At 38.2% G+C, this 288,358-nt stretch overlaps 4 protein-coding genes and 1 long non-coding RNA gene across 9 annotated transcripts; 2 read left to right on the forward strand and 3 right to left on the reverse strand.

The window, feature by feature from the left end:
• Positions 1-7,927: 7,927 nt before the first annotated feature.
• Positions 7,928-26,724, reverse strand: LOC148661711 (uncharacterized). Its single transcript, XR_015939589.1, has 3 exons — positions 26,656-26,724; positions 8,750-8,956; positions 7,928-8,331 (listed from the first exon to the last, which is right to left on the reverse strand). It is a non-coding gene; the product is annotated as an uncharacterized LOC148661711 (long non-coding RNA).
• smndc1 (survival motor neuron domain containing 1) lies at positions 26,163-32,545 on the forward strand. 3 transcript variants are annotated; one of them, XM_088635849.1, is made up of 7 exons: positions 26,187-26,311; positions 27,678-27,830; positions 28,470-28,589; positions 29,564-29,706; positions 30,268-30,426; positions 31,098-31,251; positions 31,499-32,545. In XM_088635849.1, the coding sequence occupies exons 3-7, from the start codon at positions 28,470-28,472 to the stop codon at positions 31,634-31,636; spliced, it is 714 nt and encodes a 237-aa protein (XP_088491975.1). In that variant the 5' UTR covers positions 26,187-26,311; positions 27,678-27,830; the 3' UTR covers positions 31,637-32,545. The 3 variants fall into 3 exon arrangements, with proteins under 3 accessions (XP_088491974.1, XP_088491975.1, XP_088491976.1); XM_088635848.1 differs by lacking the exon at positions 27,678-27,830 and having other exon boundaries at positions 26,163-26,311; XM_088635850.1 differs by lacking the exons at positions 26,187-26,311; positions 27,678-27,830 and adding an exon at positions 27,890-27,913.
• A 4,023-nt stretch (positions 32,546-36,568) lies between these two features.
• Positions 36,569-67,411, reverse strand: mxi1 (max interactor 1, dimerization protein). 2 transcript variants are annotated; one of them, XM_088635846.1, is made up of 6 exons: positions 67,038-67,411; positions 63,423-63,525; positions 60,178-60,207; positions 47,835-47,949; positions 40,765-40,936; positions 36,569-40,149 (listed from the first exon to the last, which is right to left on the reverse strand). In XM_088635846.1, exons 1-6 carry the CDS (start codon positions 67,261-67,263, stop codon positions 39,986-39,988), a joined length of 810 nt encoding a protein of 269 aa, XP_088491972.1. In that variant the 5' UTR covers positions 67,264-67,411; the 3' UTR covers positions 36,569-39,985. The 2 variants fall into 2 exon arrangements, with proteins under 2 accessions (XP_088491972.1, XP_088491973.1); XM_088635847.1 differs by lacking the exon at positions 67,038-67,411 and adding an exon at positions 63,925-64,310.
• Positions 67,412-88,398: 20,987 nt separating this feature from the next.
• On the reverse strand, positions 88,399-206,822 carry add3a (adducin 3 (gamma) a). 2 transcript variants are annotated; one of them, XM_088635851.1, is made up of 15 exons: positions 206,685-206,822; positions 121,899-122,116; positions 115,673-115,811; positions 113,301-113,452; positions 112,158-112,238; positions 107,964-108,113; positions 107,341-107,484; positions 106,720-106,818; positions 104,961-105,134; positions 101,306-101,566; positions 96,194-96,310; positions 94,930-95,019; positions 92,273-92,396; positions 91,259-91,351; positions 88,399-89,608 (listed from the first exon to the last, which is right to left on the reverse strand). In XM_088635851.1, exons 2-15 carry the CDS (start codon positions 122,091-122,093, stop codon positions 89,328-89,330), a joined length of 2,100 nt encoding a protein of 699 aa, XP_088491977.1. In that variant the 5' UTR covers positions 122,094-122,116; positions 206,685-206,822; the 3' UTR covers positions 88,399-89,327. The 2 variants fall into 2 exon arrangements, with proteins under 2 accessions (XP_088491977.1, XP_088491979.1); XM_088635853.1 differs by lacking the exon at positions 91,259-91,351 and having other exon boundaries at positions 206,685-206,821.
• A 9,108-nt stretch (positions 206,823-215,930) lies between these two features.
• On the forward strand, positions 215,931-240,969 carry cusr (Copper-only SOD repeat protein). Its single transcript, XM_088635854.1, has 10 exons — positions 215,931-216,150; positions 219,231-221,307; positions 226,499-226,598; positions 229,394-229,471; positions 231,941-232,045; positions 233,611-233,752; positions 236,400-236,514; positions 236,783-236,907; positions 237,863-237,946; positions 238,831-240,969. Exons 1-10 carry the CDS (start codon positions 216,099-216,101, stop codon positions 238,923-238,925), a joined length of 2,973 nt encoding a protein of 990 aa, XP_088491980.1. The 5' UTR covers positions 215,931-216,098; the 3' UTR covers positions 238,926-240,969.
• Positions 240,970-288,358: the final 47,389 nt, after the last annotated feature.

The following is a 288,358-nucleotide window of genomic DNA, read 5'->3' on the forward strand; positions in this document are numbered from 1 at the left end:
AATGCCTGAAATTTTGGCCATGCATTTATAAATGTAATTTAATCATTCTTTTAATGTTTCATTTATCTCCCCTTTTACAGCATGGGTTCTCCTGTCACCATACTGGGACAATATTTTCAAAGCTCTGGTTTCAAATGAAATGTGCAACCTAGTGGTCCACCAACATCCCAGGACAGACCTGGCCCAAACCAGACTAGAAGGTGGGTGGCACAGTAGTACAGTAGTTAGCATTGCAGCCTGTCAGCACTGGGGGCCCTGGGTTTAATCCCTTAGGTCCTCTCTGTTTGCAGTTTGTATGTTCTCCCAGAGTTTGCATGGGTTTCCTGAGGTGCTCCAGTTTCCCCTCATTGTCCAAAGACACTGGTAAGATAACTGGTTTCTGGTAAAATTGGCTCTGTTGTACCTGTGTTTGTGTCTATATGTCCCCCCCAGTGGACTGGTGTTCTGTCCAGGGTGTATCCTGCCATTCACCTGTTGCTTGCCGGGATGGGTTCTGGGTCCCTATGACCCTGTACTGGATAATGCAGTTAGAAAATGGATGAATGTACAGACTAGAAGGTAGCAAGCTGTACAGTAGTCTCACAGTCTGGTTAAAAAGCCCTCACCTAAAAATATAAAGCTTGGTGGAGACTGAAACACCCTTAGATCTCAAAGATCTCAATCAGGTGTGAGGTAAGCTGATTTTGTTGCAGACACATTGCTTACAAGTAATAAAGCTAGATTATATTTTGCCAGGTTAAAAACTAACATGATGGTCATATGTTTTCCATCTTCAGGGCTTGTTTAATTAGCCCACTTCTTTAGTGCAAGCTCCTGTTTGCTTAATGCACTACTGTTTTGCTTTAAAAAACACTTAATTTAAGAAAGCGACCTACTTCTGCAGTTAGAACAATTAAGAACTACAGGCAGCAATGTGGAATAGAGTGAGGAGTCTGAACTTTTAACTGGAAGGTTGTGGGTCCAAATCCCAGGTCAGGGCACTGTAGTTGTTCTCTTGAGCAAGGTACTTTCACTCAAATGGCAACAGTAAAATACTCAGCTTTATAAATGAGTGTAAATGTGTAAATTTTACATAAAGGTATAAGCCAATTAAGTTACGAATTATGAATTCACGAAGTGTTCATGCGCTTTCAACCATTTGTATGATAATAGTCAAACATGAAATCATAACATGAAGTCTGATGGAACCGTTTCTCTGTGGATCTGTCGTACAGGACAGTTATTGTGTCTCTCTTTTCTGATGCCACCCTGAAAGCAAAACCAAACTAGAGAGTTCAGCTGAATTAAGAACTCACTGTACAAACTGTAAAGCTGCCAGATTAGTTTCAGCTGCAACTTCATCCTCCCACACTGTTTTTAACTTCACATGAAGCAATTGTGTCAACACACACTTGCAGCAGAAAGAGATGTTTTATAAACCATCCAAATGGTGGACTAGAGAACGGCTTTTACCAGCAGCCTTGGAGCAGAATAAAATAGAGTATAATAAAAGAAAATGTAGAATGAATGGAGAAAAGAAACCACGGGGTACATTGTTTGCATAAAGCCGGGGGAATACCAGATTAACCAAACTTCCTTCCGTCACAGGAAACCAGAAACCACAGCAAGGCCGACTGAGTAAGGTGTGATAGACTCCTCTTTCTGGGGTTCAGACACAAATGTTTTATCTCCACAGTCCTAGTCAAATAAAACTAAAATGCAGGTAAAGACAGAACCCAAGAAGTTTTACAAAGTACAGTATTAGTGGAATGGACTTTGGAAGATGGAGAAGTGGGAGTGGGATGTTGTAATGAAATAGGAAGAAAGGCATGGTGATGCAGTGGTTAGCAAAGCTGATTTGCACTGCTGGGGCCCTGGGTTCAATTCCTTGGGTGCCCTGTGCACGGAGTTTGTATGGCCCTGGTGTGAGTTTGCGTGTGTTTGTTTCTTTGTGTGCCCTGCAATGGACTGGCATCCTGTCCAGAACACATATTATCTTGAGCCTGTTGCTTACTGGGATGCTTTCCTGGGACCCTGTGTTGGATAAAGTGGTTAGAAAACAGAGGGATGGATAAGATATAACTTTATTGTCCATCCAAAAGAGTGGAAATTTGTCTTTGGGATCACCATACAAAACTACAAAATACAAATAACACGACATAAAAAATACACATTAAAAACTAACGATAGTCTTAGACATGCAACAATACATATATACACATCTTGCTCTGCCCATATTACCGTTACACTCACGTAATCTAATAGCTCCATACAGGAAACAATCACTTAGCTGCGTTTAATATACCGATTGCATAGGGAACACAGGATTTGGTCCAGGAATAGTGTTACATTGTGACGCTGCACAATTAAAAATGTGTCAAGGATTTGTGTAATCCAGTCTGAAATATTACCTTGAGTTGGGTAACACATTAGCTACAATTGTCAGCACAAATCAGGCCTAACATCTTAAGAGCTTATAAAAGTTACTATGGTGACTGTATGACATTTGTCTTGAGAAGACCTGCACACTATCACCCAGCAGCAGTCTTTTGCAGACAAGGTAGAACTCTCAATCTCTTTGGCAAAACCTCACTAGCTCCTCAGTGACATGTCTATTGTAAAAAGTACCAATTCACACAAAGGCCATGCAAGGATGGTAAACATAGAACGGGACTTCTATGTAATTTGCAAAAATGCTTGATGTTCTAGGCACATTACAGTGAGTTACAGTGACTGTGATATACACTGATCTAGTTTTTTCCAGGCTGCGCCAGCAGCTCACAGGAGTCAGTGCGTCACCATTGTAACAGCTTTTGAAATCTGCTAAGAAATTAACCTAAATTAAGATCACTTTGTTATAAATGGTGTTAGATTCACTTCCCCCAGCCTTGCTGTGTTGTTAAAATGACAAGGGTTTTCAGTAAATTGGCAGTGTGGCTTTTCATGCAAATTGACATGCGTATCTACTTCCTACCAATCTCACAGGGCCTGAAAGCAGCAAACCAGATATTACAATTTCCCCATCAGGGAGGGCAGTTGCTTTAGGTTTCAGAGCTGCATTTGGGCTTCACGCAGCTTAATAATGCAGTGCGTCATATCTACTCAGCCATGTACGAATTCAAAGCACCTGCCACAGCACCTCCATTTTCTTTTTCCGGATGGCTTTGTGAAGAAAGTGTTCGTTTTATGAGTAGATTATGGAGAGCCAAAAGACGCATCTAAGAATCAAGAGAAAGGGGTTAAGAAAAATGTATTAAAGGTTGGCCATTTACTATGCACGAGGAAAGCAGCTATAGAGCAGTTGAACCAAGATTAAAGAACAAAGGATGCACAGTGCCAGGTGTGTCTGCCATGATCCTGATTGCTAGGTACTGTACTATTAACAAAAAATGTGATAAGTCACTTAGAGCTAGGAAACCCATACAAGGTTGAAGGGGCTCTTTTAATCTGTAGCAAACCATTCAGGTGGTCTTCCACTAATTCTCTTCTATGAAAACATAGAGCATATTTTCCATAAGAGCCGAAAAAGGATGCAATTGCACCTGAGGTACTAAAGACTTTGTGGTGCCTGGTACAAATCTTCACTCTGGCACTGACTCACTCTCTTACTGTGAGCTAGGGAATCACTTGTCTTGTGCTACTGTACATCATTATGTAGAGAAGGCAATGGAAAGGCAAAAAGCACGCTAGGCCCTGGTTAGAATGCACAAGGATACTACAATAAGCAGCCAGTCTGAAAAAAAAAACATCCACTTCATGAAGATATTCTAAAAACAGGAAGTACATGATACCCAGAGAAAAATGTGAAGTGGTCCCTAGTTCTGGCACCTCTTTCAAAGAGCCAGACCTCCCCGTCTCCCCGAAGAAATTAGTGGAAACATACAGCAGGCAGCTTCCTCTACAGCAACCTCAACACCAGGCAGAAGATGAAACAAAAAGCCCATGTGACATTTAAAAAAACATTTCAAGACTTTCCTTTACAAGTCTCATGACTACAGTATATGAGTTTAACATCCATGGGACTATAAGGCAAATACCCTGGTTCCACTACATAGTGCAGTGTGTCAAGTCCATCAGTCACAGATCCTTTGTGGATCCAGGGTTGGCCAGGGGACATAGGAGACAACTGACATTTCCAAACTACTATTCCTATATATAATAAAAAATAACTCCAAATTAAAAAAAAATAGAACAAGGCTACTGGTGCCAAGCTTTACAATGTACAGTACTCCAAATAATTTTAAAAAATCACCATTTACTGGAAACAACTGACAATGAGAGTGTATTTCAGTGTTCGATGTAAACAAAGTGAATTCAATTTCTGAACAGCCAATTTTTTTGTGTGCGTATAGTTCTATTACAGTACAGCAATCGTGTTCTGAAGATTGTAGCATAAACACACAAAAAAGATTTTTATAGTGTCTAAATTACACTTTATAAATTCATAACATGCTTAATGTTATAATAAGGCTGAATAAAGTATTTCTAACTGACTCCAGCTAATCAATTAAGCATCTGTGAGAGACATATGCTACCAGCTTACTGACATTATATTTATGGTCTATTCATACTGTATATTACACATATATTACAAGATCTTTATCAGAAACACCCAAATCCTTTAAAATGCACTTCCTGTTCAGATCTCCCTGCACAACAAATTTTAATCTGCCAACTGTCTTCTCAATCCATCATTTTCTGTTTTTGAATGTCCCCTATTTTTCATTAACCTATACATTTAGATTGCAAACTACGCTAGAATCGAAATTGCTGATACAGGATATAGGCCACGAAGAGCAATGGGTCCCTATGGTACACCACTGCTAACACTGTCCGAGCTGGAGGTTACACCCTTCAAGATGATGCACTGTTTCCTGTTCATTACACAGTTCTCAATCTACATTTCAATCTGCATTGACTAGCTACAGCCTATGTTCTGAGAACTAGCCTTGCACAAGGAGCCTTATAAAAAATGTTCGAGAAGCCAAAATATATCACGTTACATGATATAATGATATAATTTGTCCTCACTGGTTGTTCACAGACTAGGTGAAAGCATGCTAAAGATTTTTCTCTTCTAACTTCATTGTTACTGTGCCATTATTTTGTAAATATTCAATTTTAGCATCATAGTTCCCAGACCTTTACCAGTAACATAATCAAGACTATAGTTAAACAGTCTGTATTTCTATATAAAGGCAGGCCAAGCCGAGTTTTTTGACTCAGCTTTGCCCCATTTATATAAATTGGCATTGGCATTTGCAATGCTCCAGTTTAATTTTAGCCGCCATCCTTAATGACCACTGAAATACGGATGTTAAAGGTGTAGGAATAGGCTTACACCACCATATCCATATCTACCATATCCCTTCTGATTGCATGAATAGAAAGCATCTTTTTTATTGCAGCTCCTTTGTCTTCCATGGCCAGTGGAAAGCACTGAGCAAGACAGCATATGGCCCTTTTAATGATAAAGGTTTGTTTAATCATCCCCGCAGCGTCTGCACTACTCACCTGTGTGGGCGTTACAAAGCTAAATCCACTCAGCTGGAATTAAAGACACCATGGCCTGGCTGTTGCATCACTCCACTTTTATCACAGCCTGTCTGTTTCCATCTTTCCAATCTGCAAATGGAGCTTTTATTTTTCCGACCCACTGTAAAGAACGCAGCACGGTGGATCATTCAGTGTCCCAGCCCTGCATCATCCCCTGCGAACACACCGTCCTTTTCGCTCAACACCGGAGCTCAATTTATTCTTCATCAAACAGGCCTGTGCTGCCAAGGTGTGTTTACTGTAAGTGTGCACTCTGCAAAAAGAGGTTTTCTGTTTTATGGTACAGAGAGTGAGAGAGAAAAAACAGAAGTGCCATCTTGCCTCCTTCAGTGTAACTCTTGCAAATGATTTGTGTCGCAGAGAAAAAAGAAATCCTCCCATGTCCTTCCTAGGAAACATGATTAGGGAAATCTGCTGGTGGGAATTACCAGATACGTTTGTGAGTATTAGCTACCCAACCATTGAGCAAGCTTTCAAGCTTTCACAGCTGCCTAATGGAGCCCCTTCTTGAGCAGCTAATCTAGATGTTTCCATACTTAATAAAGTGATATACACATTGATCTACATTTAAAATGACCTGGATAAAAATATCACAAGTTGTAGAATGATTCAAAATTTATTTTTTTAAACATATTGTGCTCAATATCAGATGTATAAACACTAAGCCAGAGGTGGCCAGTCTTGGTGCTGGAGAGTCACAAGCCAGCAGGTTATACGAACTGAATCATTATTTTCTAAGTACTTGGAACACTTTTGATGGTCATGCCACTGGTGCAATTAAGTATCTAACATCTTTGAAAAGTAAATACCATTCCCTTGTAGTTCATGGTATATTGTGGTCAATTAGAATACTGAGGTGCTCATTTACAAAAATATATTTCTATAATGTATTATTGGCTCACAGTGTGGAATAGGCACAAGGGCTCCGGATATAGACTGAAGAGAAGTAGGATGTCACAATCGTATCCTCGGGCAAGGTACCGATTCAAATTGCTCCAGTACATTCTGTGCTGTACCATTCTCCTGGGAGGGAACTGAAAATGAGAAATTGTTTGGATTCTGATACACATCTGAATAAATAAAAGATTTAATGAATATTTATTTCCAGTTGGAGTTTGAGAGCTTAAATGGCATTATTCTCTCCCAGGGCGTTATAAAGGACAAGATTAAAGAAGTAGTACAGAATGTCTAAATGAGCTTCTAGCCTGTAGCTCCCATTTTGCTATACTATGAAAGACAGGTCTTTGCGACATCTTTCTTTTGATGTAATATTCAAATCCATGCTCCCCACCCTACACACACATGCAGCATATAAAGCAGATACTTCATTGAAGTCATCTGCCTGAAACAAATTCTTTGCCATTTTTTCCAATTGTAAGAGGGTCATTTATGGAAAGTGCAAGATAACTCTACCCAAAAGAAACTCCTACTCCAAATCTGTCAGGGTTGAATTGGCAGGTTTAAAAAGATATTAACCTGTGGAAAAAAAAGAGGACCAGAGTTGGCACTGCAGTGTGTTTAACAGGTCCACACAAACAAGATGGCCACAGTGTGCAAGAACTCGGATGACAACGCAGGAGTAACTTAAGGTCACTGTAACATTTATTCAACAGTATGGTACTTGCCCCGGGCATCCTAGTCCATCTTTAGCAACTGGAACAGGACCTTGCTTTCCACTTCATAGGTTACAATGCCCAAAAAGCACAGATCTCGCATTCACCCAGACGCACAGAAACTAAAAAAAGCACACCATCTTTGCTGGCGTGTCGCTTAATGAACTGTGAACAGGTAATCCCTAGGCAACATTTGAACAATGGACTAATCAAATTTACAGTTTCCTAGCCCAGGACTTTCTTTCAGTTTGAAATGGAAGGCCCTGAAAGGAGCTAAATATAGGTAAGCTTACTGATTTAATACAAACGATCTAATGGATAACTGTTGCCTTTGTCAATAAGGATATATTTAGGCACACATTAACACACATCAGTTAAACTTGAACACAATTTTCAGGTTTCATTTTGAGAGATAGCAACAAGAATGGTCACTGGTTCCTCTGAATTGTAATTAGGCAGTCTATTCTCTAAAGCAAACTCGAACACCGTACTCCTCTTACTCTGGCATCACCCATGTCTGGCTTTGGTCTCCGTTGTAACTGACCATTCGGTACCATCCATCCACTCCTCACCCCTCAGGTGTATCAAGTTTCCACCAAATACTGCCACCAAAATGTCTGGGCTTAAAACCTTCATGCTTTCACTTTGATGAACATTAGCAGAGTGCTGTAAACAGATTTTGGCCGTGCAATCATCATTATGGACCATATCATGCTCAATTTAAACTAGTACAAAAAACAATTAAGCAATGCATAAAATGTATACATTATTTAGCTTGCTACAGAACAGAAGACACTTTATATTACCCTGTAAGTGATGGGGTTAAAACTAAACATTCACAGTATATTCATTCAATGCAATGTATAAAGGCATTTCACATTGAACGTTTAAAAGATTAAAATAGGCAAGCAAAGGTATTTTTTAATAAAAGAGAAAAAAAGTAGCAGCAGTTTTTTAATGAATATTTTCACTAAATACTATGAGTTTCCGCAAAATCATTTCACCTCTTCTGGCCACATGAGGGTTATTAGCTATGACAGGGTGTCAGCTTTGACATCTCAATCAATGCTTGAAGAGTCTCTCAGGAGAACGGAACCTGTGTCTTTGCATCTCATCTCTGTTCTGTTTCTAGAGGGAGAGGATGAGGAGGATCCATCCCTATAGGAATCAATGCTGATGGCCACTGAGGAAGCAGAAGAGAGGTAAGTGGAGGTAAGTGCAAGGTGACACATCCTACAGTTCACACACTGCAGTCTTGTTCCACTGCAGGAACAATGAAAAACCCTAAAACTAGATTCTTTGTCATTTTCCTGACAGCGGAACAAGACCTTGCCCTCTGAAGCAGTGCTGGGAGACACTTTCAAATATTTTTTGTCATATAAAAACATCAAAAGGAAAAAGTATTCTCCTTCTACTGAAACAGAAATCAGGGTGAATTAAGACTTTCAAAAGGGGCACAGGCAGGGGAACTTGAAGATTTATAGGGGGGGGCAAAGACGAGTAAAACAGAGACATGCTATAGTGGAAAACAAATATCAGAAAGACGGCATATTGCCGAACCCAGTAAGCCAGTGACATATGCAGTGCCCTGCATGACTCACTCTGGGTGCGAAGCAAGGAATGGGGGCTGACTGAGCCAGCACTGCTGCAGGCCCACTGTCTGTGACAGAAGCCGATTTCTCCGCTGAAATTCTTCGGAGGCAGCTGGTCCAGACAGGCCCTGACACACAATCAAAGTAGGACGACGGTCCACAGAACACTCACTTGTCACCCATCCCACAACCGCCTGCATCCGAACACATCGTGACCTATTTTCAACAAGGACAGTAATTAATGGAAATTCATGTTATAGCCTGGGCTGAAAGAAAACAGCTATGAATGAGAATGGACTTCATTTTTTAGAATTTAGTCATATTAACAGGTTAGACTCCTACTCCCCTGTGACCCTGTACTGGATAAAACAGTTAGAAAATGGATGAATGGATGAGTTATCTGGTTGTCGGAACTAAGCTTCTGAACTGAAAGTGTTACTCCCGTGAGATGAAGCAGGAGGTTATGCAAATTTTCAAAATGTTGCAACAGTCCTTAGAAAGTGTAAAATAAAGGTAAACAGAACAAACAAACATTGTTGTGGAAGCATTTTTCATCTAGATTGGGCCATTTTCATTGGTTTATTAATAAAAAAATAAAGCTTTCGTAATCAGACACCTGTTTCAATTTTTATAGACCAGATTTTATGTAAACTAACCAATAACTATATTTCCATGCAAATGTAGATAAAAATATTCATAATACACTGTCTCTGTGTATTCAAGATGCAGCACAATTTGTTGCATGAAACATTTTAGAATAAAAGAATACAGTAGCAGGTAAAATGACTTTTTGCTATTAATAAAAATATAAATATCAATAAAAAAGCTTAGCGCAAAACCCCACACCATACCTCATCCAACGTTCTGACATTTAGATTCAACTGCATAAGAAAGTAAATAGCAAAACTGAGTCATTTAAGTTATTGCAAGATTAAATGAGTAACGTCTTTGAAAAGCAGATGAAAAAATATTAAAAACAACCCACGTTGAGGTCTCGTTAAGCAGAGAGAGAAAAAAGTTATATAAAATATTAAAATATTATACTGCGACAATGCTATGTATAATTTATCATAAAAATGGTCAGTAGCATGTGCTTTGATCTCTGTTCAGGTTGTGGATAGTCAAAAAGGGTGTATGAGGACAATGAAGGTGTCATTGTGATGATATCAAAATATAACCCAGAATCCAAAGTACAACTATTGGAGACAATTCTTTATATGTGCAAAATGTGTGCAAAAATGAGTGAGAATCTTAAAATTTGTCCCACGACAGGAACTAGTTCTGGTGAGCTTATTATAATTACTATTTTTGTAACAGCTGTAGAATCCCAGTGTATTGTAAAAACAACATGTTTTGCTTCCCCAATTTTGAATTATGATGGAAAACTAAATGTAATACTTCTCACTGGACTATCTATGCATTTCCAAAGCATATGGCTAAATTCCATGGGGAAACTTAAATCTCATTAATAAATGAGTAAATGTAAAGCTGGGCAATGAAGTGTCAGGAAATTAATTTGATGTAAATAAAAGTGGTTAAAAATGGTCTTCGTGTGTGTGTGTGGGAGATGTGGGGGAAGTTTTTTTTTATCTCCAAAGAAAAACGTTGGTGATGTGGTTAAACCGTTTGAATGAACTATGATGCTACTTCCCCTACGACAAAAAACTATTTTCTCTGTAAGTTTCACTGCGAAACAAACGTATTTATTTTAACTTCTTTTGAAAGACAAAAAGAAAATGGTTATATTTGTTTTCTGTTCCCTTTGTTTAATCTAGTATATACTGCGTTGCGTTTTTCGGACACGAAAAAAATAGCTCAGTGAAATTTGTATTGTCATAAAAATAACTTCAGGATTATCAGGACATTTACTATAGAACTACTTGCAATTCCTACGGTCAGTGGAGAAACGACTCTTTACAAAAGGCTGCGAGACTCCCCTCTACCACCTCCTGTCTCCCTTAACACCAACTGGTATTATCATTGTTCTCTGTGTCTGCTATGATAAAGTTGTAATTTCCGGGGCTTGACATTATCGTGAATCATAGCGTTTCAAGACAGTCGCCCTCAAAGTTATTATCACCTACCACTGGTAGGAAGCTGGTGATGCTGACCTCATCAGGCTCGTTCCGTGCTGAAACTGCCTTAGGAAGTGGGTGTGGACAGCTTTCAGTCTTCTGATCTGGGCTCGTATCATGTGCGCCAGATGATCGTGTATTATATAAAAATACACACACGAGAGTGCATGCGTTTCAAAGCGGTTATTTTAAATATTTATACATTATATATATATGTATATATAAATATTTACTGTATATACGGTAAATATTTTCTAAAGTGGGGGTCTAGAAGAGCTACTTCCTCGTAGTGACCCCTGGGCAGCGTCTCTGACGGCAAAAAGCTCTTCAAATCGAACTTACCATGCAATGCTTTTCTGCATGTTAAGCTCATACGAATAAATAATAATTTTCTAAAGTACAAAGCTCGATCCTTTTCTTCCTTCCATCAGAAATATGTTTATTCACGGTAGGCTCTGGCTAGTTGCAGCGTTTATCTCGGAGTTACAGGGAAAAGCGAGATTACATAACCTAACCCGCATAGGTTAAGATACTGTGTGTTTAAAATGTAGAGCACTGGAATATAAACCCCTTCCCTTATGAATCGAATATAATATTAAATTGGCGTGTCTAAATTGTCCCCTTTCTGTACAGTACGGACGGGATGCAGTACCCGGGCGTACTCCCTGTAAGGAAAAGGCAGCTTTTGGAAATAAACGGATAGAGAAATATTTCACAGACGTTTGAAGTTAATGGAATGATAATCTAAACAAAAAAATCACACTGATACACAAAATGGCTCAATTTTCCCATCTCAACATCCTGCATCAGTATGAAAATGCAACATCACATTTTGAAGGAAAGCAGAATGCGCTGCGCACGATGAACAAATAACAGTAACGAAGCAAAATCCATTTCTTGCAATATTATCACTCGGGGTGTTTTGTGTTTAACTCGAGTTTATTGACTACCATGAGATCGATGCAAGCTGTAAAATAAGGTGGAGTGTAATGTTTATTTAACGGAGATAAAGCCAGTTTTCACTCAACCAAGAAAGAAGGAGGGGGTAGGGGGCGAATCTCATGATCTCATTTATTGAAATAAAATTGACTCATTACTGTTGGCATAATTAAAGGCAGCCAGTCAGGGAGGGAGGTTGCTCATAGGATGAGATGCCTTGCTTAAATATCAATAGATTCATCCAGAGAAACCAAGAAGGCCTGCGTTCAAGAGTGTTATCCTCTGCGGACATGGCCTAAGTTTCTCAGGCCAACAATGAATGTTTCCTCCAGTGACAAGCTGTGGTCCAGCATCTACAATAGTCCTGAATCGAAAGGAATTACCACTTTCATTTTCAAACTATTATACCAAGTTATACTTGCCGAAGGTTGTTAGGGATATTCCTGTAATCATTGCATCAAGGAAAAACTGCTGGGCGGAAGTTCAGATGGCAATTTGATCATGTGTGCTACAGTACATGATCCCACATTAAGAACCGTCCATAGAGGATTTAAATCCATACCGTTTTCCTTACCATAATGTGTACTAGTACCCTTGCATTGCTGAAAGATAAAACACAAAATAGAAAACACAGTTTTCACCACGTATCAGTACAGGATGACACACATTGAGGAGAATATAAATCACATGATAGTAAAGATCAAAACTGCAACTGAGGAATTCAAACTTCTATTGTACACTACTTTATGGCAGTTTAATAAGTTTTTCTCTTTTATATTTTATGATCAATCAGTAAGGTGGCACAATCATTTTACTAAATACGAAACACTACAAAGGAGTACCAGAACCAAAAGCATTTGTTTAGTGTTTAATGCCTCATTATGAATAGTACAGAGCCCAACAGAAGAGCTAGCCCTTCCCTTTTGTCCCCTAAAAGCCATGAAAGGTTGAGCCATATGATTTTAAAATATACACACTGAAAACAGTTATGCTGGTGTTTATTTTCTATAATGAGAAACAACTTCTGGTTGCTATTGTGTTCTTATAAACAGGCTTTAGACCCACCTTTGCCAAACAGACAGTGTGTACCTTTCTGTGCGACTCACAGTGGAAACGTGATCTGCACCTTCAGCGTAAGCAAAGGAAAGCATGCCCCCTCCTCTATTCATCAGCAGGAAGTCAGCTTTTAAACACACAGGCTTCTGTGAATCCAGGGACAATGCTGCACTCACTGGGTGTACTGCTTCCTTGTGGACTTTCCTGTCCTTGACTTGATGAGCGATACCCAGAGGTCTTTGTACTTCCTAGAGAACAGGAAATAGCTGCAGGAGCAGCTTTCTCCCACGGCTGTACAGGCTTCACAATACAAGAAAAGAGGGTGGCCTGCTGGGGTCCACTTCATGTCATTCAGGCCTGAAATCAAAGCCTTTAGTCAGGGAAGAGGTCTTGGTGTGATGCCGTGACATGTAACTTCACTTGGTGGACTGCCAAAGGTCCTGTCTGCCGCCACAAACCCAAATATTCTCCGAGACATTATAATCCACATTATTGTAGCAGCTTCCTGTAATGGAGTGGTGGCCCATCCAGGGTGTATCCTGTCTTGCGCCTGCTGCTTACTGGGATAGTTGCTCCGGCTCGCTGCCGCCCTGTATTGGATAAAGTGGTTAGAAAACGGATGGACATACTGTAGCAGTTTAAGAATGTATTTAAAAAAACAAAACATCTGTTTCAATCTTTACAGATGTTTGTGGGTGTTCTTTTTAAGCCAGGAAAATTTCAAAATGGGTACCACTATGATCATTCAAGTTTTCCCCAAGTGAACTGAAGTGTTCAATTTACACAATTACCAAATGCAAAGCAATTAACCAGGGCAGAGGCCATTTGTAAAGTCCTAATATTTTATCTTTCAACAAAGTAACAATGGAACAATTTTCCAAAAAGTTTAATGCACCATTTGTAATAAGAAGGCATTGTTTGTGATGAAAGAGGACTAATACATTTATCACTGAATTCATTCATATTCTGTGCAGATGTGTCAGCAATTATTGTGAACTGGATGTTAGTTTCATTCAGGAAACTTTGTAATTTTCTGTAAAAGGGAAATTCAGGCTGAGAGGCTAACTCCCCATTTGTTTTCAGTTTTTCTTGGTGCTGTGGGTGCCTGAGCTGTGGGCGAGACTGAAACCACTTTGCTGATACAATCTTTTGGATATGTGCCCACATGTGTCAAGGCGTGGAGGTAGGGGTGTGACAGGGGTGGGAGGGAGTGCGGAGGAAGCACAGCACATGAAAGGGAAGCTGACAGTGTACGAACATTGAAAAAAAAAATGGCAGAGGATCTCTCTAGGAGGGAAATGGAAAATTTTGAAGCTCTCCGACAAGCATCGTTTCCCCCACTGGAAGTGTCATTTTGACAAAGGCAGCCACTTCCTTGGGCCTTCCCGTGTCTGATTAGTTAGCTGATGCATGTGAGCCCTGTTCGTCTTACACGGCGATGACTGATACAAAATTACGCCAGTGAAAGTTGGCATCGGTGTGATTTCTTTACTGATGGAAGCCCCCACCCCCCCATCTCAATTGCTTCCAAGTGAAGCATATTTACTTTAGAAGGCAGGAGACAAGTTTTCTCTTGTCACTAATTCGCAGCCTTTTGAGGGTTTTGGGATTTAAGGCAACAGCATGTTAGTGGATTTGGAAGATATGAGTAAATGCCCTCTGGTCCTGATGAGCAGAAGAGTGTGAAACGTAAAAAAAAAAAGTAACTTAATATAACAAAAGGAAATACGTGTACCAAAACCTAAATATATACTGTAAAACTGAAGTTTTCTATGTATCCAGGCTTAAATGATAAGCTTGTATTATTGCATAGTTTACAGAAAAAAAAACAACAGTCTGCAGCTCACACTAGAGGATTAGAAGTAGGATTATTGGATCCATATTCTGTTATCAGATAGACAAATCACAAAATATATCCCCTATATATATTTTTGTTATGAAAATATTCCCAGACTTAGTAAGAAAGCATTTAAGGAGCAAAGACTGGGTGAGAGCTTGACAGATCAGATGTTCTCAACCCACAGGCAAAGGACTTCCATGGACTTCACTGAAAACTTGTCTGTTGTCAAGGACGTCACTAGGACAGGAAAAAGAAACCCGGCCTATAACACTGAGCTTCAGCACTCACCCTGCCAGTGAATAATCCATAGTTCAGAAAGTAGCAAAGCCCGGTTGTCAGCATTCTCTTCAGATTGACATTGCGTCTGCTCGCCCAAAAGCCACATCAAGGCCTTAATGTCGTAGAGTGTATAAAGGCTGAACAGGATTCACCGGGTTAGAAGTTCTTTAAACCCACAAATCTGTTTCTGGAGATGGCTGTAATTGAACTTCAGGGAATCTCTGCTGTTAATGCTAATGAAACATTCCTGCACACATGTGTCTGGGAACCAAGCAGACTTCCGTACTAAAGGATCTGTGTAAATAACAGATCTAGAGATGTGTTTTTGTACAAGCTGCAAGGTACACATAACTGGGTCCCTCAGCAGTTTGTTAAACTCTTTCTTTTAAAGAGGCTGTTCATTCATTGCCTTTGGTTCTGGCCTATGTTCTGAAAAAGCATCTATGCATTCCAATTCACAGCTGTACTCTCAAAGAAAAATCATTTTTTCTGTTATGCTAATGTATGTGGTTTCATTATTTTAAATCTGGAAGATTTTGCTTTCTATGCTTTTTGCACAGTCACAAATGATAAAAATCTAAAAACTGAATGACAAATTTCAACTGGAAATATGAAATTGGAATATGACCTATGCCTTCATGATTCTGTTCCTACTCTTACTTTGTTGCATGAAAGGAGTGGTTTGCATGACCTATCTATATGTCATCTGGAATGCAAGTGTCCACATACTACAACAAGCACTTGCCTGGAATCCATGTTAACCAGTGCTCCTTGTCTGTGCGTGTTCTCGTCTGTTTGCTTCAGAGCCCCAGGTGCCAAAAAATCTAGAAAAACCAAATGTTCTGCACTACGAGTGACTCAGGCCTGACTGGTTTTCCCAGTAGGGCTGTAGTCTTCAAACTGGGCTGCTGCTGCTGCTGCTGCACACCTTCAGCTACCTGAATGGACCCAGGGGCCAGGTAACTACTCGACGTAAAATTAAATAAAAAACTTTGTGCCATTCTGATGAGGGAAGCTATTCTCAGCTCCTATTTGCACACCTCATACATCAAAATGAGTTCAAAAGCAAAGCCCACACAGAGCTCAGCAGTACTGTTCACTGAATCACACTCTTCTGCTCTGGTATGTTTCCATAATATCGAAGTGTGTCACTGATTACAATTTCTCAGTCAATGAAGAACTGCATGCAACTTCAGAGAGTTTCTGATGACGCACGACACCCCATCTTGATGCCTCTTTGCACTAAAGGACATTCGTCTTACTATCCAACATATTACAGCGCTTAACTCTTCTAGGCCCCAGACCTAAACACTGAATTTCAAAAAACCTTATAGCTTTTGTCATAAATTATGAACACAAAAAGCAAAACCAATTGCCAATTGATTTTATTGGTAGCTCTGCACATTCCATTTTTTTTTTCAAAATAAGTTTCCTGGTGTCATACAGGATTTCTGTCTCCTGGAAAAAGCCTTTTTATATATCTTGTTGGTTCCTGTTAAAAGTCAGCCTTTCCTATTAGATTTTAGGCCCTGCTAGAACTTTGGTTAAGGAACAAGACAAAAGCTAATGTGAACAGGGCATTTGTTTCTATGCCTTAAAGTCCATAAAATGTGAATGTGCTATTCAATGTGACAAAAATGAAGTTAATGTCTTGTTAATAGTAATGATGGGTGTTTTGTCACTCTTTTGGGCCTACTGTAGGTTTCCACAGCAGAATAGACAAATAACCCAGCTTTAACAAAATAAACAATACAGCTACAGTACAGCCAACAGTAGAATAGCAGATACTTTAAAAAGTCTTATTTTCTTCTCACATCAAAGACACAGCTTTTCTCAATTTTACTGATCTACAATATGCTGGGCCTATACTAGTACATGAATTTTAGTTGTACTGGTTTTTTGTGGATTTCCAATGAACTTTTGTAATGCATCTGAAACTTCACAAGCCCAATGAATGAACAACCCATTTTTATCCTAAGGGTCCCATTTGTCCCAAACTCCCCTACCTATTCCCCTTTGGAATGGACCAAAACTCCCACATGTGGAAACTAAGAAGTATGAAAAACAAAGACCTCAGATTAATTTTACATGACACTGTACAGAATTTCTGAGAGCATATCTTGGGTAGAAACCCTGGCACCAAAGCACGAAAAAGTGCCTCAAAATCATCCAAATTATCTTGATGTTGGCTGATACTGCTCCATTAGTTATTGTACCTCACCATTTGCTGATTATAATGTAAAGCTTTTTCCACAGCAAAATAACAGGTCAGAGTTTAGCAGCAATACAAACCAACCTCCCCATATGCAATGTCTAAGAAATAGCACCAATGTCAGTCAGGCTCCACATTAGTTGATATACTCTTGTAGCACATTTCACATTGTGCCACTCATCCACAGCCCAGCAATGATTCATAATGACTAGTTATGAAAGGGCAGCTCTTACCCCTCTCCCTTCGGGGGAAAAAATCAGAATAAAACAAAGCCGACTTGAAATGGGACATTGTCAGAGACATCATGGCAGAAATCAGCCACTCTAAAGTGCTTTGACACAACAGGAAGTGACCCAAAGGACACATTTAGGAGGCCATTACATCAGCAAAGGATCTGGAGCTGGTGGATGTTAGAGGGAGAAGACCATTGTAAATGTATAATCTACAGAGGTTTCTAAGGTAAATTAATTTACAAAATCATAACTTTCTGAATCATCCAGTCTGCCAAGAAGCATTACTGGGAGACCCCAAGGATCTGCATGGTGGATAAGTGGTAGAAAGAAAGTGTGTTATCCCGGAAAAAGTTACAATGAAACATTTGACTTTTAGACACTTCTAAGAGGAACTCCAATGCAAACCATTTCACCTCTGAACTGAGCATCTAAGTACAGCCTGTTCTACATATCTCTTTCGAGGTCAAAGTGAGATACAAGAAAAGCTTCAGGCTGGAGGAGTGGTGTGTTCTTTCTCTCCTGTTTCCCAGATGAGTGAAAAAACATTCTAAGTAGAAATACAAAAGAAAAACAATTCACTGTTGAGCCACACTGTTAGTTTTTAAAGTACTTCAAGTGCTTCCTCAAAACAAGGGCTTTCCAAGGTTCATTTGTCAAAGACTGATTGGTCAAGAGCCTAAAACTGAGCTGCAAGTTCTCCAGTGTAACAAGGTTCGTAATGCAAAATCTCATTGCTATGGGATTTGACAGCTGTTTTACATCACTGGTTTTCCTTGACTTCGCCAGGTGGAGCAGCTCAGTGTGTGGATGAGTGCTAAAGATGTTGTGAACTTGTCTACATATTCAGAATCTGCTGTACTTGGATGTTAGATTTTAGTATAGTGGATTTAATGCTGGTTGATGTTGTGCAGATCAGGCATTCACTGGTGTCCCAAAGTCAGCACATCAAGTCCAGGGTCCAAACACAGGCAAGAGCATACAGAAAGTATGAATTTAATCAAAAAGAGGAAGAATGATCCACCTTGTATAGTCTATCTCTCACCCCACTGCAGTGAGAAAAATACATCCATTTGAAGAAATGCTTCAATTAATTGTGACTTCAAATAAACATACCCCACACCCTCTACAGTGAGTATATAAGAAAGGATTACACATTACATTTTAAACTCCTTCCCCCAACAAATGCTTTACAAAAACCATTTTATTTTACAAAAAGTGTTTAATATTACTTTTGTTCTTTGTTATAATACCCATTTTCAGAAAAAAAAATATCTGAGGAACTGTGGAAAAACAAGTATTGATTTCCAGCTTTGTTTTCATCAATATTTAATCATGACAAAGAATGCGTTTCTCACACTAACACAAAGAAGAATTATTTGTTTTCATAAATGAACTATGAAAGTAGGGTATTTTATGTAACATTTTAAAAAGGGTACGCCATATCCTCTTGGTAAGTACCTACAATTCTCGCTCTTAATCAGACTTGCACGGCTTACACACAGTGGCCACAGCATGAATAATCCTACTCTTCCATATGGCAGTGATGCGTGGACAATAAGATCAAACAATCCAACCATTGTGTAAGAAATCTCTCACTAGAGCCTAAGATACAATGACTTATCTTTAATATTCTTCAAAATACTGAAATGTAACCTTACTTACTGCTCTTCCTGCAGGTGTCCCTTGTTATGTTCCCAATAAGGCCCACTGAACATGTGTGGGGTGTGCTGGGATAATGTGGTAGCTAAGGCTCAGACAACAGTGTGCAGACTGTACAAAAGCCATGAAAGATTCCCCATAAAACAGCATCCGCCACCTGGTGCAAAGAATATGTTGCAGATGTACAACTTGTATTTATTATAATGGAGATCACACATTTCTAGCCTGCGACACATTAACAGCAGACCTTGTTAATGAGAAAAGTAAAATAATCCATTACATTGATTAACATTACGACTTTTCAATACAATTGGCCATCTTTTCTGTAGCAGACTCACTGGCAACTGAGTACATTTATTTTGATGCTCATTTTATTTTTCTTCAAGACCACAAAATCAGATATAAAGTTCAAATTAGTTTGCACTGATCAACACAGACGAACAAAGACACTGGCAGAGGTTCAATTCCACATCCTGTTAAATAGTCTAATTCTAATATTTACTGTATAGTCAAACTGCTTTGACAGTGAACTAATCAATTTTATAAGTGGCAGCAATATATTTTCCAATCCTATTCTACACAGTACGCCAAAAGAACTTAACACCTTCCATTAACTGGGGAGAATGTAGTTAGTAGAATACCACAGGAATCTGTATTAGGACCAATGCTCTTCTTAACTTAATGATGTAAATTCTGGTACAGTTCGTAAATTAGTCACATTAGCAGACAATACCAAAAATAGAAGGATTTTTAAACTTCATCTGGATAAAATTCAAGACAGGGCAAACACCTGGCAGATGTTTAATGTAGACAAATTCAGATTAGATGCAGCTAACAACACTATAGATACAAAATGGGAAATGCTGAGCTGAAAAAATATTTATTTCAAAAGACCTAGATGTTTGTTGACATTTATGTCTCCCAGACAACGTGAAGAACACCAGACAAGCAAGATGTTTGAGATACTGTTACAAAGCATGGAAATAAATTCAAGGAGGATAATGTTAAACTTTTTCCTTACTCTAGTAAGACCAAGAATACCAGTGTGTGAAACTCTGATCACTGGTGTGTGAATAACTCTGATATTCAAGAAATATACTGCTACACTGACTGGCTAAAAGAGCTGAACCTTTTTAATCGTGAGCACAGAAAACTATCGAATACCTGAATAAGTTCAAATTCCCAAAATATGGAAAAAGTCAACCCATTGGACATCTTTAATATCGGTCAAAAATGAACCAGAGGATACAAATAGAGATATTAAAAACCAAGAACAGGAGGGTCTTTAAATAAAAGGATGTCGGAGTATGGAACAAACTACACGGGCATGTTATCAAAGCTGATAGCCTGGCATTGTTCAAGAAACAGCTGGTTGAGATTCTTGGATCAATTTTGCAACCAACAGCCAAATGGGCTATATAGACTGAATGTGCTCCTCTCATTTATAACCTTTATATTCTTTTTAAGACAAAAGTGATATTTACAGGGCAACGGTACCCAATTGTTCAAATAGCATTTGTGCAAGATGCGGCAGCAATAATCAGACCCTGGCAGATTTGAAAGGATTAAATGCATAAAATACCCTATTAGTCATCCAGTGTTCGTCATTGTCCCTATCCTGTTTCTCCGGGCTCTGAAGATATTTTAATTGTTGATGGAGCAGAGCTAATTTGGAGGCCCATACACAAGCAGGTGGAAACAATGTCCAACACACATGCTCCTAGAAAAATGAATTTGTTCCCTTTATTTAAAGAATAGCTGCTCCGTGTTTGACTGATTTCCCTAAAAATGGAAAAGGTACTTCACCAGTGCTGCCATCATAAGAGAGCCTGTTTTTGAGTTTGTTTACAGATTTTACATCTTAACGATTTCGTATTTTCCATTTTAGGTTCAACAAAAAGGACAAAAATGATCCTTTCCACAGGCATTTGGAAATGGAGTGGAGAGGAGATACTCTACTCTCCTCCCCACTGATAGCTGGTGTCTGGTGAGCATTCTGGTGCACTATGGCTGTTGTCGCCATAATTATTAATTATTATTATTTGTTCTTCATGTATGCCTAACAAAAATATGGGTCTTTAACACTTCAAAAACCTCTTTCAACCCATTTCCAGACCAGCTGGAGGGATTGCAATGGCTCTCCAGCTGTCAAATGAGTGGAAATGGTATAGAACCCACCAGTCAACATTTTAGGGCTACCGCAATATCTGCGCTTCACTGTACTTGGACAGATCAGCATTTCCTCTAGTACTAAAGCAGAAACAACTAAAAAATGTCCAGAGATAAATCAACATGTTACACTCAGACCTCAGCTGCTACAATAGTACAGTACTACTATAAATGTATATAACACATTGTAGATGGTTATCCTTTCTATTTTAAAGAAAACTTTACTAACATTTCATGAAAAAGAAAAAAACAAGCAAACCCAAGAACCAAAAGGTGAAATAAGGAGGGAAAAATATTGGCAAAATAGCTCAAAGCAGAGTCGAGAGTATAGCTAGCACCTTTGTCTCTCAAATGTACATAAAGGTCATGGTTTTGCAGTCTTAATTAAATTTGATTTCAATTAAAAATGTTTTCAACTGGAAACAAATAAAGAAGTTATAATGGAATGCTATTTCCGTCATTTACAATGTTTCATTATTATCAGAACTGGCATTCAAGGCTAAACTTGCCTTTCCTAAGGAGAAGCCATATCCTGTCTTTGGCTTTACAGTAAATATGATTCACCGTGGTGCTTATCCATCACAAGCCGATGTGTGGCCAGTGACAGTGCATGAGGTGGAACCGCACACAGATGAGCACGTGGTGCAAGTTCAGACATGGCATGTCAGTGCCCTGTAAGGATTCACAAAGGATATCTGTATCATCACAACCAGGAACAAAGTTAGATCTTAAACATTTTAGAGTCTTGGCCGCTCTAAAAAAACCAAGACAAGACCGATCTGTCTGATTACCACTCAATCAAATCGTCAATATTTGACCAGTGCCATAATCCAGCCATCTCTGGGTTATAGAGATAATAATTTCACTATGATCAAACCTCATAATGAATACCATTTTCTAGTTAGGCATCTTATAACTAAATTCAAGATAAGGATCTGGAAGAGTCTTAGGAAAATCAAATTCACCTCCTACCCGTCAGATTCCTTTTTTTCCTGTATGTGCATTATAAAAAGCAAACAAACCTGATACTCCATTGTATAGAGTCCCTTTGTTGTAAATGCAGAATACTTTGGATGCACCATGCATTAAAAATCTTTAGACCTCCTTTCCATGAAATCGGAACACGTGATTGCTTCCCTGTTCAGTTCAGAAAGAAAGACCAAAAATATTTTTCTTTTCAAATCATAAAGCGTGCCATGTCAGCTAGGGACAGCCAGCTGTAGAAGCCAGATTGCCAAGATGCTGAAGATAAAATTTAATTCTACCTTGGCTATACATCATGCCAGAATTTGCAGCTGGGATGCAAGCCTGTGGAAAACTGCTTCTATTGTTAACTTAAATCTGCAACAAATAGCAGAGGTCGGACTTTATCCCATATTAAGTGGGATATGAAGGAACATACAAGCACAGGACGTACACCTATGGTACATGTACAGACTGTAAAAGCCCAGGAGCAGTTAATACAGCTGAATCTCTCCCACACTTCTAACTAAAAGTGAACCCCCCCGCATACTTTCCAAATGTGTTAAATAGTTTTAGTCTTGATATTAAAACTGTATCAGACCATTATAGGGTGTACTGCATCCAATTATAAACAAGAATTGGGTCATATTTATATATGGGTCATATTGGGTCATATTTAATCCACTAATCTTGTCCACTTTAATATGTCCTTTACCATTTTCTTCACATGCACTTTAGTTTTACCTAATAATATTCTGTGATAAATTGGAGGATGAGAGGATGATTAGATTCTGTGTATTAGAGATCAAATAGAAATATTGCACTACAATTTCTTATGGAAGAAGCTACACCCTTTCAGAGAATGAAAGGCAATATTGGAAAGATGAAAGCACACTGAGCAACATGCATTCAAGCTACACAACTCTGTTTTATATAGCCGCAGGATTCTCAGTTACAGCCAACAGCCACTTACACACTGAGATGCAGAAAGGAGAAGAGCTGGCGGCTTCATCATTAGTCACAGAAAGCCTTTTATTTTCTTATCACCTTTTTTTTAAATGACGCAACAGGACTCCGTGTGTCCAGCTTGCGTTGTTCCTCTCTACAGCACTGACGCTCTTAACACTTTAAAAAAAAGACACTCTCCTTCACAGTAGAGGCTGGAAGAATGAAGTCTGAATCCTGCTATAAGCATTTTTTGTAAAAACAAAATAAATCATCTTGCATTTAGTCAAAACCTTCATTTACAATTGCTCATTTATCTGCTTGCTTTGCAGTCTGAGGTCAAATCCTTAGGTTTTAGATCTCTTGCATTTCCTGTCTGAAAACATGTTAGTATAATGGATTAGTGGAAGGCTATTATTTACTTAAACCACTTCATTTTAAATAAATATAAGTTAAGTAACCTCTTTGTAGTGGGAGAGATGTTCTCCTTTCTTCCAGTTATACCACAGACAGTCTTTAACTGTGTATTAAGTGGCAGCCTAGTGTTACTCTGCTGGGATTCACACCCCCTCACACTACAAACTTGCACTCTTACAAATGGATAGTCCCTGGCCTGGGTAATTTCCAGGCAGTTCTAGGAAATCCCTACTCTGTTATTAGAATATCCATCTAGCCTTTTAGCAGAAGGAAGTACAGGACATGAGCCAAAGTCCTTTGGAGTAGGCCACGCCTCCACCAACACAGTCTCAGTTCCCACATAGAGGAAGAAACAGATGCTGATAGTATACACTAACATCTCTACAGTACTTAGTCTGAGCCAATTAAAGTTAGCTCACATAAGCCTTCTAAAATACTTTGACTTGAAGACTGCAAACTATTTACATATTTCTATAGTTATCATTCTTAGTTTGGATCTTGTGTGGGTTTGAGACAGGTTTGACAAAGTAATACACACAACACAGAAGCAAAAAACAAAGCTCATACCAGTCACAAACATGTCATGCCTGGCACATTCTCCACTCTTCTGAGGTGTGTAAACAGTTTTGAAGGGCTGTGGCCAGATCTGAAAAGCAATCTGAACAAGCTACTGTATACTGTATTCAGCAATGAGATTGGCTCATGAGAAAATGCCTAGATCTGCAAATTATTGAGTCCAGGGAAGCTAGCATTTCAGCCATAATGGTAGCTTTTAACAGCCAGAAAGGTTTCCAAGTTACAGATTGTTCAAGGGTACTGTATTATAATGTTTGCTCCCTTTTTGATATGGACATTCATTTCCCCAGGTAAAAATGAATGACACTACCTTTTACGATATAATCTCAGAATTGCACCGTATCATCTCCAATTGTGTATGACAAGAAATATTTTTTCCCTGAAATTGTGCAAAGTCAAATCTTATAGAATGATGGTATGACAAGAGATTTACAAGTAGCATAAAACATTATCAATGAATCACAATTAACAGAATTTGGAGATACAAAGTATTTTTGTAACCACACCTACCTAAGCAGTTCTGCCCACTTTGATTTCTTTGTGTTGATAGTGAAATTGTCTGTTAATCCCCACAGTACGAGGAAGCATTTTGAAAAGTTTTTTGTGTGTGTGTGTGGGGGGGGGTATCACGCTAACTACACCTCTGCAGTGTTCCACTTTTTAATTAATCATTTTTCCTTCAGAAAGCAAAAAAAAAAAGTTAAATATTGTATTGCACTCAAGATGATTTAATTGGTTTCTTGCTGGGCTTGATAGCTAGGCCTGGTAAGTTTTTGATAATCCTTCGATATCCAAGAGAATGAGCACTGAACAAAAACAGTCAGAAGAGCCACAAAACAGGCTTTGCATACATTGTTTTTAATAATAGAGGGTGACACAATCACACCAAAGAGCAAAAGTTAATATCCACAGCTCTACAATGACACTTATAGAGAAGTGAGGCAAATTACTGCACAGCTTAAGTATAGAAATGTGAACTGGAAAGAGTACGTCATAGTGGTGTAAAGCAATGTAGGGCAATGGATTCTAAATAGCTCTAAAATTAAAAGTTCTATTGCAGTTTCTATGTTGATCTTGACTGGGGATATTGTTGAGAGGTGGAAGAAAAGCGTTGAGGATTTCTGGAATTCAGTAGACATGCCCTCCATTCAGGAAACAGTGCTGGAAGCCTCTGGTGGGAGTGGGGCCATTTCTGTAGCTGAGGTCACCGTGATGATTAAACAGATCCGTAGTGATGGGCTGCAAGAATGGATAAGATCCAGCTGGAAATGCCGAAGGCGCTGGATATTGTTGGGTCATCATGGTTATATGTGGGCGGCTCTCACTTTTGCCTTTTCATATTGTTGATGCAGACTTAAGAGGGTTGAAAGCGGGCATAAACTTTAGAGGTTTCTGAGGCAGTAAAACAGAAATAAAGGGAGTATATATTTTTCCCCAAAATAAAGACTCAAAGTTTAAGTTATATTTAGGTAAAAGACGGGGGGAAGCACAGCCGCATTATTTTCCACTCTCTAAGCTGTTTAACAGTTTGATAATATCAAGTTTTCTTTTAAGGTGCTAAGCACACGTGTAGGATGCGAGGTATAACAACTAGTATTCAATAAGTAGAACAGTGCAGAAAGAGACATTTCTTAAGGCTTTTTAGCTTCATGTAATAATTACCAATGCAACAGCTCCACCTAGCGATTTCGATAGTTCCCTTATTTTTTAGGGAAATGGGAGCTGATGACTTTAAGATGCGAAAAGATTTCAACTGCAATGTAAAAAAATCTGGTTTAGAAAAAAACGACTTTCGAACTGCATTATTTTCTGAGCGGTTCTGTGGACGTTTTCTTCCGTATGAAACATTGAAACAAAGCACTTTTTTAAACTGGTGTAAATTTAGAAAAAAGATTCCTAAGGAGGTCCCCCAGCCAAATAACGTAGCAGATTCGATCCGTAAAGTAATTTTAGGATAGAAAGATTTTTTGCTCCAGGCCCATGTTTGATCGTTTTATTGCAACATGACCTGCGATACGACAGCGACCTGGAAACAGCGTCGACAGGGTTAAGCAGCTCTACTAACGGTCTCGCGAGACTTTCGGCTTGAGGTGATGAGATTACGTAGGTACCTTTCCGGTAGTGAGGCGATCTGTGTTGGAAACGAAATTCCGAAACACAGTCTTTTGCACGATTTCTCTTTAAATTATACTTCTTCGGTAATTCAAGGTAAGATCCTTACAGTTAAGAGATGGCTCTTAGGTTTGTATTTTAAAATGGCAAGTAAAACATGAAAATCAGGTCCCTCGTGATGTAAATAAACGATTCAGGCCTTGTCCGGCTTGCAAAGGTTACAAGATGTCGCGGAACAAACATTACTGAAATTGCAAGGAAATAACGTTTTGTAACTTTCTGCTGGCTGCGAATGTGGAGATAAGGGCGAGAGTACCGAAATGTCACGTTTAGTTAATTTGGCAATTGGATGCTTTTTTTCTAACCTTTTTTAAAAACTGTGGAAGTCGCTAAAATCGAAGGGAACAGGAGTTGTATTCATGCCTCATAATTAAACTTACCGCTTTGGGCGTATAACATTTGTCATACGATGACCGTCAGACTATTTCCGTGTGTTCAACTGTGAATTTTCTTGGTGAGCATTAGTCTAACTTCTGAGCCGAAGTAGTCGTTCCTCCAGCTCCAAGGAGTAAATTAGACGTAGTGGCGGTATTTTAAAAGGTTATGATCAGGTGTTTAAATTTCCGTTAATTGCTCACCTAATACAGTCAATGACATTACTTAGGAAATTTTAAGCAAGTGTGTTTGTTGGTAGTTTAGTCTTAATCTTCTTAATAAACCAGTTTAATAAATAAAGTTGTGACTGGTGAACTAGTGGTCAAACAATTATTCACCATAGTTCTAATTCGCCTTTCATCTTGAGAGGATAAATACTGTTGTATGTATGTTTGGGGTTTTCATTTGGCCTGCTTCATTAGGAATCACTCTGATAGCTGGATATCTGTGATTAACTGCTAATCACTAGTTCATCCATCCAATCATCCATCTCCACACAGTGTCTTGGGGGAGCCGGAGCCTATCCTGTCAAGTAATGGGCTGCAAGGCAGGATTCACTCTGGACCAGACGCCAGTCCATCACAGGGCACATACAGACACAGACATACACACGCTCACACCAGGGCCAGTTAACCTCTCAGTGTGTCTTTGGACCAAGGGAAGAAACAGGGAGAACGTATAACCTTAATGCAGATAGCACCCCAGGAAGTGAACCCAGGGCCTCAGCGCTGTGAGGCAGGAATGCTAACCAGTGCACCACCGTGTAATAAACTAAATAAAACTGTACTCGGCCTGTTTTTTAAGGACATTTGTTTGCTAGTTTGTGGTGTCCATTAATGATCCAATAATTTACCTACTTGCCTTTTTGTAATTGTTTTGAGGTCTTAAATTATATTGGAGTAGTACCAACATTAACCCAGTACCACTTCCCCCATTAAGACATCTTGCATTTTAGGAAATTGGGACCCTGTAGACCTAAGATTATTCTGGGAGTCATTCTACTTGTTTATTTCTCTTTATTAACTAGACGTCTAATAAGAGTTGTTGGGACAAAATTAAGAGAGCAGCCACTTAATAAGCGAGCTGCAGAGAAACCAACCAGTTTGCTCAATGCCCTGCAAACAAAAAACCTGCACCTGTATTGTGAAACCAAGGACAAGGTATAGAAACAGTTTGAAAAGTAAGTTGTACAATTAATGAGAGAAATTCAAGTGTTCAGCTGGAAAAAAAAATTCAGGTGTCTTCCAGAACTGTTTTATAAAGGTATACTTTTGCTTGCCTTTTACTTTTATTTTATCGAACTATAGGAATACTTAATAAAAGTTGATCAAATATATGTAAATGTTAAGACCTTGGAGATTTAAATAGCAGTTTTCCAGAACATTTTTAAATTCCCATTCATATAGAAGTAGCTGACTTTTAAAAAATCAGTTTAATCTTAAGTGTCACTCTTTACATCATATCATCTTGTGTTTTTTAATTATGTAATTGTTTAATAAATTAAACTTATTACTGTTTTACCATACACTGATTTAAACGAAGTGTGGATTAACTGGAAAATACAGATCGTAATGCCTCAAAGTGTTATAGGCCTTGTATCTCTGAATCAAGTATAATCTTTTTTTTTTAAGTCATTGACAAAAGGTTTTTGGTTTTCCCCAACATGCATGTCAGATTGAACATGTAACTCAATTGGCTACCTGGGATGAAATGAAAGACAGAAAGAAATGCTCTCAACCTGCATGTAGGCAAAGTACCTTATGATACTTTTTAAAACACGTTCCTTCTGACTGTGGAATTGACCCTTTGTGTCTTTAAGATGTCAGACGACCTGGTGAAACAGTTGGCCAGCTACAAAGCTCAGCTTCAGCAAGTGGAAGCAGCTCTATCAACAGATGCAGAAAATGAAGACCTGCTTAAATTACAGAAAGATTTACAGGTTGGTATCTTTACCAAGTTTGTTATAAATTACCATGACAGGGGTTAAGCCACGAACAATGTTATAATGTATTCTAAAGCTACCTTTACTGAGGTTTGGCAGCAGTTAAATTGTTTTGAATGATTTGGTTTTAAGAAAAGTCAGTCAAAAATGTTAGTTGATCTCTAAAGCAGTACAAAATCTGAAAGTACAGAGATATATGTACTTGTGTACTTAAATGCCCTTTTAATTTTAAGAAAGAATTGACGAGTTATTGTTCTAATTAAGATGAATCAACTTGGGTTGTGGAAGTGCAAGTGAAAAACGGAATAATGACTGTAGTGAATTGGGAGTCTCCTCTGTAGCGGCAGTAGACGAAATTGAGGTTGCTGTCCAGGCGGATTCTTGCCTGTGTGGTGGAGAGGAAGATGTATTAAAAAAATAGCATTTCTCAGATTTAGAAGATCAAATTCTGTGTTCTGTAAAATTGTGTGGTGATTCATCAAACAATTGAATCACATTTTTTTTTAAAGTAGAACTCTAATGAGTTCTTGTGTGTATGACACTTGACATTTTATTTTTTAATTATAGATGCTTTCTGCAATGAATGTGATGTTAAAATTATTGATAGTATTAGATAGCGGAATTCCTATTTAACTAACTACATAAATGGCTCAAGCACACGCATTCGAATGCATTTGTATTTAGTAAATGCATTTGCATTTGTGTGTAAATAAACCCAGTTCAGCTCTACTGCTGTTTTTGGTTTTTCTCTGGATATTTCTGATGTGTGACTTTGCTGCCATTGCTCGGTCCAGTTTTTAGATCACATCTTCAGGAGACGAATTAAAAGGGCTTAAAAATAAGGGCAGGATGGGGGCAGTGCACATTAGTACAAATATTTTTCACAGGAAGTTGAGAGACTGGGTAACTGTGCAGCATTTATATGTCGTGGCAGAACATATTTTACTCATGATATGTCCTCTCTGCCGCAGGAAGTAATAGAGTTGACCAAAGACCTCCTGTCAAGCCAGCCCTCTGTGGCCCCCACCAGTTCAGACAGCTCAGCTGCAGTCCCCATCAGCCACTCCTGGGAGGTGGGGGACAGCTGCATGGCTGTGTGGAGTGAGGATGGACAGTAAGTGTAGAAACCAATCTAAGCATAACTTCACTTGTTACAGTACAATGGTAAGAAATTTATTACTGTTTCAAGTTGGCTTTAGTGTGGGATGGATATTCAACACAGACAATGTCATGAATACCTATTAAAGAAAAATAGACCTGCACACTGGTTTTTACTGAACAATTAAAGAAATACTTTGTAGTATAATGAGAGGCATCACAAAATCACTTTTTCAAGATCTTTCTGTAGCTGAAATATTTGCCTCAAAGCTTTTTAAGTCTGCTTTGTAAAAGCTCCATGACAAGTATAGGTAGTCTTTTTAAATACATTCATTTTTCTGAAATTTAAAAATAAACCTTCTATTTTGGTAAGTACAAAAATAACTTTTAAAATACATTGTCTGCTTGGAATAAGTGCCAGACAGTTACTGATCTATTGAAGCTTTTTAGTTAGGCTTGTGATTAGCAGTGTGGGTAGTAATGAGAAGTTACTTTGCTTTTGCTTGTAAGATTTTTCTTTATAGGGCTTGAATATAAAACCTCTACTCACATGCTTACAGACGTGATTTATTGACAGGTTGTACGAAGCGGAGATCGAGGAGATAGATGAGGAGAACGGCACGGCTGCCATTACGTTCTTGGGATATGGCAATGCAGAAGTCGTGCCCCTGCAGAATCTGAAGGCTGTGGAGGAAGGAAAGAAGTCGGAGGAGGACGGAGGCAAATCCAAATCCAGGTGAGTCCTTGTTCTCTGACTGTCATCGTTGGACAAACTGCAGGAAACCTTCCTTAGGATCATCAGGATTAATTGTCTATTAGTTAAAGTGAAGTTAAAGTTAAAGTTAAAGTGAAGAGGCGGTGTTGTGGTGGTTAGTACTGCTGCCTCACAGGATTCGGCACCTTGGTTCAGTTCTTGGTTTGTTCTGCCTGTGTGGAGCTTGCATGTTTTTCCAGCGTTCACATGGGTTTTCTTTGAATATCTGGTATCTTTCCACCTTCCAAAGACTGGGTTAATTTAGGTTGTCTAGGTTAGTAGGTGTCTCTAAAACGTCCCTGTGTTTTTGCCCTCTAGTGGAGTACTATGTGGTCCAAAGTGTAGTCCCACCTTCTGTCCTATGCTTCCAAGACAGGCTCTGGGTTTCCACAAGTATCTAGGAATAAGCAGCTTTCAGATAATGGTTAGACACTGCAATTATAGCATTAGAGGATTTAGAGACATTAAAGTCTGTTAATATTTATATTTTGTTGAAATTCTATGCATTAAGAACATTATGAATGTTGTGAACATGATTGTTTTTAGCTATCGTCTGCTTTCTTTTTGATGAATGTGAACTGCTACCTTAGCTGTATGAGAAATGCATGCTTCTCTCTAATTCTTGTTTATCTGGTGCCTTTGAACTCCAACAGGAAGGAGCAAATTGCCCAGCAGAGGGAGTACAAGAAGAAGAAGGCACTGAAGAAAGCTCAGAGAATGAAGGAACTGGAACAGGAACGAGAAGACCAAAAAACAAAGTGGCAGCAATTTAATAACAAAGCCTATTCAAAGAACAAGAAAGGCCAGGTTAGAATCCTGTTTGGATCAGTCTACTTAATCAATATCAGTAGGTCCTTTTATAGTTTTGTGCAAGACAAAAAACTTAACAGGGATTAATAGAGAACGTTTTTAAAGAAGCTTTTAGGATTATCAAATTGAAAACAACTCCTCCAAGCAACACTTAATTTGTTCAGTCAAACATCCATTTTCAGTGTAGACTGATCGATCCAGCTTTTCAAGTAATATTCTAACTACCTGTCTTTGTGTGTTACAGGTGAAGAGGAGTATATTTGCATCACCGGAGAGTGTTAATGGAAAAGTTGGTGTTGGAACATGTGGAATAGCTGATAAACCAATGACTCAGTACCAAGACACATCCAAATATAATGTGAGGCATCTCATGCCACAGTAACAGGAAAAAGCATGTAGTTAATCAAAATGTATTGGCATTAACAGTGTTCTGTATTAGAAGGATACTCATTACTTATCAGGATGTATGTCTCATCTTATCTGCTCTTGTAAACATTTTTAAAACATTTGACACGCATAAGTAATGGCTCATTGAAAACATGCTTTTGGGAATACTGGGTTTTACTGTCGGTATGTTGGGGAAGAACACAGGCTAAGCAATGCCATAAATAGCATCCACACTAATATAGAATCACTGTTAAAACTATTGCTTGAATATATTTCTTCATAGTTTTGGGACTTCATTAAGGAGCACTTATAGTGCATCTGTAAGTGATTTAATGATGTTCCTAGTAGTTTTTTTTTCCTCAGCGTTAAGTCATGTTCCAGTAGTGCAGTTCAGTTTTTATGTGAATCAGGTCAAGGTTCGTGTTAATTTGATGCATTGACTGGTTAAAGATAGGGAAAAAAGTTCCCACTATATTAAAGATAGGAAATATTTGTCATGTATACTTCAGTTGGCAGTTTATGAACAACAAACTCATGCATAGGTTTTTAAAGAATCTTGTATCTAATAGCTGTGGCACATGTACATCATGTAAAGTGAGTTCAGGGTTGTTTATTATTCTAAAGTGACTTATTCAACATATTTCAGTCAACAGAAAAAAGTGCCCAGTCTTGAATTGGCTATTTAGTTCGAATGCTAAAGTATTCAGTTTTAGTTATTGTGACCTAAACTGGAATGGTAGGTTTAGACTGTTTTTACTTTTCTGTGCTAGGATAAAGCAAAGTACCTACAAAGCATATGTTAATACAATTCTTCCTATTTTTGGAGGACTGTGATTTTTACGAAATTAAATGTTACTTTTTGGTTTTGTACATTTAACTTTTATCAAATAAATGTTAAAAAGTGTATTCTTGTGTGTATGGGTTACTTTTAAAGAATCCCCAGAAACATGCACGAGCTAACTAGTGAGTGAATATTTCGTAGGTTACTGTAACCACTACTTTAATTTGAACCTTTTGCTCTGAGGAAGAGAGGGCATTGTAAAAGTGTTCAGCCCCCAGCTAATTTATCTTTAACTTTTCCAGGACCTCAGATGTAGAATGTAATCCAAATTGATAAAACTAAAAATGATAACAAAATGTGTGTAAGTGCATGACAGCTTTGCTACAATGGCTCCAGATCAGTTCAAGGGCAAAAGGTTATTTTAAAAGGTCACAGAATTAGTTGCCTCTGTGTGTAATGAAAGTGGTTAACCACTTCAGAGTCGATTCACCTGTCTTCCTTTATTGAAGGTCCTACACATACTGAAGCCACAACTCGTGGATACAAACAGATCAGGGATCTTTTGCAACATTCATTCATCATTAAGATGTATGTGTCATACTGTCCTTCTGGGACTGGACACTGCCTAGAGCAAGCAGGAAGCTGGTTAGGGATGTCACTGTGAAGCCACTAATTTGAAAGATTTTCAAGTTGGTCTAAGAAGTCGGTGTTCAAACTTCAACAATATCCTGGCCCCTACATAAAAAAGGCCTAAATGGGAGTGTGGCTGGAAAACTGGAAAAAGTGACAAAAGATAGACAGTCACTTTGCAAACCTGGATGAGACCTATCCAAAAAAGAGCCCTCACCATCATGTGTCCACCAAGTACAGACACATGAGGCTTATACAAAGAAAAAAAAAATCATAGACTTTGTAAGCTCTTACACTGATTACACTTTTGAATAACTTCATACAAAAAATATGCATTATTTATAATTCTTTAAAATATAACAAATAAAAACTTTGTGAGGTTAAATCTGTTTCTTAATACTGGTGGATTAAAAAGCAACTTTTGAATTAGTACTACAAATAAGTGGTTTAGTGATGAAGTGAGGTAATTCATGTCTTGTTTTAATTTAGAATCACTAAAACAGTAAATCTCTCATGCATATGTATGAGGATTAAAAAAAATAACATAGAGCAGTACTTTTCTATCCAATTGGATAGCAAACCAGTGAAGTCAACTTTATCAAGTAGCATTTTAAAGGAATTTTAAACTTAAAATGTAAGCAACTCCTTTGTCTTTTTAATTGCAGAGTAGCATCTTTTTCCCCAAGTGTTTAAAGTCCTACAAACATGCACCACTGTGCTGCTATTTATCATACAAAGCTACTTACAGCAGTGTCAGCCTGACTTAGTTATGATACTTCCTCTGCAGTTAGTCTAAACCCTTCTTACTCAACAGAGATTTCTAATTGTGTGCCATGCCTTTTATACATGACCCAGGTGACCTGGAAACCTATTGTCCAATTTACACCTTGCATTCCACACAAGGAATTCCATTCTCCTGTGAGGAAGCTTTTCACTTCCATTTTTTTTCCTTTTTGAAATTACTTAATTTCAGCGGTAAAAAAAAGTACAACTTTGTGGTTTAAACACACTTGATAACTCATTAAGTTCTTTAAATGCATAAAAATGACAATGTAGATATTTTCCCTCTGTCCTTACTTCTGTCTGGTTGCTCAGTGTCGAGCTAATCCTGATAATGAGAATGTTGGCAGAAACAGTTTTCCTATTGTGTCCGATGGTACTGGTAATTGGAGTCAGTGAAATGCAATGTGAATATTCAGATAATCCTATCAGATTACACGTGGCAGAGAGACAGTAGCTCAGGAGTTTGGGAAAAAGAATTGAAAAAATTACTATTTTAATAGATACTTTGAGCTTTATTTCTGACATTGTTTACAGACAGATTTGAAGTTAAACTTGAAAAGTTTGCACAATATTACTAAAATTGCATATTGAACTGTAATGATTGTTTAGAAATGAAGAATAAAAGAAATTGCCATTCATCTCTCCAGCTCTAGGTGGCAGCATTCTATTTACCTGATTTATCATTATAAAAGATTTTGAAATCAGTCTGGTACCTCATTTAACAGAACACAGAGGGCTCAGGGGCCACTTGGCAGCTACTTAATTACTCCATTGACCAAAAAAGACTGAGAAGTACACCACACAAAATTGTCCTATATCAGACATTTTAAAACTGTTCGAGTGACGTATTTATAGTGTGCATACACATATTTACATGTAAAGAGAACATTTGACAGTTCCTGCAGCAGATGGCATTTCTCAGAAAAGCAGTGTGAGTGAATGCACAGCATTCATAAGCTGGTGTTTTTTATTTTGGTCAGGATGTTGCTTGCATTATTTGCATATTCAGCTCCCCAGAGCAACACAAGCATTTTTGCAGATAGCTTATTCCATGGGATATTTAAATCAAGTATAAACACATTATATTGTAGCCTTTTCCAGCTCACACTTGTTCTTGTTTTTTTTTAAATCATATTACACCTACCTTAAAGCAGTGTTATTTCTATTTTTAATCAAACCAAACGAAATTACAAGGCAGAAGAGTTCAATAATTAATATCCAGAGTTACTTATAGATTTCGATTGCATACTCACAAAAATACTAATGATTTAGATCCCTGGCCATTTCTACCTGTGTTCACTTTTTGTTTAATCTTTTTTATATCTTTTTAATAACGTATAACAAATGCTTGGGATTGGAAATAACCTACCTTTCACAGAATTCTCTTTTTAGCCTCTGTGTATCAGGTTTGGTAGCATCTGAGTCTTTTTAAGGATACCTCTTCTGCTAATGTTACATCAGCAGAATTTGCAATTTCCAAACCATAAGATTACTGGTCCAATGCAAACCATCAATTTATAAATTTGGACTGACAATTGCCATTTTGATTTTATTTTTGGATTTCAGACTACAATTTACAACGTACAAGAAGGCAAAAGATTGTTCTCAAGGGTATTTTCTGAAGAACTGCAGGCATTCTGTACCTTAGGTGCAAAATCTTTGGAATGACCTAATACTTTTTACATTTTCCCCAATTTTAAATTCCCTTTATACTGTATATCTCTTAACAATTTTTGTGCCATTAAGAAATACAGATTCCAAGCCCTGTTAACTGCACATTTTATAAACATTAGATCCTATTTATAATTCTTCACTTTTACTGCACTGAAATCCAATTACCTATTCAATTTGTACTTGAAGCCACACAAACTTCGTGATAAAACTATTAAAAGGACCTGAGACTGAGAGCCAAAACTTTCATTAAAAAAGTCCCTGGGTTTCTGTGATTGGCAACTTTAAGGTTTATTATTTAAGGTGTCTCCCTTACAAATACTAAGCAATGACATTTACTTCATTAATCAAAGAAGCCTATTTTTTTGTTGTCCCTCTTCCAGATCTGTCTAAACATTTCCTGACGACCTATGGAATACCATTTAATTTTTTAATAATCAGTTTAAATAGTTTAAGTATTAAATAGCAGTCTGATTTCATAATAACTGTACATAAGTCTTAGCAGAACTGCAAGACTTGCACTGCAAGTTCCTTCTAAATAAAGCTTCAGCTCAACCCAATATTATATACGTTTTACTGCAGTTGTTGTTTGGTTCTTGCAGATGAATATTGTGGATTTCTGCAAGAAAATGGCTTGAGAGGAAATAAAAAGAAAATCATTACTGGCCTAAAATGACTCCTTATACAACAGCTGTTTCAGACTGCTCACTCACCAGTCTGAATAGCAGCTGAAGAGATGGCCTAAAAAATGGAAGTCAACTTTATCACAACTGCTTTGTAAACTGTAGAATCAGACCCTCTGTGCAATAAAAGATCCAAAATATGTTTTCTTTTTCTACTTATAAAAACATGAGGGTCCTATGTCACTTTTTTGAAAAACACATAGGAACTTAATGTATATGTAAATTATTAATTTTCTTGGCAAGCAGTCTAACATTTATGCAGCTGAACATTATACTGAAGCAAACTGAGGGATGTACCTTGCTCAGGGATACAACAGATGTGCCTCCCAAGTGATATAAACCCACAGCTTCCCAGTTATGAGGCCAGAGTCCAAACCAATACTGCACATCACTTTTATTCAAAAAGTAAAAATTATACTCTTTATATCATCATCAGATGGCTGCGATTGTCCCCAGAGCAAACCCCCACAATAAAAATCAACAATATTCTTTCTTCAGGGTGGCTGAATGGATAACATTTATATGGCCAGGTTAGCTTTCTTAGTTGACTAGGACCAAAGTATATCATCAATCAGTATTTATTAGGCTGAATTCAATGCATTACGTCCAAGCTTAAAGTTTATTGTAAATAAAAAGAATTGTCACGCACCTCAAAGGAAGTTTCTCAGAACCTTTGAAATGCTCGGTACATTTTTTAATAGCATCTTAAACAAGAGCTACATATCTGACAGACTGTGTTTATTGAGTATTGCATTCATCTTACATCTTGATCAGAGCACGTTTTAAGACAAACTTCCACAAGCTCAGCACAGGCTAACACAGGGGTGGAATACATTTACTGACCCATTTTCCCTTGCCAATTTATTTGCCTTTACCAGTATCTAAACAAAACGACAGGTTAAGGGACAGCAACATGTTATCTCAAAACAGGCGTTTTTCAGAGCCTCCAGAAAGCAGAGAAAACACTTTGGTGTGGAATCAGAAAGTTTCAGGCTGGGTCTTTCTTATAGTGCATTTTTTGAAACAAATATAGAAATACCCCCCCAAGAAAACAATGAAAATTCATCTACCCGTGCAAGAAGGGACACATCCAGACATGTTAAGACACATTTGGCATTTATATTCTTCTGAGAAAGCCATGATATTGGGCAGACAAACGGGCAAACCAATGTTTAACAGCTTAGATGCAGCAAGCATGAATAAACCTATCTGAATATACTCCCGCCAATGCTTATGTTACCAGGAGAACTTTGGATTAAAAACGCTCAAATGTTAAATAAAAATGAAAGATAACCTCAACATCAGCCAGTCACTAAACATTGTGAACTGCGAATTACAAACACGTCAGGCAAGCCATTAGACTTAAGTCATGCCACAACACTTCTCAGGCTTTTGCTAAGGTTTGAGCAAAGAGATCTGCAGTTTTTAATTCAAGATAATGTAGCTCTTAGCTGAGAAATGCCCATTATCAAGGAAAGTTGTTTCGCATTATTGTGTGATAAGGAGACTAAGGTCTATTTGAATTAAATCTTGCAGACCCAAGAACTGCTATTTTATGCAGAGGTAATATAGCTGATTTCTAACTAAAGTAGATGAGTGTGTTACAGAGAAAAAAAATAAAGATACCCCCTACAGTATGTAAAACATGCTAGGGAGATTAAACGTTTCTAGTGTCCTCTGCACGAAAAACACAAAAGAAAAACATAACTTGGCAAAGAGAGCAAATGTGTATTTTTTTTTAACTTTTAGTAATACCCTTCCAACCCTGATAAAAATAAGGAATAAGAACCAAACCTGAACTAAAACAACCCAATAAAATCAATAAATAAACTTGTGTTGATGGATGAAGATAACTGGTACAACTTTACAGCAAAAAAGGTTTTAGACCAAATATAGTTGGTGAGGTCTCTTTCATAAATTAGTGGATACACATCGGTTAATAATTAAAAAAATAAAGAAAAAGAAAATAAGACCTTGAAGTGCAAGTTTGGGAAACCTCAAGCCGAGAGATGTAAGGAACATCAAATATCACCCTGTCGCTTTCAGACAGAATGTACAGCTCAAGATTTGATTGGAGGAATGCTTTTATGTTTTCATAAAATCTAATAAATAAGCCAGTGCCACTCCAACTCAGAGGTTAACAGAAGTCCATAAATAATGATTCTCTAATGACCATTTTTATGTCATCATTGTGTCTTGAAGTTAAGCTCAATATAAAATCTGTTTCTTTTTGCAATACATCTGAAGACTGAAGAAGCCAGAACTTTCTGCAGCTAGAAAAATGAACAAAATAATACTGTCCATGCCACAGAAAATGCCTTCCTGAAACATTTAAATCTTTAAAAAATATAAAAATGCACAAAACACAAGACAAACAGCAACAGAGGCAATATTACTATCCATGGATACTAGTCATTTTTTCTTTCGAAATTTTTTAAACTTTTTATTTTATTTTTAAATTAAACTATATACAAAACTAGCAAGTTCATTTTTGCTGTCAAGACACAAAATTAGTGCCTTGAGAAACAGGGAGCCAAAACTGTCAAGACAGAATGACCACAATGTTATTGCTCAGAATTTACTTTAAAGAAGGACATCTGTTAGGAAAATGTACAAGAGTTGTAGCTCTACAGTCTACTATAAAACAGGCATGTGCAGGGTAGCTTGTGGTAGTTGCTTTTACAAAACTACAGAACAGATTCCACAATTAGAACCAACTGAGTACCCATGCGTTCATATTAATGGATGCTCTTTTCTAAGGTTCTTTTTTACCTTAACAAAAGAGATTCTGCATTATTCTGCATGGGCTATTTAATCTTCTTTGTTGGTATGTGTTGTGTAGCACTTAACCTACACTTAACCTGTGTTATGTAGCACCAATTTCAGTGTCCGAGTTGTGGTTGTGCACTGCTTAGCAAGAACAATGCTCATGGGCCAGAAATGTTGATATGGCAAGTTGAGTTGTAATTCCCACAGATTCCTGTCCAATTTACTGTTTGTTTTTCCAGCAGAGCGCGAGTATCATTCAGCACCAGTTCAGAACCTGACCTAACTTCAGCTTTCATTGCAAAGATTGTGGAACTGCAATGATGGAAACTGATCCATTTTGAAGACTCGGAAGCTTATCAAAGTGCACAATTTATTGTCTTGTAAATCTGTTTTTTAATTCCATATGGTTGTAAAGTCTTGCAATCACCCCGGAGAAAACTCACTGCGAAATTCACTGCATACACATATATTAATGTGCATGTGAATGGCAATAGGGGTGAAAACACTGCAAATTGAGATACAGCGACCTGTTTCAGAAGGTCACTGCTAGACTTTATAATCACCTTGGGTTGAAAGCACACCTCTGTGCTAGATTCTTTGAACCACATTTGCACAGAACATATTTGGCATGCAGTGAGATTACAGTTTAGCCTGTCATTTGGTAACATAACTGCCGCTTCTTTTGATGTCTCATAGATGCTACATTCTTGACATCCTGTGTAGCTGTTTTTTTTTCCAAACAAAACCTAATTTTTCAGACCTTCTTGAATGAAATCTAAAAAATCTGTAAATAAACAATGTAAATGGCCTAGAATTGTACAGAAGGAATTATAAGTATGCAAAGCCTTGTTCTTTTACTGAGCATCTATGGGCGGCCTTTTCAGAAAAAGCGAGATCACACCTTTGTAAGTCAAGGCCAGATCTGAGGGTAGGTCATGTTCTGAACACCCCATGAGGCTCTGTTTGGTTTTGGGGTTGTCGCGCTGATAATCTACTCCACCTCACGTCTCTCTGTGTGCCGTGGACTTTAAGAGGAGAAGGCAAGTTTGATGCTGCAACTGGAGTAGCCCTCATCACTAGCCATGCTCTGCAGGCTGCTGTGGTCATCGAGGTCGCTGGTGCTGGTTGTGCTCACACTGTCCATTTCTCCATGGGAGAACTCTGTGCTTTCCACGTCCACCTCGATCTCCTCTGCAAAGGGCGGAATACAAAAGGCTGTCAGAAGCAAAAAACGATTGAGACCTCATGCAGACAAAACCGGATCTGCACCTGGAATTAAAGCGAAAAAAACGTACGAAGGGCCAGAAAGTATTTTCCTAACTTGAAAGACTCTTGGCAACAGTTTATGAAAGCATAGCGCCATTCCATGTTCACAAAATCAGCCAAGATGTTAAAAAGTGCTGACAACGCACTACTCCCCTCAGGAGCATTTAACTAAGCGTTGTAATGCGTTTTGTAAACGATTAAACCCCCTGTGATCAGAAAATACTCCAATTCTTCAAAACCAACCAAAGTTGTACCCCCCTCGTCAGGGAATGAAAGTCTGCACTTGTATTGGTTCACTTGTTACTTTCTATGGCCTCTACTCCTAGTCAGGGCGTTGTAACGAGCACAGTGTCAGTCAGCCTTAGGTGTAGAGACTGAATTTACAACAATGCAGGGAGAACCTCAGTTTAGGAAACAGAAACAGAGAACTCACTGGTGAACCTTTCTGTTAAATCTTTCCGGTGCTCGTGAAACAAGCATTTGTACACGCGTCAAGGCCTTCTTGCGTTGGGCCACACGGGTGAGCAAGCCGTGTCTCACCTCGGTCCGAATCGGAGCGGTCGGAGCACAGGGTGGAGCCCACGCTGTCTATCCGTGTCCTCTCGGCATCCCCGCCGGCCTGCAGCAGGTCCAGCTGTCTCTGTAAGTGCCTCTGCTCCCGCTCCAGGTTCTCCCGCTGGTACTGGCTCTTCCGGTCGATCTCTTCAAGTTTCTGTCAGCGGTTGACACAGACCTTCAGTGCCTTCACATTAACCTCCAATTTTAAGGAAGTATCACATGCTGGTGCCACAACATATTCAGGTTTTGTGCATGTAAGACAAATTTTAGAATAATAATCTGCAGATATGTTTTTTTTTAACTATTATTTTCCAGGCTGTTTTCTCAAGCCTTTCCACTGATTTCTGAATATACAGACTGACAATGTCATTTCTGGCCTTTGTGATCATCTGATTTACAAAGCAGTAAAGAGAGTTGCATACAGTAGCTCTGTTGGACTGAAACAAACAACAGAAGTGATTTTCAGCAATTCACTGCTGAAACTGATATTCCAAGGTAAGTGTTTATTTTAGGTGGACTGACATTTTCATTATTACTGCAGTTACTATAATATTATTATTAATAATAATAATATTTCTTGTTTGAAATGCTGGTTTATGTTGTGTGGTTTGCAAGTGGCTTTGTAATGAATATTAATTATTCTATGTAGTTCAGGTGGGTAGCTGCGTAGGCTGCAAAGGAACAATAGGTTTATCTCATGCTGAAAAAAGGAGAAAGAAAAACAATGTTTCAGCTGTGGAGCCTTCTTTAGACACCACACCTGTCTACATAATAACTCTATTTTCTACTTTGCCAAAAGAAAAAGAAAATTAAGTGACATTCAAAATTGTATAATAATCTGAATGCTGAGATTACCATCTCAACCCAGAAATTAATCTTGGCTATTACATAGAAATGCAAAGGTTCAAGGCCTTTCAAGAAAGTTATATTGTCATAAAATAGTACTGCAAATACTAATCCTGCAGTATCACAATGTGGTAGTAATGTTATTATTGAGTAGATTTAATAGCAATGAAAGAATGAATACAAATTATGAGTTTTCAGTTAGTTGCATGATCACTGGCAACTGATTTATTTGTACTAATCAAGTTGGTCGTGACTTCAAAATACAACGTAGACACAGGATTGTCTACAGAGAAATTAGAAAACATGTTTGAGTATAGCCAAAGAGTCTATCTAAGGATTTACAAAAAATAACTGTAACAGAGCTGCCTTGGATAAAGGGTAAACAAAGGATTAAAATGTTGCTGCTAGGTTTAATAATAGCCAACACAGGACAGCAAAGCCTCAAAGAAATAATTGTGCTTATAGTAATCAATGTCACACTGTCACACTAAATAATAGTTATGCGATTTGTAATAAAGGTAAATGAAAGATGAAGACACATTACATCTATTATTATGAAGTGTCTTTATCTTGATAGAATGGGTAACACCTGGCTTGTGTCAACACTTCCAGTTTCAAAGCTAGGAGATGTTTGCTGACATTCAGTGATCAAAGCAACCATAAAGATTAACTTGGTTTACCTTAATTTAGTGTCAATCAGTCCATGAAGACAGCATGAAACAGGCAGGTAGATAAATAGAGAAAGAGACAGGAAGGAAGGAATCAGGAAGTCCTGATCATCTGGAAAGACCAGAATGGAGTATCTGAACCTTGTTAAGTATTACTATTGCTATTGTGTTGTTATAAATATTATTATAACAATGTGGGTGTTACTTAATTTTATTTTTGCTTTTGCCAAAGTGAAACTCTGATTTCCTGAGTAAAGAATTCTGGTTAAAAACTGCTTCTTGTGATTAAGGGGGTGCATTCTTAGAATAGGGAGATAGATTCCCATTAATTTTGAAGTACTTGTGTTTACAGAGAGAGAGATTTAACCATAGGCCGTATTCTGTTTGAATTAGAAGGCAGCTTTATCTCTTATTTTGGCCTGTTTAGGCATTAATAAGAGCTGAATACTTGATAGCAGTCTAGTGTTTTTCTGGGTGGTTAGGACGTAGGCCTAAATTGCCTTGCTAGAAACTTTATACATAGTGTAACTTGTGTGTTGTATGTTTATGTTTTGTGTTTAGTGTGTGTATTGTCATTGTTAATAAATGCTAGTTTACACCAGCGTGTCTGAATGATAACTTCACCAAAGCTGTGCCAGAGAACAAAGAACTCATGTGGCTCTAATTATGCCAACTGCTCAGGTATATGCTTGGCAAAATCATTTACAAGTTGGAGGTTATGATTATTTGTCAAAACATCTTTTTTTCACCTTAGAAATATCGCAAGACTACGCCCTATACTATCATTAACTGTGGCTGAAAAGCTGATCTACATATTTGTATTCTCTCGAATTGACTACTGCAATACTCTACTCGATGGGGTATCTAAATCTACTCTGAACAAACTGCAGTATGTCCAAAATTCAGCAACCAGAATCCTGACCAGGTCTAGTGTAAGTGTTCACATTACTCCTATCTTGGAGTCCTTGCACTTTCTTCCGGTCAAATTCCGCGTAGACTTTAAAATCCTCATGCTCACCTATAAGGCTTTACATGGTTTGGCACCTCAATACCTGTCTGAACTTTTATAGCCCTACTCCCCACCTAGCAACCTCCGCTCTTCAAATTCTGCCCTCCTTACTGTCCCCCAAGCCCGTCTATATTGTATGGGCGACAGGGCCTCCTCCTGCTATGCCCCCAAGCTCTGGAACTCTTTGCCCAAGGATATCAGAGAGTCACCTTCTCTAAACTCCTTCAAATCCAGACTCAAAACCTTCTTCTTCAGAAAAGCCTTTACTTAACTGGTTCTTAGTACCTTAGTAACTTAGTACCACCTTCCACAGTCTCCTCTATTGTTATTGTTGTATTGCTGTAATTGTAATTGTGTCTTATCTTGTGAAATCTTCTTATTTATTGTTATTGTCATCCTGTAAAGCGCTTTGAGAAGCCACCTTTAAAGGCGCTATATAAAATAAAGTTTATTATATTATTATTATTATTATTTATTTTACTTATTGATTATTCCACTCTGTCATTATCTGGTATTTGGAACTCCCTATTTATAACACTATTTTAGCATATCTGCATTGTCCCCAGGACTATACTCACCCGAATGTTACAACCACATAGTTCATTTTTGAAAAAAAGTAACACATTTTAAAAAAATTTGAAATTTCAGAAAAAGTTGGCAGCCACATGTCTATCTTGGTTGGTATGGGGAATATAATTTTACCAGATTTTAAACGCAGCATTTAACCACATGGAAACACCAAGTTTAGTTTTAACTGACTCCATAGGTTTCAAAAAGATGAAAATTATCCCTGTAGGGTGGCAAAGGGGTGCAGAGTTGGCAGTGCTGGGCCCTGGGTTCACTTTTGGACCTGGGGTGCGGCCTGGGTGGAGTTTGTATGTTTTCCCCATGGTCACAAGGGTGACTTCTGGGTGCTCCACTTTCCTTTCCCAGTCCAAAGACATACTGGTAACTTAACTGGCTTCTGGGAAAACTTGCCCTGGTGCGAGTTTGTGCATGTCTATGTGTTTGTATGGGCCCTGCAACAGACAGGCCTATCCTGCCTTGGTGGGATGGCTTCCCACAACCCTGAATTGGATGAAGCCATTAGAAAATGGATGGATGAATCATCCCAGTAATTTATGTGAAGCCAAGAGGTAGGAGACATGGATATTTTGTTTACACCGGTGATGTTTTAAAACGATCAGTTAACTGGTTCGAAGACAGATGATTTTCAATGACACCATTTTGGTTAGTGAACCAGTATTTTTGTCACATGTTAAATAGCGATTTCCTAGGATCATACCTGAAAATTTTAAACTTGATTGGTTTCAGTGTTTGATCATAAGATGTTTGAATATAAAATGGTGGTCAGGCCACCTCACAAAAGGTTTCTTAACAGTGGAGTACAGAATATTAAATAAACATAAAACTAGAGATCATGAGATAATCTCTACTAAGAAAGGAATAAAAAAGTTTGTTGTGACTATGTGTAGTACAGCACCACATATCAAGAAGTCTAGATGTAGGCTCAGTCTCTGATAAATCTACGTTCATTGTCTAGTAGCTTTGGCATTGATGACATCCACCAAGAATCAATCAGCTGGTGCAATGCTTTTTAAAAAGATTATTTTGCTAGGGTTGCAGCTGATTAGCTAAATCGTGCTTGACTAGGCCAGTATGAAAATTTGGAAGGAAAATATAACAAACAAAAATCCTTATAATCACACTTGCGATGATGCAATGTACTTCTGTAATAAAATCCACTGCACAGAACATGGCTGCCATGTCATTTTTGTCATCTGCATTGAAAACAAATCATTTACCATTGATTGTAAAAGCATACACCATCATTTATAATGCTATGTCAGTCTGACAGCTAGTTTTAGAAAAGCAATTAAGACAATAATTGAACAGGGCACAGTTTTTTTTGCTAAAATACAGACAAAAGAAAGTTAAAACTGAGGTCTGTTATAAAAATGCATGGCGTGTGTCTAAAGAGAATGGAGAATTGGGGGTTGATCAGAGTAAATGCGCCCCATCAGCAGTCTTTCAGACTTATTGGGGGATTGGGACACAGCCTGCAAATCTTACATTCATTTCTTGTTTTCATTAGTGGCATTGCTTCAAAAATGTTCCTCCTAACGCTGCCTGTGCTAATGAACAGTGAAAGCAAAAGCACGTCTAAACAAAAGTGGCTTTTCAGAGGTGTTTTTACTTCATTCAGGGTTAAATTACAGAATAAGGGTCACCATCATCTTTGGGCAGAGGGCCAAAAGCTACTTTCACAAGTTGGCATGCCAGGCAAAGGAGGCTGGGGGGGGGGTGGTATTTGGCTGGGCAGACAGTGCATGACCAGGGTTCTCAATATTGTGACTGTTATTTTAACACTAAATTAAAAAAAATACCAAAACCACCAGATGATGGATAAATTAAACTCTATAAATAAAAAACAGAAGCACAGATGCAGTGACTGAACTGAACATTCTAATCAACACAGATGCTCTGTATTTACAGCCAGAAACTACGTGCCAACATAAAAACACATTTTGCGACTTCACCTTATATAATATCTGAATCTGAATCTTCTGACAGTCCACCTATCTTGTATTTGACACAATCCAAAATTAAGAACATGCAGGCCTCTTAACCACAGACATAAATGTTATGATCTGAACCACTAATGTTTCCCAAAGTTCGTGCTCAAATACCATCAGACCATTTTATGCTACACATTTGGACTTTTATCTGTGTGTATAAGATGCACACTTGGGAGTAGTGGATTAGGGACTGAAACCAGATTTTCTGGGAGGTTTTATGCATTGTGCTCAATTTTTTTAAAAGTTTATTAACAACCTCTGTCTGTCAAGCAAAATGCCATCTCGAGCTGCATTCTGGAACACGGGCTGGGATTTATAGCCCCCAAGCCGAATCTTTGGGCTGCTCCTCAGAGGATTAGATCCGTCTCCCCATGCTTTTTCATACACTACCTTTGTCAGGAATTGTAACACCTGCACTACTAGTTCACTTCCTGATGTAGCACTAGCAGGGCAAGTGCTTTAGCCCTTGAAGAGACGCTGATGATGAAGATGAGTGCCTGCCATTGGCCCCTGCATCTCATTGGTTTCAGGACGCCATTGCTGCTATTGTAATCCCAATGTTCTACAAAACTCATGTTACAACAAGCCGCAACTTGCTTAGGATGGCGATTCCCGTAGCTTAATTTAGACCATATTTTGCAGGTTTGATACATTTGAAAATGGGAATATGTCTTAGAAAGCTTGGGACCGCCATACAGGTACAATGCCCAAGATTGCATTACAGTTACACTGCATACTGCGTGTTGCACTACATGCAACACTGTACGAATTGTTAACATGTTTGTAGCTTTTTGGGGGGGGGGCATGGGGTTGGCAGTGCAAAAAAAATCTTAGAATTCACAGGACCCGTCATGACAGGAACACATTGCGACTGCCATTTCTCCTGTGATAAGGGTGACAGTTGAGAGCTGATTTTCCACTCTGTTCATGTATAATTGGATTGAGACTTATTATTTCGCTGGGGCATTCAGGGAATTAACCTTGGCTGCAAACACCATGGGCATTTTTGTTTTAAAAGAAAAGTTCAATCTTTAGTTTTTTTGTTCCTCCTTTGTGTTTGATTAACCTTTATCTTTCGTTTCCTGTTCGTACCGATGCTCACAGATATTAACACCTGCTGATCTGCACCTTTGAAGCTGCAGGCATGCACTTTGAAGTGCAAAAGGCAGAACTTTGAAAGCCAAAGCCAAGATTATGGTGTTGGCCAAGTTCCAACCCTGTTTTAGCATTTCTAAATACAATGAGATCATATTAAGCTGTAAATACATACAGGAGCAATGGAGTTTAGGTCTAAGAATGATTCCTGACATTGTTTTGCAGACGCAATTTTTGCAAAACCAGATCTACAAACCTTTCCACTTGAGCATAAATAAGATACAGAAACCAGACCAATTTACATCCAAATTGCCATGATAGTGAAGGTGTATCTGAGTTTCTGAGGAAGCCAATACTAAAAAAAACTGTCATTGAATGGAGTGTAAACATAAGATCTATAATGGACTCTGATACTATCTTTTTGCTTGGATCTACAGTGCGATAAGGTCTTTGCATCGCATCTAGCCAGCAGGTAAAGTAAGAAGTGCACAGTGACCTACAACACTGTAACACAATCAATTTTTGATGATGTCACAAACTCTCAAGGGTCACAGGATGAGATGAGCTCCAAGTTTCTATTACAACAGTGTACCCAGCAATCACTTTGTCAGCTGTTGACAGAACATCTGCCTTTGATCTCCTAACAACATACTGTAGGCCTACCACATCGTGCTCTGCTTGGTATAATCAAGATGTTGAACAATTAACTTACAGCAGGCATTTCAATGTGAATTCCAGGTTAGAAGCAGTGTAGTCTTGTGTGGCCTTTTAAATCTCCCACATTTTCCTTAACTAATTTGAAACAGGTTTTTTTTTTAATCTCACAATATGAGCTACGGTAGTTTTTGAAAGTACCTTAATATGTGCTTTGGCTTTGTTCAGCAACCCCAGTGTTGTGTGCCGGTTGCAGTCTGGTCCCAGTGGTATAAGTGCCTTCAAACGTTCCAAACACAGCCGAAGATGTGCTCGTCTGCAAGTGGAAAACAGAACAAGGAAATGAATGCAAGCTGCTTTGCAAGGAAGCTTTGTCAGACAGAGTTATTACCACCAGATTTGGTTGTGTCCAGCTGAAGGCAAATACGTTCTTAGCCACAAATACAAGTACCATAAGGGAAGAAGGTCTCAATATGGATAAAAGACATTAGCGATTTGTTACCGTTCAGGTGATGTAGGCCCTGGTATATTACTCTGAATATAGCTGGAAGGCCTATCTGCTAGCAACCTGCTGATATTGTCATGCTTGCTAAGCCTTAATTAATGGCTACTGAGCATCACCCAAGTGTGTCCTGCACTTTGACGGGGTATGAAGTGGGTGCTCTTATATACTGTTCATAAAGTGTTTGGGATCCTTTGTGATGAAAACCACCTCCTACCTGGTTATAATGTACTTTGATTAGTACATGTTCACAGCAATTGATTTCACTTCTCTGGCATTAAGGTTTACATTTTATTGATTGGATTATATTATGCATTTTGGTATTTAATTTCTTGCACTTACATCTTCTCGCCAAAAGGAGGAAAGGCAGGAGGAATAGGCAGTTTTTTCTAAACACCATGTAGATCAAAATCCCTACAGTGACGAGACATGTGTTTTTTTGCCAGGCTGGTAAATATTTTCAGAGCAGGCAAAGGAAATCCCGTTCTGCATGTGTTTCAAAGTGTGCCCTTTGAATGTTTTCTTTTTGTGCAGGCTTCGGAGTTCCTGCACAGTTACAGCAAGTACACCGCTGTCTAAAAAAAGCATAATGGAATAATGACATTTACAAGTATCTTTATCAGATTTTCCTTTAATCTCTTTCTTACTGAGAAGTGCTTTTGCATGGGAATTGCTTTCATGATGTGTGTGTGCAAAATTATTATTACCAGCCTTATCGGCCTGGATTTCAAATGAGCACATGGTTTAGTTTTGAAATCGGAAGAAACAGCTCTTATCCTCTCTGCTACTGTATTGTTGTGTAGGCTTGACAAATGAGCGGAGCTGCTCCTTTTGCTGGAGTCTCCTATGACTGGCTTTGGAAATGCCTTCACCACACAGCTAGCCTCTCTCCGAATCAGGACTTTGATCAAGTGCTGCTGCAAGCCCAGGCCTGCTCTGCTGATCTGCTGCTGCAGCTGCAGACCCCACCATTCGTGTTCCAGGCTCAAGACTTCCTCTGTCCTCCAGATAAATAGCCTGTTTGCTCAGCGCTATTAGTCTGATAACCTCGACTCCCTGCCAGCATGAAAACATGCAGTCTGACCTCAAATCCAGATACGGCCGTTAATATTTTCGACATTTGAAAATCCTCCAGAATAGATTTTTTTTCATACTTACAAAGGCCACAACTTTTGTTGATGTCAGTGTTTTTGAAATGAAATGTACCTCTGTACAAGAAGACTGCACATCACTGTCACTATACATTTGCAGTGCAGTACACCATGTACTGTAAAATATTTTATGTTGTTAAGTCTACACAATCTCCTTCCCAGCACCCGAGGCCAGCAATGCCAAGCTCAGTTTTATATGTGGCACATTTTGTCCATTCACCAACTAAATATGTTTTCAGTGCTCAGCTACTTGCATTAAACAGTGCAACTGGGAGAATTCACTTGGCTACATTTATGAATTCATGGTATCGATTTATTCTAGTGGATGCCTGTAGTGCCCCCAGCTTAATCAATCAAGAGAAAACATATTTGTTTTTGTTTTTACATATCCATACATGCATTATTTAAAACGAACTGAGTTATTGCCTAACTGTGAATCAACAGTAAACCTTTTTGTATGGAGGCAGCAAATCACTGGTGTCGCCCTATAGTTCAGACGCACACCGACTGAATACAGTCTGTAGGACAATACGACATATCCAGCATGTTAAGTCTGCAAATAAATGTTGGTAAACAAAAGCCTGACAATCATGCAGGGAAGGAAACAAGCTATTTTGTTTTTGAACAACACAGCTTCCTCTATCATAATCCAAAACATCACATGACTAAGTGCTCACGCTACAACGTAACCTACTTCTTTCCACTGGCATGCAATCTGGTCCAACAGAGATGAGAGGAAGTGGGTAAAATACTCAACAGAATACATTGCTTCTCATCAAGGTCAGCTTCCTACAAATGTATAGCTCTATTCATATGGACAGGACACTCTTTACAGTGGAGTTGAAGAGCCCTTCGGTGGCATTTAATGTAGTTTTTTATGCTGAAAACACCTAGGTATCCTGCATCATGAGTCCATATTTAGCTGCACACTCTTTCAATCCAACATCATTCTGTTGTTTAAAAATGTACTTCACACAACAGGGGTGAAGAGGTTGATCCCTCCATCTAAAATTAAACATGGGTGAACTAAATACAATGCACATTATTTTATGGTAAAGCAGCATTGTTTCAGTATTTCATATTAGCCAGCTATGATCAGCAAAGCGGGCTTTATTTGGCCCGAGAGTTTTCACCTCGCCAAGCAAACGGCAGGCCTGCGAGCCTGCAGTTAAATCAGTGGCAGCTGTATCGCTGTTAACTCTCCTGTGGGTACTGTCAGACCTGCAGTGTGAAAAATGGTACATGTGGCTCCTACACTGCTTGTTCCAAAAGATAGTGTGCTTGGTTCAAGAGCCAAACACTCTTTGAAACAGGAGCAGTTTGGATATGAGTCCACATCGCACCTGGTAACCGATGTCCTGCAGTGAGCAGGCAAATTATCACAGCAATTTGTGAGGTACAACTCAGAAGCAGCTCTGGTTGTTCACGAGATCTGCCAAGATCTGGTTCACTTGGTGTTCCAGGGACAGAGGCAGTTTACAAGTTGTGAGAAGAAAACGAAAGTCACGAGCACTTTCCGGAGCATGCAGGAACTAGAGTGAACAAAGACGTCAGGGATATGCTCTCTAGAACGAAACTTTACATGCGTGGAGTCAGACAAATGTTTTGAAACAGTGGGAGTCACGGACAGCATTCCAACAATGAAGGAAAAGAAATCGAGGTCAGGAGACAGATGGAGAAATGACACTTTCACATACAGTCATCCTGTTGTCATTAAATTTAGATGTTGAAATTTCGGAGTATACTGGCTTAACGGTCTTTAAGCAATAGCAATAGCAGTATGACACGTTTCTCAAAGTTTCTCAAAAGTGGTTTATGTCGAAGCAAAAGCTTTGGCTATTGATGAAATCTGCCGAGCCTGAATTCAGTCAGTGCAGCAGTTCAGAAGAAGACATTTTTAAAACAGTCTTTCAATACATGGCTTAGGCTTCCATATTGCTCTACCGGGGACAGGCAATATAGTGGTAAATTGTGTTCACAAATGTAATGTCTTATTGGTTCCAGTACACCTGCTTAGTATGAACTTATTCAGCTTATTCAACTTATTCAACACAACCAGTGTCAAATACATGAAGAATGGGAAAGAATTGAAAAAAAAATCTTTACATTCTCTTTTTGCTGAAACGTCTTGGAAACCTAACCTGCCATTCTTAAGTTTCTACACAAATGGAGAGGTTGTGTCTCAAAAACACCCACTTGTGCACATATATTTTCTAAGTACTCCTTGGTGCTGTTTGATCCAAGCAGGTTAATAGCAGTGCACACAGTGTACTGTGCTTTGCTTTCATGACCCTTTTACGTACACCTTTACACATATTCACCTCCCACGTCTGGGAACCCACGTCTCATGCCTCTTGGGATTGACTTGATCTTTCGGACGCCTACCAGGCCGCGGTGTTCACGGAAATCCAGACTAGCCCTTCATATTGTTTAGTGGCTGATACAATGCAACCCCTTGTAAAAAAAACCTACAAGTTTATAAATAACAAAATGTTTTCTGTCCTGTGTGTACACGAACGTGACCTCCTCCAATCCTCAGCCTTCCTGTGGCGTGTTCCTGGTGGCTCCCCAGGGGTTTCACGGAGGTCGCTGTGTTTGGGTCTTGTGGCTCAGAGTTCTCCTGGTCACGTGCTGCCCCGCGGGTGCATTTTCTCAGCCTCGCAGAAGCCCCTGCAAAGTCACAGGGAGCTGGCTCGAGCACTCGGCTCAAGTTGCTGCAAAACCTCCCTTCCGAGTGCTTTTCTCCTCCTGCCACTGCAATGCCCCCATTCACGTAACTACTCTTTTATGGTATTGATTGCGAATGCTATTGAAGTTTGCCTCTGGAACACAGAATCTACAAATGCATTACTAGAGGCGACAATGTTCATCCCACTCAAATGCTTTAAATATAGCTCTTGTGTAGGACTGTACACTTTTTGCTCACATCCCTCTTCATTTGCCTGGATCCTGACTCCTCTTTATCTCCTGAAAAACTGAGCAAGTGATGAATAAAAACTAGCCCTCTGGCATTGGATGCATTCAGGGTTTTTTTGTCTTTAACATTGCTCTTTTTAAGCCTGCTTTTCCTTGTATAAAAGAGGTTCAATCTGAACTACCACACTGCAAACTTAGATCATTCAAACACAAATTCTTTTTAGCATTCTAAAGGCATGTTTAGTTTGACCATTGACCATCTGCAGAAACGTCTTGTGTCAGGTGCCCCCTGTTTATGGCACTTATAGTTACAGGGAGGTTTAACAGCTCAGGGGAGGTATGTCGGGGGCAGAATATAACAAGAAAATAAAGGTTACAGCTTAACAGTGTAACCCCTGTGAAAAGAGCCACAATAACATTTTATGTCCTTCAACATGAAGTACGTCAGGGACCAGATCTCACGCGTATTTGCCCGACATCAAAGCAAAATAATTTTGCAAACAAAGTTATCCTAAATAAATACAGGGTTTAAATAAATAGCATGTGCATTTTACACAAATTATAAGCACCAACAGGTTATGCGTTTAGCAGTATATGTCCCCTGACTATTGAGGGGAACGTTCTTATATGTTTTTTCTGTCCTACTTTTAGGTGACATTATACAAGGGTCTGAGCCCCTGTAATAAGGTTAGCTTTCAAGACCCAGTAATTAGAGACCTGCATGCAATAAATCTATTTGTTGCCTTTAAAGCAGCTAGAAACTGGAGACATTAGTAATTACAAAGCTTTGTCTGTGCCTTTGAAAACAAGATCAGCACTTCCAATGAGATAGGTATAATTTTCTCTTTGTGCTGTTTAGCAAAACTTGGCTTCATTCACATCAAACATTTCACGTGAGGGAAGCTGCTTCAAGGAAATATTTAGCAAGACTTAGGCCTAAATAACATGTTATTGAAGGCGGCACAAAATCACATCCAGTTAAAAGTGCACATGTGCAATCTATTTAGTCCCTGTTATACAGCTGCGAAGCTAATTTAGATGAAAGATACATGTGCCATCTTTAATAAATACTTTATTACTTACTTTATAAGCTTTAAATTATGTTGTTTCTGAGAGTTCATATTGTGGTGTTCAGGTATATCCTGAGCTGTGTAATGTAGGTGTTTCTAGAGGTATTCTACTTAATGCTGGCTTGTATTGGTTCACTTAAAAACGGGAGCATACACAAGCATTCTGTTGTGCACCATTTGCAACAAAATAAAAATAGTATATGTACTTGTTTCGTGCTCATAAACAGACTATAGTCCCTTGTGTGACTTGTATGAAAGCCCCCCAACTTCCCACATGACACAGTTTTGCAGTTTATGGTCACATGATTAGTGCACGGTTTTCCAAACCTGGTTAGACAGCTATTGAGTTGCCTTCTCGTTTTACATGAAAGAGGTACAATGTACTTCATCACACATTTAAATTAAATCTGAAATGACGCAATACGGACACCTCACTAATCAGCTGCATTCAGAATCTATCCTGAAGAGAAAAGCTCAACCTACTGTAAACAGCATTTGAACAGCTGCATGAAAACACCCTGCCTGGGACACACATGAGAAAAGCCATGTACTAACTTTTTGTTTGGGAATCCTTTTGCATCTCTCTGAAAGCCTTGAAAACCTCCATTGAGTGCTTTTTTAATTGCAGCACAACTGCTGACACCTTTAAATTACTGGGTAGTGGGAAGAACTGGTTTTCTTACCTCAATAATGAGGTAACAGTGCATTTAAAATCCTGTATTGGCCATAACAAACCTACTGTAAATTCTTACAGGGTAAGATGTATGTGCAAACATGTCTAAACATCTCCAGATGTTTAAACAACAAATAAATGGATCTTGCCCTCTAAAGAATACATAAGAACCTTCATTGTCTATCATTCACTTTAATTCAATCTTAATCAATATCATTTAAATAAAAGCTATAATAAGTTTACTTTAGAGGGTTGAGCAGCCTCTATGCAGTGGGAGTGAAGTTTGACACCAAACAGAGCCCATGCCTTGTGCTGCGTTACAGGAGGTTTAATTTCCTCTAGGTAGAAGCACTACGTCACTTCTGCCCACTTTAAGAGCTAACCTTCTCCACACAGGAGCGAATCTGTGGTGATGCTCAGCAGCAGCTGCAGCAGACGAGAAGAAGCGGTGTTCATGGGCGATCTGGAAGACGGGCAGACAGCTGTAGGGGAACTCAGCCCACTGAGCCCCATTGCTAACCCACGGATTAGCCCACACGTGCTGCGGTTTTAATCCACTTGGCAGCACAGCCCCTCCAGTGATGCAGATCGCATGCTATCTCTCTTTTAACTCCTCGCACTGGGAACACTAGGTTAAAACAATGGCAAGAATGAAGACATTGCAGGACAGCCCCCACATGGATTAGGGCTGGCGATCATGTGTTTCTGGTCTCCTTCCCAGCATGGGGGCAGGCCGTGTCTGGAACTGTGAATATTGCCTACACCTCATCAGGGCTTTGGATTATATTCTATTAACCACCAGCTTCTCCTAAAGTGCAACCAGCACAGACAGCTAACCATTTGTGTGTCAAAAATGCACTTTTCTTCGATCACTCAGAATCCGATTTATCTTTCCTAATGTACATTTAATCCCTGCATCTTGCTTCCCTGTATGCACAATGACTTCAATTTACTGTAGTGAAGCAATATGTTAATAATGTGCCACCATTAAGTGCAATAAAGCAAGGAAACAACCAGATGAAGGCTAGCCAGGAATGGTCTAGTCACAGGCAAACATACAATGAACACAGATGTACAGACAACTGTATGCATTGAGCTTGAAACAAAGGGTTGTGTTGAATTACAAGATTAGACAGAAACCAAAACAAATCTAGGGCAGTTAAAACTGAAACATTTACTAGACTGAATAATTTACGATTTCAGTTTTAATTATAATAAAGATAATAACAAAACATCTCTGTAGATGGCACACTGCTAAAAAATATCCACATTCAGTTAATATATAATGTTTGTGCCTTTCTATCAGCTGTTACTGTCCTAAGCTCTAAGCCATTTCTCCCCTGTGATCTGCGACTCTCACATTGGCCAGTCTGGCTATATTAGTCGTGGTTACTCCAGTGGAAACGTGCACCGACACGTGTTTTTATCAAACCAAAGATCAGGCCCAATAAGCAGCTTTTCAGAGCCAAGAAAAGCTTACAAGGCGTCACGTTGTATGGAACAAATGGCTCCAGTTTACCTAACGAGGGTCACAGAGTCTGTATATCCTCCAGGAACAGGCTGTGCTCAGCTTTGCTTCCTTCAACCTGCCTTGCAAACAGCCAGACTGCAGAAATCACATCGTGCGACTGTAAGCTCTCCAAGATACAAGCATGTTAAAAAAATATTCTGCAATCTATCAAGTGAAGAGTCTGCAACTAAAGAGAAACGTCCAGAATAATGTCCAAGTCTTCATCTACGGTACAATCTAGAGAAATAAATTATCAGAGTTCCAACAAATAAAAGATAAATGTAAATCAAGATGACAGTTTCTGAAAAGGACAAATGGTATCTACAGCAAGAGAAATCACCACACCAGAGATTCACAAATGAGCTGTGACCAGCTCTATGAAGTGTGCTGAGGGGCTTCAAACATGCACCACAGTGGGAGCACTACGAGCTAGCTCTTGTGAAGAAACTAGGGTTAGATCTGGATCCAAAACCGAATTCTATCTCAAAAGCCTATGCCAGTTTGCATACATTGAATACAAAGTACAGCACTTTCTGACACCACAGACCTAACTATAGGTGGAAAACAATACTCATGCAGTCACTCCAATTCAGTTAATGTTTTCCAACACTAGCAGTTTATGCTACCAGGATCTCAACATTCCCTTCCCTTCTGTGACACATTTGTACTGTTTGTCATCTTGTCCTGTGGAACTTCCTGAAATTACATCAGGAAACTTAGAGATGGATAGCAAAAGGAAAAGGCAGTTTGGACAATGTCTGCTGCTCACTTCCTTTTGTGCAGTGGATGGAATTCAGAGATTTAGAGATAATCCCTATAGGAAATGGTCCCAGATAGGCAAACACCTGAAGGTTAATTCCTCATAAACTGACAACAGTGCAACCAATTAATCTCTGCAAATATTATCCCTTCACTTGCTGGTGTTACATCACTGGAAGTGGCTAATGAGGTTTCTGAAGTATCTAGGTAGCTAGTGCTTTTTTCAAAGCAAGAAAGGAACTCAAGTCTTTACCTGGGTCTAAGACAAAAGGTCTAAGACAAAAGGGCTCAAAATAATTGTCTGGTTTACCTTGGTTAATTACGGTCTGGGTAAATCATTAAAAGTCATCAATAGTCCAGGAACAGAAGACAAAAACAGGCAGGTAGAAGGACAGAGAGGAGAAGGAGCAGAGAAGGAAGGACAGGAATAAGGAGCAGAAAGAGAGGAAGGACATAAGAGGATGGGCAGCAAGTCGCAAGGGAGAGGAGAAAGAGGGGGGTTCCTTGTTCCGAACAGCCTTTAAGACCAGATTCACATTAACTATTGGTGCCTTGTTAAGTGAGCTTGCCATTCTGTTGTTTTTAGGAAACTCAGATTTCCTGTACTTAGAATCCCCAAGTTAAAAACGGCCTCTCCTGTTACTGGAATAGGGAGACATGTTTCCCATTCACTTTGTAGAATTGGGATTTATAGGGAGAGAAATTAAAATCTAGGTTATATTCTGTTTGGTGCAGAAGGCAGGTTCATCTCCATTTTGGGCCTGTTACATATTGTATATTGGTATATTGGATTTGTATACAGTATATTGGATTTGAATACTTGGTAGCATTCTGGGGTTCTTCTGGTTGGTCAGGATTTAGGCCTTCGAGATACCTTGTTTATAAACAGTGTGACGTGCATGTTGTACATTTGTGGTGTGTGCTGTTTATTTTGTGTTGCATCATTATTAATACATTTTTAATAACCTGGTTTAACCTGGTGTGCCCGATTTATTACTCTTCTCACCAGACAAAACTCAGGTACCTGTAATTATACCAACCACTCTGTATATTCTTGGCAAAATATTTGCAATTTGGGGGTATGACTATTTTAATTATTGATTGTCCTGCTCTGACATTTTCTGTAATATTCCCTGTTTATAACCGTAGAATTCCAGGTTCCAGTCTGGCATGTACAGTAGATAAGGACACATTTGGGAAACTTAAACCCATCCCAAACATTGCGGCTCCCACTGTTGTTGAAGTTATCATTTTAATTTCAGTCAAACTCCAGTGTCATTGTTTAATAAAGAAAAATGAAAACAAGGAACGACAAATGGGTGAAAAGCTAGGGACCATTTTGAGCAGTATAACCTCAAAGAGCTGCGATTTTTCTGATGTGGACAAAATTGTATTTTCTGTTGGAGAAAGAGATCTGGCAATGCTAAGCTGTAACATGACAACATGACCAATAAAAGTGAAACAAAATGGCATGTATGCATTCCAAAATCACATGACTTTCTTTAAATCCCATAAGGACAAAAAAAAACTAAAGAAACTTTTTGTTTTCTAAATCGCTTAGACTGTGTGAAAGGGGTTGAGAAACAATTTTGAAATTTCCAGCATTGCTATAATAAGCTTCATAATTCTATATGTACACCTTAATCTGCAATGTACCAAGACCAATGTAATAATGATGACAAATGGCAATCACAGTAACTCCGTTTACACGTTCACTGTTCTTAATTTGCGACTGTCAGAGACTCAAAACCAGTGACCAGTGAGTCTACCTGGATTGCTTGATGGATTTTAAACACAGAATGGGGCTCATCTCCCCTCTCTCATAACCAAACTAAAGGTTGTTACACTTTCTGTTTTAAAACCAAATTATTTTTCTTTTTATTTAACATTTAACGTTAACATTTTCTTTGATGTGACTTCATCTTTAGAAGATTTGTGTCCTGCAAGAGTGACTGCAAAGTGGTGAAAGAAACAGATACTGGTCATCTCTGTGCCCATTCATCTATACAGCATTAAAAAGTGCTTTGGATTCTGCAGTGTTCTGTTGAACAACAGGATAACCCCGAGTCTCGAGATTCAGGTGTTGATAGGCACCCAGCGCATTTCAGCTCTGTGCACCAGGGAACATGTTACAGAACTGCTTTGCTGGAGTAGATAAGGCAGTTCTGATTTCATTCTTTATTTGACCTGTCCTCCCCTTGTACAGCATGCATCTGTTAACACAGCTGGGTCATGGCTTTTTGGTGCCAAAACAGACATTTGCAATAGGGGAAAGAGAACCCCTTCCCACAAATCAAGGCTGTTTAGATAACTGTATTGTGTGGTTAATCAGCTCTGCAGGCAAAGAGACAACTAGAGTGAGACTGCATATTGTGCATGTCTGTTTATCTCTCGTCAGGCTAGATAATACTGAGGTTCAACAGGGCTCCAGCCAAATATGGCAAAAATTAGATGCGTAGTATCAAACTTCTTAAAAAGACAGTTACTAATTAAAGGTCTGGGGAACACAAAAGGAACAAGAACATCTTGTACACTAATATGTGGTTTAGATATGGGTGAAATTATTTTATGTCTATGTAAAGCTACATAAGAATACCTTGTGATACAATATTATAACAGATATTATAAAACAATATTTTTTATCCTAATTGTAAAAGTGCTGATGAAATTTGGTTTTAATACTAAACAACTCATCAGAGATTGTGATATCAGAGATACTGAAATCTTTGCGAAAGAAAAACACCCTCCTATCTAAATAAAACAGAAATTCTAAAAAGAAAATCTCTTTTTTGTTCCCGATATAGGCCTATTAATTCATGATTAAAATGCTAAGCCCAGAATCCTTTATTGTTAAAACACATTTCTAATAAAAAAGGACCAAAAAGGTTAATATAATTAAGCAAATGCAGCCTTTTATACTGATGCAGTAGCAAAGATCAAAAACAACACCCCCCCACACACAACCCTGACACACAGTGTGGTGTTGTGATGTTTCCCACTTTCAGAAGCATTCTTGAGAAAAGATGGTATGATAAGGTGGCGCTATAATTACAGCTGGTCTAGACAGTCTCAGTCATGTGTCTTTGAAGTGAGCTGCTCAGCTCTCTGACCAGCCCTCCCCTCCACACATGCAGGTGGTGAGATCTGGATAGAGATTTTATGGGTCAGGTCTGAAAACATGGCTGGAACCTCAGCGACTTCGGCTAGATCAGGTACTACTTTACTCAAAGACAAACCTACATTACTGGAAGGGGTTTGAGAGATTTTGGAAAAGAGGAAATATGGAAATACAATGTAATTTAAATGGGGGTGGGGGGGGGGCATCCAATACAGGATTTTATTCCAGTAAGCAGTTTCAAATAAGCAGCTGCAATTACGGAAACACTAATCAACCAAAAATCCTTTGGGTTTGTTCCACATACTGTATGCTGTAGAGGGGATTTTCAAAATCATGTAGCACACTCATCTTAAAGCACAAAGTCCTGCCCCATGTTGAAAGATCTTCCTCATTCCCTTTTTAAACATTGAAGCCCTTCTTCTCTTATGGCTGGCCTGCTGCTCCCTGAATTATGTAACTTCTGCACAGAAAGCTATTTGGCCTATTGTTTCTCCGATTAGACCCAGTGGTTTCACTTCTGTTTGGCCCTGGTACCCTTGTAACATGACACCTCAGCAACAACGCCCCCAATCTCGTGACCCAGTTGCAGTTTAGTGAGTCAGGGAACAGGGAATGCTCTTGACATGGCATTTGGATTAGTTGCAGATCTAGGTCATGTCTTACTTTCAGTTTTAACCTGTTGCAGCTACACGAGCTCTTGGAAGAAACGCTCGAACCAAGTACAAATCATTTCTCCGTTTCATTTCCTACCCATTTCTCAAGAATGTTTATGCAGCACTTCATCGTGGAATTTCCAGTTCTTGAAAGCAAAGATGCCACTTTGCAGCGAAGTCCAGACAACTCACCTGTTCTTTTCCAATTCGTTGTGCGTAGACCTGGAGGAGTTCAAAAACAAAACAAAAATTAGAACACAAAGTCCACAGACGCAGCCCCAAGCACAAAAATAAAAGCCAAAGGATTAGCATTTTGCCATGGCTTCACACGTTAGAGAAAATGTAAGACTTCATGCATGCAGTGTCTATAATACCCACATTCAATCCTCCGGCAGTAATGCTCCTTCATTTAATTTTCACATGAATTTTGTATGGCTCCACCTTGTGCAAGGACCTAAATGGGCTTATAGGTGTACCCCCTGTATTACACAAATCCCCCCAAAAAAACATTTTACTGAGCCCCCGTGCAACTTGTAGGCTCTGTACCAAGCAGAGCAATGTGAAAACCCTTCCAATGCACTGCGAGCACAGCTGTATTAAACTCTCCAACAGCACGAGCTCTGCAAACCACAGCAGTGTTAATAATGTAAAGTGAAGCAGCCGATCCCCTAAGAGCTTCTTTGTATGGTAACATGATGAAGGATAACAAGCACTCCTGATGGTTAAATGGCTGGGTTCTACATAAACTCTGGCTCCGCACAGCAGGGGTGACCAGCTCCCCATGCCATGTGAGCACTTCTTTTTATTGCCAACTATTAATATCATGCCCCTTTTTTTTCCTGAACCACGCAGCTGACCTGACGGCCCGGTGTTTTGCTGTACCAAAAGGACGTGTACAGAAAGCCTTCAGAGCTCTTCTTTCCCCAGTTAAGCATCCTACATTTGAGAAGGAGACCTAACCCGGCACTGAAACAGCCTTTGACCTTTTCGAGATGTCATTATTATCTTCAAATAAGTAGGTGTCATCCACTGGTAGCATTAGATTGTAGGGTCAGCAGACAAATAATGAGAGTGCATGTTTGATACTGCCAATTAGAGGAGCCCTATTTTTAAAGAAAAGATCACCCTGCCGAGAATGCACTATAGAAAAGTGTATAGAACTCTGCCTTCAGGAGAATTAAACACTCGAGTTCTCCTGATAATCCTAGGTTTCATTATACATCTTTTTGACTTATCCAACACACCACATAGCATAACTGACCAACCGAAAAAAACAAAATATTTAACAACTGACTATTGAACTTCCCTTTATTTAAAAAAAGAAAGTCATGAAAAATCCTTCAGTGCATCCTCACATCAAAGAACGTGGGACCGCGCGTCACATCCGACTCAACCAACCTGGCCTTTTCCCTAGGAATGACCATGATGCAATCGGCACTCTTACAGGTGCTGCATCAGCATTTTAAATCCCTGCTACAGTTTTTGCTCACAAGATAACCTTCCTGACTTAAAAAAAACTCAACCACAAGCATTAACAAAAGAGCCAGGATTCTATGAAGCTGCAACCCTTATTTGCAGAGACGTTATTAATACACTTGCAAACACAAAGTGTGTAAATTAAATAGTTGTCTTAAGTGTCTGGAGACTGATCTCCCCAATATAAAGACAGTAGCGGGGAGTCGTCAAGAGAGAGATCAGAAAACAGAAAAAAGCCAGCCGAATGCATGAGCGTCTCCCACCGAGATGAAAGCCTTCCATTTCAACCCTACCCAGCACAGTGGGAAACAGTCAGGAGACAGCAGTTTAAAGACGGATCTGAGGTCACCAAGATTACAAAAGTGGTAAAAAAAAAAAAAACTCAATATCAACGTAAATCATTCCGGAATTCCATTTCCTTTTCAAGCTCAATTCTCTCACGGTTTTGGTGGTGGCACAGCAAATAAATAAAGCACACGAAGAGCGGAGGCTCCTACTTTCAGAAGAATAAGGGTGGAATCCATTTTTTTTAAATGAGCCACTGGCAGAGCTACATTCATTTGGCATTGTATTTGTTCATGAAATATTTAAGTGATGCTTTGCCAGTTTGCCATTCCCTTCAATTTAGTATGAGTAAGTGAAAATTAAACCTCAAAATCAAGCAACAATAGTAACACATCCTTTCCTTTATTATCTTAATACTTTCAAGCTAGAATTCCATAAGCCATCAACATAACAATAATAATGAAGCATATTCTTCAGTGTACCTGTTCAAAAAGGGCTAAAATATGTTTAAGGCCTTCATTTACCTGCTCTTAGGCCCAGAAACCTGCTGCAAATCTCTCATGCTCTGTGACCTTGGACAAACAACTTTATCATCATAGGTCTTCATTCTAATAATCTCACTACCACCAGCCCACATATCGGTACAGAAATTACTTCTTCTCCATTGAGTAAATGCATGTAAAATGGTAAGTATACTCGTAGGCTATTTTAGAGATGACAATTTGGAACACAGATGGGGATATAACTAAAGCTATCCAACGTTAAGTTTCCATATTAATTGGTAGTAAACAGGTGTTTTCACTCTCCCATTGCATGAACAAAACTCACGAGGAAGCAGACAATCATTTTAGCGAGACACATACAGACACTTTATAAAACCTTGTTAAATCCATCGAGTGATACGAACAATTTAGCATCAGACACGGAAATCATCTCGCAGTATCCATCTGACGAGCCAGGCTCTGGCGGAGAAGACACACTACTCCTTCCCCTTCAGAGTTAAATTTGATTCTAGTAAAGCTCGTACAGTACAGGAGAATCATTCGTTGTTTTATTGCCAAAATGATCCCGCTGGTGATTTTTTTCCTACATGTTCGTTTTAACCGGATACTGAAAACTCGTGTACTTGTCACAGGGAAAAAAAAACTCGAGCGCACCTCATCCCGCAGTGCGCAGCCGCAGATACTTTGACAATCAGCTGATAGAAACCACCTAGAGCTCCCCTCCCCCACTGTAAAGGGAAACCAATACACCAGATCGTCGCATTTTGGTGGAAAAAAAGTTTTTTTTTACTACTGTGAACACGTTACTTTTTGTGGTCGACTTTGCTTTTAAATGTAAAGCTAAGTAAGCGCAGAGCCGTTAGCAATATTCACTGCCCTTCTGAAAGAAAAGAGCGTATTATGTTAACACCTGAAACCCCACTCAATACAGTATATAAGCATCTACATTTCTCTGACAGGATATCTCACCGAGTAAGAACCAATAATAATAATAATAATTAAAATAATCACTATAATGAGGAAAGTAAGGTTGGTTTAGGCATCAGAGTGAATCATCACTAGATGTTCATCTCGAAATCAAGAATGAAAATGCATGTAGGATCCGTCGACACCAGATCGCCAAAAACGAAACCAAAAACTGGTGGAGAATTACTGTAACGCAGTTTCGCTTACCTGTTGTGGTTGTTGCTATATTTCTTATTCCTGAATTTCCTTTGTCTCTGGTAGCTTGTGTTCTGAATAGAAGGAAACGTCGATGCATATCCATGTTCGCATTCTGCGGGTCGAGAAAAAACATGTTAAAATGAGACGCTAAAACAGTACAATAATCGAACAAAGATGGTTTACACTGTGTTTGCTGTACTATCAGGCTCGCGAATCGAATTGATAAAGTTTTTCTATACCCGTGTGCACACATATTTCCATGTGTAACCCACACTGTCATCTTAAGATAATTATTATAAATTTGATAGAACCCCATTATATAACATCCAACCATCGGGGATTCATTTGCCATTGCAGAAATACATGTATCTAAAGCTAAAGGCTCTCTTTCTTAAAAAAATATATAAAAACAGCACATACACAGACACGCTAGATATGCAATTACAATTCCACACGTCGTTCTGCATAAAAAACAAGAGACAACCTCCTTCTCCCCGGACTCTATACATACCTCTCTCCCTGCGCTCTAAATATTCCGCAGCTTCCAGTAATATCTCAATGTTGATCAGCTGCACAGCTGCCATTCTTTTGTACCGATAAAAGTGCGATCCGATACAAATGTCAACAGTGTTTCCTCAGAGTATTGCTTTAGAATTAATATAGTCCTTATTTTCTTTCTTTCATAAAGAATGCGACTATTGGTTAAGTCGAGGATTTTTTTTAATTATCCGATTACGAATATTACTTCTAGTAAGGCATCAAAATACAAAAGCATAAAAGTCAGCTATAAAGCGTACAAAAATGATATAAACGATATAAAATTTCCCCGAAAGCCCAGAGCCTGCAAAGTCTCTACTGCTTCTTTCTACTCCTCCCACAGTTTGTTTACCTGGCTTCACAGCCCAGGGGAGGAGAATCCAACTAGGCTCGCGCGCAGCTCTATGGGAAATGCAGTTCGCGTTGAGAACATTTTTAAAGGGAGCGTTGCGTCCTATGATGTTTGAACTCGCAAACCCCACAGTGCGTTTGTACTGATGATGCATAGTGGCCTTTTAATCATCGCAGGTCATTTAGAACTTAAGGAGTTTAGACTTGAGGATTTAGCCGATTTTACTGCTGTCCTACTTAAGTTTATTGTTGATACACAGATGACAGTCACTTTTCTTAAAATATTTTCGGCGGGTTTAAAAAAATGCGATATGCATCTCAGAGAGGCCGAGCCATATGCATGCGTATACATTAAGTATCTTCAGCACATAAGACTGGAGACGAACTCATCCTGTTTATCTTGCTCATTCAGTTGCTAATTGATCAGAGCAACCTCCGTCTTCAGAAAAACAAGCTCAATACTTCCTTGATGCCAGATGTATCTGATTTTACTTTAACAGCTTAATTTCTACCCATATATCCTCTATCTTCACCCTTCTGTTGAGAAAACCAGTATTGGTATTGACTTCTATGGCGTATATATTGTTAAAACATATTGATGAAAAAAACTTTATAATGCACGTACCCAAGATGCACTTGTAATTCAATTTAAAAGGTTTATCAGCAGTATGTCTAAACTCTAGAGGTGTTCTAAGGTTCTCGTGATTTACCTGTTAATAATGCCACAATTACACCGTTCTGACTTACCTATTCCCTAATACGGTACATATATTTTTCTTTAAAATCAGAGCAGGTTGTTCCAAGCCTACATATCCCATAAGTCCATGCTTTGAACACGTTTTCCAGCCACAAGAGGCCAGGCCCAGCAACACATGACGTCAATAAGGAAGAGGAATTTGACTGGATGCCTACGTCAGTAAGTACGGCCACGGACCTCTCGCTGGACCAATCACAAGGGGCGAGTTTGTATCCATGTGGAAACCATGTGAGACACCAGCTAACACCAGGAAGCAGAATAAATTGCCGCAGGAATAATACGATATTAAAATGGCTTCATGGAGTTGATTGAAGGCTATTGTTTTGGTTACTTATGAATTATTTGGTTATGTGCTGCGTTCTTACTTCTTCCAATATAATTAGATACGCACATAAAACAAAGCTAAATGTTCAATTCTGTAACTTTAAATTCTTTAACTCGATTGTTGGTTTGTATGTTTGATGGTTATCTTAAACACGCTCAACTTATTGGAAATATAGAAAAAAATAAAATAGATGAATTACGTAATATTTGGGGGAGGGTGGTTACGGAGATATTCCTTTTTAAGTATGTAAAGTACAACCACAGTGCTATCTTTAGGACTTTTCATCTGAAATGTTCAGAATACTGCATTGTGTAGAAATCCGTAAGACGCATAAATGACGACATCAGTTAAGGATGACAGATATTAATAGCAACAGGATACAAAATTATTTGCGTGAGATTGTAAAACTCGGTCTGATTGGTGTAATTTCGCGTAGGCATACAAAATCAAATGCTTACATCCTATATCAACGCACACCGATTTCAAGTGCATTTAGGAAGCTACGAAACCTACGGCCTTATGTAGTCTGTGAAGGAGTTTAATGTTTCAACCTGAGCGTAATGCTCCTCATGAAACACTTTATTCCGCTTTTATAACGAGGCTTCCTTGTATAGGCCAGCGTTTGTTGTATTATTGATGTTTACAAATATTAAATAAGAATTGCTATTATTAGTATTGTATAGTACAATTCAGCGTACTACTACACTACTACACTATTAAATTCCAATTGCGTACAGTCTCTTCTTGCGAGTCCAGCAGCATAATTACTGTATGTAAGCATAATCCAATGCCAAGGATAAAGATTTTCTTAGTAAGAGGTTTCTTCTTAAAAATGATTGAGTTAGCATTTTTTAAGGGGTACGATGTACCACTAGTGAAAGAATACGTTTTCCTTTAGTCAACTCAAACGTGTAGTTCTGGAAAACGTCTTTCTCCGTAGCAGACACGCTATACCATTCAAAAGCCAGTGCCTTACAATTCTTTCTGGCGCATGAACGTTATTGAATTAGTCACCGTCTGCTTGTTTTGCAGAGTGTTATTCATTCTCAAGTTTATTGGGGCGTTGCATCGCAGAACAATAACTCTATTTAAAACATACGAAACTCCCGAACTCAATTTATTCACAGTATCTGCTTGCCACTTTGAAAAAATATGATGATTTGATCTCATTACATTTAACTTGGGAGATTCTCCATGTGTAGCAAAAAGCTATTTTTTATGTTCTTTGTCCTGTATACATGTCTAAAGTTTTTATTAAAATGCACATTTAGTTAATAAATATTCCTTTTAAATCTGTAATCCAGTACGTATATTTTAGGAAAAATATAGTGGTCTTTCTGTGTGAAGTGCCAACTTTTTCACTCCACATTTCTTTAAATAGTCTTTGCAGCGTGGATGCACTATATATACACAGTAGAACTTCAAAAATCAGGAAAAGAGTTCTTTAGACGCGTATTTATGAAACATTTTAATTCTAGATTATTTAAAAATGTGAAGAAAATCTTATAACACTGCGTGGTTCACATCTAGTTGTAAGTAGTTCTCTGCTCAACTGAAGTCCTTTGTTGTCTGAGTCGACTGGTATCATGACAATTCAGTTTTCCTAAAACCTTTCCGACAATTTAAAGTCCCCTTTCCAGACACAAACACTTACTTCCATTTTTCTTCTCGTTATTTTCTATGTAACTTGCTGCCTCCAGCAAAACTTGCACATTTTTCAGAAAAGTGTCGATCTGGTCCATAGCAGAATCGTTGGAGCGAAATATGTCGAAAGGACAGCTAGACATCTCGCTGAAATCTTGCTGATCCATTGATGTCTCGGATTCCAGAAACACATCGTCAGGTTTAAGCTCTCTCTTTTGCCTTTCACTTCTAACCATCTTGATTTTGCTTTAAGGGAAATCGCTGCTGCTTGAAAGTAAATCTTTGGTCAGCTATTCTGTTGTGCGGCTTCTTTAGAAGGCGATCAATGAATGAAAGGTGAAATCTATGGATGGCGTCTCCAGTCGCTGCCTTCTAGGTCCCTGTGCCTGAAGAATACAACGATCCACGTTGTAATCCACTGGCCTAAACTCCTCCCATAGGCGCACTGAAGTCAAGCATTGGCGCCTTGAAATGTCATTTAACCGCCCTCTTCACGGCGTGTTGATCTGACGAAGCCAGCTTGAGAACCTGAGTCGAATATTATCTACTGCTACAGGGCACCCAGCAGCTCGAAGCTGCTTTTCACGTTGTAAATCGATTGTTCCTGTCAGCACCACCTAATATGTGCTAAGTCAATAAAACTAACCTACGGTGTATAGAGAGACACTTTGAAAATAGTGAAAGGATCAAAATAATAGATGCCCATTCCTCCCTGTCCCTGAACACAGACTCAAAAGTATACATTTGTGACCTAACACATTTGTTCACCGTTTCCACTCCGGACAGCACTTTCCTCTGGTTAAGTCAACCTTTAACCCCACTTCTTACAGAACTAAAATAACAATGGTATTTCCCCCTTATACGGCGGTCTTCATTTACACACAATGTTGCCAGACCAAGCCTTACACTTTGGAAAACATTTCAAATGTATCTGATTCCCCTGCAGATTTAATCTTGTGCCAGATGCATTTCTTATACAATACACCAGAACAGTTGAAAGTAAAAAAAAAATACAAGACCTGGTGCAAAATTTCACGTCTTTCTTTTCTCTGTTAAGGAATATGCGTGTAAAATAAATATTATTACAAACTACAGATGTGGAAAGCTACAATAACCGTTTCTAGGATTTTTATACAGTATCACCGTCTGCGAAATCAATTAAACGTTTAGCACTTCAATGGCAGCCTTGAGTCTGTAATTTCTACTAAAATACGTCCCTAGCGTCCCTCACTCTTAACCGTCTACGTTACCTGCTCACCTTAGCCTACCGTGTATAGGTATTAGATTCCTTTGTGACTCCAGGAGGGCAGGCAATATTGTATGTGATGATAGAGTAACCCTTCACACTGATAGCTCTGGACTGCTGCTGTTTCCACAGGTTGAAACACAGCAGGTGAACAGAGGTTATCGTTGCTCACTGTCCCCTTTTAAAATGTATTGAGAGGTGATGATTCTCACCTAATTTGCACTCTTTTCACTCGATTAGGCCTATTTCTAAAACAGTCGTTTAACGACACGTTCACGCAATTTCGCGATATTGTCATGTAAATGACATGTCGATGACAATGATGTCAATGACAATAATGTAATTTTTCTTCGCTTCTGACACAGTACAACGTGGTTTTTGAAAACACGTTAAAAGAGTCTGTAGCGACATTTTTAGCCGTATTATCAAGAACTCTGATACCAAATGCTTTAAGTTACCGAGTCTAACTGAATATGTAATGTTTTCACTTTTAATCTTCCCCTTTCTTTATTTTGCTAACTGTGTGATTTGAGCTGGTCATTTATTAATTTAATCTATGGTGCCGATGCAAGTTTGTTTACTTGTAAACAAATCTAAGGTTTTCTAAAGACAATTAAATAAAAGATTCAAAGAGTTTGCATCTTAACAAGGTATGCACAAAACCAAGCCCAAAATAAAATATCTTTAACTCCCGTTTAAAATTAGGAAAAGCGGGAAAGACATGATTTGCCTTACGAAAACCAGGAAAACAAAAAGAAAGAGCGGATTGATCCGCACGGGCCATTTCCAAAGGCCTCTTGACTTTCTCAGCAGGGCGAGGTTTTTACTCATTCAGGGGCAGAGAAAAACGGCTCAGTCCCTTTATGTTCTACGCCACTTCAAAGGCTCTTCTACAAGCTGCTGCTATTTGATGTAAAGTTCATAGAAAGCTTGGAAGTTCAATGTACAAAAAGATCATTGACATATTTTCTGACACCAGAAAAAAAACGAGATTCAGATGACAGAAAAGTAAGACTTCCAGTCAATGTGCAGTACTGAGACACCCACCTGGACAATGAAAATGAATGAATGGTCCTTTCGTCCTTATAGAATTTGTTGACTGCTTTTTAAAACCATTATCATAAGATGTGTCAGGAGGTATTGTAAACCTCATGCCTTAACTCATGCACTGACCAAATCAAGACTTTGGAGTTAGTTAGGGCACAGGGAGGTTTTGCCATCCCAACAAGCTCAATTTCCAGCTGTATCTTGTTTCCAGCTGCAACATTTCAAATGGATGTTGCCTCTTTGTTCGTAACAACTAGACTAAGTGTAATTAAGAGATCCTGGCAAGCAGTTCAAAACCCAGCCTTTCCCAGTCCTAGGAAATCACTGAGCACCTGTGCTACACAAATGTTTTGGATAACCATCCCAAAGGATCTTTATTTAATCTTCACAGTTTCTTCACAGATCACAGATTGAAACATTTTAAATCAGGTGTATTTTAGCTGTAAAAGCTGTAGTATTTCCTACTCTATTGTTGTGCTGAATTAAAATAAATACTAGAAGTATTAGTCACAAACTCTCAAAGGTTCTTTTGAGGATCATTTGAAATGTTCCTGAATGACTAGATTCCTTATATATAATGACATGGTGCTGAAGAAAAAGAAAAGAAATTCTTTAAATTTTTAAGATCTAGTTCAATAGTTTTGTATTATTTATGAGTACGTGGTTATTAACTGAGAGTTTGCAGGGGATGTTTTGTCACTGCAAATACCAATAAAACAGCCAGAGACGTCCCCCAACATGCTCGATTGGAATAACTTCAGAGGTGTTGACCTCTCACTACATGATTGAATCCCACCATGCTATTTATGACCTGGTTTCATTTCTACTACCCTCTATAACAACATTTCAAAACTGTTTCATTCATCCATTTCACCAGAACAAACAAGACCATAAAACTATAGCTCATCCTCTAAGAAGAGAGAAGACTAAATAAAAAGGGTTATTTTCAAAGCAATTAGGATGTTTCCTATGTAGGTAACATGATATTCTGTTTTTTAACCAAACATACAGTGATCATTTACTACATCACATGATTCTGTTTTCAAAGTTTTAAAATTTATTTTATTTATACATACAAAACAATTCAAGATGTAACTTAATTCACACACAGCTAAGCAAAAGCACTAATTCATAAAAAGGTTTACATTCTTCTCTAATGAAGAAAAAAACACAGACTATAACAAACACAAATGGTAAACAAAAACAATATCCCTATATGTTACTCCAGGCAATATTTGCATTGCAGCAACACTTTAAAGAGATTTCAGAGCTTGTCATATTAATTTCAGCTTTAATGTTCATTTCATTTTTTGATATAAACAACAACTAATATGGCTGGCAAAAAGTAATATAAAGGAAAAACAAACTAAGTTCCAATTAAACATTCAAATCAAATATCAAAATTAGATGTATTGATTTAATATACAGTATAATAACTTCACAATAGCATTTAGTAATGTTGATTTGATTAAATACAGTAAGACAATGGCTTGTCTTTAGCAGAGCTCACTGGGGCAAAATTATGAAGACGTGAAGACAGTGTTTTTATTAAAAAATGAAAATACATTTTTCTTTTCAAAGAGGGAAATTTTAATGTATGCATCCTTTAGGTATTTGAAACTGCGGTATGAGCTATGGACTTTCACATTATTCACAGTTTGCTCCCTGATATGCTGTCATTTAACTTAGAAGTATCAGAAGTGTTGAATGTACGGAATGGACAGTGGAATTTTAGACTTGCAAACCATTCATTGTATTTAAGGCTTCAAATTTAAAGACTGATAACATTCAAGTTAAACAATCATGCAAAGTATGTCATTGCAATGTTATCTGCCCCGAAACGACAAATCACATTTATTTTAATACACAGTGTTAACACAAAATCATTAGAATGGAAGTTATATTTGTTAGAGAAGGCAATTATTGTACTACTAAGGGTTTGCTCCTCTGCATATCTACAAATTAAATTTTTGTGTATGATTTCTGGTATTGAGTGGTAATTCAAGGATATTCTGATAACTGTAGTGGTTTTTATGAATATAGACACAAATATATAAACCACAGTGTCTCCCAAATATATAATGACCATTCTAACTCACAGCACACTTCCTATTTAACTGCATTTTGTTACCAGGTGTTGAATGGTCTAATGTAAAACAGAAGCCAGTAAAATTTAACTGACACCCTGGTCTCTTTGAGGAAATATGCATGTGTATTATGCCTGTTTTGATAAACAAATTGTTTTGAGGTTTTTTTTTTCCAAAAGAGCTAAGTTTTCGTGTTTTTTTACCACTGTGAATGCTGAATTTTTCAAACGAAACTATGTTTCAATGAACCCTTTGTAATTAAAAGGTTCTAGTGACATTTATTAAAATAGCCACATTTCTCTTTTAAGAGGGTTTCCTTTCAAATGGAAAACTGCAGTTGTTTCAATTCCATCTAACTTAAACGCTTATTCTAAATGTTCTTATTCTGAATGTAATACTCCAAGTAACAATGTTTAATCTAAATATGAAACATTATATGACAAAATACTGTTTGTCTACAAACTAGTGACTCAAGAATTCTGTTAAGCAGGTGTGTTGGTGACAATAATTCCTCACATATACTATAATTCTGATGCTGCAAATAATTCAAAGAGCATTTAGGAGATAGGATATTTAAATACTCCATTGTGCATTTTCCAGTAAAGTACAACATGTGTTATTGTTGCAGTTCTGTTATCAGGAAATGTAAAAAAAAAAAACGCTAGAATTCTAAATTCTGCATTCTACATGACCCATGCTCTGAAAGGACAGTGCAGCATGTATTACTCATAGTGAAAAATAAATGATTTTGCTGAGGTTAGAGCAGAAAAGACAAAATGAAATGGTTTTACACAGAGAAAAAGTGGCTGCCTTAATGTGCTATAAAAAGGGAACTGAGAACAAACCTGTAAAAAAAAAAAATCCCAGAATTAAAAAAAACCCTCCAAATCAGACAATAACATGACAATAACCGAATGGTCAGTTTACTTTAAAGCTTGTCTGGTAATTTTTTCCCCATGATTAAGCAGTATCTGAAGCAAAAGATCAGCAAAATAAAAAGGAGGGAGGGGGATAATTGCTAGCCTAACCTCTCTATCAGGTTAGACTCAATTGTTTGTCCTTTAATCACAAAGGCTGGACAATTTAAATTATAGTTCAATTTACCTACACTTTAAAAACCCGAAAGCCACTGGCCTTGATTTGATTTTTTTGCTAAGGTTATCTCCAGATCCTTCAGTTCTGATCCAAGCAGTCATTTGCGAAAGGAAGAGGTCCTGCACGGTTTCCAAAGTACTGTAAGTTATTTTGGGTCCACAAAATACAACGTATCCACAATAGTCTTCCCTTCAGTGATACCAACACTTCCTATCCGGCGCAAGTGTCATCTATCTCTTCCTGCAAAAATGCTGCTCAGGCTTCCCTCCGTATGGTATCTGTGGATTTCCCTAGAATCTTATACTAACTTGTGCGTGTGGTTCAGACAAGCTTAAGGCCTCTTTTGTGGGAAAGTGTCGTTGTATTCCCAGGACAATTGCCCTTTTAAGTCCCGGTGACCATTGTCTTGTTTTGTTCCCAAGGAGAGCCATCTGGTGACAAAAGCACCAGCAAAAATGGACAGAATGCCACCTAGTTTTTAATTAGACACAACTTCTCAGGGTTCCTGTTTGCCCAGCAGTTCAGATAACCTGTTATTACTGCCAAGGGGTTTGAGTTCGGTAGAGGTTTTTGTTTTTGCTTGAGGTGATGAGCTCACCGCCCACTCCATCTGCGCACTGGCTCTGCCCAACGTTTTGGTACTGACAGACCCCCAAATTAACTCCGCTCCCGGCTCGCATGTTACAGTTTCTGAGAAATTAGAGGAGGCCAAGGGTAAAATGAGAGAGAGCAGGTCTGAGTGAAAAAAAACAGCGGGGCTAAAATTATCCCGGCAGATCTGCTGTTCTCTGCCCGTCTTGTGGCTGGTGAGCTGGAGACAAGGGCGGAACAGAGACCTGACAGCCTGAAAGTCTTCAAATGCATTTCAGTAAGTGGGCCGGAGTCATCATTCCATTATTGTTATTTTTAGCCTCCCTCTCCTTCGCTCTCTGCTCTAGTTGACAAAACATGCGTGTTGTGCTCTGGGTGTCACACCGGTGCACTACACTTTCTGGCTGCTTCTCCATTGCTGCATCGACTTAATATCCTCTTTTGTTTTTTTTTGCCTTAAGGTTGTTCATCCGCCCCTCACATTCTCTCACAAACACCTCAGTGAAGAACACACAGGGCAGAGATCCCATTTTGAAACTTCCTTATTAAAACATTTGGAAGCACAACTGTGAATCTTTCTCTCTTTCAATTGTCTGCATTTTACATGCACACACACGTTTAACTTTAGTTACAATTAACCATTCTTAATTAATCCTTATGTATTTTTTTCTTATCCTACTGCAGCTCATAGAGTCCACATATTGTAAATGGGCACTAAGGTACAGTTTAGGTTTACAGTATAACTGGCTGTGTTAGATATTTGGAGCATGTGCTTGTCTGAGGAGATGTGAAGCTACCATCTGCGGGATTATGACAGAATGCTCCTAAAACAGAATCTTCCCTTAGAAGGTTAGGTCTTTTATATATTTGTTTGCTTATCTGACAGCTCTAGAAATTATAGAACAAATATTGCATCAGACAGAAATCCTTAGTAAACCTGTCTGGAGTCAGAAGAATTAATTCCATTCTTTACAATTGTTCCACTATGACAATCCCATTAGATTGTACATGGCTGGATGCAAGCAATAAAAAGGAGCCTTGTGGAGGTTAGACCTGAAACAGGTACTATTGAAATATTATGGGTTTGGCAAGGGAGTAAGGGAAGGAATACATTTACTAAATTTTACCTCAACAGAAAAACAACAGCCCAAAATTGTGCAGGTCTGGTGTGTGCTGTTAGTAACTGGTACCTTATATAATAAGACATTAAAAAGGCAGCATGTGCTGTTGGTTCCAACTCATTTTTTAACAAAACTCCATCAATGCCTGTTTACAAAGAAAACGCTCACTTTCCCTCAAACACTTTGAACACTGACACACACTGACAACCCTCCACCACTCTGCAAAATCTGAAAAATACAAAACAGCCGTGTTCTGTGCAGTAACCTGCCTTTTAACTGAGTGATTGTTGTTGTGCGACAAAGAAGTCAAAGCAACATTTACGGGCTGTCTTATTTGTCTGTCTTCCACATGTAAAGCGGTTATTTTAAGATCAGTGTGGTTTAAATTACCACAGACAGCACTGTGCTCTACGTCGACAAACAGAAATAGGGTTTCATTGAGGAATTCCAGTTACAATCAATCACTGCAAAAATCACATGGCTGACGTGGCCCACAACAAGAGTTACATGGCCTGTGACTTCATCTAATGGGATTTGGGTTCCACCCACTGCTCGACACTTTGACATTTTAATTACTCTCTTTAGACTCCTGTTTTTGCAGCGACTAGATGTATTCAGAAAGTGTTCACAGGTTTTGTCCTCTTTTGCAACAGATGTTCTCCACCTGGACTTCATTCTGTGCCCACCTACAATAAGAGGTAGATTTTCATTTGAAGAAACTTCCAGATTGAACAAGAGCTTCAGCTATCAACCATGGGTTCACACAACCTCTGACTCTGGCTGCCACAAGTGCAAAAAATAATTAGGATACATGAGGAAAACAAAAGGTTTACAAAGCTACTACTGCACCACTATTTCTTAATAGAACTTCAAGGCAACTGCTAGGATGAATTTTACACTTTTCATTTTTTATTTATTCTTTTTTAAACAGTCCTGTTTATTTGTTTCAGTTTAAACTGTTGAACAGAGGTGGAAAATATTTATTTCAGTAGTCTGTTCCTAGTGGAAATGTACTATGGTTAACATGCATTTGTGTCAAGTGCAGTACAGTTGAATTTTTGCACTTTTGTCACAGATTTACTACACTACTGCCATGCATGCAATTGGTTTTTATAAACATAATAAGCTTTAGAATCTTTAAATTTATAAGCTTTCCTTTGCTAACCGTAACTTGTCTTCTATAACTTTTGATGCTAGTCAATACCATGTGTATAAAATACAATAAATAAAAAATTCCAACTAACATTATGCAGTCTTTAACCTAGTTTATAGAGTATAGATTCAGAATAAAACATGATGGTATTTATGAAAGAAATGTTTTTTTTATACTCACTTTTTCATCTTATTAGCTAAATTAAAAGCGAAAGTAGAAAACTCTAGACATGGAAATCCCAATAACTTGACGCCCAGCGTTATTTATCACCTGTATCACATTCCCACACACATAATATTGCCATGTTTCATTTTTTCAGGTGTGAGTGAAGAAATGTCCCCACCTGATATATACGTTTGGGGCACAGGAGGGGGCAAGAGTAAAACCCTGTTCCCAAAATTCATTCTAACAGGAACATTGATGGATGCACTAATTCCTTAAGTGAACAAGGAGGGTAAAGATGTTAATCCCAAAATCAATCACATAACCCCTAAGAGGAGTGAGGACAGAGGACAAAAAAATGGGCTCGGAGAGAGCAGAGGATGATCCTGACCAAGAACTAGATCTTCAAATCTCTGAACTTGGATGTCTGGCACTGTGTTTCAAGAGACAATAGGAGCTTCGAAGGGGTTTCTAAGTCAGGGCTCTAGAGAGGCCTCACGTTCAATGGTGACCTCTAGGTTTGTCTGTAACATCTGCACAAGTTTTGTTTAAAACCTCCGGCGAGGTTTTTAACCTCATAATAATTTGTAATGAAATCCTGAATTGTTTTTTCCCTGCAAAATCTAAATCGCAAACTTTATTGTGCTTTTACCATAGCTTTCCATCTATAACATTTGCCACAACTTAATAGCGTCTCTATAAAATACAATAACTAAAAAATGCATAAATAGAGGTGCTTTTTTACTTTTTTCTGTGTTATTTTTGAATATATCACATATTTATGAGAATGAAAGTTTGCGTGGAAAACATTTTGCTCTCTCATGTAAATTAATAATAATCACTATCGATTAATAAGGCCTTCAAGATTTACTTCTGATAATATTCTGGGAACAAAATGTTTCTGAAATAAGTTTTGTATTCATTTAGGGCAAACAAACCAGAGACCTTTTTTTGAAGGTTTTTTAGTGTGTGGCAACATGTTCAGTAATTCACATGCTTTAGAAGTGTTACTGAAATCTTGTTTGATCTGTTTATGTTTCAAAAAACGTTAGCAATGGTAAAATATGTAAAAACCTGTTGTCAACAGCACTGTAGTTCTCCAGACCTTTAAACAAATAAAACTACTGCAACTTCTTCCACGATTTCATCTACGAGCAAGACACAGTATTTCATTGTTCAAAGTGGAAAAAAAAGTTTGTATTTCATACAGCGGCTACAGCTGCAGAAGAAATAAAAGATAGCTTTGAATAGAATTTATTTCCATCTGACAGTCTATTTGCATTGCTTCTTTGACTACTTAATAAGTCATTTTTCTTAATAAAAAGAATACTGTGGTCAGAGCGAGACCCCTGTCTGAGCAGCCATGCGTGTGTGGAGAGGTCAAACTCAGACACAATGGCGGCAGATGGCTGAGACTCCACAGATTCCTGCAAAAAAGAGAGAAAGGGAGCAGATCTCCCTTGGAATTCACGTTGGCACAGTGCATTGGACTGCTTTCAGGTACATCCTTAGTTAGGAAACCCTTTAAAAATTAGGAATCTTGTGCTGCACCAAAAACAACATTCTTAAATATTTGTGGATTTTTTAAAATCTGAATTGTTGAATGACAAAATACGCTTATGCAAGCAAAATACACACGTTTCTCATTATGTTCTGACAGAGGTACTAAATTAATGCTTTAAAGTTCTAGAACTAAGCTGCCTGTTAAAAGTTTTTTACTGTAATGAATAGCAAAATCCTTTTAGAAAAGGAGAATGGTCTTGGCTACACCTCCTAATGCTAATCATATCTGCTGCCTGAAATAAGAAAGAAAAGTAAAATCTTTTTTCATGAAATAACAAACAAGCATATCCTTTTTCAAAAGCAAGTGCTTCACATTTACAGTTAAAAACATCAGTATGTTGACAGTGAAGTGCAAATTGTCATTTTTGCCATGTCCTAATGACAGTTGTATGTCAGATTAAAAGATTAATATGAGGCAAAACTGCAGAATTTCAGCTCTTATTTCTGGGTGTAAATATATTAAAATAAGATACACAAATATCAGTGCTTTTTAAGATGAGTAGAAGACCAAGAACAAATGTGTACTGAGAGGCACATCATATAATATTTGTTGTCGATAAGTTCTTGTTTGTCTGATGTACACTTCAAGGGAAAATTAAAATAAGAACCTGTGAAGCACTGAACAATCCAGTATATACAGACCTTATAGTAGAAGGGCTAGATGGAGTACATGTGTTTACAGTATTCTTGCTGAACTCTGTGGTTTAGGTTTTTCCATACATGAAGGAATGTCCTCATTTACTGTTCTGAACCTGTGGGCCGTGTATCTGTTTCCTCATCTCCCTATCTGGATGCTCCCATATGTGCTCTGTGGAACTCGTGGCAGAAGATAAATGCCCTTTTCCTCTTCCATATTGTTATCACTCAGGCTATGAGGCAAGTTCCACGGTTTTCCAGAACTGAAGGGGTGTCAGACGGTAATACACCTCACTGGAAAAGAGGTAGGTACAGTGGTTCTGTAGAATAGTGACTTTACTGGCAGCATATAGACAACCAACAAGAAAACTGCTTTTCATCACACTCACACACATCTGCTGGAGCCAAACTACTGGTTGGGAATCATGGACAAGACCACTGTCATCCATCACCTCAGCAGGATGGCACCACATTTCAGTAGCCCGGGAAAATCACCTCACTTGTGCTGTCAATAACTGGCTCTCTAGCTACAGACTACAGTAGCCAAGCTATGAAGGATCTGACAGACCATAATATATTATATCATTCCTTCCTGCTGGTTCTGCTATATCCATGGCTCTGATGTTGATCTTTTCAAATTTTCCTTGTTGGTGCCCTTTTGTTAGACAGTGTAATGCCTGACGGGTCTAGATGATAAAGTTGTGCAGAAATCCATGTGACAGAGCTAATACAATAACAAGCTTTTGGAAAGATAGGAATATGGGCTAGCTCCACCAGACTCTATAACAGCTTCTTCCCACAGACTGTCAGGCTCCTCAACACCCTGGAATTTACTTGCACCCACTCCAATTCCAGAAACAGGGTTTAAATCCCCCCTATGTGTTGTATGTATGGCCTTGTAATTTGTGTATCCTGTCTACAATGTATTTGTCAGTGTCCTGTCTGTATGTGCACTGTGGACCAAGAGGAACAATATTTCTTTCCACTGTATACTTGTTTATGGCTGGATTGACAAATAAACGTGAACTTCGACTATATATCAAGGGCACTTGTGCATGGTATTAGAAACACAGAGTTAATGTCACATTTTCCCCTTTATATCATTTACACGTAAGGCAGTATGTATAACAGGTGGTTCTATCTTTTTCAAGGGTGAGCTCTAAAATTCTGCAAGGATAATATACAGCCACCCATTGTACTGATGTGCTTTTTGATTTGCTCTAAGAAAGGAAAAAACAACAAACAACAACAACAATCAGCTCAATATATTACGTACCCTGCACACAGTCTTTGAACTGCCATGTTTTAAAATTATTTAGGAATCAATGCAACTGTGAACGGAGTAGTGAAGACACTATTTCACTGATCATTACCTTCATATTTGTTAGGAATTTACTGCCATCATTTGAAAATGTTAGGAACACATCAGAAAGGACAATTAATATTAATAATAATAATAATAATAATAATAATTGCTTACACTTATATAGCGCTTTTCTGGACACTCCACTCAAAGAGCTTTACAGGTAATGGGGTCTCCCCTCCACCACCACCAATGTGCAGCATCCACCTGGATGATGCGACGGCAGCCATAGTGCGCCAGAATGCTCACCACACATCAGCTATTAGTGGGGAGGAGAGCAGAGAGTAATGAAGCCAATTCATAGATGGGGATTATTAGGAGGCCATGATTGGTTAGGGCCAATGGGAAATTTGGCCAGGACACCGGGGTTACACCCCTACTCTTTTCGAGAAACGCCCTGGGATTTTTAATGACCACAGAGAGTCAAGACCTCGGTTTTACGTCTCATCCAAAGGACAGCACCTGTTTACAGTATAGTGTCCCCATCACTATACTGGGGCATTAGGACCCACGTGGACCACAGGGTGAGCGCCCCCTGCTGGCCCCACTAACACCTCTTCCAGCAGCAACCTTAGTTTTTCCCAGGATGTTAAATAATATTTGGATGTTAAACTTCACAAAGCAGTGGCTGCAGAAAGCACTGCAGAAATCCTCCCGATTCAACTAGAAACACAACACTTTGTTAAAGATTTGATGCAGTGTCTCACTTTAGCAGACTAGCTTAGCTCTGTGAGGTTGTGGGTGTTTCCATTGTCTCTTTATGATGGGCACCACTTGTAGTCTTAAATCCCAGCGTGATTTCCCAAGGTCTGCAACTCATTGACTTCTCCTGGTGATATGGCAGAGTCCTAAGAGTATCACATTACTGTGACCCTTGTGTAATAGGCAGGTGTGGCTCACCATGACCTTTAAAAGTGGGGCACTGACTGCCTTCATCACCGAAGAGACAGGGAGCTCACAGGTACAGGATGAACCTGATCCCCTCTAATCTGCAAAGCCTTAGGCTTCCCTCTGGCACACGGCTGTCACTAAGGCAGTACAGTCAAAGTTCTCCTTCTCAGTTTCTGTTCGCAGTTGGGAAGGCCAGATGCAGCAGGAAATTACCCTCATTGCTTCACTGTTCCAAGCAGTAATCCCTTTTTAATTTAAGACTCAGAGGCGGATTCGGGACAACTCTGGAACATTTCAGACTTACACCTAGCTTTGAAGAAACAAGACTGATATACACTCTTTAATCTGGTCTATATAGTTAATAGTTAATAGCATTAGATTTGTGGTTTTTGTGTGTTCATTTTGTAACATTAACATATTCAAGTTGAAAGAAAAATAATCAGGTAAACCCATGATATCCCACAAACAGAAGCTGTGTAAAAGGCAGTACTATGTTGTACTACAGTGTCTTTATAAACACCATGAAGTATTAGGATTATGATATGAATGAGTGGTACCTGGAAAGTTTCCAGGGTACAGAGACTGCCAATGGTGTGTCCTTTAAAAGAGTGGCTATATGGAGGGTGTGGCAAACTATCTATCAAGCTAAATTCCTTAGGACAGCCTGGAATGGGAATATTGTGGAAATCCATTACTGGTGAAGACACTGACTGCAGATAGGTGATAATGGATTGAGTTAACAGATTGGATTGACATATTGTGATCAGACACTTTTTACAGGTTTTTTGTACAATACAGAACCCTTTTTTGCTTTCAGAGGCAAATACTTCAAGTAATGTCTCATCATTGTCATAGAGGAGGGATATACAAATATAGCCAAGCACAACTGGAAGTCATACAGTACAATTTTGTATATATTGCTGAAATGCCTGGGTATTTCTTGCAGTTGTCACAGTTTTGCTCTGGGAGGAGAGATTTAATTAAAACTTCTTTCTCATACCTTTGTCATTTATGGCCATAGAGAATTCTTACACAGAACTGTAACAACATGTACATAACTCTAGAATTAGGATCAGCTTAAGAAAACGGTTTTATATGGGGAAAAAAGGAAATTAAAAAAGTGGCAACAAATTCGCCGGCATCCATCAGTGTCACTCAGAAACTATTACTCTCCCATTAAGTCCTTGGGTGTTTGGGAAAAAGAAAACACCTCAAGGCAAAAATGGAGAGTCATCTAATTCTGCAGAGGCCATCCCTTATTGACCTCTTCATGGGAGATGCAACTCTCTTTGCAGTATGCTACCCAGTGGAGCGTGACCAGTCTCGGTGCTGCAAGTGTTGCTTGTGGTCCCGAAAAAGACACAGCCTTCCCCATTAACACATTGTCCCTGAGCATGTACATCCACCTGCCTATCATCATTATGGTGGGAATAAAAGCCCCATCCCTCCCCAGGCCCCCTCCTCCCAGCTCGTCCACACAAGCACACGCATGTCCCCATTGTCACTGCACAATCGCCGGCCTCCGAGGGAAAGGTCAGCGCAGCCGGGCAGACGTGGCAGGTCGTCACTCGAGCACGACACTCCCAGAGTACCATCTGCTCCTTACAACCATGGGCACAGACCCAGGCCAGGAGCTCTGCATACCCAGTAGTTAAGAAAGCTGGGAGGACGAAGACGAAACAGGCCCAGCGTACCCACACGTCAGCCTTATTTATTTTGCGATCAGTCTAGCTTTTAATTTAAGGAAACTTGAAAAGTTCACAAGGCCTATACAGTATGTGTATTTTATTTATGTGTGATCTTTCGTAGTAGACTTTTTCGCTGTATATTTTTGTCACCATAAGCCTGGGTGGTTTTTCCTTTTCTTTCACCGTACCTACATCACAGCCCAGAATACCGTTTTTTTTATTCCGGGCTTCACATGACCATATTTCAAAAAAAAAAAAAAAAACACCAGCATGCCCACATTTCAGACATTTAATTTAAATGAGAACTTGTTTTGCACAATGCTAAAAAATGCAAGTGTTAAAAATACATGTGGTGGTGGGAATTGATGATTAAGATGTAGGATCTCCTGGGAGAAAAACGTGAAGCCTGGATTACAGGCTTGAAGTCAGTTTGAAGATTATTCACTCTTTCCTTAGCTTGAACACCTGTTATTGGTAAGCAGATCCTGCCTTGGTAAATTACTGCCATGGAAACCAAACCAAACCCAAGAGGTGTTTCATGGTTCCTTTTAGAAATTAGTCAACTGTATATAGGCACTCGCAGATCCTCAAAACTTAACAATAACTATATTATGCCGTGGCATATTTCATAAAAGATCTTTTTTTCTCCTCAGTGGCAAAAATGTTTCTACATTAAAAAAGGATAAATTAATTTCTTTTAAATATCAATACTATTGCATTTTAAATGCCAAAGATTTTTTTAAAAGCTGAAAAACATGAAAAAAGTTAATGTTTCATTATTCTAATGCTCACCAGGTAACAAGTATTAAAAATGAATGCAATTACAGACACTTCTTAACATGAAATAGGCCCATCATTTTCCCTTACTCCTCTCTGACAATTTGTCTGGTTTTGATCTTTCCTTGGTTCCTGCCAGATTCTGAGAGCATGCTTGAACCACACATCTTCCTTTTTTTCCCCAGTCACATGGCAAGAAACAACCATTTCATGCAGTGGCTGGCATCTCTTCTATCTTGTGAACAACCCTCATAGACAGAGCTGTTGATTGTTCAGGGTTGGAAAATAACTTTATTTTCCCCCTTCACTTACAACAGTTTTGCTGCTTTTGTAGTGTGTGGCCTGGTGACTTACGAACTTTCAAAAGGCTGGTTGTCAATGGAGTTTTCTTGCAGTGCCTGCCCCCTTCAGCAAATGTACTTACAAGCTGTAACTGTAGCAACGCCATTCTTTGCTGGGAAGAGTGTGTGCTCTCTGTCAGACCCTGGGAATGGTTTAATTGCAGCAACAAGCTGAGTCAACTAAGCAGGGAACCAAGAGGTAAATTCCCATCACCCTTCTCTGGTGGTAAATGTGTGCCATTTTTACTGTTCTATGCTTGTTTGCAAAAGATGCTGCTGGGGTCAAAGAAGTTCACAATCTTACGTGGTCATTTAGAGCCGAGAACATTCAATCGAGCTTTGGCATTACCTTCCTGTTGTGCTGTTTAATTGCAGGTTTAAATGAATAATTTTAAATTTTATCCCTCTAGGCATGCAGTTTCCTATGCCCGATGTCTCTCAGACAACTTTGACTTGGGCTGAATTGAATGTGCGTTCTTTAGGCCTGATATGTTTTAAGTGGTCACAAAAGCCCCAAATCATAAAAAACTACCTGTTTTCAGCAGTTGCCTGCACACAAGGGAACATGAGCAAGAGTCTTCCCTTAATTACTCATGTTCTAGACCGCAGACTTAATGTACCTTACCAAGAAGTTTGCGATGGCTAATTTTCAAGCCCTCCTTTTCCACTGTGACCGTCATACCAGAATTGTACAAGATCAAGACCCCTGTCTTCCTGTCAGAGCCATATTAAACACCACCAAGTCCTCCAGCAGATTTTGCAGAAATAACCGTGAGGGTGATTTGGCTGAAAACACTTCAAGTTCACAAGCGCTCAAGGAGGGGGTCACGTAGGGGTCCCTAGTGCACAGGATACCATGATGGAAGCCTAGATGACTCTAGCAACGCTCAAGCAATTTTGTAGCATTACTCTGGTAATGACACTAGGCACTGTCTGTACCGCAGGAGTTCCTGCTATCCCAAACAAGAATGTTTCTTTAAAGAAACTTGGACACATTACTCTGACTGGAATTCTACCCGTTGTTTAAAATCTGGTTCCACCCTGGAACAGATACTGTATGGTATTTCACTTTGCCACTAAATCTATATACAAATTGCTAATAGGAAGGCCACAATAAACACTGTTCATTCTTTAACCGACATAGCTTAGCTTAAACTATGCAATGACAAAATACATTAAAGATATTAGCATTTTCTTGCAAAAAAACATTATTCACTGTTGCTCAATAAGTGGGAGCATACAGGCAAAGGCATTTTGGAGCAGCAGTACATGCTCTCCAAATTGTGGTTAAGAAAGTCTTTAGTTTCACTCGACTGATTATAGTTTTATTATATTTTTTACTGATTAAATTGTAATGTTACACACCAGGTATATAACTGTTTGAAGTTAAATTGATAAATGCACACAAAATTCACTGAAACATTTGCATTACAGTATATTTAAACTGTCTGAAAAAGGAGAAAAGGCCTTTTCATTTCTTGTGGATGACAAACAGCACTTTAGTGAAGTAAAAGGTACATCAGCATTAATTTCTAAATTTAATTTCTTTAGCTCTCCAGGCACAGGGATTGATTGAAGACACATGGCTTAGTAATGTAACCACAAAGGACACTAACCATATTTACATATTAGAAGACTGGACTGCTTTGTGTCCACAGTGTGACAGACTGGACAGCCCTTTGAAAATCTCCCAAGTAGTTCATAATTATAATTTCGGCATATTTTTTAGAAAAAACATCCTTCAGCAGTTTTCTAACTTGTTCAGTTTTTAGGAACCCAAAATGTATTAAATCATATAACATTATCAGAACCCATTTTACCTCCAACAGTGTCACTCACGAATATATTAATAATTATAATATTATATTAAACTTCTCTCACAAAGGTAACACCTAACAATCTCTAACAATGATAATGATAAGTTATTTAGTCGGCTTTGTTGAAGTCTACAGAGTTGTAGAAATTAGAATTCACTCATTAAATTACAATGTTTTAATGTTCATTGAGATTAAATGAGTGAATTCTGAAAATATGGCTGGACAGTATTTAAAGAATATTGCATACAGCTAATGAAGATTGAAGCTTTATTTGTATTTTAATACATAGTCTGCTGAAGTGATGCAAAAGCTGAAATACAAAAGGACCCACAACCCTTTACGTTTAGATGCATTTAATTTTTAAAGCAAAGAAGCTATACAGAGTGCCACCTTTGTTTTACATTCCTTCATGTGCAGGTACCAAATGCAGTTAAGTTGCTTTACAGGAACATTTTATTTAAAAATATATTTTTCAGAAAGCAATAGAAGCTTTTGTTAAAAGAGGATAAAGGTTAGAGAAGGATTTAAACTATCAGCACTGCACAGTCAGCGTTCTATTTGACACAAAGTACAACTTCAAGGAAAAAAAACCTTTGGGAAAAAAGAGAACTCAACAAATTAGATGTATTTTTGAAAGGCAATTCATTTTTTTTAGTTCTAAATTTCTATACAAACCGATGCATCTATTGCATATTTCATATAGTGGATCAGGGGAATAACTGTGTCAAGGCACAATGGCACACTCTTGTTGTTCCTTCATAACACTTAACTTTTAATTAACTGCAAAAAATGGCAATATTAAGAGTAAATTCTCCTAGTCACACCTGCTCCCAATGTGGATTTTCTTTGGAAAACAGCTTTTTCATATATATTTCTGTCAAGGTTTCACTATCTATGTGCCTGGCTTACTTGTGAACAGACTTTGGAGGTACAAGTTCATCTATGAGGTGAATTGAAATGTGTTACTCCCATGATGCACTATCACAAGCAAATGCATCTGTATAGGACAAACTGGCTTTTAAAGGCTGGATTTTTTACCACTATTGATATCTGAAAATGGGAAACCTTACGATGTGTTAACTACAAACACAGAAGTTCTATGGTCGAATGAAATGTCTAATGGCATCTATGTCTCATTGTCATCAATATAGAAACAAGAATTAAGCTTCCATGACTATCATAATAGCTTGATCTTGACTTGTATGAGGCATGACTAGCCCTATAATACCACTTTCATTTTAATGCGTTCTAAAACATATTGCTTGTCATGTACTGTGTTGTACATGTTGCATAGAATCGTCAGACCATGCACTTGAAGGATTTGCGGACGAATTGAACAATTTTTAAAAGCATGCTTTTCTTTTTAGACATTTCTTTTCTACGGTGTAAAATATTACTAGATTAGAAGTCCTGATTTTCTGGTATGGGGTGACTGAAGTGTTAGATTTCAGACTGAGCAAATGTTTTGCAGTAAACCCAATTGGAGTATTCTTACACTGTCTGTCCAAACACCCCTCGGATTAGGGCAAAGTTTCTGTTGTATGCAAGGGACACCACAGAACGTTGTGTTACCACATCTATGAATGAAATAGCCAAAATGCAACAGAATATTTATTTGCATAAGTACCATTGTAGTTGAGTTCTCCTTTCATTCAAGACCATGTCCCTATGTTTACAGAGTTAAAAATGGCAATTGTTCCTTAAAATACTGTTTTATTTTGTGAATTTACATAGCAATACATCTAAAAAATTCAACTCCATTAGATAACCATTTATATAGCTTCCACAGGTCACAGAAAGGCTTGGCTCATTCTCAAGTGCCAAAGTAAATTCAAACAAATAGAACAAAAAAAGAGGCATCAGTAAAACAAGGTGCACAAGTCTGGAAAAAAAAAGCAATGCACATCCATTCAGCAACAATGTATGCCTGTGAATGGTTATTAGAAGCATAATGCTCAGAAAACTATTTCAAAAAATATACTGTAAAATAGTTATGGAAAATGTTAAAATTACATTTGAGCACAAAAAAATAGAAGTAAGCACATGGACAGTAAAGTTAAAACAAGATGTTACCAAAGGGTGTTTTTCCAGTATTAGTTCATTTCTCCTCAAGAAACGCGCACCCCATTCTCGAACTTTCATGTTTGCTCTTTCCAAACCTGGGCCAACACTAAGCCACATGCTATATACAAAGTTTAAAGGTTCCTCTCCTCTCTTGCCAAAGGAAATAATTCACATTGCTAGCTGGGATATTAGCATCTCTCATTTGACAGATGTCTATCCATTCTGTGTTCTCTTTTTGGATTTTATTTTGAAGACATGATCCAAATCATCATTAAAAAATTAAAAACAAAAGCTGCTTTACAATTAAAAGCAAACAGTACTGTACAACCCAGGGCACGCTTATTTCACCTGACGTTATATACCAACACATTTACATAGGAGTAGAGGGGGGGTGGGATGGGGAAGCCAGAGGAACATCATAATAAAACTACCTGGAGATGAAGATGTAAGAGGGCATGCAGATAACCTCTCAGTAACTCATGAAAACACAGTTGTTTTACTGCTTAATGCCTGGGCGCTTTGGGGGTAGGTATGGCGTGGGTGACCTGCAAAGACAATGATTTTTCATTCTCCCTCACCACCGCCAGTGCAGAAATGGCTCCCAAGGATAAAAAAAGCTGCCTAGTCTTGAAATGTAACGGATAAAGAGGAAACGGAAGGGCAGGAATCACTTGCAGTGGAGCTTGGCATAAGGAAGGGAGAATTGAAAAGTGGTACCGGGAGGACTCCAAGACAAGACCCACGCCACGCCTGCAGAGACAGGCAAGTCTATGGAATCACACTTACAGCTGCAAATAAGGCTTCCAACACAGCTGCTTCTGGGGGAGAGGGTGGGGGGGCTTTTGGATCACAGCCAGCGTGCCCTGGGGGCTCAGGCTAGGCTCCTTGTGGTTTTCTACAGCATCAGGGAGGCAAGATGGGAGAAGTTAAAAAGCCGCTCACAAATCGTCACCTTTTACAGCTGAGGGAATATGTTCCCAGTGTCTACATGCAATTTCAGACTCTAGGACTTAATCTTAATGGACTTAAAGATGTCCACTCCTATTTAGTTTTACATATGGAAACATTTTCTTGTCCGATTCAAATTGGGTTGAATGAGAACTTCCAATACAAGCCCCATCTAGCTGCCAACAAGGCTTTCAACACTAAACTGACAGCTGAAGGGGAAAATTATGCTTAACTGTTCCTCCCCAAATCTTAACCTCTCACTTAATGATTCTGGTAATACTCTTTCATTTTAAAATATGATCACCAACTGCTACCTTTGTTTTCTGAGATGTGTTTTTATTACAACCATCTTTAAGTGGGATTATTTTTCACAATTCCAAAGCACTGTCCAACATAACTGACTTTCAAAAACCTAAAGCAAATATACCTTGCAGAATCTGTTCTCTAACTCGCCCTACCACAGTCTTTCACTTTAAATCTAATTCTCCTTCATTTTGGTAAGATTTCTGAACACCTGTGTGTATGATTTATTATATACCATTAGAAAAGTGCAGTGAAGTAAAATAAAAATATATAATTAAAAAAATCTATCTATAACCACAAAATCCAGTTTTTATATATATAATCTATACTTTTTTTAGTAATCTGAGCTACACTGTCTGCAACAATGCTAAATTTATGAACCCAGGCGTTACTAGGTTTTCAGCTCAATACGATTTCTTGCAAAACATGCTGACGTTTGTATAGAAATAAGTATAAAACCGATTGGATTAATACCAGATTTGAATTGAATAAAAAAAAAGTTTATTCAGTGAGATGATCCTTTTCTCCATTTTTTAAATGTAAATGCAAGTAAATCTAAAAGAGAAAAATAATGACTTTTCCGAGATTATGATTCACTAAAACGTGAGCTTCTTTTCTTTTGGCAAAAACAAAAAAGGAAACTAAACGGAACAAATATGTGCTTTGAAGAAAAGCTCCAAATAAAACACTACACAGGTTTTTCCAACAATTTCTGAGTCAGTGCAGAATTAAAAACTTCTCTGAAAATAAAAAGTACAGGCATGCAAATAGAAGGTCCACCTGTACAGACCCATGTAAATATAGACCCATTAATCTTCAATGTGTATCAGAAACCCTGTAATTACTGATGATCTGTTAGTTTCCAGTGTGGCAGTCACTTATCCTGTATGGAATTTCTAGTGTGGTTATCCATGCTTCCAGGAACCAGCAGACAGAAAACATTACTAAGTCTTCCAAATAGTGGCAACACACAAACAAGACCTTTGTTTCATAACCAAAGGTGGGTAACACTGACAGCCACTGCTGAACTGGGTGGAGTCAAGGAAGAACAGAGGAACTCTGCCACTTTGTATTTTGTATCACCCACCCAACGTTAACAGTAATACAGAAGTAATAAAAAAAATCATATTTCATATCAGCCCTTGGCAAAAGAGACTGGAATTAGGAGGAGGCAGATATCCAGGACTTATTTCCACTCCAGTTTGGCTCACATTAGAAATCCAATCTTTAAATTTCACCCCGACCCCCATTGCACCCTTGAGATCTGTTACCTAAGTTTCTAGTTTTCTTTTCACTGTGTTTTAAATTGTGCAGTCATTTTTTTTAACCAGGAAAAATAAATCGTTAGAAAAAAAATCCAAATAAAAAAACAAACCAACAAAACGAAAGGACTCAATTCGCTTCTTCTTAGGCCTCCGCTTTCTCCTTCTTTTTGTTTTTCTTGAGGAAGGAAGGCGTGCGGAACTTCTTCTTCTTCTTGTTGGGGGATTTGGAGGGCGAGCTCTCGGGGGACAGGGCCTCCTCGATCTTCTCCCCCGGCTTGGTGATCTCCACGCTCTCCACGGTGCTGGTGGTCAGCTGGCTGACCCTCTTGGCCAAGTCCTCCTCCACCTCGTGCAGGTCGTCCTTCCCATTGACGATCACAGCTGGCGTGCCCTGGGGGCTCAGGCCGGGCCCCTTGTGGTTTTCTACAGCATCGGGGAGGCAAGACGGGAGAAGGTAAAAAGCCACTCGCTGGTCGTCACCTTTCACAGCGGAGGAAAAATGTTCCCAGTCTCTAGATGCAATTTCATAGTCGTTTCTAAGGATATGGCCAAATCAAATGTCCACTGCTACTTAGTTTTACATACGGAAACATTTTCTTGTCTGATTCAAATTGAGTTGAATGAGATAACTTACTTGAACATACAGCATCTGTAAGAGTCTTGAAGAGTATATTCACAGTGATTATGTGCCCTTTATAAATTTTAGAATTATTCAAAAAAACTGACTTTTCATAAGTCCATTCATAAGTCCGCTTATGAATGTATGGATTGAAGGCCAAGAAGGAGTATACATCTGTTTTACAATGTTGTCATGTTTATAGCAACAGGGATAATGCTTGCGTCTCAATCTCACTCCACTAAAGTTGTCTTGTGAGAAAGTGTTTCTGCTTTAATAGTAACTGAGTGAGATGAATATCCACTGAACTAAAGAAAGACCATCAAGACCTGAAGACATTTATTGGACATTAAAATAATAAATTGACAGGAAATTCAACTGATAAACTACTGCTAATGTCACTGCTATGCTCTTTAACAGCCTGATAAAATAGTACTTAAAATGTAATTTATGACAGAGATAATATTTTGAATTATACTGGGATTTTGTAATTTCTTTGCCACTTCAAAAAACCAAAACAATGAGAAACATCGTTCAAAATACACCCAAAGGTGGGTTCAAACAGTGAGTTATTTCCGACAGATAACAACAGATTTCTTATCTTATAGTTTTTCAAGCTCTGTATAAAATATCTGAGAACAATGCAGGAGGACATGGGCTGTCTTATCAAATACTTATTCAGGAACCAGAACAAATTAAGTTGAAAAGTACCCAGTGCTTGACTATAGGTAACATTCACTGGTGGTATGCAGCAAAGGACTGGGAGATAAATGAAACAAATCAGATACAAGGAGAGCTTGATATATCAGGTCAACGTTCCAGGCTATATATCTATTCTCGAGTTATCCACTATTTAAAAGTGACATAACTCTCTCCCATACGATTTAAGATTCAGAAATGTGCAACTGGCAAAAACCATACACTTATACGCTGCACATTTAAACAATATTTAAAGCAGGCATGTGAAAGGTTTTGGTTTTATTGCGCACAGTGTACTGTAACATGTTAGTGGTACAATTAAGAACTAAGGCATGCAGAATGTTTATAATGTTAGTTCGCCCATTTAAATGACTGAATAGTAAGAACGTGTAATGTGAAGCAATGAACAAATATAATTGGGCCCGTTGACAACTTGTTCCCAAAGAACAGCGATAGCAGACTACACACCAGTGAACATTAACGCTACTGGTGCATTGTTTGCATTTAAAACTTCCATTGATTGCTTTCCATAGTGGAGTCAGTTGAATAGGTTAAATATGCCCACCCTGTATTTTAAAGATGCATCTATACTACACTTTGGATTTCTCTAGAGTGCTGTACTTTTTTTATAATGGAGTCTGGAAGGGTAACAAGGTTAACATCATGGACAGGATCTCTTCTACTGCACTAATGAAAAAACTGCAATAAATATTTCAGCTGGTCATAAAAAGTTCCCCTTTCCCTGTCATGCCCGATACCTTCTTTAGCCGGAGTGATTTGCGGAGACTGAGTTTGTGACTGAGACTGAGACAGAGTGGAACCATCGTCAGATGTTAATTCTTGCTCAGCATCTGAAAAGGGAGAGTTTAGTGTTCAAACATATTAGAAGCCATGCACAGCCATCAGGTCTTTAGTTAATACAGTAGTCAGGGAAATTAGTTGGCATGGTTTTTCTGCTTATCTGCATTGTCAGCACTAACCCACACAAAACATATCAATGTGATGCAAAAGGCTGCGAATGGGAGTGTGCACATTTTATCACCATCTTGATCATCATCTTGTTAATAAATTCTTTCCTAATGGTGAAAATGCAATTACAAAAGATTCTTCCAAACAAGTCACGGTTCATTTCACATCATCTGTCCATGCACAATCTGATGTTTTTTATGTGTTATTGTTGTGCTTCAATTTAACATTAGTAGGTTAAATCAAATGTTATACATTAAAATCATGCTTTAAAGTTATTTCTTAATAACCAGTACAAAGTATAAATTGGGGACCATGACTGTGAGAGAAAGACCACAATAAGATGGACACAAAGCAGTTGTAATACGGTTAAAAGTGATCAATTGTAAAAAAAAGAAGGGTTCTCCAATACCTTTTTTAAACTGAAGAGAAAACCGAAAGATGGAGGTAATTAAATGGAGAGCAAATGGATGGACTTTGTACAGAGCTAACATTAGTATTTGTCTGGTCCCCTCAGAGCTCCATGCTGTGAACTGATGCTTTCTGGTCATGTGCTACTCATGGTTATGTTACACGTAGGAGCAATGCAGACAGCAAAGCAGCCCCTAACCAGATTTGTGCTGTCATGTACTGACGGCCTACTCGGCCTACCCAAAAAATGATTTGAATTGGCTTGGATATCACATTGCTTAAGATATGAGCATTTCAACTAAACTCTGATGTATTCAAAAAGGAATAAGAACTTCTCGGTTGACCAGGACTGAGGTTCCAGGGTGCAGTGTTTCTCAATGTACCGGATGCCTCACCCTCAATACCCAGCTGCCGGCGCTCCACGGTTTTTTTGTACTCCTCCAGCTCCTTCTCCGTCAGCTGGCTGAAGGGATTGGGAGGGAGAGGTTCCATCTGCTCATCATCAGGGATCACGAAGGGCTGTGGAGAGGCTGACGGCATTAGCAAGAATAGTGTGTCTGGTCGTCTGGCAACCACACACCCCTGTGCTTCATGTAACACACTTTAACAGGAATAGACTTGAAACATGCAAAACACACTGGATTTCCCCCAGTTTCCTGAATACACCATGGGGAATGCCATGACTCTGACCGGCAGAAACAGCAGGGAAGAAGATGTATCAGAGTTTGTATTACAGTGACCTGCCTTTAAATTTACATGACCCAACTGCCAAACCTAGACTTCTGTTTGAAGTATTGTGTTCACATTACTAACTAAAACAGGGGTCAACTAGGGGATCTCATTTAGGGAGCTGCATGGCAGGGAAAGACACAAAGAGACAGCAATAAAGATATTGATGTACCAATTGGATAACTGATGTCTATGTACCACAGCAGCAACACAAAATACAGAGGAACACTAGCTGCAGCTGTGTCATATATACTTAGCTCATTTGATAAGTTTCTGCTCTTTTTTAAAAACGATCACAATAAAATAGACATTTTTGAGGTAGATGCAATAAAAAGCTGAGTAAAACAACTTCTGTAATAACTATAGTGTTTTCATCTTTTCTGTGCTGTTTCTACCCTAAGGGTTTTACTGTGTAATTCAAATGGTTAACTTTTACACTGCAACAGATCAAAAACTCTCTATGTCATGCAACTTTTAGTGGGACACAAAAACAAACACCAATATCTACGTTAAAAGGGACATTCCAGACACTTGCATTCAGGAACACATATACTGCACAATTACCTTTAGGTAGACCTGACCATAAAGGAAGAGAACATAAAACCACATGATCAAAATGTCAGATCACAACAGGGAAAGAGCTACATTTACACCGCAGCTACCATCAACTTTTAATTAATTTATTTCCTTTTAATTCAGATGACCTCCTAGCTTGTGTCCCTCGTGTGCATTGCAATATTGAAAAACAGAAAGAACTAACAGTGGTTTGGCTGTGTTGAACCTTCTTCAAGTACAAATGCCAGAGGAACTCTCAACAGCCACAACTTTCTTTCTAGTTTTCAGCATGAACAAACTTTAGTTGTTCTCTGCAGCCAACGCGAGTTGACGTAGCTCCCCCCTCGAACTTCTGCAATACTGAACGCTTATAATGCTGCATTATTGCATTTCACATGGAAACAGCCCCATCTAGTGGAGGCCACGACGAATATATTCTACAACACCTAGATCCCTCAGTGCAGTGAGGCCAATGAACCTAGTCAGCATGATTTTGGGAGGTGGAGGATAACCATGGCATCTGAAGAAAATCAACACACCCTAGGCATTAATCAAACCTAGGACATAAGAGCTTTGAGACAGAAGTACTAATGCCTCAATATTGATAATGCCATCCATTCTTTTGAATAATAAAAAAAGATACTGTATTAGTCAGTAGTTCATTTTCTCACCTCCTCATCCATTTTAAAATCCCCTATTTTTACATTTGTACTTTTCTGGTTATTATTTTATTCAGATGACCATCCATTAAGTTGTTGAATCAAGATAAGTAAACATTCAGGCTTTCCACAGATTGAACACTAAAGTCTCCTATGACACTCAAGGGACTGCTGCTCTCCAGGACTGGGAAAGCAGATGCCTGACCTACAGGCACAGTTGCAGCTAATCTCCCATCAGAAACCTGTAGAGTATCGAACATTCCATCCATCCATATTCTCACTGCTTTATCCAATACAAGGACACGGGGGAGCCAGAGCCTATCCAGAGAAACAATGGGCACAAAGCAGGGTACACCCCGGATGGGGTGCCAGTCCATCGCAGGGCACACACGAACATGCAGACTCACACCAGGGCCAGTTTTCCCAAGAAGCCAATTAACCTACCAATATGTCTTTGCATGTTGGGAGAAAACCAGAGCATCCGAAAGAAGCACATGGGAACACCCGGCGAACATAAAAAATCTATGCAGACAGCACCCCAGGCCTGGAACAGAACCAAGGGCCTAGTGCTGAGAGGCAGCACCGCTAACCACTGTGCCACCATGCCACCCTTTATTCAGTGTGTACACCTGAAATACAACTCGTTATTGGAAGTGGACTGAATGTGAAGACAGCAACAGAAGACATTTCTCCCCAAGTTTTTTTCCTTAAAAGTTGGAAAAGTCTACCCTCTCAGTTGGCTTAATGGAGAAAATGCATGTTTCAGAGCAAAGAATATGTGAAAAGGCAGTTGCCGTTTTTTTTCCCCATGGTGTGGATTCCCTCAGTGACCAAAAGAGAAACGGAACTGGCAGAAGCAGTGCTAATCAATCACTGGTGGCACTTCTGCGACATGAGTGGCGAGTGATGTCCGCTGTCGTCAACCCCTCATGACAAACATCAATATCTACACAGCACATAGGGACACTGAACCAGTGACATCGGGACTGCAGAGCGCAACCTGGCCGGGCCACTTAGGGCTGGGCTCACCTCCTCCACAACACCCCAAAGAAACATTTCAGTGTAATGGCAATCGTGCTTTATAATCACTGGAAATACACTCTACTTACTGGACCTGGCTTCTTATCCACCACAATGCCGGCCAACAGCTGAGACTGGGGTCCTGCTGTCATGAGATCATATCTGTTCTGCTCCCTGATCTACAGAAACCAGAGACAAAGAGTTCAAATGAATGAGCGCAACATAGTAAATAACGGCCTTTAAAATTGTTTATGTGGACTGAAGCATAATGATCAATGTACATACATCAAGGCCATTAGCACTTCCAAGCATGTACAGTATTTGTCTGATAACATGAGGTTAATTACACAAGAACAAACAGACACACTTTATGCCTTCTGTTTGAACCTGCTAATCTCAGGAATTTGTTTGACCTCAAACTACATCTAAAAATACTTCAATAATATAGAGTACTAGAAAAATAAATTTTGTAGTACTAATAATATACAATATACATGAACAGCCTTTGAGTAAAATACTACTTAACAAAATAATATACTGATACACTATTGGGTAGGAGAATATTGTCAGGTAACTCATTAGAAAAAGTGCCTGAAGGCCTCCATAAGCACAGGCACAGAATAACACTGAAGAGTTGAAAATGTGGTACAGTATGTACCACTATGGCTCCTGGGAAGAAATCTCACAAGAGCATAGAAATGAAACAGCTTCAGTAGAACACAATACTGTTTAAAGTATTACTTTTGACAAAAAAGTTAAGAGTTTTTTGTTTTCCCAGTAATGCAGTATTTAAGATTTTGAGGGAGATTTATGAAAATAATATTGTAGATGAAGGCGGACGAAGTAAATTCAAACTCCCCAAATCTGCTGTCATCTGTCTCAGAGCAAATTCTCTGCATTGCAGGTGTTTATAAGCAGATCTATGTACACTTAGCCAGACAGCATAACTCTCCGTTTTCACGTACAGCGACTTCATTGCTTATATTTTAAAAGAAGTAGGGTCCCTTTCAATAAACCGTACTTTGTAAAAACACAAAGATCAACATTAAATTCAAGAACACAAGCACTGGAACTAGTAGAAAATGAATAATTAACTCACAAAGACAAATCAAACCAACAGACTGCACAAAGACTGAGGAAAAGGATAAACCAAAGCCACTAAGCTAGGGCAGCTAATTGTCAAATTCTGATCATTAGAGTGATCAATATTCTCTTTTTAGAAAAGGAATTCAATACCACTTCCTGGTACATTCAATAAAGGAAGTCAATTTTCAGCACTCACTACCACAGCGTAGCATTTGGGCCTGTCCATGTGAGCAGTGTCCTAACAAAGGAGAAAGCATTCTCTCTCACCTTGTTTCTCTTGGCCAGAACCTCGCTGGGGTTTGTGTTCATCGGAACAAACTGATTGGGGTCCTCAATCTTGATGGGGGTTCCACTGCTGTTAGCAGAGTCTTCTGCCTTCATCCACTATCAAACAAAATAAAAAAATGAGTAATTCCTGTAGTCACTAATTATAGTAAGATATTTTATATAGTAAGAGTAAGTAGGTAAGTCTCCTGTCACACTAATCTCAAATTACAGAATCAGTTAAAAGTAAAAACAAATAACGATTACAAACGGCTGGCAACAATTGTGCATTTGAGGCCTCTTTATTAGAGGTTCACTGTGCCACATGCACATTTAATACAGTAAAGCTTTATAATAATGAACATAAAGAAAACGAAAGAGCTAATAGTGGACTTTCGGAGACACAGGCCACACACTCACAGCCCACTCAGTATTGATGGAACGGAAGTGGAAACAGTCACCAGCTTTAGGTTTTTGGGAATTCACATCTCTAAAGATCTAACCTGGACTGTGAACACTGACTCTATCATGAAGAAGGCTCAGCAGCGCCTTTATTTCTTGAGGTGCCTCAAGCGATGGGGGATGCCAACACATGTGTTGGTGAACTTCTACCGCTGCACTATCGAGAGCGTCCTCACCAACGGGATCACCGTGTGGTATGGCAACACCTCTTCGCGAGAAAGAAAGGCACTGCAGAGAATGGTCAATATGGCCCAGAAGATCATCGGCTGCGGTCTCACCGAGATTAAACAGCTCTATGAGGACCGCTGCCGTGGTAGAATTCTGGCCATCACAGAGGACAGTCACCACCCCGGGCATGAGCTCTTCACCCCACTGCCCTCAGGCAAGAGATATAAGAGCATACGGACACTTACCACTAGATTCTTCAATAGCTTCTATCCACAAGCAGTGAGACTGGCGAACACATTTAGCCATCCCCCTCGGACCACACCTACACCATCTACCTCATTGTAATTTATTAATTGTACGTCTCCAGTCATTGTTTACACGTCTGTATTGTTTACAGTCAAACTGTCTGCATGTTTACTTGCACATTGTCTATTGTTTGTTTGTACATTGTCTTGATGCACTGTTTGCACTTTGTTTTGTTTTTTACACTTGTTTTATAATCGAGAGACTTTCTGTAAGTAAGAATTCCATTGTACCAGTACCGGTTACATATGGCAATAAAGTTCAAGTTCAAGTTCAAGTTCAAGTAATGGAGACTTTTTGAATAGCTGGGGAGCAGATAGTGGATTTTACCTTGACAGTGTAAAATCTGCTGTCAGAAACTGTCTTATGTTTATAAGAAAAATGTTTATGGAAAAAAGGAGGGTAACGAGAACAGATCTGCCTTCTGTATATGGTATACCTGAACAATACAGTTACTATCTGCAAGGAGCTAATTTCGGAAACTGAAGAAGGCATGATGGGACACCAGTTTAAAAGGCAACAACTACATCTTCACTATCAATTTAACAGACCGGGACTGAAGTAGTCATACAATTGTTATGCATTATAGTAATCAACTGTTTCAGATGTCAAATGCTTCAGAGAGGATGACGTAAATAAGGTGGCCAATAACATTTTTTTTATAATGTGGTTCCAGGAGCTACCTCCAGATGGCAGTCAAGCGTAACAGGTCCCTTAAGAGCCTACAAGGCAGCTGTAAATCAGAGCCTTTTGCTTATCAAAGCAGACACTAGAAATTACATTTATCTCCTGTGTTGACAGTTTAAAACTCAAGTCACAAAAACAACAATCATCCAGAATCATTCACAGTTTACTCATTTAAAAAAATGAACATACAAATGTAAAGATGAGATTAAGGATGACAACTATTTGTAGAAAACCTACAAAAAATAAATGAAACATAAAACTGGGTTTCAGGGTAGCTACATGGTTATTAAATTGATAATAACTACAGTGATGTGAAAGAGAAAATACAGCCCCTTACGATTCAATGGTTTTACACATCAAGATATACAGTATCTGACCTTCACCTAGTCCTCACCAAGTCCTAACAGTAGATAAATCTAACCTCCTGTGACAGATAACACACACCAGTTTTGCTTTGTCAGTATTTTTTAAACAAAAAATCATTTTGTACACACTAAGTAGCCTTGTGTAAAAAAGTAAGTGCACCCCGTGATTCAGTAACGTGTGGAACACCTTTAGCAGCAATAACTTGAAGCAATTGTTTTCTTTTAAAAGTTTATCAGTCTCTCACGTCAACTGGGATAATTTCTGGCCCAGTCCTCCGCACAAAACTGGTTCAACTCGGTGAGGTTTGAGGGCATTCGTTCATGCACAGCTCTCTTTAGGCCCTGCCGCAGCATCTCAACTGGGTTGAGGTCTGGACTTTGACTTGGCCATCCCACAATCCTGATTCTTTTCGTTTTCAGCCATTCAGCCACAGATTTACTGATGTGTGTTGGATCATTGTCCTTTGCACAATCTGCTTTCAGTCAAGCTTTTAGCTGCTGGATTCCACTGTGATCTCATCTGTCAAGAGGATATCGTTCCAGAAGCCTCGTGGTTCATTCGGATGCTCTTTTGCACACCTAAGCCGTGCGGCAATGTTCTTTTATTTTTTTGAGAGAAGGAGATTATTCCCGTCTACCTTTCCACAAAAGCCATTCTTGTTCAGTCTTTTCCTCATGGTAGAATCATGAAGTCTAACTTTTATACTTTATTACAGGTATTTACAGGCCTGTAGATCCCTTGATGTACAGTGCCGTGAAAAAGTATTTGCCCCCTTCCTGATTTCCTCTATCATTGCATATTTGTCACCCTGGATGTTTCAGACCTTTAGACAAAATCTCATATTAGATAAAGGGAAACTGGGTGAACAAATAACACTTTAATATGATATCATTTATTTAATAAATAAAAGTTATTCAACACCTATATCCCCTGTGTGAAAAAGAACACTTAATAACTGATTGTGCCACCTTTAGCTGCAATGACAGCAACAAATTGCTTCCTAGAATTCCTAACACATTGCTGTGGAGGAATTTTAGCCCACTCTTCCTCACAGAACTGCTTTAATTCAGAAACATTGGTAGGTCTTCAAGCATGAACCGTTCGTTTCGGGTCCTGCTACAGCATCTCTATTGGGTTTAGGTCTGGACTTTGACTAGGCCACTCCAAAACTTTAATTTTTCTTCTTTTCAGCTATTCTGATGTGGACTTGCTTTTGTGTTTTAGATTATTGTCTTGCTGCATGACCCAACTACATCTCAGCTTCAGCTCAAGGACAGATGACTGGACATTCTCCTTAAAATGTTTCTGATAAAGAGCAGATTTCATGGTTCCTTTAATTATGGCAAGTCGCCCAGGTCCTGAGGCGGCAAAGCATCCCCACACCATCATACTACCACCACATTGTTTGGCTGTTGGTATGATGTTCTTACTGTGGAATGCTGTGTTTGCTTTACGCCAGCATAATGGGACCCATGTCATCCAAAAAGTTACACTTTTGACTCACCTGTCCATAGAACATTCTCCCAAAAGGCTTGGGGATCATCCAGGTGCTTTTTGGCATATGAGAGACAAGCATTTATGATCTTCTTGGTTAGCAGTGGTTTCCGCCTTGCTACTCTCCCATGAAGCCCATTTTTGCCCAGTCTCTTTCTGATTGTAGAGTCATGAACACTGACCTTAGCTGAGGCAAGAGAAGCCGCAGTTCTTTGGATATTTTTTAGGATTCTTTTTGACTTCCTGGATGATTTTATGCTGTGCCCTTGGAGAAATTTTGGCAGGTCGTCCACTCCTAGGAAGATTTACTACTGTTCCAAGTGTTCTCCTTTTGGAGATTATGGCTCTCACTGTGGTTCAGTGGAGTCCCAGAGCCTTATAAATGGATTTGTAATCTTTCCTGACTGATAGATATCAACAGCTTTTTTCTGATCTCTTCAGGAATTTGCTTTGATCGTGGCACAATGTGCTTGTTGAATCTTTGTACTGGCAACTTGACTCTGATGGTAAGGGTCAAAATAAGTGAGGTAAATATTAAGCAGGTCTGGCTGTAATCAAGCCTGGGTGTGTTCAATTATCTGACTCTAAATTATCCCTTTAATTGGGTTGATTTCCTTTTTCACACAGTGCCAGTTGGTGTTGGATAAAATTATTAATAAATGAAAAATTAAATAAATGAAATAAGTAAAAAGAAAGTGTTCTTTGTTCCCTCAGTTCCCTTTATCTTATATTAGATTTTGGTTGAAGACCTGAAAACATTCAGTGTCAAAAATATGCAATAATAGAGGAAATCAGGATTTCATTTTTCTCACCGTGGAATGATAGCTTTTTTATTGTTTGGAAATGAATTTATAACTGATGATCAGCAATGATTCTTTCTCTGAGACCGTCTTTTGACCTAGACATGAAGTGTCACCACAAATCTGAATACCCCAGACCAGACAGACACAGTTTCTGATTTTATATACAGGTGGAAGCACTTCCCGATAATCAACTTATCATGTGCATACGTTTAGCAGAACTCGATTCTAATTACATTCTTAAATTACTGTATGTGGAAGAAGTAAAAGTGGACTTTTTACAGAAGGCTTCTGAATGTCAGCTGATTTTTGTTTTTAATAAATAATAAAGTAAAAATTGTGTTATCTGTCACAAGAGGTTAGATTTATCTACTGTTGGGACTTGGTGAGGTCTAGGTGAAGGTCAGAAATGTCTTAATATGTACAACAACAGAATCTTAAGAATACTTTCTTTTTCACATCAGTGTAGGTCTGACAAACAGGCTAGACAGCAACAGCATTTTTGGATGGGGAGGGAAAAGGAAGTTAAAATGCCAACAGGAATATCAAAAGTAAAAAAAATCAAACAAATCATTTTGGCTACTTTCCAAACAGAGAGGCAAATTTTCAGGATAATTTAGAAACTACAATTGATGTTTGTTAACTCCTTAAAGGGCCAGTTTCACAACAGTAACACCCTGCAGAACAAGTTGTTGAGCTGGGGTGAGCTCGCAATGCCCTCAGGTTATCGGCACAGCTGGACTTTCAGGGTAGCCGCGTCAATATTTCCCATAAAAATTCTCATGACTAGGTCTGCAGAAGTGTACCACAATAGGAAACGATGTGAGCAACTCACCGTCGTCTTGGTCCTGGGACTGCTCTCTCCGTTCTGCGATGCCTCTGGTACGTTCACCTTCATGTAGGTGTTGGGCGAGTTCAGCCACCTGGTCTTCTCGCGCTGCTGTCGCTGGGCCAGGTATTTGAAAGGGGAGCGCAGCATGGCGTCATCGTCGTCAAACATGAAGGCCGTAACCGTGGCGGGGATCTCCACTTCACTCTTGTGTCGGGGTTTGTCTCTGACAATCGGGTGCCTGTAGGCATAGCCCGTCCTGTAGCCCTGGCAACCATGGGGAAAAGGCAAGGTGTTGAAAAATGGTGTTGTCATTTCTGGTTTGTTTGGTGGGAGCTACTTCCTTGAGGTGTACTGAAAATATAAAGCTTTGTTTGCAGAAACAACAGAACAGAAAACATTTTAAGAGCATGGAGCTGTGCATGACATAAAGAAAATGTCATTATTATTGTCACTTAGAAAAGCTTATATTTCCTAATATCACTGTAACAAAAATATTATTGCTTATTTAGCATTATTATAACAACATTTTTTATTTAATAATATTAGTGAAAGTAAGATTACTGTTTAACTATATTAATTTAAAAAAAAACAGCACCAAAGACAGAGAATATAGGTTTGAACAAGAGCCAGGTTTTATGAATGATCCTCCATCATCCAGGTGGATGCTGCATATTGGTGGTGGTGGAGGGGAGTCCCCATTAAACACTTTGAGTAGAGTGCCCAGAAAAGCGCTTTATAAGTGTAAGCAATGATTAATTATTAGAATAATAATTTGGGCTTATGGGATTCTGAATCAGCAAATAGGAGAGACATAAGTGTCTTGTCCTTGATAAACATATTATTGAGTAGCATACAGAGATATTGTGTGATTTTTGAGAGTAGAAAATTCACCGAAATTGTTGTTGTTTATGTAGAATACATAGCTCTGTAAAACCCATTAAGTAAATTTAACATTTAATTTGAGCTCATATTCACAAAGGTTTACGTTTTGGCACAAATCATACATTAATAAAGTGAAGCCAGAGTAAAGCATTACAAAGATATTCTTAAAGAAGATTTGATATTCTCTTACACATTACATATTAAACATGAGCTTTGGTTTTGAACACAAAACCAAAAACAAAACCTTTGCGTTTAACCAAAAGCAGACTCAAGTGGCATTACCACACATTCATGATATATATATATATGAGTAGTAGTGTATAACAAAACTCATTAGGTTTAGAGTGAGTGGAAATGTAAAAAAATTTTTTTAAAAGATATGCAGACTTCCAGTACATCTGAATCCACTCAGTATTCACTTCACTTGCATATGAATGTGGGCTGTATTAAATGTGCAGTAATGGCAGAAACTCCGTAATCTGAGGATGAACACCTGCTTTTCTCGGTGGCTCTGACCAAAGCCTTAACAACAATTCTCAAGACAGTTTTCCAAATAAACTTCTTTCAGTCTGAAAGAGTGAATGCAATTTCCAGATCCTAAAGTTATTTCACTCAGGCCTTCTCAGGAAACTGAATGATGTGTCGGTTGTGGGATTTGGCAAAGCATGCTATATAGTTAATTCAGGCATTTGATAAAGTGCTTCAGTAATACGAGTACCATTATTCCATTAATTTATAAAGCCTAAGAAGCTTTCATGTTTTGTTGACAAAGACCACTACTAAAGAATACATACATCAATCTTGGCAGTCCTTACAACACCTGAATAAGAAATAATTTTAAGAGTGTTATACCAAGAGTATCCCACTGGAATATTATGCTTTTAATCCCACTATTTTGTTCCTGTCTAGGAAACCTAAGGAAGACCGCCTGGAAGCAGATTTTGCTCCTGCTGTAGTAGCCTTGCCTCAGCCTTGCCTCAGGCTGAAAAACAGTTTTCTAACTGCTCAATCAGGAATAAAAATAAATCCTGGTAAAAATACCTCCATAAAATTCTCTTTTTGTCAAACACATTATATGGTGGAATGGTCTAAAAATCCTTTGAATTTTTTTCCAGTTACACAAATGAAATAGTAGGTTCCATTATTAACAATTACACCCTTTCTAAAGTAGCAAAGGAATAATGAAGATTAGTAAAGGAAGTTAAGAAATCCTCATCTTGCTACAGAAGTGAATTGGTTAATAAGGTGGGATAAGCAATAAAGACTTCACATTTTCAGATCCTTGTTACTGTTGAAACTGAACTTTCTTTCCTTCACTTTGCAATCATTCCAGTATTTTCAGAGACTCAAGACTCCATGCCTGTCTCAGGCAGGTGTTAAAAACAAAGATGTCCCATACCTATGGTATTGATTTCACAGGGTTTTTTTTCAGAAATTATATACACAAATTGCATACAAATTCCAACAACAAAACACTGTCTTGATGATTGCTTCCTGAGAATTTCACAATAATAAAAAACATGAAACGGATATGGCATTCATGGACCGCATTGTGCACTAAATAGCGGCCTGCAGGAGGCCTGTGTTTTACAGGCTAAAAATAGACAAGACACCTGTACCACTAACTAAACACATGCTATTACTTCTCCAGTCTGTTGGAGCTGATTAAACAGTTGCTGTCAAATGCAAAACTGTGGCAAGTCGAAATCAACAGAAAAGAAGCAAAAAAAATCACAACCGCAGATTCAATTCCCTACAAGACGTCTTAAATGAAAGCCAACTGGTTAGCCAGAAAATTCTGAATGCCGAGACGAACACCAGAGTATCAGGAAACTGCACTGAAGGCCAGAAAGGCACCAGATGTAGAGCCAATAATAGTACCCTGACCTCTAGTGAAGAGCAGATGATATAACTTAGTTATATAACCTAGAAAGAGGCTGAGGCCTCACACAGTGGTGTCAACAAATCCACCCTACACTGTAGGCCAAGATGCTTGGGCTTTCAAATGTTTGTTCTCCGCTGACAAAAGTGTCTGCCTGCAGCCCTGTGTAAAAGCTTCTACCAACAGGCTTAAACACACAAACCCAATCATGCGCACCAGCTGGCTAGCCTGAAAATGCAAAAGTAGCCCCAGTGCAGTAAATAAATGCTAAACTAAGTGTGACACATATTGCTTGAGAGCAGTAATCGACACTGCTCACTCCATGTAAACTTTTTTTCTACACGAGGTGCCTTTACTAGCTGGCAGAAAGGGAATTCTTGGAAAGAGGAACATGGCTTGTGGAGGATGGTGCCTGTCCTAGTCCACATCTGTAACCACCACCAGTCAGGACACGAATGCTTGCCTGCAAACACACAGACTTTTCTCCATCGGTTCCGAAAATCAATTTGTCTGACAAGAGCATGTTCGTAATCATTCCACAAGTGTGCCAAACAGTGCCCCGTATAAAATGAATGCTCAAACTGGGGGGTGGGGGGGGGGGGGGGGGGGGGCAGACTAGCTCTGTTGGTAGAGCATGTGACTCAATCTCAGGGTAGTGGGTTTGTGTCCCACGTCAGGGGCCAGGTTCTCCAAGTTGGAGGCTGGGCACAAGACTAACAACCCTGTCCTGCAAAAGAAAATGTTACAGAAACAACAACAGGATGTTGCTGCCCCTACATGTCGGAAGTAGGGGCAGCATAGCGTGCATAACGTGCAAACATCCATCCATCAGTTTGCAGGGGTACCGATTCAGGCCGATTCTGGCACATTAAGATCAGCGGTTGAATTACTTACAAGATTGTCCAACATCCTCATGAGGGACTCAAACTCCAGTTCACCCAATTTCCATTTAATCTGAGAACCCATGTTCACACCGGCCACCGCCACCCCTTGTGTCACGGGCTTGTACTTCTCCAGGTCAAGCACTATCAGGTTGTCTACTCCGCCTGCACATGACAGTGCATTTACCTAAAAAAACACCCAAAAAGAAAGACCTGACGGCATTGAATATCATCTCGACCGTGGGTCAGTTTGCCATAGTGAAACAACACGGTTAAGTTTATTTTTAGAAATGAAATAGGCTTTGAGTGGATTATTGTTTTTTTCCTTCTCCTGGCACAGATTCAGACATGGATTGTTTGATGCTTATTAAATGACTGCACCCACTTGTTGCCCATTCCCTCCGTATTCGCAAGCAAAACAATTATTCACTCAAATCCCAGATGTACGGAGCTCTGAGTCCCAGCAAAGCAAGTTATTAAAAGTGATTTATGATATCCCAACAAAACACTGTTATGAAACCAAGTGGCATTGCATGCAAAGCCTCTGGCGAGAAGATTTTTTTTTTATGTGCAATGGTTTCAAAAAGAGCATCTCGAACATTACCAAATGTGTTGGACTATGGCTAAGGTTACATCAAGATTTTGCCTCACCCGCACACTACAAACTACAAAGTCAGACTTTGTGGATTGCTTTTGTTTAGAACTGGCCACCGAATACTGGGTTGGGAATTTAGGACTGATGGCTATACACCCAAGTTAGCGCTGGACAACTAGGGCATGACTAAATGAAATATAAAAAAAAACAATATTTGAAAACAAACAAACAAACAAACAAAAAAACATCTGTATTGTTCAGTAAGGACTGAAGTGAAAACCCAAACATGCTGACCCAGATGGAACCACTGAGGAAGACTAACAACATCCAGACATTTTCACCTTCCGTCCTTCATTGCAAACCCCCCAAGCAATGTACTTGACACAGAACTACCCCGGGTGAAAAAATAAAGTGCTGGTACAAAGTGTTCTGACCTGTGCCATTGGGAATGTTATTCTAGACTTTCAAGTCTTTGGTTACAATTTGTTTAAACAGATGCTTAGCAGATCACTGTTCGAATTCTGGTGGGACATGGTTTGAAGTACAAACTTGACAGGAAGCACTTTTGAAATCTTTTCTAAGATCAAACAGTTATTTTTTAACAGCAGATATTTTGCTCATGTGTTCTTAATGAATTAACTTTTGCTAAATTGTACTTTTAAGTCTAATATTTGCCACTGCAAATTAAAAAGACCCTTTCTGTAACAACACATCTGACCTCATGGTTTGAAATATATAGCCAACTCCTTCTGCACTTTTTTTATACAGAATATTAAAAAAAAACAATGTGTGATATTTGATCAATTCTGCATAAGAACGTTTTTAATATAAATAATGGGTGAAAGGTAGGATTGTGGTCAGTGCTACAATTTCTATCTGGATAACCTTATGTGTGGAGACTGCATGTTCCTTTTTGTATGAGTGGGTACACTCCAAGGGCACTGTTTTTTCCTCCCCAGTCCAAGGACATGCTGTTCACTTAAGACATTCAGTACAGCTCCCTTCTCTTATGTGTGTGCAAGTGTGTCCTGAGATGGACTGGCCTGTCGGATTACGGTTTGTCATTGTGATCCACTGACAAGGAAGTGCAAATATCAAATTCCACTGGTCTCCGAGCCACTTCAGTATCAAATACTTCAAACAACTTCAGGTCTGTCGCAACAAGCTGAAATCTTACCTGGATTTCGCATGCCATCTGGGCACAGTAAATGTAATGAAAGGCCTCTTCTATCGTTTCCCCAAGAGCCACAACACCATGGTTTCTCAGGACTAGAACCTAGAAAATCGATTTTCAAGAACAGAAGAGTCTTATATAGTACATATGAGAATGAAGTCTTCATGCCTTCTTTATTAAACTTAATTGAATAATCTGAAAAATTGAAAGGGAAGTGCTTCCATCTTTGGCTAATGGCTTGTGCCAAACAAAGATGAATCAGCATTCTTTTTTTAAACCCACCATGGAATTGGCACAATACTCTTTCTGCTCAGATATCATCTGTCATATGGAATAATGGACAAAAAAAGGCCCCCTTTTGCCCATATTCAAAATGTTCTTATTTCAATTTTCTACGAATAACAAAATATATACTACTGGAAATGGTCTCCAAAATAATTTGAAATAATACATCACAATTTCTCAGACATTTATAATACTGTCTTCCAGATTAGGCTTAGGATCACTGTGACCATGTACTGAATTAGACTAGTTATTGAAAATGGACAGACAACAAAAAAGATGTGTTAACGCAATGTGATGAACCAGACACTGCTACTTAAAAAAAATAGGAATGAATGCTACCTTGGTTGAAGGACCAAGGGCTTTCTGGAGCTCAATCCTTTCTTCCTGATCATCAAGAGACCCCTGGTAATTGTAATAGGCAATATCTCCGAGAATCAGGGCCTCTTGAGAGATGGGGAGAATTCCACATTTCATAGAGGAGACCTGCATTTTTGGATACAGAGAGAGGTGTTATATGTCCAGGCATACTGAGAGATAGGGGGGCTTCTGGTTTGATTGTTTAGATTACAGCACAAGGGGGATTATAAAACACTTAGATGGTTATACTATAAGATCATCTACTGGATTTGGTATTAGTCAATACATTTGTTACCATAAATATATGCATTGAATTTAAGTTCTAGAACTACATTCCCACTTAAAAAATTGTTTCAAAAAGCTGAAAAATCAGATGCAAGAATGCTTACAATATAACTGAGAACACTGAACATGGCATTTTTGTTAGATTCCTGAGCCTAGTGTAGCTAGTCCTGAAATAATATAAGAGCACAGCTTATTTTTTTTCCCCTACTGCTAACCATTTACAATGTCAAAGGCATTCTGTGAAGCTGCCTTAACAAACCCTTCTCTTCCTGAAACAGACATGGCTGTCCGGTTCAGTGTTGAGTACATTGGAGACTCACGGCAGCAGCTGCAGGTGTGTGGATGTGAATAATACATCTGGCGTCTGGTCGCATGGAGTAGATAGCTGCATGTGGACTAAAGCCAGCATGGTCGATGCTCAGGTTGGTGGTGCCCTGGTCTACAACCTCCCCGATGATGTTCACTTTCACCTGGAGATGAAGCAAGGACACATGTGGCAATGGTCTCTGCACAGTAAGAAAACAAACTGCGAACCTTTTCAAACAGAATTAACAGTGAAAACATTGGGCTATTTCCTTCCAGCGCAGATGTATTTTAATAGAATGTGCCAACACTGTGAGCACAATTATATAGTGTATTGTAAATACAAGGAATAAATGATCAAATTATATTGTGGAGATGGATATGCATACTGTAAGCCTTCCAAAATTAAGCTAGATGCTGTGATAAGTTACAGTGTAATAAAAATGGCAAGCTTCCATGTGCTGTGCTGGACATACAATGTTAAAGGTCTGTGCAAAGCCAAACGTTGAAGTAAAACCACGAAACCTGAAATGTTATACATTTTAGATATGACCAAAACCAGGATTTCATAATTTAATAGTGTAGAATGGAAAAAATACATGGGGAAAAAGGAAAGTATAATTTAATCAAAGCTTTTGTCCAGCAGACATAACTGTCTTTTATTTACGATCTAATTGCCCTTGACTTTCTAGTGATTCTTGTGTAACTCCATCCATCTCACCAGGGGGTGTTGTTATTGGGGCTGGGCTGTGTCACCCATCAATATAGAAACCAATGCTTGTCTGACACCTGATACAAAACATCCCAAACCATAGTAAAGCAAAGCAAATGCATGGTATAAGCATGGTGAAACCAGGGAGGTGGGACAGCAAACATACCAAGTTCCATCAGTAACCTTTCTTAAGGATTTAACCAAACACACAGGGATACTGCTGTGTGCATTTTAACACTGCGAAAGACCCTCAGCACAGAACATGACATGAATGGAAATGGTTTCTTTATATGATGCCCACTTTTACCTGGAGACGAGGCAAGGACAAATGTAGCAATAGATAGCAGTTGGCAAATTATTTTTCAATGATGACAGCAACGGTATCATTATAATCTTTATGGCAGCAGGTGTCTTTAAAAAGGGGTGCACTTTTTTAATCTTCCTGGCGATTTACATCGTAAGGGGCTCCTGGACTGATTTCTCCAGTTAATTTAGCTCCTAAAGCTTTAACATAGCACACATACTATTAGAATCTACTAGACACTAATGCCAACGTTAATAAATACTGGCTCAAAAAGCCACTAAATCACAACCTTCGTTTCTTTTAGTTATGGTCAACTGTCTAACACAGAAATGGTCGCCATGTTTTTATGACTGTTACACCGTCAACACAGCTGGTATTGATTACTGCACAATCTACTCCAAACCACTCCAATGAAGTCATTTCCTAATGTGGGGTTTTATAATGACAGGTTACAACAAACTCTGCAGGCTAGCTAAATATACTAGAAGTACGAAGGAAAGTTAAAATGAAACCTGAGAAACTACTTTATTTTTATTTTTTTGGGAGGGGAGTGAAATGGAACTCTGACAATTTGTCTGACATATGAAAGCCATTCTACATTGATCTTCATGTGGAATGTCTCCAGCTCTGGGGCCTCGTGCTTCAACTTTCTTTTTTCAGATGAAATTTAAGGGCTAGTTTTAAGGTTCAAATATTACAAATTGTCCTTAGTCTGAATTGAGAATGACTTCGATTCATCTACAAGTGGTTATCCTCCAGGTAAAAGAAGATGGAGGGTAGTGTAGCATAATAGGTAAGTGGTGTGAATTCATATTCTCTCTACAGACACTTGGTGTGGCTTGAGCAAGTTGCTTTACCCCAGCTCCTCCAGCTCACCCAGCTGTATAAATGGGGACCAGTGTTTGCTGGGAATAGGCTCAGGGATGAACCAAGGTCCCATCCAGGCAGGAGTCACGTGCTCATTATTTGCTTAGCGCCATGGTAACCAGGATAAACTCTGGATCAATGGACTGTTGTGGCTCAAATAAGTGTCTTTACCCAGGAAATCAAACACTATGTGGCTGACTGTCAAGAGAATCTTTTAACAAAAAAATTAAAAAGCTTTAGAGGAACAATCCAGAATAATGGAAAACTGCACCAAATCATACCACAACATTAGGATGCAATAAAATTATTTGCATGAACAGGAACATGAAATGGAATGGAAATTAAATCCTAATAATAATAATAATAATAATAATAATAATAATAATAATAATAATAATAATAATAAGTTCCTGGTCTCTTTTCCTTGTAGTCAAATTGTATTCAATATATTACTCTAGTTTACTAAGACAATTAAACTGTCACTGCCCAACAAACACCACAGATTTTCTTTTGGAGTATGAACAGAAAATTGTGACTATATTATACATACAGTTTCCCCACTATGGTAGGAAAAGATAGGAGATCCTGATTATATAATGTACTGCTAATTTAATTAAACATCATATTACACACATGCAAAAGTGAAGCATATAATAAATAAAGGAACAACCTTAATGCTTCACAAGCAGTGATGAGTTCCCCTAGTCAATGAGACAGCCTCTGGAAATGACTCTTTTCCAGCAGATGGAGAACTGGGAATCTATTTAAACTTTTCTTCAAAATATAACATGTACAAAAAAATAATTTCCGAATTTAATCCGTGTTCATATATTTTTGTAGTTAGAGGAATGTAGCCTTGTGAAATAGGGTGCTAACATCTGCTTTCATAAAAAATAATAGAAGTTGCCAGCAGGGAAACAGCAGGGATTTCTACTAATCAGGCTGCAAAAAACGAAAAGTAAAATAAAACGTATTGCTGAACACTGGTTCATTTGCAGCGTTCACAGGTACACAGTTTACACACATAAGTCCTTTCCCTGTCAAAGTCTGTAAACTGAGTTAATTAACTAAACCCCAATGTCCAAGACCATTGCATCTGTCTTTTAAACAGCACTAAGACACTGTCTAAAGTGATTGAATGCCTCTGGCTGAATTAGCATCTACTTAGTCTCATTCTTTTCAAGTGAAACCAAAGGCACCTATCAGCCTCATAGCTCAGTTAATATTAGAACACCTACTGCAAATACTGCAAGATTAAACTTCCACTGCACTATACTGCATGCACAGTGCCTGTGTTCCACATGTGTTCCTGTTCACTAAGTACCACAGATGTGAGGGTTAGGAGTCTGTAAAAAAGTTTCAAATGGTAAACAAACTCAAATGGCTTCCAGAAGTTAAATTCATTTCATGCATTAAGAAAGCAGAAAAACTCTGCTTAGTACTATGTTGAAGAAGATTGAATGGTACTGACCATTTCTGATCTCTGTCCAAAGTGGACACTTTTCAAAAACATTTCCCCATTCTAAGACAAAAGCTGCAGGACTTCAAAAAAGCACAATTTGTCAACACATTGGATTTCTTTTAATCTAATAGTGCTTCATGCGTTAAGCTAAACTGCTGATTAACTGGAACGCAAACACTCAAGAGTCTCCGGCACAGCTTTCAGCAGGTGTGGTAAAGTACTGCCAGGAATGAGTAAGTTAAGACGTATCTCTGTCATGGTAGCCAAACCCTTTATGTTATTGGAAGCTGATATACATAATTTTCACACTGATAACCTGATCAGGCTCAATTTTCTTACTATAGAATTCATTTGTCTTGTATTTCACCATTACATCAATGGAAACTGAAAGATCAATTTTTACAATCTACATCACACATCAACTTGCTCATGCTGGTCAGCAAACAGATCCACACTATGACTATTTTGATTGGCCACTAAGTAACACTCACCTACTGTATAACACAGATTCCCAGCCATAACTGGATTTTGATTTTGCACAGCAGGATTAAAAATATTATCTACAAACCAGTGTAAGTACACTGTACACATACAGAACAATGAATGTCAACACACTATTAACCCCATTCGTATTTTGCCACTGCTCAAGACTACTCTAAAAACAGGTACATTTGAAACTTTGAAAGTTGAAACTGAAACTTAACTTGCTTATAATAAGATAACAGATCTGAGTTTTAATCTTAGCTTTATGCAGCTCAAATACGACTATCATCTGTATTAAGACAACGTGATGATTCTGATGCAATCTTTTAAGCAAAGGGATATATAAAACCAGGTCACAATTAGCCAATAATTACTGTACTTACCAAGTTTGAGGCTGTGGTTTCAGCAAAGGACAAGCCCCTGGGAATAATAAGAATATGGTCTTGTTCTTTGCTGACCCGAACCTGAGAGAGACCAAGAGAAAAACATATTTTGGTGCAATGGATACAGGATACATTGTTTTTAACAAACAACAATCACATGCTTGTGTTTTATATGTGAAAATCCTAAGATAAGCTTACTTGAAACAGTAAAGCTGCTAAAACATAAAAGTTAAGCCACAGTAAAATGTGGCCACCCTTGAGACTAAGAAAAATATTAATATATCTTAAAAAGCTGTTTAAAGAGTTAGTAAAAACAATGGCTGTTAAACAAAAATAATGGAAATGACTAACAACGAACCAGATGTACCAGGAAGGAAAACGCGTTTGTATATACAGTGCCCCATTGATAGAAGATCTATTCAAGGAAACATACAGTTACTGTAGATGACACACCCTTAAAATGTCATAAGAATCCTTAAGGAGCATTGTGGTTGCATGAACATGGTAAGGTTAGACTGCAAAATGTTCAGAGAATAGTTTGCATTTGTTCCCACAGAACTCTAAACCAGCTCTCTGCTGCAATTATTCACGACATCACTGTAGATGGTAATATTTTAAACAAATCCACAAGTATGGACAATAATTAAAAACAAACTGCAACTCTGCTATTGCACACATAACCTAAAAAAACAAATGGACTTAACAGAAGACCGTTTTAAAATAACAAACTGTATACCTTTAGAAATCTATGCATATACATAATATAAAGCCATTTTCATGTTCTTCATTTGACTTAAATGTGTCTCAAAACTGAGCCTACATTAGAATGGATAAAAAAATCGCTTGAGCAATTTTCAACAGGGTTCAGTAAGAAAGACAGACAGAACATCATCTTATCTAGGCTTTTAGAGCCCAGTACCAGGTTTGAGCAGCTGATCTTACAATGCAGGTAGTCACTAGAAAATTAGTGAAGCTCTTCTTTTTGCCAGGCAGAGAACCTCATGGAAATTGTCAAACTATCGTACATGTACCACAGAAAGCTCCAGGGAATCATTCCTGAATCACCACATTCACTGTCATCTTTCCAAATCCCAGAGCGACCCAACGAGTGTCAGGCCAGCGTGGAGTAACGGCTGTACGTACTGTAATGTAGGAGCTGGCAAAGTGTGCCCAGCTGAAGAGGTCGACAAGCCTGTACAAGCTGGCCAGCTTACATCGGGTCTGTTTCTCCCCTTTCACGAATGAAGAAGATTCTACCGCTTGTAGGTCATTGATGGGCGTGACCATCCCAAGGCCTGGAAGAAACCGAAGGAAAATCAGAGCAGAAAAAACACAAAACACCAAATGAATGTGTAAATGAACAGCTGTCATCTACATATGTAAATATTTGAACTACACAGAGCCCAGATCAAACAGTGGTTACCCATGCTACTGTTTCACCTCTGCAGTACCCCGTAGTCCCATGTAGTCTTGAAGACAAACAATTCCCTGAGGGGGTCTCACATTCCCTCACTGACACCATCCATGAAAAGGTTAAATAAATACTAAATTGTATAAGATTCTCATTCGGTGTATGTTTGTTTTGGCATTTGCTTTACACTGTCAAATAAGCCACTGAACACCTCAGAAGTCTCAAACCTGATGGAATAAAAATGCCGTAACTATTATTTCTCTGCAAACTTGATGTTCATTTACACATACAGTATGTAAAGTTTAAATTTTTTCCTGTTGCAATGAGAAGGACTTAGATCGACTAGACTACATCTAGAGAAATAAAAGAAAAACACCAGCCACCTTTTCCAGAAAGTATGTACATACTTCCTCTTAATCCAAGGGAACCACAAGGTCCAGATGGTGTTAGTTACATGTTAAGAGCTGAGCACTGCCAACACAAAGCCCGCAGGTGTGCCTGAGACATCTGACTTGTCAGGAGACATACAATAAAGTGATGTCAAGAAGGTACTCTGTGCTCAGCTTTTAACACCCCACCTTATAACAAGGTCATGAGATTAATAGGGATAAGTAAATTGATAACATTAATATACATTTTATTTTTGGTAATCATGTGCATATACTTTCATTCTATTAAAACAAAAACACGCTCTGTGTTCAACCCAGAGTGTTCGAGAGATGTATCTCAACACACTCACATTAAGTAAATCTCAGAGTGTAAAAGTCAATATTTTGGTTACATATACTTGTGAGGCTATAACTGGATGAAGTTTGTGACCATTTCAGCTCTCCCTCCTTTTTGTGTAATTGTCTGAGATGCTTTGCTGCTTTGATTTGAGGGTTGGAGACTCTGGAGACTGGTTTAGCAAGTTTAAGATGATTACAAACATACACTGCTTCAGCAATAAAAAAGGAAAACTAGTTTTGCTATTGTTGTCCCAATACTTTGGGAGGACACTGCAAATCTGACAATAGAAGGTCTAGAAGGTATATTTTGTGTGGTGTGAGAGCACATACCTGAGGCTACCCAAAATATATAAAAAAATTTCAAAGCCCAGTACATTAGGGATTGTCGGGAGCAGAAATATCTTCTTACTAGTGTCACCTGTCTTTGCAGTAGAGTCAATCCAATTTCAAAATTCACTTGGTGACACACTGGGTATGTGCATTTCTGTGTAGGAAACAACCAAACAAAGCTAATGCTTTTTTCCTGCATAATCACTTGATAAAGCAAATGGAATTCACAAAAGTTAATTTGCAGTTTAGAATCTGCAGGTTCTGTTTAGCACTCATTTGGATGTCCTGTGCTCCAACAGACAAAGCACTGACACTTATTTCAGCCTGACTGAGCAGCTTGTTCTATAGCATCAGCATTTTACTCAGGCCACCAGGCTCTCTGGAATCCAATTACATTGCTGAATTCCACACAGAAAACAAATCAATTGTTCATTAAAACATCTGCAAAAAATGCATTATGCAGTGTATCTATTACAAAGATCCAGGCATATTCAATCCTACTGCAGGATGAAGGTCTCATCAATGAGGAAAATGGTCATAGGCTTGCTGGCAGGTAAAGGCTCCATAATGGTACATCACCAGTATTCTGCCAAGGGGTCTACCAAGTGGGATACCCAGTCACCAATATATAGCTATTTGTATGTATGTGTATGTGTACAAAATGAACAAAATTCCATTCTGATCAAAATCCAAAAGCTAATTGATATGAGGCATGCCACAACATACTACATTTACTTTTAAATGATTTGTCAAGTGGTCAGTTGTTTGAATAGTTCCAACACAATAAACTATTAAATAAATTACAAACCCAGCATGGTAGGAGAAACGTACACATTAAATGGAGAGGGGATTTCCAAACCTGGTATATACTAAAAAACGGATGTGGCCAGTGCTGTTTATTAACAGATATCTTGTTCAAAGACACTTTTATCTGTTGGGAGGAAAACAATGCTTGTGAAACCTTAGTGACTCAGCCTGTGTGAAGCTCCCAGCAGCTCTGCATGTGCTCAGCGCTGCTCACCTGGGTCACACACACTGGCACTTACTGAGGGGAGACGTGGAGAAGCCTGCGATGGAGCTCGCCATGAAGAAGTCTGCTATCTGCCGCAAAGCCAGGAGCCCTGTGGGGTTGTTTCCTTTTCTCAGCTGCTCCTGGATGAGCCCCTCCAGCTCGTCTTTGAAGGCCTGGAGAGGAAGCCGAGAAGCGCAACAGATTAAAACCTGTTTTCTTGGCGTCACAGCCCTTCTGAGTCAGAGGGATTCACTCACCGCGGAGACATGGTGTCAGATGGTTTTAATCCCTGCCCTGACATAGCCTTCACCATCCGTCTTTCCCACACCTCGCCTACAGCAGCTTAGAGTACTTTATGAACAGCTACATTGTGATGAGACCTTTACTAGGTAAAATATAACCACCAGTGGCTCCTCACACTAAAGAGAACATTAGCCTGTGCCTTCAGAAATGCCTCCCTGTAATTCAATAATCCAAACACTGACACAAGAGGATACAGTAATCCAGGATAATGAAGTGCCAGGTCACTTAAAATTAGCCATGCTCATTTAATTATATTGGCAAAGTGACATTTTATGCCCTAATCTTAGCTGCACTGTCTAAACAATTTGTGTAAGAATTTCCTTTTGGTTTTCCTGCTCATTTGGCTGCTTTTGTCCTTGATCAATCTTAGAGTCCCATCAGTATCACCTCAAACAACAGGCTCACAAGCTTTGCAGGCTTTATGGAATAAACTAGGTTCTATTGTATAATGTGGGGGATCTGGGGTTGGTAATTTAGAGGATTTATAGCTTGGAGAATTTGCTCAGTTGTTTATCTTGCTGTAAGATTCCCCTTGTAAAACCTCAACAAAAAGATTTGAACTAAGAAAACTTGTCAAAAACTGTCCTAGGTCACTCAGGTTCAGTCAAAACTGTGCTTCAGCGCTTCCAGACTGTTATCTGGAACAGTCTTACGCACTTTAACTAAAAGGTTTTTTGAGAGTTTCCCTTTGCTTTAATATATGTAGCATTTAGATCTGCAACATCTATTCATTAAGACTATTACTGTCTCGTTGGATCTGCAGTACACCTTTTTGAAAAAGGACTCAAATAAGTTTAATTTTGCACCCCTTTGATCATACGCTGTAACGGCGCAACATATATCACAGCCTTTCAGTGTGAAGAATTATCAGGAATCCTGTTGACAGCATTAAAAGTGTACAAGCAATATTAATAATTTAGCAGTTCTGATGACGATACCTACAGTATAATCTTTCTAGGCTAGAACAATTTGTGTGGGAGTCTTGCCCCAAACGAAAGGTGTGTGTCTTAGCAGTTGTTTACTCATATACATCCATCTCTTATTGAAATAAAGTACTTTAACAGATGTGACAAACTGAATTTCACCAGTTCATCTAGCTATGTTTGGAAAACACACATCATCAGATCCTCTAATTCTATCTCGCTCTCTGGTAGAGACTCTCTTAATGCAAAACATCAAAGAGTCCTGCGTAGGTGTAGCCATTACATACTCATGTTCTACTGCTCCAACTGCTACATACAACACAGCTGATAACACTTTTTCACCTCACATCTTTATTGACTAACTTTCTAGACTGTTAATTTATTAGGGGTGGGGTGAGAATCACTATTTCTTAAACGGTTTTATGGCACACCAGGGAGAGACTGTTTTTCTTTTTCTGTTTGAATCAATCCTCACACTTGCACGGCCCTCAGCCCTCCACCCTTTGTGTTCTTATACTTTGCTTCCTCCCATTGAGCTGTACTGCAGCCTCTTCCACAGCCGAGAACCTTGCAGAAATAAATGCAGAATTATGCATTATATCCCTCAACATGCTGGAATCCACGAATATATTATTCCCATTCATTCTATTAGACATAATAAATGAAAATGAAAATAAAACACTGCATGAAAAACATTTTCTACTAATACTACCAATATTAATGAAATTACTGGTATCAAGTGTCTTAATTTAAAGATAGCCACGAATCCAGCATCAATACTGCAAGCCCTTGAACTAAAATGTTGCTCAATACTTGGGAGTCCCATGCACCCATTATTGCAAAGTGTACTGGCAAACCAGAGACTAACCTGTCCTATTCTGGAAAAAGACATAAGGCAAGACTCTCCAACATTCACCAGCCCATCGAAGGCTAGAGAAAATGGGCCATTTGGAATAAGTTATATCATCTATCTGTCATATCTTTGTTAAGTTTTTTTTTTATTCTAACCAATAAAAGTACAACCCTATGACAACTTTTAAAGCAAGGATACTTAACATTCCATCATTATTTATTATCTGCTCTCTTTCTAATTGCTGCTAATGGTCTTTTTATGGTTACTTTAAGCTTAACTCACAAGATCTGACCTCAGTATTGTCGGTTTCTGTCATTTTAAACCCCTCGACCCCCGCCTTTGTATCTTTCATGTGAATTTCAATCTGGGTTGCACATCTTTTCTAGGTACCTGTCAGTTTATGCCCACAAAAAACAGTTAAATGAAACGCAAGATTTTTAACATTACTCTGCTCACTGTGCAGCACGTTATAGACAAGGTCAAACATTCCCCTACATTCACAACTGTTGCCATGGAGATCTACTGTGGCCCAAACCTTTGCAATTGCTCTCAGCTGTGGAGGTACACCAAAGGTTTCCTCATCCCCTAAGAGCTATTTCACAACCGTTTACTGCATTATCAGTTCTCCGATAGGCAGGACTAGCTGCTTTGATACGCAGGTTTAGAAGACATGGCATGAAATAACATGGCTCCTTCTTCTATTACATGTTGCCTATCATCCACACCCAATAACAGCTGTGTAAATAAACACAAACAATCTGCTGGGGGTAATCCACATGCTGTCAGCATACAAATGTATCTGTTAATCTCCATGGACAGTCTTTTGGAAATTGCATTTTTTCAGAATGCAGAAGAGTCTATGCATTGCAAACAGATTAGATTTGGTCTGATTTTATTCACGGGATGGAGAAAGATTATACTACACATGCAGGCCAGGGAAATATGTAATGGCTTGATGTTTCTAAAACCAATGCTGAGGGAAAATGCCTAAAAGAATACATCTGAAGCACATAAAACCCAATGCAAGCATTTTTTGCAAAAGTAGCTGTTGATGGCTTAGGTTTTTGTAATCGATTCTATCATAGATAGATCTGATGGCTGAAAGGCAAGTTACTGTAGAACATGTTTTAACATTCTTTGCATACAACAAGGCATTTCTAACTAAAGAACAAACCAGTCTTTTTCTAGACTGTCATTCAAGCGATGACTTTAAAATTGCACTTTAAAAGTCACTCCCTTCTTTCAGAAAGAAATGTTATCAAAAGAGCACTGACAGACTATGTAAACCTGCTCCTCTTGAGAAAGTAATGCTTACTTTTGTTGATGGCAGAAACAAGTGTTTAATTTAGAGGAAAATCTAATATGATTATGGTTTATTTCAAAGGACATCCTCCTAATGCTCCTATACATCACTTGGTCAAAATACCCAGCCACTGTATACTCAGTTAAACATCAAAATCTTCAGAAGTGAATATAATACCCAAGCTAAGGAACCACAAGAAACAAAAAACAACTAATGGATGGCAAGGTCACTTACTTTAGAGGATAATGCCCCCAGCAGGGCTCATTAATGCTTATTAACCTTTAAAATTGCTTAATGCATCAATACATTATGAAGAGCTTCAATTAGGCTACTTTTAACTGTGACAGGAAACAGATTTTCTGAGACTACACGCAGGCCTCTCAGCTATGGAATAAAATCCATGACTTGCTTAATGAGAAAATGGCTTGGGAGACAGAATTTAAAGAAACCATAAAACTAAAGCAAATTTCAAAGAATCTCCCAAAATCCAATTTAAAACCCATTTCATTTAAATGCAAACAGGTAGAGAAGTGCAAAAACTGCTTCAACAGTTGAATTAAAGAAGAACGTTAAGCAGGCTAGACTGTGCAAGTAAGCCCAGAGTCTAATTTAGCCAGGACACTAGGGTTAACAACTCTGTACTGTTACTAACAGCACCATGGGATACCTAACCATCAAGTAGTCCGGACCTCGATTTCAAGTATAATCTAAAGGATGGCTCATGCTACATTACAGTTACTCCATTCACCATTCAGGGATTTGAAAATTCTGGTCAGAGAAAAGAGCATCACCTACTGGTTCACCAACACCACTTTCAGCACCTAGATGTGTTTCCTTACAGTTTTGATCTTAGTACCAACCAGAGGTAAGCTTTGGTGATCTGATAAGATAAGATCACTTTATTGGCCATATACAATTTCTTGTATTAGGAATTTGTCTTTTCGCATACGCCGACTTTCTCTCCATGAGACACACAGACAGGGAGAGGAGCTTGGGGTCAGAGCGGAGGGGGCAGCTGGGGATAAGGGCCTTGCTCTTTGGGGCCCAACATAGAAGGATTCCTCTGCCGGCTGCGGGATACGAATCGGCAACCTTCCAGCCACTGTGGCCCAGATCCTTAGCCACAGACCCACTGCACCACACTGAACTGATCTGATGAGCTCTGGCTAGAAGGTGGTAGTACTTTTGAAAAATATGTCTAAACTTGAAAAAAACTCCTATATTGTTTAGGTGTTATCCTATAATCATGTAATGAGTTCCCAGATAGCCCAATTAAGTCCCAGATCTGCTTCATAGGCTGCAGTCTAGCAGGTTTGCTTGATTTCTATTCATCTACCACAGCATAAAGACCATTTAGAATAAAGTAACTAGTTTAATTAAGCCAATTAAGCCTTAAATTCACCAATTTACCCCCTTTCCTTGGGTCCTGATTTAAAAAAGAATTGGAAAGGATTGGCGATCCTGTAGAGGCAATAAAGTAGGATACTGAATGTGCTTTTTCAGCAAACCTTTTAAGTACTACTGTATGTGTGTGGAAACACTGAACGAGTCCAATGAGTCCAGGTAGATGGTGACGCTGGGAAATGACTAGGGTATAGTTTGCCACCTGGCATACATGAAAGCCATATTATGCCAACTGCTCATTTATTTATACTTTATTAAAGATCTTGACTGTAAGTAAACCAACACTAATTAAGTTAAATTCTATCTCCCTGGCACACAATATTTTTTGCTGGCACCAGCAATCGGAATACTGGTTCTTCCTGCTGGTTCAACAAAAATGTTCTTGAAGTCCTAAACTGCTGTGTATGTTTCTTTTCCATGCTAAGTCTTCTCTCTGCAAAGCTTCCGCACACCGATCGAAGTGAGACCAGCATGGTATAACAGGATATTTAAATGACTGTCCACTTGATAATGGACATAATTTTAAGGATGGTATTTGTGGGTACTACTGCTGTGAAGCATAATGCATCTTTGTCCAGATTGTTTCTGTAAATTGAGCTATATAAACAATTTAATTAAGAAAATCACCTGGCTGAACACAAAGCTTTTGTTCTATAAGCAATTGTATGCATTTAATTACTGAAAAACAAAATGAGCATTATATTGTGATTACCATTCATATTAATCTAATCATCACAAATGGATTGACTATAATGCAAAAATAAAAGTATACTTCGGCATTCCACTGCCTTTTAAATAAGCTGTACAGTATAACATCTGATTTAACTCTGTTTTAGGGATGATTTTTTGTCCTGGCCATTATTTTAACTACTCCAAACAGGATGCCTGTCTGTGTGTGACACAGATACAGGCCAGGTGTGCATCCCTTTGCTATCTGTGGTAAAGGCAAAAAGAATCGAAAAAAAGGTATGCAAGCTCTTAGCCATAATACGTGCAATGTGTTTATGGTTACAATATAGTCAGGGCCCTTTGTAATTTGCTCTGCTGCTACTCTGTGTGCGCAGAGCTCTTCAGTGATCTTGCCTGTTTTGCTTATTAATATTCATGCGAGCCAAAGCTTGGCCCATCCCAGCAGATGTAGATACCCGACTACTTCAAAACTGCCCAAGCTTGTGTGGAATTCAGGTCATATTAACCTTTTAGAAATGCAAGACTCTGCTCTCCAATACACCTTTCCAGTTCTTGTTTTGTTCTCTTCCAAAGCTTTGGATGGGAGGCATACTTTTCGAAAGCACACAGCTCCAATCTGCTATTGTCACAGGCACTGACAGATGAATGCCTGCAGGGGACCGTGTCAGAAGACGAACAGCAAGGAGTTCTCCTTCAGTGCTGCCAGAAGTTTGTTTTAAAAAAAGCAAAAATTCTAACATACAACAGGTCCAATTAAACAACAAAACAAGATGCAGAAACTCACCGGACTCTGCAGAATCTGAGTGACTCTTTTTTTCTGTTCCATCATATTGAAATCTTGCCGTAGGTCTGGTGACATGTTTCTGGCACGGAGGTACTCTGGGTCGTTCTCATTGATACGGTCGAAGTATCTCTCCTTCTGGGCCATGCTGGGTGGAGGAGGGGTGGTCACTACCTCCTGACTTGCATCTGCACTCATGCTTCACAGCTCTTCTCAGACTTCTCTTCACCTGCAGGGAGCACAGGGGCGAGGGGGAGGGGGATCAGAAGAGACAGAAAAAAATGATTTAGTCCCAACAGTCCTAATGCATTAGTTCTGAGGGGTGTGGTGCATGAAAGTACATAATTTCTGCTGAAGTCAAAATTTAGAAACTAATGGTACACTTACAAACTGGTCAAAGACCTTTTTGGGAAAAAAAGAGAAACTTCTTCAAAGACACAGAAGCTGTAATGTAAATTCAGACTTATACACGCAATGAAAATAAATGCCGTGATATTTGTCAATGGAAAAAAAATGCTCTAACCAGTTTTTGTCAGAATCACTCTGTCCATCTCCTATAAATACTGCAATGTAATGGAGTTTTAACTGCACAAAGAAAGTTTCACAGAAGAATCTTAATGGAAATAACCCACTTCAAGTCCAGTTGTTAATTCAATTTCCAATAAGGAAGAGGTCAGCAAATACACGTGACTTCCCTTCTAAGACCATTTTTTATTCAACTCCCCTGATTGTTTTCTGAACAAACTAAACTATATTAAGGACTGTTTTGCTCAGTCATGTTGCTGCTTCAGACGAGTTCTGAAATGCTCTACGAGACTCAATTATCCACGATCCATTGTGAGGCTCTTCAAGGGAGGCTAAGCTGTGTCGCATTAAAGATTGGAAGCAAAACCCAAGCTCAGCCAGATGGTGCCCTGCAGTTTCAAGAGGGGGTGGTGGGGAAGGGATCTTGCTGTTGGGATTGTTTTGAAATTGCAGCACGGTCACATGATCACCTTCTCAAAGGTTTACTAAAGCTGCAGTGAAAGGCTATACCTGCGCGCTTTCTTTTGCTTTGCTTTATAAACCACCCCGATGCAGTGAGGGGAGGGGAGGTTGGAGATCTGTTTTTTGATCTGCATTGCTAAGAATTTCAGGTTAAATGCCACTTAAGAGTTAAGAGAGTTTAAAATTAGGCAGTATACAACTCAAAGTGTTTTACAAAGAGTTGTGTGGAAACAGAAGAGAGATGCCGATATTTCATTTTCTTCAATTTTTGTAAACAAAACTAAGAGGAAGGAAGACGGGCAGCTGTGCTGAGTGGGAGTCAGCAACACAAAATGCCCAATTCTTGATGCACAGCTACTCTGAACCTGGCATTGGCTCAGAAATGACTGTTGGACTTAGCAGGTTGAGCAGATGTCTGGGGGACAGGAAGAGAGGTTCTGCATTCCAGCCTCAAACAGCCAGGGAGAACTCCTGTGAACTTTGGACCATGACAGTTCAATCTGTGCATGCTGCACTGCCAGCACTCATAAAATGTGTTAATTATCACTTGATGCCAAATGCAGAGGGTGGGATCTAAGTGTCTTGTACAGGTGGCTTTCATGCAAATGAAAGCATGTAGAAAGGACTCTGTGCAATTAACAAGTTCTACAGTACCTTGTTGAGGGGAGACAGGACAGTGCTTTAGTCTCTGAAACATCTTTTCCTCTTTAAACAACTCCAAGCCTTCTTGGAACTATATCCCCCAGGACTGGGTGAGTTTGGTAAGGCTAGTGTTCAAAGCGAAGGCAGTAAAATGAAAAAAAAAAGGACAAAAATTTCTACCCCTTTTTATAAAGAATATCTAGAATGTATTAAATTCCACTTAAAACAGTGCTATTATAAGAAATGCATACTATATTGCATCTCTAACAGTAAATTATCAGACTTACAATTAATATTTTTAGGAACATAAGTGATTATAGAGAACTAATAAAAAGTAAAACAGCAAAGATTTGTAAGACAGAAGCTAAGTTTTCCACTGTGAATTTGCTGATGTTGACATGCCTGCCCTAAGTTAAAAACAACAAAGATTGATGATGAGTATAGGAGTAAGTGCAGACGAGGGATTTTGCAATGCAAAAGGTCAGAAATATAGAAGTGCATTCATTGGCTGTACAGTGTACAATGCAATAATCTTCATACAATATCTTTCCAAGATGTACAAAAAGCTTTGGAAAAGCAGTCCTCTAACATAGTGCTCAGAAAACAGCACTGCTGTCACATCAGGATCTCAGGTCTAAGAGTCACACTTCATTCTTTGATGCACTGAAGAAACACTTAGGCTTTGGAGTCCACAGAAACTTAATTAAAAGCATGGGTCAATATAAGGAAAAGGGATTTTTAACAGATTAAAGCAATGCAAACATCTGTGAATGTTTACCTAATCGAATGCTCTGACAGCCGGAGGGAGACGTTTTTCTCTGACATCTGTGGGAAAAAATGGCTTAAATTTCTGGTTTCACTTCTCTTTTAATGCCCAAGGTGGCAATGAGTTTTTTTCCCCAACAGTTCTCCTTCTATATACTGTATACAGGATAAACAAAACTTTTAGGTCAGCTTCAGATCAAGCATAAGTCTCTACTATACTTCACCAAGCCACCAAATCAATATACTAGTCCAGAATGCATTTGTTCCAATCCTCATTCTAACTGCCTTGTTGAAAGAGCCATGAACCCGTCAGCAGCAAGACTCCTTTCACAGCTGTATTAAGATAGTTTACAAAAAAAGCTGACAATTTCACAATGTAATAAAACAAAAGGCAATGAAATACAAATTTATACCTTTAATGATATTCCAATAGCAATTCCAGTCACTACAATCAGAGCTACCTTGATCAAACTTTGTACGGCTATCCCTGACCTTTTTGGTGTTGAACCACACTAGTGTAACATTGTGCAAGTGATGGAATACAGTATATTGCATTAAATTCAACAGGTTTACTTTATTGAGGCCTGCATCTTGCCTATCAAACGTAAATTAGAATCGCCATGAACTCAATTTTAAATTGAGACAAATCAATTTTCAGGAAAAACTTTAAATTGACCTGAAAAAATAAATAGGCGTTTAAAGAATTTGAGATGAAATTCAACCAGCCTTTACCTTTTCACCTCGCAAAATAAATAGCTTCTTTCATTCTTTTCTAGTATATGCAGACTCTGCTTGAATAAAGCCGATTCTTATCATCCCTAATTAGTCCCAGTCTCAAATGCAATTCTGAGTTGGACATTTTGAAATAAAATTAAGAGACAAAATAAAATCTACTATTTTAAGGAGCTTTTTACAAATGTTTTACATAAATTCTCCCAGTGTCAAAGATGAATGCAGATGAGGCACTTACCAAGTTTACAGTATACAGTTGTGAAACTTAAGTTTGAAAGTAGATCTCTTATGAAGAAACAGAACTCCAGACACAAATGTAAGGCTGTAAGCTAGTGAAATTACAAAACACTTCTCTGTCAGTTAAATCAATGGCTTTTTGTGTGAGTTCCCCTCATGTTGAGGCATTCAAACTTTTGCAAATGTTCACTTAAAAGCCATTCAACTAATCAGAGGCAATATATTGGATTAGAAGCAAACCACAAAACCATATAATGCCAACTCTGCATACTCAATTCCAAAACCTTGAGTTTGTCCTTTTGAATATTCATTAACCACGTTGTTTCTTTGAGGTGTTATTCAGCTGCAGCTCTGCAGCTTAAAAACAAACATGCAGAAACACCCTGGATTTGGAAATCTACAAACTGTCAGGTTCATATAGTCAGAATTAGATCATGCAGATTTCTTTTATTCATCTTTTGGATAGAAATCAGTAACCATTCTCTTGTAATTTTTTATTGGAATTAGTTCATAGTTTCTTCCTTGTCAGTTAATTATTTGAAGAAAACAAGCTCTATGGATACTTTACAAAGCTGCAAATATTACACAAGCTTTCTGACATCCAATGAAAAATGCTTAAAAATAATAATGAAGGTAGGTGGAAAGAAGGTTTAGTTCCTTGCAAGATATCTGCTGAATAAGAACATCAGCAACTATAAAAAGGATCCTAAAACACTTTATTATATGCATAGTATACATCAACAAAACCTAAAACCTGCAAAATTGGTCTGAGGTTTGATTTGTTTGTTACAGACTTCCTAAATGCATTGAAATCCTAAAACTCCAGATGCAAATCTTCCAAGAACCTCCAGTTTTCCTTGAAAACACTAAATTATTTCTGCCAAGGACATGCCTGACATTGTATTTGCATTCTCTTACTGTATCAAAGAAAAACAAGGTCATGTTATACAAAGCAGGTTTTTCAGCTTTTAAAACAGATACTTAAACCTAAGCAGAAAAAAAGCATCTATCTCACTGCCTTGTACAGTAACTGCACTGCAGCTAACATGCAGAGCAAGCAATAGCAAAAAAGAACACTGCCCATTGTATCTGCCACTGTACATCATTAATGTATACAGAAAGGGGTAAGGAAAAACAAATGAAATGGAATTTGACCATAAGGCTCTTCCCTTTATTTTGACTACATTTTTTTCACTCACTGATTTCTTAACTAAATTGCAAGAGTCATTAGATTTCACAGCATTTTACTGGGTGAGGTACAGAAAAGAACTGCACTGGTTTTAAGTCCAGCAGCTTATGTCTTATAAAGATGGGAGCTTCAGTAATCCACGTTATGTTTTTCCCTTTAATTCAATATACCATAAGATTACTTCTATAAGGGTTTTTTAAATGACGTTTGTGACTGTCTGCTAAAAGCTCCCTCAGATCTCCCACTTCTTTCTCTATCAGCAGACACCATGTTATAAAAGGAAGGGAGATGGTTTAATGACAAGTCTGAAAGGCAGATCAAAGCAGTAGGAAATAACCGACAAAAACAAACAACTTTAAATGTACTTCCTATAAATCCTAATTCAAAGACAAAAATCTATTACTGTTAAAAACCAACTTGTAAGAGAATTTAAATAAGCTGCAAACTAAAACTTTGAAAAGCCAACATCTGAAAATACTGGATGTGCTTTATACATATTCAAACATTCAGTTCTCGGTATCATAATAAACAAAAACATCCAACCTTTTTACTATCCTTGATGTACCACCTTCATGGAACAAAAGTGCCAGCTGACAAAAACATACTTCCTTCTTTCCTTGTAAATCCAAAGCCAGTTCCAGAAAGCAAAAGTTTTTTTTCACAGTTTAATCCACAACATCCTATTCCAACACAAATCTTCCTGTGGATTCCAGTTACAGCTCTCAGAGAATCTGCAATGACAAGCTCCGGGGTGTCATGCTCGCCAGCCGAGGGATTTCAACAGCTGTGTGTGTCTGTGTGTGTGTGGTGTGGGTGTGTTTGTGTGGGAAGAAGATGAGGACTCACGTGATGGCCCTAATCCACCCACTGCCTGGAGCACACATTGTTGTCAGACCAATCTAAACAAGAGATAGCACAGTCCCATCTTTTCGTACTAAGCTCCTAATTAAAGGTTAATATACATAAATACATATACTGTATAAACCCACAATACCTGATCTCAACAAAGCTAGATTTCTACCAACATCCAAGGACTCTGAGATTGAGATATAGTTAATTCTTTTAATTTTGATGTACTGTACACTGTTTAGTCTACTGTTGTTTACTGGACTCCCACTGTCTTTTTTTTGAAACTCTCAGTCTTGATGGGGTCTATTAAATTGCTGTTTAAAACTTAAGTGAAGGTAAAGACTCAGCAGAGCCATTAGGAAACAATTTCAAATCAAGAGGTCAGTCAACTGGTAGCCTGCCTTACCTCCCCATGCAAGACCGGTCTGCGCTCTCCATGGACACTGATAAACTAGTACCACTGATTCGAGGACACGCTGTACATGAACTGACCTCCACGCCCGAGGGCTTGTTTATTTCTTCCCTCTCCTTCTACTCAGTGCAAGTGCAGTTGCTCCATTTCCTGTTTGAACACACTGGATTACAGAGAAGACAAGCCACACATTTTGACTTTGGCAAACCACACCTTAGCCTGAAACCTCACCTGTGCTTCACCGGCTTGCGTCCAGATCACGGGAGACAAGAGCCGGCCAAGCCTATCTGGAATGGCACACAAAACAACTTTTTACTGTTTCCAGGAGCCTAATATGAGACACTCTAATCAAAAGCTGAAGACAAACAGCTCACTTGAAAAACAAATCTAAGACATACATGAAAAAATACAGATTACATACTTATTTTGCATCTTAACCTTTGTACTTCACTGTCTGTTGAGAATATACATTTGAATTATACTTCCTAGCTCAACGTACGTAAAGAACAATTCCATTTGGACTTGAAATATTAAAAGACAGCACAAAAACATCCCAAGCTTCAAAGGCAAAAGGCTATAAAACAAATGTGGTAAAAACATTAATTACTTGCTTGGTAACAAAGAAATAAACAAGCATATTTATTTAATCTATTTATTTGGGACTATGTTGTGCCAATCCTCCATGCACTCTTAAGATAACTTTAGGCTCTAGAAGCCTGGGATAATTTTTACAGGAAACACTAATTCCATGGAGCCAAAATCAATATAGAGACAGCATACGTAGTGCCTTATTCTGTCGGTAGGGGCTTCTGTGGAACACTGTTCCACAATTCCTATAGGAGGTAAAGGCAATCATTTACTTGTACCAGCACCCCAAAAAACACACACAGTAAAAACACTGTAAAATATACATTGACAATAGCATGCTTCTGTTAACAACAAAAATGAATGCAACATTTTTTAAACTATTACAGGCATTAGATAAATTTTATTTCATTCTTGAATGTAATCTTGTGAGACGGTCGGAGAATTCTTCTAATAAGCAGGAGTTTCAAGGTTTGAGGAAACACCTTTCTATGAAGAAATCAACTCAATAAGGGGTACTGTTAAGTTCAATGTACACAAAGTACATACAGCACATACCAATAGTTTATTTTAAACAAGTTTACATGTACAGTTAAGAAGCTGAAAGTGTAATCAGGATGCTAGAAGACAGACATACCTGTAGCTTGCAGCATGGTGATAGTTAAAATCTACACTGCCGACCCAACTGATCAATTCTAGATTAAGAATGGAACAGTTTTACAACTTAATTAAAGGAAAACTGTTTTTTTTTTTTAAAGATTAGAATAACAGTGAAAACCACGGTACTGACAGAACAAGATAAAAAAATGTCTGAACTAGCAATACAAGAGGATTTTGAAGTGGTCTTTAAATAGTCAGGGAAAACGCACTGTTTGTAGTTTAAATTAAAAAAGCTTGATGGTACAGAATAAGACCTGCCATTTCCTAAATGCAGTATCCATTGGAAAAAGGGTGGCTTACGCTAAATGTGAAGAGCTAGATGCCACGGGGACAAGTCAGATGCTAAATCAATTTTAATGCATAACCTGCAGAGAATTTCAAATCAGTTTGATGTTCAAAAGGGAGATGAAGGGAAACAGTCATATAAGCAGAGCTGAGAACACTACTGGGTACAGAGCACAGCACCATGGCAAATGAGAAGAAGAAGGGTTCTTTAATATTTAATCGAAATACTTTAATCTGCTCATCACTTTCACTGGCCTTTAATTACATTTATCCACAGCCTACACCCTATCTGAAGCTTGAGTCTTAAAAGATGTAACTAATTAATTAATTTTTCGTCTGTAAAATAATCATTAACTGTAAAAGTGAAATCTGGGCACAGGTGTTCATTCTTATATAATCATTGCCTTCTCCGCCTTTCAAAAACAACTTTTGCATTGGAAGGAAAATGGAGCTTTATCAGGATAAAAATACACAAAGCTTTTCTGTTAAAAGCTTTGTAGAAATAAGTATTTTGACTTCAAGTACAGATTACTTTGGTATATATGAAATGGTGAGGAATTTTGTTGTAATATGTTTTTATAACCCAGTGTTGGTCAAATGCCACACAATGATCTTGACTGCTCTCGGACAGCACGAACCCTAAGCTGTAGGCACCGGCCATGCAATGCAATTTTCACGTACCTAAGAAGCTTGAAAAATAATCTGGCCGAAGCCTGAAACCAGTACAGTAATGGAATCATATCTAAATGAATGGAAAACAAATAGATTTTTATAGTTATCTTGAGTTATACATTAAGCCAACCGAAAAGGGAATTCTTTAATCAACTAGTTAACACAACATATTCAAGAGCATTTTCTAATTAATGCAAGCAAGTGACTCTTATTTTTAAGAAGTGCTGATTGATTTATTTGCTGACCATAAAGAAAAATCTTTACGACAAAAGAGTGATGTTTCAGCACATTGTCTGTGTGCCATCTCCCGTTGGCACCAATATTACAGAGTCAGGCACCGTTTTCACACACAAAAGCCCCATGTATGAGCTATCAGGGTTCAGACTGTCACTGCTCAATAAACAAAGCCTTTATTAACCGTAACAGCACCATTGATCTGTCCTGGAAGGAATAAGAACTTCCTTTTAAGGAAAATGCTTAACAGTATATTCGGCACACTTTCAAGCAGCCATGAATATCCTTAAAGTTCATCACCCATGAATGTAGTATTTATGATTCTCTCATCATTCAGTTCAATGTCTCCACCTTGTGATGAGTTTTTTTTTAATATTGCATCTCTGCGAGGGCAAAAAAGGATTGTGGCAGCATCTGGGTTACATCAGCGGAGGCCAGTGACAAGTCCATTCTTGCAGTTAACTGGAGAAAAAGGTGGCCAGTGATACATTACCTATCATTTCCAAGGATCAGAGATGTATTCTCAATAAGGTGGCAGGTTGTTTATTATGGTCAAAACTGTAAAATGCAAGGAAGTAAACATTCTTTCATTTGTCATGTGACCTGCTGTGTCATGTGTCTCACCAACTTTAATTTTACAGGTGTCCAGCTGGCACTAGGAGTTGCTCAGCCTCACTGGTCTACAACAGGCACTTCCAAAGTGAGGAGATACTGTATGAAAACAAATGTAATAAATAGCAAATCCAGGTTTAATGAACAAACAATGTATAACAAAGCTTCATCACTGAGGTACACCGCAAACATGAAGAGTGACTGCAAGTACAGTCTTGTTCACCAAGGCATCCCCAGAGGCCCAACGTTCAACTTGGTAAGAATTCTCCTCTACACTGACTGCTACAAGTTGTGCACACCTAGAATGAAAAAAAAAACCCAGGTATTCTTATGTTCCCCATGATACTTCAGGAAACATTTGGTCCCAAGACTCAAATTGAGATGCCTTGTTAAATCTAGGATGCCGGAAAACACTCCATGGTTACCAGACAATTTCAGCTGGCAAGGCTGTAAGTACTGTCAAACCACATGAGCTCACAGATTCCTTGGTCACATAAGACAAGTGGGACTGTCAGGTTTTATGGAATGTTAGGGTCTCTAATTTTAACCTTGTCATGTAATTCTGTCAACACCTAAAGTAACATCCGTGTGTGTTACTGCCCTTGGGCAGAAGACATATATGGGAGTTTTCTGTTCAATAAATCATACATTTCACTATGCAAAACAAACAAAAGAAAAGTCATTTTTCATACTTTTGGTCCACCATTTCTGTTTAAGTCAGACCAAAGAGCCAATTCTGTAATTAATTCTGTAATGCAGGGCATCAGTATGATTCTATATAATTCCTGGGCTAAAGAAAAAAAACAATTCTATGGGTATCACATCAAGCTCATTATGAACTCCAGAAAACATCAGTAACACAATACCTCCCAGCCTCTATTCTATTATATAGTCCTACTATTCCCTCAGTTTAAGCACACATTGTTGACTGACCTCCAAATTAATCAAAAAAGAGGGTAACTTAGATGATGCAGAGGATTTGGAATGGAAACACATTACCTCATTTTAGCTCTCATTTCCCAACAATTGCAGATCCCTCTGGGCAATTCTTGATTTTTTAAAACTTACTTTGTAAAAATAAATTGCACAAGAGGTCTTTACAGCATTTATCGTCATCTTTTTTTGTCCAACTAGTGAAAAGGTTGCCTCATGCTGTCAGACATTAATGCAGGCAAATAAGAGAAATATGCTTAGTATGGTATGAAAATGTACGCTGTATTCCATCAGCCTCAAATTTTTTAGCCCCCTGTATATTAGGAAATGGGAAAATAAACAGAAAATGTAATGGAGTTCCCTTCTTATTCTATGCTTCACTGCCACAATTTTGATTTAAAATGAAGGATAAACATGCTTTTTCCCTGACCTGTTTCCTCAAGAATTCCAAAGGAACTACAAAGTTTTCTAATTGCAGTTTTCAGAAAACTGGCTGCAATAGTCCCCGTTATAGGGCTGTAAAGTATTTCAGATATAACACCACTACAGTATATATATAAGTCCAATCAAAACCTCTGAGAGTGGAGTTGGATACGATATTGTGGTTTCTCAAGTGCAAAACTGACAACTTAATTTTCAATTTCTTTTCCTAGCCTGTGGTTGTCTTTAATGCTAGAGCCTAGAGAAAGAAAGTTGGTCCACCTAATGTTTGAGAACCTAACTCAGTAATGAACATCACAAACAGATTAACTTGTAAAAGTCTATAGATTAAGTAGAGATGAAAGAGAGTAGGAAGAAAAACTTTTTTTGGCGTTTTAATAGGAGTTCAATGAGGTACCACATAAATGACTGAAACTGCTCCAGCTTCAGTGCTCTGGTTAAGGAAAAACCTAGGATTACTCTGTGTTTAATAATAATAAACTAGTCATATTACATGAGCTTTGTCACTGAGAGACCGTGCTGTTATTGCAATTCAATGGCTAGTGTTTACATTTACTGTGGAGCAACCCACTCTTGGCTGCCAAATTGTGCTGTTATTTTTTACTTCATGTTCATGTTGATTAATCATTAATAGAGCATCAATAACTTTTTCATTGCACTCAGTAGGCTACAACAAGTTGTATATACCACACTACTCACATATACTTTATAATTTCACTCAACAAAAGGTGAAATATACATTGTATAAACTACTTAATTGCCAGTGTTATTGAGAGATTCCTTTTCTTTTGTAATTTAGTCAGAAACACATGTATCCGTGTGTATCCTGTGGAGAATACATTTCCTTTACTATTGTTAGTAGTTTTCTTAAAGTCACTAAAGAAACACTGATGGTTCCTGACTGCAGTTAAAGTAACCAAAGCATTTTTAACTTAGGTATTGTGAATTGTAAATAGTTACTTTTATTCCGGCTCCACTATCTTTAGACATCCAGGAAACTTGTTCAATCTAATAGCAAGTTGTAAAGAATGATTAAAAAATAAATTATTTCCAAACCAGCCAGAATCATCATGCACCTCTGTTCCTACCTCAGACAAAAGCTGCAGTACAATGCCGTGGTTATAGTTTGCACTGTAAATAAACTACTATGGAGGTAGTGCAAAAAGCCTTCATAGAGCATTTTTTTCCTTGTTTTACTTAGAGAGGGCAATTCAAGAGAAAAGCCATGTTTGTTTCCTCTATCCTGTAGAACAATGCCGTCATTATCCAGCTGTAGTATAACCATCACCATTACCTCACGTTCAACTTTCATACAGTAGGTTACAGACAATCATCGCTGTAGTCCCCTCTGAAACAGCACTGTGGCTTTCCCAGTCTCAGAGGCATGCCAGGAGCCTCACAAGTTGAAACAGAGCAGAATAACAAAAGCCGCTTGGATCGCTGTTTACTAAAGGATTATAATTCACTTTTCCTGCATGACGAAACAAGGTATGGAGTCAAAAGTTCAGCCTTTGCAATAGAGTAATGATAATCATTATCCATGTAGCTACGGATGCCAACAGAAACTATCCTTTCTGGCACCCGATCCTCTGTAGGAATACTCAATGGAGAAAATCTACAACATTAAGTATAAACACTCAAAATTTTCATAATAATTACCATGAACTGTTTTTGAAAAATGGATCTATAGCAGCAGCTGTCTTAAATGGAGGTCCAGCATATCCCATATGTAAAAGTCTTTCTGGAGGGCTTGAAACTGCAAAACGTGGTTGTCAAAACAAGTGGGCCGGTTGCAAAAGCATCACTGAACCCTTTACTAAAGGATTTGTTTTAGTAGGAAAATCAGGTCAGGCTCAGATCAACCTGGTTGAAGAATTTGTGCTGCACGTAAAGTCAGTGAGAAATCTAAAGCTTGCAGAAGTCTATTTATACAGAATATTCAATTGAGTTCAGGCAAATACGTTTCACAGCTGATAGAGGGAATAGCTTCAAGTGCGTGTACTACTTGTCGTCAGATGTTTTGTGATCGAGATCGGTGTGAATAACAAATTATCTATTGTAAACTGCAAGCACACAGCAAAGGCTAAAAATCCTATACAGCACTATGCAGTCTCTATAACAGTCACAGACAAGAGGAAGCACAGCATTCCTTGATAGTCTTAAAATTATACGCCTTGCCTAGTCACATGGCCCAAGCTAAATGTATTTTGATACCCGTTCCTACAGCAACACCGATGCTATACACAGTACTCATGTACCCAGTTACCAAAAATGAATGCCTGCAACATTTTATCCTATGGAAAAGGCTGCACTAGGCAGATAATTAAGATTTTAGAATGTGTATCAAATTTATCTCTGAAAGTGAGAAAGCACTAGGATCGGCACGAAGAAAGGAGCCCACCAGGAAACTGTAGCTTGTGAAATGAAGCTGTGCTCTAAACACCCACAGCAGAGCATGATCTTGAGCCCTGTCAGTCACTGAGCATCTTGGTCTCATACTGTGGAAGTCTAACAGGTTGGCTCTAGAAAGGCTCTAATTAAATGGCTACCCTAATAAAAAATGGCTTGAGGGCAACTGTACAGTTCATGCCACCATTTTCAAAACAGAAAAGAAAAGATGAGAATGAAAGTATTACAGATCACTTATTGTTTCAAGTAGGAACATAATTCCAGTGCAATACCAGTGGTGGTTATTTTGTTGGCCCAGTTTGAAGTAGGCTTGGCAGTGAAAGCAACAAAACCAGTGCTTTGTCACACTCCACTTGCCCTCATTATTGCCAATGTGGCGATGTGAACTTTCTGCTGTGAAAAGCGCAGCTTATTTAATGTTTTCTGTTACAAACTCTACACAAATTAATAGTTTTCACAATATTGAATCATCATCAACATCGTTACATAGTACACATTCCCATGCCTAAAGCTGGAATGGAGGAGGAGGAGACAACAAAACATGCACAAACTACACCCCACTCAACACTCCTCCTCATTTTATATTTAAAGCTGTAAAAGGAAGCCATCGTATTCTTTAATGTCAAGTTTGGGAAAAGTGTTTGATGTAAAATGTTAGCATAGAGAATTAAGTGCTGGCAACCTGTATACAAAAGTTACAAAAAAAAACCTAACTATTTGTTAGGCTAAATTAGGTTAAATATCATTGTGTAATGAAGAAATAGGCTATAGAATGTTAAATTTGCTGTAAATAATATGTTTGGGAATAAATTAGTTACATATATTAGGTGCCAATAATTGATCTGGAACTGACATTGGATTTACGTTACATCTGGCTTAGAACTGCACTTTTTATATTTTCAATAACTTACTCTCATCCTCAGTATGAATTGCAATTTCATGCAGTCTTTCAGCACAAATTCCACTGCTTTCAGATTTGGAAAGTTCATTATCTACAAAGCATACCAGTTAAAAACAAAAAACAGATGAAAAAATTCAGAAATGAATAGTTCAGTAAAGTGAAAGAAAAGTAAGCTGGGATAATGAAAGTGGAAACTCTCCAAACCTTTGACATCCCCCGACAGCAAAGAAGAATTCCTTTGACATCCCACTAATCATACTGCAATTATGGTTTTTAATGAGCAGCCCACAAAGACATATTCTAACAGACTCTGTTTGCTGTAAAAAAGGGTACTGCTCCATTGCTTTGGTTTCCTATCTGAAACCAAGGGCATAAGATGTTTGGAAATGTAACAGCTTAGGCCTGAACAGCAATCTGGTCTTTGATTTAGCAATACCAGTACAATGGGTGTCTGAGGGAGAGAGGCATGTTTACTCCACTGCAAACAAGGCTGTTAGGAATCAAGCCAAGAGTCTGATTCTTGAACTTTGTATTTTGTGGTTATATGCATTGGGTATTCAAGGACAAAACAACTTCCCTCATATCTATCCCATTTACCACCACACTAATAGTATTTGTAAATGTAAATTATTCATTTTTTAAGCCCTCTGGCAGACAACAAAGGCTCTATGGCTGTGTGGCCCCAGAATAATCGAAGCTAATCTTTAACCTGACTAACCAGTCAGTTGAGACTAAAGGCACCAGTACATTTCTCCACCAGTAAGAAATGCAGAGCCTTATGCAAACAGGATTGAGGTACACAATTTAACCTGAATGTTCGATCAAACCTGTAGAAGAATGGCTGCATTAGGAGCCGTTTTACCCCAAACAAGATCTCTTAAAAGCTGTGGAAAAAATGACTAGGCAAATAATACAGCTGATTTATATTCATCATTAATAATGCTTGGTTAGAATAAATTATTATCAGTGGTTTTACACAATAGACTACATTCAAAATCCCCTTAAAACGGAAGGATAGAACAGTGTGCTCGCATCTCAGATTCAGCATTTGCTTGTTGACTTGTTTCAAGAGAGGCCCATTAACTCACTGTTCTCGAGTCTGACTCATTAAAGTGGTACCACAATTTGCATGTGCATTGTTTTCACAGAACACGCACAAAACAGCAAGACCAATAAACCAAACTGACTGAAACAGCATCCCAGAGAAAGCAGGAAAATGTGGGCCTTAATGAACTAAGATTTGGTAAACCTTTGACATAACCTCAAAGTACAATGGACAGCTGACTGGAAACAGCTGATGACGGGCAGTTATTGACTGGTGGTATTTACATGCCATTAAAGTGACCATGAGGGCTAAGCACCTGAAATTGATATCTGAATAACCTGCCTGCTGTGTCGATTATGTCTGTGGTGGTTGAAGCACTATGATTTTAGTGAGTTCTATATGAAAAGCCTATCTCAGCATTTTACTTTAAGCAAAGACTTTCCAATTAGCAAAGTTCAATCTGTCATGGTCAAAAACAAAAATGCTCTACATCAATCTTCATAAAACTGTAGTGGAAATGAGCTTCAAGGTCTTATATCAGGCATTTAGTGTTATTGCAGGTTCCAGTGAATACTAAAAGGTACCAGCCCTATTTAAATTTGTATTTTACCAACTCTTAAGCTTATGCATTATCTTCCTAGAAATCTGATCATATTTAAGCAGCCGAGCTCCTCTGATACCACATGAAATTACAATTGTGAGATTAAAAAGTGAATCTTTTTTAGTTTTAGGAGTAAATCAGTTCTATTTAGCTGCATGCGTATTCAATGGTAGCAGATATTGCTGAGCCTCCCGGATTCTTGCAGCCGCCTCATACAAATGTATCATTAACATGAGATGCATAACAAGGTAAAACCACACTAGACTTCTTAACTGAGTTTTTAGACAGGCTGTCAAAATGTAGATAAGCACTGAATTAAAGAGTTGTGAGCTACAGTAGCTCACCAGTGAAGTGTGAAAAGTCCTAGATGTGAATCCTAGACAAACCCATTACTGAGAGAGGCTGGAGCAAATGGCCGCTGAAGCTGACATCTTGGGATCGTTTATTTACTTCAATTAGTTGATGAAATGAAAAAGATAGGTTACATGGCCACGTGTGGATGGTCCTCATGCTTATGCCGCTCCTTGTTCTCTCAATAGCCTTTCACGAGCCAAACTGAAAGAGATCTAAACATCTGAAAACAATTCGCAAACAAAATACCATCAACAAAAAAAAAAAAAAAGAGTTGAAATGTAACCAAACTCAAACAAAAGTGCATTCTATGTTCATATTCCATGGTTCAGTTACAAATTGTATTCTGTGTCCTAAGGAGAAACTGCCTGCAGCATGGTCACATGGTTCTGTCATAAGCCATTCACAATCAGTTTTCTTCATTCCGCTCTGAAAGAGTGCCGAAACTAAACATCTATTCAGATGATGGGAAACACTGCCTCACCAGAGCACATCACTCTCCAGTGACGCCACTTCTAAAAATGTTTACTGCTTGGTATATTTTCAATGGCTCTTTTGTTATGTATGCCTAAAATTGACGATTTACACAGATCAAACTGCATGAGCTGGGCATTTTTTCCATCTAGTCGGGGGCAACCAAAACATTCAGTGCAGTGCAACCTATTAGTTCAGCTAATTATTAATTAAGTTATTATGCAGACAAACTGAAGAAGACAAACACTTGATGAACATTTAATAGAAGAATAAATACACAAATCAGCTCGATAAAGATTGATATTTCAAGATTTACATATTCTTTTTCGCCAGCAGCCATATCACCCTGCAGCTTTCAACTGTTTACCCACTGAATCTAAGCAGGGTTGAGCCTGGTCAGTACCTGGATATGAGACCTCCTGGGATGTTATGGTTGCAGCTGGAAGTGGTGTTAGTGGGACCATCAGGGGGCACCCACCCTGCAGTCTGCGTTGGTCCTTATGCCCCTATATAGTGGCTGGGACACTATACTGTAGTGGGCGCCGTCTTTCGGATGAGATGTTAAACTAAGGTCCTGACTCTCAGTGGTCATAAAAGATCCCCGGGCATTTCTACATAAGAGTAGGGAGTTATCCTGGTGTCCGAGCCAAATTTTCCCCTTTGACCTTTACCTTTACCGTGGCCTCAAAATTGTTCCCATGTATGATTGGCTTGCACCTGCCCTGTGATGGACTGGTGCCCTGTCCAGGGTGTACCCTGCCTTGCGCTCGTTGCTTGCCGGGTAGGCTCCGGCTTCCTGCGACACCGTATGGTATAAAGTGGTTTGGCAAATGACATGTCATATCCGTTGTGTTTTGATACACGTAATAATCACAAGTATTTGTTTGGACCTTTATCACCTGCATATTACAAACTGTACAAACATGGCCTCGTTAGTTCAAGTAAAGTGTTAAAGTTTAGGCCGATTTGTTCACTTTCTGTGTTTATTTTCCAGTTAACCTGGTAAAAAAAAATCCCATTGGCCCTTACCAATCATGGCCTCCTAATAATCCCCATCTACTAATTGGCTTCATTACTCTGCTCTCCTCCTCACCGATAGCTGATGTGTGGTGAGCGTTTTGGCGCACTATGGCTGCCGTCATATCATCCAGGTGGATGCTGCACATTGGTGATGGTGGAGGGGAGTCCCCATTACCTGTAAAGCGCTTTGAGTGGAGTGTCCAGAAAAGCGCAATATAAGTGGAAGCAATTATTTTAATAATTTATTATTATTAATAATGAGTTATAACTGCTTTATTGAATCTGCTTGTGCTAATGAAAAAATAATATTAAACAAAGATAGAAATGTATTTCTAACCAAGACATGCACTTATTAATGAAAAGGATCTGGGAGGAATTTCCAATTGGTTTAATTTCAGCCATGCCAATGTTGCATTGTTCAGAGTGAGGGAAAAAGAAAAAAAAAGATCTACGTGCTGATGTGTTTTCGTACGTTGTATGCAAGAATTGACTTTCATTTAAACACACCTGGGGCCCTGCTATTCCTCACAATAATAAGATGGTAATGATGGTGCAGTTGCATGATGCACCCAGAGAAAGAAGCACCATGTCCCATGAGTAAATTCACTCAACAATTCCAGGAAGTTCTACAGAGTCGCCAAGGCTAGGTTGATATGTGACACATGTTTGATATAATGAAAAACAGAACTTTCTCACTACAATCAGTCTGACCCCTCAGCTTCTCACATCTGCCCTACAGTCAACTTTGTGAAGTTCCCTTGGAAACCTAAAGTAAACACATATGCATAGAACTTGACTTTCCTGATACTCTATTACAATTCCTGAGGGAGCCATCGTTAGAAAACACTTCTGGAACAGATGTTTCATGTACATCTCATTCATAAAAATTACAATAAAGACACAAACATGCAGAAAAAGGTCAGCTAATGAAAATGTTTTACTTCTTTTTAACGCTAATCTTATTTTATACACCTCTCTCTCAAATTCAGAATTAACACTATTTCCCAAAAGTTGATTTATACTTTATTGTATTTAATGATCACTAATTTTACTTTTTAAGAAAATGGAACTTAGTTTCAATTAAACTGATGTGTATGCACTGATGTGTACAGACACAACAAATGGGGCTATCAATTGCTTAGCTGATGTCTTTAACCAGGATGAATAATAACATGTACAAAAGTTTACATTAAGGTAAAGGAAAGGATAGGGTAGCATGTGAGAACAATAAAATATATATAAAGTGTCATGGTAAAACAAAGACACAAGACCTTTAAATAAAAAATATAGACAGAATACCATGCTAATACTGGGCATATAAAGACATGCACATGAGCCTCAAAATCATACCACCAGAAATTCCATACTGAATAATCAAAACACAGCACAGTTTTTTTAGATTGCAAATCAAAATAGAACAGGCAACTTGGTTACCTTCTTTGCAAGTCTTAAAGGATAAAAATCCTTTAGAAACCTCAACAAAATGCCACCAGACTAGTAAGCAGCTGCCCTTATTAGACATGAACTTGACCTAGTCTCTGTTGTAAAGTGCAACACGTAAAAATGCTGATTTATAGCTTGAAGAGGTCTTTGGAAACAGGTCCTGCTGCGTTCCCAATGGCCCTGCGTGGCTTCAAACTGTGCCAAGTGAATTCCTCACACATCACCCAAGTTCTTTCAAGTGTCAGTCAGCACAGCTGTGAGCTCTGAACAGAGACGCCGTTCAACATTCGCCGAACAAATTACACAAGATCACAATCACGGTGCAAAGAGAAAGGATTGATAGGATAACGTGTTCTAGATTGTGCAGTCACTTAACTCAAACTATTATTTCATATTTTAGCCCAGCCCATTCAATGATCAGACGAGTACACTCTTCTTGTAATACTACAGCTGAAAATATGTTGAGGTGTGGAATATGTGCAATATAAATTAACGTGTCTTTAGTACCTTCACTCAAGCAATACTATTTAAAAAGTTTAAAAGCTGTGTCACAGCTGAACTTTGAGTTTCTTTACCATATTATTTCTACTTATTTTTAGATATGGGGATATGTAACCCTGACAATTCTATACGTCAAGATAGAAATAAAAAGGATACAAACAGCAATATGTACTGCCTGTCCATTTGTTTCTACAGTACAGTAGGTTGGTCATCAACACATCAATACAGTAACTTTCTGACACATTCAAGAAATTTGCCTGCAAGAAAAACCATAGCCTTGTTTATGAAACATGTTCTATCCAGTGATGAGACAACTCAATGTTGACCTTTAACTAAATTCCAAATAATATGCAGTATGTATTCCAGAACTTTTTTGTGGAAATGACAGCAATGAAATGAGCAAGAATAAAGACCGTCTTAGAAGATCATCTTCCAATTTCTAACTTCTGAGGCTAATTCCTGCCATTTCAGTTGCCTCTATGCAACCGTCTGTTATGTATAAAAATTTGTGAAGGATTTTATCACTGCAAAAGATTTTCTTTTGAAAGGCAACTACCAATTCAGGTGTACTGCAATAGAAAAGTGAAATTCTGGTTCCATAATGAGAGGCTCTGCAACATACACGTACTGTATGAGTACCTGAAAACACAGAGCTGTTTAAGTGTTCAAAAAAAAATTCAAAGGGAGTTGAGCTTCTAAAACCCTGTTCTCTTTGGGAATCAGAAGGGATGAATATAAAAAAAAAATATTTTACTAAACTATACAAGAGATTCTCAGCCTCGTTTGGTTATGAGACCCTTTTCCAGGACACTGTTCTCACCGAGAGGCCCTAATTTAACCAATCTGATCTCCATCACTATTACAAAATAAAGCAATTATTAACTTTAAAATGCTAAGTACAGCTGCGACACTCCATAAGCACTATCATATCAGATCCTCTGTGCAAGAGAGCAAATTTTACAAGGTATACAGATTGGCCAATAAAAAATTGCTATTTTTTTCCTGTTTTCTTCAACCTGAAGACTAGTCTATATTTCAAAAAAGTTTTCATTTGCAACATGGTAATGATGTCCAAGTTTAATTAACAAAAAAAAACATTTTAGCTGTCACTAAGGTGCATTATGTCACTGAATTTGCAATCGTCCAGCAAAGCTGCTGAGTTCCTCTTCCAATTAAAGAATTCCTTGTAGCAGCAAAGCCACGACTAAACAAACTCAACAATGATGAAAAAATCCATTAGCTTCTCAGTTCACCTGTCAAGACTATTTTTTCTCATCTATGTCAAGCCTCCCTTTGGAGTAGCGTGGAGCCTAAGGGCTTGGTTATTAAAATAAACCATCAATCACACAGTGCAAACACTAAGGGAATACCTTCTCATTTCATTGAACACTCTTCAGAAGGTTTGCAACAATGAATCTTCCAAAAGACCAGTAAAAGAAGAAAAAAAACTACATAATTAGTTCATTCTTCACTTTTACTAAATGAAATCCAAACCGTTAACAATATTCCTTTAAAGCTTATGTTGGTTTGTTGGTTTCAAAACTTTACTGTTGGAAAAGACACCGAAGGAAAGTCTCTGGAAGTCAAATTCTTGGTACAGTGTTTGATGATTGTTTCTCTCCCCAGAGGGTCACTCTGCTCTTCTGCTAGGAGAGAGAAACAGAAGGATAGTGGTGGTGTTGGGGAGGGTTGTACAGTTTGAGATTCTGAAGTTCTGCCAACACACTTCTTCCTCTATACAGCAGAGAACAAAGTAAATATTGGCTTGCTTATGACGGTCGTTGCTCTTTTCAGTTTAAATGGCTATTGTTCGTTTGTGGGCGCCTCAGTGAGATAATAAATTGAAAAACAGCATTTCCTGACAGGAAGTTAATTCCCACTGTGGGTCCAAGGCAACTAGCCAGGATTTTCCTCTGCTTGCTGGGATTGAGGGAAATAAGGAGGGGGGGGGGGGGGGGGGTGGAGCGGCAATGAATTGTTTTAATAAAAACTTTGTTTACTATGAAACATTAATTTAGACTTATTTTGTTAGTGCCACTACTCAAAACATACCGATGCTTAAGGGTATTGCTAACACACAATGCTAATACAAAAAATGAATTCTGCATCTGCTTTATATTTTTCTTACCTGAATTATTTTTATAAGATTTAGGTTTATTCTCCCTGAAAGGTTTATTTTACAACATTGTGGATTATACAGCTTCACAGCTCTCCAAACCCAGTACACATTTTTCTGGTTAAGAGTTCACAACAACCTCTTTGGTGCATTGTTATTAGACTAGTTTAAAGTAGGTGCATAAAATACATTTTATGCAAAAAAACACTGTTTTCATCACAGAAGAATTTCCAGACCTTTGTTCCACTTTACAAAGATAAGAATAAAAACATTAAAGCAAACACAAAAACAAAAGAGCTTAACAGTTTTCCTCCAACTGATTAGATCTGATGTCAGTTAAATTAGTCTTTAGTTTCACATGAGAGCTGTTGCTTCACTCTGCTCAGTATGTAGATATTGTATAAGCATCACATGAGTAGGAGAATGAACAAAGTAAAGAAGCTGCCAACTTTTTTTCTAATTACACCATAACAATTACACAACTACACTTCCTAAGTTTTGAATTAAACACAAATCAAGTGTAAATACCCAACCTACTTAGGCACAGCAGCTGATGCCCAGCCAGGTTATCACACCTACGCACTTCTGCTTAGAAAAACGAAGACGGGTTTCGTATTTCCAAAGCTCACAGAACTCTCTCTAAGTCCATTGCAGTGGCTCAAACACACAACTGCTCCTACTTTTCCTATAGTGTGTGTGGGTTTAGGGCAGGGGTGCGGGGGAGTGGCGATTCTCACACTTCCAGGTCTACAATCATTTTTCTCAGATGAACCTCCAGGTCCACAAAGTTTTCTTTTTCTCAGAAGAACCAGATGCTGTACTGTGCTTTAGCTCTGTGTTCTCTCCTAGGCAAACTGTGCTGGCTCACTTTCAGAGACCAATTACCAACAGGTCCCGTTTTCCCTCCTCCTTCCAGGCAGAGTAAATGCAGTGCAAACATCCTAATCTTGGTTACTGTAAATTCCAGGTGCTGCTGCTGCTCTCTGCTTATTCCAGTTGCCAGTACAGAGGGTCAAAAGTCACCCCTCACACTAGTTTCCTAAACTACCAATCAGAGACCTCCAATTCTAATGGTCAATTTCCATATCCATGAGAGCCTTAACTGTGGATTAAGCAGCTAAACACTGCATTTCCCCTCTCTAAACAAGCTGCAATACCACATAACCACAAAGCAATGTTACACAGGAATCATATGCATTATTAGAAAGGAAAAGCCCTTCATACTACAGCATGGACTACACAACAGATCTTAATTTGAAAAATTCGGAAGTAGCTCTATCCTCCCCTACTCCTACCACAGTAGCTTCTACTAGAATTAATAACACAGATCTTACATTTCCATTCAAAGTTTGGTCTTGTATTCTACTTTGTTAGATAATGTAAAGTACATCTTGGAAAGGCTAGTCAAGAAATCAACTGTAGTTTCTGAAATGAAAAAATGCTGCTTGCAATGGCAAACCCAAAAAATCTGAATAAGCATGGATTATTTTTTGCATGATTGCATACAGCTTAGACCTAAAATAACTTTCAAATTTTAAATGACAACCTTTAACTTTTTCTGCTTATTAAATTTTCACAGAAGACTTTATGTTCCGTGTTTACGTATCCACATGTCACATGCTATAAAGGAGAAAATACGATGAAATGCTCTGGATTTAAAGTAATGGGAAACAACATGTAACAACAGTACAGTGATAATCTACATAATAGTCCAAGTGGTCTACCCTGTAAAGACAACAGGTTGGGCCCAGCAGTACAAAGATCATTAGGCTAAATGACAAAGGTGTGTACATATTGCCAGGATTAAGCAGACTGAAAGCTGGACAAGGATTTCTAGGCTTGCAGTGCAATCGCAACAGCTGTGGCTCTTCTGATGAGCTTTCAGTGTTATCAGCGAGTGCTGCATCAGTCCCTAGTCTGGTGGCACTTTGGGCTCATGTGCAGCAAGGCAAGAAGCAGGTAGTGGCAGTAGACTTAAGCTGGACATGTATGTTGTATTCAATTGTCATGTAAGAAATTTGTAGAGGTAAATGAAGCAGATAAAAATCTGGCAATTGCAAAGTTACCAACTCATTACCCTTAACATTCTAAGAAAATCATAGTAGGGTCTTATCTAAAGGATCCACCTTGAGAGTGGAATGTAAAGCACAATTTCTCCATATTTACAACAGGAATACTGCAATACACTGTGAAGCTACAGGTACCCTGAAGTCATATCATTGTGTTAAATACCAACCATCTATAGGCTTTATGGCAGACACCAGATATGTTTTCAATACAGAGGCTCATCTCAAATCATCTAAACATATACTACTACATGGCCAGTTTTCAGTTTTCTTGTGATATTTAATTATGAACCTGAGATCAATCAGTTACCAAATGGGATAAATAAGCCAAAGCCCTCCTCTTGTTTGTAACTCTTCTTATGTACTTACAAAGGATTAAGAACAAAATGGGTGATTTCAGCTGTATATTCATGCAATTTGGTTTTGAGATGAAAGCATGAATAAGACAAAAGTACAGATTATTATCTTTTATTTGGGGACTTCTGTGTTTAAGTTGTACCATTTTAGAATAATAGTGCTTTTTGTGTTCAAACCCCCATTTCAGGTGAGCAGAAGTATTGGAACAATTGACAGGTGGTTCCCACACATAAAACAGTTGTGGATATGTAGTCTGGATTTAGACTTTGCTCTTCCCTTTGGTATTGGCCTTTGGAGTCAGGAGGCCTAAACCAACATGAAGACTAGAGAACCGTCTATGAAAGAAAAACAAGCGATTTCGATGCTAAAACAAAAGAAGAATTCAATCAGAACCAATAAGGCAGAAACTGGGCATCGCTAAATCAACAACTTGAAATCTTGGAAAAAAAAAACTGGTGTACTTAGGAATGATCAGGACAGCCGAGGTTGGCAGTTATAGAAAAATGATCAGAGCTAGAGAAAAACTCTAAAACAACTGTGGGTGAAATCGCCAACAACCTACACACTGTAGGGGTGAAGGTATCACAATCTACGGGTCACAGAAGACCGACAGCAGAATTATAATGGCTACATCACTAGATGGAAACCTCTCATTAGCACTAAAACTAGACAGGCCAGTTGGCAAGTTGCTAAAAAGTACAGAGATGAGCCAGCAGAGGTTTGGAACAAAGTGTTATGGACAGATTAAAAAAACAAGGATAAACCTTTGGGATGACAAGGTGAAAGTGTGGAGAAAGAAACAACTGCACAAAATCCACAGCACACCACTTTATCAGTGAAACAAGGTGGAGGCAGTGTCATGGCTTAGGCATGCATGGCTGCCTCTAGAACACCCATCTTAATTGATTATGTAACTAATGATTATAGCAGCAGAATGACTTCAGAAGTATGAAGAAATATTTAGTCTGCCTATGTACAAGAAAAAGCTTCCAGATTCATTGGCCAGCACTTCATTATGCAGTGAAACAATGACCCAAAACAGACTGCTAATGCAACCAATAAGTACATTAGGGGGAAAAAGTGGACAGTCTTAGACTGGCCAAGTCAATCTGCTGATTTAAATCCAATCAGACAAGCATTTCGCTTGCTGAAAAGGAGACTGATGTACAAAAACCCCCTAAACAAACAGCCATTTAAAATGGCTGCAGCCAAGGCTTGGCAAACCATCTCAAGAGAACAAACCCAGAGTTTGGTGATGTTGACGGGTCACAGGCTTGACGCAGCTATTGCAAGAAAAGGATGTGCAACCAAATACTAAAGGTTTATACTACTTTATTTCACTTTAAGTTAATTTGTCCTAATACGTATCCTCACCTAAAAGGGGGGGAAGGAACACAAAAAGTGTATTATTTTAAAACGTTAAAACATATATGCACAGAAATACCCAGAAATAAAAGCTAAAATTTAGCCTCATTTTTCATTGCATCCCAAATCCAAATTGCTTGAGTAACAGCACAAATTGCAATTTTGACTTCACTTCCCAGTACTTATGGCACAATGGCACAACTGTGGTCTCTTCTGAGACTACCTTGCTTCACGAAATGAAGTCTAGAAGTCTACAATAGCAAATGGGAAACACTGCTGGGACTAAATGACTTTCACATAGCATACTGTTAAAAGAAGAGCAACACAAGGATCAATTTAGGTTCTTTGCAAAACTCTTGTTGCCAAAAGTCTACATATAATCTTACTGTAAAATCTATAGAAAACCCATCCAATATTGTTAGATATTGTTCAGATGTGCCAAATGAAACTTCAGATATGCACAAAAATTCTTACACAGATATTTAAAACACTTGGTATTTCACCCTTGCTGCTCTGTCCAGCACAGTGGAGGCTTGCACAAAGCTGCTTTACAATCTTCCACAAAAGGCCCTTTAATGTCTTACAGTATATTTTCTCCTGCTTCATTGAATGAGCCCACTTTTATACCAAGAACACAAACGTCTCGTGCAACAGGACTGTCAGTAGTACAGAAAATTACAACACCTAAAAGCCATTCTAAAGTCTGTCAAGCTCGGTTCCAACAGAGGGAAAAAAAAGTATGCCTCAGAATCATATCTACCCAGGGAATATCCACATATCGGATTATATTTTAACCCTGAGTGCCAATAACCAAGATTTAAGAAATTCTGAACTAGTCCCCTTCCTGTGTACTATAGCCTTCAAGACATAATGGTTAAAACGTATGTGACTCGAAGCTGTTAAAGTCAAGGGGACCAATTGCTGTTTTGCATAGTATTGCAACTTCGAGGTGGCTTCCGAGACCAAAGTTAATTCCCTCTTCACATTCTGCTTTACACATCAGAAAATTTTTCCTCAGCATGTGGCTTTTGGGGTGAAGCACATTACAGGAATCAAAATTTTCCACGCGGTTTAGGAAAAAGAATTCAAATTAATAGTTCATGAATGATGTACAGTGGATATACTGTATTGAGGAAAGATTTCATACACTAATGCATTTTGGTCTATAGAGCAACTTTCTTAATGACCCATCACAAAGAAATTCCAGTATGGCCCAGAAAATATGATAAAATCAACAAACAGACCCGCAGTTTCACAACAGCTTGATATGCACAGGCAGAGCCAAGTCATTTTTCTTATTAGTTAAGTTAATATGGATTAGATATTCAGTCCCTGACAACTTTATTTCAATGAATTATAGAAAGTGTGTTAAAAAGGTCAGTCTTTCTCATCTTTCAGTTAAGGTAAATTTAACAGTAGGCTAAGTCTTTTAAATCACTTGACTTAAGTGCACTTAAAAAACAGAACAATAAATGTCCATACTCTGACTTGAACAATAAAAGAGCAGTACAAATGCAAGTTTATAATCTTTTCCTTCCTGTGCCTTCACCTCCTGACTGGACATCCACTGCTAATCTCTTTTTACGTCTGCTTCAATGAGCTTTCAGCTCTCGTTTATTGACCGCCTTGTTCAGAGCAATCCGTGATTTCTGCCAGAGCCTTAATGGGACTCCATTTACAGAAAAGGACAGTGCAGCCCTCCTGAGCTCAGCCCACAATCAGAAAACAAACATGTTTGGGAGGAATTTTAATTGCTTCCATAACAGCATGTTACCTGCCAAAGACCAAAGAAGGCAGAGGACTTTGTGAAATTAGTTATTTCTATTGACACCACCTCCAAATGTTTTAAACATAGAATCACTACTTGCTTTATCAATATACAGTATTACACGCAAGTCACAAATAGCCAAAGAAGTGACAAAATATATGAAGTTATGTTATTATAGTTAGGCAGCTTAAATTTAGCAGATGTAGCATTTGGATTGCATTAGAAAGTATTATAACCTGTATGTAATGCTTAAGTAAAACTATGTAGTTTTACTCTTAAATATGCATAAAACCTCTATGATCAATTCCTTAATAAAATGTTACAAGCCCATTTCCTATTTCTAATTAATGTGCTCATCTGAGGAATCCCTAGACATTTCTAGGAACTGTAGTGTGGCGATTCCTGGTTGCTTCTTTTCAATAGTTTTATTTTATACTGAACAGAACAAAGCAGTGCAGCACATTCAGATGTGCCTTTGATGTTTTTAACCACCCTTTAAACATTTAATTCAACATAACATCTGTAAATAGTCTTGTACGAATTGTGCTACTGAAACTGGGTGGTCTTGTGGGATACACGTCTTGTTTAGAGTGAAATACCAGTCATACAGCTGTTCAGGGAGAAAGAATGGTCCCAATGTATCAAAGATTGTGCACCCACACGGTTAACTGTACCATTTCTGTGTTTCTGTCAAACAAAACCCAGCCTATGAATTATATGCTTAATATGATTTCTCATCGGCATGGTAGCACAGTGATTAGCATTCCTGCCTCACTGCACTGGTACCATTTTTTGAATTCCTCGAATGCTATCTGCATGGAGTTTGTATGTTCTCTCCATGTTAGCTTGGGTTTTCTCCAGGTGTACGGTCCAAAAGACATGCTGGTATTTTAATTGGCTTCTAGGAAAATTCGTCGTGGTGCGAGTGTGTGTGTTTGTGTCTGTGTGCGGCCTGCCATGGACAGGTATATCCTGACTTGTGCTCAATGCTTCCTAGCATAGGTTCTGAGCCATTATGACCCTGAATATGATAAGCGTTTTGATTGCCCATGTAATTTAATCTTGATAAATTGTCCCTGTAATTGACTGGATTTGTGGCTTGTCCAATCTACTCCGGTGCAGTACTGCATTGAGCATCTTAAATATTCTATTGATCCTGCAATCAAATTAAGAAATCAGGAACTGGATATTACAAAATTATCTAACAGAATGAGGGCTGGAAGAGTTAGAGACAATTTCAAGGATTAATTCCTAAACAGATTTGTATTTTTAAAGCAATGGTTGCTGCATCCTGAAAAAGAAGCCTTTATTCCAAATTGATGAGATCTGAAAAATATACAATTTCTCAATTATTAGAACTTGCATACATATTAATAAATATTAAAGAAGAATTAAGCTTATGAAATGCAGAGTAGTTGTTTTTACCTCTGACATTTCAATCAAATCTGACAGTTTTTCACAGACTAACTTTTAAGGCTATCTCAGAAGATTTCTTATAACCCCATATTCAGCTGTATTTGCCCTGGCTTAATGGCAAGTGACCTTTTAATAATACTGCCAGAAAAAGTACAAATCCAAGTTCTGGAAAACAAAATGCACTTGAGAGCTTTTATAAGAAACAGAAGAGCTCAAGTTCATGGAAAATCCGATGACATTTCTGAGTAAAACCATGCTGAAGAACTACATTGGGCATGCAATCATGAATATAATGGCCAAAATGAGGTGCTTTGGAAAGCATTTATCTGAGGATCGAAATCTTTATAAAAAAGTAATAAGTGGTGGCCAAAGCCTTTCATATGAATGTTTTTAAATGGTGATAAAAAAAAATACTATACACCCAAACACATGCTGGGTAAATGTTTAGATTTTAAACTCTTCTGGGCTGAGCATCTTTTGTTATTTTTCTCCTTCAGCCTGGAGCAGCTGCAAAGGAAATGACAATGCTAGGAAAACAAGAGCCAATGCAGGTCTGCAATTAATAATTCCATCCACAGCTGGCCAGCTGTGCAGTCACAGAGAAGTCTAGGCGTTTCCTATTGGGGGTTGACACTGAAAGCTGATATAATGCACACCAAGATCAGGACTCTTTCTAATGCAAAAAGAATTCACACAGGTTCTCAGGGAATGAAAAGTGAAATTAGAAACAGATCTTGGGCTGCGGCATTCATATCGGATAAGACTGATAAACCCTGGTCTGCAGGAGAATTCACACCTTTTCGGTGTTTATTACCATGTACTCGGTCACAAAAATCAAAGCTTCTGAAAAACAAAAATCAGCAGCTGCTGTACACTTATTAAGGTTACTGAGGGTACCTATATTTAGAGCTCAAATTAATCCTACCTGGTCATTTCAAAAGACCAGCTCTCAAAAGGAAACACTATGAGCTTTGGTAGTTTTTAATGGCTGGTGAAACTCAGTTGTCATCCAAGTTTCTGAAAACTTAAGGTAAAAGTAGGAAAAACGAAAAAAAAAATGTCATATCGACAGTCAAGCAACCCTTTCTTTGATGCTAGGGGAGTTTTGTTTCTAGGCCTTGGAAAAATAGTAATTGAAGGCTACAAAGCTGAGCTTTTTAGAAACTATTATTGTGATTTTCCTTCCAGAATTTTTCTACAAATGTGTTGACTGCTGTAGCACTGGGCTTGGGTCCTGGGACTGATTCCATACAAACTGTCCAGTGTGTAGTTCTGCATTTCACCCCATGCTTCTAGAAAAGGTGCTGTTGTGTTATGGACCATAACAGGAATGAGCAGCTCTCAGATAATGAATGGATGGATTCTGTCTGAAGCAGAGAGATTTTACAGAAACTATGCCCCTAACCTCGATGATTTTCTTTCATGCACACATTCTCGTTTTGAACACTTATACCCATTTCCTTACAAATTGAGCATCACTGCAGAATCTAACAGAGCAAATACAGTTGATACAGGATCAGCCCTAGTGTTCAAGAGAAAAAAAATACTTTTTGGTTTCACTTGTTTCCAATCTATTATATAACAGTATTATTTGGAGTATGCGGTGTCTACACAGACTGCATTACTATACTGTATGTATTGTTATATTAGTATCTTGGAATCTCTTCCCAAGATAAAATGCAATAAAGCAGCAAGCAGCTTTCTTTATACATGAAAGGAACTGAATGGTTGAAAAACAAGGGGTAGTAGTACAGACCTAACCACTACACACACAGCTGAACAAACCAACCCTACACTGACAGGCTGAAGGAATTGAATCTTTTTACTCTCGAACAGAGAAGACTATGAAGAGACCGAATAAGTATTCAATATCCCAAAGGGCATTGACAAGGTCTGCTGAGCAGATTTCCTCAGAATGAACACTTGGGTTTTCACAGGACACAAGTGGGGAAGCACATTTAAAACTTGGAACAGGAGGCACTTTTCCCCTAGAAGCGGGGGCACTATGGAATAATCTACCTAACCATGTTGTTGAAGCTGATGCCCTGGTTTCTCTCAAGAAGATGAAACTGTTGGATCAATTAGCTACTATCAAAAAAGCTAGATAAACAAAATGTTTGTAGTCATTAATACGTTCTCATTTTATTCTACTCACAGAATATCTCATTAACAGCAGCCATTATCACCTTCGAGGTCTACTTTCACAAAAAGCTCACAAAAATGCCACTTGTAAGACTTTGCTTTAATACATTTAAGTAAATAAAGCATAAATTTACTTTGAAAGGTCAAAATAAAACGAACAATATTTGGATGTTCGGAGGACTGGAGACACACACCCAAAAGTGAGTTCATCAAAGTGGAAATGGAATTTCTATTGTTGCGCAGGAACTGGAAGACAAGGCCTGTATCAGTAAGGCAATATCCTTCTTCCTGTATCCTTTTCCTATTTTCCATTCAGTTTGTTGTTTTTTCTTCATTACTGAACTTTTGTAAACTGCACATTTACAAGACAGGATGTGCACATGTGAAAACTGTCATGAAGAAAATAACTTTGCAAGGTCAAAGCTACTACAGGCAGAAGATCCCCACGTTACCTTATGCTGTCACTGGGAACAAAAACATAGTAAAGGGTTTCCTCTCTTATACCTCCTTCATTTCACAAAATAGACTAAAGTACTGCTTATCCAAGTGCAGTGATTATATAGAGATTAGGTTCTTCCTGTTATACATAGTAGTGCATTATCAGTAAATCAGGGTCTGTTTACTTTGACTAGAGTAGTATTTCATACTGATAGGAGATCTTGCTTCTGATTCATGAAAGATCACAAACTATTTAAATCCAAAGTCTCTCTGCTGCATTTTTTCCCAAACTGGGATTCCGTGTCTTTTAATTGAATGGGATGGCACCATATTTTTAAAATATTTCATAGTGTAATGCAGAGCAGATTCAGCACAATGTAGTCAACTACACCACAAGGCTTTCCAATATTTCCAAGCTCATGTTCCTAACTTCTGTAATGGGAAGCCTTCAAACACAGAAGCAAACCTTGCTAGACTTTCATTTCAATGCAACTAGAGAAAGCTGATTAGCTTGGATTTTCTAAATTAACGCTACCTGGGAATTACCGAGAGAAGAGGAGGCTGATTTCATTTCAGGTCCAATTTTGGTATGAAGCTACAAATCTAGGGCATTCTAACTTGAAGGTGAAAAAATCAAGTCTTATGCAATACATCCAATAGGAGCTAGATGAGTATTTATCTGTCAAACAATGGATTCTACTGTACTGATAAGACAGATTAATTCCTGTACCATGTTTCCCTACTTACAGTACTCCAGCGGAGAGGAAAATGTACGGTTCAGTGGTTGGGGAAGAAACTATCATTATCATGTCAGTGTTTGTGGGCGAGTCTCTGTAGGTTATGTATGAGATTCATGCCATCTGGTCTGACAGTGTAGAATACAGGGAATCGGAGCTGAAGCTCGCAATAAGCTGTAAGTCTTATGCAAGAGTTTTCTCACAACGTAAACAAATCTAATTCCTTCCAGATGTAGTGGCCACAGCAAGCCGGGATTGGCAGTATACATATTTTAGCAACATACTGTACATTAGAGACAGTTGGTTTTTCTTTTTTTCCCCCTGTGTACATATGTACAGAAAAACCCTAGTTCCACCTATCAAGTTGATTAAAATTAGTTCAATCTAAAAAAAATAATCTAGAACATATTAATGCCTTCCACATTAACACGTGTCTGCATTTCAAAGTGTAATATATTACCACCCACTTACTCAATACTAATTGGGTACTTGAGAAACTAGGTAAAATTCCTGACAAAGATGAAGAGATGAATAATTAAACTGAATGAATAATTCTTTAACAATTTAAATAAAATTTAAAACAAAATGTTAACATTGTACAATTTATTTATAAAGCAGGTTACATGAATCGAAATTAAACAGAGACTTTGGGTGCTCAATGCAAGAACTTAGAATCCTGAAAGGTACAGGAAAAGATCAAACCAGAGCACTACTTCATGACCAAAGGAGAAACAGGAATGAAGCACATCTTTACACCAGGACTGTGGGTGTCTTACTGGAAGCAATCCAACCACTTACTGCAGTATAAATATATCCTCGGAGATCCTTCAAGGGAAAGTTAGTTGAGAACCTCAGTTCAGTACTAGCTAGCCAAAATATCAGGAAACGCCTAATAAAGATTCAATGAGCAGCAAGACCAGCTTGAACAGGATATGGCAAGCATTCAGTCTTTTAGTACGATCACATTAAGATGAGGTTATGACAAGGGTAATGGTGTGTAGGAGCATAGATAACCATGTTGACTCTTTGGGATTTAATTCATAGTTGGATTTCATAGGATTTGACAGGCCAAAATCCCAGTATGCTGGCCTGTGCATGCGTAATCTATCAACAACCAAAGAAAAATGATCAGACAAATGGCATTCTCTTTTCTTACCACAAGTCTTTATTACGTAAACCTCAGAGTAGGTTATTTACTCTAACATAGAACAGAGCTGGAAATTTAAGCCCGGATTAAATCAAAATGTTGACCCACTAAACTCTAAAACCAAGACACTGACAGCAGGTTTCTATTGGGTTTGTAATTTACAATTGGCAGGAAGGTCAATGTTTTGATTCAATCAGGGTTTTATTTCAATGCTCAGAAGAGGAAGAAAACCTGGAAGAATATTTATGATACATTGGCCTACTTGTACATTAGTTTGAACACAGTTTATGGCACAGTTTGGAGGTGTTCTGAGGTTTTTTTTTAAATTACATATCTATTCCCCAGACCACATATCAATTATAAACATTTTCACAAAGCCAAAACTGTTCCCAAAGGGGTGAAATATGAAGATTTTATTAATCACACATGGATAGCAATATTGATGATAACTTGATAGAACACTGCATAAAATAAGCTCTCATATGAATCCTTCAGTAAACAGAGATAGTTAAGAGCATTAATCGCACTGTGAAAAACACTTTACAGGTTTCCCTCCAATTTTGGAGGACCTTAATAAAAGGCTCCAACCACACACTACAGTAACACAATCTCAATCTAAACCTGGATGTGAAGAGTTTAGAAAGAAATCAGTTTCAAACCCCTCCTTGTGCATTCTTTACAGCTTTCGGTAGGATTCTGAAGGGAGCTTGCAGACCATCTCCTGCTTTGAGCTGAGGTGGGCCTGACTTGAGGCCAGAGCAGTGGAGAAAGAAGGACAAGCTGAAACCTATTTCTTTAACCCAGTAGGAGTTAACATCTTAAGTCATCACAACTGATGAAATCATTAATCATCCCATTCTTTTCACTTATATGGACTCCAGACCTACCTATTGTTAACCGTTTTGCTGTTTTTTCAGTATACTGGAAGAAGGAAAACAATTCATAGGGAGGCCCGGAATTCTCAAAGTCATCCTTTCACTACCATCAAGCCATAAAAATGTCTATTGGTATTTTCATGTTTTCTTTGTTTTCAACTGAAAACAGTAAGGCCTTTTCTAATCACAGTAATAAAGAAGCATGGTATGACGAGCCTTTACTGTAAAACCTCAATTTTAGCTAGCATTATACAAAATATACATGAAGAACAATCTGAAAAGCAACCATAACTTTACCATATATTTTCATAAAGGCATTATTTGGTATAAGACTGTTAAATAAGTATTATTGTCTAGAGTGCTTCGCTTCACAGCTATTTCTCAGGAAGACTCACTGCACAAAACAAGAAATCTGCTTGCTATAGATCTAAGCAGATGCAAAACACAAAATATGTTTTTTAAAAAAGTGTCACTTGGATTGAAATTAAGTGCATGCAGCTGTAAATGACTTCAACAGCTGGAACTGGTGCTGTTGAGTGACATCACTGCAGGCACCCCAGCCAAACAATTAAACTGAAAACACATTATCACAACACCATTACATAACCCAATCTTATACACAAGGCGACCAACACCCTCATTCCTGTTTATCCTGCTTGTAAAGCCTTTTCACTGTCCCCCCTTTTTAAACTATACAATAACAGTTTATCAGAATTATTTTTTATCAATTATTGGTCCATGTAACCAGTAACTCATTTCTTTCTTGCTTTCTGTTCTATTCTGTGTATTTCTCCCTGTTATTTCCTCTCTGGCTTAAATGCCAGGCTGACAAATGGTTCAAGTTTATCAATGGACAAAAATGCAAAAAGCTCCTGTAATGGGCTTTCAAGATACATTTTCCACTAATATCCATCAAGACAACCAAGTTACTTTGCTGTTACAGTTTCTCAACACGTATCAAGGGCAACCTAGAATCACAGAGAATACCACAAGCTAAAGTAAATTAAAGTTAGCAAATTAAATTACAAACAGTAAAGGGATATAAGACATCTAAATTAAAAATTACATGAAAGGACTGCAACTCCAGAACTACTCTAAACTATTAACAGCTGGTACAATTGGAATTTTTCAGCTTGGCATTTCTACTTTATTCTTTAAACACTACTCCAATTTCTTTAAATGCTCACCTTTTCCATAACTGCCAGGTTTATTTTATGACAGGTTAAAGATGCTGTAGCTCTAGCATGTTTTGTTATCCAAAAACTGAATATGAGTGACTCAGTGTGTCTGGAGACACAGAAGCCTGCCAGGCTCGGTCTTGTAGCCTGTCTGTGGAACACAAGTCTAAGAGATTAATCCAAAACTAGAGAGAAAAGTGTAATTTTCCCAAAAGCCAAAACTATCTTTAATCACTTTTTATCAAAATTCATCATTTATCTGAAAAGTGCATGGTGATTAAGTGTTATACAGGAACATTTTTCTTCTAAACATTTTAGAAAAAATACTGACCAAAAATATAGGCCTCAATTGTGACACAGAGTTAAGTGTTGCCATGGTAACTTCCAAATTGCCAAGTGCTGTAGCAGCTTTCGGTTAAACCCAAGTTCACTCCAAGAACTGCTCACTTAAACACATAGGCATATAAACTCAGTGTTACATATTGTGTGATTATTCATGAAAAGTTTGCTTAGCCTAACAGAAAGCAGGTGTAGTGCTGTTTTGATTTACTCTGTTTGTGCTGTAACCTTTCAAGGCAATACGGCATTTAGAGAGCAAGCAAATACAGTACAACCATATGCTAAACATAACAGAATGATACAGGTCAGAATGCATCATGCATGCCAAAAGGTAAATCAAGAACAGGATTGTTTTGCAGGGTAAAATTTTCCAAAATGTCAGCTCCATGAAACTGTTCTGTCATAAAGCAGCACGGAAAACAAGATGTGTACCATGTTAGAAATACCTTCAAAAGCATCCTCATCAGATTTTATTTCAGTGGATTCCTGAGTAGTAAGACCTAAACATAGAAACTTATATATGGAAAATTCCTTTATCATTCCCTCTCACTCTAAGAGCAGTCCGTGCAGTTCATAAAACAACTAACAGAAAGGTTCCTCTGCATCTCACATTGTTAGGTGGGTCTGTTGCAATGGGATCTCATTAGCTCACTGATGAAATATAGTTGTTCAAAGGGATTGAGAGCATTACCTGAAAGCAGCATCTTATTTGAAGCTAGTTAACTCTATTTGGAGAAAGGGATCACCACTGAGGTTAAGACTGATTCATCAATCAACAGCTGTTTACTTCTGGTGGCAGTTGTGACAGTAAACAGTAACAACCAACAACCAACAGTAAAAGGCGCATGGATTACACCCTGGACAGGACAGAGTCCATTGTAGAGTGCACAAACAATTTTGAGACAGCAGCTTACCTAGTCAATATGTTTAACATGTCTTTGAAGGTAGAAGAAACTGGATCACCCATCAAAAACATACATACTGTACACTTGAAGATAACATACAAACTCCACACGGTCAGATATCAAACAGAGGACTTGGGAGCTTCAAAGATTGATTTCCTGTTTTGTACCCATTGTTGGAACTATACACGGCAGGACTTCTGAAAGCCAAAGTGAAAGCCAAGTGTCATGGTAATGAAAACTGATCATTTTCTGTTATCTCATTTACAACTCTGAACAGACTGCCTAATCCTTGCACTCAGCATCTTTCTAGAATCCTCCAAGCACTGCAAAAGAACAAAACATCTTTGAGAAGTCTGATTCATGCAAGTGAAAAGTAGAATCTCTTAAAATCAGTTCACAGCAGAGGAGAAGCTGTGTGCTACAGTACACTAATGGCGAGATTCAGTTTAAAGAAGTTCCATACTGTATCAATCTGGCACAGACTCTCTACTTTCACTGTGAGCTTCAGTACACAAACACTGTAAGAGGTCACGCTTTCAAGTCAACTGCAGTCTTGCAACCAGAGGGAATTTGCTGCACTCTCTGCTTAATAGATGATCAAGCAAGAATGGAAGCCCACAAAAAGTGGAGACATGTCTTTCCTGAACCAATGCCACGCAGCACCCTATAGGACTAGACAGCTTTCAAAACTCTGCCTTTGAACACTGCATGCATTATTTATAAACTGCAGGGAATTATCCTGGAAATCAAATGACTCGGTTCAACCTGCAGTTGATTAAAACATAATTTGCTACACATCTAAAGAATATTTGTTAAAACATGAAGAGCTCATAAAGAAGTAATGACCAGTTGTGCATTCACACATGCACACACAAAGTATATTTCAAATAGACGGAGCAGCAGCACATACATTACGCTCAACAAAAATCAATAAGCATTTCACATCATGAAAAACTAATAAAGAGGCATGCAGCCTTTCAATGCAGATTCCTGCATGTTAAGAGCTCTCTTCTCAGGCAGTATAATCCCGTTTCCCAAGCAAAGACAGCAATTCTGTATTTTCCACAAATCAGGGCAATTCTTACTAACCTGTAACAGATTCCGAATTTTCCTTGCAAAGGAAAGGCTTCACCTGGTCTGTGTCAGACAGCTCCGGAGTTTCTTTTCAAATTCCAAAGAAGCACTGCGGTCAGTCCCCCCTTTACATTCTGTGAGCGAACAGGGCTCCAAAGAGAGATGAGACACTGTTGCTGTGCTTCACACTTCTACTCTCTCCCTAACATTTGCTGCTTTATCTCACAGCACAGGAACCCGAGCAGAGAAAAGCGATACTAGGGAACTTATCTGGCGGGCAGGGAGAGCAGCCTCTGGCATGGGGTTTTTTTTTCTAAAGAGGGGAGGAGCAAGGACACGCTGATTAGAATGCTCCAGGCACATGCAGGGACAGCCACAACAGCTTGACTTCTTTGGTTGCAGGCTTTTGTTCAGTTTTCCAGGAGAGTTTACGCTTTTTGGCCCATTCTGTGGGAGAATGTGGGGGGAAGGGAGCTTAAAAACCACCACAATTAAATACAAGGTATTTGCACTAGCTATTACCCGCCCCTCCTTCTTGCTCCTCTTATTCACACACACTGAAAACATGCTGTACTTCCGTGAAATCACTTTTACAGTTCAAATTTCGAAGCTCGTATGAATAAGGCTTAATTACTTGGAAACATGAAAGGACACAGCTGCTTTTCACAATGCAAACTGAGCGCCTCCACTGCCAATCCGATCTGTAAGTGGGATCTCAAACAGCCGAATTAATTTAGAAATTCTTTACCAGAAGTTCAGACTGGAAGCTGAAATGCAACAAAGAATGATGGTAGCAATTGTTTTGCAATCATATAACCACTGAAGACTTTTATGAAGACAAAATGCTGTTTAGAGCAGCATATATTTAAAAAGAAACTTGCACATTAGATCACCAAACCAGCTAACTTTACAAGCATGCTGTATTGCAAACATCTTCTACAGTCTTGGATGAATTTAACTCTCTATTTTTAAAATAATTTTATTTTAGTGTAAAAAATCACAACCTATGTAATGTGGCCTGTTCCTAAAACCTCTGCCCCAAAACAACATTTTTGCAAAAGGCTACAGAAAATACCTTAAGCTAATTCCCCTAGTACCAATGTAAAAGTAAACAAATTTGAAAATAGAGTTAAGTCATGTAAAACCAAAAAATGAATCCAGGATAAAACAGAAAAACAATGCTGTTGTTGATCGTTGTACATACTCGAATGAAGCAGATTCCAATTCACCTAAAAGTAACATGACATAAAAGATTCGTACTGCATTCAGTCAATATATTTTTCAAAAGCAAGATCTCTTTAATATTCATAAATGCAATCTCCCCATGTGATAACTGTATTTATTGTATTCGTGAGACAAGTTCTATCCTTCACAGTACAAAACTCTTCAGCACAATGCCTCGCATCTGTAACCGTTTAATCAGGCCACTGAATTATCTGACACTCTGCAGGACTGGGAAGAGACAGAAATCATCCAGCACTTTGCACTGCCAAGATTATGAATACCTCTGTATGTGACATCACACATATTTTGCCTTAGGTTTCACAACTTGAATCTCCCAATCAAAATATGGATAATTTCTTTTACTATGTGTGGTTTCGTGCCCTACACCTGAAAAACACTTTCATAACGTAAATAAACATTTGCAAAAAAAAAACTAGTTATCCCCAATGTGAAAAATAAAAAAAAAAGTCCGGTCAGTTTCCACCCCACCTCCCCCTGCCAAATAAAAAAAAAAACTCTTCCCACGTAGAGCTGAGCATTCAAATGCCATGCAATCTAACGCAATCCAAGTGTTTAGGCTATAGAGCCAATAAAAGTCACTTCAAAATTTAAGGACTAAGAACAGAATCGTTTTAATGTCTTCTTAATGTAAATTCTCAAAAATGAAAGACTGGAGCTTGTGGGCTCTCGTGGCAACAGATCAAAGAAAACATTTAAAGTGCATCAAACTAACATCTGAAATCCTTATCTGCATGGATGTGTTTTAATTGGTTCATGCTTCTCTCAATGGTTTCTTGTGTAATGCATTACAGAAAATGGATGCCAAAAGTTTCAGTTTCCTAAATAATTAATACAATATTACATCACAAAACAGGCCTATCCATCAGTCTACAAACATTTAGTAGCAAGAGGTTCTGCCAGCTTGCTATTTCTGGGGGTACTTGTCAGGGATGCCCACTTTCACCTATTGTGTGCCCAGGCTTTGGAACCACCAGCCTAAACTGTTCATCAAATCTACTATTTATTTGTAATACCTTTTCTGCTAACAGTACTCAGCATTGTATCATCTATGCAGACGACAATTATATGTAGACTGGCTTTCAAGCTCTGCATTATCTGCCAAGTTCAAACTAATGAAGTCTTTTTTTGTTTGTTTTATCAGGGTATAAGATTAATTGGTCCAAGTCAACGTGAATACTTTTAACGTTGAAATGGATAACTTTGATACCAACATTTAGTCCTTGTTACATGTCAACACAACCAATTGAAAAGAGTCTGAATCCTATAGATGCTAACGTGAAAAAAACTCTTGCCAGTCAAGCATGTGTTGCCGTAACTAAAATTCAAGATTTTTTGCTAAATACTTTGCTTAAACTTTCTCCCTCTTGAAGGTATTGGGGATTGACAGCTTATGCTAATTTCTTAATTCATTTGGAAAAGCAAATGACCACATATTAAATTCTTCACTCAGCACTGTGCAAGTTCTGCTGACGGCTTAGCTTAGCTAAACTCTAAATCTTATTGCTACTCCTTTGTTCGGCAAGTGCTGTCTCCTTGGTTTAATCCTGACACTCCTGCAACTTGAAGAATGTGCTCATCTTAAAACTTGCAATCTCAATAAGAGCTTTCTGAGTACTCTTTTTTTACGTACATCTGTATTCTGTAATGTTACGGTGTGTCCCCTGGGGGTTGGGGGACAGGATGTCTATTCACTCAAATATATGGATTTCAGGGGGTGATTAACAAAGTGATTGGATTCTTCTATTTGTATTTTCCTGTCATAATTTACACCGAAGATACAGTATGACTGTTACAAATTTGGCTTCACAAATCTTCCAGAATTATACATGGAAACCCTTATATGTTCTGCAGCATACTGGACCAAATATGTACTGTAAATGCTATAATATAAAGCAGGTTCCTAGTGCTGCACATACATTCTATCCATTCTATCCACATTTCTTACGTTTTGGAAATACCAGTCATCATCTTGGGCGACACGGTGGTGCAGTGGTTAGCATTCCAGTGCTGGGGCCCTGGGTTCAGTTCCAGACTTGGGGAGCTACCTGCGTGGAGTTTGCATGTTCACCCTGTATTCACGTGGGTTTCCTGCTGGTGCTCTGGTTTCCTCCCACAGTCCATAGACATACAGAAAAATGGCCCTGGTGTGTGCCCTATGCTGGAATAGGTTCCAGCTCCCCCATGAAACTCAAAAGTGGATGAAGCACTCAGAAAAGGATGCTTGGACGGACAGTTTTTGTCTATTCTTGACAAGAACATTCGTAGTTCTCTTACAGGGCTGTTGTTGAATGGTGGCTGATCTTGGCCTGTTGCCCCAGCATCAGCAAATCGTGGTTTAAACAATGGTGGTTCATCACTGGAGGCCTCCTCAATCCCACTCCTCCCACCAATGTATTTTGGCCTATTTTAGGATAATATAAGGAGAGAGTTCAGGTTCATGGTGGAAGAAGGGATGGGGGAACACTGGGCGCCTTGAATGCTTCTCCCGATACACACAAATTGTTATAACACGGTACTTCTACCATGGAGTCTGAATTTATTTTAGAAGTTTTTTGGTGAGAATTAGAAGGGGTGGTGATAAATCATTGTATTATTTCATTCTGTTTTTGAAAAATAAAACTAATAAGAATTGGTCAACTAAAAAATGCCTTGTACTGCAGACTTTGTGCTCATGCAGACCACATTATTCATCTCAAACTCTGCATGTAAGCCCTCTTTTTAATTAGAGTAATCTGTAACAAGGCATCATTTACAGTTTTTTCTTAATCAATGCACTTCTATTCTACTGAACACGCATTAATTAGAATGCAGCATGACATTTTAGCTCTATATAATGTGGTCAAAGGGACTGTAAACTCCCCTGTATTATTGTTCACCAGTTAGTATGGCTGCTGGGGATAAAAACTTCCCAGCTGTATGCAAAGCGATATGCAATATTGCATAAAAATGAATGTATAATTAGTTCTCCTTTTATTTTAGCATTCATCTGAATGAAGGCATTTTGACATCTGGGGCATCACCAATGCCAGAATTTCAATTTTCTGTAACCGCTTGGATTGAATTTCTCTTAGGGTGTATGCACTTCTTCTGGTCTGCTGGCTCGAGAAATATTTAAAAAAAAAACAATATAACACACCAAAGAAAGATCCAGATCAGAAATGAGGTAATACATATTTAGTGGTTTGGTTTAGTTTAGCTTTAGTTTTTGGAGGAATAATCTTTATTAGGGCCAATCAAGTTGTTAAAGCATTTAGATTAAAAAGCCTCCTGAGGGTGGGGTGGTGATAGTGCGGTAAATACATGTTAATACAAGAAAAAAAGAAACATTGAAACTATCTTTCAAGTAATGCTTCCTTAAATCGAGCTTGAAACGCCCTGTGAAAGAGCACTCAGACAGAACCGAGAGCACCGAAAAGCCAAACTACAGATAATTGTCATCACAGACAAGAAATGTTAGCCTTCATTTAAACCCATATAAATCCAACTGGAGGGTTTTGTTCATTTTCCGGTCTCATGAAACATCCACTCTTTAAAGAGCATTTTTCTCCAAAACTCACAACAGAACCAATCATTAAAATCAAAACCTTTGCCCCAAAATAACTTGTTTTTTTTCCCCACAAGGACCTAAACAGAGAGAGCACTCTAAAATTACCACATTTTTTATGTCGTAATTGTACGCTGAACTGCGGCAGTCACATTCTCCAGTCTAAAAAGAGTTGCTGGGATATACACTTTCTGACAAACTGCACTATATGAGCACTTTTGAAAGTTTTGCTATTAGGTACTTACACAATTGTCCAGTCTTTTTAGACAAAAGAAGAAACATTTAATCACTTTGATTCGGTAAGATTACCAAATTGCCTTAAAGTAGCTTTCCATTCTCATGGTGATTCTTTTTGATTCAGAATTTGTTTACCATCTGCAGCAACACAAGCACAGTTCTAGTAAGAGGTAAAATGGACCAACAAAGGACAATCATACATCAGTATTGTGTAACCTCTTCTTGTAGGTCTGAGAATGTTCTATTTATTCCTTATTCATACACCTAACAATTTAAATACACCAAAAGGAAAAACACAAATGCTATTGGTTCAACAGTAACATTCTTATTGCCTCCCAGATTTATCTGATTTATCAGATTATCTTATTCATTTGCAGAAGGTCTTACAACCTGTTGAATCTATACTTTGTGACCGTTTTTGGTTATTCATTGTCTTATCAGTACCCTCACTTAGAAAAAAAAAAGCCTTGGAGAGTTTACCAATAGGCTTTCCAGTAAAAAGAAAGTGCTTTGACTCACAGGTGAATGCAATTCCTGCGCTACAAACATTTTACACAAGGACCTGCTGGCTCCCTAGCCAAAAGATCATTTACAGTTGCTGGGGCCCAAAAATGTAATTTGGGAAAGCCCAAAACACCTTCTGCTCCCCAGATTCACCTTTACATTAATGCACAAGAAGGGTTACAAAGTAAAGGAATCTATTTTGCTCATCTACCATGTTGCAATTATGTAAATGCTTCTTCACCATAGCTCAGAAGCTTTTTCCCCAGATACTCACGGCGTCCCTTTCAAGGGTGTGTCCCATTCTCGTTAGCTACAAAAAGGCAAAGGCTGTGCTGCAGGTGCCAGTGGAGACAAGCCTCAGTAAACACATTATCCAAACACACAGTATTCTTTGGCCTTGTTTGTCTCCATTTTAGTGCATACTGAAGTCTTGGCCTTTTGAAGCACAAATAGTGTTTGTACCGTTTATCAAATGGTGTCAGTCTGGTATAATATAGTTACTGCAAGTTTTTAAAATGAGAATTATAGTATAGAATGAATGAGAAAAAATAGTGGAATGTACCAATCTACTACATTTTCTTGCATTGACGGTTCGAGTGCTTATATTGTAAAGCTTGTGATCAAGACACAAAACAGAGCCAACCAAAGGAAACTCAAATGTCAGCGTTGTAACCTGCAGCTGTTGGTTTGGAGCTGTTCCTTGTTTTTCAAGTATGTAAATTCATATGCATAAAAACTGGTGCTCCAGGGAGGCCTTAAAGAAAGACAAACACTGCTTTATAAAGTTTTGTGTGATCCAAATAATCCAAAAAAGTACTTTGGATTATGTAGAAAACCAACTAAAATCAAAGACAATATGGTACAGCTTTGACATTTAGCTTAAAGAAACCCAAGCCTTTTGCTTTAAAAAATATCCAGACCATGAAAACGCCAATGTCATAGCAAAGTAAAAACCAAAAGCCACTATGTGTATTTTTTTGTCAATATTTAAAACATTTTGATTGGTTGCCCAGTCCATTCATGACCCTGGGCTACATCTTGCTCTACTTATGGATCTGGAAACTAAAATAACTACTCCAAACATAATATCATGTGACAAAACTGGACTGCGCTTACTCTAATGAGCAAATGCTGCAGGCATGACAAGTGACCTGATATTTAATATGCTTAACTTACTGTACATTGAATGCCTTTGAAAGGTCAATGAAATAGAAAAGCAACTAACCCACTGTAAGGAATGATGTGCGCTTTACACACAGCAGAAGATGACCTTTCCAGTCCCCTCAGACAATGTGAAATATGTTTATGAGGGGCTGTTGGCCTAGCAGATGAAAACCCAAACATCCAGTACAATTTACTCTATACTTTTTTCTTCCTCGAATGCAGAACAGATACTTCTAATATATGCATCATGCAATACAGTACAAATCAAAACACACAGCTTCCTCAAAAAATGCCTTTTACTTTATGAGCATTTCTTAAAAGAAAGCCTAACTGTGGAAATTGACCATTATGTGATGGAAAGGAGCAATCAGTCTTTTGCATGCAGTTATTACTCAATTGGAAACCATTTTGAATACCTGTTCCAGCAAAAGTCGAAGTAAGATGGAATGTTTTGCTAATGGACAAAACGTAAAGCCTTTCTCTGCAGTAGGAAAAGGAGTAACCTGTGTGTTATTAAGAAAAAAACGTTTCTACATGTAGCCTGAAAGCTAGTGTAACATGTATCACAAAAAGGACTAGGTGAGAAGACAACCAATCATGACTTAATACTATTAGCAAATAACAAAAAAGCACAGAGAAATCACCAAGTTACCAAAATGGAAGATTTCCTTCTACACATTGCTGTTTGATGGATGATATTAGCTAGTGTAGATATGTTTTGACAATATTACAAGGCCACAATAAGAAGAGAAACATTTTGCTTGTAGTTAGCACATAGCCCCCGATTTATCACTCCTCTATAGATCACAGCTGTGAAGAATTCTCACAGACAAGCTGCAATTGCAGTCCTCCGATTCTCATTATGCACTGCTGACTCAGATGAGAAGAAAAACAAACTGGTGCTTGAAGATGAATGGAGCTGCAGACTACCAGGACACTGCAAAGGAGTTGGATGCAACAGTGCACATTGGGGTCAGACAATCTAGCTTCAGAGTGCAATTAAAGTACTTGTGGTCTTTCACTAAATTAAACGGACCACAGATGCGTCATACGAACCAAATCAAGGATGAGACACCACTTGCTCCCTTAGCTTAAGAAATCGTTCTGACAGATGAGTAGAAACAAAAACGCAAGGAAGACTGTACAGCTTAAGTGCTCAGAAGTATAACAAATAGGTTTGGAATTATTTTGAATGAACTACTCTTTGTGGGAGGATTGATCCGCATAGCATCTTCACTTAACATGAAAGAAATTAGAAAGAATTAAATAATCAAATACGACGCAGGAGAATATCCAGCTGTTAGATGAACACCCTACTACAGCATATTCTTAGCACCCCTGGACTTTCTCTGAGCTGGATTTTTTTTCATGTTTTATGGATAACTTACACAGTGCTTGCTGTCTTTGGCATTCTGAAGGGCTGAAGTCATTTTAAAAAGTCTTTCCAAAAACGTATCCTCCCTATCATCTGAAGACTGAATGAGAAGCAGAAGATTCAAATGCACTGCTTTCGTCGCCCAAATTTAATGTGAAAATATCACATCGCCCTTGCAGGGCAAAGGAAAGGGGCCAGGGAACGAGGGCTGTGAGAATGGCCTATGCACCATCCATCAGTAGGACATGCATGGGATTTTTTGTATCATCACGCAGATCCTACTTTTGCTGCTGTGGGCAATCTGAGGCAACACATTCCAAACATTTCTACATGACGCCTGAAACTCAATTATCAAAAAAACAGAAGCACAATAGTGCTGTTATCGCTATAACAGATGTTCCATTCCATCTCTCTCATATATCCAATAAATTAAGGAGAAAAAAAACGTAAATAAAATTTGATCGTCAATCTGGCCTAAATGCAAAAAGCACTTTCTTTGTTCAGGATTTTCAACACTCATGCTAATGAAAATGTACATATAAAGGGTTTATATCTTCTAAATAATTGTAATTGATTAAACATGGGAAACCCTCAGAAGGCTTGGTAATACATTAAGAATTATTACAACTCTCATATATTTTCTTTCTACATTGTTTGATAGGAGCCCATTGCAATGTTTACTTTGACGAAACATTAATGGAGGAGCTCCTCTTACTTTTAGCAGCTCCTTCTTCACCACCAGTACTGCAGCTCTGCACCTGGAGGAAGTCGCAACTCGGCACAAGGTGTTTCAGGACAGAGCGCCATATCACTCCCAGACTCGTCCATATCACTTTTTGACTGCAGTTGTACCATCAAGCAGAAGAACAGAATAGCAGGCGAAGATCCAGTCTCATCTCATCGTTTGTTTTCATAAGATAACATCCAAAGCACAGTTTCGCAATTACTGCAGAAATCTGTCAGCTGTGGGTGTAGAGGATATAATACTGAGACCTACACGTGGGTCACCGGATACTGGGATGCCAAAACTAGGTTTGTTTTGCACTCATTACAATAAAAGGAAAAGAGCAATACAAACTGAAGCAGAAAGCAGTACATTTTCGAAAAGGAAAATAATCACTGGCTCTGCATTCAACTGACATTTTGGCAAAATATGCTTAAAAAACATCAGAAACTCTCTATGTAAATTTCAGGGTTAGCAGGGCAGCTTACGGTTCCAATATTTACCCTTCAAAGTCATTTGAGTCAATGAACGATGCAAGGCAGGGCTGTTCGAGCCTTGTCCTGGACGGCCGGTGTGTCTGCAGGTTTTCACTCTAAATGGGCACTTAAACTAAACCACATAATTACTGGCTTAACTAAACCAGTTTAAGAGCTTCTCCCAGTTCTAAAAATGTATCTGCTTTAAAAAGACCTAGAAATCCTGCAGACACTCTGGCACTTCAGGACCAGGATTGGTCACCTAGGAGGTAGTGTTAAATTAGATATCAGTGAGATATGATAATAAGGAATTGAAGAGTCCAGGCCAAATTTCTTGTTAAATACCCTACCTCCTACCTTATCAGTGCACTTGTCGACCAAACTTCTGACTGAAATAATTTTGATTCTCTTGAGAAACCCTGAATAAATCATGTCAAATATGCCATAAATGTCAAATATTCCAGTAAAATTGAGCAGTTCATTGAAAACGAGTCAGCAGTTTCCGGAGCCTGACCGTATGAAGTAAATCAGAAGGACAGTCACAAACCAGTGCTTCCAATACATCACAACAGAACACACATCTATATGGAAAATGATACTCCTGCTGTACTTTCCATAGTCCAGACAGGCGCTTTATCCATAATGCCAGGCCAAGACAAGTTAAATTTAAAGAGTGGCGAGGGACAACAGACAGGGCCCCTGTATTCTCAAGCAAGTAACCCTAGGGATGACCTTACAGAGGCGGTAAGCTTCTGATCTGGCACTTTCATCTTCATGTAAAAGGTTTACCAGTCATGTGCCTCGTTTTTGGGAAATTATGTACCTCGCATAATGGCTTTGCAAAAGGTTGGATCTCAGTCAATTTTTTTCCCCTTCACAGACATTAGTCACATCAGACTGCCTGCAAGGAACTGAATACATTGGGAAAGCAAATTAAACAAGTTTTACCACAAACCACAAATTTAGTAGAACAGGAGAGTTCTGGAGGGGAATCTTAGAGTTCAGGTCTGTAGGGCAGTATAATCTAGGACTGACCTATAGAAACCTGATGTGAACGTTTAACAATTCACTTTTTAATTTTATTTTACTCAAAATCAAATTATGTAAAAAAGTCTTGAACATTGGTGTTAATGGACAACAAAAGTAATCTCACACTGTTAGAATAGAACAGGAAGCATATTGATGGTCTTCAGACACTGTCTTTTCAGCAGATGAGTCCATTATGGAAAAAGTTAGTAGCTCAAAAAACAACTAATAAAGCCTAATTTAAGGATTACCTCACACAAGTTTCTCTTGAAGGCTTTGGAGAGATTTAAGTGACAACATGCCTACCTTACAGTATCTAAAGAACCCACCCAGGAAGTTAAAAAGATTTAGAGATTAAAATCAAGGTCAGCCTTGCCTTTGAACTTTAATACATGAGAATGTTATTTCGAAAACGGACAACACATTTTTATAAAATAATTTCATTTTGTAAAAGGGTGCCTAGTTTAACAAGCTCCAACATATTATGAAAAGTACACATTTGAAAAATTATTAACCTGAAAATCTAATGCTGTTGTGTGAAGTGAACCAAAAATGCACATTTTTGTAGCATGTAACATAATTGCCTATAAGTGAAGGAGTAAAATCATTATAAGACTGATTTGATTTCTATAGACTCTATAAAAATGTTACATTCCTAACAACTCCATGAAAATCACCATCTCCCACAGTAAGCTACAACACCAGAGTACCTTCAAGGCTTCTCATGACATTCATACTTATTAATAGGTTTTAATGTGAAGCATTTTCTATCAAAAGTAAAACCAACAGTGAAAACAGATATTTTGAAAGGCAGGGTGGAACAGGACAGATATGTCTAAAGATGTGCTACAATCCTTTGCTGTGGTCACATCAAAAGAGTACGAAACAAAGCCAAGAAGCAGATGCATAAAGATGTTCTGAAGCTATCTGATGGCAGCTCTACCTGATGTGGAATGTGACACATGTATGGTGGCACGTCAGCACTCAGCTCACTCTTCAGTAACTTATAACACGCAACAGCAAGCTTTTTTCCCCACCCTTAGTGCTGTAGTTTTACAAGATGTTTAGAGAAGATTAGGAGAGCTACAAAGACAGATAAATAAGACTTTAAGAGTATTCAAAATTATATGAAGAGACTAATTACAGCTGATTAGAACACTGATTAGTCACTACAGCATAGAAGCCACATTACCAAACCCCTTGTTAACTTGGCATCTTAACTAAGACTCATTGCTTGCAACCTACACTGACATTAAGATAAAGGGTTCCCCATGTAAAAATAAGCAACTGCTTTTCCCTAATAAACCAATTTAGAGCCCTCAATGTGTACTCTGCTAAATCTTTCATTGCAATGCCACATTGATTTGGCACATATGAGGCCTCTGAAATGCATGTGCAACTGAGATGAGCCAGTTCTTTTGTTGTTTTACATGCAGAAAGGCATGTAAGGCAGTGGTTTAGCAGGACACTGTCCTGTTGTCCCATAAATTCCACAGCAAATTCAGGGATCACTGCTGTGCTGTCATCACATCAACTCCAAGTCAACTCCCCTCTAACCACTAACGGTCCAAACAAATTATCATGTTCTGTGATACCTGTACTGCCATCTCTCTGCAGTCATAAACCTGTCTAGAAAGTTGTTCTGTTGGTCGGGTCTTGAGATTTTCAGTCTTTCCAGGCTGGAGTGTCCGTTTTGCAAAATATCGATTGAATTAATCTTCTACTAAAACAATTCGATTAGATTGAATTCTGTAGTTATCATGAATAGAGCTACTATAAAATATTAAAAACAGAGCAGACCAACATTTACATATGGAAAGCTCTGTACTGATGATACAACAAATGTATTAATTTATTGTAAGCACTAATAGATGTGTCTGCAAATCCCTGCATTACAATTTAAATAGGAAAAATAATTATGCTCAACATTTCAAAGCAAGACATTTTGAAAGTGGTTAATCTAATGTTAAATTATTTTTAAACAGATTTCAAATACTTTTGTTTCTGATCGTGAAGAATCAGTATTATTCCAAGAAGGACATTTTAAGATTATAGGTATTTCATTAATAATGACCCTCTATGCAAACAACCGGATCAATTTAAAGATCGTGGGTGGCACAGTGACACAGTGTTAGCACTGCTGCCTCGCAGCGCTCTGGCTCTGCGCTCAATGCCAGACCTTGGTTTGCCATCTGTGTGGAGTTTGTACGTTCTTCCTGTGTTCACTGTGTGGGACAGACCAAAGACATACTGGTAGGTTAACTGACCTCTGGGAAAACTGGCCCTGGTGTGGGTGTGTGAGTGTTTGTGTGCCCTGCTCTCTGGCTCCCACCCTACCCTGTACTTGATAAAGCAGTTAGAAAACTGATGGAATTTTAAGATTGCCAACCGTCATGAAGTGAAAACAAGAATGCACAGTGACAGCTAGGAACTCTATCCAGCTACACCTAAGCAAAAACAATTCACCTTAGATATTCTGTTCTGTAACTGGGGCCTGGGTTTATGAAGGAAACCACTTCAGACAAACCACCCTTTTCTTTGGGAGAGACTATTTCACATAAGACACACAACATCTGAAACAGGACATGCATCAGATGATGCAAACAAGAAAGTAATTCCTGGATCGTTTCAAGACAAACATTTAAACGGTTTCTACTGCAGCCTAAACAACAACACTGAAATGCTTCTTGTAATAAGCGTTTCATTACAACGCCTTAATTGTTAATGAATGCAAAATGACTTAAGACTACAACACAAACCGTGCAAACTGGGAAAATGAAAAGCCACAATGCCTTGTGAAGAGAAGTATCCTCACCTTCTGAAGCTTCTGAGTTACTCTGAGCAACAGTGGCAACAGCTTTACCTGCAACCGAATCACAAGGAAACGTTATCTTTTGTGACATTCTTGGCAAAAGGTTTTTCTTTCATATCACACTTAAAGTTAATGGATCACCCACGTCAGTCCCTGATAAACGTTCACATCAGAAAGAACTTCCACCTGAATCTCACAACAGTTAAGTACACAATGCACAATATGCCAACATATCACAGCTAACCAGTGGTTGCTGCATGCACCGTCGGAAATCTGGTGGTAAAATATACACAAGTACTTACAGTAAGCTAAAGTGCTTTTTATTCTTTAAAACTGTAAACATATTAGCAAACTGAGCGAAGTCTGAAAAGAGATGTGCTCAGATTTGAAACAAACGTAGCCAGACTATAAGCAGTACAATTACAAATGACAAGCTAAAACAACTGTTTCCAGCAATCTCTTGCCAGAAAATTTGAATATTTCATATACAGTACCTACCTGAAATGGTCAATTAAATACTTGCGTATTACAGCAGTTTACCACACAGCATGAACTCAAAAAAAGTTATGATGCTGGCAGTTAATGCCAATCTTTTATTTTACCTACTGTACATATGAAGGGATGTGTGGAAACTTGTCTTCAGCTGTTAAATATCAAAAGCAATCTTTAGCAGCGTGCAGCTCTGGTAAAGGTAATGATCATATTACTCATACCCTTTTATGAAATCTTGATGGGAACAGTTACATACTACAGTTTCGCTATTACAACCCTGAAGACAGATCATGTCAAACCTAACATCAATCAGGTTTTTTGCTGCCTAGAATAATGTTATTAAAACAAAGATCCCTTTCACTTACAGCTTCTGTATATATAAAAAAAGATTTCCACATAGGCCATCAATTCAATAACTTGTCCGGAACTTCATTCGTGTCTCCTGATATTCACCATTTGAATTGCGTGGCTTGTATTATTTATCCTAGAAGACAAACAGTCTCAATAAAAATTCAAACTGCCTTCCCCAAAAACTGAGTTGAGTCACTTTTGTAAGCCTCCACCCAAACTCGATGCACATCTGCAAATTTAACATCTTAACCTCAATCAACATGCAAATCACACAACAGCAAGGGGTGTATGGCTTTTTGCACTATGGATATCGTATTATGGTATACTAGTATACCACTGCTTTCAATTCTGGATCCAAGTTGTTCTCAAATTTGCACCTGAATTCCACTTCAAGGCTTGAATACAGCACATACAGTACACAAAGCTGAAAAGCAATGAAGCTAAACTATGACCTATACAGAAAACATGCACATTGCATCACATGAAGCAACACATTCTGTGGTCTCCAGCTTATGTCTTACATCAAATATAAGCTGATTCATGCATGTGGAAGTGGCCACATCTGAAACCACAATTTATCCTACGTGAGCAGTGGTAACTGGGTAGGCCAGGTCTGTGGCCGAGGCCTTCGTGTGCCTGTGGTTCTATTGGTTGAGGCTAGGGCTTCAGATGCATAGAAACCAGCTAAATACAATGGCAACTACAAACTGAGATATAAAGGGGGAGAAGAATGGGGAATTCTAGACTTGGTTACTGGAAAAAAAAATCATTTTTTCCATCCTTGAAAAAGCCACTCTGTTGTAAGAGTCGTGTTGAAATCAGGATGCAGAGTAGTGACACGTAGTTGGGAAAGCATTCAAGGGACAGACTCTTTAATTACAAACTAATAAGGACAGGGCTCCAGTTTGTGCCTAAATTGTTGCATAACTGTAATCATTAGTCCGATTCTGTCAGTCCTTTCAAAAACTGATTAACAACTGTGCTTTGGCAGTCATAAACCTATCAAGAGCATTAGAGAGACTACATGTCTTTGGGGGAACAAAATGTAGCTAAAAGGAGTGTCTGTATTACAACAGACATGTTTGTCATGCAATCTTAACTCTTTGTCTGTTCAGCTGAGCACTTGAGGCATTCTTATCATTGGCTGTCAGTATTTTGTACAGGAAAGGTGCTACTTGTTACATCATTGATGTCTGTTTCCAGAAGGACAAGTTACATGGGTGTTTTGCGATTTTGTGAGTGCAATATTCTCTGTGTACTACACAGTAATGTTACTAAACAAGCCATTTTTCTGATACACGCTGACCCACACGATGAACTCTTCTCGACTAATATATGCCACTGCACAAAAAAGGATTTGTTGCTCCCTAGTTTCATCTATTTACAAATAAAATTAATTAAAAAAAAGTTTCAAAAGGGGGCACGCCAAAAAATAATCTCATGTGTAAATTAAGCTAGCCATTATACTCTTCTTAATTTCATAGTTCATAGTCATAGTTACTTTTTTGAAAAAGTAATGAAAAGTGCCAAATACATAAGTCAAAGGCTCTACCGTTGCAGCAGTTCTGTGATTCCAGGTTCGAGCCTGCGTTATGTCTCTATCCAGCTGCGACCAAGATTGCTCAAGTGACAATGCACAAATGGTGGAGCACCTCCGAGGATTGTGCTGGAGGTAGCTAGTTAGTCAGTCAACGATCTTTAGGCCGAGCTCTCAATGACACAGCGGCCCCTTGGCCCCTTCGGCCTCTCTGGCATTGCAGGCATGCTGTGCGGTCAGTGGGGGATACACCTCTTTCCAAACTGTTCTGCAGTGCCTGTGACTCATGTAAAGACAAGTGGCTTGTAGGTACAGTGGCTAGCACTGCTGCCCTGCTGTGTTGGGGTACTGGGTTTGATTCCTGGGGTGCCATCTACATGGAGTTTTTATGTTCTCCCTGTGTTCAGTTAGGTTTCCTCTGGGTGCTCCGGTTCCCTCCCACAGCCCAAAGACATACTGGTAGGTAAAATGGCTTCTGTGAAAACTGGCCATAGTGAGTGCACGAGTCCTGGGATAGGCTACAGCAGGGGTGGGGAACGTCCGGCCCGCGAAATCATTTGGTCTGGCCCTGCCAAGGCAACCGCAGGCGTAGAGCCTGGCGAGAATTCGATAACGATAATTATTGCGATATAATTTTCCTAGATATAATTTTAACAAAAGTTCGATAAATGTTCATGCTTTACGCATGATTCGCGCATGCACACGAAATACTGCGCGAGTGCGCGTGCGTGTTGCAGACCGGGCAGCTAACAGATTTGTTTAATGTTTCTGCTGTTTGGCAAGTGATAAAGAGTAGTTTAATTCACCAATTAACTGTCTGGTTTCTTCAACTTTCACTCAGGAGAAAAAAATCTGCCTTTAAACTTGAAAAAAATAATGATTTGACATTTATCGTGATAAATATCGATATCAACTGATATGACATTGTTTATCGTGCTAATGTTTTTGGCCATATCGCCCAGCCCTACGCAGGCGGAACTTGAAATTCAATAAATCTAGGAGCTTTTTTCATAGCAACATAAATTTATATTAAGTGAACCATAATAATAACATTAATTTTGAGGGACAAGCAAGGAACGTCCATTACGGGATAGACAGGACACATACGAGTACATGACGGGACAGACACGCATGCTTCTCGCCGTCTGCCCGCGGCCCGTCTGCCTGTATTGCGGTGACTCGGAGGACAGTCAGTGCCAGGCAGGCTGGGAGTGTACACGTTGCGAAAGTGTTAACACACTGTGTTTTACGAACTGCGGAATGAAGTCAAGCAGTTCATGGAGGTGAAGGGAAAACCTGTCAGGGAACTCAATGATAGTGTAACTCTTACGGCCGACAAGCAGTGTGTGTAAGAGCCGGCGTACCAGAGCGGGTGACGTCACCGCCCTTCCCTGTGATAGCAGGACCACAGCTACTGGGCTGTGGAGAGATCTCTCTTTAGCTCACGGGGCTAGGTCGCTGCAGAGAGACGCGGAAGTCCCGGGTTCGAGCCTCCAGTTGGGATGGGGCCGACCAGATGTGGCAAGGGCGCCCGCCTGAGCCCCCGTTGCGTTACATTGGTGTCAGAAGCGGGGTGGGATAACCCTTCGCCGGGGACGGCGATTTAAGCGGGGGAGAGTGTAACGCTTACGGCCGACAGGCACTGTGTAAGAGCCGGCGTACCAGAGCGGGTGACGTCACCGCCCTTCCCTGTGATAGCAGGACCACAGCTACTGGGCTGTGGAGAGATCTCTCTTTAGCTCACGGGGCTAGGTCGCTGCAGAGAGACGCGGAAGTCCCGGGTTCGAGCCTCCAGTCGGGATGGGGCCGACCAGATGCGGCAAGGGCGCCCGCCTGAGCCCCCGTTGCGTTACAATAGCAAGTGACTGGGCTCCAGACTGACCGACGCAAACCTGGAAAAGCAGTTGCGAGTAGCAACATCATCAATACCAGCTAACATCACACGCCTCACCAAAGAGAGGCAGTTCCAGCCATCACATTAGGGGTGAGTTAATTAAATGTTTGACCAAATATAGCAGGCTAAGTTTTAAATTGATAATTTTGTATGGACATGGTGTTCATAGCAGCAAGCCGAGACCTATGAACTACAGAATTGCATATTCCACATCGGCTGGGTACACCAAAAAATAATTGGCAAATCTAAATTTTAATATATAAATAACTGTTCTAAACATCTGTTTGGAATGATTAAAATCTCAATCAAAACTACAGGTTAAAGGGCCCATCAAGTTTTTGCATAACATTTTTCAATGTTACAAATCTGTAAAATTGTTGCTCAGGGCCCCCTTGACAGTCTCTGTTTCTGAACCATGGCTGATATGTTTCAGACTCGTCAAAGCAAGTTCACTCAGAGTTGCATTTCATTCTTGATAATCACAAAGCAGCCTTTCTAAATTCCACAGAGCTTCCCCTGATATGAAGGAACTACCAGAATACCTTTTTATTTCTTTTACGGTGGCCTGCATTTTACACTAAAAAGGCAAACTGCCTTGAAGAAGCAGAAACCAATCCGTGAACCAAGAGGGAATTTTTATTGCCAAACTGGTGACAAAACGCTAGCTATCAGACGACAAAGCGAACTACAGTATTTGCAGACCCCTACTTGCGAGTCAGACTACAATCATGTAGGTAAGTGCCCAGTACACAATCACCCTCGCCAGGAAGAGCAGCTGCTAAACAGGTTACGTCTGCCAGTAAGTCCTGTGAAGGCTACTTAGAGCTGAAACACAAGCAGCACTTACATGTCATGTGATGTTGTTGTCAATTCTACTCCCGATAATGCTCATAACCAAAGAAGGCCTGGCACACACCAGGAGTGAAATGCATTGCAGAGAGCAGATAAATCCAAATTATGCATATGAGGAAACACTACAAAAAAGAACAAAAATAGTCAAAAATCTTGAAAAGTGACCCCACACCTTTGTTTTGGAAACCTCTGACAACACAAAAAAAAAAAAGGTTATTTTCTTGTGCCATACAACATCTCCTTCATTAGGATATGAAAAACATTTTTTTCCCCACTGTAACATTAACAGTATCATAGTACACGGTAATTTGTAGAATGATTTCACCAACATTAGACCTAACTGAAAATCATCTTGAAATCCCACTTACAAGAAACTGTAGCTTCCCTTTATTCATGCAATGACATTATATGGATCAAGATTTTAATAACATGTACATTTTCTAACCACATGAATGTTTATCACCCGTTTCTTACAGCACCAAATATCCAACAGTTTATGGGTTAATACATCTGTTCAATCTGTTCAATGCTCTGCTACAAACATACAGTATCACAGCATAGTTAGCCACATGGAAACCAATGGACATGTAAAACAATGGACAATCAATGCAAATCCAAATCAACATGTCAAGACTCAGATTTTCAGGTGATGATAATTTTTCATCTCGTACAGGAATTCCACTATAAACACCATGGAAATTGACAAAATAAAGGAAAAAACAGTTCATCTAATGAACAGTGAACATAGTGAATCTAGTGAACAGCCAGTTATTTTTAACGCCATCTGTCAGCTTAAACGGAGCATGTCTGAAATCTTTAGGAATGCACACCCAGTCAATGGCCACCCTACACCCACATACACAATATGAACAATCTCACAATTAAAGTGTGTAGACTTTTAATACACAAATATGGTTTGACTTGGGTTGTTAACAATACTGGCATCTGTCTAAGGCAGTTGAGTAACCTAATTATTTTCAAATATTTATTATAAAATACCACTAGGCAAGTAGAGGTGTACAAGGCAATGTTAAACACCACTTATTTTTCAAGCTGGTTTAATATTCTTTGTTGAATTGTTCTGGAGTTCTTAGCATTGTGAACAGATTATAGTTCATGCTAACAGTTTCAGAAAGCTGAGGCAGTACAGAAGGTATGGGATGTGTAGCAGAGTACATTTTAATGAAAAGCAAGCAATATAAAGCGTCATTTGACTGCCTGTGGAAGAACAATAAAGTAAAGCTTTCTGAATCATGTCTATTTGGAAATGGTTATAATTATATATACCTGACCTGACCTCCAAACATAAGCCTGCTTTAACACATTGCTTCCACGTTATAAATTAGACTTTAAGATAGTCTTTTTTCAAGTGTTTATCAGTATTTCTCGAAAATGTCTGTCTGTATTTCAAAGCATTGTCAGAAGGAGTTTACATCAGCTAAGCTTGACAAAAAGAAGTCCTGAAAACACAAAACAGCAAGTTAATGATAATGAATGTCTTCTTCTAGAACCACAAGGCTATAAACTAAACAAGAATCAAGCAGCAAGTTGAAAAAAACATTCAAGGTAATTCATGAATTATGATGTACGCAGAAGCCTACCAACTACAGTATATAAGCAAATAGTCTGCATTTTCCTTGATTTGACAGTATAAAAACTGAAATACATTTCCAGAAATAATACAACACTCACAGTTCTTCTGAGAGGGGTAGTTTTAAGAGTGATTCTATCTTTTCTGCACACTGAATGCCTCTTCATCTGCTATGTTGTTTAGGGAGAAGTGGCTGGCCTCTTAACATTATCAACAATCTACAGTTTATGCATTATATCCAAAACATACCATCATGCTGTGCGGTTATTTACCAAAATAGGTTTAATGTCAGAAGCTGCATCTTTAAAGCAGATTCCATTAAATGGAAATTGTTGCTGATACCACTCAACAGTGTCTAACAATTACAACCACTACAGCTGCAACACTGTTTCAGTAAATACCTATATGACGTATTCTCTCCACTTGGGTTTACTTGAGTGATGTCCCATTAACATTTCAATGGGGGGGAGGCAAATCAGACTTCTAAATCTATTCTTAAATCAGCATTTTCAGTTGCTCAACCTAAGTCAATGCTCAAAGATCTGTTGTCACTGCTTCTGACTTTTCATTAGAATGACAGAGGCGTTGCTTGTCAAAAAAAATTAAAAATCCTGAATTGAGAAGTGAGTGTCTCCAAGAGACATTCAAGTCAAAAACAGGGTGCTTAAAAACCGGAGAACAGGAACTGGTTAGGAGGAATTAGGAGTAATGACATGAAGCCCAACAGAGGGAAACAAGAAATAATTAAGCATGATGTACACTAAACTTTAACTATAGACAAAGAATGCTTTTAAATATTGTTTTCTAGTTACATATCTCACCATGCAGCAAAAGTGCTTATATACAGTACGTGTAGTATGCACAGCATAACAGGGGCCCCCAGCATTAGTCCCACCGTCCAACATTCATGTCCATGTTCAAGTTCTATTCAGGTTCATGTCCAAGCCAGCTAAACTTGAACACAAGGATAATACAGCAATCTCTAATATATAATACCAAACCTCACTAGTTACTGAAGGTCTGATTTCAGAAGACGTTCAGAGAACTCTTCTGTGAACACCTTGCAAGTACCAGATACCTTATATCTTGCTGCTATCATTGCGTTTACTTTCTCTACTGACAGATAGCCACTCACTGCTCAAAAATCCATGTTTATGCGCTTTAGTAGAAAGAGTAATTGCAAAAGAAAAGTTTTTACAACCATTTAATGACCAAGACATTTTGAATAAAGTGACAGTTGCAATGGATGCTGCATTGCTACAATGCCAAGAGTATTAACCGAGAATTGAATCTGTGGTTTTCAAAAACTGTTCTTCGCAAAGTGTAAAAAAAATCAACAACTTATGCTGTAAGGATTATGAAAGATTTGCTTTAGGATGCAGTCAAACTTACTGCTATCAGTGCAGTCACAGCTACAGTGACTCACCACAGGGTGAACAATGCCTTCCTCTTCATTTTAGCACAATCCCAGATGACAAATTACTGAAAGAAAATACTTTTCCCCTCAACAGAATAATATTTAAATGACAAAACTAAAAACAGAAGAGTTACTTATGAAAGATGATTAATTTAAAGCCACTCATTGTGAGAATTTTTTTTAAATAAAAATTTTAAGTATTTCTTATTGATTTCGCAAGGGTTGTATAAACCAGCTTAACACATTTAAGTCAATGTCATGGTTTAAGAAAAGTTATCAATAATTTAAGATTTGATGCATAGCATTGTGTATAGACATTTAGAAAACACTTCAAATGTCAAGCATGCTAATGTTTCCCCTTTATTATGACATTGACATTAATTATTCTGCTTTTAATTTCATACAATTCACATTTATAGGTGAAATTCACAAGATATCTGCCACGGTTTGAACGACAATTTAGTATGAATTAAATTATCAATACTCATTTCTGCCCATCTTGATCATTTAATAAACATTACGCCAACAAAAGTGTTAAAGTGTTCAGCAATCATTTCCAATTTTATTAAAAAGATAGATGTTTTTTTTGTTGGTCAAAAAATGTTACTTAATAAAATGCATTTCTCACGTTAACAACACCCCAGGTGTACTCAAGGAAAGGGAAAGTCATTCATTTGCTTTATGTTGTATTTGACGTGAAGTGAAGTTTTGTTGGATTCCACTCTGCCGATCACTGTAACAGACAAGCAATTAATTCATGTTGCTGAAAGGTGCCTAGTCATGAGATACCACTTGCATGCAATCCAGATGAGTTTAATGTATTTCTTCCACAGTGTGTCATGTGACAGTTTGGACCGTCTCAACCCAACTCAACCCAAAATCTGCATGTCTTCCAAAAGCCAGCAAAGGACTTTTAATTAAGTACTACAGCATTCATTCCTGCAGTTCTTCAGTGTTCTTGGCTATGTATCTGTTATTTTTCAAAATACAATTTCCCTGCAACTTCATAACAAAAAGGTATTGACTGAGATCGTAATTTTACTTTGGCACTTGCGCAGGCATTAAAAGGCAAGCTTCCAGGCAAGTCTGCCTTATCTTTCTTGCATATCTCACTGCTTCTACTGAAACATGAATTCATTTTTAAAAGCCTAAGCTATACTTCAAATGGCAGTGAAAACCATTTTATCTAAGCCATAACGAACCAAATGCTGACAGAGATATCTGATGTACTGCATTCAGAGATTAATGAGAAGAGATTATGCAATCAGTTCAATGTATACAATATCAGAATTGGAATTCTCTGGTTTATTGCTACAACCCTTCCCCTTACAAGATTTTTTTTGTAATCTCACAAATATCAAAGAACCATTTTTGGCAACAACAGAGTTTATGTAACTGAAAACACTGCGATTTCAACTGGTTTGAGTGAGGGGTTTCTACTGAAATGCTGGGAAACAGGGTGACTTGACTCAGTTAATTAAGTGTTTTGTTCTAATTCAACAGTACACTTACATTTAACATGATTTGATTTGAAAACCCCCTACGTCTGATGTTTTGTGGATTTTCTCATGCTTGTTTGTGAAAGCAAACTTAAAACCAAGGGGCCTGGTATAATCACATCTTAACAGCACTGCAGCATACAGTATATTCAGATGATTTAATTGGTAACCATAACAAACTGGACTGCTGTGAGAGCGGTTACCAAACCGACCCCCCCAAAAACACAAACAAGCATGCAAGTTAATAGATTCCATGAGGAATCACTGTTATCTGTTCTTTCATTTCTTAAAGAAGCTGCATTATATCAAGTGGTGCAGTACAGATAAAACAGATACCATCAACAAAGAACTTTGATATGCTAAATGAAAAACGCACTTGTGAAAGAGCAATGATTCGCTTTTTGTTCCGGTTAGCTCAGTTACTATACGGACAAACCCAAACGTACTAAATCACTATTTTGCGACTTAAAATACCACATTAGGCCTATGTTTATTTAAGCAGACATTACAATCTGACTACAGAACTATATAGTGGTGCGACACACATTCCTATTCCCATCGCAGTGTATCCCTGCTTTATAACGTGCACAAATTCTCACCAAGTGTTACTAGTGGGAAGAGCATTCTCTAATCTGTACAGACACTTCCTAAATGGAAATTGTGTAGGGGCGCTCTGATAAGATGCAAAACGTACTTGTTATGTATGTCACCAGTTACCAGGCCTGTGTTGGGACCTTTTCACTGTTTGCCTTTAACAGCAAACAGTGAAAAAAAGATTGGTAGCATCCTATGGTTTTAATACTAAGATAAAAGACTGGGGTTTTCCATACTGCTCTACAACTTTAATCAGTAATACTGCTCTATTACTTTAATCAGTCAGCTTAAACAGGTTTTATAACTCCTTAATAAAGGCGATCTTAAAAAAAAATATTCGCATTTTTTCTAAATCACAATTTCCTTCCAAACATTTTGGAGTCTGGAGAAACAGTTTATGGGAAGGCATCGTCCTAAAAGCAAAACCACAACCGTGGGGTATGAAATTAGCACTGGCCCACCATCTACTCCTGCATTTAAGTGCAGCATTAATCAAGACAGATACAATACTGCATAGCAAATGACCAACCATGTACCAGAAACTCTCTCTTGTACAGCTCCTGTGTAGCAACAAATCTGTACCACACTACAGTTATTTTTCTGTCCCTTTTTGCTATCATGAAGCACTTCAACTGGATTGGCAAAATAAACATTTCATGTATGAAATGGGTAATTTTATTTCATAATCACCTGAACATGCCAGACATCTTTTTAGACCCCATTTCTTATATCTGATTCTGCAAGAATTCCTTCAATTAAACATTTGGTTTTTTTGTTTTGGAGCAGAGGGCCACCATGTCAGAAAATTAAAGTTTGGAAGTTGGATGAGTAGGGAGAGATGAGGATGGAGGAAAACTGGAGGAAAACTTTACAGAAAATTATATGAATGGATAAATAATAATAATAATAATAATAATAATAATAATAATTGCTTACACTTATATAGCGCTTTTCTGGACATTCCACTCAAAGCGCTTTACAGGTAATGGGGACTCCCCTCCACCACCACCACGGCAGCCATAGTGCACCAGAACGCTCACCACACATCAGCTATCAGTGGGGAGGAGAGCAGAGTAATGTAGCCAATTCATAGAGGGGGATTATTAGGAGGCCATGATTGGTGAGGGCCAGGATGCCGGGGTTACACCCCTACTCTTTTCGAGAAACGCCCTGGGATTTTTAATGACCACAGTTTTAGGTGGACCTCGGTTTTACTTCTCATCCGAAGGACGGCACCTGTTTACAGAATAGTGTCCCCGTCACTATACTGGGGCATTAGGACCCACATGGACCGCAGGGTTAGTGCCCCCTGCTGGCCCCACTAACACCTCTTCCAGCAGCAACCTTAGTTTTTTTCCCAGGAGGTCTCCCATCCAGGTACTGACCAGGCTCACACCCGCTTAGCTTCAGTGGGTTACCAGTTGTGAGTTGCAGGGTGATATTGCTGCTGGCTAAATGATAATGGAAAAAAAATAATACAGGTATAGTATCCCTTAGAACTTCTTTACTTAAAAAACATTTTTTCCTTTTAATAAAGAAGGCAAGCAAAGAAAAGAAAAGAAGAGAAAAACACATCCAAACTCATTATCGTCTTGTGGAATCTCATGTTATTTATCAGCATTGAGCTTCTGCTGCAAATGAGTGCAAACAACCAGCCAGCCGAGTATGCCAACACAGCACAGACACAGGAGCCAGAGTTCCTGTCCCATCAGCAGTATCCAGTCTCTCAGAGAAGAGAAGCTCTGGAGGGAATGTTAAAAAGGCTTGACGGAGCAATAAAGCGATGACAATTAAGAAACACAGCAGTCAGCTCTAAGCCACATAACCCCCACCCCACACCCACCAAAAAATAGGTAGACTTTAGCTAAACCAAAACCCCACACCTCGGGCAACAAATCAGAATGGATGAGTTCTGTTTATATATATATTTTTTCCAAAAAGTATCTAAAAAATGTAGAGACAAGGATTTTGTTTCAAAAGGCATACACAAAACGCACGCAAGCCCCTCAAAAGATCAGACTTCAAAACGTGGCATAAAAACAACCTTTTCAAAGCAATCCAGAAGGATTTCCCTGAAACCTCTTGGATACTGACCAACTATTTCGAAGATCCTTCACAGATTCATTTCTGATCAGAAATATTTACCTTCTGCTTACCCTGTTGACTTCGACCCTAGTACCACAGTTTTTCTTACTCCTCAATCAGAGTAGAACCAAACAACTGAGCAAAAATTAAAGGATTTTAAACAGAATACTACTGTACATGAAATGATGTGCATTGAAATTTAGTTCAGTCTCATGATGGATATACAAAGATGAAAAACAAAAAAAGCCCTGTAGGCATTTTTTAATGATCATTTCTCAATGAAAAATTGTTGTTCTACAATTGTTTTCTAAGCCTGCTTAAAGTATATATAATGTACTAAAATCAGTCTAATGTTTGTGCCTCTCTTATGCCTGCAATCTGATCATACTTCAGCACTGTTACTTCAAAATGAAAAGATTGCAAAATCCAATATTACACCGTTTTCTAATGCCACAGGAAGCTTTATTCCTCTTCAAATACATCTGTACCAAATTCACTCTGAAGAAAGGAAGTCAAACATTCGAGCACACAAAGCATGAACGGGCTATCATAGTATCCTGTTTATGCACTCATTTCCACCAGTTTTTTTTTATTTTCCAGATGAAACGCAACCTTATAATCAGCTTCTTTCTATAGCTCTTATGCTTTTCAAGGAAGATTCAGTTCTACCAGATCTGACCTGTGACCTGGAAATTATCTAATTAGTGGAACACAGAATTAGTTCGCTGCCAACGTGAAGGTAGTGATCCAAGACAAAACATTTGGCCAAAACTGGTCAGTGCAGAATATCACATACCATATAAAGCTAAATATCAGTAAACTCAAATTGCAAATTCAGACTACTGAAAATAAAAATGACATACAATCCTCATTTCCTGGACAGTACAATCCTGGACAGTGTTAAAATCAATGATCCCCAAAAGTCACAGCCAGACAGGACCGGACTTAATTAACGTCTTCTTCGATTAGCTTCACGAAAGTGGGATTATAATCTCTTCAACTGGACATGAGGAGTCTATGGAGCAGAGGAGATATGACAGATGCCACATCTGAATGATGTCTGCTTTACAACAGATTATGTTCCCTTTGGAGTTTTCTTGTCTTTTTTCAAATAAAACGGCTGGTAACATAAAAAACACTGCTTGTTAACATAACGTAAGGAAGGAAAAAAATACAAATCATTTTGCAAAAGCAAACTTAAAGAACTTAAATAGTGCGATGAAGGGTAAAGTAGATCTTTTCTATTAAATGTATTAATTTTATTATAGATAATGACAGCAAATACATGGAAAAAATAACCCAGGACAAACTCCAGGGCTGTACAAAGACACAAATGCAGGTAAGATCTGATATTTCTTTGCAAGGCACTCTTCCTTAGCAGGACAGAATTATAAGCAAAGGGGAAAAAAAAAAGACATGAATGCACGTCCTGCAATTCTAATAATAGACTAGTTGAAGCACATCCTGCACACTTCTCTGTTTGAATGCACTCTGTGAAAGCAATTAATGATCTGTGATTAAACACTAACATGTGCCCTGTGTGTTACAGGAGTTATTTAAAGATCTAATTTCACTAGGCATAGTAAACATGATACTGTCCTCTGCAGTTTACAGCCAGTAAGTCGCATACAACTCTGTCACCAAATACAGGATGAAAAGAGTCTACTGTTTCCACTAGCCCTCTCCTCAATGTTTATTTTTAGCAAAAAGGGGTCATACTGCCATATTGAACAACCCACAGTAAATGAAAAAGGGCATTCCTTTTCAAAATGACTAGGTTTACAAATGTTCTCATTAAGAGAATAATCATTTGTGCATATTTGACCAAATGCAAAGGTTTAAGTGTGCTGGTCAAAAACGCTGTAGAGAAAGTTACAGATTGAAATAGTTTATTGTTTTACAGTGTAATCTGTACTGATTGTTTTTATTACAAACTGAAAAAAACATGCAACATGTCCACTAACTCCACAAGTACTTGAAGGCGATCTGACACTCAGCAGTCCCCGTTTTGGTAACCCCTCAACCTGGGTGAGATGCTGCGGTCAACATGGCACTGGACTATTTAAGCACTGCCACCTGCCACCTTTCATCTGAGCAGATCTAGTGAACTTTAAAAGCTCTTCAGGCCATGACTGAAAATGTGTGAGATTTCACGACCACATAAAGAAACAGACGTTTCATCCCCCCACCCAAAGTATCTACTGGAAACCAGCATTTCTGTAAGGAACACCTCAGCACAAAGCTGCAGCTTAAGTCTCTTTTGAGTTTGGCTCACAAGTCCAGCACTTTTCTAATCAAGTAGTATTTAAGTAAAAAAATAATGTTCCATCAGTTTCTCCTTTTCTCATTCACACTAAATAAATACTGCAGTTTACTCAGTGGCCAAAGCAATTAGGGAAAGTTAATTAATTTGGTAATTATACAATATCATGAAGTACAGAAATACCAAAGGCATCATCACAGGATTCATGCTGAGAGGCTTACCTGTAGTCAACACTGGGTTATGTATATAATCTTCCACAAAATGCAACCGTGTTTGTTTGATAGAGAAGATGATACAAACATTTCCTGAGCCCCTGCACAAACAGGGACTCCACCCTGAGGCAGGATACAGTGCCCCACCCCTAAACACAACTAAAAGGTCTGACTCATAATAAAACTGGCAACATTAATATTTTTCTACTTGAAAAACATGTGAGTTCCAGTCTACAAATGGAAAACAAAGGGTCTTACATTTTAAGCATTTTCTGACATAATTCCACCTTTTTATCATTTTCTGGTAAATACCCATACTGTACCTCAGATGGTCATGCACCAAACGCCTGATGTAGAAATCATATTCTGGCTCGTTTCACATTGCTCGATTATTTCATGGAAACTTAGGTCACTGGCTTTGGTTTCAGCTCAGCTCTGACTTAAAAATTTCAAACAGCACTTTACTGGCTAAAAGACAAAAAAGTGTTATATCAGGAACACAAAGCAGAAACCTACAGGAATAATACCAATAATGACATACATAAAATGGAATTTGATTGTCCTTGACTTAAAAGATCATAGTTGATAGCTGTCCTTTTTAAAAAACAAGAAAAATTAGAATTGCCAATTATTTTCTGTTATACAGTACCTACCCAACTTCCAACTTATTTTCAACTTATCTTTATTTTATATTGCGCCTTTAAAGGTGGCTTCTCAAAGCACTTTAAAGAATGACAACAGCAACAACATATAAAAATAAACAATAAAAAAAACAAGATAAACATGATGAGAATACACAGAGGAGACAGTAGATGGTTATACTAAATACAGTATGTGGTAAATACAGAGGGGTAAAGAGAGGTAAAGAAGGGAACCAGTTAAGTAAAGGCTCTTCTAAAGAAGAAGGTTCTGAGTCTGGATTTGAAGGAGTTTAGAGAAGGTGAGTCTCTGATATCCCTGGGGAGAGTTCCAGAGCTTAGGGGCATAACAGGAGTGTAGACGGGCTTGGGGGACAGTTAGGAGACCACAATTAGAGGAGCAAAGGTTGAGAGATCGGGAGCAGGATGATAATAGATCAAACAGGTACTGAGGTGCCAAACCATGCAGAGCCTTATAGGTGAGCATAAGGATTTAGAAGTCGACACAAAACTTGACAGGAAGCCAGTGCAAGGTCTCCAGGATAGGTGTAATAAAGTAACTTGCATTAGATCTGGTCAGGATTCTGGCTGCCAAATTTTGGATATACTGGAGTTTGGAGTTTGTTCAATATGGATTTAGCTACACCAGCGAGTAGAGCATTACAACTACTTGGAAATCGCCACAAAGTCTTTTGTTTACGAAATAAAGAAAATAATTCCATAATATCTAGTTTCGTGGTGGTATTGCTAGTGATTTTCCATAGAAGATGGTTAAGAGGTCCAAAGGTTGTGGGGCATTCAAGAATTTCTTACTACGAGTTTTTAATGCTACTGCTACATTCTGGATATCATTTTGGATTAAGTGTCGACTAAATGACTTATCAAATATATTATCTACATAATTAAGGACATCTTTAGCAATATTTCCAAAATGCATAGTTGTTTCTGCTTTTATTCAACACTGCTTGGCAAATTTTAATTATTTTTTTTGGCAAAGGGGAGAGTCTCCAATGAAAGCCTTCTTTGCTGGGCAACATTATAAAGTTTAAAATGAACAGATTATCAATAAAATTTTCAGTAGCCTCAAAAATGAACACCAGAAAACAATTCAAAATTCAGAACAAATCAAAAAGCTATCATTTTATGATCAATAAAGTTGTGCTACAATGTACAATCTACAATGTATGCTGAATCTGCAAAATTCACACTGCTCTTCATAGCATACCAACATAAAGTAAAGCCTAATATATGACTTGAGAATACAGTATATTAAACCACAGGATTCCAAAAACTGAACACCACTAATGGGTATTTCTGCTGTTTAAAGGCTACTGTCTGACCCCCAGCTATTTAGCTAGACTGTGACTAAAGCAAAAAGAAAGAGAAGGGTTAGATATTCACAGTGACATTTTAGACCGTTTTTCATTCCTGTTTAAAACATTGCTTAGAAGCCCATAAATAAAGCAAACAGTTGAAAGCACTTCCAAAAGCATAATGAATGGAATGCTATACTTAATCCTAAATAGCTCTGGAAACACTACACACATACCATTGAGTTCAGTGCACAGTACCATAGAGCCACTTCTGACCCATAAATTCAGCTCCAGAAATAAACGTGCAAAGCACAACCCTTTATTGAGCTGGGCCAAAAATCAGCATCACAAATGGAATCCTTAAACAAGACTTCACACTTCAAACGAGAATCTTAAAGCAGTGCTTGTCCACATCATAGAAGTATTTTAATTTCTTTGCTCATAGTTCCTTGATAATGAATGTGTACCTGTTCTAATTCAGAGCAGCTGAGAAATCCTCTGACATACTTCCTGAAAAAGCATAATAAATGGAAAATAAGTACCTCTTGCAAAAATATACCATGTTTAATATACACTGTCTATGATAATAATTCTACAATTCTCTGATCATAGCACCAAAGCTTTCAGGAAGAAAACTTAATCAGAAGATAAAAAGGAACACGGCTTAAATAAAACTTCTTTCTTCTAGCCAAGACATTGCAAATGGTCTGCGAGGATCTTTACTAACCATGTTTGGAATTTCAGGTTGTGCACTGGTACTGCATGTGCAGTTGTGTGCAAAAGTTTAGGCAGCCCTGGTCACATTGTATGTTTCTGTGAATCTCTAAGTGAAAAGAATCTGAAACAGCCTCTTCATGGTAGGAACGTAAACATAACACCTTTCTGCAAATTTTACTAATTTTTTCGTAGTAACAACCACACGCTCCTTAATGGAGCTGTTTGAGGACTCAAAAATAATTCACCATAGATAATTCACTCTTACACAGCAGGGGGAGCCTATAAAAAGGTCTCCAAATGCTTCATTGTTGCAATTTGTACTGTCAGGAATATCATTAAGAAATGTCATTTAAAGGGATCTGTTGAAGTCAAGGCTTCTTAGACCCAGAAAAAATGTCTTGTAGAAATGCTTGAAAACTGGTCAGATCTGCAAAGCACAACCAAGAGATCACTGCAAAAGACCTACAGAAAGTTTAGCTGACACTGAAGTAGATTTCCACAGGTCCACAGTACAGCACTACTTACACGAAAATGATCTGCTTAGGAGATTTGTCAGAAGGAAACCTTTCTTATGACCTCATCACTAAAATCAATGCCTGAAGTACGCAAAACAAAACCTTGATAAGCTTGAAACATTTTGGAACAAAGTGCTAAGGACTGATGAAACAAAACTAGAACTTTCTGGCCACAACCAAAGAAGATACATTTGGAGAAAAAAAACGAAGTATTTGAAGAAAAGAACACATTGCCAACCATTAAGCATGGGGATGGATCTGTTATGCTTTGGGGTTGTGTGGAAAAGAGGTTGGATATTTCAGCAAGACAACAATCCGAAACATACTGTACCTCAAAAGCATCCATGAAATACTTAAGTGAAACATGAAGGTTTTGGAATGAGATTCACAGTACACAGGCTTGAATGTTATTGAAAACCTGTGGGGGGATATCAAACATACACTGCATGCAAGAAGACCTAAAATGCTTCTGAACAAAAAGAGCAAAAATAGAAAGACTCTTAGCTGGCTACAGGAAACATTTGAAAGCTGTGATTTCTGCCAATGGATGTGCTTCTACTGTAGGTACTAACTGACAGGGTGCCAACTTTTTCACAAGCCATATTCACTGTTTTATTATTTTGAATATCTATTAAAAACAGTACATATTAAAACGTGTAGTCAGAAAGTCATGTTTAAGTTTGTACTGAGCTTGTCAGCTTCTTTCCACTGAATCATACAATTTGAACAGGGCTGCCTACACATGGACACAATTGAATCTAGTTTTAAAAGAAATGGAAATGCTGCAACTGCAGCGATTTATGTTTTTTTAAATGAGATTGCTTTGTAACAAAAAGTTTTCATCAGTGGTAGTGATGGCTGTTTATTTAAATAAACTACTTTTAAAATTAAATGAATAAGACACAAACATACGGGTCCCAAAATCCAGAAACATCAACAGCGGCTAAGAAAAAATAGCAGGTGTATGACTGCAAGGCAAATCAATAACATCGTTATTTAAGGCAAAACAAACTTTCCAACACAAAGGTTATGCGTACCACAGATAAACAATACACCGACAGCCGAGCATAGCTCTCCCTGGTTGGAAATACATGGCTCTTTTACTTGCTAGCTCAAAATAGCAAAGCAGATAGCTTCATTAGTGTTTATTAATATCCTGGTACACAAGTGCATCTTTTTTTGCACAGTAAAAATTATTTACTTTAATATACAGATGCGCAGGCATGAGAGACATTAAGTAAATAAAATGGCTGAAATCAGGCACTTGACCTGATGAACATCTGCTTGAACTAGGACTGCTCCAGGTGCAACAGCTAATCTTAGAAGGGAAAACAAACCACTTTTATCCCCCCCAATGCAGTGGCGTGGTAGCGCAGTGCTTAGTGTTGCTGCCTCAAAGCTCTGGGGTCCTGGTTCAATTCCTGAGGTGCTATCTGCATAGAGTTGATATATGTTATTCCCATGTTTGCGCATGTTTACTTGGGATGTTCCAGTTTCTTCTCTCACTCAAAAGATATGCTGGTAGGTTACCTGGTATCTGGGAAAATTGGTACTGGGGTGTGTGTGTCTGTGCTGGCATGTGTGTTGGCATCTCCAACTCTTGAGATGGAATGGCATCCCATCAAAGGTGTATCCTGCCTTACTGGGATGTTAAATGGTTATGAAATGGACGGACCTTCAATGCAATGAAAGTATTTTTGCACATATTTCATGAAGAAGCTTATGCATTCAGCTTCTTTAGCGAATGAAGACTAAAATATCCCATTTCAAAAGATGTCCACACAAAAAAAGGCTAAGTACAAATTTACACAAACATCTTGATTTAAACTTTACTTGCCTAAATAAGCAGTTTAAAGCATAAAAGCATTCACTCTGAACAGAAGTTTCAAAGCTAGACAATACAATCAATGTTAATGTGAACAAGCAACTACTTTACATCTTAAGCTGTACTTTTGCTGTAATACATTTGTAATGCATTAGTAATGTTCAGCTTTAAGAAAGGAAACTCAAAATGATGATCAAATCAACAAGCTGTTTTAAAAAGCTGCCTTTTTAGTTCATATACTGTAGGTAGCTCTACTTCCTAAAAAACACTGTTTAAATAAATTTTTCAAAGCATAAAGGAAACACAAAGGAAATGCATGTAAAGGGTTTACCCTCAACCAAAGGGTTGGACTATAAAATAAAAACACAAGCACAATTATTATTGCAAGACATCCATATAGTTATACTAAAATTATTTTAAAGTAAATATTTGTTCATGCATTAACTGCGTGTAAAATGAGAAGGGAAGACTGTTGTTTGCGGTGGGTGGTGAAAAGTGTTGAAAATACAGGAGTTGCCAGTGGAATTCAATCCTAGTCCAGGTGGGCTGGTAAGTCTAGAGGGTTTCAGTGGGTATGGGTTCAAAAACTAGTCTAATGCCCTAATATTGAGCTGATTTACCTTAACAGCTTTTCCCAGCTCTTCAGGTGATGCTGCATTGAAGAGACCTGGAACACCTGAAGACAAACTGGCCCTCCGGGACCAGGACTGTTTAAAACCACCACACGCAGCCAGACATTAAAAGTATCAGTGGTTAGCTTCTCATCTTACAGATAAAACAATATTTTGCATAATCAAATAAAACAGAGAAGGTGTATTGTTTTATGGAAAGCAGAGATGATAAAGGGAGGAAATGATAAAGCATAAGCCAAGCAGATTTTTTAAAAAAAGCAGTTAAATTTCATTAACACACACAAGTCAGAACCTTATCAGTGCCCTCTTTAGCACTTTTCCTGAGTTGGAACAACATGTCAGCTTGTCCTACGATAACACAGTAAACAAGTAAACATACTACATACTCGGCCACTTCTTTTTTAATCTAATTGAGAAAAAAAAATAATGAGCACACCCATTTATACAGCTGTTGATTTACTGGAACAATTGAATGAAAGGCACTCGATTATTCAAAGGTACCATAGCAGAGCCCCAGCCTAGGACCCACTATGTTCAGGTACAAAATTCTGAATTCTAAGTGCTGAAACCAACTTCCCAGGATGGTGACAGGGGACACTACTATAGGAGTTGCCATTCTTTGGATGAGATATTAAAGGAAGGTCCTGACTCTTAGACTTGAAAGATCCCATGACATTCTTTGAAAAAGTAGTAGAGGAGAATTCTGTTCAAACCCAAATTCAACTGCTGAGGCAAACTGTTCGTACATGTAGAGGGACTGCTGCTTTTTTCCTCTCACGACAGCAAAAAACCAGTTTGGCTGGCCTCCTTGCAGATAAATGGATATCAGTGATTTGTTGGGAATCTCCACATTCCTATTCCTGGCATGACTGGATCCTGGCCTTTCCTGACATTATTTAATAGTAACTTTTGAGCACCCGGATTCATGGTGCCATAGTGTTTTGTGTGTCAGGAAACAGTACCCTAGTTTGGTCCTGGGTTTGTTATATTTAGAAAAATCAAAACCTTACAAATAAAAGACAAAAACAGAAAACTGCTCATAGTTTTTGGAGGAAAAATATTTAAGCCACTCATGTACTGTATATACACAGGGCCGTGGCACTTGACGTTCTGGTGCCAACTGTACAGAAGATTAAGGACAGCAGAATGTTGCGTGTGAACAATGAAAGCACTAAGATTTTCAAAGTAAAATTAAACGTTATAAATCATTTCTAGACACTTAACGTCTAAGCCACCAAGAACGTATTTACAGAGAGTAAAGAACCAGCTCTTATGAGATATAAACATCCCTCTTTAACTGCCATTACAGACCAAATCAAATACAAAATTCAAACAAATGAGAACTTTGATTACTATAAGGGGTATATTACAATTCTTAGACAATAGCTTATGAGTAGAATAAGGTTTAAAACTGTACTTGTTTACAATGCACTATATTGTTTTGTATCTCAGATTTTCAAAATCCTTTGAAAGGACATTCTTTTGTAACAATATGAATCTGCAAAAACAAAAAATAAAAAAATAAAAATAAATTAGTGATCTTAACAGAACAGATGTTAAGCTGGTGTAAGTTAATACACAGAATAAAACTTCATCCATTTATCCAATTTTAGTCGGCCTTTCCCGTCGAGGCAGTAGCATGTGCAGGAAACCAGCCATCCACCTCTACTGGTTCCTGATGAGACCTATTGTACCTCCAGGGTGTCTGATGGCCTTCAGGTTCCCTCACCATTGGGACATGCCTGGAGGAGCTCAAGTGGTAGCATCCCGTGAGGCAACCTTACAAGAAGCCCACACCACCTCAATCTCGCAATCAGGAGGATAGTCACAGAGAGCAAGCCTAAGATGACCTTGTTAAACTGGTAATTACCCAGAGCTCAGGAACATAGATAAAGATGGGGAAGTATATCAACCTATAAAATGAGAGCCTGGCCTGAGTACTCAGCTCCCATTTGTCCACCACAGACCAGTATCACCAACACAACAATCTGCTATCATACTTCACGCTGTAACTTGCCACTGCTCTTCATCAAGACCTGAGGTGCTTGAACCCCATCAGTAAGGACAACCACTTCACCCTCAGCTGGACAGAGCAATCCTCCTTTCTCCTGGACGAACACCAGAACCTCAAATTTGGAGGATGCTTTGATCTGGTCCCAAAGTATATTTCTCCTTAAATTTGGCAGGGAAATGTTGGAAGTGCACATCAGAGATCACAGTGAAATGAGGCAAGACAGTGCCATCTGTCAACAAACAGCAGGAATACCACCTCCAAGCCCCAAAACTACACTCTATACCTCAGCTGCCCTTTGAGATCCTGTCAATGTAAATCATGAAAAGCAGCAAAGACAATATACACCACTGTCATACCAGAAGTTCAGACACAGGTCTGATTCAGAGGACTGCGAGAGCAAACAGCACTCAGAAGCAAAACCAGTACCTCCTACTACCGTAACACTGCCCAAATACCAAAACATGCAGCAAAGACTTGTTCTCTCCAGTACACTGGCATAGGGTGTGCTAGCATGGCTGAGGAGTGTAATCCTACTATTGCCAATTACTAACTACTATACTATGATCGTCTTTATTAAAAATGGGGAGCTACTAAATCCCAGTTTTTCCAGTCCAGTGGTACCAAACCTGCCTTACATGAAAAACTCAAGATGTGTAATGATCAATCCACCCTTCCCTTACCAAGAGCCGAACAACATGGTCGAGCATTTGCAATATGACGATCTTCCCACTACTTTTCCCAAACAAAGATACTTTAACCACAATAGAAAGAACCCACCACAGAAAATAATTTGACTCCAGCAGCAATGAAACTGAAGGGTTAAGGTATGGTTTTTATTGTACTACCAGAAAACCGACCAAGCTAACTTTGTTATTCCTCCTACGTTGAAAGCATATCAATCAAGGGCATATCAGAAAATCTTTTTTAAAACAAATTAATCTTCATAAAATGCAACATGGTACATTACACAGATTTGTCTTACTTTTAAATGCAGAATGTCTGCTAGAATTTGAGTTCCATCCCAAAGCAACTACACACTCCCTTAACATTAAAGCACTCACACAACCGTAGGAGTGATTTAAAAACATTTCCCTTGCGTCTTCTGCGTGTTTTCATAATCTGGTCTTTTCAGAAAGGCAGTAAACCACCTGATACGTTATTCTGACAATAATGACTACAATATGTACAGTAATTTACCTTTAGTGATGTATTTACTGTGCCAGAGTGCAATCCTTCCAAGCATCAGTACCGTGAGGGCTAAGTGGTTCATGCAATCAGGGCTTTTAATGTCGGTGCACCTCTTTGCAAAATGGCACGTCAGAAAACCAGTAACAAATTAAAGCCACATTGAAAGGAAAATGTCAATGAAGATCTCTCATCTTTCATTATTATTACTAGCTTGTCTTTTTTAGGAATTCAAAAAAAGGAAAAGAACACAAAACCTGAAATATGGTATATACAGAGTATATAAAGTCGAAACATCTTTTATATTAATAATTGTAATAAACCTAATATTTTTTTTACGATCCGCTTTGCAACATTATTACTGACATTGTCTGTCAGTAATTATCACTGACGTACTGGAGACTGAGTTAAGATTATGCTAAATCAAAAAAAAAACAAGAGATGTAAACATGATGTAAAATATCAACTACAAAATATATGTAAAAGACTATCAATCTGAAGTGGTATCCAAATGCCTGCTGATTGGGAAATCCAGAGAACAAAAAATAAATGAGTAAGTGTAGCAGGAATACAACATATCACATGGTGATAAAGGAAGACTGGAAGTTAATCTTAATGCTTTTTTCCTGTGCTAGAGCAATGTCTGACACTCCGCAAGGCTACAGTACTGAAGAATAAAACTCATTTTGTTTAAACTTGGCCTCTCCAGCATTCCCATGGCTGATATTGACCCAGTAACCATAGTAAAACACTTAGATATCTATGCACACAGCTTTTCTATCCTCAAGAACTCAACAGCACCGGAAAAGTGTTGTATCCTACTGCCAGACTCGAGCTCTTCAAAAATCTCTCTATCGTGACCTTGAGACTCCTCACTTCCTCACAAGAACAAAAATACTCAGTGAAAGAGCCAGAGAAATTCAGAAACTGAGGACTATCTACAGACATAAAGGCACTGTATGGTGCAGTGCCCACAGCATCTGCCAGGATGCTAAAAGAATAATTAACTATGGTTTACATTTAAAAAGTGAAATTTTTGCACGATACCACAATACTGTACATTTAAAACTTGACCAATACCCAAAGTCAATGATTACTCCACCATATTGTCTATTCAGTATTAACACAGGTTCTTCGCGTCTAAATAAAATCTTTGCAATCAGATGTCCAGTTACTTCTAGACACCTTAAAATAAACTTTAGAAAATTGTGCAGTCCTGAAACATGTTGACAGAAGACAGCAATCACATGCTCCACTCAACAACAAATGCACTTTTGTCTCATTGTTTATCCATCATTTGATTCTATGTGGCAGCAAGAAAAAAAATAGTAAAAGGTCCAATAATTAAAAGCGCCAGGGAAAGCTCAAGTAATGGTAAGAATTCAGGCCAACCCAGTGTCATTACCTTGCAGACATACATGTAGATTGTAGGTATACAGAATCCACGTATAATCCAAGAGAACTGCAAAAGGCTCCAGAATTTCTTCATAACTTAACTATATCCAAGAGCAACAGTGAAGCTGGATTACTGTATGCATTCACTTAACTAACACACATTAAACTGTAAAACTGGGCCAGACCAGAATCTAAGTGCATCACCAGTGTTAAAACTTGTGCAATATAGGCTAATTTGCCAGGAGAACTTTCCTTTTTACATTTTCTTAGAAATGACATCAAAAACAAAAAAAAGAAAGTTTTATCTAACTTCTAGACAAAAGGAAGAAAATAAAAATGGCAATTTTATAACAATTAATTTGATTGCTGGATGAAACATGAAACAGTGAAAATAGATTTGCCAACGATGTTGTTGGGGAAGGTCACAAGTATGATTAAAAGTCACAATTTATAGTATTTATGGAAATTGGACAGAAGTCAGCTTGTCCTTGAAAAATCTAAAAAAATGACTTGTGCTTTCAGACAGCTTCTTCAGCTCCCCTGGACATATAACAAACCATGTAAATGTCTACAATTAGGTCACATTTTGCAAACAGGCACTGTTAACTGATGTTAATATGAACAAGAAATGAATGTTTCTTTGACTAAAAAGCAAGGGAAGAAAATACGAGAGGAAAGAAATGAGACACAAAGTTGGCTTACAAATAATCACTAAAAGAATTAAATGAACTTTACTTTGGAAACACAAACGCATACACCCACGCAAATGCCTAATTTTCCTGACAAAGGAGAAACTTTGATAAAATATTCAAAGATATCTTTTTTCATTTCCAAGACCGAAACACATGGTTTTGATGAGCGTCTCTGAGAAGAATGAGGTAATGGTGAAGTCATGTTTGTCCTCTAAGCCAGTTCAAATCCAATGTTTGTTCTATTCTAGAGATGCAAACAAGTTATCTGTTCCTCACGCTTAGTTATTGCTATATTGCTGTAGAGACATCATCATGACTGACAGACGATCCGCTATAAGGAACCCAAGTACTGAAGGGCTGCCAACATGGCATCATCATCCAAAGAAATATTAAAGCTTCTTGAGTGAAAAAGTAAGAAAAGTTGTAGAAAAAAGATTGACTAAATCCAGTCAGATTAAATAGATTTTACCTTTGTTATTTTCTGAGGAATAAAGTCAATGATAGTGTCGTGGAAAAAGGAATCTGCATGGGTTTGAGCACCAGGAAGTAATTACAAGACAAACACCAATTTCAAAAGCCTTTCAGAAACATAATGAAGAACGGATACAAACAAAGGGAGGCTATTTGGCTACCCTAGCCCATTTCGGAATTAGTAAACAAGTCCAGAGCACAATCTAGACACATCATTTTAACCATTATCTTAAAAATATCGGCAACATTTCAGAAAACCAACCCATAACTTCATAAATGTGAAAAAAATCAATTAAAGTAAAGGGTTTGGTACAGCATTTTAAATGTCTTACATATTAGAATCAGACCTGGTTTAAGGTCTCATCCCAAAAATGATACCTCCTGAAGCACAGTCATCGTAATCAAATACTTGGAAATTCCAAACCAGTGGGATATACAAGAGGTGTAGCACCAGGGGTGGTACAAACAACAGCTTATATTATTCATTTAAGCCTGAAAACCATTTACACCACACTATATGCAGCTTACATTTCCTAATGTTTAAATGGATGCATGTCAAGCATCCATTGGTCAGATCTTTTGAAAGTTCACTGCAAAATACCCATCCTTCAAATCAGATGTAATAACAGACTGTTGCAGCTGAACAGGGAGTTGCCTTTTCCTGTGCAACCGAAGGCTACTGCCGGACCCACCCACTTCTTTCACACACTAGTAGGTTGCAAAACGTAGTGTAATGTTTATGAATACACAGAGAGGACAGCAATCTCCAAAAACAATCCTCATAAGCCACAAGCACTTTAAAAGACATTTAAAACCATTTCTGAAGAAGCATGACAGTAAGACAGTTAAACTGATCTTTCAGCATTTGAAAACAAAACTTTCATAAAACAGCTGATGTCTGTGTGTGTGATCTGCTCTAAATTCAACTACTTAATTAGTAAACGGTTCAGCCTGGAGGCTCCAAGGCAAAGTAGGAGGAGATTCTCATGAGAAGGCAATTATCTATCCAATCTGAGCACAGTCTGTTGTGTAGGTAGGTCAGCATGACAGAAAATCATTGTGATCTCAATCTTTTGCAGAATTCACAGAGAAAGGAACGCTTTAGTCTGTCTCAAGCCCGTCTCCAGTGTGCATTTGTGAAGATCAACAACCTGCCAAAGCCTGGCTCGCATTTGTTGCGATTGGCTGCAAGCAGTCTAGATGTCTCTGCATTTCACAGCAAATGCCTTGAGTGGGGCCTTGCACTCCATAAAAGCACAGATATGCCATTGCAAAAAAAACCAAAACAACTGCAATTTGCCCACTCTATGAATTTCTGTTATGTCCTTTCACTAGAGAAATCACAAAGGTTTTGCTATGAACAAAGATGGTTTTCCATACAGATGACACAACCTTTGGGGAAGATCTTTCTATAAATACACACTACAGAAAAAACTAATTTCCTTATCGGAAGTGACAGGTAGAACCACTATAAACTATTGTTACAGCTTAAGAACAACATATAATAAGAAATGTTACAAATAGCTTATCCATTTATGTTACTAATAATGATGGAGAATTATTTCATCCTGTGGTGCTCATTTGGTTGCTAGGAGCTAATACATTTGAAGTTAGTGTCTTAAAGCTCTGTCACTATCAACATGACTGGGTTACATGGGTTTTAAGCGTGTGTTTAAGTGTTTTCTCAGGGTGTTCTAAATAAGTTTAAAGTCTTCTCACCATTTTTTTTAACCTTTTCACAACATTGCAGCATTCAGAGCTCAGCATTCAAAAGACACTGTTGGGTCACAGGTAAAGCCTACATCACCTTGAAACTCAAGGTTAAGGACATTAGAAGACGTGCTGTTTACAAAAGCTTTACTTTAACAGCGACAGCAATCAAAGCATCCAAAAAATCTTCATATCACTGATGAACATACCACACCAATTGTAGAGAAGAATTTTTATGTTGTGACTACACTGAGCAGAACAGACTTACCTAAGGTCACAAGATATGAACAAACCCTCAGACGTCAGATTCAAAGGAGCACCATAATGCACTATGGAAAAGACTGACGTTTGGGCAGCGGCCTATTGAAACACACAGAGAAACTTACCTGCAGATACACATTTGACTACAGTACTGCCATTATGCATTTTAAAAGAGTGTAATTTACAAGGACATATCAACTTTTTACTAGAGTGAATGAGTGTTCATCACACTTAGAAGATATGTCGGAGGCAAATAAGTTGGGTCAAACTATTTTCTTACACTTATAAAACAGTGAATACAAAAAGTACATTATTTCATTGTTCATTCTGATCTTATGTATGACTTCATCATAACAGCTCAAGGTAAACAATACAGGAGCACCCATTAGGAAATGAAGTAGCAGCAAATCCATCGTATTTACCAGTCAAATATTTATTATCATTCACATCTTTAGTTCCATTCTACACATCCTTGAAACAGGATACTTTTTGTACTACAAAACACAGATGTCCGGATTAAATGCCGACTTCAAACAAAACTGGCTATAATTTTGGTAGAGTTTTGCACAGCCACTTAAGTCTTTTTCCTCTAGTTTTGTAACAAAGCACCGTTGATAAGGTTTATTGGTGAAAATGAAAGAAAATAATAAATTTTCATTCTTTTGGAGTCCTGACAAAGAGGTTTTAGTTTGCCGCTGGCTCTGTTACCCTAAGACGAAGACCGAAGACAAGGGGTCTAGCCAGACTAAGCTTTCTCAGCTTCTGCAATATTTATGTAGCTCTTATAAAACAAAGCGTGGGGTGGCAAGAGAGAGGGAATATTGTATGTAAGGCAATACAACAGATAAATCATGAAGCTTTGGTTTTGTATTTTCTTTAAAAGTAGGTGGCTACAGTTTAAAAAAAATGCCTTAGCACAGGCCAGTCTTCTGGCGGTGTCTGGACAAGGCGGAAAAGAAAGAGCATTTGACGTAACAAATTAAAACAGAGACAAATCTGTTTTTCTCCCAGCCCCACATCAGAAAGTTCCTGTGTGTTTTTCTATGTACTCGTGCCAATAATCAGCGTGACATCTGATGGTAAAAACATGCACACAAAAATTAAACCTGGCACGGTAGAGTCCAGTATGCCAAAGCATCTATATAAATCCACAATTATGGAAACTCCTCTCTAGCTATTCAACCAACACCTGGAAAAAACACAAGAGCATTCCTTTCTTTAAAAAATCCACCCAAAAATGCACTACCTTTTTTCCTATTTAGAAGGACTGAATTATAGATACATTTTACATGAAAAAATGTATTATTCCAGTAGTTTCAATTACGGTAAAGAGCTAAAATTCATGACACTCTAATTGCACATTGTTTCGATGGTACAAGATAGCTCGCATCACCAAATAAAAACTCTTCTACCGTAATTTCATCAAGAGGAAAGTTACACTGTGATTTTTTATCCATTCCAAAGCCACTTGTTACTGTATGCATATCCAATAATGCCTGCCTGTACTTACAGTGCGCTTGTGTCTTGGCAAGTCCCTAACCAATAGAACGCCTAATCCCAATTTTTAAGAACATCGGTGCTTCTGAGAGCTGCAAAGGCCTTTGAAGAGAAAAGTTTTTGTTTTGTGTACTGTAGGGCAAAATCAGGCATCAACTGAGCCAAATGTGTCATCACATGTAACTTAGTGTAAACACTAAGGTGAAGCACACAAGGCCAAGAGCTATAAACACCAAAATCCAAGTAAGAACTCTCAACTCTCAAGAGAGACAGGCACTCAATGCAGTCAGCTCCAACTCTCCTTTAAGACACTGTAAAGCTTGCAGCTCGTCAAACAGTGAAGTATGTCCCTCATGGTGAGTGGGTTAGAAGTGCATAACTTCCCACTTGTGCAGTACAGCAATAGCTCTCCTGCCGCGAAAAAAAAAATCGCTAGTTCCAAATTGGGTGTGTAGAAAATGAAGAAAATATTGTTCAAGGAACAATTCTGTATAACATTTTGAATGGCTTTTAATTTATCCACCCATTTTCTAACACTTCTTCCAACTGAAGGTCGCCGGGGAGCCAAAGCCTGGGTGCAGCAAACAAGAGGGACCAAGGCAGGGTACAGGACACCAGTCCATTGCAGGGCACACACAGACACAAACACACACACTCACACCAGGGCCAGTTTTCCCAGAAGCCAATTAACCTGCAGTGCTTCTTTAGACTGTGGGAGGAAACTGGAGCATTTGGAAGAAACGCATACAAGCACAGGGAGAACATATAAACTCCACAAAGACGGCATCTTTAGAACTGAAACCAGGCCCTAGTGCTGCGATGCAGCAATGCTAACCGCACTACGTCACTGTGCCGCCCACTTATGATTTATGAAATATGTAGACCTGAAGTTAAAGCATAAATTGCAGTGTACTTTGTCCCTAGCAGTTAGTTAACCATTAAACAAAATCAACAGAAAAGTTGCTATTTCATTTGCCAATGTGCAGCTGGGTTTGTCAAAGCAGGCAAAAGTCTCACCACTAGGAATAAACTAAGACACATTGTCTGTCAAAATGTGGATTTAGGCAATTTAGTAGTAGTCCTAAATCGCAGCCTCTTTTCCCCAACCTCAAATCATTTTATCCACAGTCCTCATCTCAAATTAGTCAGATGCAACAGTTCTTTTTTTTAACAATCAGCCTGTCCCTGTATCTCCAGGCCACTTCTGTAACCCAGACTACGACTTTATCTTGCAACACAATGGCCAACTTCTGGATCAATGCCATGAAAATATTCTTATTTGTAGAAGACTACAGAAGATTACTTTTCCCCGGTCACTGTAACCCTTAACCCTGAACTAAAGACAGTAAGAGTTTTGTAATCACTGCCTTGAGGCTCTGAGTGGAAACTAAAGACAGAACCTACTGAAAGTTAAATCCCTCTAAAATCACCTAGCCATGCAGATATGGAAATACGTTGCTCAAGTACCCAAGTTTCTCACACCCTACTATGTGACTTGACCTCAGTTTGTCATTCCCTAAAGAGACTGTCTGTGCCAAGTTCTGTTAGAAATGTTGGTGCCAGATCTCAGTGTAATTATCTATCATCAGCAAGGCCATTGAAAATAGTTGCAGAATTAACACCTTTTTAATTTGGGAATAGATACTGTATGACTAACATGATTTCACTCTCAAGCACAAGCAGTAGAGGCACTGTAAGTATTGTGCTAATACATTTGGCTGAATATGCAAAAGATAAGATTTTGTCTTTCACTAAATATTGCCAATGTAGACCGAAAAACTAAACTGATACACCTGTCCTTTAGACAAAAGAAAAAGTTCCACTTGCAAAAGTACATTTCACATAAACAGAAGTACCACTTGTGCAAAGTACTGGATTTCACAGTGCAGAGCTTAATGTGCGTTAACAATGTGCCTCATTTATTCCAATTGTGTCTTGCTGTTATTTACAATTGTTGTTGGATACAAGCAGGTTGTGATAGTGTTTTCCAATATATCCCCTTCTATTGAGACCGCAAAGCACTGAAAGTATTCAACAACACTTTGTGCATAAACTAATTTAATAATGTGTTCTTTTTCAAACCATATTAAATATTTGTGACTTATAGAACAGACTCCTGGGAAAAGAATTTTACCTGAATAACAGCACTATAACTAAATCCAGCATTACATGTCCATTTGCTTAATTATTCAAACACTGTAAGGTTTACGCCTAACACACCTACTGTATGTGAACAATCACTTTTATGATCAGATCCTACATATGTCCCATCAAAAACAATGAAGTAATGAGATTTTATAGCAGCCATGCAAATTGAGCTCATAACAGGGGTGTGCTCAAATATAAAAAAGAAACCCTCTCTGCCTTTTTGTTACAGTACTCCCTTTAGTGTGCCTTGTCAGACCATGCATTTGATGTGCCATCTCTCCAACACCTCAAAGTGCCCAACTCAAGCTGCCCACGCAAGCAGCATACAAATCTACTAAGTCAACAGGCCAGCCTCCAGGCACAGGAGGTTTGGATGCTCTAAAGAGTCTCGACTTGCAATATCACTGCAATAATCTCATTTTATGCAGAAGGGACAAGTAGGCCTACGTTTGCAATCAGAGAATGCACACTGGCTCTGGCGCAAAGACATCTTCAGTACCACTGTGACTTTACAAGGTCAGGGAGCTTAAGATGTATCCTAGGAGGGAACATTCTGCTTAATAAAGCAGAAACACTTCCAAACAGAGCATTTTAAAATAAAAATTATATTTTGGTTGAAGGAATAATTATACAGTACACATTATATGGTAAAGTCCATAAATACACCCCACACAGGATTCTTAGTAGTCCCAACTTGATAAGTAAGAGTAGCTGCCTGCAGCTGGTTTGTATCTGCCAACAGAATTCACTGCAGAGCATCAATCACAGGCTGACCTCACAGAATTGTTGGACTAGATTCATACATTCTTAAGATCTTACTGCAAAACATTTTCAGATTACCAAAACTCTATTAATAGTGGAAAACACCCTCATGCATGAGACAATAAAATTCCCTAAGCAAAATGATCTGAAGCCTCTCTGCTTTATGCAGTTATTTGTTTTTTCCATGTCGGTTGTCCACACCATTCCTTTACAAATCAAATGTAATTAAATAAAGATTCCAGAAGAATAGCACCATGGTAAATTGCCCAGTTTTATATAGTTGCTATAACTTTTTCTTGTCTCTTTCCACTTTTAAGGAATGGTAGATGTACTTACAGTACGTAATGTAAAAATCATATTCTGTTGCTGTATCTTTCATACAGTGCAAGTGCATATTTATACACATACTGTATAGGTCTATATAATGTAGGTGCTTCCAAAGCCTTGGAAGGTTTAGATAGCAAATCAAGCAGAGCCTTTCTTCATCTTATGTACATCAGAATAATAATTTTAATTGGCTATACTGTTTGTAGACTCAAAGCCCTACTAGGTCTTTATTAAATCAACACAGTTATAAAGGCAACACAACACCCCCATGTCCACTGAGAAAGACCGTGTTTTCTCATACATTGGTATAACCTCAGAACATGTAGTTATCTGCTATTATGAAGTTGCTGGTCTGAGTCCTTCACAGGAACCTATCACACTTTCTACAGGATGTTTGCTATGTAAACACCCTACTGTTACACAAAAGTGTGGAATTTACAAATACACGGTTTAATGAGAAGATACATTTGACCTAAACATTTTGTGTGCAGACTCCACATCAGTACACCTTATTTACCATAAGACATTTACCTGCTTACATGATTAAGGGTACTTCATTAGGGTACCCCAGGAATATTAAGGGTCCTCATAAAAGACATGGCTCTTTCCACAAAGGTCGATATGTCCTTTACTTACCAATATTGATAATATTAATGGAGTATGCTTCTTTAAAAAGTATAACTGAAGGAAAATCTACTTTCCCTTTAAATCTCAATGTAGTTGTTAAACACAGGAAAGCAAAGGTACTTGTAGCTCATTATAATTAGTAAATCTAACAAGTTAACTATCTTGATAAAGTTAATCCACAGCATATTCAAGTCAGATTTCTTTCACTGTCAGCTTTTAGGCTATTGCTAAACCATAAAACAGTTAATTACAAAATCTCAGTTACAGATTTTCTTCTAGAAGAAGATAACAGTTTCTCTTCCCAACAATCTCAAATCAAAGATTTCAGACATTAAAGAACTGGCACAGATTATTTTAATGTTACAATTCTTTACATGCACCTTTGCAATTGGTCTCGTCAGACTTCAGTATTTCTAATAGCATAGTTTATTATTTAACGTAAAATCAGATTTCTAGAATGAATGGTGGTTTTTTGTTTGTTTCTGGAGGCATTTAATGTATTGCTGTCGCATAACCTTGCCCTGATCATGCTTACGTACCTCAGTTACCTGCGTTCACTTACACAGCTCATGTGATTATAGGGGCATAAAACTTTGCCTATAAATAAAATTGACTTCATAGTAACTTTTTTCAAAATTCGCAGAGCTTCTCTGGACCATGTGAAAGGACACACCTTAAAGGTGGTTGCCAAAATCTATCAGCCGCATCTCACTGCTACAGTACACGGCACTTCAGCAATTAGCGAGCTATGGTCTCCCCATTTAACTAGTGCAGCTGAAGTCGACCTGAGACCGTTCAAAATCCTAACCCTATTACATTTGCAACCTGGAGTCTTTAAAGTCTTTGCTAAATCCGGCTGCTTAAGGATTGTTTCAAACATTTAAAATCAATACAATCTTCACCTCATTCTAATTCACCTTGCTTTGTTAATCAATAAACCCTTGCTTCGGTTATGTACAAGACTATTTGCAGCTGTTGTAATGATACATAACTCGCTACCTTTCGTTTTGCTAAGCTATCATTTTCTAACCCACCCACTCCCAGTCTACTGAAATCGATAAAACGGCTTTAATAAACGAGTAAACAATTTGTTTGCGACTGCTCATCTGATCCGCATCCCTGCTTGAGGATTGCATGTGTGCTACCAGCTGCTGCAGTGAATCTTCATGCACACAGTCAGAACCATTTGAACTACAGCGTAATTCCTAATAATGTTTTTATTTCATACCTAAATTCCGACAGCATCTGATAGAATCTTTAAACAATGCGTTACCTGAAATGTTCCCCTTCGTCGAAAAAAAACAGGTGCTTTCATTCACTTCCAGAACCAGATTGCTGCAGTATCTCCTGTTGCTAGCGTTTCCAGCCTGGGACTCACTATCTGGCAGGAAGTACCTTCTGCCCTCCCTCGGCTTGTGTTGCAAGCTTCACATGAAGAGCACAATCTGGCAAATCCTCCACCCTGCATGTGAGAAAACGAGACTGGATTCAAAATCAATTGGAGTGCTTGTGGGTCTATAATTACTCATTTTGTTACAGCGATAGTATTATAATTCCACTGCACTACCCTTTTGTGTTTTAGTACCAAGTCCATTTCTTATACCAAATCCTCACATTTTATACTTAAAATGTTTGATACGGTGATACATGGTGCTTAATATACAGCATGGTTTTCCGTTTGTCGTTTTTTAAATTGAACCTCCGCATTTATAGTATTTACATCTAAATTTGTGTTTCAGAATTAACAACATCTATTGCAGGATTATAGTCTACCCGCGATATTACTAGAGGAATGCATTCTGAAACGTATGATCCACAATACACACACATTTAGAGGTACCTGGTTTGTATAAAAAGATGTCGCAATACTAATTGATGTGCCAGTCGCAGCGATCGGCCACTATGTTTTTGAAAGAGTCTTGCCTAAAAACGAACTCTTTGACAGTAGCGGTAATCTTATTCGTTTCCTCTGCTTAACTCAAACATCTCCCGCAGCAGCACACAGCGTGTCAAATGCATCTGCAGGCAATTCAAGCCTGTTTAGGCTTCACTGAAACTGCATCACAACGGACGTTTATCGTTATCGATTTTGTGCAACACGCCCCCTTCCAGAGACAAATAAATGATAACATAGTTTCATATAATGTAGGCCTTTTATATTTTTTCAATTTATATTAAATATATATGGTATTCGGTTTAAACTAACCTCCTCTAGTTTTACATTAAATACACAGAAGCACATAAAAGTGTTGGCAAGTATTGCAGGGTGATTTTATGGCGTACCTTCTGAGGCTCTGTAAGGTCATTAACTAATCTAGTGGAAATAATTATCTTTCAAAATCTGTCTGGGGATAATCGTGTCACAATATATATTTTATAGTAAAGTGCCAAAAACATTTTTCTATTTTTAATCACAATATTCGATAGCTGATTTTTTGATTGATCAATCAATTGAACGACCCAGTGTCCATGAAACCTGTGTCTGCTTTCTACGCTAATAATGGGTTGTAGTTACACCTTCCATGGGATTGCTGGTGAGACAAAAACATATGCTGCCATTAACATTCCCAGCCAGACAGGAAAAAGGGAAATAGTTTTCATTATTAAGGAACTTAATAAAACATCCTGGAGCTATGCAGTACCTTCTTCACATTTCAACTTTACCTAAATGGAAGGCATTGCACAGAGCTAATGTTAGTCAACAGGGAAGCTAGGAAAGGCATTACTTGCTGCATTGAATACAGCATTGTTTACTGTTAAATCTGTGTTGTCATAACACAAAGACTAAACATATTCCCAGATTCAGCCTAAGTTTGAACCTCTCAATTGGTTTAAGGTTCCTCTTTCAGAAATGAACTGTGTCCAGTCAAGTGCATTGTGAGTGCAACTGAAAATACCTAATTTAAGGGTTGCCAAAGTGAAAACCAATTCTATATTCTGCATACCCATCTCTGTTTGGGGTCAACTAGTGTGGAAATAATATATTTAGGCTGCAGGCCAAAGACTTCAGAATGCTTTTTCTACTGTATATTTAAAGTACGGTTTTAACACGCTTAAGTCCCTATGTCTGCTTGGTTCCACACATACAGTACTCACATATCCAGAACTGCCTGGACTCCTGCCTCACACAGTCACATAACTGAAGAGGAAGTTTAAGAAAGAGGTAACACTAACTTATTTGTAGTGCAGGAAGTCTAAATGTTTAACAGAAACATATAAATGTTATTCTAGCCATGACAGACATATTCAGGCTTATTTTGAGAATTTCACTTCATCTGCACAAATAGTGTAAATCTAACTAAAATAAACACTTTGGAGTGTATAAAAACAAACCCATTGTATGTTTCACAATATTTTTGTTTAGTTCTTATATATTTGATTTTTATATTTGGACTGGAAAAATAATGTACTGTTTTAAAGCAAGAATAAGTTATCTTGAAGTGTGGACATTTCATACAAAACTGTTTGTAGATATTGAAGTCAAACAGCACTTCTGTGGTCATAAGTTGTATATTTTTCACATATACAGTATTGGAAATTTATTGTGGATTTTATGAGCATTTTAAATTATATTATTGTATTGTACATTCCTCTTGCCTAGCAAATTAAAAACTTACATACAGTTTGTTTATATATATTGAACTTATTTTTTGGTCTTCACCTTTATTTTCTTTTTTTATGACAGAAACCAGTATTGCAGTCATTAAGATATAATTGTAATAAGTATATTCTAACAAAAGTAGTAATAAAAAAACTCAAAATTACAGAAAACAGAAAATGTAAGACTAATATAAACAGATGTTGCAACTTACATTCTTGGACTAGTCCGGTCGAACTTTTTTTTCTCATAGGAGCATACAGTATACACATGCTTGTGGTGTGACAAGAAACTGTCTCATACAGCTGTACATTTTTATAAACTATCAACAATGCCTCTTCTCAGACTGTCCTGTGTAAATGCACCAAAAAAACTATTTACTCTTCACTGGGTGGTCAAGGACAGTGTACACAGGAGGATTGACTACGACAGTAAAAGATGTAGTATTTTAAACTCCATAGCAACTGGTTGCAGTCGTGAGTGGTGAAGATAAAATATAATTCAACAATTACAATTTTGTCTCAACTGTGGTTTCAAAAGCATTCGTTGTCTAGAACTTAGTGCTCCCATAAGAGAAACAAGTTTTGATTTCTAAAAAGTTTGGAAGAGACATTCTCAGAGAAACAGAGAAACACCCACACAGACAAAAACCCTTTTTCCATCTTTAAGTATCCAACTGTATGCTTAACATTAGTTTGTTGATGCTTGGAATAGTTTTCAGGTCACATCTATGTTCTCACAGTGAAGGACACTTCAACAATTAGTTAAATGCTGGGACAGGGCTTAGAAACCTTCATTGTTGTCACATTATCGTCTCTTTAAAGGAACTATGAGTATCATTTTGGAAGAACAGTATTGTTTACCTCGACTCTTTGATGTCAAGAAAAAAAAAGAGTGAAAACTAATTTCTGTGTTTTTTTTTCACTTTATTAGTTTCCTTTTTTTTACATACCAAAACTATAAAGAACAAATTTGCCAGCCACCACAAAACATCAAGTATTACGAGTGTGAATAAGTATTAAATTTCCTGTTCGTTTCTAGTTCAACAGGGAACAGGGTGCAAGGGAGAAAGAGGACAAAAAGAAAAACATATAATAGTTATCCCTCCCAGTAATTCTCAAAAACTTTATTTTTTTTCCTTTGTGTGTCTCAGCCCATAAGCCACTGTATTTTTTAAATCACATAAATCTCAGAAACAATAGCAATCTAATTTTCTGGCTGGGGTATCTCTGGAGCCTTTTTATTGATTTCTTATTGCCACAAATACTTCAAGCAGGTATTTAACCCCTCCAAAAACCTCCTCAGTTAGATTGCCCATATACATAACTGATCACTTCAGTTAAACATTTGGTTCTGCTGTTGATCACACCCTACTTTTAAGTGAGAGTATATCTAAAAGCCTTGAGGAAAGCTTTGACAGATGCATTGAAGAAGTTCTTTGCATTTCTATCCGCCTTCATATTCTTTTTCTAGGATTCCAAAGCTTTATTTTTGCAATTTATGTAAATATATTGTCAACTACTGAACTAAAAGATTTTAAAAATGATTTTCACTTTGGAACAAGAGTTAGAAATACTCCGTGAAAAAATAGGCAGAAGAAATAGGCAAATGAAAAGTTTGAGTCCACTGTAGGGCCCAACAGATCTACTGGAAGTAGTGTAATGATTGTCAGCATACAAATACTGTCCTCTGGTGGATATTTACAGTAAAACAGGCGATAAACTATTATACTTTTAAATACACTTCAGAATAATTTCTTCCAAATAAGAACCATCCTTTGCAAAGATGCGAGAACATAGTAACATAGTTTTGTTTTGCTATGCACTGTGCAATACAATTTCTGTTCAAGCTCTATTTGAGCCAAGTTAATTGTCTTTACATGGGGACTTCTTTGTTAGTTTTGCATACCAGTGGACAAAAAAAAAACTGAAACAGAATGAGAACAGGACGTTTATTCTTTCCAACTTTCTAAATACATTACATCTAGCCTGTTGTGAAGAGTGTACTGAACAGTGGTGGTTCAGAGGGATATATTGTAAGTAAGATATAGTCAGACGTGAGCTAGACTAGAGCAACAAAGGAATAAAAATACACTTGGTCAACAATTTTCTGTGCAAAACCAACAACTTGCAAGCAACTCTGTTCATCCACTGGGGGCAGTACAGTGGTAAGAGGGTTAGTACTGCTGCCTAACAGCTCCAAGGACTTGTGTTTGATTCCAGGTTATAGTGTCTGTATGTGAGAAGTTTGCATATTCTCCCTATGTCTGTGTTGCTGCAGTATTTTCCGATTGGCTACGTCAAATTGCACTGTAGCTTGATTTGGCAGAATGTTCCTGGGGTTTCTCCCCTTGTGTCTGGGCTCTATACTGAAATGGCTTTGGTGCTTCAGTTTATATTTGCTTTAGTAAGAAACACCTCATTCTGTGCTCATTCTGTGATGTTTCTACTGAGGTCTACCAAGCATGCTCACAACTTCTACTCACTAATGACTGCCACTCTTATATACAGATATAACATGTGTATCTTTATTCTACACTATTAGCACTCAAACAATTAGTGACTTGTTTTTACAATTACGACAGATGAAATACTGTATGTACACATGAAACAGCCTGTGGCTGTCTTTATGGTGACTTCTAATGACCGTACTGTCCCCAGAGTTCTTCTTGCAATTCATCACAAATGAAAAAAATAACATTGTGAATGATGCCTTAGGATAGACATTCCTTTGGGGAATTTTTGAAGATGATGTGGTTCAACAATTCTAACTATTTAGCTGCTTTTTTTCTGTATTGTATGTTTTATGTTGGTGGTATTTTAATTTCATAACTCATGTTTTTATGTATCAGATTTTATGTACAGTAATTTTCCTCAGTCTACTGATAAAAAATTAAAATAGATTTGATCAAAAATTATAATACATATTTTCAGGGCTATAACATCAAAAGGAACTGTAAGCAATAATTATGAAATTATGTATAACTACTAAAAGAGCAGAGGTATGTAATGAGAAGCATAATTTCCCAGCTGCAGTTCAATCAGGAAAATTTAGACAATTTAATTCAGTGACAGAATCAGAGAGATACAAATTATGACATGTTTGAATGAATGGCTATAAGAATAAAACATAATAGTACATCTCAGTTCAATATGTTTAGATGTTCACAACATGTTTGTGTGGGGTTTCACCCAGTGTTAAAATTTCTTCCTACCTTCTGCTCTGTGATAGAGTGATATCCCATCCACCTCCACCTTGTGCCCTGTGATAAACTCATATCCCATCCAAGATGAGTCCCATCTTGTGACCGTTGTTTCTGGGATATGTTCCGACTTGACACTAAGCTTACCAGGAATAAGAAGCTTTTAGAGAAAGGAAGTTTAGAACGGAGTGGTCAAGTACTTTCAAGCCCACTCTGTCTGTACAGACATAAAATAAACATCAAGACAAATGGCCTCTTCTCCTCTACAATATAACCTTTTACACAACCATGCTTGATTCATACTACTCTGCACATACAGTATATGCTTATGTGTATATACTATATATATTTCTTCTGTGAATTCAGAAAATATATCAAAGGATTCACCTTGATGTGTTTTGTACAGAGAGGTCCTCACACTTCAGCTCCTACACAACAGCTATGATGTTTTACAGCAGAGGTAACTGTTGCTCTGCAGTTAGTTGCTACTTAATGATCAATTATGTACTGTAATACTAAAAAGTAATGACATTATTAAAAACACCACGACAATTAAAATTAAATTATGATTAAGTGCAATGTTCCTGCATCTAACACTTATTTGTGTGCCAGCAGCCATATCACCCTGCAACTCACAACTGGCAACCCACAGAAGCTAAGCAGGTGTGAGACCTGGATGGGAGACCTCCTGGGAAAAACTAAGGTTGCTGCTGGAAGAGGCGTTAGTGGGGCCAGCAGGGGGCGCTCACCCTGCGGCTCATGTGGGTCCTAATGCCCCAGTGTAGTGACGGGGACACTATACTGTAAACAGGCGCCGTCCTTCGGATGAGACGTAAAACCGAGGTCCTGACTCTCTGTGGTCATTAAAAATCCCAGGGTGTTTCTCGAAAAGAGTAGGGGTGTAACCCCGACATCCTGGCAAAATTTCCCCATCGGCTGTTATCAATCATGGCCTCCTAACAATCCCCCTCTGCTCTCCTCCCCACTGATAGCTGATGTGTGGTGAGCGTTCTGGCGCACTATGGCTGCCGTCGCATCATCCAGGTGGATGCTGCACATTGGTGGTGGTGGAGGGGAGTCCCCATTACCTGTAAAGCGCTTTGAGTGGAGTGTCCAGAAAAAGCGCTATATAAGTGTAAGCAATTATTATTATTATTAATTATTATTATTATTATTTATAAAGCACTATTTGACTACATTACTTTTGACAAATGTAGTCTCTTATTTTCCAGCTGAGCACTGGAAGACATAATCTCCCATAATTCAGGATACCCGAGTTTCCTTTCTGTGAATGCTTCTTTGTTCTTGATTAACAATTTTGAAATAGCCTGTTCTGCAGCTCATTTCACCAGCGGTGAAAACATTTCAATGGTGCTCTGTACTGTACCACTAGAGAGCAGTCTGAGATTAAGTGTCTGAGAATTGTTCGGCTCCAAGCTTATGGCAATTACTAACAATCCCTCTCTTTCTCCATTAGTTATTGGAATGACAATAACAATAATATTGATAAATAACTTCATGAAACACAGCTAACCTTCTCTTTTCTTTAAAAATAGTTGAAAGGGACAGTTATTATTATGATTGGTTCACTTAAAAATGGCTTTCATGGGGGAGAGTATCATCATGTTATCTCTAAGGGCTCAGAAAAATAGTATTTTTTTTTTCTAGCTGAGATGCATCTATTTGGACGCAGAGTCTGGAACTGCATGTTAGATCATACTGTATGTCCATGTTCTTGACTTCATCATTTGTTTTGGAAACTGGGGTCACTTGCAGTGTGTATGGGTTTTTTGTCCAAGCTTGTATTTCGCTTTATAACAAGCTGTGGAATTTTAAAAAAGTGTAGAAAATGTTATTTACTTTCCAAAAGCATTATGTTTCCAAGATATTTAAAAGGCTCAATCTGTAATCTTTCAGGCTCAGAGCAGGTACAAGAGTGGTTTGATAGAATTTGAAACTCTTCTTACAAATCTCGCATTCCTACAGTATGTACAGTATAAGACAAATATGACTGTAAAGACATGCAGCAATAGATTTGACCTTTGACCTTGAAGTCACTGGTTCAGATACTAAGACCATACTATAGTATAGACCATAACCACTGGCCAGACACCAAAAAACTGGCGCAGCACCTGAGAACTCTCTGAGTTTGCCTTACATTGTTTATGCCTTTTCTAGTAGCAAGTCTCTGGCACTTGACAGTTGACAGATCTGTACACCATTTGCTTGTACCAATGTAGCAGAGTTTCCGATCTCTGCTGTAAAGCAAAATAGCCCCAGAGGGAATCTCCTAGCTTCTTGGAAGGTAGAAAAGGCTGAGCAGAGCAGCTTATCCAATATAAGAACATGAGAACATTTCCTAATGTGAAGAAACTGTTTGACTCATCTACTTTGTTTGGCCTTAAGTACATATCTGACAATTGAAGAATGGTAAACATTTACAATTTAATTTTTTCATGCAGTATGGGTACAACAAGATTAAGTGTTTTTCCTACCTGGGATTTGAGATTTTGTTTAAAAATGTAATTAGTTTAAAATGAGAAACTCATACGGTAGGCTGTCAACATTTATTGAAAGGATATGTATATTGTCTTCATGATCAAAATATATTTCCTGATCCAATTTTTATTTAATTTAAACACATTTTGTCTCTCAATCTTATTCACTTAACACTCGCTATTGGCATTGACCATGCACATTAAAGATTTTCACTGTATTGTCATATCTGATCGAGTAAAGTGAGACTGTACTGTATAAAATACATTTAATAAATAATAAATCCCTAAATCAAATATTTTTTATAACAAAAGGCAAAACAAACCACTTTGACACCTTATGTATGATGATATTGTTTGATATCAGATGAAAATCTTAAATTATTTTGTTTAGAAAACCTTATTATATGAAGCCAGAGAGGCAAATCAATTTTTAACCACCTTACAAAACTGCTAAGCTATAACTTGGTACTTGAAATTCTTGGAGTAGAAATCACATTATTGTCGGCACTCTGAGGTTATACAGAAATTAAGAAATACTATTCCTTTTATTTTTTATTTTGATTAAAATTAGCCTACCTTTGCATGGCAATTTATCAATTAGTATGCTGAACATAACTTTTACATACTTATAACAATCGATGATTTTGTGCAGTGGGTACTTTGAGGAAATGGTTCATGTACAGTACGCCTATTTCTTATTATTTCTGCAATTGCTGAAACTGATTGCAGTAATAGCAGCCTTAAAGAACTATCAAATCAAGCAGTGTCTGCAATCATTAATGACTCCATGATTTAGGAGCCAACAATAAATGTCAATGGTCCTTTGTGGTTATTATTAGAAAATAAGCAGCACTTCAGTTTTACTTTCTTTTTTTAAATGTAAATAAAGGAAACTATGAAACAATATACTAAAAAAACGAGTTGCTTTAAATACAGTACTAATATTGTATAGAGCTATTTGCTAGACTTGAAGAAGACCTGAAGGTTATTTCTTTTTATCAAACTGTATGTGTGTTATTTAAAATAACCACAAACAGTCTTGAACTGGTATAAAATTATATTGTGGGTATGCCTAATGAACAAAAAGGAGAGGCAGGAGAGGCAATTTCTGTTCCTATATAATCTCTTAATCCTGTTTATTAAGTGCTGCAGAGAGCGTGCATTGTGGGCAGGGTGAACAGAATCTCATTATCTTTGACAAGGTGTACCTCTTCTGTTTCCCCAGCCTGAGTGCCTGAGAGAGGTAGCCCCTTCCTTGAGCCAATCAGAGCTGGCCTGAGCACAGACTACAAGTGCTCCCAGCTCTCTCCCTTACCTTTACTCAGGAGGCAGCAGGAACGCACTGACCAACCAGCACTGCTAGTCAGTACCAATGAGAGATGTCTGCCATCATGTGCCTTTCTTTGGGTCTGTTGCTGCTTTGCTTGTGGGGTAAGTAGCAACAGTATTTCATAAGGCTTTGCTGTCTAGTTATTATGTAGTTTATATTTTCAACGTTGTAAGACTGTCTGAGAAAAGCAGGTAGCACTTGTTGTACGAAATGTTCTATCTGATAACGCGGCTGGCTTTTGATGCCGCACTGAAACAAAGTAAAAAAAATATTAGCAATTAAAGGACATTTCAGTTTCACCTAACCTTGTTAAACTTCTCTTTTACATGTCCAGTGTGAATTTTGTTCTGCTTTTTCTACTTTCTAAGCTACAGTATGTGCAAATGGAGAAAAATAGTTTTCAAACTTACATTTTCTTGTGCTGGATTTACAAAGTTTTTCTAATTATTTTAAACAATAGGGAGCAAAAATATGTGTTTTTTGACTTTTGGAATTTGAAACAAAAACAGGCTGAAGCTTGTATATAAAAGATAAGCATGTTGAACACTATTGGCTAATCACTTAAGTTTGAAAGAAAGTAATCTCTTCCCTTCTAAGAAGCTGATCTTTAAAACAAAATGCTCCAGTTCAAAATAAAAAGAGTTTCATTGTGGTGAGATACAACACAGATGTAGGAAAGAGAGAGAGAAAAACAATGTTTTATCTTAACATTTTTCTTTTGAGAGTAGATTGTCCACATAATCAAGAAGTTTTGAAAGTTATTGTGTAAGCAATTAATCTTTAATCTGCAATCATAATAACTTTAGAGCTACACTCTTGTTGATGAAAGGCCTTTCCCATGGTAAAAACTCCTGTGGTTTTTGTAGTATATTTTATAGTAATACATATAAAAAGATCTACACTACATTCTTTTAGGTTTCTAATTTTTATAGCTTTTGTCTGTAAATACACACTCTATAATTTACAATTATTATATTGTCTCTTGTCCTGTGATGGACTGGCATGCCATCCAGGGTATATCCTGCATTGCATACCATTGCTTGCCAGGATAGTTCTGGCTCCCCTGCAACCCTGTTTTGAGTAAAGCTAATAAAGCGGTAAAGGAAATGTTTGTCTCAGCTATGTCTATGTTCTCCTTGGAAGGTAAGACAGTATGTACAGTATGTTTTAAATAAAGCTTAGAAGACTGGAACATAGAGAACATAGTACACTCTCATACCTCACCCAGGCTTATACAAACCATTGTTAAAAAGAACATGTACAATAAAAAAACAGTTGATTAGATCACTTACACTGTAAGTAATGTGCAGAATTATATTTCGTCATTTAGTTGTAATTGTAATACAGAATAGACTGAATTTTGACACCACCTCTGTCTACCTTTGAAGAACTGAAATTTGAAAGCTTTCTCTTTTCTCTTAACCTAATATTAGTATTCACCTGAAATGACACCTTTTGTTTCCAAAACTGTGAGTCAGCCAAGGTCTTCCAAGATCGAGTCCCTTGTTTTCTATTTTCCCTTTCAAGCTCAAACCGAAAATCCTCCAAACTGAGCTAAAACTGTTGCCAAAATACTGAGAGAAGCTGGATAAGTCCTATGAGAATACTGTGAGGTGGGATGAGCCACAAATGGCATTTCTGAATCAGGATCTGTCATGTGTATTGAGGTAAAACAAGATCAGGAAAAAAAATGCTACACCTGTGCAGCTTATCTGTGCGCAGCCTGTGTGGTTTTATTTTCACCAAAAACTGTGTGGTTTTGTGCCTGCTTTGGCTCACTAGACCTCACTAGACCTAGAACACTTTCGCATGAGTGAATGAAATTTAAAGAGAAGTAAAGCCCCATGACACACGCTACACTGGCCACACTATTAGGCGCCCCGGTCAAATAAAAAGAGCCTCCCTGTGACAAAATGTGTCATTCATTGTAATACACTTCCATCACCTGACCTAGCCAGAGCAATTCCCAGGACTCAGGCATGCTGAAAACCTGCAGAATTGTACAGCTTAATACCAAACAGCTGAAATTCCAAATCCCACAGTTAACTGACCAAATAAAACCGAGACTAAGTAAACAACAATAAAATATTACAGTAGGAATAGGTCTTTTGAGCCATATTTTAACACAATAATAGATTTTAAACACAATTGCAGAGTCTCTAATGGATTTGTGAAATGAGTTCCACAGCAGGGATCCATCTCCCATTGTGTGGAAGAAAGTATGTACAGTATAAGCTGGACAAACCTTAAAATCAACATGTCTTAGGGAACCAATGCAGGAGAGGACAGGGGTTATGTGTTATAGCAACTGGCTATAATTTTCATGTGAGATGGACATACTGAAGCCTACTTAGTATCTTTAATAGTTACCACACTAAGTAAGGGATTAATGTCATCCTGATTAAATAAAGCTGTGCAACTATTATTCAGTACCATACAGAGAAAGGATGGTAACTGAGAAATGTTACGTAAATGGATCAAAAGTAAAAGTAACTTTGGATTTATTTTCAAAATCGACTTCTGTCAAGGGTTTAATTTCAGTGTTGTCGAAAAACTACATTAAAACCACTTTCTTTTCATATATATTTTTAAGAGCCAAGAAGCTTAACCACAGTTCAACCACAGTTCACAGTGCTTATATTCTGAAATGAATTTGATCCTGCTAAAAGAAGGGGTTGGGCTTGTGTTACAAATATTACTAAACTGTCTGGGAGAACATGCCATGTTCTGTAAGTCTCTGGTTGTAAACTGGACTGATTATGCAATTTGCAGTTTATTACTGTTTGCAATAAGGCAGTTAAGGTACAGTAGAACTAAGTATTATTATTATTGTAACGCATATGGCCGACAGGTACTGTGTAAGAGCCGGCTTACCAGAGCAGGTGATGTCACCGCCCTTCCCAGTTATAGCAGGACCACAGCCCCTGGGCTGTGGAGAGATCTCTCTTTGGCTCACCGGGCTGGGTCGCTGTTGAGTGACGCGGGAGTCCTGGGTTCGAGCCCCCGACGGTGGGGGGCCGACCTAATGTGGCAAGGGCGCCTGCCTAATGAGAAATTATATTTCCTGAGTGTAGTACAATAGTACAAACAAGTAGTACAAATTTCTCATCTTCAATGAATCAGTGCATAAGTGTTCTCCAGTGCCTGTCCTTACAGCATTTGTTTTTTCTCCTCCTTTCAGGGTCTGCTTTCTGCAAGCAGTTCAGAGCTGATTTCAACATGGCAGGGGTGAAGGGATGGGTCAACTTTGATTCCAGCCAGAAAACAGCCTCTGTGAATTTGACAGGGGCCTGCAATCAAGTGAACCTGTCTCTAAATGAATTTCCAGTTATGTATGGCCACTTCATATATCCCTGCCTGCAGACAAACATTGGATCAAGCATCTACAGATTCAGTGTCAATCAGCTGAGCATGTCTGTCAGTGTTCCAGACCTTTTTGAAAATAGATCCAGTCTAGATGACCTATCCCTTTTAGTTGAAGCCTGTAATTCCAGAAAAGCCTGTGCTACAGTAAAACAAAATAAAATTGTAAAAACGTGGCAAGCCAAATTTTATTCCTCTGTGGCTGGAGATCTCTACATCCGTCAAAATGAAGCAGAAAGTGCTGCACAAATTCTCTCTGACCTTGTGTCTCTCCATTCAGGTGCTGCTGTAACTTCTGTCAGCATGTTCATTGCCCAAGCCAATTTTTCTGGTTGTGCCATTCTTCCAAGCCAACCTGACCCATCCACCTTGTCACTGCTTGGTAGGCTAAGGGTGGGCTCCCCTCTACAGCCAATAAAGTCACGACTAGAGATTGCAAATCTCACAACAGTACGTTTTGCACTGATCAATTATGGCACAAATTATGCATGCGCAGAACTCAGGGTGATGGAACAAAAGACAGTCAAGGCCATCATCAACATGAAGGGAGCTAAAGGTTCCTTCAGCTTTACCCAGGCTTCTCCATTCGATGTCACCGAACTTAAAGTGAATCTGACCAACCTAAAAAGCCGGGTGCGGTCGTATCATGTACACGACTTTCCAGTCCCCCAAAGGAAAACATCGGAAGAAAACGTGTGTAGCAATGACAACGTTGGTGGGCACTGGAATCCATTTAACGTGGATGCGAAAAGTCCCACGTATCCCAAAGATCCAGGAGCAACTCATGACCTGTATGAGATTGGAGACCTCAGCGGAAAGCATATGTCCTTAGAAAACATGGACACTTTTGAGGAGAGTTTTACTGACTGGAATCTACCTCTGTTTGGAAGGAATAGCATTATTGGGCGCTCAGTGGTAATCCACCAGCCAGACTCTTCAAGGCTTCTCTGTGGAAACATTGGTTACCCAGGAGAAATGGTGATGGCAAAGTCTGTCTTTAGGGGTCCTGTGGCAGGAACAATTCTGTTCAGTCAGCTGAAGAACAGTCCTTACTCAGATTTAACTATGTTTCTGGATCTCTTTTATGCGAGCTCAACAATACCTGCAAGCAGTAACCATAACTGGCATGTTCACATGTACCCTATCAGCTCTGAGACAGATTTTGATCCGAATGTATGCATGAGCACAAAGGGCCATTTCAATCCTTTCAACATTAACACTACTGACAGCAGTTATGTCCTGAACTGCAAACCAGACAGTCCTTTTGCTTGTGAAGTGGGAGACTTTTCAGGCAAACACCAGCCGATTGATTTACACTCTGATGCTGGGAATCTGAACAGCAAGCACCTCTTCACTGACACAACATCTGGGATGTCCGGGATCACTTCCATTCTTGGCAGATCCGTGGTGATTCACACAGCTAACCAAACCTCACCTAGACTGGCTTGCGGAAACTTAACTGCTGTGCGCTTGCCCTCTGCAAGAACTGGTCTCTGGTTCGGCACCGGAAAAGCTCAAAACCAAGTGCAGTTCTCTCAGAGTTTTCCCCTGGACTTGACTATAATCAATGTGTCGCTGGCAGGTTTAGGAGCAAAAGCTGGGGGATATCATGTCCATATTCTGCCTATCAAAAATGCATCCACAAGCACAGACCCTTGTTCAGACCAGAACATTATGGGTCACTTCAATCCGTTTTCTGTTAAAGTGTCTTTATCCCCGGCACCTGGCTCAGGCACACCAGATCAATATGAAATTGGAGACATTAGTGGAAAGTATGGGCTGCTGAGCAATCTTGATGAGATTAAAAATCAGTACGTGGATAATAATATGCCACTGTCAGGGCCAAACAGCATCATGGGACGCTCAGTGGTTATTCATTATCCTAATGGATCCAGGTAAGATAGACTCCCTTCAGTCAACATCTCTATGTTCCCTCCAACTTTCTCTCAGGTTTATTCATGGTGCTTCAGCAGAGACAGCCATTTTAGCAAAGTCTCTTTAATCTTTAAGAATAAGGTGTGCAAGCAACTCATTTCTGTGAAAATTTAGTGAACTCTCTGCTCATTTCCAATACAGTTATGTAAAGCAAATGTGCTGTTATCATGTGCAATAGATATTGGCTACACTGCATAACTGACCAACAACTTTGAACAATACAGAACAGAAAAAGGGGAAGAAAAATTACAATGGAAAATGATGAACACCAGGTGCATCCTAAAACATTTCTAATAAAGGAACATTTTAAGACACATTTAAAGGTCTCCTAGTTTTAATGTTCCTCATTCTGAGAGAAAATTACCATATAAAGGGTATCACTAAGTAAGCATGATTGTCATTTAACAAATAGCTAAAGGAAGAATAAGAAATATTTTAAGATCACCAGCTGTTCATGGGTAAAAATAAAATGAAGGTACTTTATTTACAGGCATTATTCAAGCTACACCTTCTGAATTAATCAAACATAATAGCTGAAATAAAATAGTAAATATTGATGGATTATTATTATTATTATTATTATTATTATTATTATTATTATTATTATTATTATTATTATTATTATTACATTGGGTAGCATGGTGGTACAGTGGTTAGCATTGCTGCCTCATAGCGCTGGGGCCCTGAGTGTAATTCCTAGGGTTCTATCTGCATTGGGGTTTATTTGCACTCCCTGTTTTCGTGTGGATTTCATCTGGGTGCTCCAGTTTTCTCCCCCAGTCCAAAGACATACTGTTAGGTTAAATTCCTCCTGGGAAAATTGGCCCTCGTGTGACCATATAGTATGTGTGTGTTTTTGACTGTGTATGCCCTGCAATAGATTGGCTTCCTGTCCAGGGTGAATCCTGCCTGCCTGTTAGCTTGCCAGGTTAGGCTTTCCCTTTGATCCTGTATTGTGTAAAGTGGTTAAAAATGACCAGCAAACCCAGTCATCAGAAAACATGTGGTAACATTAATTACCTTCGACATGCACTATGTTTGCACTTCATAAGAATGATTCTCTCTTAAAGAAGTTTTGCTGCTCTTCTGATACAGTTAAATTGGCAGCAGTTCCAATTTAGTCAATATCAGGAAAAGTATCATATAAAAGTATTAACAAGAGCCAACCTGAGTACGTCAAGCTATGCAGGATACTAGTGACACGTCAGCAGCAGTGTTACCAAGCTATAACCTGATTTTGTCAGATGTAAGAAGCTATGTAGGGCTGGACCTGCTTGGAATGGAGACCTCCAAGTAAAGCCCGGTTCTGCTATAAGTGATATTTGATGACAAGTAGGTGACACTTACGGCGCCATGGTACCTCAGATGGCAAGGGCGTCTAGCTCTTGACCGGAAGGTCCTGGATCCAATCCCAGGTAGGGGCAAGTGATTTCACTTGCTCTAATTCCTTCCAGATGGCTCCCAGGTCCACTCAGCCTGCTTTCCAAATGAGTACTGGGGGTTAATCCTTCTGGGGGTAATAGGTCGGCCAGAGTGTGATACTGACCACATCACCTCCACTTCCAGTGTTGGATGGTCAAGAAAAATAGTGGCTCTTGTTCCCCATTCCCCCCATGGGCCTTTATGGCCTGAAAAGGGACCTACGTACTGTACCTACTGTACTACCTAGGTGACACTTATCCCTTTGAACCTGGACTTTTGAACCAGTGTTTCAGATGGATGATCATGGACACTGTGCATTAGAAGGTGTTGTCCTTCAGATTAAATCACAAATGGAGGTCCTGACTTACCTAAAAAAATTCCACTGCATTGTTCATAAGATGGAGGACTATCCCCAGTGTCCTGGCTACATAAATTAATACATAAATCGTTAAATTACTTATTTAATTCAATTGATGAAGTTGAACTTCTTTTTTTCCACCTGCTCTGCTGTATAGGGGGCTGCTGGAAACAGAATTCCCTCCTATATGTACATGTAAAGCACGAAAGCAGTGAAAATCCCATATTAATGCTAAAAATTATTATTACTGGGGCACTTTGGGTGCAGTGGTTAGTATGGAGTCCTGTGAAGCTATCAGCCTGGAGTTTGCACATTCTCCCTGTGTTCACGTGGGTTTCCTCCAGGTGCTCCAGTTTATGTCTGTAGTCCAAAAACATACTGATAGGTTAATTGGCTTCTGGTGTGTGCGTTTGTGTCTGCATGTGCTTTGTGATGGACTGGAGTCCCATCCAAGGTGAGTCCTGCCTTGCACCTGTTGCTTCTGTAGGCTCTGGCTCCCCTGCGACCCTGTATAGACTAAAGCGGTTAGAGAATAGGTGGATGGATTATTACTAATGATCACATCATTACAAAACATTCAATAACCACTTATCCAATGCAGGGTCACAGTGGCCTGGAGCCTATCATGGGAAGCATTGGGTGCAGTGTGGGAAACACCCTGGACTGGATGCCAAGTCATCACAGGGGACACACAGACACCCCCAACCACACACCAGGGCCAGTTTTCCTAGAAACCAGTTAACCAACCAGTATGTCTTTGGACTGTGGGAGGAAACTGGAGCACCTGAAGAAATCCCACATTTCCCCACATTTCACAATACAGGGAGAACATACAAACTCCACGCAGATAGCGCCCCAGGAATAGAAACAACCAACCCAGAGCCGTAGGCAGCAATTCTAACTACTGTGCCACCATTCTGCCTACAATGCAGCCCTTTGTTTCTGAAAGACTGATAATTATAATTTTCATCAGGAAGTTTTAGTTCCGTATGTAACCATAGATAGAGGTATTACTTAGTATTTTTACATATGAAACTATTATGCTAAAGTAGTATTATTAGTATTTTATTACACTTTAACTTTTACTCCATAACTCATATCTTGTGTTGCTCAGCTTTTAACTGCAATATGTCCATCACATTACATGTTTATTTGTAGTTATATGCATTTTTTTATATATTGGCTATTTTCATTTCATTTCATTAGCCAAGACTCATTCATGCACACGATGACCTTGTATTTCCTTATTCTCTGGGCCACGGATAGAGTTACTAGACTTTCTACCCCGATAGCTCCTTGCTATTTTTTGGAAATATTTTGGATACTTTTTAGCTTGGACTGTATAACAGTACATGGATTCATTAGGTGCAACAGGGAAGAGGAATATTGCTGCACCTTTTAACTCATTCATGTTAGTGACTGTGTCACAGTGCTACTTATGTTACTAATGATTATTTCTCTAAAATATCATTAAGCAAATTGTAGCAGTATCTGCAAAAAAGATTAGCATTTTGATGCTGAACCTTAATGAGACATACATTATGCCAAATGTGTACAAGAGAATGGGTCAGCTTAGCTCATGCAATAAATCATGGTCAGCATGTACAGTAACAAAGGAATCATAATAAATGTTTCCAAGCATGCTACTACCTTAACCACAGAACCAAAGTGATGAATACAATGGGGATTAAGAAATGGAACTGAAATAATTACAGTATGAAACGTTTACTTGTTTTTCAATTAACTTTTATATTAATTACAATTAAATTATTTCAACAATAGGTAGAAAAACATACCAGTGTTATGCACTAAATGACAAAGCCAGTAGCATTTTATCACTTCAGAATATTACTAATTTTACAAAAGTTAACTTTTTGTCATCACTTACAATTGTCTACAAAAATCTTTATTCACAGTCAAGAATCTTGATATCCTGGGAAAAAGTTTCTATTTAAATTCAATGTTTTTTACAAGACTGCTATTAAATGGTGAAAATGATTCTGTGCTTTCCTTCCTGTATTTTTCATTAGTGAATTTTTCATATCATTTTACTGTAGAAATTCTTTAGCACAATGAGACACAGGGCCTAGTAAAGTTGAACTATGAAATAATTACAGTATTAGATATCAGAAACACTGAACAATCATCTCTTTCTAAGTCTCTTTATTCCTGGTAGGAAACTAGGAAATATATTGGTTTCAAATTGCTACTGAATAAGGCTAAAGTGTGCAGGTGGTGTCACATTTGGGTTTCAGTCTGCATTCTGGTGGATGTAGTGAACTGGATATTTTTAAGGCAATGTCTTTCAGGGTTAAGGAAATTAATCAGGAAAAGTAAGCAAATAATTACAGAAAATTACATAACAGTTTGTGGCACAGTGGAGCAGTGGTAAGCGTTACTGTCTTGCAGCACTGGAGACCTGGGGTGCTCTCTGTATGGAGTTCATATGTTCTTCCCATGTTTGCATGGGTGCTCTGGTTTCCTCCCACAGTCCAGAGACATACTAGCTGGTTAATTGGCTTCTGGGAATATTGGCCCTGATATGTGTGTGCTGTGCAATGGACTTGTATCCTGTCCAGGGAATATCCCGCCTCGTACCCTTTGATTGCTGGGCTCCCCTGCAACCATACAGTATGAGGCAATTAAAAATGGATGGATGGCTGTATAAAATCTTTTAGCAAAACAGCACAAAGTCTGATGTACAACAACTACTGTACAATAGTAAATACTAATCTGAATGGAGGTAAATCTGTTTAGTTGTTAGTATGTAAGATACACATTTATAACAGTACAATTAACTAACTTAACATCTGAATAGGTTAGAGGAAGGAGCTGCTGTGATGGCCGCAAAGGAACAAATAAAGGATAATTCTAGGCTAAAAAGTAGAAAGAAAGTTTTCACTGTTGAGTCTTCTTTAGGTATCAGGTGTTCCTTAATTTGTCTCCTATCATGCATGAGGTACGTATTTAAATGAATAAACGTTTTTATAAATGTTAGGCATTTGTGTTCCTCTCTTCCGGTGAGTTACAGTCCTGTGGGTTGTGAAGGGAACTCAAACTCCTTACCACTGAAGACTTGGAAACAGTGGTAATTACGGGTAAATAAGCCACTTATAGATTCAATCAAGGTATTAAAAGCTAGAGTGGAATGAAAACCATAATACCATCTGATTTGAAGTGATCATAAATTAGGATCAGGGTCTTAAATCAGAAATGTACATTCATACCTAAACAGTTTTAAGCCAGTTTTTAAGATTGTAATTTACCTTTCAAATATGCAATTACAGTGTTGTTATTTATGTTAATTTTCTATATGAAGGTGCTCGTGTAATTCCTTGATTTCCCCCCTTTTTTAAAAAAAAAACCTGAAGAATGCAGTGTGCAGACATCCTGCCTGATCAAGCCTCAGACGGACACTGGGTTCGAGCAAAGGCTACGTTTAATAGTTCTGTGAAGGGGACAATATCACTGGTAAGTTTTAAAAGACCTGGAAAAAATAATATCCATTCCGTCTTCAAAGATAGTCCTGAGGCTCATTATGAGGGATGAAACTTGTCAAAAAAGAATTACTGATAAAAAGTGTCTTACAGTATGTCTTTTTAAATGGTCAAATTGGCTTTCTTTTCAACAGGAGTTCTATTGTTTTTGCACTGGAATTATCCCATTGTCTCAAGAGGTTCCTGACTTTGACCAAAGAAAGAAACAAAAAGCAATGGCTGCAGGTCAATTTTGGCTAGGGTTACTCGGTTTCTCAAGGCTTGTGAAAGATCAGTCTTGTCTCAGAGATTCTGCATTGCTTCCTCTTTGACTTGAAACTGCACAGGTGGGAGTGGTTTTGAGTACAGTAGAGATCTGAAACACCTGAAGGATTATTGTTTAGAGCTAAAAACCTGTTTAGGATTTGAAGTAGAAGCTTGCTGCTTAATGGTTATACTCCTTTCTTAACAGCTGAAGAATGAAAATGCACCTTGAACCAAAAGATTGTTTTTAACCATTTAAACCTTGCATACATCATACAATTTTATTTTTTCTCTTCTTTTCCTGTCACTTCTAAAGACAACACTATACATGTTAGATGCTAGGAATTGTATTTTAGTCTCACAATACCTATGCCGATATTTTATACAAAACGATGTGAACGTTTTCAGACCCTTGCACAGTTTTCTGTCTCAGTTTCTGAAGCTCACAGTCATAATTTTAAAATTGACATTAATATTTGTTTTTACACACATTCAAAGACAAATAAAAAAGAAGCAAATAGATCATATTAAAAATACAAAAGTCATGACCCAATAAGTACCAAGTAAGTATGTAAATGTACAGTAATTTAATTTAGGTACACAACATTACCTTAATGAGCCATACAATTAGTTGAGCGGTCTCTGTGCATGGTAAAAGTGGCTTTAATGAATACAACATAATAACACCTGCTATTTAGGCTTCTTTAGTCGTACAATGAATTTCAAGTAAAGACTTGAGGTTGTGGATACATTTATTGAAAGCACAGATTAAAAGAAACATATTACAATCACTGAATATCCTCATGAGCACAGTCTACTCAATCATCAAGAAATGAAAGGTGAATCATACCACCCTGACACTACCTACTGTAGATCCCTCCAAATGGGGAAGCTGGGAAAGGAGGAAACTGGCCACAGGACACTGTTTAACTGTTGTAAAGGCAATAGAGTTCAATGGCTGAGATGGGGAAAAATGTACATCACTCAACATTATCCAGAACATTTCACAAAACTAGTCTGTAAGGCAGAGTGGCATGAAGGAAGTCATTATTAAAAATAACCCATCTCAAAGCCAGAATGGAGTTTGCAACAATGCACCTGAGTGACACTTTAAAACTGTAGCAAAAGGTGTCTCAGATGAGACCAAATTAGAAACTTTTAGTATAAAAGCCAAGCATAAAATTTGGTGCAAATCCGGCACAACATATTTCCTATACAACATCAACACTGCAAAAAATAAATAGTAGTTGCAGTATCAAGCTATGGGAATGGTTCTTTACAACAGAGTGTGAAAAGCTTGCTAGGAAAAATGGATGAGGCAAATTACAGGGAAAGACTAAAGGAAAACCTGTTTCAGTCTACTAAAGACTTAAAGCTGGGAGGAAAATTCACAATTATTGTCCAGAAAAAGTAGTTGTCCAAAAATTAGTTGTCCAGAAAAAGGCCCTGACTTGAATCCCATTGAGAATCTATGGAAACCACTGAAAACTGCTGTTCATAATCAATCTTCAAGTAACTTAAGAGAGCTTGAGCAAACCCACAAAATCAGAGAAGGGTACAAGGCACTGTATATCTGAAATGACTCCTCAGTGAACCTCAATTTGAAGGTTTAATTTGAAGGTTAAATATAAATGCAGGACATTCTTGAAAGTGTGTGGAGGATTATTTAGATATGGAAAATAATTACAGTTTTCTCTAAAAAACAAGTTTAAGTTACCAGTTAGGCCATACTGTGTACATTCAAACAAAGAAAAGGAGAGGAAATAGTAAATATCAATAAATTGAAAACTGAAGATATAGCGAATGATATTTCTTTATCAATATATAAAAATCACAACATGTTAGGTAAGTTATGCATCCTGTCCAAAGGACTCTCTAAAACGGTGAATGATGGAAGAAGCAATTATTTTGTTAAAGCTGTCACAAAAATATGACACACTTGCCTAGCAAGTGAATTAATGAGCAGAACTGGGAATAATGAACTGTGTCCTGTTGGGATGTGATGTTGTGCTGCTTTTCCAAATGATCCCTGAGTCCTAGCTCACTGTCGCTCCTGGAGTTGGCTGTGGGCTTAAGTCTTATCTGCATGCTCACCAGATGTATCTGTCAGATGAAGGGTTCAATAGTGATGTGTTCAGTTTTAAAAGTGGAATTTGGTTAACTACAGTATAATATCTCAGTACAAAATGTCTTTAAAGATAGAATATATATGTAACACATATCGTTATGGAATGAGAAATTCAGGGCTTTGTGAAGGTTCCCTAGATTTTAATGTAAGTTCAGGTTATGATGTTTATATCAGGATATACAATACTGTTTTGATTTCCAAGAAATTCTGTATTCTGCATTGGAAAGCCCCTACATATACAGTACTTTAGAAAGAGGCACAGTATAGGATGGTTTTGTAGAGAAACATCTCTCTTTAGGATACAGTATTCAAACAGTGTTTCAGAGGCTATGATCAAGTGTGAAGTCTACTTTGTTCATGAAGGAAAACACTTAAAACAATTACTATATGTGCTTTAGACCCAACAGGTATATCCCGATGGCAGCTGCAGTGACACTATCATTAAGGTGGACCTACAAGCATCACAGAACATTAATGTGAGTAAGGATTTTACTGTCTCAGCATGACACAGACAATTGGTATGTCTCAGTGACTATCAATACCCTAGTTGATGGATACCACTGGATACCATGTGATGAGCAATGCAATACCTCTGGTATGCAGTCTTGTTCCAATTAAATGGGAAATGCTGTTTTTACTGTGGGAAAAAAACAAACAAAAGGAAGAAAAAAAATACTTTAGTGTAATATTCACACTGCATCACCAAAAGAATTTCAGTTATGTCAAAGTAAAAAAAAATGCCATTGGCACCCAAATCCAGCACAGCAGTTTATTTTTCTTTTAACACAACCCAAACCTCACAGCTATTCCAGCATCTTTCCAGAACTGAAGGAGGAAAAAGAGCCTTACACTTCATAACTACCGGATTACATAGTCACAAATAGCCACAAATCATTCCTTAGGTTGTTAGGCTGATCAGTTAAAAAGTTCTTGCTTAATTTTAATTAGAGCAGTTGCCAATGAGATGATGGAGGTTTAAATTCTGTCACATCTGCATCAATAAAGACTTACTGTAATTACACCATTAACATAGAGGAGCTCCATTAAAATGTTACATAAGCATTAAAAAATACACAGACTGGAACCTTAAAAGCAATATAATACTGTTAAAGGTTTTTAAAACTACTGTATATATATATATTTTCATTCCCTTACAATTCCTTCTCTTTCACTACACATTCCAGCTGATTTCATGATCCTTTTTCTAATTCTATTTTTAACCATTGAAGTGAACCAAAAATTCATTTCTCCATTAAAATAAATAGCATAATTCATTCATGTTATACCCTATTAAGTACCTGTATATTTTACCTGTAATGGCTATTTTATGTGCATGCAAAATCCAAACACAAGTAACTCAATAACTACTGTAACTTCAGCAATGAGCACAATATCAGACCGGCTTACTTTAAATATAACTCAAAACAATCTCTGTTTTTCTTTATCAAAAAGTAATAGACATATAATCTTGATATATTTTAAAACTGTGAGCATATTAAAGTTGTGTTTCATTTGAAATATCTTGGGATTGATAATAATTCAATAATCATAAAATAATTTTAAAATATAGTGTTTTTGTATTTGGATATAGGCTGGATTAATGATTTGGTGGCAAAAAATTATTCAGGATTCTATCCAGTGGAGGCTCACAAACAGTGTAACATTTGTTCTATGATGTTTTTGTTTCAGTTCCAATTAACATTTCGAAATAATTGTATTCCTGTTCATTTTTATTCCATTTATTATCCAATGTCAGTTTCACTTAGATTAAACTGAATTATTTTAGCATTAGCAGAAATAATGCCACATAAGTCACTAAGAAACAAGACAAAAGTCCAATGGTACTTAACATGTACAGTATGCAAAAACTATACTTGGCAAAAACGTTTGGTAACTGAATTCAGTGTGATTCAGTTAATAAAAAATTGTGTTTGTCAAAGATAGAACCTGTTCTATACTTATTTCTTGCTGTCAAATAGTCATTGATAAATGTGCTCATATGTTTTCCTCCAAATGATTCCAACAAGGGTATTTTTCTCATGTGTGTCTTATTGGATTTGCTTTCATATTCTTAGGATTATAATAAACTCTAGCTGAGAGACACACCACACCACAGGTCGCCATAGGATAAAATATGGAGTGGAGTTGTTAATGCCATGATTGTGACCCTTAATTGACTTGTTATAATTGCATAGTACTGTACTAATTGAGCTTTTCAAAAACAAATCAGCTTCTACTTTTCTTAACTATCATAAAACAATAATATTATACATTATATTCTCACCTTTTTGTCCATTGAAAAAAACACCTTGTAGGGTAAGGTCGACTTTTCTGAATGTTGCCATTCTTTCTACACATTTTAACCTCTCAGATATTACTCAGAGTGTGGAGGAACCTGCTGAGGTGTTGTTTATTACAGAATGAGATTCTTTGTAATTTCCTTCATTTTCAAAACGCAGTGTCTTCTGAGGAAAAAGAAAATATGAGAAGATAAGGAACACCATCTTGAAATTCATTCATTTTGAATGAGCTCCTTGTTGGTTTGATTGAGGATATAAGAGGTGCTGTTTAGGAGTCTTTAATGCTGTGGGGTAAAAATTTCTTTGAACCTAGATGTCAGGGCTTTTATAGACAAGAAGGAAGAAGAGAGAAAAGTGCATTCCCGGTGTGGTTTTGGTCTTCGATTATGTTATTTGCTGTTCTGAGGCAGTGTGTGGTGAAGATGGTCTGGATGGAAGGAAGTTCTGTAACAGTGATGGTCTCAGCTGTATCCACCACCTTCTGTAGTTTTTTACGTTCATGAGCTGAGAAATTGCTGTACCAAACTGTAATACGATTAATGCAAAAAAGTAATGCTATTTTAAACACCAATTGAAATAAAAAGGAAATAAAAATGGATTTTGCCAGCACTGACAATTTTATTTGATTTTATTTTTTACTGTAAGGTCACTGAAGCTCTTTGGCATATCCATGTCAACTACATACAAGAGAAGGATGACAGATGTTCTGGTACAGGAGGCCACTTCAACCCTTTCAAAATAGACACTGGGGTGAGACATCTCTAAATTCCACTTACAAAGGAATCAATGTTTCCAGGTGGATTATGATTTTAAGAGCTTATTCCGTGAATTGCACCTGTTACTTGTTGGGATAGACTTTGGGTCCCTGAGACCATAGAAGAAGCCATTGAAATACGGCGCTATGGGTGGATGTAATGGTATTCAGTTATGTGAGATCCATGTGCTAGACCATAGTTTGGGAATCCTTGTCCTCTAAGTTTTCTTCTTCATTAATTATTTAAGAAATTAAAGCTTTTTATTTGAACTATTTTTGATAAGACCTTTTAATGCAAGTTCTAAAGTTAATAGAGGTGAAAATAATGGTATGAAATGAAGAGCGGATTTCCACAAATGCTGCATATCAGAACAACTGAGCTGCTGTTATTTAGGTGTGAGAAATTTCAGTAACTGAGCCCACGAAGAACTAAGAATGCTTATGTACAGCAGGTAATATTTCTGAGACAAAGGACTGAGGATAGAACAATTTAAATAGTGCTAATTAAGAAAATAGTTCAATTAAAGGCCCCAAAGCATTTGTGATGAACCCAGTTGTGAGCAGTACCAGACAACACTAGGAACTTGATCAGTCTATTGAAACACCTAGGTACAGAGCTCATGGAAAGACTCAAAATCTAAAATAGCCAATACTCCAAGAGGAATCACTGCTGCGTGACAACATGACGTTAATGCTTCCTGTACCACAGGGAAACCTAGCTGCAGTCACGGGTACACTGTCTGAAGGTTTTAACTTCAGTTCATCCCTTACCAACCCACTAGAACATTTCTCATTTCTGGCTCAATTAGAGCAGTTTTACAGCCTTTCCCAGCACAGATGTGCAGATTTGATAAAGAGATCTACCAAACTTTCTGGATGTCAGCCCTCCAGGACTGGAGATGGTTTCCAGCTGTTGTAGCAGCCACTAAGGAATTAATGCAGTCTATAACATTTTAACCCTTGGACCTGGAGACCTACAACCATGCACGTTGTATTTCATGCTCTTTAGTGACTGAAAACACGGAAGTAGTACAACTACAGTATGGATACTTTTAAGGGCTTTTTGCATAAAAATATTTAAATTACATTGCACTATTCTTGTAAAATAGAAAATTTATTTGGGTTATGGGAATATGGAACAAGCTATCCATTAATGTTTTGAAGCTGATAGCCTGGCTTCTTTCAAGAAATATGTATTCCTGCCTTTCTTGTTCTTTTTTCTAAATGTACAGTACAATCAAATACTGTACATATCTATAAATTCTAAGGACATTTTATTTGGGTATGTATTTGATTTTCTTATTACGTAATTGTGTTTTCCCCTTCTGGTTTAAAGACCATAAGAAATTGAAAGAAACATGCATGATTCAAAGACTTTTTGAACATATTTGTCTTTGTACAGTATGTATACATATATTGGTGTGTATTCATTTCTTTATTGGTATCATAGTTTTCAAATAATTACATTATTTGAATGTTTATGTTGATATATATTTTTGCTTTTCAAAGCAAGTTGCATATTAAATAACTCTGTAACTCTTTTTTACTTTTTTACTTCTAGCCTGGTTACAACTTCAGCTGTTCCCCTAATAATGTACTGAACTGTGAAGTTGGGGACCTGACAGCAAAACATGGTCCTGTCAGTCTGCATTTGAGGCAGCTCTTCACTGACACCAACCTTGACCTGACTGGAGATTTCACTGGTAATAACATAAAAATACAGCCTCCTTTAAATTAACCATATTTTGTAAGCCAAAGCTAGAAAGAAAACAAGAAATGCAATTTCAACCCAGTCTAAGGACGTATTGGTTAACTGGCTTCTAGGAAAACTGGCCCTCATGTGAGTGTGTGCATGTTTGTGTCTGCCCTACAATAGACTGGCATCTCTACCAGAGTGTATCCTGTTTTGCTGTAGTAGTAAAGGCAGTCCCTTAAATCATTTTATATAAAGTTTTTGTGACTTATAGATTTGTGGTTTGGATTAATCTTATCCCAAATTAATACTGAAGTCCTTCAATGACATGACACTTCTGGTGAATCATGAGCAACATGATATTTAATTTGCAATTGGTGATTGTGCTGATTTAATTTTGCTACCTTTATATGTAGTAGAAATGTTATTTTTCTTTTCTATTACTTACTGTATGCGTGTATATTTTTAAACTGCTGGCTTGTCAATTATTTTGTGTTACATATCCACTCAGTCTGATTTTTGTTTGCACACCTGGTGATACCAGAAAGAGGAAACAGGTTCCTGTGACCCTGTCACCTTCCAGCCACGCATCCTGCAATGGGCTGCATGAACTACAAGCTCTGCAGCAACTGAAAGGAAGTTCAGCAAATGCCCACTGACTCACAGGCCACAATACTGCCCCAAAATGAGGTCCAGGTGTCCTCAAAAATTCACAAGCTTACCATGCATCTGTCAAAATTATTAGTATTATGATGGTCTCAAGTAACTGCTAGTTCTCAGTCCACCAAGAGGCCTGCTAACTTATTCTCATTCTGACTCCTCACTTCTAGTGGGGAAACTGAAGACCTGTCTGGTTTTGTAAGGTGTTATAAGATGCAGGTGAAACACTACTCAATGAAAGCAGGTTTTTATTTTCTTACAGTAAAAGTCAGAAAGCCATCAGAGGACCATGTGCTTCTGAAGATGGTACCCTTTATTCTTGAATTAGAAGTACACCTAGTACTTTACAGCACCTTGCACACTGCTCATAATAATGCTTTTGTACTGCTCCAGTCTGTGTCATACAGTACTGTATGTGTGAATCTCTGTTTGCTATTGAAGTGTCATTTACAATGCCTCTGATTGTGGATGGCAAGATATTGAGTTGGGTGGCTAGGGTACAAGAATCACTGAGCTAACCTGTTGGGGGTGAAGCAGGGTGACATAGATTTCCTGGATCTCAAGTTGCTGACAGAGCTCTGCAAAGACCTCTTGTCCCAAAGTTCCTTCTCTGGTCACTGCAGAAACCCTTTTGGAACCTCAAACCAGGCAGATAAGCTTTCCAAAGAGCCTCAGCTATATTTGGAGAACCTTGATCTGAGAGTAAAAAAGTACAAAATATTTGGTGAAATAATCCACAGCAATTAAACTGAAGACAAACACCCCCATATATTCCATTTGTTCTGCATTGATGATGCTGAAGGGAAAAAAAAGAGCATTCACTGGGAACCTCTGCACCACACAGGTTCTGCAGGTCCGATAGCAATATTTTCTGTCCCAATGAATTCCAACCAGAAGTAGCTCTGCATTAGTCTCAGCATCCATTAGGTCCTAAGTATCATTTCTGCATAAGTGTCTTGATTCTGTGGTGTGACTCCTAATAATCCCCATCTACAAATTGGCTTCATCACTCTGCTCTCCTCCCCACTGTTAGTTGATGTGTGGTGAGTGTTCTGGCGCACTATGGCTGCCGTTGTATCATGCAGGTGGATGCTGCGCATTGGTAGTGGAGAAGAGGTCCCAATTACCTGTAAAAATGCTATGAAGTGTAAGCAATTATTAATTATTAAATAAATGTTTGGACGTCTGTTAAGCATGACCCCGACGACGTGCTCTGCTACATCATGTTTGCAAGTCAATGACTGTCAAACTGAAGGCACATGTCTTCCCGTTAAGTTACGCTAAATGTGCAAACTCTATCACATATCTGATGCTTATTGTATATAATCTCATCATTCTTACTCTTCTATAGCGCTTTTCTGGACAGTCAAAGCACATTGTACAGTAGGTAATGGGGACTTCTCTCCACCACAAATGTGTAGCACCCACCTGAATGATGCCACAAAGACAAAGTGCACCAGTATGCTCGCCATACATCAGCTATCAGTGTGGAGGAGAAAAGAATGATGAAACTAAGTGATAGATGGGGATTATTTCCCTGCCACGATTCGTAAAGACCACAGGGAAATTTGACCAGGACACTGGTGTAACACCCCTACCCTTTTTGAGTCAGGACCTTGGTTTTATGTCTCATCAAAAGGACGGCACCTTTTTTACAGTATAGCATCTTCATCCTAAAACTGGGGCATTAGAACCCACACAGACCGCAGGGTGAGCACCCCCTACTGTTCCCACTAATACTGTACCTCTCCCAGCAGCAACCTTAGTTTTCCCAGGAGGTCTCCCACCCAGGTACAGGCCAGTTTCACACTGCTTAGCTTCACTGGGCTACAAGTTGTGACTTGCAGGGTGATATACAGTAGCTGCGAACTAGATATTGCAGCTTTCTAAATATTCTAAATATAGTTTTGAAAGAAAATGCCTTTAAATTTATTTTATTGTCTTAACTGTAACTAAATGGTGAAGGACATCTGGTCTAAATGTAGGTTGTGTTACAGTTGTGTACAGGTCAATAAGCCTCAGCACCACAAGTGGTATCTTATCTTGTGCAAACATCATACCAGACTCTCCTTCAGAGCAAGTGATATTTCCGAAGCTCGACTCCTTCAGCAGGTGAGCATGAAGTCCACGTGAAAAAAATGTTTTACAGAAACAGTATTGTTTGTTTTGAATTTTCATTAAATCAGTCTCTTTCACAGAATATCTCAGTGTGTTAGCATACAGCATTCTTATTTTAAAAATATATTTAAAATGTATTTCTTACAGCACATCAAGTACATGATAAATCATAACTCTATGTATGAAACAGCTTGTACATCAGTTAAAGACTAAAAGAATGAACAGGTTACTGGATGGAAATAAAATTCTCCATCTTGTCTAGGTTTGAATTCCGCAACAAGGTTGCCAGTGTTCTGGAAGTTGACTTCTGGAGGGTCACTATCTTGCCTGAAGCGTTATCTGTTGTTGACCAGGGAAAATGCCAGAAAGTCACTTTCTTCTTATCAGGTAAAGCTGACATGAAATATCAATTTTTTTATTTACAGCAATGCTGTTTGACTTTAGCATCATGATTCTTGACTAACATTACTTTCTTTTGAAAACAAAGTTTGAGAAGTATGATTAATTGAATGAACAGTACAGGTTTTCTGAAAACACAAATAATAAATGTTCATAGCACTAGCACTTAAAGATAAATAATTTTCAGCAAAGCTGAGTTGCTCCTAAGTTACGGCTAACTCCTCACTGATTTGTAAGATAAGATTCTGTGTTTTCAATACGTTCTTTCTGGATTTCCAGAATGACAGGTTGGGACCGTATTTATGTCTATGTAAAAGGAACAATTCCATCCTTTCAAAAGCCAGCAACTCACAGAAACTTTAAACGGTAACATGATAGTTCACCTAAGCAGGTTTATAAAACTCATAGTCTGACAATACAATGAAAATGATGTAGTAGTTTTTGTCTCTAGCAAAGGTGTCATTTATTCTTTGAACTCTTTTTAGTTCTGGATTGGTTTGAAAAACCCAAAACATGCTCATGTACAATGTTAATTAAGTACTACTGAATTTTCTGTACTTATCAAGCAGAGTAGATAAGAATTGTGGTAGAGGAATAAAACACTTCTCTATATGGTCTGTCGGACAGTGGGTGCTGCACTTCAGCAGCAGATGAAATGGGTCCACTCATATACAGTATGTAATGTTATTTGGGATTTGAAGGATTATATAAATGATTATATACAGTATATGAGCACTATGTAAAGAAGGAATTATTCTTTTTGTTGGTTTTATGAAAATCAATGTGTATCTAAAAGAACAAATCAAAAGTGCGCAAATTCCAGTAACTTTAAAAGGGATCAACAACATAAAAATGTTGAATTTGGTGAGTGATAATGACTGACTAAATTATCACACTCTTGGTGGTATATTGATATTGTATCTGATATTTTGCTGTCTTTCAGGAGATGTAGATGCAACAAAACTTAAAACAATTCAATACAACGATAAGATGGGAAAGTTTCAGCAATCCAAACTCTGCTTACAAAGTAAGAATTCCTCTTGTTGTTGCCTCAGAATATGGAACACTTTCTTTTGTGTAAATCTACATACATACATATATATATATACACACATATATAGGTAGTGCTCCCTGATTTGAGTGTTTACAGTATTTTATGTCATGTAAAAAACACTACAACTGCTAATTAGAAAACAAAGCTAAGCTGCTTTTCAGCTGCCCAGGTTTGCTTCATCAATCCCACAGGTAACCCTGGTCACTAATCTCAGAGCCTCTCCTACTTGCAGACTTACTGTTGAGGTGTGTACACATGGCTTAACACCATACTTACTTTTTAGTCATTGTTCAGTGAAACATTCAAATAATATATCGTACAGTATATAATACAGTATATAATACATAATATATAAAAATAATATATTCAATATCCTTTTCATCAGATTGAAGATGCAGGTAGTTTTCAATGAACAAGACTATTTTACTTAAAATAATAATGGTTAATAATAAAAAGGTTTTTACAGTATAACCCAGACGGCTAATATTGTTTTTTCTCAACTGGGATCTGATAAAGATGCAATGACTGTTAATTGTCATTTGCAGTGGACTATGTTAAATAAAATAAACTTAATAAAGATGAACAGTAGGTATTAATTTCAACCTACACAATCATACATTCACACATTAAATTATTAAGCACAAAGCACTGAAAAATAAAATATTCTTCATTGCTGGAATGGATTACATAAGAAGGAGTGTTTAAAAAGATCAAGTTAGCCATTTTTTTCCACAGCAACACAATACATTGCAAATCAGTTACCTATAAATTTTCTCCCTGAACAAAAGTTTCTTTGTTGAAAACCCTGATGTATCATTCACATGATTAACAATGATGTTGCAATTGCTTTTTAACAGGTGGAAATGCCGCTCATCTGCTGGTGCCTGGTGGATATCTCCTGACAGCCGCTATTCTTGTAGTCCAGTCCTCCTTATACCTGGTGCAGCAGTAACCCAAAACTCCATTGAACACTGCGTTCCTCCTGACCTGTCCAGCATTGTGTGATTAATGGTTAAACTCATTTGATTTCCACACAGCACAAAGGCATTATTTTGAATGTCTCATTAAATGAAATCGGGCACCAACCTTGTCAAAAGAGTTTTGAATACTCCGTGTACTATTATGATGGGAAATACATACTGGCAGTCAGAATTATGGGGTCACCTGGATAATTTTGCTGAAATACAGCTGAACCAGGAAGAATCACTGTGAATTTTTGATTCATGTAAAAATAAACTAAAACTAAACAAAGTCTCAAAATAAAATTTAACAGAAAAGATGTAGTTTTATGATATTTCATAGCCTCATCATACTTCCTGTCTTCACAGTATTTCAGTTAGACCGTCTAGAAGATCCATTCTTCTCATTGACTATGAATACCAAGAGTGTTTTGTGTTTTATGTACAATACATAACCAAGCCCTTACTATCTAATGATAAGCCAACTCATGACTTACAAAAAATTAAACATACTTTTACATGGTCCAAACACAGAATTAACTGAAGAAATTAAATTAATAACATGTTTCTGATAGTCTTACAATAGTCTTCTAGTTTTAGTCTTCCATTCCAATGAGAAGCAATGTATTGATAGCCAGAATTGATAGAATTTTCTTTTCATTGCAAAACTATTCATCTTATTCTTAAAGGCTGAAAACAGTAAAATGTAGACTTTTACAGGGAGAAGGTGTGAGAGTAGTGTTAAAATGAGATGTGATAAGACTGATCTGAGCAATGAAAAATAAAAATGTCAGGATAATGCATAACTTATGTGCTCATATTTTAGGATTATTTACATTATGAAACAGATGGTATACAAAAATTGTTTACTCAGGTGAAATGTAATTTTCTGGTGATTGCTGTTCTTTATAGGATTAAAAACTCTTAGCTTAAAAGAAGAATATTCCTTGGGAATGTGTTTAGTTAAGAAATTGATTATTTTTCGTGAGCCAACACACACAAGCTCCTGTGTGCAGCTACTGAACAAAAAAAAACCCAAAACACTGAATTATTTTGTAATTAATGATCTACAATTACAAACATCATGCTATATTAAGCAACACTTGCTATGTTTAGTTTTTGTATCATTAAACTCTGTGAGCTTTTCAGAGCCAGTCTCTAGGGAAACCCCAAATCCAGTGCCTTTTGAAGCAGTTGCCACGGAGATGCATCTTGATCCATGTTCTATCCTGCTCACCTGCCTTCAGGAACAGCAGAATTAAGGACATAAACAGCTTTAATTCAACAAATCGGATCAGGGGGTTGGGGATCATTACCATTCTTTCAAAAGCAAATTATCTTTTTTTTAAGAAAAGGAGTGAGCAGTCATTGCCGCTAAGAATATTTAGAGACCACTAATGCACATAACTGTGTACCCTGCAGTAACAGGGTTATATCAAACTATATATACAGCATTTTAGCTACTATTGTCAAACGAAACTGTGTTTTACTTATTTTTACCATTTCACGCTTTTTATTCTATTTTTGATCAATATCTTTCAGTGTCTATTACAGGATGGTTTCATCTCTGGAATCTAAGGTTTAGATCTCTAACCTACTTTATATATTATATTGAAAACTCTGCATTTAATACTATATTCAGACAAATTTAAAGAAATATTAAAAATGTATCATGATCGTCTGCTAAAGTATTGTACGTCTTAATAAATTGCTATACAGTAGATAATTGTGCTAGGAACTATCGTTATTTCTCTTCATCATGATTTTTCAATGTACAGGCACTATATATTGATATGTATTGAGTACATTGATGTATTATGTGAAGATATTATCTGAAAACTTTATTTTCTGAAATCATATCAAGCCAAAATATGTTAAAACAACTGTGTAATATTTTCACAAACAGCCTATAATGAGGTGTTTATTGGGGTGTCATTATTTTGTTCAACTGATTGCAGCATTGTTTTTCACTTGCATTGAGAGAAACGTGTAAACCCTGCTGAATTACAATTGCTTGAATAAAATCTCTTCATGGTTTGTGGTGTTTTCGCTTGAGTACTATTAATTTCTATCACTGTTGTTTTCAAAAAGTGCTAAGTGTACCAATTAAGTAAAATAAATAATAACTGCATCTTCTTAATATTGTAATTACAAGTAATATAAAGATATAACCTACCAGACAAGCAGGAATAAATAGATTTTAAAGAATTGCACACCATTAACATTAGAAAACATTTTGTGTTTTTAAAGCTGTGCATTCAGAATACTTACAAGAGATCACTGTGAAGGATTTGAATTCCATGAGTTCCCCCTGGTGGGCACAACTCCGTATTACTTCAGGTTGGATGAAGATTCATCTGTCTTAATTTTAACGGCGTAAAATCAATATTTAATTAAATATTAACATTAAATTCAATTAATTTTTAATTAAATATTTAATATATATAAAAACTTCATCCGCATGCCATTTCAAAATACCATAAACAACTAATGGCAACACACTTCTGAGCATCTGAGGATTTTTTCTATATAAGATATGATAAGATCACTTTATTTGCCATATGCAATTTCTTGCTCTCCATGAGACACACACAGAGACAGGGAGAGAAGCTAGGGGTCAGAGCGCAGGGTCAGCCATTGTACAGCACCACTGGAGCAGTTGGGATTAAGGGCCTTGCTCAGGGGCCCAACGGAGGAGGATTCCTTTGCCGGCCGCGGGATTTGAACCGCAGTAAGGCTATCCTGTATTGAGTTTTAGAATTTAACGTTGGCAAGTAGGATTTTAATGAAGACCAAGTCTGTTATCTTTTGTGGTATATAAATAGCCTAATGTGAAAATTCTAGGCAGTATATATAAAGCAGATAAAATAATATTCCTTCATACAGATTGAGTAAATAATTGTAGGGCGATCCCTTTAAATTTTACTGATTTCAAATGCCAACAGTCTAATTTTTTTAGCATATTACTATAGCACCGCAGAAATTAAATTTGTTACATGGCTCATTTAAAGTTGTTAATTCAATATAAAAATAACCACTAACATTAATTTTAATGTTAGACTCTAAGACTAACATAGCTTAACATATTAAATAATTTGCTCTGGTTTCTTGGCTGCGTTTCCTAAAATTAATAGCATTATTAAACAGAATCCTTATTGTGATTCAGCAAAAGCTTAGCAGATACAATCTGATTAAACAGTGCTCAGTCAAAATGAACTTAAAAAACATGCACTGTACTCATTATGTATCTGTGAAAATGCTCCATGACCTGAAAATGTAGGTTTTAGATTTAGGTTATCTATGATTTATTATCATTATTATTATCAATACAATGAAGATTTAATCAATTTGATGCTATCAGCCTGGCATTACACACCTTGCTTATTCTGTTGACAACAGCTTTGAACAGTGCTTTACAAATGTATTCAAACGCTTCATAATTTGCACATCGACATGGCGCTTTGTGCTTGTTTCTCCTGTTTCGAATGTCTCCCTAGATTGACTTCTCTGCTTGTTCCCTTGACCACAATTCCTTGCTCTCCCCCTGGCTTAGTTCACATCTTCCTGTATTAGTCCCAGACTGCCTAACTTCATGGACTCCCTCCAATGTTTGGACACCTTGCCTGCTCGACCAAAGCCGTGCCTTATCTGCTCTGCCTGCCTTCTTGCTCCTACATCTCTGCTGCCTGTCATTGCCTTTCTTCAGTTCTGCACCTGTCTTCTCCCGCCCAAGGATCCTTTTTCCAACCTGGACCACTGCAACCTTCAGGCTTGTTCAGTGGTCCAGTACACTACTCCACACACTCAGATTAAGCAGATGGATCCTGGCCCTATCCCAGAGGTGTTGTGCTTGATGAGGGAAACCCCTGTCATGCTAGCCAAGAGCACCTCACTTGAGCCAGTTGAGCCTCTTGGAAGCACAAGATATAAACTTTGGTGTGGAGGGGTAGTAATCTACTGAATCATTTCATGTACTTTTGTGTACTTTTTGGGTGGCCCAGAGATACCATTGGAAGGTATCAATTTCTACCAACAATCCATTTTATTAATCCTGCAGAGGGATTGCAGCAACAGTCCTGGAGTAGAAATTAGAATGAAACTGAGGTCTGTGTACTATAAGAGTCTATAAAGGAATATTTAGTAAACAATAGCAAGCTATTTAGAAATGGGATGCTGTTGCTTTATAATGCCAGGGAAAAGACTAATGATAACAATTTAAAGAGACTGACCCTCTTCAAACTATCAGATTGAATGATTTGGATTCATTAGAGGCATGGGATCTGGTCTCTGCTTTCTTGGTCATGCCTCTGTTGGACTGAGTTATTAGTTTTACTTTATTGCTTTACTTTTTTAATTCACTGTATTTTCAGTTACCTTTTCAAAAACATAACCAGATCACAAAAGAGGGTCATTAAAAAATAAAACATCCAAGTTAACAATACAAACATCTGATTTTGCTGCAGTGTCTAGAGTACTTTACCAGGATTATCAGTATTTTTAATGCATCTTCTCCAAATGCAGTAGTTGACTGACACCACTTTCACTGCTATACCTTGCTGTGCAAAACTCTAGTGTGCTTTAGAGCAGTACAAGCAGTTAATTTAATCAGCACAACCAACCTTTATGCAGAAGACGTATGCTTTTTGTTTTAAAGCTGAATCTGAGGAAAATGGGAGTTTTTACATTTTAATGTTATGATTTTATATTTATATATGAAGCCGTTCTCCCAAATGCATACGAAATAAAGAGACTGATACTACACAGACACCTGGACTTCATTTCCTAAATTCCTTTTCTGTCCTTAAACACAGCCATGACATCCAAAATTCTTTATGTTTTGTGGGAATCCTAACCCTAAACCTAGTTTTAGATTTGGCTTACAGTAGGTTAGGATTAGGGTTAAGACTTTGTTCAAAGACGTTCCCCAGTCCTTCACTCATTTAGGTGAAAATATACTTCACGGAATGCAAATATTAGCCTGAAATGACTTAGCAACCTCAACCAACCAAAGAGAGTGCATCAACAATTGTGAAATTCTATTATTGACAAGTGTTGTGTTATTGAAAATTTACGCTGAATTGTGTCCTCAATGAACATTATACCCCATAATTGTTGGCTTTATTTGTTAATATATTGGTGTATTCAATGCCAAATGCAAGAGTTTGAAACATATAATTGATTTCTTTGAATCTTTTTCTTTTAGGGCTACATAGACAACATTGCATTGTAGGTCAATGCAGTATACACACCCAAATAGGTAAGAAGAAAAAGTGAAGATAACATTAACATATCACATTTCCTAACTTCCTTTTCTGTCCCCAACCATGCCATCAAAAAGTATCTATGTTTTGCAGGAATCCTAACCCTAACCCTAGCTATGGGTTTGCAAGGATAGGGTTAGGGCTCAGAATTTCCCCAAAGAATGAATGCAACCTTCCACTCAATTGAGTGCAAAATATTCTTGACTGAAACAAAATATTTGTCAGAAATGGTTAAGCAAGCCCACCAAACTAAAGAGAACGTACCAACAAGTAAAATTCTGTATTTGGACAACGATCTCAATCAGTGTGGTTTCAGACTTAACTAGTGTACAGTAAGAGTCAGCAAAACCCCAAGAATCTGGGCTTTATTTGATAATATGCATGTGCATTCAATGACAGAGGTAAGATTTTGAAAGGTATTTTAAGTTTTGCCTTAGTACACTTTAGGCAAAAATCCCTTTTGAAGCAATGCAGTGTAGCTAAAAATGGAAGAACAAAATTCGGCAGATATCATTGAAACAACACTTTTTCTAAACATAATTTCTGCTCTACAACACAACCATGCCATCAAAAAGTATCTATGTTTTGCAGGAACATAGTTTTCTAGGAACGAATGCAACCATCCACTCAATTGAGTGCAAAATATACTTGACTGAAACAAAATATTTGTCAGAAACGGTTAAGCAAGCCCACCAAACTAAAGAGAACATACCAACAAGAGTAAAATTCTGTATTTGGACAAGTATTCTACTATTGGAAATGTTGTTTTGGAAGGTGATGTCAATTATGGGTGATTTTTGACGCACATATTATGAAGCATGAAAAGTAACATATAGAATATATATATTATATAATTTATATAGAATATATGAGTCTAAAAGGGACTGTATAATCATCTTTGAGAAGCACACACATAAGCTAACTATAAGATACCTCATACTCTAAAAATGTATGCTTTGGCAATCATACTTTATGGTATTCCTTCCAACATATACATATGTTCTTTGTTAAGAATGCATATTTTGTGGTATACCTCAACATATACATATGTTTTTTATTAATAAAGCCAATGAGGTTTCGCCACCGATATACTTGCATAAAAGGAATAGGAAGGAGGAGAAGCCCCACCTCAAAAGGTATGCCCAGGACTTGGAGACAATAGTGGTGCAAGGCCAAGAGGGAGTAGCTGTATATGTTAAAAAGAATGAAATTGTATAAAAGAAAACTTCTGAGTTGGGATAGGCAGTTGTTCCATGGACCAACTCAGTTTGTTACATTTCTAATAATGTTTATCTTGAACTCACAAGCTCCGTTGTCTGGGAATTATTTTTGAGAATATTCCATGACATAATTTGGCGCCATGAACAGAAGTGCTAAAAAGGGACCAGGAATGGTGAAAACCTGTGGCTGTGGAAGGCTTGGACAAGCTGCACAAACAAGTGGCCACTAAAAAGGTAAGCAAGTTTATGCTTGTTAGTATAGAGTTTGTGTAGTTCGTTCCAGGAAACCAAGTAAGGTCTCTCCAATTTAAGAACTTAGAAAAATATAATGTGGGAGCTTTTAAGTTAAAAAATTGCATGCAAAATAACAACAGAATAAAACCTTGAGAGTTACAATAGCAAAATCCCTAGGTAGGGTCACGTGAAGTAAAAGTCCTATGGATACCGCTTTATTGTGTCATGGAAGTGTATCAATAAAGGGCTGAATAGGCAAGCAAAAATCCTGTAAAATACTGCTTTATTTGTGTCGAGGAAGTGTATCAAAAAAGGGCTGAATTTGCAGGTCGCTAAAGGAGAAGCGTATAGAATTAAAAAAAAAATTAGTATTAGTATTTTAGTATTTAGTATTTAGTATTTAATAATACTAAAAAGTGTGAGATATTCCGGATCTGTGTGAGAAAAGAGGGAATTATGCCCTCCTGGACTGTTGCTTGAGAAGTGGCACACTAGGAGAAGTATGCTCAAAATCTCACACCAGGAAGGGAAACATGTGAATGGTGCGTGAATGACTATTGAAATAATAAAAAAGAGAAAGCTATAGGCTGCTGAATGAGTTGGAGATAAGAAAAATAAGAGTGGAAAAAAACAATTTATGAGATTAGCCACAACAGAGTGGTGGAGATTAGGAGACATAAGTATAGCATGAGAAACACGAACACATACATTTAAAGTAGTAGCTGTGGCTAGGGGAATTGAGAGTGTGGACAAGATACTCCTAGAGAAGTAAAATAGCAGAGCAGAGTGAGACTAGGGATAAATAAAGGGAATAAGAACACATTTTTGGAGAAATAAAATCAATCAGAATACGAAGACTTATTTGGAAAAGAGAAATTATCTATCTGTCAGAGAAAAAAATATAAATAAAAATAAAAATTCTCTATTAAGAAACTTGAAAGAGATATGAAATTTAGAGGGAGTAAGACAAGAGTAGCCATACAAAGACTGGGAAGGTGTAATTGGAAGAAATTGGATTATCAGGAAAAATAGTTACCACATTTGGAGATAGGTGTGCAAGAAAGGTTTGAAAAAAAGGGAGTTAGAGGAAAACAGATAGAAGAACCAAGTACAGAAATCTCTGTAGCATTAAGACGCGTAGAGCGACTAACAACTAAAAAGGCAGCAATATTACAACCACAGAAAGCCGCTAGGCTGACATAAGAGAAAATATTCCACAATACCAAATAAAGAAAAATAATTATACTTGAGACTGGGAGTAGGGAGTCGCAGGATACAAGCTGTAAAAATGAGCAAAATGGCAGTGGAAATCTTATCTAACAGACACCCTCTGTGGAAAAAAAGAAATAGAGGAGATGTCTAAAAAGTGAGAAAAATGCACAAGGAAAATGAATACTAAGTGGCCAAAAAGGGGGACATTTGATGTTCCTCAGTGTGTGAGGAAATGGACACAGTAATAAAAAACCATAAGGCACAAGATAAAGGTAAAAAGAGTCAGGAAAAATGAGAAAAGGAAAGGGAAGTGTTGTGAATGTTCAAGAAAGAGGGAGAAGAAATACTGAAAAATATACAAAGATTTAGGAAAATAATTAAGGAAGATGAGAAAAAGAATGAGGAAAAAATGGTGGAGTGGAAAACTGAACCCCCACCGTATATCAGTGGACAATACCACTGGTGTCAGGGACAGTAGAAATAAAAGGAGTAAATGTGGAAAAGGGGAGAAGGACTCCCTTGGCATCTCCAGTAGTGAAAGGAGAAGGCAGAGGAAAAGTGGAAAAAGGTGAATGTACCTCAGAAATGAATCAGGAAAGGATTGATTGTTACAAAGAATTGAGAGAAGTCCTGGAAAAAATGCAGATAAGAGATGAAAGAGATGAGAATTCTCTAGAAGGAAACACAATAGATGAAAATGAGAGGACAAGTGAATTAGTGGATAAGGAAATAGAGAGGCTAACAAGAATATTGATGAAAGAGAAAGAAAGTACGGGATGAACTGGGAGAACAGTAATTTAAATGAAGAGGATGAAAGCGGAAAGCTAGAAGAAGATGAGCCAATGTTAGGCTCAAGGGGAACAGTTTATAACAGGGAAGAAGGGGGAAGGTTGCGGAATCGGAGAAAGCTGAAAAGACCTGAGAAATACAACACTCAATTCCCAATTCTAGTGAAAGGTGCACAAGGGCATTATGTTCCGTGGGCATCACAGGACCTGGAGAGGTTGGTTTCCCGCCTACCAGACATACATGAGGGGGCAGGTAAATGGATAAGAACCTTTGAGGAAAATACAATGGGAAAACTGCTGGCTGTGGGGGACCTTAAGGCAACAGAGTCCCGGGCAGCCACAGGGCCCTGTGAACCCATGGGTTGGGCCCAACCAAGGGTGCTAGGGGTGCCTAGGGAATCCTTCGGGGAGGGTCAGTTTCCTTACTAACCACGCGAGCTGATCAAGAACCTATGCTGCAGGTTCAGATAGAAAATAGAGGCACACCAATGATGACAGATACTGGAGCTACTTACACTTGTGGAAGTCCAAATTATGCCTCTCACCTCCCCATGTCAGGCAAATATGCCAAGACAGTAGGATTCTCGGGACAGACGCAGCTAATCCCAATGACAGCTCCAGTTCAACTAACGGCTAACAATAATTCTGCAACCCTCCCCATACTAGTGTCAGAACATACTCCTGTCAACTTATTGCGAAGAGACGCCCTATGTAAAATGGGCATACAAATTCGATGTTCCCCAGAAGGAGTGTTTATAAACAAAAGAGGGATAAACTTACAAATGTCAATGACAGGAGGCATAGTGAATGTGTACTGGTTAGGGGACATAAAAGAGGAGATGGATAAAACAATTGAAAAATGGGGTAGGTTTATTTATGGACAGATACCCCGGGCAGAAAATAAAAAATCGGAATATCATTGCACAATGTGCTATGACCCCACCTGCTATCCTTTATTAGAACAGCTCTGGCTGTTGAATACAAAAGGGAAGTTAGCTCCTATTATATCTCAATATATAGTGATAGGAAGACAGGGAGCAGCCATGGAAGTTACAGATGGGGAAGGATCAGACTTTATAACCAGATGACATAATGTTCCTGGAGCTGAACCTCACATCACCTTACTGGTAAATGAGGGAGCTACAGCAAAGGACCTAGGTCCCATGATGAAGCGAGCAAAAGAAATCCATTGGGAAAAAACGGATAATCCTTTAATTTATCATTCCGTGGATAAATCGCTCATTAAGATACTGTGCGCCACAGTGATGACTGGAATTCCACGGGAAGTAGAAATTACAGCCAGACAGCAGGTACAGTTAGGTGGAGAAATGACAGTTAGTGATCAGCTTAGGGAAAAAATAGAGAACAGCATCCCTGATAGGGTATGGTCAAAACATGATACTGATGTAGGATTGGTAGAATCAGCCAGCCCTGTGTACATTGGCACAAAACTTGGTGTCAAACCCCCTTGGAAGGCACCGTATAACATGAAGCCTGAGGTAGAAGAGGGTATAAGAATGACGATTGAAGGACTAGTCGAAGCAGGGGTATTGATAGAAACAAAGAGTTGTTGCAATACACCCCTGTTGCCAGTTCCCAAGGCAGATTAACAAAAGTGGAGACTGGTCCATGACCTAAGGGCAGTAAGTGAAATAGTACAGGATTGGCCTAATGATGTTTCAAATCCACACACATTACTGACTAATGTTCCCCCTGATGCTAAATATTTTACTGTAATAGATCTACTGTAAGTGGAGCATTCTTAAGCGTACCCCTGGCAGAAGAATGTAGACATCTGTTTGCATTTACACACAAATGTAAGCAATACTCGTATGCCACAGGGGTTTAAACACTCAACCCATGTGTTTAATGGGAATCTGAAAGCAGACCTTGAAAGCCTGACACTCGAGGGAACACTGATTCAGTATGTGGACGTCTTATTGATCTGTGCACCTACATTAAAATAATGTCATACTGATTCTATGAAGGTCCTGAAGAGGTTGTCTGAGGGAGGACATAGTTTCAAAAACCAAGCTCCAATTTTGCCAGCCTCAAGTTGAGTATTCAGGGGGAATGATAGCTCATGGAACAAAAGCAATAGCACCAGGACAACTGGAAGGCATTAGCAAAGCATCGTTGCCTCAGACAGTGGCCCAAATGATGACGTTCTTAGGTATGGCATGATTTCGTTCGGACTGGTTAGAAGACTATGCCATCAAGATGCCTCCTCTGAGAGAATTAATGAAAAATGTAGGACTATTGGACTTAAAAGTTAGTCTCGAGTGGACTACTGACGCACTTGTGGCATTTGAGACTCTGAAAAGAGAAATGCAGTCTGCTCCTGCATTGGCAACCCCAGACTATAAGAAACCTTTTTTGCTATATGTAGCGAATCGTTGTGATCAATATGCTACTGCAGTCTTCCTGCAGGAATCCTGCAGTGGGAGGTGCAAACAACCCATTGCGTACTATGGCACTAAGCTGGATTCTGTAGTGCAAGGATACCTGCCTTGCTATAAAGGATTGGCTGCATTACAGTATACTTATGATAAAGCATCTAGCATTACCATGGGATACCCTGTAGTGATATATACCCATCACAAAATTGTTGAACTCATTGAACAAGGAAAGTTTGTACTTACAAATGCTAGAACATTAGAATACTTGACTTTACTGACATACCCCGATGTCACCATTAAACGCTGCAGTTCAGTTAACCCAGAAGAAAGGCTTCCCTTAGGATTTGATGGAGCACCACATGATTGTGTGGCAGAATCCTTAACATTCACCGACTTAGGCCAGACCTAGAGACAACACCATTGACCACTACTGAAGGTTGAGAGGTAGAAGATTATTTTGTTGACGGTTCCTGTTATAAAGATCATACTGGCACTCATGCAGGTTTTGCAGTAATAAAAAGAAAGGGAAAGGAGTTTGAGGAGGTTATAACGGAACACTGCCCACAGCCGTGCTCAGTCCAAATGGCTGAACTAAAAGCACTCACTGCGGCATGTGAGATAGGGGCTGGAAAGGTGATAAATGTATACACCGATTCAGCCTATGCACATGCATGTTTGGAGCAGTTTGGAAACAGCGAAGGTTTAGGAAAAGTGATGGCATGCCCATACATCACCATGAACAAATTACAAAGCTCATGACAGCTCTAATGCGCCCTGCATGACTGGCAATCGTTAAATGCCAAGCACGTAAGAAGGGCAATGACTTTGTTATCAAAGGGAACAATGCAGCCGATGAAGCTGCCAAAGAGGCCTCCAAGTGTAACACCCCTATTCTAGCACCAGTGGTTACAATTGAATCTACTGTATACCACAGTTAGATGACATTATCAGGATGCAAGACAGAGCAGGACCTTATGAGAAAACAACAGGGTACCAAAGGGGAGCCACTAAAGACACAGCAGGATTATGGAGATCACATTAAGGCATTATTGTGGCACCTACTACACTACTCATTCTATTAATAACTGATGCGCATGGTTTTGACCATTGCGCAAGGGGGGAAGTGGTAAGGAAAATCAAACAACAAGGTTACTGTATGTATGGTGACATACCTACAGGCGATGGTAGATAATGCAATAGCAAGAAAGTAGAGAAATGTAGAAAAGAAGGAACTATAGTGATGAAAACCATATGTACCAAAGATCAGTGTATGGATCTGAATAAATATAGAAAAATTATGACTATAGAACAGGCCAAACAATTAATGATTCCTTCTGTACCAAATAAATTAAAACGGGATACAAGGTGGAAATTGTGCAGTCTAGCTGCTTTAATGGCAAAAATACATCAACAAGCAGAAGTTGGATACTGTAGCTTAATAGGTCAGATGTATCAAAGACCAGATATAGGAACAACCACAATAAGAACAATGACGACTGACCAAAGATGAAAAGTACGGGTAATTCAGACAGAGAATATATGTAAATTAGGTGAACCTGGATACCAGTTGAAGACCTATGGTATGTAAATTAAGTGTCACTATAACTGGTGCATCTTAACAGATGAGACTGACATATTCCTTATAAAGGAAGATGTAGGACAATATCTTAGTCAACAAATACCAGCATTGGAAACTCATTCTCCTGAAGAAAGGGGAATGTTTCATATAACCCTAGTGGGAATAGAAAGGGAAAGCAGGGATATGGTGGAAAAAAATAGAAAAAAGAGTCCCAGTGATAAGAGCAAGATTACCAAGAGCTACAGAACCTAACACAACCTTGATACAGTAAGTACTGAACTACCACCCACCATTTTCTTCTACTGGGAAGTAGCTTACGCCAATTGAACTTTGTTTGAGATTGTCTACAGATTTCTCTGGTATAGTTTACACAAATCTGGTCTGGTTATTTAGCGCTCTGGTTTGTGAACTGCTGGAAAGTTCACCTGGTTTTGTGAAGGTCTAAATAAGATCTTTCACCTGGTTATTTAGTGCTCTGGTTTGTGAACTGCTAGAAAGTTCACCTGGTTTTGTGAAGATCTAAATGATCCTTCACCTGGTTATTTAGCACTCTGGTTTGTGAACTGCTGGAAAGTTCACCTGGTTTTGTGAAGGTTTAAATAAGATCCTTCACCTGGTTATTTAGCGCTCTGGTTTGTAAACTAGGTTAGGGTTTACCTGGTTATAAAGATATTCTGAATTGTTAAATTGGTAATTTCTGCAGTATGGGAAATTTTGAATAATGTGATTTAAATTGTGCACAAGGGAAAGGTTAAGTAAGTAGATGAAAGAAACGCAGAGTACAGTATGTCGAGAGTTGTAAGAGTTGGTGAGAAAGGAATGTTGTGGAAAATAAGGAAAAGGAATGTATTATGTGAATGAAAGTGGGAAGTAGAATAAGCGCGTACGCTGTTTGATATTTTCTTGTTAGCGAACACACACACACACACATACACACAACACCCAAAAAAAAAACACACACCTCATAATAAAAGAGCAAATCACTTTGTAACAGGGTTTAAAGGACGTTGGGAGCCTAGTATAGCTCTGACTGGAGAAGTAAAGCAGTAATGCTGGCGTTCTGGGGATGGTGAATTACTGATCCAGAAAGAGAGTACTCGAGTTCTTGTTTCTTACCTGTGAACAGTGAATTGTAAGCTCTCTCTAAAGACTCTGAGAGGCATTTAGATCTAATGGTAACAGACACCCGTAGTTGCATTAGTGCAGGACTGCACAGGATTTCCAAGTGGAAAGCACTCCCCTATGAGCTGTTACCTCACACAACACCGTAAGATCATACTGAATGAAGAGGAAACAATCAACTCATCCTCCCCCGAAAAGGACCTCAGCTTGCTGTATACTCTATATAAGAGTGAGAGTCCATGTACCAGCCCAGCGCGAACGATACTTTAGTTACAGTTCACTCGCTGCGGATGCCCGGTGATTTGAGAAAAATTGTTAAAGAATTTCTTAATAGTCGGGAAGAACCTGAAAAAATCCAAAGAGAAATTACTACGGTCAAAGAATGTTATAATCCAAATTGGTCTGATCTAAATAAAACTATTGCGAGTTGTTCCACCTTCAGAAATTAGACAACATGTGCAAACTGCTGCCAATTGGCCAGTGCAAAACCCCAAAACAAGTGCGGCTCTGGAATCACCCCGCACCAGGTTAATAGAGGCTATACTGTAAGTACGGTACACCTCAAAGAGACCGATTCATAATCGCAAACAAAATAAAGGAGGAAACCCTGCTGATTCTATAGAAAGAACGGCCAAACTCTTTGAATTACATTCAGGTACTATATTCATCAACCAAGAGGTAACGTGAACTGCCTAAAGTACAAAACACGTTGAAAATCATCTGTGTTGGTTGATAAAATAAAGATCTGGAAGAATTGGTAAATATAGCCCACTATTGTTATTGATGTCAGGAGCAAAATAAATAAATAAAAAAAGAGAAATTAAAAACCGCTAATGACCGTGCAGAATTGGCTATTCTACAGGAAGCTGCGGATGAAATAAAGACTCCAGGTTGCTCCTTATATCCTGACAAACTCTGGCGGCCGTCTGGTAATGCCTAGAGCTCAATTGCCCTGTCTTGCTCACATCTCCCATGAGCTGGCACATGTGAGAAAAGGGGGGATGGTGACTGCAATACAAACAAAAAGAATGTTTGCCCCTAATTTTGCTTCAGTTGCTGCACAAACCTCTAAAAGATGTGTAACCTATCAGCAGCTTAATGTGGGAAAACCTGAAAACTTTTCAAGCAGCACACCCTCCCCCTTGGGGATTGTTTGTAAATATTTAAAAATATTTTGTACAGTTGACTAAATGTTGTGGATATGAGTAGGTCTTAGTAATGGATTGTAGTAGTGGATTAATTTACAAAATTAGTAGAAGCATTTCCCTGCAGAAAGGTTGATGCGAAAAACTGTAGTGAAAACTCTGATGAAAGACTTTGTATGCAGGTTTGGGATTCCTACTAGTATTAACAGTGACCGAGGAACTCATTTTTCAAATCAAATCATGAAGGAACTATGTCATGCCCTGCAGATTAAACAGAATCTTCACTGTCCTTATCACCCACAGTCTGCAGGACTGGTAGAAAGACAGAATGGAATACTGAAGAACAAACTGGCTAAGATATGTAATGAGACGCGGTTGAAATGGCCAGATGCATTGCCACTGGCTCTCATGAGTATGCAGTGTACACCCAACAGGAAAACGGGGCTTAGCCCTCATGAAATTCTCATGGGCCGCCCCATGAGAGCCCCTTTCTCACTCCCTCTGACTATGGCAGAGATGGGCATCCACTTCATGGATGATATGTTGCTTTCATTCTGTCAGAACCTAATCAGAAATGTGAAGTGTATCCACTCTCAGGTACGTGCAGCCCAGGATAAAGAACCTGATCGACCGTGTCACTCCATCCAGCCAGGAGACTGGGTCTACATCAACGTATACTAACAAAAGACGGCACTGTAACCTCGCTGGAAAGAACCTTTCCAGGTTCTGCTAATCACCAACACTGTCATAAAGTGTCAAGGCCAGCCCACATGGATCCACGCATCCCACTGCAAACTCGCTGCTGCACCTGACCTCGACGAGACGGATCCGCCAGAATCATCACAGGCCTCTAAAAAGGGCCCAGAAAAAGATGAAAGTTCTGTGCCACCAGAACCAACGCAGCCCCGGAGTAGTGGCCCAGAAGAAGATGAATGGAATTTGAGTTACAGACTCTGGACAGGATCTGCTGTTTATTTGAAATGTTGTTTCTAATCTTTATGTGTGGTCTAGGAAGTGTTCACGGGGGTGGGAGAGTAACTCTTTCCTTAAATTCACACACCAGTATGCAAAATCATTGAATAAATCAGAATGCTGGGTTTGCTCCCACATCCCACATAATTCTGGAGCAGGTATCCCCATGGCACCAGTTCCCTTTACTTGGGATGATATGTGTGGCAACTGGAAAACAGTTAAATTGGCAACCTGATGAGAAATCAAAAATATGGTATCCCAGTGGCTGCAAGTATTCTGTGTACAGTACTAATGTCACTTTTGGAGGATGGTATAAACCTCCCTATAATGTCACACGAAGAACTAATGATGTTCCAGGCTTAAAATTGGCTAACAAAGCTGAAGGGCTTCTCTGTTAACAATGGCACTGTCTATATGGGAAATAGTTCCTGCAATTATACCCTTAGTTGTTATCAGAATGTTACCATGAAGATAGTTAACCGCACTGACCCTTCCTCAGTTTTTATGCAACCCAGTACTTCAGCAGAGGTTATACTTTCAAATCCTCTGGAATGCGAAGTTACAATGGGACTTATTTCATTTGAGGGGATCAAGCATATCCCTGGCTTCCTCCTGTCTAGGCAGGGTCATGTTACATAGGATACATTACCCCAGCAATGCGGCATTCTACTGTCCTCCCTTTTAAGCACTATGATAACCGAAACAAACGGGCCATCTCCGAAGGCGACCGGCTGGCAGTTGTCCTGTTCCCTATGTACTGGGTTGGCAGGGCCATGAAGGAAATTCGGCTCCTCACGAGCATCCTGGAACTTGTCAGCAATGACACTGTAGAAGCCCTCGACAAACTGTCTCCCGGGCTGGTAGCAATGCAAACCATATGTTCATGTCTTGCCTACTTTTTAATGTATAAAAAGGAAAGTATAACTTCAGTCCAGTGAGCATTTCTTGGGTGCTAGGGGAAACCTTATCTCTGTGATGTGCTCCCCTTCAGCTGCTTGTATTAAAGATCTCTGTTTGAAAATCTCCCAACCTGAGTGAAGACTGAGTTTTCTTCGACACAAGGAAAATGTATGAACTGTGCTACAATTTTATTTTTTGACAAGTATTCTGTCATGAGAAATTTTGTGTTGAATGGTGTTCTCGATAAGCATTGTTTCAGGCTTAAATAGGTTAAGAATAGCCAATACATACAGTATTTCTGTAGGTCAGAATTGTTTTTTAATATTCCACTCATTTGACTGGAAAATTTGCTTCTCTGAATCCAAATATGAGTCTGAAAAGACAATACAACACTGCCAAAACCAAAAGAGTGGGTGAGGAGTGCTCACATAAATTTTTGAAAGGTACTCTGTCATTGGAAATTTCGTGTTGAACGGAGTGCTGAATGAATGTACGTTTAGGCTTAAGTGGCCAAAAAGTCAGAAACAACTCATACATTTTGGCATTATCTGTTAATATGCTTGTGATTTCAAAGCCCATGGCAAGATTTTAAAAGTTCAATCAGGTTCTTTCTAACTCTTGCTTGTTGGGCAGTTCAGATACCATTCCTTTTTGGGGCAAAGCACTGTATACAGCCATATAAGTCAGAAAAAAAGGTTTATAAAACATCAAAAGAACTATATTCCTTGGTATCCTTTCAGCCCTAAAACACAGCCATGCCATCAAAAACTGTCCACATTGTATGGGAATAAAACCCTAACCCTAGCTTCGGGTTTTGCTAGTTAGGGTTAGGGTTCAACTATTTCTCAAAGACACTTTTCTCAATATTCCATTCATTTGACTGGAAAATTTGCTTCTCTGAATCCAAATATGAGTCTGAAAAGACAATACAACACTGCCAAAATCAAAAGAGTGGGTGAGGAGTGGTCACATTAATTTTTGAAAGGGATTCTTTCATTGGAAATTTCGTGTGAACGGAGTGCTGAATGAATGTACGTTTAGGCTTAAGTGGACTAAAACTCATAAACAACTAATACATTTTGGCATTATCTGTTAACATGCCTGTGATTTCAAAGCCCATGGCAAGAGTTTAAAAGTTCAATCAGGTTCTTTCAAACTCTTGCTTGTTGGGCAGTTCAGACACCATTCCTTTTTGGGGCAAAGCACTGTATACAGCCATATAAGTCAGAAAAAAGGTTTAGAAAACATCAAAAGAACTATATTCCTTAGAATCCTTACAGCCCTAAAACACAGCCATGCCATCAAAAACTGTCCACATTGTATGGGAATAAAACACTAACCCTAGCATCGGGTTTTGCTAGTTAGGGTTAGGGTTCAAATATTTCTCAAAGACACTTTTCTCAATATTCCATTCATTTGACTGGAAAATTTGCTTCTTTGAATTCAAATATGAGTCTGAAAAGACAATACAACACTGCCAAAACCAAAAGAGTGGGTGAGGAGTGGTCACATTAATTTTTGAAAGGTATTCTTTCATTGGAAATTTCGTGTTGAACGGAGTGCTGAATGAATGTACGTTTAGGGTTAAGTGGCCAAAAAGTCAGAAACAACTCATACATTTTGGCATTATCTGTTAATATGCTTGTGATTTCAAAGCCCATGGCAAGAGTTTAAATGTTCAATCAGGTTCTTTCGAACTCTTGCTTGTTGGGCAGTTCAGACACCATTCATTTTTGGGGCAAAGCACTGTATACAGCCATATAAGTCAGAAAAAAAGGTTTAGAAAACATCGAAAGAACTATATTCCTAAGAATCCTTTCAGCCCTAAAACACAGCTATGCCATCAAAAACTGTCCACATTGTATGGGAATAAAACCCTAACCCTAGCTTCGGGTTTTGCTAGTTAGGGTTAGGGTTCAACTATTTATCAAAGACAATTTTCTCAATATTCCACTCATTTGACTGGAAAATTTGCTTCTCTGAATCAAAATATGAGCCTGAAAAGACAATACAACACTGCCAAAACCAAAAGAGTGGGTGAGGAGTGGTCACATTAATTTTTGAAAGGGATTCTTTTATTGGAAATTTCGTGTTGAACGGAGTGCTGAATGAATGTACGTTTTGGCTTAAGTGACCTAAAAGTCACAAACAACTAATACATTTTGGTATTATCTGTTAATATGCCTGTGATTTCAAAGCCCATGGCAAGAGTTTAAAAGTTCAATCATGTTCTTTCGAACTCTTGCTTGTTGGGCAGTTCAGACACCATTCCTTTTTGGGGCAAAGTACTGTATACAGCCATATAAGTCAGAAAAAAAGTTTAGAAAAAATCGAAAGAACTATATTCCTAAGAATCCTTACAGCCCTAAAACACAGCCATGCCATCAAAAACTGTCCACATTGTATGGGAATAAAACCCTAACCCTAGCTTTGGGTTTTGCTAGTTAGGGTTAGGGTTCAAATATTTCTCAAAGACACTTTTCTCAATATTCCACTCATTTGACTGGAAAATTTGCTTCTCTGAATCAATATAAGAGTCTGAAAAGACAATACAACACTGCCAAAACCAAAAGAGTGGGTGAGGAGTGGTCACATTAATTTTTGAAAGGTATTCTTTCATTGGAAATTTCGTGTTGAACGGAGTGCTGAATGAATGTACGTTTAGGGTTAAGTGGCCAAAAAGTCAGAAACAACTCATACATTTTGGCATTATCTGTTAATATGCTTGTGATTTCAAAGCCCATGGCAAGAGTTTAAACGTTCAATCAGATTCTTTCACTCTTGGTTTTTGGGCAGTTCAGACACCATTCTTTTTTGGGGCAAAGCACTGTATACAGCCATATAGGTCAGAAAAAAAGGTTTAGAAAACATCGAAAGAACTATATTCCTAACTATCCTTTCAGCCCTAAAACACAGCCATGCCATCAAAAACTGTCCACATTGTATGGGAATAAAAACCTAACCCTAGCTTCGGGTTTTGCTAGTTAGGGTTAGGGTTTAACTATTTCTCAAAGACACTTTTCTCAATATTCCATTCAATTGATTGGAAAATTTGCTTCTCTGAATCCAAATATGAGTCTGAAAAGACAATACAACACTGCCAGAACCAAAAGAGTGGGTGAGGAGTGGTCACATTAATTTTTGAAAGGGATTCTTTCATTGGAAATTTCGTGTTGAACAGAGTGCTGAATGAATGTACGTTTAGGCTTAAGTGGCCAAAAAGTCAGAAACAACTAATACATTTTGGCATTATCTGTTAACATGCCTGTGATTTCAAAGCCCATGGCAAGAGTTTAAAAGTTCAATCAGGTTCTTTCAAACTCTTGCTTGTTGGGCAGTTCAGACACCATTCCTTTTTGGGGCAAAGCACTGTATACAGCCATATAAGTCAGAAAAAAAGGTTTAGAAAACATCGAAAGAACTATATTCCTTAGAATCCTTACAGCCCTAAAACACAGCCATGCCATCAAAAACTGTCCACATTGTATGGGAATAAAACCCTAACCCTAGCTTTGGGTTTTGCTAGTTAGGGTTAGGGTTCAAATATTTCTCAAAGACACTTTTCTCAATATTCCACTCATTTGACTGGAAAATTTGCTTCTCTGAATCAATATAAGAGTCTGAAAAGACAATACAACACTGCCAAAACCAAAAGAGTGGGTGAGGAGTGGTCACATTAATTTTTGAAAGGTATTCTTTCATTGGAAATTTTTTGTTGAACGGAGTGCTGAATGAATGTATTTTTAGGCTTAGGTGGCCAAAAAGTCAGAAACAACTCATACATTTTGGCATTATCTGTTAATATGCTTGTGATTTCAAAGCCCATGGCAAGAGTTTAAACGTTCAATCAGATTCTTTCACTCTTGTTTTTTGGGCAGTTCAGACACCATTCCTTTTTGGGGCAAAGCACTGTATACAGCCATATAAGTCAGAAAAAAAGGTTTAGAAAACATCGAAAGAACTATATTCCTAACTATCCTTTCAGCCCTAAAACAGAGCCATGCCATCAAAAACTGTCCACATTGTATGGGAATAAAACCCTAACCCTAGCTTCGGGTTTTGCTAGTTAGGGTTAGGGTTCAACTATTTCTCAAAGACAATTTTCTCAATATTCCATTCATTTGACTGGAAAATTTACTTCTCTGAATCCAAATATGAGTCTGAAAAGACAATACAACACTGCCAAAACCAAAAGAGTGGGTGAGAAGTGGTCACATTAATTTTTGAAAGGGATTCTTTCATTGGAAATTTCGTGTTGAACGGAGTGCTGAATGAATGTACGTTTAGGCTTAAGTGGCCAAAAAGTCAGAAACAACTAATACATTTTCGCATTATCTGTTAATATGCTTGTGATTTCAAAGCCCATGGCAAGAGTTTAAAAGTTCAATCTGGTTCTTTCTAACTCTTGCTTGTTGGGCAGTTCAGACACCATTCCTTTTTGGGGCAAAGCACTGTATACAGCCATATAAGTCAGAAAAAAAAGTTTATAAAACATCAAAAGAACTATATTCCTAGGTATCCTTTCAGCCCTAAAACACAGCCATGCCATCAAAAACTGTCCACATTGTATGGGAATAAAACCCTAACCCTAGCTTCGGGTTTTGCTAGTTAGGGTTAGGGTTCAAATATTTCTCAAAGACACTTTTCTCAATATTCCATTCATTTGACTGGAAAATTTGCTTCTTTGAATTCAAATATGAGTCTGAAAAGACAATACAACACTGCCAAAACCAAAAGAGTGGGTGAGGAGTGGTCACATTAATTTTTGAAAGATATTCTTTCATTGGAAATTTCGTGTTGAACGGAGTGCTGAATGAATGTACCTTTAGGCTTATCTGTCCAAAAAGTCAGAAACAACTCATACATTTTGGCATTATCTGTTAATATGCCTGTGATTTCAAAGCCCATGGCAAGAGTTTAAACATTCAATCAGATTCTTTCACTCTTGGTTTTTGGGCAGTTCAGACACCATTCCTTTTTGGGGCAAAGCACTGTATACAGCCATATAGGTCAGAAAAAAAGGTTTAGAAAACATCGAAAGAACTATATTCCTAACTATCCTTTCAGCCCTAAAACACAGCCATGCCATCAAAAACTGTCCACATTGTATGGGAATAAAACCCTAACCCTAGCTTCGGGTTTTGCTAGTTACAGTAGGGTTAGGGTTCAACTATTTCTCAAAGACACTTTTCTCAATATTCCATTCATTTGACTGGAAAATTTGCTTCTCTGAATCCAAATATGAGTCTGAAAAGACAATACAACACTGCCAAAACAAAAAGAGTGGGTGAGGAGTGGTCACATTAATTTTTGAAAGGGATTCTTTCATTGGAAATTTCGAGTTGAACGGAGTGCTGAATGAATGTACGTTTAGGCTTAAGTGGGCTAAAACTCATAAACAACTAATACATTTTGGCATTATCTGTTAACATGCCTGTGATTTCAAAGCCCATGGCAAGAGTTTAAAAGTTCAATCAGGTTCTTTCTAACTCTTGCTTGTTGGGCAGTTCAGACACCATTCCTTTTTGGGGCAAAGCACTGTATACAGCCATATAAGTCAGAAAAAAATGTTTAGAAAACATCGAAAGAACTATATTCCTAGGTATCCTTTCAGCCCTAAAACACATGCATGCCATCAAAAACTGTCCATATTGTATGGGAATAAAACAGTAACCCTAGCTTTGGGTTTTGCTAGTTAGGGTTAGGGTTCAAACATTTCTCAAAGACACTTTTCTCAATATTCCATTCATTTGACTGGAAAATTTGCTTCTATGAATCCAAATATGAGTCTGAAAAGACAATACAACACTGCCAAAACCAAAAGAGTGGGTGAGGAGTGGTCACATTAATTTTTGAAAGATATTCTTTCATTGGAAATTTCGTGTTGAACGGAGTGCTGAATGAATGTACCTTTAGGCTTACGTGTCCAAAAAGTCAGAAACAACTCATACATTTTGGCATTATCTGTTAATATGCTTGTGATTTCAAAGCCCATGGCAAGAGTTTAAACGTTCAATCAGGTTCTTTCGAACTCTTGCTTGTTAGGCAGTTCAGACACCATTCGTTTCTGGGGCAAAGCACTGTATACAGCCATATAAGTGAGAAAAAAAGGTTTAGAAAACATCGAAAGAACTATATTCCTAAGAATCCTTTCAGCCCTAAAACACAGCCATGCCATCAAAAACTGTCCACATTGTATGGGAATAAAACCCTAACCCTAGCTTCGGGTTTTGCTAGTTAGGGTTAGGGTTCAACTATTTCTCAAAGACACTTTTCACAATATTCCATTCATTTGACTGGAAAATGTGCTTCTCTGAATCCAAATATGTGTCTGAAAAGACAATACAACACTGCCAAAACCAAAAGAGTGGGTGAGGAGTGGTCACATTAATCTTTGAAAGAGATTCTTTCATTGGAAATTTCGTGTTGAACGGAGTGCTGAATGAATGTACATTTAGGCTTAAGTGGCCTAAAAGTGAGAAACAACTCATACATTTTGGCATTATCTGTTAATATGCTTGTGATTTCAAAGCCCATGGCAAGAGTTTAAAAGTTCAATCTGGTTCTTTCTAACTCTTGCTTGTTGGGCAGTTCAGACACCATTCCTTTTTGGGGCAAAGCACTGTATACAGCCATATAAGTCAGAAAAAAAAGTTTATAAAACATCAAAAGAACTATATTCCTAGGTATCCTTTCAGCCCTAAAACACAGCCATGCCATCAAAAACTGTCCACATTGTATGGGAATAAAACCCTAACCCTAGCTTCGGGTTTTGCTAGTTAGGGTTAGGGTTCAACTATTTCTCAAAGACACTTTTCACAATATTCCATTCATTTGACTGGAAAATTTGCTTCTCTGAATTCAAATATGAGTCTGAAAAGACAATACAACACTGCCAAAACCAAAAGAGTGGGTGAGGAGTGGTCACATTAATTTTTGAAAGATATTCTTTCATTGGAAATTTCGTGTTGAACGGAGTGCTGAATGAATGTACCTTTAGGCTTATCTGTCCAAAAAGTCAGAAACAACTCATACATTTTGGCATTATCTGTTAATATGCCTGTGATTTCAAAGCCCATGGCAAGAGTTTAAACATTCAATCAGATTCTTTCACTCTTGGTTTTTGGGCAGTTCAGACACCATTCCTTTTTGGGGCAAAGCACTGTATACAGCCATATAGGTCAGAAAAAAAGGTTTAGAAAACATCGAAAGAACTATATTCCTAACTATCCTTTCAGCCCTAAAACACAGCCATGCCATCAAAAACTGTCCACATTGTATGGGAATAAAACCCTAACCCTAGCTTCGGGTTTTGCTAGTTACAGTAGGGTTAGGGTTCAACTATTTCTCAAAGACACTTTTCTCAATATTCCATTCATTTGACTGGAAAATTTGCTTCTCTGAATCCAAATATGAGTCTGAAAAGACAATACAACACTGCCAAAACAAAAAGAGTGGGTGAGGAGTGGTCACATTAATTTTTGAAAGGGATTCTTTCATTGGAAATTTCGAGTTGAACGGAGTGCTGAATGAATGTACGTTTAGGCTTAAGTGGGCTAAAACTCATAAACAACTAATACATTTTGGCATTATCTGTTAACATGCCTGTGATTTCAAAGCCCATGGCAAGAGTTTAAAAGTTCAATCAGGTTCTTTCTAACTCTTGCTTGTTGGGCAGTTCAGACACCATTCCTTTTTGGGGCAAAGCACTGTATACAGCCATATAAGTCAGAAAAAAATGTTTAGAAAACATCGAAAGAACTATATTCCTAGGTATCCTTTCAGCCCTAAAACACATGCATGCCATCAAAAACTGTCCATATTGTATGGGAATAAAACAGTAACCCTAGCTTTGGGTTTTGCTAGTTAGGGTTAGGGTTCAAACATTTCTCAAAGACACTTTTCTCAATATTCCATTCATTTGACTGGAAAATTTGCTTCTATGAATCCAAATATGAGTCTGAAAAGACAATACAACACTGCCAAAACCAAAAGAGTGGGTGAGGAGTGGTCACATTAATTTTTGAAAGATATTCTTTCATTGGAAATTTCGTGTTGAACGGAGTGCTGAATGAATGTACCTTTAGGCTTACGTGTCCAAAAAGTCAGAAACAACTCATACATTTTGGCATTATCTGTTAATATGCTTGTGATTTCAAAGCCCATGGGAAGAGTTTAAACGTTCAATCAGGTTCTTTCGAACTCTTGCTTGTTAGGCAGTTCAGACACCATTCGTTTCTGGGGCAAAGCACTGTATACAGCCATATAAGTGAGAAAAAAAGGTTTAGAAAACATCGAAAGAACTATATTCCTAAGAATCCTTTCAGCCCTAAAACACAGCCATGCCATCAAAAACTGTCCACATTGTATGGGAATAAAACCCTAACCCTAGCTTCGGGTTTGCTAGTTAGGGTTAGGGTTCAAATATTTCTCAAAGACACTTTTCACAATATTCCATTCATTTGACTGGAAAATGTGCTTCTCTGAATCCAAATATGTGTCTGAAAAGACAATACAACACTGCCAAAACCAAAAGAGTGGGTGAGGAGTGGTCACATTAATCTTTGAAAGAGATTCTTTCATTGGAAATTTCGTGTTGAACGGAGTGCTGAATGAATGTACATTTAGGCTTAAGTGGCCTAAAAGTGAGAAACAACTCATACATTTTGGCATTATCTGTTAATATGCTTGTGATTTCAAAGCCCATGGCAAGAGTTTAAAAGTTCAATCTGGTTCTTTCTAACTCTTGCTTGTTGGGCAGTTCAGACACCATTCCTTTTTGGGGCAAAGCACTGTATACAGCCATATAAGTCAGAAAAAAAAGTTTATAAAACATCAAAAGAACTATATTCCTAGGTATCCTTTCAGCCCTAAAACACAGCCATGCCATCAAAAACTGTCCACATTGTATGGGAATAAAACCCTAACCCTAGCTTCGGGTTTTGCTAGTTAGGGTTAGGGTTCAACTATTTCTCAAAGACACTTTTCACAATATTCCATTCATTTGACTGGAAAATTTGCTTCTCTGAATTCAAATATGAGTCTGAAAAGACAATACAACACTGCCAAAACCAAAAGAGTGGGTGAGGAGTGGTCACATTAATTTTTGAAAGATATTCTTTCATTGGAAATTTCGTGTTGAACGGAGTGCTGAATGAATGTACCTTTAGGCTTATCTGTCCAAAAAGTCAGAAACAACTCATACATTTTGGCATTATCTGTTAATATGCTTGTGATTTCAAAGCCCATGGCAAGAGTTTAAACATTCAATCAGATTCTTTCACTCTTGGTTTTTGGGCAGTTCAGACACCATTCCTTTTTGGGGCAAAGCACTGTATACAGCCATATAGGTCAGAAAAAAAGGTTTAGAAAGCATCGAAAGAACTATATTCCTAACTATCCTTTCAGCCCTAAAACACAGCCATGCCATCAAAAACTGTCCACATTGTATGGGAATAAAACCCTAACCCTAGCTTCGGGTTTTGCTAGTTACAGTAGGGTTAGGGTTCAACTATTTCTCAAAGACACTTTTCTCAATATTCCATTCATTTGACTGGAAAATTTGCTTCTCTGAATCCAAATATGAGTCTGAAAAGACAATACAACACTGCCAAAACAAAAAGAGTGGGTGAGGAGTGGTCACATTAATTTTTGAAAGGGATTCTTTCATTGGAAATTTCGAGTTGAACGGAGTGCTGAATGAATGTACGTTTAGGCTTAAGTGGGCTAAAACTCATAAACAACTAATACATTTTGGCATTATCTGTTAACATGCCTGTGATTTCAAAGCCCATGGCAAGAGTTTAAAAGTTCAATCAGGTTCTTTCTAACTCTTGCTTGTTGGGCAGTTCAGACACCATTCCTTTTTGGGGCAAAGCACTGTATACAGCCATATAAGTCAGAAAAAAATGTTTAGAAAACATCGAAAGAACTATATTCCTAGGTATCCTTTCAGCCCTAAAACACATGCATGCCATCAAAAACTGTCCATATTGTATGGGAATAAAACAGTAACCCTAGCTTTGGGTTTTGCTAGTTAGGGTTAGGGTTCAAACATTTCTCAAAGACACTTTTCTCAATATTCCATTCATTTGACTGGAAAATTTGCTTCTATGAATCCAAATATGAGTCTGAAAAGACAATACAACACTGCCAAAACCAAAAGAGTGGGTGAGGAGTGGTCACATTAATTTTTGAAAGATATTCTTTCATTGGAAATTTCGTGTTGAACGGAGTGCTGAATGAATGTACCTTTAGGCTTACGTGTCCAAAAAGTCAGAAACAACTCATACATTTTGGCATTATCTGTTAATATGCTTGTGATTTCAAAGCCCATGGCAAGAGTTTAAACGTTCAATCAGGTTCTTTCGAACTCTTGCTTGTTAGGCAGTTCAGACACCATTCGTTTCTGGGGCAAAGCACTGTATACAGCCATATAAGTGAGAAAAAAAGGTTTAGAAAACATCGAAAGAACTATATTCCTAAGAATCCTTTCAGCCCTAAAACACAGCCATGCCATCAAAAACTGTCCACATTGTATGGGAATAAAACCCTAACCCTAGCTTCGGGTTTTGCTAGTTAGGGTTAGGGTTCAAATATTTCTCAAAGACACTTTTCACAATATTCCATTCATTTGACTGGAAAATGTGCTTCTCTGAATCCAAATATGTGTCTGAAAAGACAATACAACACTGCCAAAACCAAAAGAGTGGGTGAGGAGTGGTCACATTAATCTTTGAAAGAGATTCTTTCATTGGAAATTTCGTGTTGAACGGAGTGCTGAATGAATGTACATTTAGGCTTAAGTGGCCTAAAAGTGAGAAACAACTCATACATTTTGGCATTATCTGTTAATATGCTTGTGATTTCAAAGCCCATGGCAAGAGTTTAAAAGTTCAATCTGGTTCTTTCTAACTCTTGCTTGTTGGGCAGTTCAGACACCATTCCTTTTTGGGGCAAAGCACTGTATACAGCCATATAAGTCAGAAAAAAAAGTTTATAAAACATCAAAAGAACTATATTCCTAGGTATCCTTTCAGCCCTAAAACACAGCCATGCCATCAAAAACTGTCCACATTGTATGGGAATAAAACCCTAACCCTAGCTTCGGGTTTTGCTAGTTAGGGTTAGGGTTCAACTATTTCTCAAAGACACTTTTCACAATATTCCATTCATTTGACTGGAAAATTTGCTTCTCTGAATCCAAATATGAGTCTGAAAAGACAATACAACAGTGCCAAAACCAAAAGAGTGGGTGAGGAGTGGTCACATTAATTTTTGAATGGTATTCTTTCATTGGAAATTTCGTGGTGAACGGAGTGCTGAATGAATGTACGTTTAGGCTTAAGTGGACTAAAAGTCATAAACAACTAATACATTTTGGCATTATCTGTTAATATGCCTGTGATTTCAAAGCCCATGGCAAGAGTTTAAACGTTCAATCAGGTTCTTTCGAACTCTTGCTTGTTAGGCAGTTAAGACACCATTCGTTTCTGGGGCAAAGCACTGTATACAGCCATATAAGTGAGAAAAAAAGGTTTAGAAAACATCGAAAGAACTATATTCCTAAGAATCCTTTCAGCCCTAAAACACAGCCATGCCATCAAAAACTGTCCACATTGTATGGGAATAAAACCCTAACCCTAGCTTCGGGTTTTGCTAGTTAGGGTTAGGGTTCAACTATTTCTCAAAGACACTTTTCACAATATTCCATTCATTTGACTGGAAAATTTGCTTCTCTGAATCCAAATATGAGTCTGAAAAGACAATACAACAGTGCCAAAACCAAAAGAGTGGGTGAGGAGTGGTCACATTAATTTTTGAATGGTATTCTTTCATTGGAAATTTCGTGGTGAACGGAGTGCTGAATGAATGTACGTTTAGGCTTAAGTGGACTAAAAGTCATAAACAACTAATACATTTTGGCATTATCTGTTAATATGCCTGTGATTTCAAAGCCCATGGCAAGAGTTTAAAAGTTCAATCAGGTTATTTCGAACTCTTGCTTGTTAGGCAGTTCAGACACCATTCCTTTTTTGGGGCAAAGCACTGTATACAGCCATATAAGTCAGAAAAAAAGGTTTAGAAAACATCGAAAGAACTATATTCCTAGGTATCCTTTCAGCCCTAAAACACAACCATGCCATCAAAAACTGTCCACATTGTATGGGAATAAAACCCTAACCCTAGCTTCGGGTTTTGCTAGTTAGGGTTAGGGTTCAAATATTTCTCAAAGACACTTTTCTCAATATTCCATTCATTTGACTGGAAAATTTGCTTCTCTGAATCCAAATATGAGTCTGAAAAGACAATACAACACTGCCAAAACCAAAAGAGTGGGTGAGGAGTGGTCACATTAATTTTTGAAAGGGATTCTTTCATTGGAAATTTCGTGTTTAACGGAGAGCTGAATGAATGTACGTTTAGGCTTAAGTGGACTGAAAGTCAGAAACAACTAATACATTTTGGCATTATCTGTTAATATGCCTGTGATTTCAAAGCCCATGGCAAGAGTTTAAAAGTTCAATCAGGTTCGTTCGAACTCTTGCTTGTTGGGCAGTTCAGACACCATTCCTTTTTGGGGCAAACCACTGTATACAGCCATATAGGTCAGAAAAAAAGGTTTAGAAAACATCGAAAGAACTATATTCCTAAGAATCCTTTCAGCCCTAAAACACAGCCATACCATCAAAAACTGTCCACATTGTATGGGAATAAAACCCTAACCCTAGCTTAGGGTTTTGCTAGTTAGGGGTAGGGTTCAAATATTTCTAAAAGTCACTTTTCTCAATATTCCATTCATTTGACTGGAAAATTTGCTTCTCTGAATCCAAATATGAGTCTGAAAAGACAATACAACACTGCCAAAACCGAAAGAGTGGGTGAGGAGTGGTCACATTAATTTTTGAAAGGGATTCTTTCATTGGAAATTTCGTGTTGAACGGAGTGCTGAATGAATATACGTTTAGGCTTAAGTGGCCTAAATGTCCGAAACAACTAATACATTTTGGCATTATCTGTTAATATGCCTGTGATTTAAAAGCCCATGGCAAGAGTTTAAAAGTTCAATCAGGTTCTTTCAAACTCTTGCTTGTTGGGCAGTTCAGACACCATTCCTTTTTGGGGCAAAGCACTGTATACAGCCATATAAGTCAGAAAAAAAGGTTTAGAAAACATCGAAAGAACTATATTCCTAAGAATCCTTTCAGCCCTAAAACACAGCCATGCCATCAAAAACTGTCCACATTGTATGGGAATAAAACCCTATCCCTAGCTTTCGGTTTGGCAAGTTAGGGTTAGGGTTCAAATATTTCTCAAAGACACTTTTCTCAATATTCCATTCATATGACTGGAAAATTTGATTCTCTGAATCCAAATATGAGTCTGAAAAGACAATACAACACTGCCAAAACCAAAAGAGTGGGTGAGGAGTGGTCACATTAATTTTTGAAAGGGATTCTTTTATTGGAAATTTTGTGTTGGACGGAGTGCTGAATGAATGTACGTTTAGGCTTAAGTGGACTAAAAGTCAGAAACAACTAATACATTTTGGCATTATCTGTTAATATGCCTGTGATTTCAAAGCCCATGGCAAGAGTTTAAAAGTTCAATCAGGTTCGTTCGAACTCTTGCTTGTTGGGCAGTTCAGACACCATTCCTTTTTGGGGCAAACCACTGTATACAGCCTTATAGGTCAGAAAAAAGGTTTAGAAAACATCGAAAGAACTATATTCCTAAGAATCCTTTCAGCCCTAAAACACACCCATGCCATCAAAAACTGTCCACATTGTATGGATATAAAACCCTAACCCTAGCTTCGGGTTTTGCTAGTTAGGGTTAGGGTTCAAATATTTCTCAAAGACACTTTTCTCAATATTCCATTCATTTGACTGGAAAATGTGCTTCTCTGAATCCAAATATGAGTCTGAAAAGACAATACAACACTGCCAAAACCAAAAGAGTGGGTGAGGAGTGGTCACATTAATTTTTGAAAGGGATTCTTTCATTGGAAATTTCGTGTTGAACGGAGAGCTGAATGAATGTACGTTTAGGCTTAAGTGGACTAAAAGTCAGGAACAACTAATACATTTTGGCATTATCTGTTAATATGCCTGTGATTTCAAAGCCCATGGCAAGAGTTTAAAAGTTCAATCAGGTTCGTTCGAACTCTTGCTTGTTGGGCAGTTCAGACACCATTCCTTTTTGGGGCAAAGCACTGTATACAGCCATATAAGTCAGAAAAAAAGGTTTAGAAAAAATCGAAAGAACTATATTCCTAGGTATCCTTTCAGCCCTAAAACACAGGAATGCCATCAAAAACTGTCCACATTGTATGGGAATAAAACCCTAACCCTAGCTTAGGGTTTTGCTAGTTAGGGGTAGGGTTCAAATATTTCTCAAAGTCACTTTTCTCAATATTCCATTCATTTGACTGGAAAATTTGCTTCTCTGAATCCAAATATGAGTCTGAAAAGACAATACAACACTGCCAAAACCGAAAGAGTGGGTGAGGAGTGGTCACATTAATTTTTGAAAGGGATTCTTTCATTGGAAATTTCGTGTTGAACGGAGTGCTGAATGAATATACGTTTAGGCTTAAGTGGCCTAAATGTCCGAAACAACTAATACATTTTGGCATTATCTGTTAATATGCCTGTGATTTAAAAGCCCATGGCAAGAGTTTAAAAGTTCAATCAGGTTCTTTCAAACTCTTGCTTGTTGGGCAGTTCAGACACCATTCCTTTTTGGGGCAAAGCACTGTATACAGCCATATAAGTCAGAAAAAAAGGTTTAGAAAACATCGAAAGAACTATATTCCTAAGAATCATTTCAGCCCTAAAACACAGCCATGCCATCAAAAACTGTCCACATTGTATGGGAATAAAACCCTATCCCTAGCTTTCGGTTTGGCAAATTAGGGTTAGGGTTCAAATATTTCTCAAAGACACTTTTCTCAATATTCCATTCATATGACTGGAAAATTTGATTCTCTGAATCCAAATATGAGTCTGAAAAGACAATACAACACTGCCAAAACCAAAAGAGTGGGTGAGGAGTGGTCACATTAATTTTTGAAAGGGATTCTTTTATTGGAAATTTTGTGTTGGACGGAGTGCTGAATGAATGTACGTTTAGGCTTAAGTGGACTAAAAGTCAGAAACAACTAATACATTTTGGCATTATCTGTTAATATGCCTGTGATTTCAAAGCCCATGGCAAGAGTTTAAAAGTTCAATCAGGTTATTTCGAACTCTTGCTTGTTAGGCAGTTCAGACACCATTCCTTTTTTGGGGCAAAGCACTGTATACAGCCATATAAGTCAGAAAAAAAGGTTTAGAAAACATCGAAAGAACTATATTCCTAGGTATCCTTTCAGCCCTAAAACATAACCATGCCATCAAAAACTGTCCACATTGTATGGGAATAAAACCCTAACCCTAGCTTCGGGTTTTGCTAGTTAGGGTTAGGGTTCAAATATTTCTCAAAGACACTTTTCTCAATATTCCATTCATTTGACTGGAAAATTTGATTCTCTGAATCCAAATATGAGTCTGAAAAGACAATACAACACTGCCAAAACCAAAAGAGTGGGTGAGGAGTGGTCACATTAATTTTTGAAAGGGATTCTTTTATTGGAAATTCTGTGTTGGACGGAGTGCTGAATGAATGTACGTTTAGGCTTAAGTGGACTAAAAGTCAGAAACAACTAATACATTTTGGCATTATCTGTTAATATGCCTGTGATTTCAAAGCCCATGGCAAGAGTTTAAAAGTTCAATCAGGTTCGTTCGAACTCTTGCTTGTTGGGCAGTTCAGACACCATTCCTTTTTGGGGCAAAGCACTGTATACAGCCATATAGGTCAGAAAAAAAGGTTTAGAAAACATCGAAAGAACTATATTCCTAGGTATCCTTTCAGCCCTAAAACACAACCATGCCATCAAAAACTGTCCACATTGTATGGGAATAAAACCCTAACCCTAGCTTCGGGTTTTGCTAGTTAGGGTTAGGGTTCAAATATTTCTCAAAGACACTTTTCTCAATATTCCATTCATTTGACTGGAAAATTTGCTTCTCTGAATCCAAATATGAGTCTGAATAGACAATACAACACTGCCAAAACCAAAAGAGTGGGTGAGGAGTGGTCACATTAATTTTTGAAAGGGATTCTTTCATTGGAAATTTCGTGTTGAACGGAGACTGAATGAATGTACGTTTAGGCTTAAGTGGACTAAAAGTCAGGAACAACTAATACATTTTGGCATTATCTGTTAATATGCCTGTGATTTCAAAGCCCATGGCAAGAGTTTAAAAGTTCAATCAGGTTCGTTCGAACTCTTGCTTGTTGGGCAGTTCAGACACCATTCCTTTTTGGGGCAAAGCACTGTATACAGCCATATAGGTCAGAAAAAAAGGTTTAGAAAACATCGAAAGAACTATATTCCTAGGTATCCTTTCAGCCCTAAAACACAACCATGCCATCAAAAACTGTCCACATTGTATGGGAATAAAACCCTAACCCTAGCTTAGGGTTTTGCTAGTTAGGGGTAGGGTTCAAATATTTCTCAAAGTCACTTTTCTCAATATTCCATTCATTTGACTGGAAAATTTGCTTCTCTGAATCCAAATATGAGTCTGAAAAGACAATACAACACTGCCAAAACAAAAAGAGTGGGTGAGGAGTGGTCACATTAATTTTTGAAAGGGATTCTTTCATTGGAAATTTCGTGTTGAACGGAGTGCTGAATGAATATACGTTTAGGCTTAAGTGGCCTAAATGTCCGAAACAACTAATACATTTTGGCATTATCTGTTAATATGCCTGTGATTTAAAAGCCCATGGCAAGAGTTTAAAAGTTCAATCAGGTTCTTTCAAACTCTTGCTTGTTGGGCAGTTCAGACACCATTCCTTTTTGGGGCAAAGCACTGTATACAGCCATATAGGTCATAAAAAAAGGTTTAGAAAACATCGAAAGAACTATATTCCTAGGTATCCTTTCAGCCCTAAAACACAACCATGCCATCAAAAACTGTCCACATTGTATGGGAATAAAACCCTAACCCTAGCTTCGGGTTTTGCTAGTTAGGGTTAGGGTTCAAATATTTCTCAAAGACACTTTTCTCAATATTCCATTCATTTGACTGGAAAATTTGCTTCTCTGAATCCAAATATGAGTCTGAAAAGACAATACAACACTGCCAAAACCAAAAGAGTGGGTGAGGAGTGGTCACATTAATTTTTGAAAGGGATTCTTTCATTGGAAATTTCGTGTTGAACGGAGAGCTGAATGAATGTACGTTTAGGCTTAAGTGGACTAAAAGTCAGGAACAACTAATACATTTTGGCATTATCTGTTAATATGCCTGTGATTTCAAAGCCCATGGCAAGAGTTTAAAAGTTCAATCAGGTTCGTTCGAACTCTTGCTTGTTGGGCAGTTCAGACACCATTCCTTTTTGGGGCAAAGCACTGTATACAGCCATATAGGTCATAAAAAAAGGTTTAGAAAACATCGAAAGAACTATATTCCTAGGTATCCTTTCAGCCCTAAAACACAACCATGCCATCAAAAACTGTCCACATTGTATGGGAATAAAACCCTAACCCTAGCTTCGGGTTTTGCTAGTTAGGGTTAGGGTTCAAATATTTCTCAAAGACACTTTTCTCAATATTCCATTCATTTGACTGGAAAATTTGCTTCTCTGAATCCAAATATGAGTCTGAAAAGACAATACAACACTGCCAAAACCAAAAGAGTGGGTGAGGAGTGGTCACATTAATTTTTGAAAGGGATTGTTTCATTGGAAATTTCGTGTTTAACGGAGAGCTGAATGAATGTACGTTTAGGCTTAAGTGGACTGAAAGTCAGAAACAACTAATACATTTTGGCATTATCTGTTAATATGCCTGTGATTTCAAAGCCCATGGCAAGAGTTTAAAAGTTCAATCAGGTTCGTTCGAACTCTTGCTTGTTGGGCAGTTCAGACACCATTCCTTTTTGGGGCAAAGCACTGTATACAGCCATATAGGTCAGAAAAAAAGGTTTAGAAAACATCGAAAGAACTATATTCCTAAGAATCCTTTCAGCCCTAAAACACAGCCATGCCATCAAAAACTGTCCACATTGTATGGGAATAAAACCCTATCCCTAGCTTCGGGTTTTGCAAGTTAGGGTTAGGGTTCAAATATTTCTCAAAGACACTTTTCTCAATATTCCATTCATTTGACTGGAAAATTTGCTTCTCTGAATCCAAATATGAGTCTGAAAAGACAATACAACACTGCCAAAACCAAAAGAGTGGGTGAGGAGTGGTCACATTAATTTTTGAAAGGGATTCTTTTATTGGAAATTTTGTGTTGGACGGAGTGCTGAATGAATGTACGTTTAGGCTTAAGTGGACTAAAAGTCAGAAACAACTAATACATTTTGGCATTATCTGTTAATATGCCTGTGATTTCAAAGCCCATGGCAAGAGTTTAAAAGTTCAATCAGGTTCGTTCGAACTCTTGCTTGTTGGGCAGTTCAGACACCATTCCTTTTTGGGGCAAACCACTGTATACAGCCTTATAGGTCAGAAAAAAGGTTTAGAAAACATCGAAAGAACTATATTCCTAAGAATCCTTTCAGCCCTAAAACACACCCATGCCATCAAAAACTGTCCACATTGTATGGATATAAAACCCTAACCCTAGCTTCGGGTTTTGCTAGTTAGGGTTAGGGTTCAAATATTTCTCAAAGACACTTTTCTCAATATTCCATTCATTTGACTGGAAAATGTGCTTCTCTGAATCCAAATATGAGTCTGAAAAGACAATACAACACTGCCAAAACCAAAAGAGTGGGTGAGGAGTGGTCACATTAATTTTTGAAAGGGATTCTTTCATTGGAAATTTCGTGTTGAACGGAGAGCTGAATGAATGTACGTTTAGGCTTAAGTGGACTAAAAGTCAGGAACAACTAATACATTTTGGCATTATCTGTTAATATGCCTGTGATTTCAAAGCCCATGGCAAGAGTTTAAAAGTTCAATCAGGTTATTTCGAACTCTTGCTTGTTAGGCAGTTCAGACAGCATTCCTTTTTTGGGGCAAAGCACTGTATACAGCCATATAAGTCAGAAAAAAAGGTTTAGAAAACATCGAAAGAACTATATTCCTAGGTATCCTTTCAGCCCTAAAACATAACCATGCCATCAAAAACTGTCCACATTGTATGGGAATAAAACCCTAACCCTAGCTTCGGGTTTTGCTAGTTAGGGTTAGGGTTCAAATATTTCTCAAAGACACTTTTCTCAATATTCCATTCATTTGACTGGAAAATTTGCTTCTCTGAATCCAAATATGAGTCTGAAAAGACAATACAACACTGCCAAAACCAAAAGAGTGGGTGAGGAGTGGTCACATTAATTTTTGAAAGGGATTCTTTTATTGGAAATTCTGTGTTGGACGGAGTGCTGAATGAATGTACGTTTAGGCTTAAGTGGACTAAAAGTCAGAAACAACTAATACATTTTGGCATTATCTGTTAATATGCCTGTGATTTCAAAGCCCATGGCAAGAGTTTAAAAGTTCAATCAGGTTCGTTCGAACTCTTGCTTGTTGGGCAGTTCAGACACCATTCCTTTTTGGGGCAAAGCACTGTATACAGCCATATAGGTCAGAAAAAAAGGTTTAGAAAACATCGAAAGAACTATATTCCTAGGTATCCTTTCAGCCCTAAAACACAACCATGCCATCAAAAACTGTCCACATTGTATGGGAATAAAACCCTAAGCCAAGCTTCGGGTTTTGCTAGTTAGGGTTAGGGTTCAAATATTTCTCAAAGACACTTTTCTCAATATTCCATTCATTTGACTGGAAAATTTGCTTCTCTGAATCCAAATATGAGTCTGAATAGACAATACAACACTGCCAAAACCAAAAGAGTGGGTGAGGAGTGGTCACATTAATTTTTGAAAGGGATTCTTTCATTGGAAATTTCGTGTTGAACGGAGACTGAATGAATGTACGTTTAGGCTTAAGTGGACTAAAAGTCAGGAACAACTAATACATTTTGGCATTATCTGTTAATATGCCTGTGATTTCAAAGCCCATGGCAAGAGTTTAAAAGTTCAATCAGGTTCGTTCGAACTCTTGCTTGTTGGGCAGTTCAGACACCATTCCTTTTTGGGGCAAAGCACTGTATACAGCCATATAGGTCAGAAAAAAAGGTTTAGAAAACATCGAAAGAACTATATTCCTAGGTATCCTTTCAGCCCTAAAACACAACCATGCCATCAAAAACTGTCCACATTGTATGGGAATAAAACCCTAACCCTAGCTTCGGGTTTTGCTAGTTAGGGTTAGGGTTCAAATATTTCTCAAAGACACTTTTCTCAATATTCCATTCATTTGACTGGAAAATTTGCTTCTCTGAATCCAAATATGAGTCTGAAAAGACAATACAACACTGCCAAAACCAAAAGAGTGGGTGAGGAGTGGTCACATTAATTTTTGAAAGGGATTCTTTCATTGGAAATTTCGTGTTTAACGGAGAGCTGAATGAATGTACGTTTAGGCTTAAGTGGACTGAAAGTCAGAAACAACTAATACATTTTGGCATTATCTGTTAATATGCCTGTGATTTCAAAGCCCATGGCAAGAGTTTAAAAGTTCAATCAGGTTCGTTCGAACTCTTGCTTGTTGGGCAGTTCAGACACCATTCCTTTTTGGGGCAAACCACTGTATACAGCCATATAGGTCAGAAAAAAAGGTTTAGAAAACATCGAAAGAACTATATTCCTAAGAATCCTTTCAGCCCTAAAACACAGCCATACCATCAAAAACTGTCCACATTGTATGGGAATAAAACCCTATCCCTAGCTTCGGGTTTTGCAAGTTAGGGTTAGGGTTCAAATATTTCTCAAAGTCACTTTTCTCAATATTCCATTCATTTGACTGGAAAATTTGCTTCTCTGAATCCAAATATGAGTCTGAAAAGACAATACAACACTGCCAAAACCGAAAGAGTGGGTGAGGAGTGGTCACATTAATTTTTGAAAGGGATTCTTTCATTGGAAATTTCGTGTTGAACGGAGTGCTGAATGAATATACGTTTAGGCTTAAGTGGCCTAAATGTCCGAAACAACTAATTCATTTTGGCATTATCTGTTAATATGCCTGTGATTTAAAAGCCCATGGCAAGAGTTTAAAAGTTCAATCAGGTTATTTCGAACTCTTGCTTGTTGGGCAGTTCAGACACCATTCCTTTTTTGGGCAAAGCACTGTATACAGCCATATAAGTCAGAAAAAAAGGTTTAGAAAAAATCGAAAGAACTATATTCCTAGGTATCCTTTCAGCCCTAAAACACAGGAATGCCATCAAAAACTGTCCACATTGTATGGGAATAAAACCCTAACCCTAGCTTAGGGTTTTGCTAGTTAGGGGTAGGGTTCAAATATTTCTCAAAGTCACTTTTCTCAATATTCCATTCATTTGACTGGAAAATTTGCTTCTCTGAATCCAAATATGAGTCTGAAAAGACAATACAACACTGCCAAAACCGAAAGAGTGGGTGAGGAGTGGTCACATTAATTTTTGAAAGGGATTCTTTCATTGGAAATTTCGTGTTGAACGGAGTGCTGAATGAATATACGTTTAGGCTTAAGTGGCCTAAATGTCCGAAACAACTAATACATTTTGGCATTATCTGTTAATATGCCTGTGATTTCAAAGCCCATGGCAAGAGTTTAAAAGTTCAATCAGGTTCGTTCGAACTCTTGCTTGTTGGGCAGTTCAGACACCATTCCTTTTTGGGGCAAACCACTGTATACAGCCTTATAGGTCAGAAAAAAGGTTTAGAAAACATTGAAAGAACTATATTCCTAAGAATCATTTCAGCCCTAAAACACACCCATGCCATCAAAAACTGTCCACATTGTATGGGAATAAAACCCTAACCCTAGCTTCGGGTTTTGCTAGTTAGGGTTAGGGTTCAAATATTTCTCAAAGACACTTTTCTCAATATTCCATTCATTTGACTGGAAAATTTGATTCTCTGAATCCAAATATGAGTCTGAAAAGACAATACAACACTGCCAAAACCAAAAGAGTGGGTGAGGAGTGGTCACATTAATTTTTGAAAGGGATTGTTTCATTGGAAATTTCGTGTTTAACGGAGAGCTGAATGAATGTACGTTTAGGCTTAAGTGGACTGAAAGTCAGAAACAACTAATACATTTTGGCATTATCTGTTAATATGCCTGTGATTTCAAAGCCCATGGCAAGAGTTTAAAAGTTCAATCAGGTTCGTTCGAACCTTTGCTTGTTGGGCAGTTCAGACACCATTCCTTTTTGGGGCAAACCACTGTATACAGCCATATAGGTCAGAAAAAAAGGTTTAGAAAACATCGAAAGAACTATATTCCTAAGAATCCTTTCAGCCCTAAAACACAGCCATGCCATCAAAAACTGTCCACATTGTATGGGAATAAAACCCTATCCCTAGCTTCGGGTTTTGCAAGTTAGGGTTAGGGTTCAAATATTTCTCAAAGACACTTTTCTCAATATTCCATTCATTTGACTGGAAAATTTGATTCTCTGAATCCAAATATGAGTCTGAAAAGACAATACAACACTGCCAAAACCAAAAGAGTGGGTGAGGAGTGGTCACATTAATTTTTGAAAGGGATTCTTTCATTGGAAATTTCGTGTTGAACGGAGACTGAATGAATGTACGTTTAGGCTTAAGTGGACTAAAAGTCAGGAACAACTAATACATTTTGGCATTATCTGTTAATATGCCTGTGATTTCAAAGCCCATGGCAAGAGTTTAAAAGTTCAATCAGGTTCGTTCGAACTCTTGCTTGTTGGGCAGTTCAGACACCATTCCTTTTTGGGGCAAAGCACTGTATACAGCCATATAGGTCAGAAAAAAAGGTTTAGAAAACATCGAAAGAACTATATTCCTAGGTATCCTTTCAGCCCTAAAACACAACCATGCCATCAAAAACTGTCAACATTGTATGGGAATAAAACCCTAACCCTAGCTTCGGGTTTTGCTAGTTAGGGTTAGGGTTCAAATATTTCTCAAAGACACTTTTCTCAATATTCCATTCATTTGACTGGAAAATTTGATTCTCTGAATCCAAATATGAGTCTGAAAAGACAATACAACACTGCCAAAACCAAAAGAGTGGGTGAGGAGTGGTCACATTAATTTTTGAAAGGGATTCTTTCATTGGAAATTTCGTGTTGAACGGAGACTGAATGAATGTACGTTTAGGCTTAAGTGGACTAAAAGTCAGGAACAACTAATACATTTTGGCATTATCTGTTAATATGCCTGTAATTTCAAAGCCCATGGCAAGAGTTTAAAAGTTCAATCAGGTTCGTTCGAACTCTTGCTTGTTGGGCAGTTCAGACACCATTCCTTTTTGGGGCAAAGCACTGTATACAGCCATATAGGTCAGAAAAAAAGGTTTAGAAAACATCGAAAGAACTATATTCCTAGGTATCCTTTCAGCCCTAAAACACAACCATGCCATCAAAAACTGTCCACATTGTATGGGAATAAAACCCTAACCCTAGCTCCGGGTTTTGCTAGTTAGGGTTAGGGTTCAAATATTTCTCAAAGACACTTTTCTCAATATTCCATTCATTTGACTGGAAAATTTGCTTCTCTGAATCCAAATATGAGTCTGAAAAGACAATACAACACTGCCAAAACCAAAAGAGTGGGTGAGGAGTGGTCACATTAATTTTTGAAAGGGATTCTTTCATTGGAAATTTCGTGTTGAACGGAGAGCTGAATGAATGTACGTTTAGGCTTAAGTGGACTAAAAGTCAGGAACAACTAATACATTTTGGCATTATCTGTTAATATGCCTGTGATTTCAAAGCCCATGGCAAGAGTTTAAAAGTTCAATCAGGTTCGTTCGAACTCTTGCTTGTTGGGCAGTTCAGACACCATTCCTTTTTGGGGCAAAGCACTGTATACAGCCATATAGGTCAGAAAAAAAGGTTTAGAAAACATCGAAAGAACTATATTCCTAGGTATCCTTTCAGCCCTAAAACACAACCATGCCATCAAAAACTGTCCACATTGTATGGGAATAAAACCCTAACCCTAGCTTCGGGTTTTGCTAGTTAGGGTTAGGGTTCAAATATTTCTCAAAGACACTTTTCTCAATATTTCATTCATTTGACTGGAAAATTTGCTTCTCTGAATCCAAATATGAGTCTGAAAAGACAATACAACACTGCCAAAACCAAAAGAGTGGGTGAGGAGTGGTCACATTAATTTTTGAAAGGGATTCTTTCATTGGAAAATTCGTGTTTAACGGAGAGCTGAATGAATGTACGTTTAGGCTTAAGTGGACTGAAAGTCAGAAACAACTAATACATTTTGGCATTATCTGTTAATATGCCTGTGATTTCAAAGCCCATGGCAAGAGTTTAAAAGTTCAATCAGGTTCGTTCGAACTCTTGCTTGTTGGGCAGTTCAGACACCATTCCTTTTTGGGGCAAACCACTGTATACAGCCATATAGGTCAGAAAAAAAGGTTTAGAAAACATCGAAAGAACTATATTCCTAAGAATCCTTTCAGCCCTAAAACACAGCCATGCCATCAAAAACTGTCCACATTGTATGGGAATAAAACCCTATCCCTAGCTTCGGGTTTTGCAAGTTAGGGTTAGGGTTCAAATATTTCTCAAAGACACTTTTCTCAATATTCCATTCATTTGACTGGAAAATTTGCTTATCTGAATCCAAATATGAGTCTGAAAAGACAATACAACACTGCCAAAACCAAAAGAGTGGGTGAGGAGTGGTCACATTAATTTTTGAAAGGGATTCTTTCATTGGAAATTTCGTGTTGAACGGAGACTGAATGAATGTACGTTTAGGCTTAAGTGGACTAAAAGTCAGGAACAACTAATACATTTTGGCATTATCTGTTAATATGCCTGTGATTTCAAAGCCCATGGCAAGAGTTTAAAAGTTCAATCAGGTTCGTTCGAACTCTTGCTTGTTGGGCAGTTCAGACACCATTCCTTTTTGGGGCAAAGCACTGTATACAGCCATATAGGTCAGAAAAAAAGGTTTAGAAAACATCGAAAGAACTATATTCCTAAGAATCCTTTCAGCCCTAAAACACAGCCATGCCATCAAAAACTGTCCACATTGTATGGGAATAAAACCCTATCCCTAGCTTCGGGTTTTGCAAGTTAGGGTTAGGGTTCAAATATTTCTCAAAGACACTTTTCTCAATATTCCATTCATTTGACTGGAAAATTTGCTTATCTGAATCCAAATATGAGTCTGAAAAGACAATACAACACTGCCAAAACCAAAAGAGTGGGTGAGGAGTGGTCACATTAATTTTTGAAAGGCATTCTTTCATTGGAAATTTCGTGTTGAACGGAGACTGAATGAATGTACGTTTAGGCTTAAGTGGACTAAAAGTCAGGAACAACTAATACATTTTGGCATTATCTGTTAATATGCCTGTGATTTCAAAGCCCATGGCAAGAGTTTAAAAGTTCAATCAGGTTCGTTCGAACTCTTGCTTGTTGGGCAGTTCAGACACCATTCCTTTTTGGGGCAAAGCACTGTATACAGCCATATAGGTCATAAAAAAAGGTTTAGAAAACATCGAAAGAACTATATTCCTAGGTATCCTTTCAGCCCTAAAACACAACCATGCCATCAAAAACTGTCCACATTGTATGGGAATAAAACCCTAACCCTAGCTTCGGGTTTTGCTAGTTAGGGTTAGGGTTCAAATATTTCTCAAAGACACTGTTCTCAATATTCCATTCATTTGACTGGAAAATTTGCTTCTCTGAATCCAAATATGAGTCTGAAAAGACAATACAACACTGCCAAAACCAAAAGAGTGGGTGAGGAGTGGTCACATTAATTTTTGAAAGGGATTCTTTCATTGGAAATTTCGTGTTGAACGGAGAGCTGAATGAATGTACGTTTAGGCTTAAGTGGACTAAAAGTCAGGAACAACTAATACATTTTGGCATTATCTGTTAATATGCCTGTGATTTCAAAGCCCATGGCAAGAGTTTAAAAGTTCAATCAGGTTCGTTCGAACTCTTGCTTGTTGGGCAGTTCAGACACCATTCCTTTTTGGGGCAAAGCACTGTATACAGCCATATAGGTCAGAAAAAAAGGTTTAGAAAACATCGAAAGAACTATATTCCTAGGTATCCTTTCAGCCCTAAAACACAACCATGCCATCAAAAACTGTCCACATTGTATGGGAATAAAACCCTAACCCTAGCTTCGGGTTTTGCTAGTTAGGGTTAGGGTTCAAATATTTCTCAAAGACACTTTTCTCAATATTCCATTCATTTGACTGGAAAATTTGCTTCTCTGAATCCAAATATGAGTCTGAAAAGACAATACAACACTGCCAAAACCAAAAGAGTGGGTGAGGAGTGGTCACATTAATTTTTGAAAGGGATTCTTTCATTGGAAATTTCGTGTTGAACGGAGAGCTGAATGAATGTACGTTTAGGCTTAAGTGGACTAAAAGTCAGGAACAACTAATACATTTTGGCATTATCTGTTAATATGCCTGTGATTTCAAAGCCCATGGCAAGAGTTTAAAAGTTCAATCAGGTTCGTTCGAACTCTTGCTTGTTGGGCAGTTCAGACACCATTCCTTTTTGGGGCAAAGCACTGTATACAGCCATATAGGTCATAAAAAAAGGTTTAGAAAACATCGAAAGAACTATATTCCTAGGTATCCTTTCAGCCCTAAAACACAACCATGCCATCAAAAACTGTCCACATTGTATGGGAATAAAACCCTAACCCTAGCTTCGGGTTTTGCTAGTTAGGGTTAGGGTTCAAATATTTCTCAAAGACACTTTTCTCAATATTCCATTCATTTGACTGGAAAATTTGCTTCTCTGAATCCAAATATGAGTCTGAAAAGACAATACAACACTGCCAAAACCAAAAGAGTGGGTGAGGAGTGGTCACATTAATTTTTGAAAGGGATTGTTTCATTGGAAATTTCGTGTTTAACGGAGAGCTGAATGAATGTACGTTTAGGCTTAAGTGGACTGAAAGTCAGAAACAACTAATACATTTTGGCATTATCTGTTAATATGCCTGTGATTTAAAAGCCCATGGCAAGAGTTTAAAAGTTCAATCAGGTTCGTTCGAACTCTTGCTTGTTGGGCAGTTCAGACACCATTCCTTTTTGGGGCAAACCACTGTATACAGCCATATAGGTCAGAAAAAAAGGTTTAGAAAACATCGAAAGAACTATATTCCTAAGAATCCTTTCAGCCCTAAAACACAGCCATGCCATCAAAAACTGTCCACATTGTATGGGAATAAAACCCTAACCCTAGCTTCGGGTTTTGCTAGTTAGGGTTAGGGTTCAAATATTTCTCAAAGACACTTTTCTCAATATTCCATTCATTTGACTGGAAAATTTGCTTCTCTGAATCCAAATATGAGTCTGAAAAGACAATACAACACTGCCAAAACCAAAAGAGTGGGTGAGGAGTGGTCACATTAATTTTTGAAAGGGATTCTTTTATTGGAAATTTTGTGTTGGACGGAGTGCTGAATGAATGTACGTTTAGGCTTAAGTGGACTAAAAGTCAGAAACAACTAATACATTTTGGCATTATCTGTTAACATGCCTGTGATTTCAAAGCCCATGGCAAGAGTTTATAAGTTCAATCAGGTTCGTTCGAACTCTTGCTTGTTGGGCAGTTCAGACACCATTCCTTTTTTGGGCAAAGCACTGTATACAGCCATAGAAGTCAGAAAAAAAGGTTTAGAAAAAATCGAAAGAACTATATTCCTAGGTATCCTTTCAGCCCTAAAACACAGGAATGCCATCAAAAACTGTCCACATTGTATGGGAATAAAACCCTAACCCTAGCTTAGGGTTTTGCTAGTTAGGGGTAGGGTTCAAATATTTCTCAAAGTCACTTTTCTCAATATTCCATTCATTTGACTGGAAAATTTGCTTCTCTGAATCCAAATATGAGTCTGAAAAGACAATACAACACTGCCAAAACCAAAAGAGTGGGTGAGGAGTGGTCACATTAATTTTTGAAAGGGATTCTTTCATTGGAAATTTCGTGTTGAACGGAGTGCTGAATGAATATACATTTAGGCTTAAGTGGCCTAAATGTCCGAAACAACTAATACATTTTGGCATTATCTGTTAATATGCCTGTGATTTAAAAGCCCATGGCAAGAGTTTAAAAGTTCAATCAGGTTCTTTCAAACTCTTGCTTGTTGGGCAGTTCAGACACCATCCCTTTTTGGGGCAAAGCACTGTATACAGCCATATAAGTCAGAAAAAAAGGTTTAGAAAACATCGAAAGAACTATATTCCTAAGAATCCTTTCAGCCCTAAAACACAGCCATGCCATCAAAAACTGTCCACATTGTATGGGAATAAAACCCTATCCCTAGCTTTGGGTTTGGCAAGTTAGAGTTAGGGTTCAAATATTTCTCAAAGACACTTTTCTCAATATTCCATTCATATGACTGGAAAATTTTATTCTCTGAATCCAAATATGAGTCTGAAAAGACAATACAACACTGCCAAAACCAAAAGAGTGGGTGAGGAGTGGTCACATTAATTTTTGAAAGGGATTCTTTTATTGGAAATTTTGTGTTGGACGGAGTGCTGAATGAATGTACGTTTAGGCTTAAGTGGACTAAAAGTCAGAAACAACTAATACATTTTGGCATTATCTGTTAATATGCCTGTGATTTCAAAGCCCATGGCAAGAGTTTAAAAGTTCAATCAGGTTCGTTCGAACTCTTGCTTGTTGGGCAGTTCAGACACCATTCCTTTTTGGGGCAAACCACTGTATACAGCCTTATAGGTCAGAAAAAAGGTTTAGAAAACATCGAAAGAACTATATTCCTAAGAATCCTTTCAGCCCTAAAACACAACCATGCCATCAAAAACTGTCCACATTGTATGGGAATAAAACCCTAACCCTAGCTTCGGGTTTTGCTAGTTAGGGTTACGGTTCAAATATTTCTCAAAGACACTTTTCTCAATATTCCATTCATTTGACTGGAAAATTTGCTTCTCTGAATCCAAATATGAGTCTGAAAAGACAATACAACACTGCCAAAACCAAAAGAGTGGGTGAGGAGTGGTCACATTAATTTTTGAAAGGGATTGTTTCATTGGAAATTTCGTGTTTAACGGAGAGCTGAATGAATGTACGTTTAGGCTTAAGTGGACTGAAAGTCAGAAACAACTAATACATTTTGGCATTATCTGTTAATATGCCTGTGATTTCAAAGCCCATGGCAAGAGTTTAAAAGTTCAATCAGGTTCATTCGAACTCTTGCTTGTTGGGCAGTTCAGACACCATTCCTTTTTGGGGCAAACCACTGTATACAGCCATATAGGTCAGAAAAAAAGGTTTAGAAAACATCGAAAGAACTATATTCCTAAGAATCCTTTCAGCCCTAAAACACAGCCATGCCATCAAAAACTGTCCACATTGTATGGGAATAAAACCCTATCCCTAGCTTCGGGTTTTGCAAGTTAGGGTTAGGGTTCAAATATTTCTCAAAGACACTTTTCTCAATATTCCATTCATTTGACTGGAAAATTTGATTCTCTGAATCCAAATATGAGTCTGAAAAGACAATACAACACTGCCAAAACCAAAAGAGTGGGTGAGGAGTGGTCACATTAATTTTTGAAAGGGATTCTTTTATTGGAAATTTTGTGTTGGACGGAGTGCTGAATGAATGTACGTTTAGGCTTAAGTGGACTAAAAGTCAGAAACAACTAATACATTTTGGCATTATCTGTTAACATGCCTGTGATTTCAAAGCCCATGGCAAGAGTTTATAAGTTCAATCAGGTTCGTTCGAACTCTTGCTTGTTGGGCAGTTCAGACACCATTCCTTTTTTGGGCAAAGCACTGTATACAGCCATAGAAGTCAGAAAAAAAGGTTTAGAAAAAATCGAAAGAACTATATTCCTAGGTATCCTTTCAGCCCTAAAACACAGGAATGCCATCAAAAACTGTCCACATTGTATGGGAATAAAACCCTAACCCTAGCTTAGGGTTTTGCTAGTTAGGGGTAGGGTTCAAATATTTCTCAAAGTCACTTTTCTCAATATTCCATTCATTTGACTGGAAAATTTGCTTCTCTGAATCCAAATATGAGTCTGAAAAGACAATACAACACTGCCAAAACCGAAAGAGTGGGTGAGGAGTGGTCACATTAATTTTTAAAGGGATTCTTTCATTGGAAATTTCGTGTTGAACGGAGTGCTGAATGAATATACATTTAGGCTTAAGTGGCCTAAATGTCCGAAACAACTAATACATTTTGGCATTATCTGTTAATATGCCTGTGATTTAAAAGCCCATGGCAAGAGTTTAAAAGTTCAATCAGGTTCTTTCAAACTCTTGCTTGTTGGGCAGTTCAGACACCATCCCTTTTTGGGGCAAAGCACTGTATACAGCCATATAAGTCAGAAAAAAAGGTTTAGAAAACATCGAAAGAACTATATTCCTAAGAATCCTTTCAGCCCTAAAACACAGCCATGCCATCAAAAACTGTCCACATTGTATGGGAATAAAACCCTATCCCTAGCTTTGGGTTTGGCAAGTTAGGGTTAGGGTTCAAATATTTCTCAAAGACACTTTTCTCAATATTCCATTCATATGACTGGAAAATTTTATTCTCTGAATCCAAATATGAGTCTGAAAAGACAATACAACACTGCCAAAACCAAAAGAGTGGGTGAGGAGTGGTCACATTAATTTTTGAAAGGGATTCTTTTATTGGAAATTTTGTGTTGGACGGAGTGCTGAATGAATGTACGTTTAGGCTTAAGTGGACTAAAAGTCAGAAACAACTAATACATTTTGGCATTATCTGTTAATATGCCTGTGATTTCAAAGCCCATGGCAAGAGTTTAAAAGTTCAATCAGGTTCGTTCGAACTCTTGCTTGTTGGGCAGTTCAGACACCATTCCTTTTTGGGGCAAACCACTGTATACAGCCTTATAGGTCAGAAAAAAGGTTTAGAAAACATCGAAAGAACTATATTCCTAAGAATCCTTTCAGCCCTAAAACACACCCATGCCATCAAAAACTGTCCACATTGTATGGATATAAAACCCTAACCCTAGCTTCGGGTTTTGCTAGTTAGGGTTAGGGTTCAAATATTTCTCAAAGACACTTTTCTCAATATTCCATTCATTTGACTGGAAAATGTGCTTCTCTGAATCCAAATATGAGTCTGAAAAGACAATACAACACTGCCAAAACCAAAAGAGTGGGTGAGGAGTGGTCACATTAATTTTTGAAAGGGATTCTTTCATTGGAAATTTCGTGTTGAACGGAGGGCTGAATGAATGTACGTTTAGGCTTAAGTGGACTAAAAGTCAGGAACAACTAATACATTTTGGCATTATCTGTTAATATGCCTGTGATTTCAAAGCCCATGGCAAGAGTTTAAAAGTTCAATCAGGTTCGTTCGAACTCTTGCTTGTTGGGCAGTTCAGACACCATTCCTTTTTGGGGCAAAGCACTGTATACAGCCATATAGGTCAGAAAAAAAGGTTTAGAAAACATCGAAAGAACTATATTCCTAGGTATCCTTTCAGCCCTAAAACACAACCATGCCATCAAAAACTGTCCACATTGTATGGGAATAAAACCCTAACCCTAGCTTCGGGTTTTGCTAGTTAGGGTTAGGGTTCAAATATTTCTCAAAGACACTTTTCTCAATATTCCATTCATTTGACTGGAAAATTTGCTTCTCTGAATCCAAATATGAGTCTGAAAAGACAATACAACACTGCCAAAACCAAAAGAGTGGGTGAGGAGTGGTCACATTAATTTTTGAAAGGGATTCTTTCATTGGAAATTTCGTGTTGAACGGAGAGCTGAATGAATGTACGTTTAGGCTTAAGTGGACTAAAAGTCAGGAACAACTAATACATTTTGGCATTATCTGTTAATATGCCTGTGATTTCAAAGCCCATGGCAAGAGTTTAAAAGTTCAATCAGGTTCGTTCGAACTCTTGCTTGTTGGGCAGTTCAGACACCATTCCTTTTTGGGGCAAAGCACTGTATACAGCCATATAGGTCAGAAAAAAAGGTTTAGAAAACATCGAAAGAACTATATTCCTAGGTATCCTTTCAGCCCTAAAACACAACCATGCCATCAAAAACTGTCCACATTGTATGGGAATAAAACCCTAACCCTAGCTTCGGGTTTTGCTAGTTAGGGTTAGGGTTCAAATATTTCTCAAAGACACTTTTCTCAATATTCCATTCATTTGACTGGAAAATTTGCTTCTCTGAATCCAAATATGAGTCTGAAAAGACAATACAACACTGCCAAAACCAAAAGAGTGGGTGAGGAGTGGTCACATTAATTTTTGAAAGGGATTCTTTCATTGGAAATTTCGTGTTTAACGGAGAGCTGAATGAATGTACGTTAAGGCTTAAGTGGACTGAAAGTCAGAAACAACTAATACATTTTGGCATTATCTGTTAATATGCCTGTGATTTCAAAGCCCATGGCAAGAGTTTAAAAGTTCAATCAGGTTATTCCGAACTCTTGCTT

This window comes from Lepisosteus platostomus, chromosome 6 (assembly GCF_059453375.1).
Source record: "Lepisosteus platostomus isolate fLepPlt1 chromosome 6, fLepPlt1.hap1, whole genome shotgun sequence".
In the NCBI taxonomy this organism is placed as follows: domain Eukaryota; kingdom Metazoa; phylum Chordata; class Actinopteri; order Semionotiformes; family Lepisosteidae; genus Lepisosteus; species Lepisosteus platostomus.

Bases quoted from the DNA above. Each gene is read 5' to 3' on its own strand.
- smndc1 (XM_088635848.1), top strand. From the start codon at position 28,470: ATGTCAGACGACCTGGTGAAACAGTTGGCCAGCTACAAAGCTCAGCTT. The intron at 28,590-29,563 runs GTTGGTATCTTT...TCTCTGCCGCAG, and splicing joins AATTACAGAAAGATTTACAG to GAAGTAATAGAGTTGACCAA. The intron at 29,707-30,267 runs GTAAGTGTAGAA...ATTTATTGACAG, and splicing joins GTGTGGAGTGAGGATGGACA to GTTGTACGAAGCGGAGATCG.
- mxi1 (XM_088635846.1), bottom strand. From the start codon at position 67,263: ATGGTTAGAAGTGAAAGGCAAAAGAGAGAGCTTAAACCTGACGATGTG. The intron at 60,208-63,422 runs GTAAGCGAAACT...GAACTCCTCCAG, and splicing joins TATAGCAACAACCACAACAG to GTCTACGCACAACGAATTGG. The intron at 40,937-47,834 runs GTACTTTCAAAA...AACCGCTGACAG, and splicing joins AAGCCAAAGCACATATTAAG to AAACTTGAAGAGATCGACCG.
- cusr (XM_088635854.1), top strand. From the start codon at position 216,099: ATGTCTGCCATCATGTGCCTTTCTTTGGGTCTGTTGCTGCTTTGCTTG. The intron at 221,308-226,498 runs GTAAGATAGACT...AAAAACCTGAAG, and splicing joins CATTATCCTAATGGATCCAG to AATGCAGTGTGCAGACATCC. The intron at 236,908-237,862 runs GTAAAGCTGACA...GCTGTCTTTCAG, and splicing joins AGTCACTTTCTTCTTATCAG to GAGATGTAGATGCAACAAAA.
- add3a (XM_088635851.1), bottom strand. From the start codon at position 122,093: ATGAGTGCAGATGCAAGTCAGGAGGTAGTGACCACCCCTCCTCCACCC. The intron at 107,485-107,963 runs GTGAGTCTCCAA...CCAAAAATGCAG, and splicing joins ACACACCTGCAGCTGCTGCC to GTCTCCTCTATGAAATGTGG. The intron at 106,819-107,340 runs GTAGCATTCATT...TCGATTTTCTAG, and splicing joins CCCTTGGTCCTTCAACCAAG to GTTCTAGTCCTGAGAAACCA.